Consider the following 288,358-nt stretch of genomic DNA (forward strand, 5'->3'; position numbering starts at 1 on the left):
GTAGAGATGGGGTTTCACCATGTTGGCCAGGCTGGTTTCGAACTCCTGACCTCATGATCCACCCGCCTCGGGCTCCCAAAGTGCTGGGATTACAGGCATGAGCCACTGTACCCGGCCTACTTTTTTTTTTTTTTTTTTTTTTTTTGAGACAGGGTGTGAGTCTGTTGCCCGGGATGGAGTGCAATAGCGTGATGTCAGCTCACTGCAACTTCCACCTCCCAAGCTCAAGCAATCCTCCCACTTCAGCCTTCCAAGTAGCTGGGACTATAGGCACACACCACCGTGCCTGGCTAATTTTTGTAGAGATGGGGTTGAACTCCTGGGCTCAAGGGATCAGCCTGCCCTGGCTTCCCAAAGTGCTGGAGTTATAGATGTGAGTCACCGTACCCAGCTGTGAATGTTCTTTTTAATGTTCAATATATTATGATGCTTTGACATCTTAAAAACAAAACTAAATGAAAAAGAACATTTTTAGCTGGGGAATGACTGCCCCTCCTGGGGTTAGCCAAGTCTTACGCATAGCAAGGGCTCTGCCAGCAGCATGCCTTTGATCTGCAAACTAACCAATCCAGAGACTCCATGCCGCCTCTAGCAGGCCTGTACACCACAGGAGGCAATATTCCTCTGCCTTCGTCATCCCAGGGCCAGGTACCAGGCAACTAGGGGCCGCTCCTATAGTTTAAGTCTCTCTGAATTTATTTAAATGAGCCAGTTCTAAGCTGTTCACCCTGCCCTGCCTTTCCCATGGAAACCCCAATTAAAGGCTCTGGTCTAGTGTGTTCCTCTTGTTCCTGTCTTTTGCCTCCTGACTACCTGCTGTCTTTACCGTGACCCTGCATGGAATGATGTGCCTCCAGTCTCCAGATCCTGTGAATATAATTCACTTTGGTCTTGTCCTGCCCACCCCCATCCTTTTTGTGTGTCTCTTGTGGCCACACTTGATTGGCCATAGTATAAAAGAATACAAAACAATAGTACAGACAGGTAAATGTTTATGCCTAGAAATGGGCATACCTCTTATTCTGCTAGACCATCAGTGTGGGGGTTTGAGTTCATCCAGCCAGGAGTTCAGCTGGTTTTGCTGCTGTGGTTAAGCTTCGGTGTACTACAAGGTTCAAATCTGCTGTGGGCTAAGTGGACAGGGGTTTTTGTCAATGTTCCTAATCTACCTTCAACTTCAAGCTGCTGTGCTTTTGTGCCTCTGAAAGGGTCTCTTTCCAGGCTCATGCCTTCAGCCACATGTAGACCAGTTTTCGTTCCTGGGTGATTGCTAACCTGGCCGTGGAGGTTGGGTGTTTTTGATTCTTGTCCCAGTTTAGCCTCAGTTTTGGGCAGGCACTGTGTTGGGGTGGGGCTTTCTCAAATATCCTGCCCCTTTTCCAGTAGCAGGAAAGTGTGGATGATCTGGACTCAGGATCATTTCTTGCTACTCCTCTAGGCATAGCGGATTTTTCCTGTTTCCTTCCCCTTCCCCTGTGCCCTGGGACAACATGGCTTGTTGCCCTTTTCCAGAGGAGCTTAAGACTTTTTTTTTTTCTCCTACAGGGGGGAGGGTCTGGGTGGAGCTTTGAGCTTTCCCTACAGTTTTCCTCTCAGGGCCTGCACCACTGACAGTGGTTTCCTCAAGTCTCCCACCTGCCCCCCGTCTTCCTTGTGAGGGGCTGATGGAGGCCTGTGGAGAACAGCCTGCAAGTGGATATAAATTTCGTCATGTCAGTGGCTTCCAGGGGTTGCAGGATCCCATCCTTGGCCATAGCAATTTGCTTGAAATGTTAGCTGAGTTCTTTCTACCCTTTCGTGTGGCTACCCCATCACCCCCACCCCACAGCTCCCATACCCTCCTCTTGGTAGGCCAGTGCTGCTGGTTTACCTATCTTCCTTAGATTTCATGCTACTTATTTGCTTTGCAATTGCAGCTCTCTGATGGTTCAGGGAAATTTTTGACTTTGTAGATTATCTGGCTTTTTCTTCTTAGGGTGAAGGTAACACACTTTCTAGCTTTTGCCACCCTACCTGAAGGCCCTGTATTCTGGATATTAGTGCATTTTTAATTACATGAGTTGAAAGTGTCTCTTAGTCTGTGATTTTCCATTTTCTCTGTGTTTACGGTATCTTTAATTGGTCAGAAGTTTAAATTTTTAATACAGTGAAATTAATAAAACTTTACTGTTTTTACTTTTTGCATCTTATTTTTTTTAATGGGTTCCTACCCCAATGTATACTCTCTCTTAAATATTTTTCTAAAAGTAAATGTTGAAAGAATTAATTTTTGTGATTGATGTGAAGATGGGAGGTAATTTTACCTTTTTCAGTATAGCTAGGCAACCAGGTTCTGTGATGAACAAAATGCTAAAATGGCCCCCAAGAGTTCTGTCCCCTGGTGTCCAGACGCTGGAATCTCCTCTTCTTGAGTGGGAGATTTGAGAATATGATGAGATATTACTTTGTGATTATGTTACCTAATTAGCAGCGGGGATTTTTGCATACATAATTATGGTTCCTAATTAGCTTACTTGTAGTTTCTCAAAATCGAGATTAACCTGGGTAAGCTTGACCTAATCAGATGAGCCCTTAAAGGACGTCAGATTCAAAGTCAATGAGATTCTCTTACTGGCTTTGTGGGAGCAAACCGCCATGTTGTGAAGAGGAGCACATGGTGGGATATTGATGGGCGGCCACTAGGAGCTAAAAACAATCTCCAGTTGACAGCCAGCAGAAAAGCAGTGATCTTTGTTCTACGACTGTAAGGAACAGAATTCTGCCAACACCCAGTGAACTTGGAAGAGAATCTGGAGCCTGAAGTGAGACTACAGGCCCAGCCAACACCTTGATTTTGGCCCTGTGAGACACTGAACAGAGAAGCCAGCTATGCCATGCCCAGCCTGTAACATAATGAATGAGTGTTGTTTTAAGCTAAGTTTGTGGTGACTTGCTATACAAATAGAAAACTAATACATATATATAGATAACTGATAAACACAGATAGAACTAATACATCTTTTCCTCAGTGATTTTTAATGCCAGTCTTCTCTTACATCGAGCTTCCAGTTATCGTGTGTGTGTGTGTGTGTGTCTATTTCTGGGATCTCTATTCTGTTTTGTTTGCCCTTCCAATGCTCTAACTGTCTGGATATATGGTGGGGTAAGTTGCTTTGACCTTGCCATTCTTCTAAATTGTCTTGGATGTTTTTCATAATTTCTTTTTTTTTTTTCTGAGATGGAGTCTCACTCTGTCGCCCAGGCTGGAGTGCAGTGGCACAATCTCAGCCCACTGCAAGCTCCGCCTCCCAGGTTCAAGCTATTATCCTGCCTCAGCCTCCCAAGAAGCTGGGACTACATATGCACACCACCACGCCTGGCTAATTTTTGTACTTTTAGTAGAGACGGGGTTTTGCCATCTTGGCCAGGCTGGTCTCAAACTCTTGACCTTAGGTGATCTGCCTGCCTCGGCCTCCCAAAGTGCTGGGATTATAGGTGTGAGCCACCACGCACGGCTGGTTTTAGTCATTTCTTTTCCATGTCAATTTTAGGATGAGCATGCCAAGTTCCACGTAAAATTCTATTAATATTTTGGAAGAAATTATTAATATAAAGAATTTGTAGATTAATTTGGGAAAAACTGGTATCTGTACAATACTTAACTCTTCTAATCCATAGATATGTTATATCTCTTTATTTTAAGGCATTTTATAATTTTCTCATACAAATTCTGTTAATTTTATTTTTAGATCCCTTATAGTTTTAGATTCTATTATAAATATTATATTTTAAATTAGAATTCATTTTTAGAAATTAAAACAGGAAAAACAATAAATTATATACTCATAATTCAACTCTCCATGTTTAGCTATAACATTTTACTTATCCCTAGTCTTCTTTTTAAACTTTTTATCTTGAAAAATTTCAAACATACAGAAAAGCTGAGAAAATAGCACCACGGACATATATACATTCCTTCAAAATTCAATAATTAGTAGTATTTTCTAATATTTATTTTCTTTTTTCTCAAATATTTGAAAGTAATTTAGAGACATAATAACACTGTAACCCAAAGACTTCAGCATGCATATCCTAAGAATAAGGAGATTCTTTTATACAACCCAATACATGGTATGTTGACTTCCACTTTGGGAAAATATGGAGTAACAGGAACATGATTGATACTCCCACCTTAAACAACTAGCAAACTGGACAAAACATATAAAATCAGGTGTTTTAGATGTTGGACAACAGGCAGTGCTGGGCTGTGGTTCCTGACAGAAGGGAAACACATAAAGCAAGCCCCAAGGTCAGTGTTCCCAGGGTGCAGCAACTGGGCTGGGAAACACAGAGCCACGTTTCCTGAGCTAGGGAAACACAGCAGAGCTTGGGGAAGTAGATAGAATAATGGCCCTTAAAGATGTTCATATACTTATCCCCCATATCTGTAAGTATGATATTACCTGGCAACGTGAAAAATAAGGTTGAAAGTACAATGAAGTCTGCTTGTTGGCTGTCCTAAATTTGCTACTGGACAGGGAAGAGTATCCTGGATTATCCAGGTGGGCCCAATGTAGCCACCACGGTCTTTATACAAGGAAGAGAGAGGCAGAGCGGCAGGGAGATTTGAAGATGCTACACTGCTGGCTTTGAAGAAGGAGAAATGGTGCCATGAACAAAGGGGGTGGGCAGCCTCTAGAAACTGGAGAAACCAAGGAAATGGATTCTTCCCCAGAGCCTGCAGAAGGAACACAGACTTGCTGCCACCTTGATTTTAGTCCAGTGAGGCCCATTTTGGATCTGACCCCCAGGGCTGTAAGATAATAAATTTGTGTTGTTTTAATCCACTAAATTGTGGTGATTTGCTACAGCAGAAATAGAAAACTAAAACAGAAAGTGATGTATATTAGCACTAGAGATGAGAGATCTCCACAGATCTGCAGGAGAGACTCCTTGACTCTTTGGCTGAGTACTGATTTGTGCATGTAAGTCAATTAGAAAGTAAATTAGAGACACTATAGCACTCCACCCAAGGCTGGAGAAAGAATTAGACAGAACAATTTTCTGAGATCTCATTTAAGGAAGAAATACTTCCTGAATCTCATTTAAGGAGGAAATAATGCAAAATCTTCACAAACTTTCCCAAAAACCAAAGAGGAGGAAACACTTCCTGACTGATTTTATGAAGCCAGAATTACTCTGATACCCAAACCTTATAAGAAAACTACATAGCAATAACCCTCGTGAGCTCATGTATGCAAAAACCTTTAGTCAAATTTTAACTAGACTTTTCACACACTGCTGGTGGGCATGTAAAATGGTACACATGCTTTGGAAGACAGTTTGGCAGTTTCTTATGAATATACAGTTGTCATAGGATCTAAGATTCCCAATCCTAGGTATTTACCCAAAAGATAGAAAAACACATGGTCAGACAATAACTTTTACTCAAATGTTCATAGGAGCTTTATTCATAGCTATCAAAAACCTGGTTACTATCTAAATACTCATCAAGGGTGAATGGATATACACATTGTGATTTAACCATACAGTGGAACACTACTGAACAATAAAAAGAACCAAACTGTCATAGTCTGGTTTGGGTGTTAATGTTTTAGTCTGATTTAGGTGTTAAGCTCATAAAATGAGTTGGTGAGTTTTTTTCTGTCCTCTGTAAAGTTATGTTATTTTTAAGTGATTTTGTAGTAACTTCCCTGTAAAGCCTCTAGAAGTAGATTCTTCTTTGTCTCTCTCTCTCATTTTGTTTTTTGATACATAACCACCAGTTACATTTCTTGATTGTTTACAGATCTATTTGGTTTTCCAACTTTTACAGAGTCATCTTGGATAAATTATATTTACCAAGAAATTATCTTTTATCAAATATTAAATTATTGCTATAGAGTTGTTCTTCTACTGTCTTTTAAGTCTGTGCTGAATTAATCCCCTTTTTATACCTTTGTTTTTAACCTGTTTTGCTTATAATTTTATATTTTATTTTTTTGTACAGAAAGGGTGTTAGGTTCAAGTCCAGGTTCCAGCCCATGCTGAGGTCCAAAGGGAGTGGGTGGATGAATGGGAGATAGCTGAGAGAACATTCAGCGGCAGGGGGGCGGGGGAGCCACAGGTAGGTGAAATACAGCTTTATTCAGCAGTTCTCTTACACTGTCTGTCTCTGTCTCTGTTGCTTGCTCTAACTCTGCAGTTCTTGCTCCCACACACAGCTGCACTCTCACTCTCGCTCCGCCTTCAGGGTCACCAGCTTAACTCTCAAGCCGAGCTGTGTCCTGGCTCCCCCTTGCCTTGCCAGTCTGTAAGACAGCCCTGGCTTTCTCTCTCTTTCTCTGGGTGCGAGCGCCTGAACCGTGTCAGCAGGGCAATGATACCTTTTGCAGACAATAGTGGCGTAGAGCCCAGTGATGGCCCTCCCATGTTATGTACATAGCTGTGTTTACATTATATATGGAATTGTGTGCCTGCGTTCCAATCCCGCTAAGTCATACAGGATGTTCACCTCAGCCTGTCCTTGACCAAAGCACACCCATTAGCTTATACACGGTCTCACTCTGTCGCCCAGACTGGAGTCTAGTGGTACGATCATAGCTTACTGCAGCCTTGAACTCCCAGGGTCAAGCAATCCTCCTGCCTCAGCCTCCTGAGTTGCTGGGACCATAGGAATGTTCTACTATACCCAGCTAATTTTTTTTATTTTTTATTTTTTACAGAGAGAGGTTCTATGTTGCCCAGGCTAGTCTTGAACTCCTAGGCTCAAGCCATCCTCCCACCTTAGCCTGCCATAGTGCTAGGATTATTTTTTATTTTTATTTTTTTTTTGAGACGGAGTCTCGCTCTGCCGCCCAGGCTGGAGTGCAATGGCCGGATCTCAGCTCACTGCAAGCTCCGCCTCCCGGGTTCACGCCATTCTCCTGCCTCAGCCTCCCGAGTAGCTGGGACTACAGGCGCCCGCCACCGCGCCCGGCTAGTTTTTTGTATTTTTAAGTAGAGACGGGGTTTCACCGTGTTAGCCAGGATGGTCTCAATCTCCTGACCTCGTGATCCGCCCGTCTCGGCCTCCCAAAGTGCTGGGATTACAGGCTTGAGCCACCGCGCCCGGCAGTACTAGGATTATATATGTGAGTCACCACACCTGGCAAGAGGAAAAAAAGAGGCTACAACTTTTAAATTATAAGCGATTTAAAGTTATACATGCCTATGCACTTATAATAGGCACACCAATATATTTTGTGCAAGTGTTTAAATTATTGATCAATCTCATTTTCAAAAATAGCTCACTACTTTTGGGGTACTTTATAAAGTTTCTACAGATAGTAATAACAATCACAATGGTAGCATACATTCTTTTTAAAATCTTACCCAATGTTTCCTTGTCACGGATATACTCTAGTCCACAAAGAATGGAAGTTTTATTTGAATTGGACTTCAGTGCCATGAAAGAGATCTGAAGATTCTTGTTTGTAGGATGTTAATGTAGGCGGCTGATGTGGTTGTTTATGATTCAGCATATTACTTCATGGCGTTGTAAGTGTTCTCAGGTTCTCACCACCTGAGCTGAATAATTTAAGATGTAATGTAGAAGGTATTTTCCTAATAATTTAGCCATTGGAGGAAATCGATGTTTATCTGTTGGATTATTTTTTAAATGTCCAAATTAATTACATTAGAATAGTTATATTATCTAACTCACTTTATTCAAATTGATGTTATTTAATTAGACCCTATGAAAATGAATTTTAATAAGCACACTTCCTAAAAATGGACTGAGGAACTAGCCACATATTTAAACTACATAGAGATAAAAAACTAGTAGAAAAAGTAATTCAGTAAAATAGATAATGCAGTATTAATGATAATGCAAAGTTGGTTTAAGATAATGGCATTGGCTGGGAATGGTGGTTCAAGCCTGTAATCCCAGCATTTTATCACTTGAGGTCAGGAGTTCGAGACCAGCCTGGCCAACATAGTGAAACACCATCTCTACTAAAAATATAAAAATTAGCTGGGTGTGGTGGTGCACACCTGTAATCCCAGCTACTCAGCAGGCTAAGGCAGGAGAATTGCTTGAACCTGGGAGGTAGAGGTTGCAGTGAGTTGAGATCGTGCCACTGCACTCCCGCCTGGGTAAAGGAGACTCTGTCACAAAAGAAAAAAGATAATGGCATTGACAGATTTTCTCATTTCCTCATAAACATCACATAATGTATTTGCTTCATGAGAAACTCATAATAGACAATGCTACCATCTTACATTCTGCTAAATAAATAACATTAAAAATTTGGGGAGTAGGGGCAGGGCAAGATGGCAGACTAGAAATCTCCACCGATTATTCCCACAGCAAGGGCAGCAATTTAACAGCTATCTACACACACAAAATAAAGCACCTTCATAAAAACCAAAAATTAGAAACAAAACTGGCCCAAACTCAGCTGACGCCTGCCCACGAAGGGAGCAATGAAAGCAGCCCTAGCCAAAGGGGAATCGCCAATCCCAGTGGTCCGAACTTAAGTTCCCACAAGCCTCACCACCACGGACTAAAGTGCTCTGGGGCTCCAGATACACTTGAAAGGCAGTCTAGGCCACTAGGAATGCAACTCCTAGGCAAATCTTAGTGCTGAACTGGGCCCAGAGACAAAGAACAGCAGGGCATATAACCTACTGAGACACAGCCAGAGTGACTATGTGAGTGCTGGCATCATCCTTCCCCTAACTCCAGGTTGCAAAGCTCAAAGCTCCATAATAGACCCATTTCCTCCACTTAAGGTGAGGAGAGGGAAGAGTGGGTAAGACTTTGCCTTACATCTTGGATCCTAGCTCAGCCACAGCTGGATAGGGCATTGGTCAGAATCATGAGGCCCCCTTTCCCGGCCATAGCCCCCAGACACATGTCTAGACATACTCTGGGCCAGAAGGGAACCTGCTTCCATGAAAGGAAGGACCCAGTCCTGGCAGAATTAATCACCTATTAACTGAAGAGCCTTTGGGCCCTGAATAACCAGCAGCAATACTCAGGTACTATGTTGAGGGCCTTGAGTGAGACTCTTGAAACTTGCTGGCTTCAGGCAAGTATAGCACATTCCCAGCTGTGGTGGCTATGGGTGAGATTCCCTCCACTTGAGAAAGCGGATGGAAAAGCAAAGGGGGGGCTTGTCTTCCACCTTAGGTACCAGCTCAGCCATAGCAGGGTAGAGCACCAAGTAGGGTCTCGGGGTTCCCAATTCCAGGATGTGGCTCTTGGATGGCATTTCTGGACCTGCCTCGGCCAGAGCAGGCCGGGGCAGGTAGCATTCATCACAGTCTCACCAAAGAGCCCTTGGCCCTTAAGGTAACATTGGTGGTAGTCTTGAGGTAGTCCCTGTGGGCCTGTGGTGACAATGGCCACTTGGTGAGGCTCCTTTGCCTTTGGAAAGGGTAGGGAAGAGTGGGAAGAACTGTGTCTTGTGGCTTGAGTGCCAGCTGAGCCACAGTACAATAGAACACCAGTCTTGGCAGGTAGACTTCCAACAGTTTTGACTCCAGTCCCTGGCTCCTGGATGGCACCTCTGGACAAGCCCAGGGCCTGTGTGAACTAACTTGCTACCCTGAAGAGAAGGACAGAGGCCTGAATAGCTTTGCCACCTGCTGATTTTAGAGCTCCAGGGCCTTGAGCGAACATAGGTCATAGCCAATGGGAGGTTATAGAAAGCTTGGGCGAGACCTGGTGCTGTGCTAAATTCAGATCTGACCCAGTGCAGTCCTAGTGGTGGTGGCCACAGGAGTGCTTGTGCCATACCACCCTCAGTTCCATCTGGCTCAGAACAGAGAGAAAGACTCTGTTCACTTAGGAAAAATTAAGAAAACAACAATCTCCCCCTGGTAATCCAGAGAGTTCTTCTGGATCTCATCCAAGAGCATTAAGGCAGTACCTCTACAAGTCTGCAAGAACCACAGCATTACTGGGCTTGGGGTGCCCCCTAAAACAGGTACAAGTTTAGATCACAGCACTCAAGTGCTTTCGAATATCTTGAAAGTGTTCCCAAAAAGGACAAACAAGCCCAGACTGAGTGTCTACAATAAATACCTATCTCTAAAATGCCCAGACACTGAAGAACATCTACAAGCGTCAATGCCATCCAGGAAAACAAGACCTCACCAAATGAACTAAAAAAGGCACTGGAGACCAATCCTAGAGAAACAAAGATATTCTCTGACCTTTCAGACAGAGAATTCAAAATAGCCATGCTTGAGGAAATGCAAAGAAATTCAAGATAACACAGAAAAGGAATTCAGAATTCTATCAGATACATTTAACAAAGAGATTAAAATGATTAAACAGAAACAAGCAGAAATGCTGGAGCTGAAAAATGCAATTGGCATACTGAAGAACACATGAGTCTTTTAATAGCAGAAATGATCAAGCAGAAGAAAGAATTAGTGAGCTTAATTTGAAAATACAGAGAGGAGAAAAAAGAAGAAAGATAAAAAACCAATGAGGAATGCCTACAGGATCTAGAAAACAGCCTCAAAAGGGCGAATCTAAAAGTTATTGTCGTTATAGAGGAGGTAGAGAAAGAGGTAGGGGTAGAAAGTTTATTCAGTGGGATAAAAGCGAATTTCCTAAACCTGAATAAAGATATCAATATACAAGTAATAAGATTGAAGCTTTAATAAAGTCTCCCAGTAAAGAAATGCCCAGGGCCTGATGGCTTTACTGTTGAATTCTACCAAATGTTTAAAGAAGAACTAATACCAATCCTATTCAAACTATTCCAAAAAATAGAGAAGGAAATACTTCTACACTCATTCTATGAGGCCAGTATTACCCTGATACCAAAACCAGACACACATAAAAAGAAAACTACCAGCCAATATCTCTGATGAACACTGATGCAAAAATCCTCAACAAAATAATAGCAAATCAAATTCAGTAATGTATTAAAAGATCATTCAACATGACCAAGTGGGATTTATTCCTGGGGTGCAAGGATGATTCAACATATGCAAATCAATGTGATGCATCACGTCAACAGAATGAAGGATAAAAACCATATGATCATTTCAATTGACGCTGAAAAAGCATTTGATAAAATTCAACATCCCTTCATGATAATAACCCTCAAACAACGGGGTATAGAAGGAACATACTTCAACATAATAAAAGCCATATATGAAAGACCCACAGCCAGTATCATACAGAACGGGAGAAAGCTGAAAGCCTTTTCTCTGAGATCTGCAACATGACAAGGATGCCCACTGTCAACACTGTTACTCAACACAGCACTGGAAGTCCTAGCTAGAGTAATCAGACAAGTGAAAGAAATAAAGAGCATCCAAATTGGAAAGGCAGAAGTCAAATTATCTTTGTTTGTAGATGCTATGATCTAATATTTAGCAAAACCTAAAGACTACATCAGAAAATTATTAGAACTGACAAATTTAGTAAAATTGCAGGATACAATATCAACATATAAAAATCAGTAGCATTTCCATATGCCAACAGTGATGAACAATCTGAAAAAGAAATTAAAAAATGTAATATCACTTACAAGAGCCACAAATAAGTACCTAGGAATTAATTTCAGTGAAAGATTGCGATATTGAAAATTATCACATGCTGATGCAAGAAATTGAAAAGGATACCAACAAATGGAAAGATATTCCATATTCATGGATTGGAAGAACCAATATTGTTAAAATGTTCATACTACCCAAAGCAATCTACAGATTCAACACAATCCCTATCAGAATACCAATCACATTCTTCACAGAAATAGAAAAACAATCCTTAAACGTACATGGAAGCACAAAAGACCCAAAGTAGCCAAAGCTTTCCTAAGCAAAAAGAACAAAACTTGAGGAATCACATTACCTGACTTCAAATTATACTTTAGAGCTATAGTAGCCCAAACAGTATGGTACTGGCATAAAAAGGCACATAGATCAATGGAATAGAATAGTGAACCTAGAAATAAATCCAGACACCTATAGTGAACTCATTTTCAACAAAGGTGACAAAAACACACTGGGGAAAAGACAGTCTGTCAGGCCTCTGAGCCAAAGCTAAGCCATCATATCCCCTGTGACCTGCATGTACACATCCAGATGGTCGGTTCCTGCCTTAACTGATGACATTCCACCACAAAAGAAGTGAAAATGGCCTGTTCCTGCCTTAACTGATGACATGACCTTGTGAAATTCCTTTTCCTGGCTCATCCTGTCTCAAAAGCTCCCCCACTGAGTACCTTGTGACCCCCCACCCCTGCCCGCCAGAGAACAACCCCCTTGGTAATTTTCCTTTACCTACCCAAATCCTATAAAACAGCCCCCACCCCTATCTCCCTTTGCTGACTCTTTTTGGACTCAGCCTGCCTGCACTCAGGTGATTAAAAAGCTTTATTGCTCACACAAAGCCTGTTTGGTGGTCTCTTCACATAGACGCACATGACATTTTGGTGCCGTGACTCGGATCAGGGGACCTCCCTTGGGAGATTAATCCCCTGTCCTCCTGCTCTTTGCTCCATGAGAAAGATCCACCTACGACCTCGGGTCCTCAGACCCACCAGCCCAAGGAACATCTCACCAATTTTAAATCCGGTAAGCCGCCTCTTTTTACTCTCTTCTCCAACCTCTCTCACTATCCCTCAACCTCTTTCTTCTTTCAATCTTAGCACCACACTTCAATCTCTCCCTTCTCTTAATGTCAGTTCCTTTCCTTTTCTGGTAGAGACAAAGGAGACGTGTTTTATCCATGGACCCAAAACTCCGGTGCCAGTCACGGACTTGGGAAGACAGTCTTCCCTTGGTGTTTAATCATGTGGGGACGCCTGCCTGATTATTCACTCACATTTCAGAGGTGTCTGACCACGCAGGGATGCCTGCCTTGGTCCTTCACCCTTAGCGGCAAGTACTGCTTTTCTTGGTGGGGGGGCAAGCACCCCCAACCCCTTCTCTCCCTGTTTCTACCCCTTCTCTGCTTTTCTGGGGGACAAGAACCCCCTGACCCCTTCTCTGCTTTTCTGGGGGGCAAGAATCCCCCAACCCCTTCTCTCCGCTTTTCTGGGGGGCAAGAACCCCCTGACCCTTTATCTCCATGTCTCTATGCCTTTCCCACTTTTCTGGAGGGCAAGAACCCCTTGACTCCTTATCTCCACGTCCTGACCCCTTTTCCACTTTTCTGGAGGGCAAGAACCCCCGGACCCCTTATCTCCGCGTCCTGACCCCTTTCCCGCTTTTCTGGAGGGCAAGAACCCCCCGACCCCTTATCTCCACGTCTCAACCCCTTTCCCACTTTTCTGGAGGGCAAGAACCCCCCGACCCCTTCTCTCCGTGTCTCTACTCTCACTCTTCTCTAGGCTTGCCTCCTTCACTATGGGCAACCTTTCACCTTCTTCCTCCTGGCATATGGTACTGGCATAAAAAGGCACATTCCTCCTTCTTCTCCCTTAGCCTGTGTTCTCAAGAACTTAAAACCTCTTCACCTCACACCTAACCTAAAACCTAAATGCCTTATTTTCTTCTACAATGCCGCTTGACCCCAATACAAACTTGACAGTAGTTCCAAATAGCCAGAAAACGGTACTTTCGATTTTTCCATCCAAGGCCAAGCTAGGTCCCAGTTTTTCCTCAGCCTCCGCTCCCCAACCCTATAATCCTTTTATCACCTCCCCTCCTCACACCCGATTTGGCTTACAGTTTCATTCCGTGACTAGCCCTCCCCAACCAGCCCAGCAATTTCCTCTTAAAAAGGTGACTGGAGCTAAAGACATAGTCAAGGTTAATGCTCCTTTTTTCTTTATCTGACCTCTCCCAAATCAGTTAATGTTTAGGCTCTTTTTCATCAAATATGAAAAACCCAGCCCAGTTCATGGCTCGTTTGGCAGCAACCCTGAGACGCTTTACAGCCCTAGACCCTAAAAGGTCAAAAGGTTGTCTTATTCTCAATATACATTTTATTACCCAGTCCACTCCCCACATTAAATAAAACCCCCAAAATTAAATTCCAGCCCTCAAACCCCACAACAGGACTTAATTAACCCTGCCTTCAAGGTGTACAATAATAGAGGCAGCCAAGTAGCAATGTATTTCTGAGTTGCAATTCCTTGCCTCCACTGTGAGAGAAACCCCAGCCGCATCTCCAGCGCACAAGAACTTCCAAATGCCTGAACTGCAGCAGCCAGGCGTTCCTCCAGGACCGCCTCCCCCAGGAGTTTGCTACAAGTGCTGGAAATCTCGCCACTAGGCCAAGGAATGCCTGCAGCCCAGGATTCCTCCTAAGCCGTGTCCCATCTGTGCGGGACCCCACTGAAAATCGGACTGTTCAACTCATCTGGCAGCCACTTCCAGAGCCCCTGGAACTCCGGCCCAAGGCTCTCTGACTGACTCCTTCCCAGATCTTCTCGGCTTAGCAGCTGAAGACTGACACTGCCTGATCGCCTGGGAAGCCTACAGGACCATCACAGAGGCTCTAGGTAACTCTCACAGTGGAAGGTAAGTCCGTCCCCTTCTTAATCAATTCGGAGGCTACGCACTCCACATTACCTTCTTTTCAAAGGCTTGTTTCCCTTGCCTCCGTAACTGTTGTGAGTATTGACGGCCAGGTTTCTAAACCTCTTAAAACTCCCCAACTGTGCTGCCAACTTGGATAACATTCTTCAATGCACTCCTTTTTAGTTATCCCCACCTGCCCAGTTCCCTTATTAGGCCAAGACATTTTAACTAAATTATCTGCTTCCCTGATTATTCCTAGGCTACAGCCACACCTCATTGCCACCTTTTCCCTCAGTTCAAAGCTTCCTTCGCATCCTCCCCTTGTATCTCCCCACCTTAATCCACAAGTATAGGATACCTCTACTCCCTCCTTCGCGACTGATCATGCACGCCTTACCATCTCATTAAAACTTAATCACCCTTACCCCGCTAAATGCCAATATCCCATCCCACAGCATGCTTTAAAAGGAATAAAGCCTGTTATCACTCGCCTGTTACAGCATGGCCTTTTAAAGCCTATAAACTCCCCTTACAATTCCCCCATTTTACCTATCCTAAAACCAGACAAGACTTATAAGTTAGTTCAGGATCTGTGCCTTATCAACCAAATTGTTTTGCCTATCCACCCCATGGTGCCAAACCCATATATTCTCCTATCCTCAATACCTCCCTGCACAACCCATTACTCTGTTCTGGATCTCAAACATGCTTTCTTTACTATTCCTTTGCACCCTTCATCCCAGCCTCTCTTTGCTTTCACTTAGACTGACCCTGACACCCATCAGGCTCAGTAAATTACCTGGGCTGTACTGCCGCAAGGCTTCACAGACGGCCCCCATTACTTCAGTCAAGCCCAAATTTCTTCCTCATCTGTTACCCATTTTGGCGTAATTCTCATAAAAACACACGTGCTCTCCCTGCTGAACATGTCCAGCTAATCTCCCAAACCCCAATCCCTTCTACAAAACAACTCTTTCCTTCCTAGGCATGGTTTGTGCGGTCAGAATTCTTACACAAGAGCCAGGACCACGTCCTGTAGCCTTTCTGTCCAAACAACCTGACATTACTGTTTTAGCCTAGCCCTCATGTCTGCGTGCAGCAGCTGCCACTGCTTTAATACTGTTAGAGGCCCTAAAAATCACCAACTATGCTCGACTCACTCTCTACAGTTCTCATAACTTCCAAAATCTATTTTCTACCCCCACCATCACTCAAGACAATGCTTATGCTGATAAGGTAGCTAAAAAAGCAGCCCTCAAAAGGCCTCAGATCCCATCGCTCAGGACAATGCTTATGCTGATAAGTTTAAAAAGCAGCTGGCTTCCAACTTCTATCCCTCACGGCAGTTTTCCTCCTTCACATCGGTCACTCCCACCTACTCCCCCGCTGAAACTTCCACCTATCAATCTCTTCCCACACAAGGCAAATGGTTCTTAGACCAAGGAAAATATCTCCTTCCAGCCTCACAGGCCCATTCTATTCTGTCGTCATTTCATAACCTCTTCCATCTAGGTTACAAGCCGTTAGCCTGTCTCTTAGAATCTCTCATTTCCTTTCCATCCTAGAAATCTGTCCTCAAGGAAATCACTTCTCAGTGTTCCATCTGCCATTCTACTACTCCTCAGGAACTTCTCAGGCCCCCTCCCTTCCCTACACATCAAGCTCAGGGATTTGCCCCCGCCCAGGACAGGCAAATTGACTTTACTCACATGCCTCAAGTCAGGAAACTAAAATACCTCTTGGTCTGGGTAGACACTTTCACTGGATAGATAGAGGCCTTTCCTACAGGGTCTGAGAAGGCCACCGCAGTCATTTCTTCCCTTCTGTCACATAATTCCTCAGTTTGGCCTTCCCACCTCTATACAGTCCGATAGCAGACCGGCCTTTATTAGTCAAATCACTCAAGCCATTTTTTAGGCTCTTGGTATTCAGTGAAACCTTTATATCCTTTACCATCCTCAATCTTCACGAAAAGTAAAAGGACTAAAGGTCTTTTAAAAATACACCTCACTGAGCTCAGTCACCAACTTAAAAAGGACTAGACAATACTTTTACCACTTTCCCTTCTCAGAATTCAGGCCTGTCCTCGGAATGCTACAGGTTCCAGCCCATTTGAGCTCCTGTGTGGACACTCCTTTTTATTAGGTCCCAGTCTCATTCCAGACACCAGACCAACTTGAACTGCCCCCCAAAAACTTGGATAGAGCCTGAAAACTCACCAACCAAGCAAGTAATTATGTTGAACCCCCTTAGGCTCTATTTAGATGTCCTAGGTCCTACCAATTCTTAGTCCTTTAATACCGGTTTTTTTCTCCTTCCCTTATTCAGACCTTGTGTCTTCTGTTTAGTTTTTCAGTTCATACAAAACCACATACAGGCCATCACCAATCATTCTATATGACAAATGCTCCTTCTAACAACCCCACAATATCGCCTCTTACCACAAAACCTTCCTTCAGCTTACTCTCTCCCATTCTAGGTTCCCATGCCACCCCTAATCCCGCTTGAAGCAGCCCTGAGAAACACTGCTCATTATCTCTCCCTACCACCCCCCAAAAATTTTCGCTGCCCCAACACTTCAACACTATTTTGTTTTTCTTATTAATATAAGAAGACAGGAATGTCAGGCCTCTGAGCCAAAGCTAAGCATCATATCCCCTGTGACCTGCATGTACACATCCAGATGGTCAGTTCCTGCCTTAACTGATGACATCCCACCACAAAAGAAGTGAAAATGGCCTGTTCCTGCCTTAACTGATGACATGACCTTGTGAAATTCCTTTTCCTGGCTCATCCTGTCTCAAAAGCTCCCCCACTGAGCACCTTGTGACCCCCCCACCCGTCTGCCAGAGAACAACCCCCTTTGACTGTAATTTTCCTTTACTTACTCAAATCCTATAAAACAGCCTCACCCCTATCTCCCTTCGCTGACTCTCTTTTCGGACTCCCGCTTGCACCCAGGTGATTAAAAAGCTGTATTGCTCACACAAAGCCTGTTTGGTGGTCTCTTCACACGGATGCGCATGACACAGTCTCTTCAACAAATGGTGCTGGGAGAAGAGGATATCCATATGCAGAAGTATGAAACTACACCCCTATCTCTTGTCATATAAAAAGATTAAATAAAAATGAATTAAAGACTGAAATCTAAGACCTCTAACTATGAAACTGCTACAAAAAAATTGGGGAAATTCTCTAGGACATTGGTCTGGGCAAAAATGTCTTGAGTCCCCACAAGTACAGGTAACTAATGCAAAAATGGACAAATGGGATCACATTGACTTAAAAAGCTTGCACAGCAAAAAGCAAAAACAAAAAACCCCAAAACCAAAAAACAAACAAAAAAACAATCAACAAAGTGAAGAGACAACCCACAGAATGGGATAAAATATTTGCAAACTACCGGTCTGAAAGGGATTAATAACCCGAATATATAAAAAGCTCAACTAGATCTACAGGGAAAAAAAATCTAATAATCTGACTTTAAAATGGGCCAAAGATTTGAATAGACATTTCTCAAAAGAAGACATACGAATGGCAAACAGGCATATATGAAAAGGTGTTCGACATCACTGATCAACAGAGAAATGCAAATCAAAACGACGAGATATCATCTCACCCCAGGCAAAATCGCTTTTATTCAAAAGACTGCAGTAATAAATGCTGGCAAGGACATAGAGAAAAGGGAATCCTCATACAATGTTTGTGGGAGTGTAAAAGTATAGCCACTGTGGAGAACAGTTTGGAGGTTCCTCAAAAACCTAAAAATAAAGCTACCATATGATCCAGTAATCTCACTGCTAGGTATATACCTAAAAGAAAGGAAGTCAGTATATTGAACAGCTATCTGCACTCCCATATTTGTTGCAGGTCTGTTCACGATAGCCAAAATTTAGAAGCAACCAATGTGTCCATCAACAGATCAATGGAAAAAGAAAATGTGCTAACTACATAATGGAGTCATAAAGAAGAATGAGATCCTGTTATTTCCAACAACATGGATGGAACTGGGGGGTCATTATGCTAAGTGAAATAAGCCAGGCACAGAAAGATAAATATCACATCCCCTCACTTATTTGTGGGTTCCAAAAATCAAAACAATTTAACTCATGGGGCAGAGAACAGAAGAATGGTTACCAGAGGCTGGGAAAGGCAGCGGGAGGGTGAGTAGGAAGTGGGGATGGTTAATGGGTACAAAAAAATACAATGAATGAAGACCCAGTATTTGATAATACAACATGGCAACTATAGTCAATAACTGTACATTTAAAAATAACTAAAATAATTGGTTTGACACACAAAAGGTAAATACTTGAGGGGATGAACATCCCATTTTTCCATGATGTGATTATACATTGCACGCCTGTATCAAAACATCTTATGTGCCCCATTATATATGCCTATTATAAATGCACAAAAAATGAAACATTTATAAAAATTTGCCTAATTTTGGGACCAGGCTATGAAAAATAGCATGTCTTCTTAATTTACATGCTTTTAAAAATTATTAAGCAAAAATAACTTTAAAAGAAGCTGTTTTGGGGGGAATATTCTGTTTTTTTCTATTAATGCTTTCCTAGAAAGCAAAATTTACTACAAAATGACAGAAGCCCATTCTTGACATAACTACCATAGTTATAATTTGAGATTCAGAATAAGAAATACTTTCACAAATAACTGAGATAATGCATGATAAAACCAATACAATTGTTTTGTTCGAAAAATTTTGTCTCACACGTAAAATCTAATGCAACATAGAGACAAGGGAAGGCACTGTGACCATGACAAGGGTTTACTAAGCAACACTAATGAAAATGAGGTATTCTTCTCTTCTTGGAGAGCCACTGGAAGAACTTGCATGTACATTTGAAGAAAAATGATGCAAGCCACTTGCCCATTATTGACAGAGCCCTTCCAGTTTGATTGCTGTGCCATATTTGATATTTTTACTATTAACCTTTGATTTGATGCTTTGGACAACAATAGAAAACTATGCATGCTTTTTCTTCCATTGTAGGTTCCAATGCCACATGGCCTTTGCTATTTCAGATTAAGTCTTTTAATTTTGGAAACATTTTCACTGATGGCACCTATTCTATGGCAATGTATGTAACTTGCAACTCATCATTTATATTTAAATGGTAGAACCATTTATTTCTTCAGAAAGGACTTTAGAAATATTCTAAACTTTGAGATTTTTTTTTCCACACAGAAGGATGCTAGCTCTCTAGGATCTTAATACCAAAGTATTAACTCTATGAATACCCATATTTCAATATATAGTTACTGATAATCTGGAAAGACCTGTACTGTTGTTTTAAGCCATGTGAGAAAATTACAGGCAAAGTTCATTTGTATTAAGTTTTGAGAAATGATTTTTCATAACTACACTGGATAGAAATAAAATGGCATAACTTTGCTTCTAAAGTAACTATTCTGTGGCCAATCTAGAAATGTCAGATTTAAAATTAGTTCTTGTAAATATCTATTTAGAACAAATTGCTTTGATAACTGTGTTCTCTAGGTTATTTTGAGTGTGTGTGTTTGTTCATGTCTATTTATCTAAGATGTGAGCCTTGGAGTAAATAGGATTCTCTCATGACTATAATCTCAAATATGGTCATCCATCATATAGTCTCATAGATGTAGAATTAGCAAAACTACATTTAATAGTAAGCACACACCATAGATGAAATTGTCTTTCCTGTCCTCTGATGTAAGTCAAGACTAACATGAGTTTGACCTTTTAAAACACCACTCATTTGTTACCCTGTTATAGAAACACATCAGCTTGTCTTCATGAAACTTTTTAACTATATCACATAATCTACCTTAAGCACACTTGTAGAATGTCTGTTAAAAAGTAGCCATGCATCTCCTCAGATTGGTCATATTTAACAGATATGACTAAAATGGTCACTCCACACACTCTCCAGCAAAACTGGTATTAAGTCTGCGTCTTCACTTAGCATGTACCACTTCTAATATAACACATAATTGACTTATTTGTTGATTACATTTCCCAACATCCTCCCACCATCTTTAGAATGTAGCCTCCACAAAGGCAGAGATTTTTGCTTTTGGCCATTGTGTTACTTCAAGTGCTTAGAGCAACCTCTGGCACCTAGTAGCACTCATTCACTGACAAAACAATGTGGCAGATGAGGTCAGAGACACAATGGGATGGGATGGGGAATAGATGATTTTTGGGCTTTGTGGGCCATCTTCAAGCTCTGAGTGAAACACGGAAGGCACTCCAGGATTCTAGGCAGAGCAGTGCTGTAACCTGACAAAGGTTTTAAAAGCATTGCTCTGGCTACTGTTTTGAGGATGGGCTGTGGTGGACAGGGCTGAAAGTGAAAAGACATTTATGAAGCAAGTATAGTAATTGGATGAGGAATCGTAAAGTCACAGATTAGGATGAAAGTGGTATAAATGGTGATATGTGGTTGAATTCTGGATTGTTTTGAGGGGAAAGCAAATAGTATTTCCTGACGGACTGGATGTGGGCTGAGAGAAACAAAATCAAGGTGACAACAAGGTTGTTCTAGCTTAAGCAACTGGAAGAATTATGTTGTCATCGATTGACTTGTGGAAGTTTGTGGGAGGAATATGTTTCAGGGTAGGGTGAGCTGTTTGGAAGTTCAGTGTTGGACATACCATGTTTCAGATGTTTTGTCAGACCATCACCAAGGGATGCCAAAGGCAGGTGGATCTGTGATTAATGTTCAGGGGTGTGGGGAATTACATATGAATTATATAATTATATAATTCAATTGAATAATTATATAATTATATATATTATATATATATAAATAAAAATGGGATGCAAAGTGAGTGCAGAGAGGAACAAGGGCCAAGTACCCTGCAGTTAAAAGGAATGAATTAATTTTATCACAGAACTAGAAAGAATCTCAGGTTCTTCTCAGGTAATAAATGTCCTGAAGGGGAAAAAAAAATCATTATCAGGTGATGTTACTTTATGAAGGAAAGGTAAGAGAACAAGCAAATTATGAACATAATTTAAAGATAGAATTTATTCTCTGATGGTTTACTCATGCAAACTGCACATAAAAGAAAATAGTACAGTTTGTATAACATTGCAAATATAAGGACTGAAAATGCTAGGTACAGAACTAGTATGACATCCTGAAAGTCAAAATGGAATTTGTGTTTATACAACTAATAATGATTTTTATATTTGCTCAGTACAGACTGATTTACAATGAAAGTTTTGCTAACCTTGGTAAGCTTGTTAACCGTTTACATGACTTCTTACATCTATGTAGTTTTATTTTACAGTTGCAAGAATTCTGTTACCAAAGAACCTTAACTTGCATAAGTAATAAGATGAAAGAAAAATGTACTGAAGGACTTAGAGTGAAAAATTGAGGCTTTTCCTAACCCATTCAAACTACAATAAAAAATACCCTTCTTGCAGAATTCATATTTTGTGCCTTTGAGATAACTCCTTAGAATAATGATATCAAAATCATGATTTGAAACTGATTCCTTTAAAATAATGAAATTCGTTGAAAATTAAAAATTTAAGAATTATCAAATAAAAATGCTCTCATTATAATAAGCTAAACAATAAAATTCCCATTATCTTCATACTTAAAGTCCTGAAATGTCATTTATATAATCTGAATGTTTCCCAGTTTGGAACTTAGGCAGGTGGGATATTTCCTTGAATTATCAAGGATATTCCATACAGACTTTTAAAATGTCAGTCTCATTAGGAGATGGCACTGAGACTTTAGCAAATAGTGTAGTATGGATGCAGGACAAACTACACAACTTATTATAAATGCATTACAGATATTTACATAGTGGAATCCTGCTTGAATGCCAGAAGTTGCTACTGGGTAGGACTCATAACTATTTTACAAAGTTTTCTTACGCACATCTACTACTTTTAAAATTTTATGTTTAACAATTTATTCTATTTTAAAATATGTACTGTATTTTGAACATAACTGCAGAATAAAAATAGATAATGGCACATTAGAAAACTAAGTATCCCACAGATGATTGGATAATGAGAAAAGTGTACCTACAATCATCTCATCAGAAACAAGCTACATCATGGAATGTTAGTTATCCAAGCCTGCACAATAATGACATTTTAAACTGCAATCATCTATTGGCCAGCATCACACTGAAGGCATCGTTAAACATTCAAGCAAAGATTGCTGGCATAAACTATTGAAAGACACACACACACACACACACACACACGCGCACACACATACACAGACACACACACTCTCTCTCTCTCATTTATGCACGCTTCCCACATTATAATTACATTGTTCTAAAGATAGATACTGATTTTTTTTCCACGAGAAACATTATCAAAATTTGCTACTAAAAGATGACAGTGCTTTCACAAGAATAAGTACAAGTTAGCTCGCAAGTACAAGACAATGGGGGTAAACAGTTTTAAATTTTCTAAGTAGTAATTTTAGGCTTTTCTGGCAACCATACCATACTTAATTATGCATAAACTTTGCAGTTTGTAACCTGAAATCTGTAAAAACAACAATAAAAAAATGAAAAACAAGAGCTAATTTCAAAAATTATTAGATATTTGATAACCCTGTATCATACATTATATAATTTCATATTTCTTAGCCTCAAAACACAGGTGTAAAATATTGAATTTAAGACTTGAAAAATAAAATCATTTTTGAAATGCTGAAAATTCTAAAATTTGTTTACTTAAAACCTTAAATAAAAAAGGAAAATGATTATAAATGACCTTGATTTAGCTTAACAATGTGCATAAAAGCACTGTATGTCTTTACCATGTTTTCACTCACTTAAAAAAAAGTGTTCTTTAATGTTTTTCCTTTTGCATAATGTGCAAAATAAAAGGCAAAAAGATTAAAAGCAAATTTCTATCTTTCTCTTGCCTAGTGCTTTTATGACTCCGTTAACATTACAAAGTCAACAGGGACTATGCAAAACTTTGGTATAAATGATAATACTACTACCATCACAGTTGAGGGTTAAGGGGTGGTCAAAAGAAATGGAAGTGGGAAGAAAGATTCAGTAACACCCCCATTTATTAAAACACCAACAAATTAAAAGTGAAATAAACCACAATGAATTATAATACAATTTACACATTGAGCACAGAAAAATTAATAAATCTACTAATATTTATAAAAAAAGCAAAATCAGTCTTTTTCCAGAGACTAAAAACTGTTTTTCAGTCTGATCAACTGCTGCTACACCAACTTTAGAGCCAAATTTAATTTCAAGTAAAAAAAAAAAAATTTACAACCACAGATTTCGCATAAATGGAAACTGGTCTTTCCTTGATTTCCCTTTGAAGTCACTAATGAGTATCTAAAACTGTTGTACTGCAGGTTTTTAATCAACTTCCTGAGGGCTGTGACTGGGAGGAAGGAGCCATAACGATCTGTGAAAGAGCAGGCTCTGTACTCTGGTCCGCCATCTGGGTGAGGACTGAAGTGGCTACAGCTTCTGCCTTGGAGGTTGAACTGACTCCATTGGATGTGCTGACCGAACTATGCTGTATAGCTTCTGTATGTGGACTACTCGGCACTGAAATGTCTTCTGAACTATCATCTTTATCAGCAGCTGGGTGAAAAAAAGAAAAATTATTCATTTTCCTAAAATCTGTAAGAATGCACCATTATGCTGAGGCAATATACGGAGTAAAAAGTTAGAAAGCATCTTACAAAACTGATTAGACAAGTTGGTATTACAGGAATTGATATAGGTCATGAAGTAGGCAATTTTACCTGCAATAGGTCAAAAGAAGGCACAACCATGCATATGGAAACATCTGGGTGCCCACTGCCTTATGGAATAGAGTTGAAGAAATATTTGCTAAATAGTGTTAAAGAAAGAAAATGAGGTAGAGTTTGGAAGACAGGCTCTTACAGATACAATCAAATATAAGTATCACATTTAACAAACTCAGTCTGGTTGGCCTACATGTCATTCTTATTATAAGATAAAAATTTATAACCACATGCATAAACAAAATGAAGTCTTACATACAAATTACATCTTCAAATTATTCCCTCTGCATTCTCCAGAACTGTATTTATTCTGGCTGATTTTCCATCTATTGCAGCCATGAATGATTATAACACCTGATTCTAATGATGCATACATATGAGAATAAGCAATATTTAGAATCTAAATGCCACCAGCTGTTATAGTTGCATGAATAAATTGGGATTCAAGTAAAAATCCATACAAAACTCTAAACATTGCAACTGAAAAGATACTCAGGAAAAGGCATTCTAAGTATTTACAAAAATAAATCTGCAAATACTTAGACCTGAACAAGTCTTACACCCTTATTTTAATAGAACAGAATACAGTAATTTCATTTAGTAAAAATTTGATATAGATAACACACAAATATTTATAGTATATGTAAGTTATGAGGAACAATGATAACATGAACACCTGGAAACCGTGCCGCCAACCTAAGAGAGAACACTGCCATTAACACTTCTGCTTCCTGGAGGTTCCTGTCCTCACCAAAGGTAATCACCACTCTGACATTTCTTTAACCATTCTCTTGTTTTTCCTTTGTAGTTTTAACACATAGGTATGTATCCCTAAGCAACATAGTTCAGCTGTTTATTCTGAAACATTTTAAAAACAGTATCACACTGGATGTACTCTTTGGAACCTTGCTTTTTTCACTTGGCATTAAAACTTTTTTTTATTCAGTGTTCAGAAGTGACAATAAGTAGGCTTTTAAAATCAAATCTGAGAATGTGTATTGGCCTGCTTACTGATGGCCAGATGCCCATTCTGAAAGTCAATTAGTAAAAAATATTGTGGATATCTTATGAAGCAGGACTTAGCCTATGATTTGCAATGTAGAAGATGCAGAGGGGGATACCTGAGAGTGTCAACTTTAGCTAAAAAAAAATTATTAATCTTGTGCATTTTCTGAAATAAAGTTTTTACAGAATTTTTCAACATCTGCCTCAAATCCATGCATTTTTGAAAAGCAGGTTTTAAAATACATTAATGAGATGGAACCCCATCTTCTCTATAACATGCTATAAATCAAAACCATACCCCTGGATACTTGACCTCAAGGTACAATAAAACAACAACAACAAAACCAACCACCAGAAGTAGTATTCCTTTAAAAATCATACAAAATGGAATGAATACTTAAAAAATTATAGATTCAGATGGTATATATGCAGGTGTGTTACACGGGTATATTGTGCAATAGAAGTTTGGGCTTCTACTGAACCTATCACTGAAATAGTGAACATAGCACCCAATGGGTAGTTTCTCAACTAATGCCCCCCTTCCCCTCTACTTTTCTGATCAAGCAATAATGAATGTTATAAAATATTTATAATTCAGATATTAAAATAGCCAATCATTACATGTACAAAGAAAACAAAACACTGGCAATGACAGTTTAACTGGAGGGAATACTAAAAAGCTCTATTTGTTTATTTCACCACTATTCTTTTTTTTTTTTTTTTTTGAGATGGAGTCTCGCTGTCACCCAGGCTGGAGTGCAGTGGCCGGATCTCAGCTCACTGCAAGCTCCGCCTCCCGGGTTCACGCCATTCTCCTGCCTCAGCCTCCCGAGTAACTGGGATTACAGGCGCCCGCCACCTCGCCCGGCTAATTTTTTGTATCTTTTAGTAGAGACGGGGTTTCACCGTGTTAGCCAGCATGGTCTCCATCTCCTGACCTCGTGATCCGCCCATCTCGGCCTCCCAAAGTGCTGGGATTACAGGCTTGAGCCACCACGCCCGGCCCACCACTATTCTTTAAAAGAACAACAGGCTGACGTTTCCCTGAATGTTGAGTTCAAGGGATACACCAGCTTTTAAAAATAAAGAGGCTGATCTGTGATGAGTGGTATAAGGAAATGTAAATACATACTGGAGGCAACAACTCAAAATGAAAACAGTAAATTATAAAGGATGAATGCTTACCTACAGACTTTCAGAATTAGTAAAAGCAATGTGATATATTTGCACCTATGTCCAGTTCTAGGTGAGGGGAGAAAATGACTGGTGTAATCACAAGCACTAGAGAGATACAGAAAGCCATGGTGTACTCAAAGAGCCACTTCTAGCTCTACCTAAGCTAAAAGAAACCAGCTGTTTGGCAATTCCGTAATCTTGAAAGTTCTCTACCTATGTCCACAAGTTTCTTTTTCTTATTTGAGATAGGGTCTCCCTGTCACCCAGGCTGGAGTATTATGGCACAATCACAGCTCACTGCAGCCTTGAACTCTTGGGCTCAAGTGATCCTCTTGCCTCAGCCTCCCAAGTAGCTGGGACTATAGGTGTGTGCCAAATTGTCTGGCTTTTTTAAACTTTCTGTGGAGATAGGGTCCCGCTATTTCACCCAGACTGGTCTTGAAGTCATGGGCTCAAACAATCTTCCCGCCTTGGGGTCCCAAAGTGTTGGGACTACAAGGCATGAGCCACAGTGCCTGGCTCATACATTTTTTCAGTAATAAAAGTATTTGTGGTTGATTAGTCCCTAAGAAGCTTTTCTTCCAATTTATAATTATAGAGACAATTATAATACAACTTTAATTATGCCCAGGTCTGAAGAATGTGAATTCATGGCAATAACATCACTTTTGTGCTTTATTCTTCATGGAACCCAAATATTTAAAACGTACTCTTTATTATTTTCATTCAGATTTTATATTACTTAACTGTTGGGGTGACTGTCATGGTTTTCCCATGACTGAGGGGTCTTCTTAGGAAGTTGGACTTTCAGTGCTAAAACTGGGTGGGACAGACCCTATGGCTGTGACTTAGTACTTTCACCTTTACTTGAAAGATTTTGTAACATTCCTTAATTTCTACTAAATCTTAGTTTTGATTCACAAATGTCTTTAAAGATTTAGCTAGTATTACAACTCACCACTGTTAGCAAGAGCTGTGCACTACAACATAATGAAGACTGTAAATTTTTCAAAGGTATTCACTTAGTCAATCTCTGTATCTGTTTTTACTACTACACAACAGAGAAGTCAGACTTATTTCAAACATTTCAAATTTGAAAATATAAATTACTTGAAAATTTCTACAAAATCCAATTATCTCCCAAGAGCTGAAGAGAATTAATTTTATGGTAGAACTATATTTCAGTTAATTTGATTACTTACATGACTAGACAGGAATAAAGATAGGAGTATTTCCAAACAACAAAAATATCCTATTCATTTCTTATATTCTCATAACTTAGTACTTTATGTACTAAAAATGTATTAATCTACATTTTCAGTCATTTAATGTAAGTATACAGCATATAAACCCGCGCATCTATACACTTAAGATATCTCTGTAAATCGACTGTCAAAATGAATAACTGGTTTGCATCTGCTGAGCATACACTGCCTGGACAATAGAGTCAAAACTGTTGGGATAATCTAATAAATTATCAAAGATTTAAAAATTACAGGTAATTTTGAATTGGATACAATTTAAGAGGCCAGTTAACTTCCTTTTAATTTGATAAAATCATTTGTTTATTTCCTTTTAACCTATGAAAATTCAAGAGAGATTTCTTGTTAAAAAAATCATGTATGCATAAATGCTGAACTCAGTAGCTTCTATAGGAAATTATGTTAAGTCAGATGGGAACCATAATGGCCTCATCCCTGAAGCAATCATTGTTAATATAAATCCCAAACATATTTCTATATGGTTCCAATTTACTCCACAATGTGTTTCACCATCCTGTCAAAATTACTAGATATCAAATAACCAAGATTTATATGCTCAAAACTGACAAAAATCAGCGTTCTAAATATATATGGCAGTTGAGTTGCTAAATCTATGGAATCTTTTAAATTAAAAAATATTGCCCATTCTGATGAAACTGCTTACAATGACTACAAGTAAAGATGGTGGCCATTAAGTTATATCGTGAGCACCTGAGGAACTGTTTGCATCCAATACAAAATGTTTCTTTCTTTTGAATTACTGACACTGGCAAATTGAAATGAAGTGGATACATATGGTTGAAACAATCTTCACATTTACAAATATCCTGAAATATCACTAAATCATAAAGATGTAAGCTGTGGGTTATATATTATAAACGTTGCCTAATGCATTCCCAACTCTGTTATTTCTTACAAATTGGTATACTATGGACAAAATTGGCCATTTATTCAAGAGTAACAGCTGGTTCCAACACTGTGGATCTTATCAAAAAAGGACTTTACAAAAGGGAAAAGGCACAATTAACCTCTAAAATGCTGAAAACAAAAGAATCTCATTCTTTGGGAAAACATTTAGGAGGAAACATATAAGCAGATAATTTAAGTACTGTTCCCGTTTTAGCATTTTTATAACTATCTAGATAATGTCAATATAAAGGTCTACCACAATAAAAACATTACACAATGCTGACATTATCTAAGAAAGAATAACAACATCTGATACCATAAAGGGATATCAAATATTGTTAAAGGCAGTCAGCTGATTTTAAAAAGAAAAATATCATCATTACTGAATGGAGGCTGGGAAAAAAGTAGTGTTTCACCCTGTCAATCTAAGACAAAGTGTTACCCTGAGAAGATGAACAAAATATCATCAAGTACTTACAGTATATTTTAAATTATCAGCTAATCCATTTTGTTGATCTATAGTAATGCTTAGGAAAAAAGCTAGAAACAGGAAAACTCAAACTCTCTAGATTCTAAAAAAGTATACCTCTTTACTGCATTCTATAATAACCTTACAGAAATTCTGATATTTAATCTTAAATATTTTTAAGATCCATTTTTAAAGTAGCAGCTCAGTTCACTCTGGCGGTATTTCACTGACGTAGCCTAAGGCTATAGGTAATGGAACATTACTCACTATGATAGCCAGATTTCTTCTGCATGGCGGTTACAGGGCAATCTTTATGAGCCAGAAGAAGCTGTTTCAGCTGTGCCACTTCATTTCTCAGCAGGGTGACTTCACTCTGGAGAAGAAACAACTTATGTACCTTACCACAAACTAAACATATATTTTACTGTTTAAAACAAGTGAGGATTAAGGTATGAAAATTGGACATCACTGGCAGAACATTAAAAACAAAGAAAATATGCTGATTAAATATGTCTAATCAGTACATGGCAGCTTTTATATTTTAGCATTTATTAAAAAGCTGTAACTTGAATAAAAATTTAAGTAAGATAATGCCACAACTGGATAGTATTTTGAAATTGTTTCCATTTCCTTGGGACTTCCTATATATTACAGGTAACCTGTTGAAAGTATTTTTATTTTATATATGTTACATGCTCTTCTGATTACTTAAAAAGAAACATCAAGGGAGTCAGGATGAATTTTCACCAATTCCATTCACTTAAAAATGAAAAATTCATCCTAGATATTCAATTAAGCAGGTTTCTAGTTTCCTAGAAACCAAGAGAAGCTCCACAGGGGAAACCAAAATAACCAAAGAATCATGGATACCTAAAATTCACTGCAAGGCACTCTTGCTGGACACTGAAACCAATGAAACTAGATATAACATTTAAATGGCTTAGTTGCCTTTGACCCAGGCAATTTGTGCACATCTAAATTTAAATCTGCTAAATCAATGGAGATTTGTCCTGATCTTCAGAATGAGTACTTCAGCCATTGTTTGGGATACATTAATCTGGTAAAAAGTTCCAAATTGAGCAAGTCCGACTAATTCCTTTGAGTTACCCCAAATATTAAAAACACGTAAGTCAGTGATCATTACCAATATTCAAGAGTTAGAAATAATATGAATTTAATAAACTGGTATCATAAAAAATTCTTAACTTACAAATACCTCTACTTACTTGGACTTAAAATAACTAAAACCATTCAGATTTCATCCATGAACCAAAAAGTAAATTAGAAAATATAGCAAACAGGTATACATAAAAGCTCAGGCATGACATTTTCTACCTTATTTCTTAACCAGAAAGCTGAATATAAAATAATTTAGCAGGCCGGCCTGGTGGCTCACGCCTGTGATCCCAGCACTTTGGAAGGCTGAGGCAGTTGGATCACTTGAGGTCAGGAGTTCGAGACCAGCCTGGCCAACATGCTGAAACGCTGTCTCTACAAAAAATACAAAAATTAGTTGGGCATGGTGGCGGGTACCTGTAATCCCAGCTACCTTGGGAGGCTGAGGCAGGGGAATTGCTTGAATCCAGGAAGCAGAGGCTGCAGTGGGGTGAGGTTGCGCCACTGCACTCCAGCCTTGGTGACAGAATGAGACTCCGTCTCAAAAAAAATAAATAAGAATTTAGCAGACCTGGGCCTCCATAGTGATAAATGACAGAAACATAAAAATCAAAAGAATAAAAGTTAAGCAATCTAAAGGCAAGTCTATTGGGTCAAACAGTTTCTCACACCCCAATAACAATGAACTACATCACTGTATTTAAGTACAGAACAAAAATTGATGCTCATAATAACTCTAAACCATTAAGAGATTAAATTATTTAGAATACTATATTTCAGGCAAGAATAGGTAGACTGTAATCAAAGTACAAAAGGTAAAATTTAAAACAGTTCTGCTTGAAAAGATAAGCTGTCATTTAGAAAACACCTTCTGCAACTGGTGTCAATAATGCTAATTATAGCTCAGTATTAATGACACTATTGATGAAACCATGTTATGAATAATCCAATGTATATTACCCAATGTATATCACCCATCCTGTCAGCTTGATTTTAAGACTGACATCTACAAGTTTCTCTCATTAAATCCCGTAACAGGAAATGGGCTGGATATTTATTTTTAGTCAAGAATATACAATCTTTAACAATCTGGTGATGGTGACCATGATTTTCAACTCTTAACTGCTCTTCCGATATACTCTATCCTTTAACACCAAACACTAGTAATGCTTCAAGCCTGTCATACACTTGCTGCCTTCACATTAGCCTGAACAATTTGAAATAACCAGTATTTGTCTTGACACACAAAAATAACAGTTTGAAATTGCTAGCTAAATACATACTGTTGTCTTTATCTTCTCTTCTTTGTCTTGCTAAATATTTTATTTATCTTTAAGTGCCAACTCAGTACAGTTTAGACTACATAGGAAAATAAGTTAGATGCCTATTTCTGTGTTCCCACAGCCACATACTTTTGTGTGTATATATACAGATCTCTTCCATAGTACTTATCACACTGGATTGTAACTTTTGGTGTACTCGTTTGCTACCTCTCCCAGACTGAGAATTTCTTGAAGGCAGAACATATCTTTTTCTTGGTATCCCCAGAGCATAGCATATTGCCTGATATGGACTGAGTAGACAGACATATTTTAGAGAGGACCATGTAATTCTATGTCTAGGAGGTAAAAAATATCAAAGAAGGTGAAATAAAAAACCTTGAATAATATGAATCTGGTCAGAGGTCCTAACTTCATAATTTATACCAATAATCTCCCTGATACAGTTACATTGTTAATTTTCTCAGTTATGAAAATTGGCATATTATATAGTATCACCTCAATTACAGAACTTTAAAAATCACAAATGCCTTCTCTCTTAAACACTCTATACACTCATAATAAACCATATTATGAAACAAAATGCTGTATGTGATAAAAGTATTGAAAGTGTTATGCGTTGGCTAATTGATATAAAATAATTGATTTAAAAATAGACTGCGTGTGGTGGCTCATGCCTGTAATTCCAGCACTTTGGGAGACTGAGGCGGGCAGATCTTGAGGTCAGGAGTTTAAGACCAGCCTGGCCAATGTGGTGAAACCCTGTCTCTAAATATAAGAATTAGCTGGGTGTGGTGGCGCATGCTTGTAATCCCAGCTACTTGGAAGGCTGAGGCAGGAGAAATGCTTGAACCAAGAGGTGGAGGTTGCACCACTGCATTCCAGCCTGGGCTACAGAGTGAGACTCAGTCTCAAAAAAATAAATAAATACACACACACAAATTATCTCTTTAAATAGGCAGGTCTGAAACTGATGAACAAGACATCAGTTTCTATATTTCAAACTTAACTGTTGGTGGTGTTCTGGCTGTTGATCTAATTAGACTACCTGGTTTACTAACATATAGATGTAAAGATGCCACTAGCTAGGAAAGGTTAATGAACATCGAGGACTGAAGAGGTACAGTACTTGATTCTTGTTACAACGTACATTTGTGCTAACTGAATTCTAATTGGCATTAACTTGGGGAAACAATGGAAAAGGCCAAGAAGAAGAAATTAAAAATTAAACCTTTTGCACATTCTTTTGTTTTTTAATTTCTGTTACTCTTATTTCTTTTAAAAAACTCTGCACATTCTTATATATAAATTTGCATGTATCTAAAAAGTATAACATACAAGCATGCTGTAATTATATTTATCCAAAATTCAAATAACCAATTTTTCCACTACACCTTTTAAATAGCAGAAATGGTTAAGAAATAAACCAACAAATTCAAGGTGTGCATAACAGAAATTCAGTCCAATTTTTTACATTGTCCTGATCTAAAATGTTTTACAGTAACATTTTCCTAATGATGATTCTGAAGCTCAAAAGTTACTTTTGGATGACAGGTTACAAATTAAATATTGTATTATTACTGTACTCTAATAGTTGATTTCATTAAAAGATGGTATCACCACTAGACTAAAACCAGTAAATGAGACACAATTACTGGCTAGGAATTGGGACTGAGAGAAATACTACAAAGCAAACACAGCTGGGGTGCAGGTTAGGCATGAGGGTGGGTCAAACCTTGAAGAAGTAGATTAGTTGAGCTGCACAGCCCTAGTAAGTATAAGCATATGCTAGTGGTAAAGACCAGGTCAAGCAGGGGTTGGAAATAGGATGCTCATGCAGGTAAAGGTTTTATAACTGATTTAGTTAGAAGAGGCAAAACCTAAGTGGTTCCTAAGTCTCTCTCTCACACACACACACACACACACACACACACACACACACACACACTGAATTAGTTAGAAGAGGCAAAACCTAAGTGGTTCCTAAGTCACACACACACACACATTTATTTTAGTAGAGATGGGGTTTCACCATGTTGGCCAGGCTGGTCTTGAATTGGAACTCCCGACCTCAAGTGATCTACCTGCCTCGGCCTCCCGAAGTGCTGGAATTACAGGAGTGAGCCACTGCTCTTGGCCTCATTTATGATAAACATAGTACATTCAACAAACTACTCCAAGCATTTAAGAATTTTAGTCTCATGTACACACGCATAAAGAAAATAGTGTATTCTTAAAAATATAGGCATGATTTATTACTATTCAGATAAGATGGCTGCATAAATCATGATTTTAATTCTGAAATCTTTCTACTAAGAAAGATCAGAAGACAGAGAGAGACGGGGCTGCTACACAAATATAATGGGAAGACTCCTTAAGTTCCTATACACAGAGAGCTCAGAATGTAAAAAAAGAGAAGTTACATTCACAGACAAAACCAGTTTGCTCAAGCCAAAATAAATATCAAGGGGATATTCAGCCACAAAAAGACTTAATATTAAATGAAAAAAAATGTACACCTCTTACTGTTTTGTGGATTACTTTAGATTAGATTTTAATTGGATTCAGCCCCCAAAGTCCTCCTGGTTATACTAGCTAGCTACTATTTGTGAGTTAGTATACTTGCAGGATATGTTAGTTATCTTCCTGGGTCATTCTGAAGATGAAGTAAAATAAGGGATATAAAAGCATTTTGAAAATGTAAAAGTCCCATTCAAACATGAGAAATCATCACTTTGTCAAAGTAAAACGTATTTGGGAAGATGGAGCAGATGCTAAAAGAAATTATTATTCTAGTCTAAAATCTAATGTAAATTATTTTGTCATTACCTGTACCACGGCTCCACTCTAATAATGTGGCTACTCAAAGGTTATTTACATAGCAGCAAACAAATTTTTCTTACATTGTCTTTGTAATGTAAATCAGCCTGCTGAAATAATCACATGATTGCCAACTGACTAATCAAAACTTTTATTGATATTTGGCCATTAATATCAGGTATTCCCTAAATTCATGATCTTTGACTTTCTACTTCAGCCATTACCCCCAAAATTAAGGAAACAGTATTGAACAGTTTCTTATTTTGCGAAATTCTCACTGCTATGAATTTTTAAAATGTTTAGTCCTAGCCGGGCACGGTGGCTCAAGCCTGTAATCCCAGCACTTTGGGAGGCTGAGACGGGCGGATCACAAGGTCAGAAGATCGAGACCATCCTGGCTAACACGGTGAAACCCCGTCTCTACTAAAAAATACAAAAACCTAGCCGGGCGAGGTGGCGGGCACCTGTGGTCCCAGCTACTCCGGAGGCTGAGGCAGGAGAATGGCGTAAACCCGGGAGGCGGAGCTTGCAGTGAGCTGAGATCCGGCCACTGCACTCCAGCCTGGGCGACAGAGCCAGACTCAGTCTCAAAAAAAAAAAAAAATGTTTAGTCCTCACAAAAGGCAGTTAAGTATTAAGATTCCCTCCACACAGTTCCAAGGGTTATCGTGGAATGTAAAACCTTACACATGAAAACAAACTAGTTTTTTAAAAATTTATATTTTTAACAGAAAAAAGGATGACAGAGTTCTCACTAGAGCCATAAAATATTTTGGAAACACTTTGCAAAATGAATTGGAATGACTCCTTTCCTATTCTCACACTTTAATTACTTGTTTCATGTCTGTCTCCTTTGCTAGACCACAAATTCTGTAAGTGCAAAGACAATGTCTTTTTCGCTGTTACCCAGATCTAATAATATGCCTTGCACACAACAGATGCATAATGACAGAATGAAAAATAACTAGCATTTGCACAGTATAGTTACAACACTTTTCTATATCTTATTTCAGTTGCTTTTCATAACAGTACTTACTCTATCAGTGTGACGGAGAAACAAAGGCTTAGGAAGATTCTTAGTAAAGGCTTCAAATATAAGTATTAGATCTCAAACTCAGAATAAGATGCATGAGATGACCGCAGCTACACTAATACCCCTTTCTTTCATCTAGAATATAGTTAAGAACTCAGTGGAAAAAAGTGGAAGACAGTTAGATCATAGAATTCAGAAATTATAACAAACAGGTATTATAAAGTATCTTCCAATTATTGCTATTTTTTCCTATTTTAAGTGATAAATACTGAAATAAGATACTGTCTGGTACCAGAAATAAAAGATTTAATCTCATTTTCTATAAGTCAATGAACCAATAAACAAAACCTTTTCCACATCATTAACTTATGAGTAAATTCTAGCTATAAAAAAGTGTGCTTTTATTAATTTATCGTGCTTCCACTCCACACACATTTTGCAGTATCTAAGTTATTAGGTTGGTGCAAATGGAATCACGGCTTTTGCCATTAAAAGTAACGGCAAAACATACTTTTAATGGCAAAAACTGTGATTCCATTTGCACCAACCTAATATAACAGCCAAATCCACACAAAAATAATTATCAAGTTGTACCCACAGAGTAAATGTTAAGCAGCTACCGTTAGTAAAGAAAAGGAATCTGCTTTTTGTTCATAAGGAAACATGCTACATTTATAAACTGAAAATTAACCCCCACAATGAGTATAACTTGAAAGACAAAGCTTATAAACAGTAAAAACCATTTCAAGTAAAAGATAACAAAATTAATAAAACAGATATTACTTTAAAAATACAATAATTGGCTGGGTGCAGTGGCTCATGCCTGTGATCCCAGCACTTTGGGAGGCCGAGGCGGGCAGATCACCTGAGGTTGGGAGTTCGAGACTAGCCTGACCAATGTGGAGAAACCCGTCTCTACTAAAAACACAAAATTAGTCGGGCGTGGTGGCGCACGCCTGTAATCCCAGCTACTCAGGAGGCTGAGGCAGGAGAATCACTTAAACCCGGGAGGGGGAGGTTGCGGTGAGCTGAGATTGCACCACTGTACTCTAGCCTGGGGAACAAGAGCAAAACTCTGTCTCAAAAAAAACAAACAAAAAAACCCCCAATAATTTATAACCAACAGTATTCAATTTTTGGTCTAGATTACCATAAATGTCTCTAATATAATTTGATGAAATTGCTCTTTTAGCAATGATTTGGGAAAACTAAAACAATACTAAATTTAGTGAATGCGGCAATAAGGCTGAATATATTTTCTTTAAGACCTAATATGTATTTGGTAAAAATATGAACAATCATACCTCAACACTTGCTAAACCTTGTATCACATATAAAACTTATAAGTAAACTATGGGTCATTACTGCCCACTACACTGATCAGCTAAGCTTGCATGTCACATGAAGGATCATCAAGGAAATACAGAATTGATTAAAGTTTTCACATAAAGTAGGGTATAATTATTTCTTTGACGTTCAGTTTTCCTTACAAGTCATTCTGTTCTTCACAGTTAACGGTTTTGCTGTTGGCAGACTGAAGGAAATTTTTCTCCCTGAATCTATTATAGGCATGTTAACTCTTCACACTCTGAAAGCTAAAATCTGTCACATTTAAAAAACTTACTTTACTTGACAAATAAGTAGAAAACAACAAAAAGTCAAAATAATATATCGACTTGAAACAATAACAGAAAGTCATAGTTGAAGTACCCTTTCTTTCTAAACCATCCACACTCTCAATTCCCTCCTCACCATTGTTTGCACGTTGGTACATGTCATTCCTAAAATGCTAACTATACTTAGGGAGTCATTTTTATACCAGTTCCTATACCTATGCATTTACCCATCTAACTGTAAACCTTTTTATTAATAAGAAAGGATTATGCTTTATTAAGCATAATAATAATGCTTAATTAAGATGCAACTGACCTTTTTTGGTAATTTACTGAGGTGAAATTCATATAACATAAAGGTAATCAGTTTAAACTGGCATTTAGTACATTCACAATGTTGTACAACTACCACCCTCTGTCTAGTAACAAAACATTTCCATCGCTCCAAAGTAAAACCCCTTACTCGCTAAGCAGTTTCTCCCTATTCTCCCTCCCCCATTAATATGCCTTCTCTCTCTATGGATTTATTTATTCTGTGTATTTCACATAAATGGAATCATACAACATCTGATGTTTTGTTCTGTATTCTTTCACTTAACATAATGTTTTGAGGTTCATCTACACCATAGTATATACTTCATTCCTTTTTATGGCGGAATAATATTTCATTGTACTTATAAACCATAACTTGTTTATCCATTCAGCTTGGATGGATATTTGGGCTGTTTCCAACAACTTTCTTTTTGCCCATACAAATATATATACTATAGATATTTTCCCAGGTTAACATAAATAGATGGATATAATACTTTTTTTTTTTTTGGAGAAGCATTTTAAATAAAATCCTTGATAATATATCATTTTGGCTCCTATTTTAAAATGCATTTCTAAATCTAAGACGATGCCATCATCACCCAGTTTTTAACGATTAAAAATACTGGTTTTACTTGTTCTGTACATAATTTGAGATATTAAACTCAAGTTCAAATGTAGAGCTTAATTTAGTGATTTCCTAAATTTAGCTTCCATTTAATAGTCTCATGCTTCAAAAAATGATGTCAGCAAACTTCTACCTAATGATAAATCTTTTTTTATTTTTTTATTTATTTATTTTTATTTATTTTTTTTTGAGATGGAGTCTCGCTCTGTCGCCCAGGCTGGAATGCAGTGGCCGGATCTCAGCTCACTGCAAGCTCCGCCTCCCGGGTTTACGCCATTCTCCTGCCTCAGCCTCCCGAGTAGCTGGGATTACAGGCGCCCGCCACCTCACCCGGCTAGTTTTTTGTATTTTTAGTAGAGACGGGGTTTCACTGGGTTAGCCAGGATGGTCTCGATCTCCTGACCTTGTGATCCGCCCGTCTCGGCCTCCCAAAGTGCTGGGATTACAGGCTTGAGCCACCGCGCCCGGCCCGATAAATCTTATCTTTATTTCTCCAATCAAAAAACTTCTACCCAAATTAGGAAGTATATACAAAGCACTGCTAAAATAATGACATTTTAATCATAGATTGTGATAGAAAAAACATGAAATAAATGGGGTCAAGATTATATTTCTTTTGAATACTGAATTTTCCATGGTTTTCTGCAATAATAAAGGGCTAATAGTGGTAACCAGTGCTGCAGTATAACTAAGGAACAGCAATATCTCATTAAAAACTATTAAGATTGCTCTAAAATGGTTCAAAGCAGAAAACTTGCCTAGCTTAAAATCCCTGTAAATAATAACATATATGTATGTACTACTTCATAGTTTTCAGGTGCTTTTACTTCTTAAATAAGGCACAATAAGCCAAATTACAAAGGAAAATAACGGTAAATTTGTCTTACTAGTTTTTCTGTAGGAAGAAACCCTTGAATTGACTGATTTATGTAACAATACAGAGAAGTAAGACCATCAGGTATTACCACATCTATTATATAGGTTAGACAACTGAAGGTAACAGTGATTGTGTTTTATGTCATACAACTAAAAGAGAGCAGGTCATTCAGAAGATTTTGTTAGTCAAGAACGGAAAAAAATACACCTAAATCACTTCATTAATGTAATAATATCTGAAAATTTAATAATAAATATAACAGAGTTGATATAAAATAGCCATTTTTGCAGCATAAATTAGCACCTACAGTCTATATTATTTAAAAAAAAAAGAAAATTTAGAAATGTTTTCTAAAAATTTCTGAAACTTGTTCTTGATTAAAAATTTATCAGATGATGGGCCAGGAACAGAGGCTCAAGCCTATAATCCCAGCAATTTGGGAGGCTGAAGGCGGGTGGATCACCTGAGGTCAGGTGTTCAAGACCAGCCTGGCCAACATGGTGAAACCCCATCGCTACTAAAAATTAGCCGGGCGTGGTGGTGTGCACTTGTAATCCCAGCTACTTGGGAGGCTAAGGCAGGAGAATCACTTGCACCCGGGAGCTGCAGGTTGCAGTGAGCCAAGATTGCACCACTGCACTTCAGCCCAGGTGACAGAGAGAGACTCCGTTTCAAAAACAAAAAACAATTTATCAGATGATAAATAATAAAATATATGTCTTAATAAACCCTAGAAGATAAGTACAAATTTTAAGTCTATGTGATGTGGTACATTGTATTAAAAATTTCTTCTAAATCATTAAAATCATTAAAAATAAGTTCTGCAAGACAATCTATTTGTTCTATCAGGTCAATATTCAAAGCACAATAAAGACTTGAAAGATGTCTGCTTCGCATTAAAAAAATTTAAATTATAAAACTTACATTTGGTTAAATGCTATGTCTGATTTAGCTAAAAACTGTTTCCTAACCATTTAAACAGACAATTATATTGGTGATATCTTAAAGACAGATTTAAGAAGACAGCAGGTCTCTTACCATCAATTATGATTATACAGAAAGATTCATTTTTAACTGAGTATGGATAATTCAGAAGATTTAGCTAGATTAATAACAAGTGCAATTTATTAACATCAGTTTTCTAGTTGATACTTATCAATTGGTAGTTTAAGATTATATGGGAGAATATTTACGTTGAAAAAACACAACAAAAACAAAAGGAAGGAAGAAAAACAAAGGAAACAGATTTGGTGCTGCCTTAAAACTTTATACTCCATGAGGTTTTAAGAAATGTATCTGAGGCACATTGGCAGGGCAGTATGAAATGATCTGTACTGCCACTGGCCATAGTGTACCTGGTCTGTGGATAATTAGAGTCCTTCAGTTTCCAAAGCTGTCAATCTGGCACCTTTCACGAGCAATATATTCACTTTAAATAAAACAAAACAGAACAAAATTTATAATTCAAAGAATGAAAGAATTCAAAAACTGCTACTGAAGCAACTTTATAGTTGTGCTATAAACCAAAAAAATAGACAAGAAAAGTGAAATAACAGTGATATTTTTAAATTTTAAAATTCTCTGCACTTTATATCACAACTTTATAAAGTTCAAACCAGATAGTTTAGCTACTTCTGTACGCAGGTAAACATATTTTAAATTTCTTCATTGTATCAGTGTTGAAAGCTTTATATTATTTAATCTCAGCATCCAAACAAACAGGTTTACAAAACTATGATTTACTATAGATTCCATACACACCCAATATTATGTCCTAAAATGTATGGAGGCCCAACTAGAAAAAAAAAAAAAAAAGCTATGTTCACAATTATTAAAAAAGAAATAAAACAAAATTCACATATATGCACCTTACCTGCAGCTGACCATTTAATGAACTCAAGTCTTCTGCTTTCTTCTCTAAAGACTGAACCCAGACTTTCCTTTTTTGTCGGCATCTTGAAGCGGCTGCTCTATTTCGCTCTAAAAACTTTCTCCTTTTTTCATCAGGATCTTCGTTAGCTGCTCTTCTCCGACGACCACTTGTACTTTGGGTCTGTGGAGTTGTGTGAGCTGGAGAAGCCTATTATAAACAGAGATGAAAGCTTGTTATATTTGTATCTAGTGAGTGAATTAACATAGGCAGTAAACGGTGTCAAAGGGGGACAGCAATTTTATTTTCTAAGTTTTGTTGAATACATCAGTATGTTGGGACAATATGAAAATGTGGTTTAACGTCTTTCTTGAATATACTTATGTTAGGAGCTATCTATAACACAATTCTCACTAATGCAATGTCACAGCAAATGTATTCTTTATATATAATATTTTCATTTACATACAAATATGAAAAAATTTAAAATATGATACAAATGATATATAGAAATATTTTTCCAAGTGTATTTTAACAGATTTTATTGTATTATTCAATCCCTGGAAAACTGCTGATTATAAATTTCTCAAAATGTTTAATAACTTCCTATTTAAATTCATGATAGAAAACCAAGATTTCTATGCTATTTTTAAGTTAAAATATATCATATTAAATGTCAATTTTCTTAAAGAAAATTGGTTTCTCTAAAGTTATGAAGTAAAAATATGTATATTCTTTGGTATATTCAGATTTTCTTCAGTTCGTGAAATTTACGCTCAGTCTTTTTCTAAGGGTCAAGTTCTTGTATTTATTAATGCTCATTTTTCTGGTAGGGAGAATCCCACAGGAACCTTAATTTTCATTTTAATTATTCCCTCTGCTCCCCAGTGAATCAGCTTGGTTATCTCAGATTAGCCAGAGAAAAAAGGAGACCTTCAGTCACTAGTAATACTGTCTAGTGTTTAAGACTATAAAACAATGGGTACCTTCAAGCCTTTCATGAACCCCAAAACTGTGCCACAGAACAAATGAATATGGGTGTCAAAAAATGAACTCTTGGCTGGGCGTGGTAGCTCATGCCTGTAATTCCAGAACTTTGGGAGGCCAAGGAGGGCGGATCACCTGAGGTCAGGAGTTCAAGACCAGCCAGGACAACATGGTGAAAACCTGTCTCTACTAAAAATACAAAAAATTTAGCTGGGCGTGGTGGTGCATGCCTGTAATCCCAGCTACTCGGGAGGCTGAGGCACAAGAATCGCTTGAACCCGGGAGGCAGAGGTTGCAGTGAGCCAAGATTAACACCACTGCATGCCAGCCTGGGCAATACAGCAAGACTCAGCATCAAAAAATACAAAAAAAAAAGAAAGAAGAAAATGAGCTCTTGGAAATGGTGCAGAGAAAAGAACACTTTGTGGCTATAGGCACATAATCCAAAGGAGAAGCCTGAAAACAATCTTTTACCTATGATTTATTATATTTAAAAATGGTATGCACAAAGAAAATTTGTTTTCTCCTAATCTATGTAATACAAATCTTACATAAGGCTCAAGTTAAATTCTGCAGGTAAATTACCAAACTATTTTTCACTCTAAAAAATTCCAAAAAATAAAGTTATCATTTCTTTGTCCAAACAACTAGCATTACAGAGAGAGTTATTTCATTTATAAAGTATTTCACACCTGGGCAACATAGCAAAACCTCATCTCTACAAATAATTTAAAAAATTAGCCAAGTGTGGCGGCATGTGCTTGTGGTCCTAGTTACTCAGGAGGCTGAGGTGGGAGAGGACTGCTTGAGCCTCGGAAGTCGAGGCTGCAGTGAGCCATGACTGTGCCACTGCACTCCAGCATGGGCAACAGAGGAAGATCCCGTCTCAAAAAAGAAGTATTTTAATTGTAATAAAGATTAAGCATTTAAATTAGAGTGTTTCTTTTACCTATGTAATTGTAACTTAATGTTTTAGAAAAATATTTCTATGGTTGGCTTCAAGATTTGCAATATTGAAATTTTTTCTTCATTCTCCTATTTTCCTTTTTTTTTTTTTTGAGACAGAGTCTCGCTCTGTGGCCGAGGCTGGAGTGCAATGACGTGATCTTGGCTCACTGCAACTTCTGTCTCCCGGGTTCAAGAGATTCTCCTGCCTCAGCCTCCCAAGTAGCTCAGATTACAGGCGCCCGCCATCACACCCAGCTTAACTTTTGTATTTTTAGTAGAGATGGTGTTTCACCAGGTTGGCCAGGCTGGTCTCAAACTCCTGACCTCAGGTGATCCACCCACCTAGGGCTCCCAAAGTGCTGAGATTGTAGGCGTGAGCCACATCCTCCTATTTTTCTTTTTTTTTTTTTTTTTCTTTTTTGAGACGGAGTCTCGCTGTGTCTCCCAGGCTGGAGTGCAGTGGTGTGATCTCGGCTCACTGCAAGCTCCGCCTCCCGGGTTCATGCCATTCTCCCGCCTCAGCCTCCCGAGTAGCTGAGACTACAGGCGCCCGCCACCACGCCCGGCTAGTTTTTTTTGTATTTTTAGTAGAGACGGGGTTTCACCGTGTTAGCCAGGATAGTCTCGATCTCCTGACCTCGTTGATCCACCCGCCTCGGCCTCCCAAAGTGCTGGGATTACAGGCTTGAGCCACCGCGCCCGGCCCACATCCTCCTATTTTTCTTACTGAGAATAGTAGGTTTTTTCTTTTACTCAGCTGGCTGAATAAGAGAGAACAGTTTATTTTTTGTTTTAATTGATTTAACTCATTACAGCAAAGACTAATCATAAGTACTAGAATAATAGCAGAAGCTTAATTTCTGCTACTCAGAGTTATAGTTGTATATCTTTATGCCTATCAAGGATTGGAGGCTTCTTAGAAGTGTATACTGCTCCTTCTCGTCCCATGTCTATTGATTAATTCATTCCATTTCATTCAGAAAATACTTATAGGAACTATTCTAGAAACTAAGTATAGCAGTGAACAAACAGATAAAGTCCTGCCCTCATGGGGCTTCCATCCAATACAACAACATATAAATATACAAATAAAAATTAGATCCAGGAAAACTATAGTTAGTACAAGAAAGGACAATAAAAATAAATTATATTCATTTTTAAAAAATAACCCTTTAAAAATGTAAAAAGTCATACTTAACTTGCAGACCACAAAAAAACACCCATGGGTTGCATATGGCCTGTGAAACATTGTTAAACCCTGAGGTATAACATTAACACACATACACAATCACTCAGCCTCTCATTTTCCCTTTTGGTCCCTAAGCTGTTTAGTGGATGACAACCACAACTACATTTCATTATGTTAAGTTTTTAAAAGACAAGATGCAGTTATGTAAATACTTATGCTTAGGTGGCAATCTAAAACTTGTTTATGTGTGTTTCTTTGATTGAAAACTTTTGCTTTTTAATGCCAATGCTAATATTCTTCAAGTAAAGATAAAAGGTCTAAATAGAATTCTGAAACACTTAACAGGAGTACAATAATCCTTTACTAGAAAGAATTAGAAAGGCACTGCAGGCATATAACAATATCAATCATCTCACAGGCAGTCACAGACTAGAGGTAAGTGAAAGGGGTCTCCAGTATAAACAGCTGCCATAAAGCGTATTTGCTCCTTTGGTGATGTTTCACAAGTTTTAATTCAGCAACCATTTGATTTATGTTAGTAATGTAATACCTACATATGTGTGTATGTGTGTGAATATTTATCTACATATTTCTCTAAAAGACTTCTGATTACCTACAAGTGAGATAAGGTTACTTATATAAATAAATAACAAAGAGTAATGTTTTACAATGAGTGAACAAATATTAAAAGCAGAAACAAGAATTATTTGTTCTGCTAGTATCGGAAACAGAAAAAAACATCTGCCTCTTTGGGACATACACACTTTAATGGTTGTACATGGCAACACAATACTAAAATATGATATGCATTGTAATCACAAACATATGGCATTTTAGGAAAAAGCAAAATCAATAATTTTTTAAGACGAGATCCAAAAAGATTCTTTAGAAATCTTAGTTTTGCTACTTGAAAAAGAACATAAGATTTAGTTATATACATTTCTGAAGAACACAGCATCCCTTAACAAAGAAGTTATTGTCTATAAAATTTACAGAACTTAACCTATTAAATTTTCCTATAACCTCAATACCTTGGTTACATAGGAGAATAGGTCAAATCAAACCTGTTTATGCCACAGCAAGAAAAAATATCTAGTGTTATTAGTTATGGTTTATGTCAAATTTGTAGTTTTGGACAATAACTAAGAAAACAAGATACAATTTCATTCTTCTCACTATAAGGTTCTAATATTATTTTTCTAGTTATATAACTATTTTCCAAAGTCATAACTCTATAAACTTCCTCAATCAGGAAACAGAGAGTAAAGGAAATTTCTCAAAGCAGTATTTAGTTTCACTGTCCTAAAATCAACAGAAAAAGATATTTTCTTTAAAAAGAATTGTGCCACGTCAGACCAACATATATGGACACCCACAGAAATATTTACAGGTGTCCTAAACAGAACAACCGCTCTATTATGTTTATTTTTGTATCAATTCTTGTACACTGAGCTACCTTTTCCTAAGGCTTTTGATACCCCTTTGGAATAACAACATGACCAGAATAATATTTTTTAAATAAGTCATAAGTTATACTGTACTTGTCTGTTTAAAGATGACAGAGTGCTGAATAATAAAAACAACACACATACCGGAGTCTCTGTAGTGGATGTGGCTGGCTGTTGTAATGACTGTGGTCGAGATTCCTCTGACTGAGTCCTAACCAATCCACTACCATGACCTTTGACAGTATCACCATTGGTAACTGGAGGATGTTGCTGGGTCAAAGCAGCTTTTAATCTCTGAAATGCAAACACCATTAAAAATTTTTTTTAAGTCCTTAAAGATCATCATGAATATCGGTAAGACAAACAGTGAGATCTTAGGTAGTTTCCTTGAGTCTTTTTGCCTAGTACTACTAGAGAATTATGTATTTTGCTGTTTCTAGTGAATTTTGAGAAAATAATAATAAAGGCCTTAAAAATGTAACATCGTGTCATTGGCCAAGTAAGCACTGGCACCAAATCTGCAAACAGAGATCAAATGGGGACAAACTGAGCCTCCTCCTAGAACCTACAGCTGAGTTTATCTCTCTTAGGTTTTTCCTGTCCCCAGTAAGCAGATCTAGTTCTCTTTTGATGTTGCAGTTTGCCAGTTAATTATTGGATTGTATTGGACTCACATTCAGAGCATGATAGATCTAGTATTAGAATGAGGCCCCAGATATTTATGTCTACCACTTTCTCAAGATACAATTTCAGTGAAGCTTATTATGCTATCAATAAAAATTTGTCATATATGACTATTTTATCTCCCAACCAGTTAGTAAGCTCTTTAAGAGCAGAGATTATCTTATACTTTTGGGTATTCCTTTTAGCAAATGGTATAATTATTTGATACATAGGTATAAAAGAAACACTTGTTAACTGAAATTGATTTCTTTAGTGAAAATGGTCATATGTGATCTTTAAGGTGGTTTTATTGTTACGATCTGTAAATATGAAATAATTTGCAAAGATAAATCATACCACAGTACCTTAGCAATGAAAGGGACTTCGGGGATCCCACAGACCTGAGACTATTATTGCTGATACTGTTCTTAATAACTAAGATGTAGTTCTTGGGCCCCAAATATACATTATTATAGAAATTGGAGTCAGAGTTATATATACTACACTTTCCTACGATTCTTATAAAGGTGCATCTTTGAGGGGGATGGAGGCTAATAAGAGAGTGAGAGCGAGTGCGAGTTAGAGACAAAAGAGAGAGACAGAGACGTGAGAACTATGTTGCAGCCTACCCAGTGTTTCCCAAACTTCTCAGAAGTAAATAACTGTCTGGGGTGTTAAGTGTTAAGAACACATATTCTTGGCAATCTTTTCCTTTCTTCCTTCCCTGAGTATAGCAGAAAGGGGTGAGTGAGAGAAGAGCTTTTGAAAAAGATCCCCAAATAATACTAGTACAAGTATTTCCATTCACTTCAACTAAGAAAAATTCAGAAATTTTTATAACTATTTCAAGACTTGTAATTTCTTTCTTTTCATCTAGGCCTATCTTCTTACTATGTGATCCAGATCCCATAAAATCTGAAGCATATATGAAAAGATCACCAGAATTTTAACTGAGGCAGTAATTATGCATGAACAAATGTTACTGGACATTTTTTCTCTCTCTTGCGAATCACTGTATATTCTGGGTGTGATTTTTAAAATAAAGTCAATTTGTAAAAAGAAAAGTTTTCTTGAGATATAAGTTACACATAGCAAGTTAACTCTGTTTAGTGTACAATCCCATTAATTTTTTTTTTTTGAGAGGGAGTCTCTTCCTGCACCCAGGCTGGAGGGCAGTGGCATGATCTCAGCTAACTGCAACCTCCACCTCCATGGTTCAAGCAATTCTCCTGCCTCAGCCTCCTGAGGAGCTGGGATTACAGGCCCATGCTACCACGCCCGGCTGACTTTTGTATTTTTAGTAGAGACGGGGTTTTCATGTTGGCCAGGCTGGTCTGCAACTCCTGACCTCAGGTGATCCACCCTCCTCCGCCTTCTAAAGTTCTGGGATAACAGGAGTGAGCCACCGCGCCCGGCCTCTATTGAATTTTAACAAACAAATACACTCATGCAACCTACCCTACAATCAGGATACATAACAGTTTTACCATAACAAAATCCTCATGCTCTTTCCTGTCATACTCTCCTCCCTGGCCCTGGAAACCACTGATCTATTTTCTGATCCCAAGAGTTCTGTCTCTTCCAGAAGATCATATAAATGGAAACATACATTGTATGGCCTTTTGAATCTGGCTTCTTTCCCTTAGCACAATGCAGTTGAGATTCACCTGCGTATTATCTGTGTTATCTATTATCTGTATTATCTATATTATCTGTAGTTTTTTAATGAGTTTTTAATTGTATAGTATCCCCATTTTACACTTTAGGAAACTAGGTATCATTTGCTCAAGGATGCAGAGCTGTTAAGCTAGTTCAAATTCTGGATATAAACCTAGATCTCTTCAATTTCAAGTTCAAAATATTTCCATGGCACCATGCTGCATACTTTATCCTTGGTGCTACCAGAAAACACAGGGAAAGATCAAGAAAGAGAGTCTGAAGCTTTGTGGCTTAATGATTCAAAAGACAATCATAAGGATTGAGAGTGCCAAACCTGTTAACTGCAACTGCTAAGCCAGGATCAGTCATGTTTTCTCCCTCTTTTCTGACAGACTACTTCTTCATGAATTATAACAATTATCACTTATGTAGTATCTTGGTGCTTTCACTGATTAGAACATGCAATGTACTATGGTCTTATACAGCTGAGAATACACTTTAGGTTCAGCACCTAACTCCACCTCAAACTATCTGTGACTTTGAACTTAACATTGCATCTTTGAGTCTCAATTTCTTTACCTATAAAACTTGGAATAATAACTTCCTTGCAGAGTTGAGTTGAAAAACAAATGTAACATGTAAAACTATCTGACTTGTAAAAGAATTTTTCAGATGTTTCCTTACTTCTTTAAGAATACTATTGAGGCCTCTATTTTCTTAGTACGGAGGTCCAAAGAATCAGGAGAGTTTCTATGTTTCTGAATTTTCAAAATGTCCTTAAGGGTCATCTTAAGCATTACTTTGATCCCAGACATATTTTATATGTGAGATATAAAAAGTAGAGGTTCTTCTTCAAAGACTTTCCTCCCATCTAATTAGGAATAAATAGTAACTTCTCTTAGAAGCAAAATTTATTCAAAGACCTGTGCTAATATTCTTAAATATCTGCTAGCTGTAATAAAGAAATCAATGTACTTTATGTTCTTAGCTCCCACAATTTAGCCTAAATATATGCCCTGGCATGCTTATACTGGTCCAAGCAAGCATTAGGTCATAGCCTGTTCCTCTTCCTTATTTGAAGGTGTTTTTACCTTTCTCAGGATCCCACAAGTTACTTTCTCCTTCCTTTATTCTCCTCTGCCTTTGTTTCTTTAAAAAGTTCTAAGTTGCTAGCCAATCGGGACAAATACAGAATGTGAGGTCCCGTTCCAGTCAACAGAAACCACACACAGCTGTAGGGTGGACGCGTCAGGTTATAAATGACCCTGTCTCCTTTGTTTGGTGTACTCTTGTGGGAAAACTGCTGGCGAGTGTACCCTTTCTGCAGAAAGTAAAAAAACTGGCCTTGCTGAGGAAATTAAATTCATGTTCACGTGCTATTTCTTTACGGCACCGGGGAACAAGCAAGCATTCCTGACAGAGACATGCTCAAGACCATACCAAAAACTGAATTTTTCAGAATCAAGACAAGATTCCTAGTTCCTTTTATAAACAATCAGAAACAACTATATTAGTAGCTAAAACATAGGCAATTAGGACCCTAATAATTGATGGGATAATGTGGAAGTGGATGGATTAAAACTGAAATTAAATGAGGGACTAAAGTAGTAGCTGGCTAGAATCAGATAGGAATACTCAGGAAAATGATGAAGAAGTATTTAAAGTAGAAAGACCTGAGTTGGAAAAGTGTGGGTCAGAACAAAGGGAGACAGCCTTGGGAGGTCATAAGTCTGCATATTTACATATTTTATAAATAGAATGTTAGACATCAAAATACAATGACTAGTAACTAGTCTATAGTGATACATTGGGGCTTTCATTTCTAGTTTTAAAATGTGCACAGACATAACTAGAGGTAGAAATGTGAGGCTTAGTAAATTATGTGTTGGGAAAACATTTTTAAGTCCTTAGGTAGAAATCATCATAGAATTGAAGAGCATTTAAAGTTTTACAGTGAAGAGCTTAACTCTCAGAATTAATGAAATACAGTAACTGCACATAGGGGAGCCTGAAATACATAAACATCACTCTCTTGAATAATCTTTAGTAGGGCAAGTTACTACCTTATAGAGCACTTAAAAGCAGCATCAGTATCCATTCATTATCCTTCCTTGACTGCCCTAGGGTATACAGTACTCATCCAGTGAGGAAGCTCTAATGTTTGCTCCATGCTGTTACATTGATTACAATGGGTCTGAGTTGAAAAGTATGCCAGTGGGTATACAACAGAAGAAAAAGATTTAAAGGGTTAATTAACACTGTTCTAAACTGTCCATTAATTTTTCTAAAACTACAACAAAAATGCACATATGCTAAAAAAATTAGAATTAGGTCAAAAAAGCAGTCACTAAGTATCATTCATATAAATTTTACAATTAATGTAAGGATATCTACAATCCAGCCATACATATTTGTTAGGAGCATTTGAAGAAGGCCAAATACTTTGGTTTAAAGAAAAATAAATGAAAATACATATAAATGTAATGAACATCTATTTTACAACAGAATTTTGGGGCTAGCAGAGATAATGAAAGTCAAGTAGTCCAATCACTATCTTACAGATACAGAAACTCCAAAAAACTGAAGTTACTTCCCAGAATCATAGTTAGCAGAGATAAAACCAGAAATTCTACTTCTTGACTCCCAGTTAACTGAACATATTTTAAACAAAAGCTTTGCCAAACTGGAGCTCTAGTCTAATGTTAAATTTTCTAAATCTATTAGTGATCAATTAAGTCAAGCATCTGATATTGGTCAGTCCATTACTAAGATCAAAATCTCTCTCAATGGACAAATTTAATATATGTAAATAAGGATTAAGTACTCTGAGAAATAAAGATTGAGCACTCACAAAAATTAAAGATTTAAGGTGGGGTGTGATGGCTTATGCCTGTAATCTCAGCACTTTGGGAAGCCAAGAGGACTGCTTGAGCCCAGGAGTTCCACACTAGCCTGGGCAATATGGTAAAACTCCATTTCTACAAAAAACTTAAAAATTAGCCAGGTGTGGTGGTGCATGCCTGTAGTACCAACTACTCAGGAGGCTGAGGCAGGAGGTTTGCTTGAGCCCAGGAGTTTGATGCTGCAGTGAGCTCTGGCCTGGGCAACAGAGTAAGACCCTGACTCAAAAAACAAACAAACAAAACCCCCAAAAAACAAAAGGAGGACTTTACAAGGTCTACATTATCCAACATGTACAAGAAAACTTAGGCATAATTTTAATTTAAAGGTAGACTTTGATAAACAAAAATGTCTTTATTATATTTCTATGAAACAGATCAATATTTTAATGTTTAATTTTCAGTGATGTAAAGTTCAACTACCATATTGAAAATTTTTTTTCTTAGAGAGATACAGATTGTTTCAATTAATTAAGGGATGAATAATTTGCTGTGCTGACCAATCTGATACATTTGCTTTAAGAGGTGATCTCCTAGAAATAATTTGTCATTCAAGTTCTATGTTGCACCCTTGAAAATAAATTTTATCACATCTGTCAGAACTTGGTAGGAACAAAGTACTCCATCATAGTTCAAAGAAAAAAGATAATCTTCTCTAGAAACAATTTATGAAAAAGTCAGATCCATATTTCATATGTGCCACAAAAGCTCATCAGAGTAATAACCCTCCTTCTCCTGGGTGTTATCCTACCATCTGCTGCTCTATTACTTATCTTTATTTTGCAACTAATTAACAGCATAATCTTCTAAATTCAGCAAGTTAATTATCATTATTGTGGTCTATGCAGCATCATCAGTCCTCATGAAATCTTGTCTCCCCACCCCCAGAGAACATATGAAAATCAAGTAGGTTGAGAGAGGGTCTGTTTCCTTGGAGTGGGCTCATTAGGTGTTTGCTGATTAGCTCGGCATGAAGAGGCAGGTCAGAAGAATTCTGCTGAACATGAGGTTCCATGCAGGGCCCAACCAAGTTAATGTAGGTTTCTGAACATTTGCCAAGATGCCCTCTGTCAGCTTTCAGTAGAAACCCCCTGCAGAAAACCTACTGGCTACCCACTGTGTGCAAAGATATTTCTCAGTTTGTCACACGTCTTAAAAAAAAAAAAAAAAGATTCTGGAGGATACTATTTAAATACTTTCCTAAATCTTAAAATCCCCAGATGATTAACATTTTCTTATTCAGAACGGTTGCTTTTTGATTACAAATATTACAAAAGAAAACTGTTTTATTAGAAGAGTAATATGATTTACGTGCTTAGTGACAAAACCCCTAAACCAAAATTTGGTGACAAATAGTCTAATTCTGTAGAAAATTATATCCTGGGAATTTTTCTGTTGTATTAAAAAGTACTAGACAGTCTTTCATTTTTCGGGCCCTATCGACATTTCTTTAACACATTCTTACTTTTCCAAAGGCTTAAAGTTCTTAAAAATTAAAAAACACAAGCTTACTGTGAATTTTTTGTTGTTGTTGTTAGTAGAAAAGAAAGATCTTATTTCAGTATTCACAACACACACAAACACAATGCATACATAATATCTTCCTGGAAAGGCACTGAACATCTGAAAATCAGGGAATTACAAAAGCATCCTTGGCTATGTTAGCATACAAAGTAAATTTCTCTTCAGCTGTAGTATGCTACTCATTCTTCCATGTTCCAATCCCATTATTCTCTTAAGTTATTTTTAACCACAGGTCATTTTAGCAGAACTACTGCTACAATATACAGCATGTTATTAACAGATTGTCATCACAAAGGTCCATGCAGAATCCTGAAAGGATGATGTTTAAAATACTTTCAAAGACCTGAAAACAACAAAGTACAATCCAACAAAAGCAGTAAAAGAAGAAATTACAAGTTTTAAGGTGGTGGTGGGTTAGGGGGGGCGGTGTGCAAACAGGTGTAGGGTCAGAAAAATCATTTAAGGTGTAACATGAATCTAGGGAATGTGAGCTGGGAACCACTTATTTGGAGAACGTGGACTTGGAGTTCTATATTTAAGGCACGAAAGAATCAAGTTCTGTGACCATTTATTTGGTCATTAAGAAAGCTCTGTGCACTGGGATATGAACCCATCTTCAATATTCTTCAGTTGGGATGACAGAATTGTTTATTTGGTGAGTCTTCTTAAGCCCACTGAAGCTTAAAAAAGTAAACCAATACCACTGACATTTTAATTTCAAACTTTAATTTCAAATAAACTATAACTATTTGGTATTTTACATTCTAAAAGTGTCTAATTTGCCAAGCGGAGTAATGTATTTCCCTTGGACTTTAAGTGAAAATGTTTAATTAAGAGATTGACTTGGGCTTGTGATTTTAGTTGTAAGTGCTGAGATAATCTTAAGCAAGCTTCTAAATAATGAATATATAAGAAAACTATGTATCAAAAACTATGTAACAAAACACTGTAAGTTTACTTAAATTTAAGAATTATTAAAGTACTTGAGAAAGTCAGATAATTGAGAATTATTGAGTACACAGCTTTACATGTATATAGCTTAGCGTGTTTTTTTTTTTTTTTTTTTTTTTTTTTGAGACGGAGTCTCACGCTGTTGCCCAGGCTGGAGTGCAGTGGCGCGATCTCGGCTCACTGCAAGCTCCGCCTCCTCGGTTCACGCCATTCTCCTGCCTCAGCCTCCTGAGTAGCTAGGACTACAGGCGCCCGCCACTGCGCCCGGCTAATTTTTTGTATTTTTAGTAGAGACGGGGTTTCACCGTGGTCTTGATCTCCTGACCTTGTGATCCGCCCGCCTCGGCCTCCCAAACTGCTGGGATTACAGGCTTGAGCCACCGTGCCCGGCCCAGCTTAGCGTGTTTAAGATTATACTTTAAGCTCTTTGACAAGCAATCATTACATAACTATACATGTAAATTGCCTTGAGAACTTAGGAAAGAACTAGGTTTCTAAACTTATAATCTTAATAAATCTTATATTATGCTTTAAAAATAGTACCTGAATAATCATTAGGTGTACCACTCACCATCAAGGGCATTAAAATCTTCCCCCTCCCCCCAAAAAATATGTAAAATCAAAACCCAAAACAAAATATCTCATTGATAAAATATAATCCTAATTGCTACACATGCTGGAGAAAAAAAAAAAAATCGTAACAGTCTTCTTAGGAGAACATTCTTTTTTGACTCTCCTGATGGTCACTGAACACATTTGCAAGAAAAAATCTCAAAATTTAAGATCATGTCTATTGAATTTCTTAGAACCCAAGAAATGTTTGCCATGTAACAACTGATAGAAATAGTTGTTAAATGATGTTGTTAATATGAAAAGAATATTGAAGTGTGAAATAATTTCTACACAACAAAAAAACCTCAAGTAACCAGAATTCCCTTATCCAGTACACTCACATTTTAAGTTACCAGTTCATGTTACTATACCAGCATAACAATATCTACTGTTTCACAAATGAGCTGAAATAAATAGCTATGATCTATTAGAAAATGAAATAAAGGAAAATAAAATATACCAAAGATGGTAAGTTCCCAAACCACAATGTAATTAAAATATAAATCAATATGAAAAAGATAAATAGAAAAGCCTTGAAATACTTGGAAATTATACAGTGCACTTCTAAATAACTCACAGGTCAAAGAAGAAATCACAGGGGAATTAAAGAAGTAATGACAATAAAAGCATAGCATATCAAAATTTGTACACAGAGGAAATTTTATAGCTTTAAATGTCTATATTAGAAAAAAGGATTTAAATTGATAATCTAAGCTTCTACTTTAAGAAACCCAAAAAAGATAAGCAAATTAAGTTTAATTAACCAGGAGAAAACAAATATTAAAGACAAAAGTAATAGTCAATGGGAGTATAAACATGCCATTAAGAAAAATAAAGGCAAGCTACAGACTAACACAAAACAGACAGTAGAAATATATGTATCTTTCTCTCTAACAAAAAAGCCTTATGTCCAGTATAAATAAAGAATTCCAGGCGAGTACAGAGGCTCACGCCTGTAATCCCAGCACTTTGGGAAGCTGAGGCGGGTGGATCACCTTAGGTCAGGAGTTTGAGACCTGCTGGGCCAACATAGTGAAACCCATCCCTAAAAATACAAAAATTAGCTGTGTGTGGTGGTGGGTGGACTGTAACACCAGGTACTAGGAGGCTGAGGCGGGAGAATCACTTACACATAGGACAGGGAGGCTACAGTGAGCCAAGATCGTGCTACTGCACTTCTAGCCTGAGTGACAGAGAAAGACTGTCCAAAAAAAAAAAAAAAAAAAGGAATTCCAGCCAGGTGCAGTGGCTCACGCCTGTAATCCCAACACTTTGGGAAGCTGGGGTAGGCAGATTACTTAAGGTCAGAAGTTCGAGACCAGCCTGGCCAACATGGTGAAACATCATCTCTACTAAAAATACAAAAATTAGTTGCATGTGGTGGCGGGAGCCTGTAATCCCAGCTACTCGGGAGGCTGAGGCAGGAAAACTGTGTGAACCCTGGAGGCAGAGGTTGCAGTGAGCTGAGATTGTGCCACTGCACTCCAGCCTGGGAGACAGAGCGAGACTCTGTCTCAAAAATAAATAAATAAATAAAAATAACAATGCAATCATAAAAGCAATTGGCCGGGCACGGTGGCTCTCGTGCCTGTAATCCCAGTACTTTGGGAGGCCGAGGAGGGCGGATTGCCTGAGCTCAGGAGTTCAAGACCAGCCTGGGCAACACAGCAATCTTTACAAAAAAATACAAGTAGTCCCAGCTACTTGAGGGGCTAAGGCAGGAGGATCGCTGGAGGCTGAGAGATCCAGGCTGCAGTGTGCCAAGATCATGCCACAACACTCCAGCCTGAGTAACAGAGCCAAACTCCGTCTCAATCAATCAATCAATAAAAGAAAAGCAACACAATTTTTTAAATGGGCAAAAGACCCACAACTAATGTCTGGCCAAAAAGGAAACGGAAATTAAAACTATGAGACACTGCTAAACAGCTCTAGAATGTCTATGATTAAAAAGACAGGGAAAACTAAATGTTGGCAAGAATGTGGTAACAACTGGAATTCCCATACACTGCTGCTAGGAATATAAACCTTTGGGTAAAGGTTTAGCAATTTCTTATAAAGTTAAATGCATACCTACTCTCTGACTCAGCAATTCTACTTTTAGCTGTTTAATCAATAAAATGAAAATATATGGCCACGAAAAGAGTTATATAAGAATGTGTATAGTAGCTTTATTCACAATAGCTAAACACTAGAAACCACTGAAGTGTCCATGAACAGGAGAATGGACAAAGAAATTGTGGTATATTCACATACCACTCAGCAATAAAAAGAAGCAAACTATGATCACTCAACAACATGGATAAATCTGAGACATGCTGAGCTGGACATAAGAGTATAAAGTGACTATATGAAATTCTATAATTCATCTATGGTTACAAACATCAGAATAGACGGAGTGGACTGATGGGAAAGAGAGAAACTTTTGGTTACAAACATCAGAATAGATGGAGTGGACTGATGGGAAACAGAGAAACTTTTATTCTTTTTAATTTAATTTCCTGATGACCTAAAAGAAACAGTTATTTAGGTTAAGTATAAAGTTCAAGAGTTTCTAAAAATATGGCCTACTCTTGCAGGCAAAGGTATTTCTTAAAATTGGATTTGTTCCTTTTGAATTAATTTATAGAAAAAAGTCCAATTAATATGTAAAAATATTTTTAGATGCAGTACACAATAACAGGATCTCCTTTTAACATCTATATCTGCTCTACTCAGTTCCCACTGCAGGGTAAATTAAATTGAATTTTTCATCAATACAGTATACTAAAATGGGAAGTGCAAAAAATGCCCCTGGTGAAGCTCCTCTGCTATCAAGTGAAGAAGATTCATCTTAGTATTTCCAAAGCTCTGACCTGAACATACTACGATGTGAAAAATTTCCTCCTTGGGTTTTTAGGGTCTTCTCTGACAATTAATAACCATCTAATTTTTATACTCTTGAATGAACCAACTGTTGTTCATTCAGATAATATGTAAGTTTTATTGCTAAAACGGGTGTCCTGTGCAAATTTCTGACTGATTGTCTGCACTAATGGAGAATAGTAGTAAAAATTTTTCAGGCCGGGTGCGGTGGCTCACGCCTGTAATCCCAACACTTTGGGAGGCTGAGGCGGCGGGATCACGAGGTCAGGATTTAGAGACCAGTCTGACCAACATGGTGAAACCCCGTCTCTACTAAAAATACAAAAATCAGCCAGGCATGATGGTGCAACACCTGTAATCCCAGCTACTCAAGAGGCTGAGGCAGGAGAATTGCTTGAACCCGGGAGGTGGAGGTTGCAGTGAGCTGAGATTGCACCACTGTACACCAGACTGGGCGACAGAGTGACTCCATCTCAAAAAAAAAAAAAAATTCAGCTTTGCAATATGTTTTAGCATGTAAAAATTTGTATTTAGTATAGTGCCTAGCAAATAACTGAAGCAAACAGAGGGTGTCTAATAACTACTAATCTACTGATTACCTAAAGATACATTAATTGCTGTTATTAGCCCTATTATGATATAGAACATTAACATCTACCCAATTGATGTTATTAATTAACTGACATTATTGTATTATAACACAGCAAGGAGAATGATGATTTTTATTTTATTTTATTTTTGAGACAGAGCCTCACTCTGTCACCTAGGCTGGAGCGCAATAGTGCGATCCTGGCCCACTGCAACTTCAGCCTCCAGTGTTCAAGCAAATTCTTGTGCCTCAGTCACCCGAATAGCTGAGATTACAGGGTGTGTGCCACATGCTTGGCTAATTTTTGTATTTTTAGTAGAGACAGGGTTTCACCATGTTGGCCAGGCTAGTCTTGAACTCCTTACCTCAGACGATCTGCCCACCTCAGCCTCCCAAAGTGCTTGGGATTACAGGTGTGAGCCACCGCACCCGGGCCTGATTTTAAAAAATAGAAGCGTCAAATCTTCTACTAAGAAAATTAGAAAGTTTATAGGATTTAGGGTTAAGAAGTACCCCAGAAACCAAAGCTTAATCCTTTTATTTTACAGATGAGGAAATGTAATGTCAGGAAAGTTAAAGTTGCTTAATTAAAGGTAGTGAATAGTGGAATTAGGATTAAAATTAAAATACACATCTAAACATTAATAGCATCTAAACAGCACAACAGAAAAAAATGGTTTTCTTTATATGTATCATGTTTGCTCACTTGTACACTATTTCAGAATTCTTTTTAATACTGTTAAAACCACTCATCATTATTAGCAGCACTGCCTTCAGATGATCACATCTAGTTTCAGATGTAATACTCCTATTTTCCACTAGGAGGAGAAAAAGCCACAGGCAAAAGCCAGACAAACCACAAGTGATGAGAAACAGAGTTTCTAATCTACCCACTTATTTTTTAAAGTATCACTAACTACTCACTACGCTAAAGGAAGATTTTTTTCAAATTTTGTGGTTCGCCTATAGTATAAAACAGTCCATATCTTAATAAAAATGTGATCTAAATTGTATATTTGAAGCAGGTTTTAGTGAAAACATTAATTCAAAACAGCTTCAAGCAATGTACAAAATCTGGCTTACCATTTTTGCTTCCGACTGTACTGGTTGGGGAGAGGAAGGACCCGGGATTCCTGGAACACTAGGCACCATGGTGACTGGTCGAACGAGCTAAGCATAAGATAAGGAAAAATAATTGCTAGACAATATATTCAAAATGAGATTTGTACTTTACTGCTGTTACAATAATTTGAGACTTTAAGAATCAGAACATTGTAAATTTATCACTAGCTGATTTTATCTCTATACCAAATCCTTATTTGGTCTTATATCCTGACTTATCCTTCAAAAGTTGTCAATTTCTGAGACATGTGCTTTCCTAATCTTCAGTTTTTACAATTTCTTTCTTAATGGTCCCTGTTAGAAATTCGTAATAGTCAAAGTGATTAATGCAAAAATTCTCAAAGATATGTCAAACGTCCATTTTGAATCTGAAAGGAAGAATGTCAAAACTTGTGACACTTAGGCATAAAAAATAATTTCAGCAAAGAACTTAGATTTTCTAAAAAATGAATTTTCTTATACATACCACGTAATAACAAATAACACACTGTAATAATTTCTCAAATAATATGTAGCAGGTTTTACCATTTTGGTTTTTTCCTTTTTTTTTTTTCTTAAACCTAACACTGAGTGAACACAGTTACTGTATAAATAAAGCTTATCTTTTCTTTCATTTCAGGTTGCTTTCATCACTAAGTACACGTAACAGGATAATAAGAATCTCAAATACAAGGCAAGAATGTTTCCCTCCTCAAAAAAATATCCTCAGTAAAGAGGAAGAAGATACCTTATATCTGAGTCCTCACAGTCTCTCAAATAATGCATTTTGAACAACAAAGTTCTTTTTAAAGAAGGCACATTATCTTGAAATTACCTCAATCAATGCAATTTTGGATAGTTCAAAAGATCACCTGTAAGAATCAGTTAATTAAAAAAGATATAAATATCAAACATTAATTCTAGTAATATTCTTAGGGGTAATCTCAACAAGAGTGTTGGAATGTTTACTATAAGCTTTTTAAAATAATTTTTATTTTTATTGTTTTTCAGACAGGGTCTTACTTTGTTGCCGCGCCTGGAATGCAGCAGTGCAACCTCGGCTAACTACAGTCTCAACCTCCAGGCTCAAGTGATCCTCCCACCTCAGTCTTCTACAGTTGCTTCCACCACAACTGGCTAATTTGTGTTTATTTCTTGTAGAGATGGGGTTTTGCCATGGGATTTTCATTTTTAGATGAAAATGAAAATAATGTGTTCTGGAAACTGTGCTAGATGTCTCAAAAAGTGGTTCTCAGGATGAAAACTTGAATGTCAAAGACATAAATGAAGAGTTTGTTTGAATAAAACTGTTTTATGAAATACAGTTAAGAAAAAAGCAATTTTCTAACACACATTCCAAACAATGTGTTTTTAAATGTTCATTAAACTATTACTTTTTTTTTTTTTTTTGACTTGGGGTCTTGCCCTGTCATCCAGGCAGGATCCATAGCTCACTGCAGTCTCAAATGCCTGGGGTCATGCAATCCTCCTACCTCGGCGGCCCAATATGCTAGGATTACAAAAGGCATGAGTCGCTATGCCTGGCCAAACTATTACATATTATAAGTAGACAGTTAACTATTTTGTCTATGTCTTTCAAAATTTATATATTTAACACACCCCACAAAAAACTTTTTTGGGGGATCTTTTCACAGGGAAAGTGAAAGATTATTTTGCTAGAACATTTCGATTTTAACATGATTGGGCTATCAAAGATTCTGCAAACCCTACTTGACCACAAAAATTCAGAGTGTGTCTTTATAAACAATTTCCATACTAATAGAAATACCACAGAGTTATCTGACAAGTATTCTAGAATAAATATCTTTCTAAAATTTGAAATCTGTGTTAATATTTGAATGCTACAAGCCCAGTCAAATTGAAATGGGTTGAAGAAGATCTCAGTATAAAAAAAAAATAAGATTTTGGGTAGAAGAAAATATAGCAATACTTTGAATGGTATATGCTATTACAATGATAACAAATAAATACTATCAACTGCTAATCAATATTATGTTAAATTCAATTTCATAAGCCAGTCAAGCAGTCAACTTTATTTTCTGACTACAAAGATCAGTTTTGCGATAGAGATTTAAATAGTCTAACTTTCTTACTGGGACTGCAGCTGGAACATGCACATTAGAACTTGTAATTGATGCAGGAATAGCAACAGGCATGGTTTGTCCATTAGGAAGATGTAACAGAAGAGGAAATGGGCCTGGTACAGGGCTAAGAGAAACAAAAGAAGATAAATTTTAAAAAAGAGATTCATACCAACTGTCTCTTAAAAATACAACAGTATTTTTACTCCTATAATCATATCATTTAAAAATACAATTTCTAACCACAGCAAAGCAAATGGCAAAATTTATTTTTAATTGCATCTTAAATGCATAACCTGTGTAGCAGTATTAAAAAGAAGAGAAAAGTTATGGATTTACTTGGGACAATCTCTAATTTGTAAAATGAGAAAAATTCTCATCAGATAGTTCTTGGGAGCTACCAGTAAGAACTGAAAGAAATGGAATCTGGTGATGGAGTAATTTTATATTTTGAGTGAAACAGCATGAAAACAAGACTATCTTAAATTCGCATTCTATATTTATTTTTAGTTGTATTTATCTTCCACTCTATTAGTTAATATTTATATTAAAGAAGACTACGCAAGTACTTTTTCCAAAATTCAAAGCATGCACACACATACAAAACTAAGATCTTGGTTTGAATAATCAAATGTCTTAGGAAAAATCGTAACAAAACAAACTTAGTTCATGTACATGTTCAATGATTGGCCTGAATCACTTACACAATTGGCCTGTTAGAGGATGGTGCCTGGGTGATTACGGTACTTGAGGTTGGTGAAGGTACTGCCTGCTGAATAATTACACTTGAGTCAGAACTTGTAAGCAGCACATTGGGAACCTGTAATGATGCTGGACGAACAATAGCTGATGTGGGCTGTGCCGTTTGTGCCAATGGTACTTCCTATTTAACAATGAGATCAAGAAAGGGTGGCATTTAAAAATACAAATCAATTCACATACCTTAGTGAACAGAATATAACACACTTCTAAAAGCATCTACAGAATAACAACTGCTCAAAGCAAATTAATATTTAAATTAATTAAAAGAACATTTTAGAAGAGCTGTAAAGATTCAAATGCAATGTTCAATTAATATTTTACTTTTAAAAAGACGGTTTTTTTTTTTTTTTTCAGTACAACTTGTTTTCCTGTCAATCCAGAAATAAGTTAGACTAGGCAACTTGGCTATGATACCAAGAGAATTTTAATAAAAAATAAAAATATAATCCATTCTCAGAGAATCACAGAACTTAAAATCCAGAAGGGATTGTTTAGTTTCCCCTCCCTCATTATACTGTATAAAGAGGAAACAGGTCCAGTGAGGCTGTGTTATGGCTGATACAAATTAAGTAACAGAAATAAGAATTTTTAGATACAATACAATACAAATTTAATTAATTTCAGTTAGCTACCTCATCTATATCAATAATTTCTCAATATCAAAAGGCCATGTAATACTGATATCTTGAATATAAAATAAATAATTACTGGAGTGAACTCTTTCAAGTTAGGAAAACAGAATTTGTCAGCCAAGACCTTAAAGACGGCATTTCCTCTGGCTTTACAGATTAGAGAACAAAAAGTTTTAAAAGATTTTACCCAGAATTCCTTAAATAAGTCAGTGTATACATTGGGTCTATTGTGTTTTATGAATTGGCCTGTATGGTGCCACTTACCATCAAAATCTTATTAAGCTACATAGGAAGGATAAACTAGTACTATTGTAACTTCATTTATTCAATAAGTTGAGAACTTAAGCTCTCAAAGACTAGTGGGAAGAGACAATAAATAAGTAAAACAAACAACAAAATTTCAGATTGTAGTAAATCTTAAGTGTTACAGAATAATATGTGCAACGTAACAAAGGGTGAAAGATTAGCTGAGGGTAAGGAAGAGTCAGTTAATTTAGATAGCATAGTAAGAATAGGTGAGCTTCTTTGCAAAAACAGCATTTGAACTGACGATGAAAGGGTAAGGAGGAAAGCATTTCATTGTAGGGACAAGGAAGCAATACCACATGTCATGTCCTGAGGTAAGAAAAAGCTTCAAATATTTGATGAACACAAGAGAGAGGCATGAGGTGAGGATAGATGCGTAGACAAGCCCAGATAAAAGAGGACTTATGCCAAGGAGTGTGAAGTATTTTAAATACAATGGTAGACCACTGAAAGATTTTAAGCAGGTGACATGTTTAATGTATTAAAAGTCATCTTATAGAAAATGGATTGGAGGTAGAAGCAGGAAGACCAGTTAGAAGGTAACTGTTAATAATCCAAACAAAAGATATTGATGGTTTGGGCTTAAGTGGTGTCACTGAACACAGACATAGAGGATGAGATTCAGGTCTGATAAAATATGCTATTAGTTTCAGTGTAAAAGAAAAGAATAAATAAAGGATGACCCCTAAATTCTCAGCTAGAACAACTAAATGGGTGGAGAAAATTTACTGAGATGGGGAAAACTGGGGGAACAATCAAGGACTCTGATTTTGACCTATTAAGTTTAAGATGTCTATTAGACATAGAAAAGGTGATGTCAAGATGGAGTTGGATATAAATATGGCAATCTGGTGAGATACCTATGCCTATAGAAATTTGGGAGTCATCAGTATGTAGATGTTTATTAGAGTTATGGGTCTGGATGAGATCACCTAGGAAGAAAATCAAGAAAGAAGAAGAGCTCCAGATTTTTTTTTTTTTTTAATCAATTTCATATGGTATACCTTGCTCAAGGAGGGCCTAACAACTGGGGAATGCAGAAAGAAGGAATACTCCTAAAAGATGCTGGAGCAGCCATGAACAATGAAAAACTGTTAAGTGTGAAAAGAATGAAATGCTCTTTAGGAAAAAAGATTTATATCAGAGATTTAAAAAGCATTTCTAATAACTGTGATAATGTGAAAACAACCTTTATGTCCAAAAAGAACAAGGTAACATAATACATATCATATAATAAAATAAAGTACAACCATTTTGGGGAAATCTCTAATGACATGGGAAAATATTCATCAATACTGAGCGTCTAAAGCACAATATAAAACAAAGCTAGGATCTTTGTATCCATCTATCCTTCTATTTATTCACTTATATATTTGTACCTATAAATGTATATATCTAGGAAAAATGTTTCAAGATAGTAATCTTATTCAATTATGTGCTAATAGGTGATTTTGGTTTTCTTTTCATTTTTCTGTATTCCTAGAGAAGAAGGAGAATGTACTTTTAAAATCAGAAAAAGAAACTGCAAAAAAAAAAAAAAAGCATTTACTCTTAGCCAAAAAGTTATTTTTTCTGTATTTCCTTATTTCTAGCTCCTCCGCCATGACAGAAGTCCATTAATAAGTATAGTTTTAGAATAACAATCTAAAAAAGAATATTGCCTCTTCGCTGTGTCCTGCATGGTACTCCCAAATAAATATGTGCTTATTCTATGTGCTTGTGAACAAAAGAGTGATCAAGAAGTTCCCATAATAATGTTACTCAAAACACAACTGTAGCCCAGGTGGTCCCAGATTATCTTGGTATTCAAGCTAGTATCATCATCCTCCTAATTGCACTTACAAAGATCCACTGCTAAGATTGAGTAACTAGTCCCTTAATCCTGTAAAAGTCTATAAAACCATTGTTCAAATAATTTTTTGAATAGATTCTTAATTAAGCTGTTACTGTATGAAAGTAGCTAAATATAAAATAGCAAAACCCAGAAAAATTAAGTTAAATTTATACATTCATAAATCTTTTAAAAATAAGTTTCATCTAACATGACTGTTCTCCCCTATAATTTTTCTGTGTACAATAAAACTGCAGTCTTCTTACCCTGAAATATCTGAGTATTGACAGGCTTTCACATATAAAACTATTGCAAGCTGACATAGAATTTAATACATTAACATTTTGTGGAGATTAAATAGTAAACTTTATTTGGGTACTGTTCTTCCCCCTTAGTTTGTATTTCTAAAAATTTCTAACCTTTTCATCACTGGTAGTAGACTCTGGGTGAGGTAAAGGACTATCCTGGTGAGTTGTTTCTACAACAGAAGGTTCCTCAATTTTGCTTCTTATGATAGGTGTTGCAAGAGGGGATAAATCTAGAGGCATCTATAATTCAAATAATAAGGAAAAGGTTACAAGTTCAAAAACAGTATGTCTAAATTTAAAAAGCAGGAAGTATAAACTATGATTACTTTTCTGTCAGAAGTACTCTTTAAATTTCATGGTTACAACATACTTTTTTAATGTCGTCTTCTGAAGCTTTCTTGAATTCATTCTCAAATGGACTTGCCAACTCATTAAACAAACCCACTTCTTCACAGTTTTTCAAGAATCTTGTTGGTGTTGGGGTCTGATCTGAAATAAATGTCAAGAAGTAATCATGCATATTTAAATATGTTAAGACTCTAAAATATAGCTACTAAGTTAACAAATTAGCAGGACTGGTTCAGTCAGTTGTTAATTCTCTCTTTGGAAAGACCTCTTCCTTTAAAGCAAACAAAATTTGGTTAAATTTTTGCTGTACTTCATATTTCCTCCAATTTTAAGAACTATGAAAGTAGGAAAGAAGTCCTTTTTGCTCCTTAGTCCACTGCTTCTCTTTGAGTAGAATGGCATAAACATCCTCTACTCAAGACATAAACTACTATTATCTAACACAGTATAAAGAATTTTACAAAATTTACATTATTAAAAACTACAATTATTTAAATAAATGAAATTTGGGGAAAACTAGGATAAGAGCATATATATCTGCTTTAACTTGGTTCTTCCACTAGTTGTTCATACGCTATATGAAAGCAAACTAAGATAAAAGAGAATCTTTATTAGGCAGATAAAAATATTGTAAGAAAGAAAAAAAAAAGTTAAAACAGCCCTAAAACAACAAACCCTCTTTTTGCCACTATCTACTGAAACTAATTTTCTAATTAAATGCATTTTACAAGCTAGATACAAGGGGTATGTGTGAGTCACATGCCTCCAGAATGTTCTAGTTTAATTCCTAGGGAGTAAAGAAATAGTTCACTCTATTTTCTTACAACATGAAACATTTCAACTTTACTCGAATATGTACTCCTAACCATGTACATTAACATATGTACTCAGTGTTCATGTATAGGCTACAAAAAATGCCAGGTAAGATTTACACTGAATGAAAAGAAACTTATAAATTCTGCCTATTTAGTGTTATTATTTTCAAGGGTGTCTATTCATATTGATTAGAGTTGGTAGCACATTCAAATTCTATTCACATTTAATATATTTTAGAGCACCAATTTTACAGGCTATAGCAGGGATCTAGCCTAAGTGAAATAAAAGTACTCTTCTAAGGAAGACTCTTCGTTTAAGAGAAAATACTCATAATTTCTTTTGTAAGATTAAAATTTACATATTTGTTAACCATTATATCCCCACAGAGGGCATTACTTACTATTTTATCTTTGCCCCCAACATGTATACTTAGAGTACTAGTATTTTTACTATGTACAAATATATTTAACACTAAAATGACCCACTTGTAATACGTAACTAGACAAAATGCAGGCCTGTCTCAGGCACTGTTAGTAATATCAGAATTACTAGAAGGACTCTATTATATCATAATTTTACTAGTTTCTAGCCTATCCTTTAATTCCCACCTCCCAAAAGATCTCAAAAATCACATTATAGTAAGTAAAGTACATATATTAGCTTAAGTCCATCATGACTAAATTAGTAGGTCAAATCTAAATTTGACTCCTGTTCATACCCAAGGGTTTGTCTATCTAAGTTCATTAGAAGGCTCTGAAATTACATTAAAGGGAGGGAAAAAAATCTTAAAAAAATAAAATACATAAGCATAAGTCACTTTTATCAATGATCACTGGAACTATCAGACTTGAGAAAAGTCAACATAGGCACAATCATTGAACATGCACATTGCATATGGCTACCGATCACCAAAACTATACCACACATATCATGCATTTTATTTACATGGTAATGTTAACCTATTCATCTCAACATATGTTAGTGAAAACAAAAAAGGTCAAGTACTGTGTTTGAATGTGCTCTACTTTTCTACTGCATTAAATGTGATCAGACAGGAAAGTAATTTCTAGAAACCAATTTCAAAACATATTTGAGCTAAAAAGTTACACACAGAGAGAGATTGTGCTAAGGCAGAAAGTTTCAGAGAAACAAAGAGCTTCATGCCTAGGACAGTGATCTTTCCAGGTTGTTACTATTTTGCTTGTTTGGTTCGTTTTGTTCTAGATCTTAGTATCTAATGTAAAATACTCCAAAAAAAAAAAAAAAAAAAAAAAAAAAGAGCATATCTCACTCTTCTCTGTTTTTTACTTATGGAACTTAGGATATGTTGGAAGTTCCCCTACATTTTTTCTACATATATTGTTTTTGATAAATTAACTTTCTGTTACCTTTAATTTCTTCATTACAAAAATTTCAATACTGAAAGTAGAGGGAAAACCACCAAATATTTGCTTTATTATCTATCCAAAACATTGCATAGAACAATTTGGGCTCTATAATGATGAATAATTTAAAAGTATTATAGTATTTGGGTATAATTCCAGACTTACATGATATATAACAAGCTTTACAAGAGAAAAGAAAAATCTAGAGTTAATTTGAATATTTATATGTAAATCTGTGATGACATAAAAGATCTGAAATGTATACAGTTTTGTTTTATCACAATACTTATAAAATATACCAAAAAATTAGCAAAATTATACATGACATGTATGTATATATACATAGATGTGTGTGTGTATATATTTCAATACCAAAAAAGAGCAGCTAATACAGCATAGAATGACAATCAACCAATGTATGAACTGGGTTTCTCTTTTCACATACAGTGAAAAATAATCATCTGCTTAGGTGATACTGTACGTTTCATAGTATCAACACACAAAAACTGCATTGACTGAATTTAGAGCCTCTTTACTGAGAATATTTTACTAATACAAATGTTTAGTCTGAAAAGAAATATAAACAACTCTAATGAACAAGTCTGCTCACTGTTCTTTCTCCAACAGGAGAAGCTTGGTCATTTTCTATCTTCACACAGCCTTGTAAGTCAGTTGTACAAGATAGCTAAAAGAAATGCTGACTAAATACCATGTTAGTTCAATTATTAGTTAAATGTAAAATTTGTAGATGGTATGAATGTTCACAGAATTCTAATGAACTTTCACAAAATCGACATTGGAATCTAAATTTGAAAACTACACGAAAAAGTGAAATGAATGGTCAGAAGGAAACATGAAAATGTAATGGGTAAAATACATGTTGCCAACATTTACTATAATGAAGTCATTGGAATATCACCAGACTATATTATTTACAGAGAATACACAAAAATTGTGCACATTCCAGGTGAAATATGTATATAAGCTATTAATAAAAGCATATACTAACCAGCCACAATGACACTGTCATTACGTGCTGGACCAAATTTCAGTGTCATCTCATGTTTATGTTTATGGACAGCCAAATGATCCTCGTTGGTAAAACGCTGTGGCAAAAAGTTTTAAAATATAGTTAAGATTTTCAATTTGATCAAATAAGTAAAATGATTAGGAAATTCATTTCCACAACATGTAAAACCACCATTAACAGTGAAATAGCAGTTTTTAAACTATAAAAGAATCCGTTGTTAGTAGATAAGCATACTAGATTGCAAACAATCACAGAGAAACCCATTACTCAAGAATAAGCAATACTGACACGCTGCTAGGTCACATAACTCATTTGAGAGCATTTAAAACTAAAATCGGAGGCAAAGAAACTTTACATAAATTTCATTTGGATACTAAAAATAGACCACCATTAATCTGTCCTATGATAGTAGAAACTATACTCCATGGTACAATGACTTTTCAAGCAAGTACTGTAGTATTAATATTTACCTAGACTTAAGGTTACTTACCACTTTTTAAAAGAGAATTTTCTTATAATTACGCCTGGACAAAATTAAGAAATAAATCTGATTTTCATGTTACCACATAAAAAAGAATGCCTTTGTTTTAATCCAGCAAAGAAATAGCAACCAGTACAATAGCAAAGCAGCTCATTTTAAAATAAGAATTTTTAAAGTATCCAAAATAATTTTTTCATGAGAGTTCTTACATAAAAATGGAGCAAAATTATTTTTAAAACATTTTATTTTTAAAGTTATCCATCATATATTTTCCTACCTCTAACTTGGATCAGTTTTGCATGCCAAAGGTAACATTTATGATTATAACACAATAAATACACTGTTTATCTCTGATGTCTGAACATCAACCTTTTTGAAGATGCTCATTAAGCAATATTTATAACTGAAAATAGGGAGCTTTTTGTTATTTCAAAGCAGTAATTTTAAAACGCTAAGTTAACAGATCTCAATTCATTCTTTATAACCTTACAAGTGAGAATGTTAAAATATATATACTTGAACTTGGTTTGCCCAAACCATCAAAATGAATTCCATTTCTTGTGGTCTCCTTCCTCTACCCAATTCACTACATCCTTTCATGCAACTAATAATAGTAGCTTTAGGGTTACCTTAAACACAATGTAAAAGAATGAAACATTTTTAACATTTTAACATCTTTGGCCCAGCCTACTATCCCTCTGCCTGTAGAGATAAAAACCATCTCATATGTGCCCCAGTTATGTGTTGCACAATGCCTTGGTTATAGCACCTATCATATTTTCATATGTCTGTCCTTTTAAGTAGGCTGAGCTCCTACTGTGGTCCCCCAAACTTAACATACAGTAAGTGCTCAATAAATGCTAATTGAAAGAATGAATTCATTACAATAAAACAGGCGAATCTTAAAGATCAGTCTGAGGGGGTTAAAAAAGACCGTAAACCACTGTTCATTAAGGTGAATTCAACTTCAGTTTAATCTGGCTACATTTTATCACTTAGTCTTTGGATTACTTCACACACCAACAGAAAACTACTATTTTATAACCTCTCTTCAGAACCTGCCTGTATTACTACTGAAGGAGAGTGTTCAGATGCCACACTTCCATTACTTGACTTACTCATTCACTCTTCAGACATTTACTGGGCACCAACCATAGGCACTAGGACCACAATCGAACTTTTCCCCACCCAGGTACTATCTTCCTATTACTTTATCATTATAAGAATCTCTCCCAATTTTGGGGAAATAAGAAACAGTGGTACTTTTGACAGACTGCTGAATAACACAGTTCTCAGAGAATGAACATATCTGCAGAGTGTATTGACATTAATATTTTACACTTTTTCTTTGTATTGCTGTTTTATATGTATGTGTCTTACATCCTACATTAAAAGCATCTGAAAGTAAGATTTACTTTATGTTCCAAAGAACCTCATAATGTGGCTTTTCCACTAAAGGCAATCATTAAACATTTGTGAATGAATGCATTTTGGTGCAGGTCCCAGATTTTAAAACTGCAAAGTCAACAAATTAATAGATAAGAAGTTGGAATGTTGTTGCCAAGGAATTTTATTCTACCAATTTTCTTTGCTTGGATTAGTTTGACCACAAATATTCAAATCAAAGAACTACATGTAGAATAAATAACACTGTGTTCGTACAAAACATATGAAATTCTAAGTTCAATCCTAAGTGAAAGGAAGTGGCCAGAAGGAACCTAACAAATATTTAGGATCATATGAATATTAAAAGGGAGAATGCAACCAATATGTATTTATAAACTCTCATATAAGATCCACAGATCAAATTTGTCTAACTGCAATTTACAAAGGGATTACTGATCCTATAACAGTATTAATTATATACAGTGACAGCAACACCGCAAAGGTATTTGTCAAAATACAAAAACACTGCAAAGGACAAAATACACTGGCACTTGATACAGATGAATTTGACCTTGGTTATCTGAGAAAATTTATTATTTTTAACAAGAAACTTAAAAAGACAGTGTGAAAAAGCAATCTTGTGAAAAGGCACTCACCAGAAGTTTAATATGAAAGAAATGCATTATTTATTTATTTATAAGGTAGCTACAAGCTAAGATAAATTTTTTTTTTACAGAATCTATATGAATTGCCTTCCCAGTCAAATTAAAGTTTATTCTAAAAATAAGCTTTGTAAAAATATATATATTACTAGCAACACCAACATACTGAATTCATAAATTGTATTCCTCCAGGCATTTCAAAGCACAACCCCCATGCAAAACGCTGTAGATATACACAAAAACACAAGTATTTTGTTAAACAAGACTAAGACTTTGAGTATACAGCTCAATAAACAATGTAAAAAGTGAAAAAAAATTTTTTTTTCTTTGATAGGTCCCTAGCAGATAGCAATCTCTCTTAAAAGGTTAAAAAGAAAGGGTAACCTGTCAGATGGGAAGAAGGTAAATCAGTTGCTTCTACAATAATTTAAGTTTTGATATCTGGGAAATCTGTGTTACTAAGGCTTGACCACTCTCACCAGAATTAACTTCCTAAAAAATCAGACATTCTAAAGTTAATACATACACTCATATCCATGATATATTATTATTCCTTTTAAATATATTAGATAGACACAAATAAGTTTTCAAGCCATTGGGCCAATAGCTTGTTTCACTACTTTTTTCACTAGTTTAAGGACTATTCAACAACAGCAAGAAGTTACACTGACATATTCACTGTCTCTCTCATGCACACACACACACTCTCACGCATACATCTCCATTGACGCTTTAGACTAAATATAAAATGAATCTTTATCTCCTTTATAAAACAGCTTATAATGTGTAAACATTCTACCAAAGAAATACTTTTCAATGACAGGGACACCAAAAGCAAAGACACTACCAATTATATGGAAGACTAACAAAGACAAATGAATCTTTCACTAAATTACCTCACTGTCTCTTTTACTAAATTCCATGGAGCATCACTTTAAAACAAGTGAAATGAACAGGCATGTGGAATACCTAAGAGTAACTTAGGCATACAAGAAGATTTAATAGCAAGAGTCTACAGTTAAAAACTCTTTGTAATCATTTATAGAGGTCTCTCTCTGATACTGTATTATCACCAAAATAGATTTTAATGTGTAAAAATCTATTTGAAACCTTAAATTTAACTAGGACCATTGTGTTAAAGCTGAAACTCAAATTCAGAATAATGTCATTGCCTACTGGTGACAAAAAATAACAAGAAACTTAAAAAGACAGTGTGAAAAGGCAATCTTGTGAAAAGGCAGTCACCATCAAAATGATGCTTCTAAAACCAATTCTTATTAAGTAGTTTCTAGGAAATACTATTTCAATCTAAAGAGAGACCACACCATTTCTGTTCTCAGCAAGATTTAATGAATGGATGAGTAGGCAGGTTATATTTTGATCAGTAATACTTACAAAGAGATTATTTTAAGTATCTTAGGGTACAAACACAGCCCCCCCAATATAATACTCAGGATCAAATGGCTAATGTTTAAAAGAATCACTATTAGCGAGAATTCAATTAGTGAGAATAAAAAATTGATTTAGCTTTTAAAAAACAATTTGGCAAAATATATGAAGAAACTTAGAAATGTGTGTATACATTTAAATCCAGTAACACTAGTTCCAAAATGTATTTTAAGAAACTAAGTGGAGACATATACAAAGGGTTATGTAGAAGGATATTCATACAATGTTGCTTATAATACCAAAATTAAAAGTTCATAATAGTGGAATCAGTAAATCATGGGACCTGCTCTAGCAACAGTGACTTAAAGCCATGCTTTCAATTAATAGACAAAATGCTCATGATATGTGTAATGTCATCCAAATACTAACAGAATACAAAACTGTGCAGTATGGTCCCAATTTTGTTTTAAAAATATATAGATCCCATCCTCTCCTAGCTACTTAAGGACCCCACTCCTGCAATGGTCCTATTTTCTGCATTGCCAAATATGCTGTGATATTCCCACCCTAAAATGCAAAACAAAGAAGATCCACCATCTTCAATCCTACATTGAAGCTACATATTCTCACTTTCCCTTTAGCTATACCTCCAAGAAAGAGCTGTCCTATAATGTCTCCATTTCTGGTTCTTCCCATTCTCTCTTTGACCTACTCCAATTACACTGTTGTTACTGCCCCTTCATTGAAAGCTACTTTTATCACAGTCTCTAAATTCAATAGTAAATACTGAATTCTCATCTTATCCTACTTAAGATATGACTACATTGTTTCTCTTACTTTGAAATATTTTTTCTAACTTTCAGGATTCAATTTTCCTCATTGGTTGCTGCTTCTTAATCTTCTGTGCTACATTCTCCTCCTTTTCCTGACTTTTAAACACTGGAGGTGCCCTAAAGCTTAGCTCTCACCCTTCTATCTATACTATTTTGATATAGAAGTAAAACTAAGCAAATATGGGAATTATGGATAAGACAAAATGAATTACAAACCTCGACAATGGAAAAAATAGTAATTATCAGACATTAGGAGATGGGAAAGTGGAGGCAGAAAGTATGAAATGTTAACTCCTTTAATAGTAGGAAACCTAAAAAAATAATTACCTAACTTCTTACTGTTTTTCACACACATAGTTAATGTTAGAGAGGTCTTTTAACAACAATTTCTTATGATACACATACACACACAAATTCTAATGTTCAGCAATCAGTTTTTCTTCTGTTTAACTGTAATGCTTTTATTTAAAATGGCATGTGTATTAGTAAGAAGTCAATCACAAAAACCATTCTAACTATTTTAAGCAGAAGAGAATCAGGAAAGGCCTTTTTTGGGTCTCTAAGAATGATACCTAGAATATGTCAAAACTAGTCTTCATCCAAAGGCTGGCCCTAGAAACACACTGCATTAGCTGTAATTCAGGGATTACAGAATCAAGTTGTCTGTTCACTCCAAGCCAGCAAAACGGATGATTTGAGTAATACCATCTCTCATTCCATTTAACTTGGTACCAAATCCAAAAAGTAAAGTGGGTCAGGCGCAGTGGCTCACACCTATAATCCCAGCATACTGGGAGGCCAAGGTGGGCACGTGGCTTGAGCCCAGGAGTTTGAGAACAGCCTGGACAACACTTTGAGACCCTGTATAAAAACAACAACAACAAAAAAACAACAACAACAAAAAAAACAAGCAAAAAATTAGTCAGGTGTGGTGGCGAGCACCTGTGGTCCCGGCTACTCTGGAGGCTGAGGTGGGAGGATCACCTGAGCCCGAGAGGTTGAGGCTTCAGTGTATTATGATCATGCTACCGCACTCCAGCCCAGGTAACAGAGTGAGATCCTGTCTCGAGGAAAAAAAAAAAAAAATTTAAGTAAATCTGATTTACCACAAAGAGTAAATTTCGTCGGTGAAACCTAAAATCATATGCAGAATTCTAGGTGCAAAGAGAATTGTAGTTTTTATCTCTCTTAACTTTACAGAAAAAAAAATATATCAAATATATCTCCAAAATAAATGTCAAATTAGTCTATTTCTCTCTGTGTCCACTGTTACCACCTAATCCAAACCACCATCATCTCTCACCTGGACTGCTGTCAGCCTCTTGTCTCCCTGTGACCACTCAGCAGTGGCTTTTCACTGCTCAGTGAATAAAACCCAAACACCTTATCATAGGATATGTCTTTTTTTCTATGTCCTCTGACCTCATCTCTTAACCTTCTCTCTGTTGATCATTATATGCTCCAGCCACAGTAGTTGTGTTTTTGTTCTTAAACACACCATACACATTCCTTCCCTAGGGCCTTTACATTTGCTGCTCCTTTAGTCTAGAAACATCCAAGCTGTGTGCTCCTGCATTTTCTTTGGGTCTTTGTTCAAATGTCACCTTAGCAGAGGCACATTCCCTGGTTAACCTATCTAAAATAGCATTAATCTTGATTAACTCCTATGTTTACCTGGCTATACATCATTAAATATCATGTAAATCAAAATTACAATGAGATACCACAACACCTTCACCAGAATGACTAAAACTTAAGAGACTAACCAAAACAATCTTGAAAAAGGAAGACTAAATTAGAGAATTTACCCTAACTGACTGGAACACTAACTGTAAAGCTACAGTAATCAAAATGGTGTGGTACTGGCATAAAAGTTGACAGAATGATGAATGGAACAGAATATAAATCCCAGAAAGACCCATACTTACACAATCATTTGATTTTCATTAAAGGAGTCAAAGCAGTTTAATGAGGAAAGAAAAATTTTTTCAGGAAATTATGCTGGGATATCTAAACTCATGTTTTTAAAAAGTTAGCTTCAACTGGCTGGGCACGGTGGCTCACGCCTGTAATCCTAGCACTTTGGGAGGCCGAGGCAGGGGCATCACCCAAGATCAGGAGTTCGAGACCAGCCTGACCAACATGAAGAAACTCCATCTCTACTAAAAATACAAAATTAGCCAGGCGTGGTGGCACATGCCTGTAAACCAAGCTACTTGGGAGGCTGAGGCAGAAGAATCGCTTGAACCCAGGAGGCGGAGGTTGTGGTGAGCTGAGATCATGCCACTGCACTCCAGCCTGGGCAACAAGAGCGAAATTCCATCTCAAAAAAAAAAAAAAAAAAAAAAGTTAGCTTCAACCCCTATCTCACACCATACACAAAAATTAATTCAAGATTAAAGAGAAATCTAAATGAAACAGAAAGCTTTTAGAGGAAAACAAAGGAGAATACCTTCATAACCTAAAGGCAAGCAAAAATTTATCAGACAAGTCACAGAAAGCAACAACCATAAGAGGAAAAATATTAACACATTAGGATTCATTAAAATTAGAAACATCTGTTCATCAAAAGATATTATTATGAAAATTAAGATGCAAACCACAGAAAAAGCAACCTCTGACACAGGACTGGTATCCAGGATATATAAAGAACTCCTGCAACTCAATAATAAAAAGACAACCCAATTTTTTAAAATTAGCAAAAGATTTAAAAAGATACTTCACAAAAGGTAAGGGATAGAAATGGTCAACAAACACATGAAAAAAGCAGCCTGGCAATTTCCTAAAAAGTCAAACATATATCTATCAGATAATCCCATCATTATACTCCCATGTATTCTTCCAAGAGAAACGAAAGCATGTGTCCATAAAAAGACTTGTACACAAGTATTCACATCAGCTTTATTAATAACTAAAAAACCCAATATCCATCAGTAGATGAACAGATAAGTTGTGAGATAATGAAATATTATATCTCAATGAAAAGGAATTAACTACTGGTAACATAACATGGAGAAATATTAAATTATGTGGAGTGAAAAAATGTACTGTATGATTCCATTCATATAAAATTCTGGAAAATGCAAACAAATCTACAGTACCAGAAGGTAGACCAGTAATTGATAAAGTTAGGTGGGATAAGAGGATTTATAAATAGGCATGAGGAAACTTTTGGGGTGATGTATATGTTCACTATCCTGATTGTGCTGATGGTTTTATGAGTATATATGTGTTAAAATTTATCAAATGGTACATTTTTAAGTATATACAGTTTATTGTAGGTCATTATATTTCAATTTAAAATATCAACTAAGAAACCAAATGAGAAGAAATAATGCTTACTTACAATTTATGGTCTGTATATTTAAGTACTTTGTAACTTTGCTACACATTACATTTATTTTTTAATTCTTCCTTAGTGTCTATAGTTATTTTAAGATAAATATAATAGGAATAGATTAATAATTTAGTGGGTTGTTAAAAAAATATTACTTTCTGAAACTGCTGCCATATGCCCAATATTAAAGATGTTAGGCTTAACAACATTAATACATTAGTGATACTCTAAGAAGTAAATATCAGTTAATTTCATAAAAGTTTAGTAAGTAAAATAATTCTCATATAATATAGATCCGATTTCTAATTAGGCAGTTTATCAATAATTTTCAACCAATAATGGTCAAATTATACTTTTATATCTTGGACTTTTGGGTAGGGTTTCCACTTTTCCATTACAAGATACAATGTTCCCCCCCACTCCATATTAGATTATACTTTCTAAAACTCAGTTGCACTATTGAAGAAAAAGAAGAATTTCTTCCCAAAAGTTTTCTGGGTTTTTTTCATCCTAACTCCAAAATTTTACAGAATACTGTAAGAAAATGCTTTTAGTGATAACATATCATATCATCGATGTTTTAGTAAGTGGAAATATACAAAATAATTTAAAGTAATTTATGTATTACCTGGCCACATCCAGGCGCAGTGCATAGAAAGGGTTTGTCATCACTCATATTCCACAGGTCCTTGTATTGCCTATAATCAATCAGAAAACACTTTAGAGTACATATTTTAAAATAAAGAATAATTTAAAATATAAATCTCAAGATTTTTCATTAAGCTTATTTTCTATTTTAATGCAAAATAAAACACTTTTCTGACATTTTAATTCTATTTCGCTTGCTTATTATGAGAGTAGATAAAATATATGTAACATGTAGATTCTGCACTATAGGAAAAAGGGTAGGAACACTGCTCTGTCAGGCTAACTCTTTTCTGCTCAGCAATGTAAAAGCACTTACGGTGAAACGAACAAATTTCATTTATTCAACAAAATTAAATGAGCAAATACTATGCATTCTTCCAAGGATCATACTGTACTGTTATGAAAATAATGTGGCAAAATTTCTATATCCAGTCCTAAATTCTAGTGGAATATTTTTATCTATTGGCTAAACATTTCTACCTAAATATGCCACCAAAACATCAATATGTCTAAAACCAAACTCTTAAATCCCTTCTTAAATTTACACCTTTTCCTATATTGGAAGCACTATAGAAGACTCAGAGAAATTCAAAAATAGAAGAGAAATAGATCCCAGTCTCAGGGAATCTCTCCTTCCAGTAAAGGAGATAAGGTAGTAATTAATATAACAAAATCTGTATCTCTAACTCTGATCTCTTTCTAAATCCTAGATTTCCAACCTTTTATTAGTGGTATACTGAGTCCAAGTTCAAAAGTCTTGTCAATATTTTATGCTGTTTCCTTGTAATATATCAAAAATTTTGTCAAGGATTTGATATACCTCATTTTTAGGAAACCCATACTGGTTCACAGTAGTCGCTGCTTCATGTTTAAAGCATGTACGCAATGATCACTGAGAATAGAAATGGTTTCCAGGAAGTCACCATTATTAATCTCATACACAAAATTTGTGAAATGTGTGAACAAAATTTTTATTGCTTTATCCAAAATGTTTATTGCTATAATTGTCAAATAGCCTATGGACAACGTGATACCACACTGGTGGGTGCAAGGATGACACCTGGGGAAACACTGTCTAGACTTCTGGCTTCTAGTCTAACACATAAAGAACTTGAAAGTCATCATTCCTACCCTCATAACGAGAAATAAGCTAAACCAACAGAAAATCATCAACTCTTCTTATATCCATCAGAGAAATGAGGTCAAAGGGCAAACTGCTGCCCTGAAAAGTTGAGACTGAGGCAGATACTGAGAATCACAGTTTACTAGTAGCAAATGCCTGCTGCTGGTGCCAGTACCAGGCAGAGACAAAAAGCAGAGACAAGCCATTTTCTTGTATCCTGTAAAATTTTTGACCTACACAATCTGTGAGCATTATAAGCTATTTTACAACTAAATTTGGAACATCTCCTCATGATATCTGTGATATATCTAAAAAACATATTATCCTTCTAATGCTTCTTAAATGTTTACAAACTAAGGAATACTGGTATATAAATTTTTAAGTAAGAGCAAAGTATTCTAACAAGATTGGTTGTAATTGACCACTAGTAAAACTTACTAAATAATAAGTGGGCACAGTATGGCCCTGAAGTTCTCAAACAGGATACTCTACACTCTTAAAAATTTAGGTTCCCAAAGAACATTTTTGTTTATGTACTATCAACACTGACCACATCAGAAATTACAACCAAGAAATTCTAAAAATATTAATTTATGAATCTATTAAAAAATAACAACTCATTGTATGTTAACACATTTTTAAAAACAATATATTTTCAAAACAAAAAATTCAGTGAGAAAGGCATTATTTCCCATTTTTTGCAAATCTTTAACATCTGGCTCAACACAGTAATACAGCTGAATTCTCATATGTGCTTCTGGTATTCCACCTGTTGTGATATCACCATGTATCCTCTAGAAAATGGCATCAAATCCTTGTGAGATAATGAGAATTTTAAAAAGGTAAATATTTTAGTATTATTATAAAAATGTTTTTAACTTCACAGACCCCTCTCACATTATGAGAATTCCTGGTACAGGCATACCTCATTTTATTGTGCTTAGCTTTACTGCACTGTGCAGATGCTAGTCTTAAAAATACACTTAAATCTCAGGGAGAAAGCAGATGCTGCAGATTTTTTCAGATACTCCTTATCAGATTAAGAAAGCTTCCTCCAATTTCTAGTTTCCTGAGAGTTTTAATGATGAGTAGACATTGAGTTTTATCAAATGCTTTTTCTGCATCTATTCAGATACTATTTTTTTCCTCTTATTGTTTTAATGTGGTATATCACACTGAATGTTTAATTGACAAACCAACCAGAATTTCTTAAATAAATCCTCCCTTTTGCTAGTATTTTAAGATGTTTACATCTATGGCGTGAAAAATAACCTTGCCAGGTATCTAGGTTGCAGTGGCTTTATAAGAAGAGTTGGGTCATGTTAATTCTTTTCTACTCTCTAGAAAAATCTGCGTAAGATAGGTACTAATTCTTCCTTAAATGTTGGAATAATTCACCAGTGAAGCTATCTGAGCCTGGAGCGTTCTCTTCTGGGTGGTTTTAAATAATGAATTCAGTATCTTTAAATAGATATAAACCAAAATTATTGTATCAGTTTTGTTCGTCAGCCAGGCGCAGTGGCTCATGCCTGTAATCCCAGCACTCTGACAGGCTGAGGCAGGTGGATTACTTAAGGTCAGAAGTTTGAGGTAAGCCTAGCCAACATGGCAAAACCCTGTCTCTACTAAAAATTCAAAAATTAGCTGGGTGTGGTGGCACGCACCTGTAGTCCCAGCTACTTGGGATAGGCTGAGGCATGAGAATCACTTGAACTTGGGGAGGTGGAAGTTGCAGTGAGCTGAGAGTGCACCACTGCACTCCAGCTTGGGCAAGAGTGAGACTCTATCTTAAAAACAAACAAACAAACAAAAATTCCCAGTAGCTTTTATGTATGTGTGGAAATTAAAAAATTTAACAAAATGCAAAAGACAATGAATAAACAAGGCAGTCATGAAGAATCGTAACTAAGCTAGAGGACTTTTATTATCAGATATCATGACCCATTATAAAATTACAGTAATTAAGATACTGTGATATCAGTCCAATGATAAACATATAAAGAAATGGAAAAGAAAGGAGTACAGAAATGGAACCACACATAAGGTTACATGATTTGTACAAATGCTCAACTGCAGTTAAGTGGGAAAAAGATGGTCTTTTCAATAATTGGTTCTAGAAATTTTATATAGCAAGAGTACTTGACTCAACCAATAATAATTATGTAATATTCCCCTGACAACAGCAGTTTATCAGTGCTTTAGATCAATGTTTCCCAAAGCATGGTAGCTATTATAGAAAAAAGATATTTAGCCAAATAAATTTGGGAAATGTTGAATGTGTAGGCTTCATTTTACAGGACTTTTCAGAGCCTTAATGTTATGTCAATTAAGGATTCAAAACTAAAAAATGCCCCATGAATTCTATCTCACATTATACTAAAAATTAAGTCACAGCAGATCATAGGCCTAAAAGTGAAAGGCAAAGCATAAGTTTCTAGAAGAAAAATAGGAAAGAATCTTTGGAGTAGGCAAAGGTTAAACAGGACACAAAAGGTCCACAAAAGAAAAGATTGATCAAACAGATTTTACTCTACATAGTGCATTTCATTGTATTTAAATTATACCTCAATAAAAGGCAAAAAAGAAGCAAATAGTGTATCTAACCTAATACTAGGAAAAAGACAAAAATTATACAGGTAACTACATCCGGATACAGTGTGTTCCAGGAAACCTTACAGAAGCTTTGAGAAGGACACATAGTATAAAAAATAATTAAAAATCAAAGAATGTGTACAGTCACCCCTCTGTATCCATGAGTTTTGCATCCATGGATTCAATCAATCTTGGACCAAAAATATGTGGGAAAAAACTGCATCTGTACTAAACATGTACAGACTTTTTTTCCTGTCGTTATTACCTAAACAATATAGTATAACAACTATTCACATAGCATATGCATTGTATTAGGTATAAAGTAACCTAGAGATGATTTAAAGTATACAGGAGGAGGTGCATAGGTGATATGCAAATACTACACCATTTTATATAAGAAACTGGAGCATCCTCAGGTTTTGGTATCTTCAGGAGGTCCTGGATTCAATCACCCACAGATATTGAGGAACAACTGTATACCTAAAAAAATGAGTGATTATCACAGGACTCTAAGTAGAGGTGGAATAAGAGATTGAAAGAAAGCCTGGCACACAGCAAACCAGTAAGGACTTGTCACGCAACCCAACAACTAAGAAAATGCCCTTATCTGAAAACTGGTAAAAAAAAAAAAAAAAAAAAAAGATCAGTGTGTTTAATCTGTCTTTTGTGCATAAAATGTATTTCCAGTAACCAAACAGTTGATGAAGGAAAAGTCCTTTACAGAATTTCAACAAGTGCAGAAGAATAAAACAATTAGAAAATTGCCACTTTAGCTGGGTGCAGTGGCTCATGACTATAATCCCAGCACTTTGGGAGGCTGAGGTGGGAGGATGGCTTGAGCCCAGGAGTTCAAGACTAGCTTGGGAAAGACGGCGTGACCCCATCTCTACAAATAATTTAAAACAGTCACTCATGGCAGCATCATGGCGGTGCATGTCTGTAGTCCCAACTACTCTGGAGGCTGAGGCAGGAGGATCTCTTGAGCCCAGGAAGTCCAGGCTGCAGTAACCTGTGATTGTGCCACTGCAGTCCAGCCTGGGTGACAGAACAAGACCCCGTCTTTTTTTTTTTTTTTTTTTTTTTTTAAAAGAGACCATCCTGGCTAACACTTTCAAAACCCCGTCTCTACTAAAAATACAAAAAATTAGCCGGGCATGGTGGCAGGCACCTGTAGTCCCAGCTACTAGGGAGGCTGAGGCAGAATGGCGTGAACCCGGAAGGCGGAGCTTGCAGTGAGCGGAGAGCGCGTCACTGCACTCCAGTCAAAACGAAAACAAAAGCACTGCCCATTTGGTTGCAAAGGCAGAGCTGTCATGTTCTCATAATCAAATCTCAGTCCGAATCCCTGTGACCCCCTTCTCAACAACAACAAAAAAAATAGCACGGCATGGTGGCACCTGCCTGTGGTCCCAGTTACTGAGGAAGGAGGATCCCTTGAACCCAAGAGGTCAAGATTGCAGTAATCAGTGGCAAGAGAGAGATCCTGTCTCCAAAACAAAAACAAAAACAAAAACAAACTCGAAAGAAGAAAGAATGAATAAGGAGAGGGAGGAGGAAGAGAAGCAACAGGAAGAGGAGGAGGCTAGGAGGAGGGAGGGGGAAGGAAGAAAGAGGAAGGGAGAGAGAAGAGAGGAAGGAAGGCGGGAGAGAGGAGAGAGGGAGGAAAGAAGAGGGAGGGAGGGAGAAGAGGGAGGAAAGAAGAAGGGAGGGAGGAAGAAGGGAGGAAGGAGAGGGAATAAGGAAGAAGGGAGGGAGAAGAAGGGGAGGAGGAGGAAGAAGTGGAAGAGGAAGACCACCACCACTTTAATCCCTAATGAAATAATGGACCTGGGCAACTATCATCAATGTCTGATTTTTAAAACCATTAGGAGAAAAGGTGATAGGAACTTCACAATGGTTGGACCAGGCTGACAGCATCTGAATTCAGATTAGTCTTAAATTAACACCAAAGGTTGTTAAGGGTGGGGGCAGGGAATGTCAAAAGTCAAAAGTGAATCTAATCAAGCCTCCCTAGCTCCAATTACAAGGAAATTCAGGAGACAGAAAAAGAAGTTAAACACTACCACCACGAGGTAATCATCCAAATCCAATACAGATATTTTCAACTTACGATGGGTTTATTGGGACATAACCCCATCACGAATTGAGCAGTATAGTGACTGTATTACTTTCCCACCATGGTAAAGTCAAAAAACCCTAAGATGAATCACTATAAGTTAGAACAAATGACCTGGTCTCTTCAACAAGTAAATGTCATGGAGACAAAAAGAAGAGCAAAGGAAGAGGGTTACTGTTTTCCATTAGAAGAAATTTAATAAACATACAACCAAATTAAGGATCCTGATTTGAACAAAACAACTGCAAAAAGACATCTCTGAGTCAGGATTACTTTCCTACTTTTAAATTTCAATTTAAAAGTTCTCAATTAATTATCCCTTCCATCAACTTGTTTTCTTTCTAGAAATTATATATAGCAAACATATTTGACTCAACTAATAATTCTGTAACACTGTTTCTTTTTCAAATAGTAGCTTTTTCAAATAGTTAACCCTTCATAGCAGTGCTCCCCAAAACATTTCAACGGGGATGTCAATAAACACCACAGAAAAAAAGGTATGGCCAAACAAATCTGGGAAATGCTGAAATATACTTTTTCTTTCTTTCTTTCCTTCTTTTTTTTTTTTTGGAGGACTCTTCAGAGTCTTTAATATGCTAATGTAAAATGACTAGGGGAGCACCCAGAGTATGGCATTTTTGCCATAGCTATTTGCTATTTGAACACTTTTTCACAGAACATTCCATGGGACTGATAGAACTCATTTTAGAGGAAATCAAAACCTTAAAATATGTTTATGTCTGTCACAGCTAAGTGTATTTAGATGCTTTTAATCTGATTATTTAAAAACACAATAGGAGTATCAGCTAAACTACATACTAAATAAGTGACTTGTTTTCTATGGAAAAAAAACCCACCACAAATACTTATCTAACAGAAACAACCTATAAAGATTTTTATAACCCAAAATGTAAAAAATGGCTAAAAATACCAAACATTGCACACATACCTGGCAGAATTCACATGTAACTTGAATTTCATAAGTTGAATAACTTATCACATTCTTTTTCTCATGGCAAGAATACTGAAAAACAAAGTGGTTTCACACTGTTAAAAATAGTTCCGAAACACTTCTTGAAACACAGTAGAAAATAAAGTGCTCAAATTACTCTCTGTAACACTACTGTCACCCCAAAACTAGTCACTATTAAGAATTTTTATAATAGAGTAGTGCTCTTGAAATATCAACACACCTACACAAATATCCTAAACATAGGTATTAATATATCCAACTCCACCAAAGGGAGTAAAAGAGGAAGAAACATTTAATTCAGTCCTTAGGGCTGTGGTTGAAGGGCAGCCATTAAGAGAGTAAAAAAATCCTTACTTTGAACACTGATGAGAATGATGCAACCTAGTAATTCCATATTTCTCTTCAGAAAGCTTTTAATTTTTAAAAAATGTACTTACTGGTATTCAGCTTCTCAGCCTAATTCATCAAAATATATCTGTCCTACAATGTAGTTGATCTATATAAACAGCTCCCATTTGTATCAGCTTAAGGACAAGTACAGTATACTGAAACTACTCAGGTTAATGACCCATTTTTAAAACTCCACCAATGGCTTCACCTTATAGTCACTGAAACCTCATCCAGTGGTAAATAAGAGTAACTATGTGGTTATTCAAATAAGCTAATGGTGCATAGAGGAAATTTGCATTTTTCATAATTCTGTTCATAAATGAAGTTTCAAAAATGTCATGCTCAGAAAAATTTGGTAATTCTTGTGGGGAAATGTGTAACTAGCCAAAGTTCAGTGTCCTGGAGTAAAGGTCGATCTGGTATAGGAAATAAGAAGAAGAGAGCAAGTTTCTTCCCTTGTCCTATGCAAAATTTTTATCTAAGAGGGTTCCATTTCTTCATTGACATTCAACTTTACCACGCTGTCTGCGAGGAGAGGAAAAAACACTAGAAAAATCCAAGGAAATTTATAGTAGCCATGCTTCCGTCATTACAAGTAGAATATGAGCTTCATGAGGGCAAGGAACTTATCTTTGGGTTAACACCTACAACAGCGCCTAGCTCAGTTTAGTACAAGGAATATTTAAACATCAACTATACACAGACACAAAGATGAAGAAAATTCTCCTTGCATTTGATAAACTTTCAGTCTAGAAGAAAAAGGAATATGGAAGTACAATGCCAATTAATTTGGTAGGAATAAGGGTTAAAAATACTATGACAGTAGAGAGGAAGTGGAAGGATCAATCTGATAGTTGTAGAAAAACTTTCAGAGGGAGTTAGCCCTTGGTACCCTTCTCCTTAATCTTTTCTACTCTCCACTATACTATTCCCCTCCTCTACAAAACAAGTTTCTTACCTACACAGCAGCCTATTTCTTAGCCAACAAATAAAAACTCCATTCCCTTATTACCATTTTCTAATACTTAGCTAAGAGAGCTATAAATATTAACAGTTCAAGCACCCTGAGACAGAAACGATAACAATTCTGGGAGGCTTAAATGCTATCTCTTTGTTAATCTAACTGAATCTAAAGTCTATAAATCCAGGCTTATCTCCCTTTTACTGCAGTGTTGCAAATATGCTCATAACAGAAGCCTGGAAGGGAGGTTTTGTTGAGCTATAGATTGTTGGAGAAGTCAATGACTGCACATAGAGAATTGTTAATATATCATATTACTGTCTGGCAAGTATCTACAATCTATACTGGTAGGACAATCAACTGTCATGAAAAGCACCCTGGCCGGGCGCGGTGGCTCAAGCCTGTAATCCCAGCACTTTGGGAGGCCGAGACGGGCGGATCACGAGGTCAGGAGATCAAGACCATCCTGGCTAACACAATGAAACCCCGTCTCCACTAAAAATACAAAAAAATTAGCCGGGCGTGGTGGCGGCGCCTGTAGTCCCAGCTACTCGGGAGGCTGAGGCAGGAGAATGGCGGGAACCCGGGAGGCGGAGCTTGCAGTGAGCCGAGATCGCGCCACTGCACTCCAGCCTGGGCGACAGAGCGAGACTCCGCCTCAAAAAAAAAAAAAAAAAAAAGAAAAGCACCCAGGAAAGTTCTAGGCAAAATTTTTTAGAAATCGGCTTCTTTGATTTCTCCTAACTCTTCTTCTAACATTTATCTTCCTTGCTCCTGAGTTTCCATTTGGTACTTGGCATGAGTACTTCCTGCTAGATGCTGGGGATGTACTGGTAAATCAAGGTAGTTACCTGTCTTCATGGAGTTTCCAAGATAGTGATGGGGCTTACATTAACTAATCAAGCATCCAACTCAGAGCTCCTTTTCTTACAACCTCAAATTAAGATTCAAAACTATCACTGAATGCCATAATACAAATCTGATTATCCACTTAGTAAATCCTACAGACTCAACCTTTTAGGTATACTTTGAGAGATACAAATTTAGCTATCATTTATATCTAATCTGACTTCCTTCTAAGTGCTACTTCCAATACACCATGGCCCATTTAACAGTATCAGACTGCCTGCCATTCTCTGAAAATCACCCTCAGTTTGCATATTATTTTAGCTCTCCCTAAAATATACCCTCCCAAATGAATGTTTGCCTTCTTTGATATTATACTGTCAAGGCCCACTTCAAATAACACTTCCTTTGTGATACCTTCCCCATAATCCAGATTAAAAATTTCTCCCATGAACAATGTTGTTTATGCTTTGCTTACAGCATCCACATTATGTTCTGTAATGTCATCTATTATATAATCTGTGCTTCTCCCACCCCATTCTACTGCCTACTACTTCTTGAAGAAACATAACATAGCCAAAGGAATATGAGCTTTTGAGTCAGAATTGGCTCCAAAACCTGGTTTTGCCACTCGTAAGTTATAAAATATTGTGCAAGGTTCTAAATAATTTCGTGCTTCAGTTTCCCCAACTATAATACAAGGGTAGTATCACCTACCTCACAGTTGTCGTAAGCATTTTAAAATAGTATATGCAAAGTATACAGCACAATGCTCGGCACATGAGTACTGGATAAAATGGCAGTTGCAGTTCTATTATTTCTACTGTTATTAAAATTATAAGGCTGTCTCTATTCATCATTATATCTGCACAGTATCTTACTTGCTAACAGCAGGCACAGAGTGATTGTTAAATTGTTAGAAGAAATTATATCAGTTGGGTACATTCCAAAAAATTTTAAAAAAGAAACTGTAATTTGTAAAATGCGTAAGTCCACATTTACTTCACATGGAAATAATAACTCTGCATCTTGGAGAGGCTACCAACTTCTATGCTCCAAGGTTTTAAAGAAATACATGGTCAGGCGCAGTGGCTCACGCCTGTAATGCCAGCACCCTGGGTGGCCGAGGCAGGAGAATCACCTGAGGTCAGGAGTTCGAGACCAGCCTGGCTGACGTGGTGAAACCCCTTCTCTACTAAAAACACAAAAATTAGTCGGGTGTGGTGGTTTATGCCTGTAAATCCCAGCTACTCGGGAGGCTAAGGCAGGAGAACTGCTTGAACCCGGGAGGCGGCCACTGCACTGCAGCCTGGGCAACAGAGTGAGACTCCATCTCAAAAAAAAAAAAAAAAAAAAAAAAAAAAAAAAAGAAAAAAGAAAAAAGAAAAAAGAAATAGATTACATTAAATACCACCACCCTTTTAATCAGGAAAAGTGTAAACAGATGATTTTTATTAAAGAGACCAGTAAATTTGGGTAAACTAAAGTTCAAATTTAGTTTGAACGGGAGGCGGCCACTGCACTGCAGCCTGGGCAACAGAGTGAGACTCCATCTCAAAAAAAAAAAAAAAAAAAAAGAAAAAAGAAAAAAGAAATAGATTACATTAAATACCACCACCCTTTTAATCAGGAAAAGTGTAAACAGATGATTTTTATTAAAGAGACCAGTAAATTTGGGTAAACTAAAGTTCAAATATTATGAAGAATCTAAAACATGACTTTCCTGTTTCTCAGCAAATTGTAAATACTTCCATTCCAATTCTTCAATACTGGTGAAGACATCTTAAGTAAATTGCTGAAATATACTCACTCGTGAACATAAAGTAAAATGAAGGTTAAAGCAAAATGCCCAAAAAGTTAAGCTAAAATTAAAGTGCCATACCAATGTGTGTAAAAAGCAAAATAATATAACTCCCTCTTTAAGAAAAAAATAACAAAATACATCAGGAATAAATTTAAGTAACAAATAATTTTTAATTTCATAGAGGTAACTATGAAGCAGTCACACTGCACAGATACACCTAAGAAAAAGTGTCTTCATTCTGGAATGTTTAAAATACCTTGTGGGTTAAAAAAAAATCAGCTAGGCGAAAATGCCAAAGATTAGAAGTCCCAAATCAGACTGCATCTTAGATACACTCTTCTTTTCCTAATAACTTGGTTCAAAGTGACAATGGCATTCTTAAGCGAATAAAGAGATTTTCTTGAAAACTACTGATACAACAACAATGGATGAATCTCAAAATAATTATGCCAAGTGAAAGGAGACAGTCAAATAAATCATACTGTACGATTCCATTTATATAAAATTCTAGGAAATGAAAACCACAGCGACAGAAAACAGATCACTGGTTGCCGAGGGACAGGAGTAGAAGGAGTGGGAGGGAAGGATCACAAAGGGGCATGAGAGAACTTCTGAGGGTGACAAATTTATCATCTTGATTGTGGTGATGGTTTTTTGGGTGTATGCGTATAAATCAAAACGTATCAAGTTGTATACTTTGAATATGTATAATTTATTATAAGTCAATTATACCTCAAAAAACTATTTTTAAAAGGATATCTTGAGCTGTTTTAAAAATATATAAATCCTCCCCAAGGCGCAATGGCTCACACCTGTAATGATAGCACTCTGGGGTGCTGAGGCAGAAGGATCAGAGACCAGGAGTTCAAGACCACCCTGGGGAACATAAGGCTCTGTCTCTATAAAAAAAAAAAAAAAGAAAGAAAAAAAGCAACTTGAAAATTAGCCAGGCATGGTAGTATGTGCCTGTAGTCCTAGCTACTCAGGAGGCTGAGGCAGGAGAATCCCTTGAGCCTAGGATTTTGAGACTGCAGTGAAGTATGCTCTTGCCACTACACTCCAGCCTGAGGGATAGAGCAAGACCCTATCTCAGGAAAAACAAAACAAAACACACACACACACATACACAAATATCCTTAAAATATGAACTTCAAGGCTTATGAAATAACCTTCCTGCCACAGCTGCATGAAGTCAAAGACCAGGGCTAATGACCATTTGACCATTCATAAATGACATCTGTTAATTACTTAAGTCAGTGAAACTCACTCTAGCTTTTTTCCCTCCTCCCATCCCACCATGGGCTGGATTCTTCATTTCACATCCTATAAAAACGCAGCATAATTTCCAGCTTTGAAATGGCAACTTTCTGACTCCTACTGTGCAGGGGCTTAATAAAGTGCCCCGGGCATTTTATCCAAATTAAATACAACATGAAGCTTTATTTTCAACACTTAAAAATTTCACCTAGGTATGTGGTTCTTGTAGAACCAATACAGAACTATCAACATATTTTTCTTTTCTTTTTTTTTTTGAGATGGAGTCTTGCTCTGGCACCCAGGCTGGAGTGCAGTGGCGCAATCTCGGCTCACTGCAAGCTCCGCCTCCCAGGTTCACGCCATTCTCCTGCCTCAGTCTCCCAAGTAGCTGGGACTACAGAAGCCCGCCACCATGCCCGGCTAATCTTTTTGTATTTTTAGTAGAGAAGGGATTTCACCATGTTGGCCAGGTTGGTCTTGAACTCCTGAACTCAAGTGATCCATACCTTGGCCTCCCAAAGCACTGGGATTACAGGCCTGAGCCATTGTGCCTGGCCCTCTTTCCAGTTTTCTAAGACAGTTCCACATACAAACACGTATATGCTCCTCATATTTTCTCTATTTTATTGCTATAAAGCATGCTATTTTAGAACTCCATACTTGTTTAAATTCTACTTTCAATTTTGTTTGTTACAACATATAGCAATTTCTACTATTAGGTATCCTGTATAAATGATCAATCTTACATAATTCTAAAAAACCCTAAAGCTGCAGAGAGAGAGAGAGAGAGAGAGAGAGAGAGAGTGATCAATCTTACATAATTCTAAAAAACCCTAAAGCTGCAGAGAGACAGAAACAGAAAAAGAGAGCGAGAGGGAGCGAGCGAGAGCGAGAGACAGAGCGAGTGAGAGAGAGAGAGAGTGTTTTAAGAGACAGAGTTTTGCTCTGTCACACAGGCTGGAGTGCAGTGGCATGATCATAGCTCACTGCAGCCTTGAAATCCTGGGCTCAAGTGATTTTCCCGCCTCAGCTTCCTAAGTAAGTAGCTGGGATTACAGGCAATGCTACCATGCCTGGCTAAAAGCTGAAATTTTCACTGGCGTTCAGAAGGAGGTCACTTGTTATGTCCTGATAATATAAACTAAACTACACCTAATGAACTAAGGCATTGTAAGGAACTTTAAATCTGCTCCAAGAATAATATAGAAGAGCAAAAAGAAGAAAATAAAAGTTACCTTGAATACTACCATTCAGAGATAACTACTGTTAACATTCCAGAGTACAAAGTCTAGTCTTGTCAATGTATGGTGATATATAACTTTATAAATTATAAAAACATGACACTATGAAAATGAAAGAAGAAAAAATATATAAATAGTATTATAACTTCCTCTAAAATGCAGTTATCTAAATTCTGCCATATAATTAAATAGTAATGTCATTAAATAGTAGATGTAATTTTTAATGGCTATATAGTACTCCACCATATAATTATTAATGGGCTTTTATCATCAATGAATATCTTTGGGACAAATCTTTGTGCAATATCTGTAATAATTTCCAGACGATGAACTTCTAGAAGTGAAACTGCTATATCAAAGCAAAGGCATATTTTAAGGCTTTTGATTTATATTACTAAACTGCCCTCCAAATATACAGTATTGATTTCTACTTTACCAGCAGAAAAAGACCTCATTTCTCAATACCAACACCAACAGTGGATACCATTAACATTTTTGTCATATTAGTAAAAAAACTAATTTTAAAGTTGCATATCTTGACACACTAATGAGGTTGAACTTTTTCATATATATAACAGTCATTTATACTTCTATGTAAAATGCCTCCTCTGCCCAGTCCCCGTTTTTTTTTTTTTCAAGATGAGGTCTTGCTCTGTCACCCAGGCTGGAGTGCAGTGGCATGATCATGGTTCACTACAGGCTCCACTTCTCAGGCTCGAGCAATCCTTCCACCTCAGCCTTGTGAATACCTGGAACTACAGGTGTACATCACCATCTCCAGCTACTTTTTATATTTTTTGTAGAGACAGGATCTCCCTATGTTTCCCAGGCTGATCTTGAACTTCTAGGCTCAAGCCATCCTCCTGCCTCAGCCTCCCAAAGTGCTAGGATTACAGGCATGAGGCACTGCACCTGACTCTTTACCCATTTAAAAAAAATAAAATGTTAAAATTCTTTCACTTGAATATAGGGTATAGGCTTTTTCTTATGACATGAATTTCTGATCAGACACCTTGTCGTTTTCCTAACATAGCCCTAACTATTCATTTTGTAAATAAGGAGACTGAGGTCTGACCTTATTCAAGGTCAAAAATGAGAAAAAAATATTTCTCCTGCTATTTTACAACGAACAACTATACAGAAATTTTATGTAAACCACTTTTAATAGTACAGAGAGGTTTTTAGAATTTCTAGAGTTATTAGGCTCATTATCAAATGGAATCACGTATTAAAAAATGCCAATAAGAAAACAGAATAATAAAGAAAAACATTTTAAGAAAAGATGAATAGAAGAAAATGGGAGAAATTAACAAGCAAAACGCATCTCCCAACTTAAAATTCACATAAAAGGTAAGCCACCAGAGAAAACAAATATAGAGCATCTGCACAGGAGGCAGCTCAGACAGGCTACCTGAGGGCAGCCTACTGCAGTGTCTGAGTCTAAGCAGAGTGAGAAAGATGTCCACTGGAGGATAGATGAGTTGAGGGTTGCGCTGGGAAGGAGGTGGTCAGCCCTGCATTTAATGTTGGAGTCTCAGATGGGTAACAAAAAAAGGGAAGGCAGCCTGATGTGAGCTGTCAGTGCCCAAGTGGGCTAAGGAGGCATGCACATAAAGTAAAGGATAGGAGTGGCACTAGTCCAGCATAGGGTGTCAGGACCCAAACAGGAAGACATCTACTTGATGGAGAGGAAAAGAGAGTGCCTGATGGCACCAGACAATTAATTATGTAAATAGATGGATATTGATCAAATAAGTAAATATATCAAGGATGTCCTACGTAAGAGTGAATTCATACTCCAGTTGAAGGGAATTATAAATATAGAATGAGCCTTGGTATTAGATGACATTTGAAGATATTGGTGGTAACTTATGGTTCTCAACATAAAGATACAGAAATGTAGATGTTAATGTGTATATGCATGCATATATGTTCATGTATGTCCCCAGCTGTGTCCACTGAGAGGGCCTGGGAACGCTGAAACCCCAATAAGCAATAAGCACACTTAGCATCCAGACTTTGGTGTGTGATACAGGTTGAATATGTTCCCGCCAAATCTCATGTTGAATTGTAATCTTCAATGTTGGAGGTAGGGCCTGGTGGGAGGTGTTGGGGCAGATCCCTCATGGCTCAGTGCTGTCCTCGCGATAGTGAATGAGTACCCGGGGGATCTGATTTTTTAAAAGTGTGTGCCCCCTGCAACTCTCTTCTTGCTTCTGCTCTCACCATGTTATGCGCCTGCTCCTGCTTTGCCTTCTGCCATGAGTAAATGCTCCCTGAGGCTTCCCAAGAAGCCAAGCAGATGCCAGCGCTACAGCCTGTGGAACCAGAAGCCAATTAAACCTCTTTTCTTTATAAATTACCCAGTCTCAGGTGTTTGTTTAGAGCAATGCAAGAATAGCCTAATACAGTGTATAAATACCATTCTCCACCAAAAGGGAGCTCAGCTCCTTGTAGAATTACCTGCTTCTAATTCAGCAGTACAGGATGGGTCTTGTAGTGGAAATAGAGAAGAAGGTCCTTCCTTACTTTCTGGCACAAGATATTCAAGAGCCATCCTGTACTGCTGCCAGATTTGGCCAGAAGGTAAGAAAGGACTTAAATCTGGGATAATTTGATGATCAAAATAAATAATGATAGTACTGGATCACATCGTGAATAAAGAGGGTTCTATGAACCCATACTGATATAAAGGAATAAACTGAACGTCTGATAAGAAACAGGATATTTATATCATCTCAAAGTATTATATCTCCCTATACAGCTTAATTACTAAGGGCAAAAGTAATTTACAGCACAAAAGCCTGGCAAACATCACCTTAATCAAGTGATGTGACTTAACCCCATTAGAAATAAGGAAAATAAAATTATGTCCCACTGATAGAATGTAGTAAGACACGGCATCACTTCTATAATAGTCATGCCAAAGATATAGAACCTGTATCTAATAATGAAGAAGTACTACATAACCCCAAATTGAGGTAAACTCTATAAAATAACTGGCATAATAATCTCCAAAAGCACCAAAGTCATTATATTCAAGGAAACATTAAGGAACTGTTTCTGATTTTAAAAGACCAATGCAACATAACAAGTAATTGCAACCTGAGATTCTAGACTGAATCCTTTTCCTATAAAGTACAATTAGGCCAGAACAACTGGAAGAACTTAAATGTGACCTGCAGATTAGATAGTAGCAATATACCAATGTTAACTTCCTGACTTTCGTGGACATACTGTGATTTTGTAAGAGAATGTCTTATTGTAGAACTCTTAAAGAGTTTTGAAGTAAAAAATGAAAAAGGAAAAAACTTACAGAAGGAGTTTAAGTTGTATGTAAATAATATGCACTGTAATAATTCATTATATAGCAGTCCTCCACTTACCTGCAGCTTCCCTTTCCATGGTTACAGTTACCCACAGTCAACAGCAGTCCAAAAATATTAAATGGAAAACTCCAGAAATAAACAATTCATAGGTTTTAAACTGTGTGCTGTTTTAAATAGAGTGATGAAATCGCATCTTCTTGCTCCATCCCACCCAAGATGTGAATCGTCGCTTTGTCAAGCACATCCAGGCTATATATGCTACCTGCTCATTACTTCATAGGAAAAAATATAGCATATATAGGGCTCAGTACTATCAACAGTCTCAGGCATCCACTGGGGCTCTTGGAACTTATCCTCCACAGATAAGGGGGGAGTACTGTATAACTATTGTATAATTAACATCATGCAGTTTGTAGCAGTAGTCATGAAAAAAACACTACAAGATATATTTATTCTCTAAGAACTCTCTGCTTGCTTTTTGTTTATAATTTTCATGCTATGACATATATCAAAGAATAGAAAAACTACATTCCATAATGCAAGGTTAAGAGCAAGTAAAATCATACTACAGTAGAACAATTTACAAATCTGAAGAATCAAAGGGTGATATTATATAATCATTTATTCTGTTAGCGTCTTGTTCCCTTTTTAAAATATGACATGTAGGTTAAGTCTAAGGAAGAGGAAGATGCTTTAGGCTGTAGTATCAATATTCCCACATCATTTTTAATTATATCACTGAAGTGATTCACACGATAAAATATTTTATTTTCCTACATCCCTATCAAAAACAAATGAGGAAAGCAATTCACTTCATAGAAAATAGTGCTATTATTAAATCAATCTACAGAAACGGGAGGGAGCAAGCACATTTCTGGTGACTGACTTTAGAAATATCCGGATTCTAAAATGTGAATTTGACTGATCTTCTATTTAGTTGGTTATAGAACTATAAATGTTGCAAACTCTTAACCTGTTAAGCATGTACTCAAGTTTCCAAACAAGTTTCTAAAATACAGGTAATACTAAATGTTATAGATAATATATAGCACTCCGAACATTTCCAACACAAATCATTTACTTCATAAAATTTATTTGGAAAACAATTCACTGCCTATTTTGTATCTAATATCATATTAAGAATAACAGTTGCTTGATGTTACCATGGTTTTTATGAAAATACATACACATTTTTTAAAAAAGAATAAGATATAGTCCCTGCCCTTAAAATCAGACTAGTAAGGAAGAAAAAAAGTGAAAATAGTAATTCAGTGATACATATAATAATAAAGACATGCTATGGGAACATAAAGAATAAACTGGAGCTGGTCATCTCTCCAAAGCATTCATATTCCCCTCTTAGAGAGCTTGATTTGCCAACAGTGCAGTAACAGGTAATCCTATATATCCATGATCCTGACATATCTGCCTCAGGTAAACTAGGGGAGATACTGATCAAGTTAAGCCAATCAGACTACCTCTTCAGGAAATCTGCAGAAAGCAAACAATCAGTGACACAGAGGTGAGCATCAGAGATTCAAGATCATATTTTAGGACCGGTAGACATTTTCTGTCATGTTCTTACTGACAAAAAAACTAATAAAAGCCAGAATGGAGCAGGCACAGAAAAACAGAGGTGAGAAATCACGCAGCCAAGAGGAAGGAAAATAGTTTCTGTGACACCCAACTATGTTTTGTGACTGGATCTGAGAGTCTTCAGCACCATTAGTATGAGTCTCACCCTCTTTTTACTTGAATTTATCTGATTGAGTTTCTATTCCCTAAATACCTAGTCTATCCTGGAGAGGGCCCTGAAATGCTACCAAAGGAAGTAATGCCTGAGTTGAGTTTTCTCAAAGCAAGAGGCATCAGCCATTCTGGGATATTTCATAAAGAGGAGACAGCATCTTGAGGCACAATAAAGCAGAGTCCACTGAGGAGTCTCTGAGACCCTCTGATAGCTGAAGCGTGGGATTGTAAATCAAAAATAAAATTCTACGCCCCCCAACCAATAGACCCTTCCCTTGGCCCAGGGCATTCCAGAGTTAACCCAAAAAACTAGTTAAGGCCATGATGGGAAGTGGAGGTCCTAGATGACTCACTATACCCTCCTCCCTTTGAAATTCAGGCACCCAACATTAATATCAACAGGGAGACCTTAAGATTGATAGAATGGACTCTTTAAGTCTGATAAGAAGCATTTACAATCTATTCTCTTGCATGATAAAACCTTACTCTCTACAACCCCTTATCTTAACCCAGACATTCCTTTCTATTGATTCCAGGTCTTTAGATAGTAACTCTTTCAACCAACTGCTAATCAGAAAATCTTTGAATCCTATGAACTGGAGCACAGCACCCCACCCCGCAAACTTCCAGTTGTCCTACCTTTCTGGACCCAACCAATGCACATTTTAAATGTATTGATTGATGTCTTACGTCTCCCTGAAATGTATAAAACCAAGCTGTAGCCCAACCATCCTGGGCACATATTCTCAGGGTCTCCTGGGCTGTGTCATCAGCCACTTGCCACTCATATTTGGCTCCAAATAAATCTCTTCAAATATTTTAGAGTTTCACTCTTCTTATCAACAGGATAGAAGATTAAGAGAGTAAGACCAAAGAGACATCGAAATCTTGAAACGCCTTTAATATCATGGTAAAATGTTTGGATTCCACCCTTACTTGCCCTTCCACCATCCTTCTTTCCCTTCCCATTGCCCCAAGGTTATATAAACTATGGCCTTGGATCAAACTGCTGAGTTTTTCACACTTTAAAATTGTTAAAGGTGGGGGTGGGGACAAAGAAGACTATGCAATAGAGATCATATGTGGTTCCCACAAGGCCTAAAATATGTACAATCAGTCACCCACACCCCCGTTAAAGAAAAAGTTTGTCCAACTGTGTTGTAAGAAACTGAAACATTTTAAGTAGGTGAACTAAATCAAGAGGAGGATTTTTGCAAGATCACTAATAAAAGTGTAGAGGATGGATTAAAGAGGGCAGCACACTATGCATAAAATACTGGCAAAAAATAACAAAAATAAGAGGTAAATCTAAACAACAATAAGAAGAAAAAACAGAAAGAAAACTGGCACAAGCTACTGCTAAGTTCAAGGGAGAATAATGGTTTGAACTAAAGCAGTACTATCAAAATGACAGTAAAGGATCAGTTATGGAAAAAAAAATAGCTCACAGGATAGTCTCAAATGCTTAACATTGTTTCCAGACCCTTGCATGGACTGACCACTGCCTCCTAACCAGTCCTAGGCTTCCCCTTAATCTCTGGCTCTAGCTATGTAGGCTTCTAATCAGTCTCCTCCCTTATATCATCCATTTCCCATTCATCCATCCCTTTCTTAGTCAACACCACTAACTTCTGAGCTCCTTCCATCCACTACTCTGCTACCCTCAAATTTGGATCTCTCATTTACCCCATCGTTCAGTCAATAAACATTATTAAGCACATGCAATAAACATTATTGAGCACAAATAGTCTAGTAGGAATGTGCTAGACTTCAGGGTACGATGACACAGACACAGTTCCTGACCTCATGGAGCTTATATTTTATGATGACTGCTTCTAGTAAACTTGATAATTTAAGTTAGTCAAGCAGCTTAAAATTATTTAATGCACGTATCAGAGAGTAAGAAAAAATTATCAAGTGTTATCACCCATTCCACTTTATACTTGCTTTAAAATTTTTTGCTTTTCAAATATACAAATGTATTAATAGATTTAAATTATTTTCCGAATTTTTGTCAAAATTAGAATAACTATACTTTTATGCATAGTTTTTCTTTTGATGTGAACCTCCAGATACAGGTGTGACAAAAAAGCCAATCTGCTTGTGTATTCTGATATATCTAACAAAGTCTATTACCATGTTTAGAAAGATTTTGTACACCAGACCACATTTATTAAATTGGTATTTTCCTTCCATATGTAGAAGCTACATCCCCAAACTGTAAATGGCTTGAGATTAAAAAAAAAATTCTACTTTACACTCTAATATCACCATTCTGTAGCTGGCACATAGTAGATACTCAATAAAGGTAGGTAGGAGGGATTGTATAACTTCCAATTAATGTTTCTGATCAGCATGAGACAACTGTGGTAACAAACTTAGTTGATATAATTCAATTAGAAAGCAAATAAATTTGACATTTTAGTTAGCTTGTACAGCCTTAGAGCGGGTAAACTTTTTGCCCAAAATATTTTTGAAAGATACAAAATACCTCAGATTAATTTCTATTATTATTCTTAGGAGAACTGAGACCTTCATACTGGAACCCTTTACTAAAGAGGGGTCCCTAGTCAGATAAATTTAGGAACCTCTATATGTTAAACAAAATTAAATATTTAACCTAAGTCTTCATTGTGCTTTTATATGCTGACATTCATTCTATCTCCAAAAAGACATTTCCAAATTTGCTAAATCTCAAAATCTTTTTTTACTAAACACTATCAATATGGTAGGACATTAGCATTCTGAAGACAACTGTCTGGAAACATCTACTAAATTCGGTAATATTTGAAAGATAATCACAAAATGAAAAGAATACTTTTATGTTAAAAAGCTTAAATCTCTTACCTTTCTAGCTGGTGGGCCATGAGCTTTATTTACTCTGCTTCCAGGAATGCCTTATCAAGTAAGCAGCTCTAATCAAGTAAGCAGTCCTTTCTCAAGTTTCCATCTAGTATCCTTAGGGAAAAAGAGAGGCAGAAAAGAGTCAACTTATTACCATGTGGGATCTAAATTAATAGCCTCTTGTATTTCAATTCCATAAAATTTTAAAAAATGTTTTCTTAATATTTCAAAAATGCATATAAATTTTGCCTTCCATTACATGTTCTTCAATATAAAACTTAAGGTTCTCTCTCCAAATTGTCAATGCTCCAGAAGATGTTTATCCTGTAGCCTCCCGTAACTCCTGGTATATTACCACTTATTAGAGGTATTACCACCTATTAGAGGTATCAAGTTTCGAGGATGGAAGTAGGGTAATGAAACCTTGGTGAAAGCAGAAAAATGAAAGAGGAGGAGTCATAGATAACAGGTGAAATGTCAGTGCTGCATTTGAGCATCAAAATTTTTAGAGTAGAGATTAACAGTTTTTCTTGTGTCACTGCTGCACAATAAAATCCAGGGGACCCAGTCTATGCGCTTATTTGGAAAAAGCTTGACTTTTAAAAATATGTGTATCAGTTAGGATTAGATTCAGCCGTTAATGACAGAAAACTCAAAATAACAATGGCTTAAATGATTCAGAAGTTTACTTCTTTCACAAAAAAACATAGGCAATCCAGAATCATGATCACTTGGAACCAAGGGTCCTTATATTTTGTTGGTCTGACATCCTCAACATGTGGCTTCTCCTTCATGGTTTTAAAAATACTGTTCAAGTTCTAGCCATCACATCTGCTGAACCGACAGCAAGATGAGAAAAAGGAGATAAGCAATAGCCTCCCTTTAAGGAAAATTTTCAGAAATCTCACAGGAAACTTTTATTTACATTTCATGGTTTAGAACTTAGTCATATGACCATAGCTATCAGGGGGCTACGAAGTATGTCTTTTATTTCACCATATGCTTAAGAACTGGATCATCTACCAATAAGAAAAAAGAAGAGAAGGAATATTGGCAGACAATTAGTTGTTTCTGTCCTCATACTTATTTCATTCTAAAATGTAAGATGTCCGGATATCTCAGGGAGATGGCTTGGCAATCTACTAAATAGAGTTTTCGAAAGCAGAAGTCCTGTCAGGAGCCAAAACTAACATTCATAAAGACTTCTTTAATATGTAAGGCCAATCTATAGGTGACAAAAGAAGAAAGGAAGAATATGAAGACTAGAATGACAATGTAAGAGCAAAGAAACTACCTAAATTGTTGTCGTTTGGAAAGGTAAACTCACATACTCAGTCTACAAAACTCAGAAACGACTGCTCAGAATCATTATGTAAGTAATGGTGTGGTCAAGGTGAGAATGAGTAAGAACCTGGCACAAAGCTCAGTTACCAACCGCATTAAGAAAAGGCACAATATTCAAAGAGAAAGACACTTTGCTCTACGTTATCTCAGTGCTGAGTTTCCATTACCAGGTCATATAAGTATTGGGAGATTTCCCTATTATGCAGAATGTTGGAAAGAAGGGTTGCACTTAACTTTGAATTTACTGACACTTTCAAGATTGCTTGAAACATGTTTAAATGTTTAATATGTTTAAAACACTGTTGTATCAGAAACTAGAAACTCATTTCAACGCCGGCAACAAAATTGTTTTATATACAGGCTGTTCCTTAAGGGAAAAAGGACCCAAATAGGATATTTAGCCATACAAATGTAAAATAGGGACTGCAAAAATGGAGCAGCAATTCAAAGGATAAATGGCTCTGTGGGATACTGTAAAGGACCACATCTTCTTGGTAAAGATAAATTTCTGCAAATTGTTTCTTTCAGAGAAATGTTTATTTTTTAAAGTATGGCTTTAGGTTTTCCTATTTGTATAGAGATTTGTGTTCTTATTTCAGCAGCTGCTCACAAAAGATCAGTTGCAAAAGTAGTTGCGGTTTTTGCCATTAATAATACCCTAAAAAACTGGAAGACAAACTGGTATTGTCATTTCAAGCAAAAGGAAGTAAGACAGCCAGTTGTAACTGGCCTGTATAGCTTATATCTTAACACATGCAATGTTAAGATAATCACCCAGACTTTGAACAACATTAAAAATAACATTCTTTTTTGTAACTTGAAAGGCACAGATGTAAGGAGCCTCTCCTTTACCCCCACTACCCGACTTATTGTACAAGTATTTCTTATATAATCATGCATCACTTAAGAACAGGGATACATTCTGAGAAATGTGAAGGTAAGCCAAAACATCATTGTGCAAACTTCAGACTATACTCACACAAACCTTGATGATATAGCCTTTTGCTCCTAGGCTACAAACCTGTACAGGATGTTACGGTAATGAATACTGTTACCATTTGTAACAGAATGGTATTTGTGTATCTAAACACAGAAACAGTACGGTAAAAATATAGTATAAAAGATTTTAGGCCGGGTGCTGTGGCTCAAACCCGTAATCCCAACACTTTAGGAGGCCGAGGATGGTGGATCACAAGGTCAGGAGTTTGAGACCAGCCTGGCTAATATGGTGAAATCCCATCTCTACTAAAAACACAAAAAATTAGCCGGGTGTGGTGGCGGACGCCTGTAGTCCCAGTTACTCAGGAGGCTGAGGCAGAGGAGAATCACTTGAACCCAGGAGGCAGAGGTTGCAGTGAGTCGAGATCACACCATTGCATTCCAGCCTGGGCAACAGAGCAAGACTCCGTCTCAAAAAAAAAAAAAAAAAAAAAAACCCACAGTACAGCTATACAAAAATATTTTCATCCTTATTCTAATAAGCTTTTTTCTATCTTAAAAATCTTTAGGCTGGGCGTGGTGACTCACATGTGTAATCCTACCACTTTGGGAAGCCGAGGTGGGAGGATCACATGAGGTCAGGAGTTCAAGACCAGCCTGACCAACAGGGAGAAACCTCATTTCTACTAAAAATACAAAATTAGGCGGGCATGGTGGCGCATGCCTGTAATCCCAGCTACTCAGCAGGCTGAGGCAGGAGAATCGCTTGAATCTGGGAGGCGATGGTTGCAGTGAGCCGAGACTGCACCATTACACTCCAGCCTAGGCAACAAGAGCGAAACTCTATCTCAAAAAACAAAACAAAACAAAATTACTTTCACTTTAAAATTATTTTGTTAAGAACTAAAACACAGACACACACATTAGCCTAGGCCTATACAGGGTGAGGATCATCAGTGTCACTGTCTTCCACCTCCACATCTTGTCCCACTAGAAGGTCTTCAGGGGCAGTAACAAACATGGAGCTGTGATCACCAATGATAACAATGCCTTCTTGAGGAATACATCCTGAAGGACCTGCCTGAGGCTGTTTTAAAATAAACTTTTTTTTTTTTTTAAAAAGTAAACGTACATTCCAAAATCATGATTAAAAAGTATATTTAAATAACATCATTGTTGATCAAGTATTATATACTGTACGTACTTGTGCTATTTTTTTCCTTAAGACAAATGCTATACTTTCATACAACTGGTAGCACAATAGGTTTGTTTACGCCATCACCACTATAAATATGAGTAATGTGTTATACTATATCATGATGGCTACCACATCTTATATGTGGTCTGCTGACTCAAAATGTTGTTATGCAGCAAAATGTTGTTATGGCTGTATTTAGATATCACTAACCTGCGGGCAGAATCTCTGCTGAAAGGTGCAAACACTGCTAATGGCAAATTTCCTGGTAAGAGCCAAATATTGTGCGAAGAAACAGGGCCCAAAAGGTAGGCATTAGTATGAGAAAAAAATTAATCCTCTCTTGGGCATGGACTCAAAAGAGTGTAACAGATGCAATGGCAATCCTGGGTGGTGGAGAGAAGTTGGCTTCCGTCCTTGTGGGAGGACAGGAGGCAGGCAGGAGGGGGACAGTCTTTCAAGGAGGCATTATGGGATACAGACAAAGTGGGGAATGTTTTACTAAAGGTATACACTAAGGCTTTCCAAGGGATATGTGAGCAAGACAAGTTTTAAGAAAATCAACTTCTGTATCTTCATCTTCCCTTTGTTTGCTTTCCCAAAGATGATCTGTCTGCTTTCCCAGAGTCCTCATTCTCCCACTTTTCACAAGAAATCCATACCTATCCCCATCCCAAATCTTATTAGAATGAGTTGCCCTAGGTCGTAGAAGCTTCCATGGAACAAAACAAATGGACAATTTAAAATAAGTGTGCCTTAAAACCTCCATTAATCAAGGCACCATTAACCCTCAAGCTTCTGGCTTTCCCTGTCTTACAAATATTTCTATTAAAGGCAAAGCATGGCTTTAAGAATCGGTGTTCTGCCTTGTGTTTAGGAATCCAGATATACTTTACTGTATAGTGTAATGACAGAAAGAATAACAATTTTCATTTAATGATTACCTCTTCCATTGTGGAAATACCATACAAAAATGCACTGTCCAGAGAGGGAGTTCCGAATGAAGAAATCAGTAAAAAATTTTAAAAATTAAATGTATATTTGCTACAAACAAGTGATAGAGTCATTAATAAAGTATTTTAAAACGTTAAAATACATTGGATTCAAATAAAATTATGTTGGAGAAGTTGAAAGAAAATAAACAATTTAATAAGAAAAAGGGACACTGAAAACTTCTGTTAGATGAGTTAATTCAAGCTGGTTTTTTAAAACCAATGACAGCATCAAATCACCATGGTATTTAGGTACTTATAAAAGTGGTGTATCTGGAAAAAACAGAAATTATATTTTTTCAACAATTTCAATGATGAAAAATTGTAGGAATCAACTTCGAAATGTGCAAGGGTACAGAATTTATCAAGTTCCTTTACAGGAGTATATAAGCATACTAGGCAGAATGGCCCTCCAAAGACATCCATACCCTAATCCCTGGAACCTGTTAATAGGTTACTTTCCACCACAAAAGGAATTCTGCAGATGTAAAAAGACTACACACATCCTTGCTGGGCGTGGTGGCTCACACTTGTAATCCCAGCACTTTGGAAGGCCGAGGAAGGAGGATCACCTGAGGTCAGGAGTTCGAGACCAGCCTGGCCAACACAGTGAAATCCTGTCTCTACTAAAAATACAAAAATCAGCCGGGCATGGTGGCGGGTGCCTGTAATCCCAGCAACTCGGGAGGCTGAGGCAGGAAAATCACTTTAACCAGGGAGGCGGAGGTTGCAGTGAGCCGAGATCACGCCATTGCACTCCAGCCTGGGTGACAGAGCAAGACTCTGTCTCAAAAAAAAAAGAAAAAAAAAGATTACAGATCCAAATAAGACAGATTCCTGGGTTACCCGGAATGTAATCAAGAGACCTCAAGAGCAGAGAACTTTCTCCACCCGGAGTCAGAGATTCAGCCAGAAAAAGAAGTCAGACAGGTTAGAAGCATGAGAAGGATTTGACCTGCCATTACTAGAGGAGGCCACATGGAAAGCACTTCAGCTCCCGGGAGAAAAGACCAGGCCTTGGCTCATAGCCAGGAAAGAAAGATGGACGAAAAGAAAGGAAAGACCTACTGAATTCAGCAAACCACCCAAAGTAACTTGGAAGTGGATTCTTCCCTAGAGACTCCAAAAAGGAATGCAGTTCTGCCAACACACTGATCTTGGCTTTGTAAGACCCTAAGCTGAGGATTCAGTTGAGTTCTCCTGGACTTCTGACCTACAAAAATTGTGAGACAATCAATCTTTGGTGGTAATGTATGAGGCAGGAACAGAAAATACAGTAAGAAGAGTTGTAAGGTACCAGGAAGATGGACTTGTGCCCCACGACTTCAAAAGCAGCACTACCTTATAGACACAGGGTATTTTTTTTTCTACTTTTGCAAAATTTTATATAAAATATTTTCATAAAACAGCATTTGTATAAAAACTCACACGAAATTTCTAAAGGGCATACAATTTCCAGCAATGTCCTGGGTTTCTGTTAAATTCAGTTTTCTAAAGATGCACTCAAATCAATGATTAAAATGCAGACATTATGCAATATTTCATTGTCTTTGGTAAAACTATTCTCATTATTTTGTCTCCTCACAGTATTAACTGATATCCACTTTGTGCTGGATCTGCTATTACTAGGATGTCAGAAAAACATTAAGGCTGGATCTATAAGAGGCAAGTATTTCCAAACAGTAGTAATAGGCCCTTGGCCCCCATTCCCACTTCATGTATCTATGCAGTCTATCTACAGAGCCAGGCAGGGTGAGAGCTCACAACGACCAGTCAGGAGTCTTGAGATCCCCTCTCGATTGGGAAGCAAATGTCTGGGGGGAACACTGGAAACTGAGGCCATCTCTACAGGAACCCAAGTGGCCACGCTGTGGTGTGGTCAGGCCAGTGACTCTTACCAATTAAACAGCCAATGAGTTTACCACTAAGTAGATCCTATTTATTGGTTGATGATTGCTGCTGATGAGGCCCCTTCCCACAAACATAAAAAAACAAAGGGAAGATTTGGGGCCAACACTGCAGGGAGAGGGGCATGCTGGCACAAATGACAGTAGACATGACTTTATTCCCTGTCAGACATCTGTTATCATGGGGCGGGCACGGTGGCTCACGCCTGTAATCCCAGCACTTTGGGAGGCCAAGGTGGGTGGATCACGAGATCAGGAGTTTAAGACCAGACTGGCCAAGATGGTAAAACCCCTTCTCTAATAAAAATAGAAAAATTAGCTGAGCATGGTGGCAAGTGCCTGTAATCCCACCTACTCAAAGGCTGAGGCAGACAACTTCTTGAATCCAGGAGGCCGAGGTGGCAGTGAGCCGAGATCACACCACTGCACTCCAGCCTGGGCGACAGAGCGAGACTCCGTCTCAAAAAAAAAAAAAAAAAAAAAATTGTCATCACGTAGGCACAGCCAAGGTGAACTGAAGCAGGATACGAACACTCGGTACATTCATGACTATCTTCATACATTTTTTAAATGATCCTAGAGATCACCTTGGGAATAGCAATGTGGTCATGATAACAAACTTATATCAAGAAGTTTGAAAACCTGTAGCCATGACCTAGTAGGACTTCATTTGCCTCTCAAGACTAAAGTATTATGAATTCAGGAATTTTTTTTTTTTTTTTTTGAGACAGGGTTTTGCTGTCACCCAGGCTGAAGTGCAGTGGCACAAACATGGCTCACTGCAACCTTGATCTCCTAGGCTGAAGTGATCCTCCCACCTCAACCTCCTGAGTAGGTGGGACCACAGGTGCACATGCCACCATGCCCAGCTAATTTTTTTTTTTTTTGAAAGACCAGGTCTCACAATGTTGCCCAGGCTGGTCTTGAATTCCTGGAGCTCAAACTCTTATTTTAAATTATCCATGGATAATTTTTAAATGGATATTTTAAATGGATAATTTAAATAAGAGTGCCTTAAAGCTTCCAGATCCTAGGGCAAGAAGCAAACGTCTGGTGGGAACATTGGAAACTGAGGCCATCTTTACAGGAACCCAAGTGGATATTTTAAATGGGTAATTTAAAATAAGAGTACCTGGCCGGGTGCAGTGGCTCACGCCTGTAATCCCAGCACTTTGGGAGGCCGAGATGGGCGGATCACGAGGTCAGGAGATTGAGACCATCCTGGCTAACATGGTGAAACCCCGTCTCTACTAAAAACACACACACAAAAAAATTAGCTGGGCGTGGTGGTGGGCGCCTGTAGTCCCAGCTACTGGGGAGGCTGAGGCAGGAGAATGGCCTGAACCCGGGAGGCGGAGCTTGCAGTGAGCCGAGATGGCGCCACGGCACTCCAGCCTGGGCAACAGAGACCCTGTCTCTAAAAATGAAATAAAATAAGACTATGGGTTACGTACTATACCCATGAAAACAATGACAAGTTCACCTCTTTCTTCTGTTTTCAAAGTATGTCAAAATTCAAGTAAGTTAAGTGATATTCAACTTTGTGGCCAAAAACTGATAGTGCAGTTATAATTGTATAATTGGCAGAGACTTCAAAACAACTTTAGGACTGTAGTATATTAATCATAATCTCAATTCCACTATGGGGAAGGAGAAATGAAAGGTTTCTTTTTTTTTCTTTTTTCTTTTTTGAGACGGAGTCTCGCTGTGTCTCCCAGGCTGGAGTGCAGTGGCGCAATCTCGGCTCACTGCAAGCTCCGCCCCCTGGGTTCACGCCATTCTCCCGACTCAGCCTCCCAAGTAGCCGGGACTACAGGCGCCCGCTACCACGCCCGGCTAATTTTTTTGTATTTTTAGTAGAGACGGGGTTTCACCGTGTTAGCCAGGATAGTCTCGATCTCCTGACCTCGTGATCCACCCGCCTCGGCCTCCCAAAGTGCTGGGATTACAGGCTTGAGCCACCGTGCCCGGCCGAAATGAAAGGTTTCACTGGAATGTTTATAATGGGATTGGTGGAGTAGAAGAAAAGGAGAGCTGGGGCGGGGAGCAGCCTGTAATCCCAGCACTTTGCGACACTGAGATGGGAAGATTGCTTGAGCCTGAGAGTTTGAGACTAGCCTGGGCAACAGCAAGACCCCATTTCTACAAAAATTTAAAAACTAGCTGAAGTGTGGTGGCATGCAAGTGCGGTACCAGCTATTTGGGAGGCTGAGGTAGGAAGATCTCTCGAACCCAAGAGGTGGAGGCCGCAGTGAGACTTATTCGCATCACTGTACTCCAACCTGGATGACGGAGTAAGACTGTCTCAAAAATACAAAGATAATTGGATTTTATGAAAATCATAGTATCATAATTTTATCATCTCAAAAGAAGGATACGCTATACTGCACGAATTTGATACAGGAAAAGTCTGAGACGGGGTACACACGGAACAAAAAAAATGAGACATTCTCTCAAATGAATTTATGAAAATTCTAAGGTGGTATGTTCCTTCACAAATTATAAATTCCTAGGGAAAAACAACTTTGTTGCCAAATCTACCAAATAGATGGCTGCTGTACTGCTTTCAAGCTACAGCACAAGCATGCCTGGAGGGCTAGGCTAGATTATTTCTGAATGAACTTCAATAATAATTCCCACAACATATCCTGAGTCTCATTAAGTTCTTGATACTGTATTAAGTATTGCATATATATTACAAGAATGCTCATGGCAAGACTATGAGTTAAATTATTCTCCTTAAAGAGATGGAAACTGAGGCAGAGAGAGGTTATATAATTCACCCACGGTAACAGTTAGTAAGTGGCAGACCCATGACAATCTGGCTTTTAATAACTATCCTAAAATACTGAGTACATACTTACTATGTGCCAGAGACAAAACTCAAGTCAATTTGCCTATCATATACTCATATATACTTTTATTCCAAGTGTTTCCTATATGGTAATGAATTTGTCATTATAAATCTTAATCATAATGACACATTCATAAGACAGAACTCCTATGAAATGTATAGCTCAGAAAGTAACTCTTTCTTTTTTTTGTTTTTTGAGACAGAGTCTCCCTCTGTTGCCCAGGCTAGAGTGCACTGGCGCGATCTTGGCTCACTGCAACCTCTGCCTCCCAGGTTCAAGCAATTCTCCTGCCTCAGTCTCCCGAGTAGCTGAGATTACAGGCACCCGCCATCACTCCCACCTAATTTTTGTATTTTTAGTAGAGATGGGGTTTTCTCATATTTGCCAGGCTGGTCTTGAACTCCTGACCTCAGGTTATCCACCCACCTCGGCCTCCCAAAATGCTGGGATTATAGGCGTGAGCCACCACGCCCAGCCCAGAAATTAACTCTTATAAACTAGCATTAAAATATTCAATGTACAAACCACATAAAACTGCATGAAAACTAAGAATTATTGTTACTAGGCTGTCAAAAGTTTTGATAAACTTTAAGAGAAACAAAGAGTAAAATGTCAGAAAATATGAAATACACAATATTTGTCGCATCACATAGATCACTGGTAGATAAATAACTATAGTACGATATGGCCTACTAAATAATTTTAAAACTGCTAAATAATACAACTTATTCCCAGCAATAATTCCCAATTAGGTAATCATACTTTATTAATCATAACTCCAAAGTTCACAAAATTATGGCAAAGCAAACACATTCATGCTCTGCTGACAGTGTAAACTTGCTCAAGTCTTTGGGGAGGCAAAAATTTGGCAACTGCAGAAACATTTGTATCTTTTGACTAGTAATTCATTTGAGATTAGTATCCTACAGAAACAATTCATAAAAGAAAAAGATAAATGCACAGAGATGTTCAATTCAATGTCAAAATAGGCATAAACTGAAAACTATTATTATTTTCCTGTCAGACATTTAGTACAAATTTAATACTTATTTTTCAACTATCAAGTAACAAATATCATAAAGGTTATACAACATGGAAAAATATAATGCTATAAAAGTAAAATAAAAATAAAAGTAAAATAAAAACTTATTTGATATAATTCTGTAAAAACTGTAATATATATGCACAAACTAGAAGAAAACAAAAATAATGAACACAATTATGTTAGTATCGCAAAACAAGTTGATACATAAAAAAAATTGTTCCGACACACGTTTAATAAATAAAAGCAAACATACTAGTCCAAACAGTAAAATTAGAAAAACCAAAGCTATAAAATTGGAACAAAGCTAAAAAATTGGAATGACAAAGGTTTCAGTTCTGCTAGCAAACTAAAGAATATTTAGGGAATATATTTATAAATTTGTGGTCAATATTATAGATAAAAATACTATATATTACAAAAGTAACCAAAGTCCATATGGTTATTTTGCCAATTACAATTCTTTCTCCCTGTCTTTCCCTACCAATCTTGTTGAGAATCTCTACGGTAATAAGCCACTACTACTGTTGGAAGTATTTTCTATTCCTTGGGTAGAAAGGCAAAAAAGTGGCTGAGAACCACTATCTTTGTTAAGATACAGAATGCAAATATGGGTGAACAGGCAAAGCCCCCAAAACATTTTATTTACATCTCTTCTTTACTGTCAATGTCAAAATGCCAAGGAAAAAAACCATCAATAAACATACTTCAAAGTGAAAATGAAGATGGGTGTGGTGGCTCATGCCTGTAGTAATTCCAATACTTTGGGAGGCCGAGGCGGGTTCGAGACCAACCTCGCCAACATGGTGAAACCCCATTTCTACTAAAAATACAAAATTAGCCAGGCGTGGTGGCGGGCACCTGTAATCCCAGCTACTCAGGAGGCAGAGGCAGGAGAATCACTTGAACCCAGGAGGCGGAGGTTACAATGAGCTGAGAGCAGCACTGCACTCCAGCCTAGGTGACATAGCGACTCCATCTCAAAAAAAAAAAAAAAAAGTGAAAATGAATACACTAGTTTCAAGGTTGCCAACAATAATTGAAAACATATATATAATGAATACATATTTATAATCATATAATATGTAACATTAAATACACCTGTAGCATAAAATAATGTATAAAAATAGGCCAGATGCAGTGGCTCATGCCTGTAATCCCTCAAAAGTGAAAATGAATACACCAGTTTCAAGGTTGTCAGCAAGGTTGTCAAAAAGTCTCAACAAATTGAAAAGACATATATAAGGAATACATATTTATTTATAATTTTATAATATGTAACATTAAATATATTTATAAGATAAAAATAGTGTGTAAAAACAGGCCTGGTGTGGTGGCTCACGCCTGTAATCCCAACACTTTGAGAGGCCAAGGTGGGTGGATCACCAGAGGCCAGGAATTCAAGATCAGCCTGGCCAACATGGTGAAACCCCATCTCTACTAAAAATACAAAAATTAGCAGGGCATGGTGGTGTACCCCTAGGAATAGCACCCCTAGCTATTCTGGAGGCTCAGACAGGAGAACTTCTTGAATCTGGGAGGTGGAGATTGCAGTGAGCCAAGATTGCACCACTGCACTCCAGTGTGGGAGACAGAGGGGAGACTCTGTCTCAAAAATAAAATAAAATAAAATACACTTACTGATGGCCTTAAAGATCCACAAATTTCCTTGATTTTTTATGAAACGATCTTACACCTTACTATATAACCTTTTAACCTTGAGAAACATAACAAAGGAAATAAAATGTTCCGTGGGGTTTTCCTTCAAACATAAACAGGTGATTACTATCCTACTACTTCAACATTAAAACTTACATAAAGAGAACATGCAGCATTTTAGACAAGTTCTTAGCCTTGAGGAATTGGTGTGAGTATAAGATAAACACAAATACTAAAGTCCAGATTACAACAATACCAAGTGAGTTTTTTGTTTTTGTTTTGTTTTGAGATGCAGTTGCACTCTGTTGCCCAGGCTAGAATGCAGTGGCACGATCTCGGCTCACTGCAACCTCCTGCTCCTGGGTTCAAGAGATTCTCGTGCCTCAGCCTCCCCAGTAGCTGGGATTGGAGGCACCCACCAACGTGGTTTCACCGTGTTGGCTAGGCTGGTCTTGAACTCCTGACCTCAGTTGATCTGCCTACCTCAGCTTCCCAAAGTGCTGGGATTACAGGCATAAGCCACCACATACTGCCTAAGGTGGGATTTTTTTAGGGTACATTTTAATTATACAAAATAACCCAACAAGTGCTATAGGCATTGACTTTTATAAAAATCAGTTGAATATTAATTATTGTTATTCACTGAATTTTAAACAAGAGGTTCTGGTGAAAATCTGGTTTTAATAAGGGAGACTTCAACTACTTTATCTTCTCCAACGACATTTTAGTAAGAATAAAAACGATAAAGAAATGCCTACCTATAGACATATTTCATATTGGAAGGAAGAGCTTGAAGACAAAATAAGTAGAAACAGCACACATTGGTGAGACTGTTTACCTGATCTAACATGATCTAACAATTTACCAGACAAGAATGTATGTATCATTAAAACCCAAGTTTTCCAAAATACAAAAAGTTGGGTAGAAAAAATGTACATTATTCTTTGAAGAGTTAACGCTACCTATAGATAGATGTTTGATGTATGGAATATTTTTCAACCATACTCACAGAGCTTTCAGATCCTGAATACCAATAAAGAGTACCTCCACCCCCATTATTTGTTAAAATGCTGACAACCATTTCTACTATTTATTTATTTGAGACGGAATCTCGCTGTCACCCAGGCTGGAGTGCAGTGGAGTGATCTCGGCTCACTGCAACCTCCGCCTCCCGGGTTCAAGGGATTCTCCCGCCTCAGCCTCCTGAGTAGCTGGGACTACAGGCGCCACCACGCCCGGCTAGTTTTATGCACTTTTAGTAGAGACGGGGTTTCACAGTGTTAGCTAGGAAGGTCTCCTCACCTCGTGATCCCCCCGCCTCGGCCTCCCAAAGTGCTGGGATTACAGGAATGAGCCACCGCGCGCGCCCAGCCTCTATTATCTAAGCTTAAAAATAAAAAACAACGCCAAAGAAAAAAGTGCAGGAATTCCTGGGTTACATATTTAACTAATAATAATATAGTGCCCCAAATACGAAATAAACATTCGGATAAGGTATTTTAAAAAGGATTTTCAGGAAATGCACCCGGAGCTACAGAAGGTATTATATACCCTACACACACACACAAAAGGTCCCTGAAAGCTCCTTCCTTACTGACAATTAAAATACATAACATCTAAGTTCTAAATTTCCACGATATTACATTTTAAATCATTTCTTAAAACTTAATGGCAGTAGCATTCTCTCAAAGCAAGATTAAACGTCTTGGAAAGGCAACATACACATCACGGCAAATTTGGAAGATTCTCAGAAATTCTTTTACACATCACGGTAAATCTGGAAGATTCCTAGAAATTATTTTACAAAGACGAGGATTCTTAACTATTACGCAACTACTGACGGCCTTAAAGATCCATGAACTTTCTTAATCTTCAGAGGATATCTATTTTTAAAACGTATTTTACAAGGATGTTCCTATCATTTTGAAACAAAGTTTTTACGGTGGATTCCTCGAGTAAGAAAAAAAATGAATACATGATAAAACTGTTTCTGTGTTTGCACTTCAGGGCACTTAAACCTGTAGGTGTTACTTTTTAAAAAGCTTTTATAAAGCTTTACCTTCATAATTTTGATTCATGAGACCAAAGCTATATGGCTATATAAAGATTAGAACGGCTGTTACTGACAATGATAACGCCAGTGGTCATGTTTCTTCAAATAGGACAAAAAGTGTGCTCAAAGGAAGTCAGTTTTTGTTCTGATTTTAAATGTATATCGTAAATGCATGCATTGTGACGTCTCCATAATTTAAAACCTCTAAGAAATTTAAACTTTCACATTATAATTCAGGGATTAGTCAATCCCTTAGTACCAGTTAAATAATAGCCAGGAAAGCATTAGAAAACCTGAAGGTACATGTAAAGAAATGCTTTACATCACTACTTAAAATAGGTGTTGAATTTTAAGAGAAACATTTCTTTCAGTAAAATTTCTGATGCCTGAGGTCCATCAGGAATAATCTCTTTTACTACATGATATTCACAGTAGTTTTGCTCTTGGCCTCACCAGTTTTAAGACTCTCCATTAAGGAAAGCCAATTTTATACTACCTAGGGGCACAAAAATAGTCCCCAGCTCCTCCTCTCTTTTTCCTCCTAGGTTCGGTTAAACGAGCGAACATGGAAAACACGTACACACACTCCCTTTCGGCCCTGGTTCCTAGGGCATGATGAAAAGCAAATTATTTCTTTACATAAGGTCTGCTGTCCACCCAAAGAGATTAAAAAAAAATAGGGGAAAATACCAGAATCACTCTGCACCCACACCTAAGCCCCGCCCCACCGGGAAAAAGTGGGGGGTAGCGGGACTGTGAGGGTGGCGGAAAGGACGGAAAAGGCCGAGACTTGCAGCTCCCAGGTTCTCCACACCATTCTTTCCTTCAGGCTGCACCGCAGCCAGGGACCCTGATTCTATTTTCAGCCGCGCCTCCCGATCCTCCTCCCCGCCACCATCACAAATACACGGTCCTCAATCGCTTGAACACTGGGTGGGGAGACTAGAGTGGGCCCTCTCCCCGCCCAACCCAAGGACTGTGGGTGGGAGAGGTCTCCCTGCGCACACGGCTGACTCGACGCGCGCCCCGAGGACCTCTGAACTGACCCAAGCAGGGGGAAGATAAATCGGAGGGAGGGGTCTAAGAGGAGCCGTTATTCCTTTTTCCTCTGCCTTAGGAAAGCGCGCGAGAGGGAGGGGCCGGAACAACGAACGCTGGTTACCTAACGGTCCGGCCCAGCCAGTCAGTCTCCCAAAGCCCACACCGCGCGGGCCGCTAAGGTGGCATCACAGCCACAATCGCCCCAAGGGCTAAGAAGCACGTCAGGAGCACCCGAGGTGATGGGAAACGGGGGGTGGGGACTGTGCTGAGCGACGTCGCCATGTTAGCACCTTCTTTCTCCGTATCCCTACAGTCTCCAGCCCTGCTGACCTCTGCCCATCATTACTCACCTTTCCAGGTCACTAGTTCATGATCCTTTCGGTCACTCGTGAGCCCCGAGCACAGCCGTGTTTACAAACCACCCCTGGACGAAAAGGCTGAACGGCACTTTAAAGGCCACGGGCTCCCACAGGCTTCCGTCCTCTCTCGCGAGATCGGACTGACAACCCTCCTCCCCCCCCCCGACCCGCCCCGCTCCCGGCATCCCCCCCTTCCTTCTCGCGCCCCTCCCCTCCATGCTCACGCCCCGTCTTGCCTTCCTTCTGAGGGAGAGCCTCCGAGTCAGGTGATTCCGTCAGGCTTAAGGAGAAGAAGGCGGGTCTTCGGCAGGGCGGGTAGAGGGGACGGGCACCAAAGAGCACTCGGGCGCTCGTGATTGGGCAAGGAGCCCGAAGGGCGGGAAGCAGTTCTGGAGGGGGCGGGACCAGAGGGCCCAAGGAGCGTTACCTCTGTAAACCCAAGGCTGTGGAAGGCTGTGATTGGCTGTCGGCTGGAGGAGGGGGCGGGTGCAGGCGGCGGAGGAGGGGTAGGCAGGGTGTTGGCGGTGTGAAGCGAGGATGGTGAGCTCCAGAAAGGCTGGTAGGGGGAAGCAGGATGGGTCCTCCGAGCCCAGCCCCAGGAGCCGGGTGTCTCCGTTGCCGTCGCTTCCCAGCACTAGGTAGGGAGGTGGGTAAAGGTAGGCTGCGTTCCTCAGCCTACCCCTGGCTCCCCGGGAGTCTGAGACGGGGAGCTTCGGGTTAGGTGAGGTTTGCGGGAGGCAGAGTTTGCTGGTAATTCCCCATCCCTACCCTCCAATAAACCTCACACAACTTAAAGATTTTAATATTAACTGTAGGGATGTTGGTTATTCAATAAATAGGCACAAGTTGAAAAGTATGATCAGAGGCCTCTGAAAATTTACTCAATAAAAGATTTTCAGTCTTTTATTTTTCCATTTATTAAATACTGATTTCTAGTCTGTAACAAAATTATGAACTAGTTTATATATTAACATAAAATACACTCTCAAAGTTGTTGAAAGGTTTTAGGGGATATTATAAGAGATAATGAGCCTGAAGTTCAAGAATGATATCTGGCATAAAGTGAAATTGTAATGGCATTGACATTTTCACAGGTAGGTCTCTGGACTGCATACATGTATATAAGCCAACTCAGTCCTCTTTTAAAACTAATTTTAGTTAAAAAACATTAAGCCAAATTATTAACACTTTCCTACTTAAAATGAAAGTGTTGTCCCCATATAGTAACAGTAATGTTGTAGTAGTGTCATTGTAGTGTAACACTAACTATGTCAGCAAAACCTCACAGTTCAGATTACTCATGATGGAAATGGTGGACAAAATGTTTGATTGACATCACAGTTGTTAGGTCTAGAAAACATTGATTAAAATGATGCTTCTCTCTCCATCTCCCAAAACAACTAATGTGAGAAAAAGAATTAGAAATGTTACGACATTTCAAAAGAAGTTTGGGTCAATTAGAATAGATTTTTTAAAAAATTATTTTTCCATTCATGTGTATTAAAATTTGAAATTATTTTTTTCAGTATTCAATTGGGCAGTAGCTTTGGTTTTAAATTTCTCATTTCTACTTCTCTGGTCTGTTGTCAAGCAGTTAAATTATCTACATGATGCATTCGAGGAACACATTTTGAAGAAAGTCTTTCAGTTCTTTTTAGACAAGAGAAGAACTAGTGATATGAACAGTACTCTGATCTGTTTTGATAATTCAGTTTCAGCTAATTTTCTAAAGAGAAGGTATACCTAAAGTGAAAAAAAAAAAATAAACAAGATAGGGGGCGGGAAACAGGTGGAAACTATGCCAGTCTATTATATATGCATTTTGGCAGCCTGGCGTTTAACAAGGGTCTCACTTTATCCACATATTTCTAGTTCCACAGCAGTTTGTTTACTATAGTTTTTCTACAAGTGGGGAAGACATTCAGCATTGTCAAAATGAATGTAGTTACCATATTCAGGTCTGATTCTGTGAACTTGTCTCACTACTTATTCATATCCTCATAAAATGCCATCATTTTCCATTTTTGTTCTCACTTCTGCATTCCTCAGTATCCCCAAGGGTCCTAAAATTCTTTAGTCTTCTCTTTACAAATGCAGGAAACTTACTGTAGACCTCTTCTTTACCTGTCTTGTTCCATAATGCACCTACCCAAAACTTAGTTCTAAGAGAATTAGTGAGAGTCTAGTGAATCCCCTTTAAGAACCCAGCATGACTGCTAAATAAAACTAATATTCCTTAGATACAAAATGAGGCTATTTGAAGAAAATGCATTTCTGTTATGGAAGTGTTAATAACTAAATATCATAAGAATCAATGATGGTCTCTAAACACCCTCAAAATCTTCCAAATGCCACATAAATGTGGTATTTCCACCTTAGTATGATAGGGCTGTTGATCCATAATCTGTTAAAACTGCTCACGAAAATTCTAAAACGTGTGTGTGTGTGTGTATATATATATATATGTTCTCATGCTGCAAATAAAGATATACCCGAAACTGGGTAATTTATAAAGGAAGGAGGTTTAATTGATTCACAGTTCAGCATGGCTGGGGAGGCTTCAGGAAACTCACAATCATGGCGGAAGGGGAAGCAAACATATCCTTCACATGGCGGCAGCAAAAAGAATGAGTACCCAGCAAACGGAGAAGTACCTTATAAAACCATCAGATCTCTGAGAACTAACTCACTATCATGAGAATAGGATGGGGAAACCACCCCCATGATTCAATTGTCTCCACCTGGTCCCTCCCATGACGTGGGGATTATGGGAACTACAATTCAAGATGAGATTTGGGGTGGGGACCCAGCCAAACCATCTCTCTCTCCATCTTCCCTTTCAGCTTCCCCTCCTTCTCTCTCTCGCTAATAATTTACAGAACACAGTTTCTGTTTGTCTGCAGCTAACCAAAACATAGAAGACTACAGGGCACCCCTTATGTCTGCTTGGTACAACTAATCCTAGGCTTAGGGAAAGAGCCTGTACATTTTCATGATATTCTCAGGATACAGCCTAGTACAGTGGATTAGCTGGGATTTTATCAGTGGAATCAAGGTGGGGGGGTGTGTGTGTGTGATGTGAAAGGGGTGGGGGACACAGGACATGATTACCCCACTGATACCTGAGATGAAATAGGATAATGTGGGCCCAGACATTGTACAGACATTTTGGTAGCTTCTATCTCATGGCAGATCTTTTCCTCTGCCAGTTCAGGGTCTTCCTGCACATTGCTGAAACGGCCTATATTAAAGTTACCTCTCAGCACTTGTCCTCATCATGGAAATTCTAAGTGCAGGGATGTCTACCCTCCAACCCAAATCTTGGGTTTCCCAAAATAATTTATAATTATTGGGGTGTGGAATTATGGGGAAAAAAGTCGTTTATCTTCACATCATACCAGTTGGTTTATACTAGCTTCAACAAAACCAGTCCAGAGAGAGGGAGAATGGAATTTAAGGGCCTTGTTTTTTTTCTTGATGCTAATGCCACCTCTCTCATCTGACTCACCAGAAAGAGGGATTGCCATCATTATATTCTGCTCTTTTTTTTTTTTTTTTTGAGACGGAGTCTCGCTCTGTCGCCCAGGCTGGAGTGCAGTGGCGCGATCTCAGCTCACTGCAAGCTCCGCCTCCCGGGTTCACGCCATTCTCCTGCCTCAGCCTCCCGAGTAGCTGGGACTACAGGCGCTGCCACCACGCCCGGCTAGTTTTTTGTATTTTTAGTAGAGACGGGGTTTCACCGTGTTAGCCAGAATGGTCTCGATCTCCTGACCTTGTGATCCGCCAGCCTCGGCCTCCCAAAGTGCTGGGATTACAGGCCACCGCGCCCGGCTATTCTGCTCTTTATACAATATTGTTGTTAATAAAAACAGTACCACTCCTACCTTTCATGGCTTCCCATAAATGACCCCTCTGTGTTATTTCAATTTATCACCTTTATTGTGTTTTCCCTTGTTCCTTACTCGGTCTGAAATGCATAGGTCATCTTGTTGAACAGTGTGCTTGTTTGCTGTCTGCCTAGAGCCACTTTGACCTTCCATCATCTCTTCCCAGTGCACAACCCTGATAACCCTCACTGCTCTTTACATCAGTTTGTATTAACAAGCTTCCCAAAATTGCTGGAGAGTCACAAAACTAGGTGAATGATGTTCACTACCAATTTGTTACCTGTCTGGAGCTGGGTCCCTACTGCTGCTCTGCATTTCTTTTATGCACATCTAGTCTGTGCTGTATATACCTTTCTTTTCTTTTCAAGCCCAGATCTGTAAAATTATACCTCTTGTATTTAAAAGTATATAAAAAACAAAGTTCATCATTTCCCCAAATCAGCTTTTTCCTTGTCGTCACTAACAGTCACATAAAAAAACAAAAACAAAAACAAAAAAAACAAAAACAAAAAACAGAACATGGGCTTTAAGGAAGATCTGAATTTGGATCCTGACTTTGCCACTTAATGGCTGTGTGATTTTGGGAACTGTTTAACCTCTGAGCCTATTTTCCTTTGCATCTTGGAAATTATTCCCAAGTTTACAGGTGGTTATAAGGGTTAAATAACAGTATAGCTAGCACTTACTAGATGCACACACCCTCTCATCTCCTAACTGGTTCCTGAGATCTAGGCATTAAATCCTACTGATACTACCTTTGCATTGTTTTTAAAATATAGTTGATCCTTGAATAAGGCTGGGGGTTCGGGGCATTGATTCGCCCCACCAGTCTCCCATGCAATAAAAAATTTGCATATAGCTTTTGAGTTCCTCCAAACTTATACTAACAGCCTACTGTTGACCAGAAGCCTTACAGATTACAGTTGATAAACAAATTTTGTACTTTATATACATTACATACTGTATTCTTACAATAAAGGTGGAGAAAAGAAAATGTTAAGAAAATCGTAAGAGAAAATACATTTCTAGTACTATTATTGATATCATTAAGTTTACAAGTTTACACCATCTGTTTACAAGATGAATTGTCTGAAATGGTGACAATTGCAGCTGCGGACCTCTTCTATCTATTGTGCATATCAAGCCATTCAACGTCTTGCAATGTCATGACTTCGTGTCGTGGGACTGCTTCTAGCATCACTAGTAGTACTCTGTATAGGTTCCATGGTGTTATTCAAGGTTTATAATATTGCACTAACCCAGTGAAAAATATGCAAGAACTGGCCGAGTGCGGTGGCTCACGCCTGTAATCCCAGCACTTTGGGAGGCTGAGGCAGGCAGATCACCTGAGGTAAGGAGTTCGAGACCAGCCTGACCAACATGGTGAAACCCCATCTCTACTAAAAATACAAAAATTAGCTGGGTGTAGTGGCAGGTGCCTGTAATCCCAGCTACTCGGGAGGCTGAGGCAGAAGAATTGCTTGAATTCGGGAGGCGGAGGTTGGCAGTGAGCTGCCATTGCATTCCAGCCTGGGAGACAAGAGCGAGACTTCATCTCAAAAAAAAAAAAAAAAAAAAAAGGCAAAAAGTGCGAAAGATCACCTTTTTTTTTGTGATACACAATTTATTGGAGATGAACTGCCCCACGGAGATGATGAGCATCACAGCATTTTAAGTGGATACTCATAACACTTAAGCTCACTACAATAACAGGAGGTGGCTGCTGAATTATTACAGTAGTACAGTATGTTCTTCAGTCTTCAGTTAATTTTATGCAGTTATGGTTTACTCCATCTCTACATTTACATTTCTCTCAACTGTAAATGGTACAATGTACAGGCTATGTGCATGTTTTGATAAATTTAAATTTTTGTAATAGATTTATATATATTTTATGGCAGTTAATGGAGTAGACCAGTATCTACATATTTTATGCATTCATATCATTTTGTTAATTTTCTCGATTATTTCTAGGCTACATGGTTTGCCTGAGTTTTTTCAATTTGTTTCAAACCTCAAACAATTTTCCAAGATATTGAAAAAAGTCTTATGTATCAGTGGACCTGCACAGTTCAAACCCATGTTGTTCAGGGGTCAACTGTCTTCACTGCCACCATCCTAGACTAGGCCTTCATTACATCTCAGCAAAGCTACTATAGTATGACTGCTGTTCATTGCTGGCTCCGGTCCATCCCACACACTAGTCTCCTATCAACCTTTCTAAAATACACCTCTAAACTTTGAATGACTGACAGTAGCACATGAATACAACTCACACTCTTATACCTGCCTGTTTACATAAAATGGCCCCAGTCTTCCTTTACAGCCTTATCTCACACCATTTGTTTCATACTCAGGGAACTCCTTGTTTCTCACGTACCAATGCTGTGCTCATTTACTTTTTCTCGTGCTTTGCACTAGCCAAGATGCCCTCTTCTTCTGGTCTGTCCTTGTAACATGGTTAAGGTTTGTCTTAAATTACAAATAGTACTTTTTCATGTGATTCTTTAACTATAAAATTATTTCTACTCCCTCTGAACATCTGAACACTTAACTGCCACTTATTTAATTCACCATTTTACCAACATCATCTTATCAACATAGAAAATCCATTTCATGTTTGACAGAAAAATAGTATCTTTATCAGCTTCTGTTCAGAAACAAGTCAGTAAAAAGCATTTAGCGTTAATATTTGTTTGCAAAGCTCGTAAGCTGAGGCAGTACTTCCTATAAAAATGGTGCACAATAAACATTTCTGCTAGGAGTAGATGCATTCCAGTGATGTACTTTCAATGTCATAACTTTGTTACTAGAAATAAAAATTAAATAAAAGGATGTATACTCAACGATGTTAAAACTTCTGATGCACTATGTCCTTTCCCCTCTATAAAGTTTGAGTCATTGTGTGTGGTTTTTTGTTGTTATTGTTTTCTCAGTAGCCTTAAGACTATGCAGCCACAGCTCAGTCCATTTTCATTCTGGGAGATTCCCTCAGCTGGGACATCTCTTACAAGAAACCTGTTTCTGAATGAATGTTTCAAGCCTTTTCAACCACCAAAACCAGCACCAAGAACAGGTCTTTACCAAGACTGTTTTTATTTAAAATACACTTGGAATAGATGACTATTAATCTCAGCATTTTCCTATCACTTTTAAAATTTTATACTATGTACTTTGTATTACATAGTACAGTACTTAGTTTCAGTAAGACATGGAAAATTTGCCATTTTAACCACCTTAAAGTGTACAATTCAGTGACATTTATTATAGTATATTTACAATGTTGTGCAACCATCACCACTAATTCATCAAAATTAAAAAAATTTTTAAGCCAGATTTAGCAGTGAGGGGCTATATACCAACTTTAATGACACTCATGTTAATAAGTTCTGATAACCCACTGCCATCAGATCAGCCGTAATTCATCCAATTTTCATAATCCTAAAAGGAATCCCCATGCGCATTAAGTGGTCACTCCCTCTTCACCTGTCTCCCTAGTTCCTGATAACTACTAATTGGCTTTGTCACTATGGATTTGCCTGTTTGGGGTATAAATGGAATCATGTGGCTGGCTTCTTCCACTTAGCATGTTTTTAGGGTTCACTTATATTTATTCAGTATGTATCAGTGCCTCATTTATTTTCATGGCGGAATATTCCATTATATGGATGTATTTTACTTATCCATTCATCAGCTGATAGACATTTGGTTGTTTCTACCTTTTGGCTTTTGTAAGTAGTGCTTCTATGAATATTTGTATACAGGTTTTTGTTTGAATGCCTATTTCTAATTCTTTTGGGTGATATAGACTAGATGATGAATCAACTAAAAACATGGCAGCAGCTCTACCTTTTTAGCTTTTTTGGGCCTCATTTCACTTTATAGAAGGTAGCGTATGTATAACTTAGTGATTCTCAAACAGTATGCACAAAATCACCTGGGAAGTCTTTTTAAAGATGCAGATTGCTGAATCTCGTGTCCAAAGAGTCCAATTCAGTAGGTCTGGAACCTAGGGATTTTTATTTTTTCAACGAGCACTGATTCTGATGGAGGCAGTCTTCCCACACTTGAGGAACTTTGGTAACTGACTGCTCATTCTCAATGGAAATCAAACAGGCAAAGGGCACTAAAAAAAGTAAAATGTCGCTTTCCTAATTATCAACTTTCAAAAAACCCTGAAACTTGGATGATAGATATTATGGTACAATACATTTGCTAGGGGAAAAACTGTCTATAGTAGCACCACCTTCTTCCTTTGAATGGGAAAAGTTTGACCAAGAAGGAACATAAAGTATTAGCAGCAAAATACTCTTGAACCAGCTATCATCCCCAAGACTCCCACTATAAACATGTTAGCAACAGTGATAAACGCTGCCTTACGGCAACTTTTGGCTATAAAAATCTAACCAATTCAGTCTACTTTTTTATATTTGGTTTTTAATAGTCTTGTTCAAGTAAGAAACTAGCTGCTAGTTGGACTGAACCTGTTCTGAAAAGACATGGAAGATTCATTATAAGCACACAATTGCTTAATGTGAGACTTACTGAAAAACAAAAATCACATTACCTCCCAGCTTAAGGCTTCATTTCCTAAAAAGCTGACGTGATTTATTTTTAGAACCAACCGCCTGGAAGGTGATTCTGATTTGAAGTATTCTAACTGATGTTAGACCTTAAAAACACAAGACCATCTTGAGTATTAACTATCTTTAATTAATCATATTTTATAGAAGCTCAAAACACCCGAATATTTATCCTTTATATGAATAAACAAAAGCCCTATGAATTCCAATATGCAGAACACTATATAAAAGAATTCCGATAAAAATCACATTGGGATATTTTCAGCTGTAGCTTCCTCTGAATTGGACAGCATCTGTCTGAATGCACATTCTTCTTTGTGATAATCTAACCTTAGTGTAAGTACAAATCACAGAAGAAATTAAAGTTTTCATCTTTAATGAAATGACTTTGGAAATAACGTACATTTCCATGACACCAATACTACAGTTTTCGGAGTCACAGTAAGATACACAGAATTACATCCGTAATTAATAAGAATGCCAACATGTCAAGCAGTAATTTGTTACATGGCAAACAAAATCAAGAAAGCAACCATCAAACAAAAGAGACCCATAGCTTCAGACAAGGCAAATCCCAGGATAGCATATGAGAACAGCTGCTGCTTCAGCGAAGGGTTTCTAAAAGAGACCACATATGACTGTTACTTTGAAATATTAGTTTCGACATGTTTGGTAAACGTTAAAGAATCAGATTACTAGTGTGGGGATTTCTGTAAACTGAAAAGTCTGCTGGAAGAGTATTTGCCTAGATCTCTCTTATACTAGTCTCCTCAATTCTGATATGGTGTAAAGGTAGGGGGCTGTCTCTCAACATAAATGGTTACTTTTCATTCATTTTGATGGGTTCTGACATTCTTATCCCTCTGAAAATATGGTCTATACCTTTTAAGATCTGACAGTTTAGGTCTTAAATAAAATAAATTGATTCTTTTAAGGAATGTGCTCTAATAACTTTATTCCCCAAATAGTTTAACAATTCGGAATGCAGACTCTTAAGTCAGATGTAGTTAAAATTCATTTTCTGACATTTACTAGCTATGACCTGGGCAAGTAATGTGACCTGTGTCTCTAGACCTTCATAGGTGTTATTCTCATAATACCCCAAATGCTGTTATGAGAATTAAGTGAGATAATGCATACAAAGCCGTTTAAATGTAATGCAAGACACAGAGTAAGCACTTAATGCAAAGTAGCTATTATTTCAGTAGCTAAGTGTCCAACTATTGCAAGCATGCTCTTAAACTTACTTATTTAGGGATAGAAATGATTACCTGGCATAACCAATGATAAGGCTGCCAAAGACTGTTCCAATACCAGCACCAGAACCAGCCACTCCTACTGTTGCAGCACCTGCACCAATAAATTTGGCAGCAGTATCAATGTCTCTGCTGATTGCACTGGTCTGAAACTCCCTTTGGATTAGCTGAGACACACCATTCTGGGCCCCATTAAATACCGTAGAGCCCTAGAAAACAGAAAATAAAGGTAAAGGTCTATCAGTAATCACAGGTAGCTATTTTAATTAAGTACCATACTGTCAAAATGATAACTACTTTTTTACTTTGTAGCTGAGTGTAAAGAGGCAAATCAAGAGCTTAGAATAATCTCACTCTTGCAGAATAGGGATAACAATGTCTATATCTTAAAAGCGTGTTGAAAATTAAGAAACAACATATATAAATATGCTTTTAGAGTAGGGTTTTTTGTTTTGTTTTTTTTAAAGAGAGGGTCTCACCTGGTTTGTCACCCAGGCTGGAGTGCAGTACAGTGTGGTGTGATCATAGCTCACTATAGGCTCGAACTCCTGGGGTCAAGCAATCCTCCCGCCTTGGCCTCCCACAGTGCTAGGAACACAGGTGTGAGCCATCGCATCCAGCCCAATAGAGCAGATTTTTCAATAACTGTAGCTATTATAATTTTAAATATAGGCAACTTAAATCGATAGACTTGAATATAAGTACCACAGTATTTCTTGGTCAAGTTTTGGATAGAGAAATTTCTCTACTTGGCTCATCTAGTTTTTTGGATAAAAGGGTGGAAAAGAATTGCCCTCAAACTCTTATTAATAAAGTTTTTTTCCTTCACTCTAATCAAAACCCTACCCTTACTTGGTAGTGTTACCTAATTTCAATTATTGCTACTATTACCTCTCCAGTCCTAGCCTCTGGTCGAGATAACACTGATGCAGAAATTGGTCTGTATGCAACTCTGGATCCAGCTCGGATCTATTAATGATAAAAAAAAAAAAAAAAAAAAAAATCCAGTATTAAGAAAGAATACAGGTAAGATTTCAATGACTTTTCTGGTACCATGAATTCTAAAAAAGCAAGCAGTAAAATGAATCAAAGACTTCTGAATTGACTCTTCACTGTTTGGTCATTTTTAATACATGAAGCAATTTTAATAACGTTTCATGCTAATGAAATTGTAAAGCTTGCTACCTTAAATAAAATTTCTAATAACAATTAATTACAAAGAGAGTAAGAAATGCTTTTGACATTTCCATTATTGTAGCGCCATAAGTCAAGTCAGAAAAAAGCAATAAATACCACACATTCCTTGGCAATTTTAAGTGGACCAACAAGTATATTAGTAGTGTCACTGTAAACATTCATCACTCAAAATAGCCCAGCAGTTAATATAAGCTGACCATTTCAAAGATATTTCTATATGACCATTAATCATAAAAAAAAGGTGTCTAAAAAAGGAACTTAAGCAATTCTACATCAGTTTAAGAATAATCTGGGAAATATCTGACCATAAGGACATATTCCAGTCCAACTTCTCTGCCCTTGAGTGTCTACTAAACTAAGGTCACAGAAAAACCCTTTAGAACCAAGATCTGATTCTCTAAGACAAATCCTCCAGATTCAGACTCACTTAAAGCCTGCAAAATTGTTATGAAAATAATACTCCAGAGGCAGGAAGAAAGACTCTGGGCTCGTTCCCCCACCACCTTCTTCCGCCCCCACACGGAAAGGCAAAGTCCCTCCCTCTGCAGCAACGAGTTTGACCTACAGACAGGCACTGGAAAGCGCTGCTGAGGTGAACTAGGCCTCAGCGGCCCCCTACATCCTCTGCAGTACTCCAGGCTTCGCGGTCGACCCCAATCCAACAGAGAAGCTGAGAGGAGGTGGGGGAAAGGGCCGCTCGGGTCTAAGGACAGGAGAGTTTGACCTACACCGAGTGAGGCCTGACAGCTAGGCCTCGGCTGCTCTGCCTCGCCCTAGTGGCGAGGAGAAAGCTGAGATGCCCTAAGATTAGGAAGAAAGGAAGAAAACGGCAATAGGTTAATGGGTGAGGACACAGTCGTTCCCGGAGGGCGGTGTGCCCCGCCCGAGGGTTGCCCCATTCAACAACGTGGACGCTCCAGGACAAGCGGCCCAGCCCTCATTCCCCCCGGCCCTGCCTGGGCTACGCACCAGAGCGGGCGTGCAGGCGAGCTTGGCGCAGGCGAACATCTTACACTCTTCGGGACCGCGCGGCTGGAGATACTGGGTGACAGGTGACGTGGGCTCCTCTCCCTCTTCCTCTCTGCGGAGGCAAAGAGGCTTAAGGTCAAGTGCCCTCCAGGGGCCTGTCCTTCCCACCCAGGCCCCGCAGGCTCCCGTGCACGCCGTCAGTTTGGGCCCCGTGCCCAGTGAGGCGCCGGCACAATGAGTGGGTCCCTATTGGGCGCCGCTCCGCCCCGACCAGGCCGGGCTCCCTGTGCCCTCCACTTACCTTCCCGAGAGGTGGCTGCGGCAGCGGTGGCGGCAGAGGTCGAAGTAATGGGACTGAGCGCGCAAGCGCGGTCCAGCTCTTATTCGCGCCGCAGCACCCGGATGAAGAAGGCGGGGTTTCGGGTGCACCAAGGGAGATACTCAAGGTCACTTCGTAACAACTTTATTGGCAACTAGCCGGGAAGGACAACGACAACCACCTGGTGATTGGGCAAGCAGTGAGTGGTAAGAGGGAGACAAAAAGAAAAACTGTAGACTAGCCCCGGCAGAGAGGACTAAATAGATTAACTTTTGATACGAGTTGGCTGCAGGATAGTGGGTCTTTTTCTTCACGTTGTAAGATTTGGCCTTTTATCAGTTGCTACTTCTCTGTAGTAGAAGTTGACTTTGCTGGTCATTCTCTTCCTCTGTGAAATAGGACTGTGGCTGGCGGGAGGAAAGAAGGGTCATTCACTACTTAACAGGAAACTAGGGTCTCCAGCAAAGCGAAGATATTTATTTCAAGGAACCTGGAAAATGGTTCCAGAAGTATGGCTAATCCTTCAGGTGAAAGAGGACCTGACCTAGAAGTACTGGTGGAGCCGTAAGCAAATGAGTAGATCTAAGAGCTTTGTCATCTGGGACACAAAATTGCCCCTGGGTAAAGTGAGGGTGCTCAACTTGTCTTCTAGCTCTAAGATTGGAAGATTTAAGGGATTGTAATGTATTTCATGTAGGGCTTGAGACTAAAAAAAGTCTGAGTATTCTCAAAACCTACTCAATTTTAACACCTGTTTTTGTTAAGTTTGAACAAATTATCTTCTTCAGAGGAATGCAGAAATATCTCAGAAAAATGATTCTGACTGAACTTCTGGTCTTTTTAGATCCTTGAATTATGTACATTTAATTTAGTAATTCTAACAAATGGCTAATGGAAGTGATATCAACACGTCAACATAAAAGATTAAACATCTAGAATGCCCTGCTAAGAAGATGGCTGGGGACTGAACTCCAGCCCATTCTGCCTAGAGCCCTGGCATGAGACAACATCAACCCGGAGGATCAGCTTTTTACTTGTTAGCGCAAAGGTGCGGTATTATCTAGCAGCAACGCTGGGGAGAAGCCCTCAGAACTAACACTTGAAAAATGAATAAGACTTTGTCACTAATCCAACTTCAAATGCACATGGTTCAAAATTACAAAAATACTAATAATTTTAGGCTCAATCGTTAGCTGGAAAATAGAGATAATTCACATGTACAGTTCAACAAGCAATTATTCATATAGTTTCTCAAGTACTCAATTCTAACCTGAAGAACATGGTGTCCTGTGGTGTCTGCAGTAGAATAAACAATAAAGCCCTGTACTTCAATAATATATCCTCTAGGGGGAAAAATTATTCTAAGTGGATTTATGCGTAGAGATTTTTTTTTTTTTTTTTTTGAGATGGAGTCTCGCTCTGTCGCCCAGGCTGGAGTGCAGTGGCCGGACCTCAGCTCACTGCAAGCTCGACCTCCCGCGTTTACGCCATTCTCCTGCCTCAGCCTCCCGAGTAGCTGGGACTACAGGCGCCTGCCACCGCGCCCGGCTAGTTTTTTTGGTATTTTTTTTAGTAGAGACAGGGTTTCACCATGTTAGCCATACGCGCCCGGCCCGTAGAGATGGTTTTAAGTGATGTTCCTATTTCTTTAGCACTAAATCAGTGGCAGTAACTATTGAGGAGAAAGCAAGAAAGAAGCCAAGATCCATAGTGGCTGCTTCCAAGTTGCATATGGAGTACTTGCTATGGCAGGGAAAGACATAGGTTCCGAAATCCAGGCTAGTCTGTTCTGTGGAGAGGCCTGAACATGGCTGTGACTCCACGGTGCTATTCTAGATAGATTAACTTAGACTTTGCTTGCTTTTGCATCCTAAGATTTGCATTATAGAAAGAGGGGAGTGGCTGGGCGCGGTGGCTCACGCCCGCAATCCCAGCACTTTGGGAGGCCAAGGCGGAGGGATCACGAGGTCAGGAGATGGAGACCATCCTGGCTAACACGGTGAAACCCCGTATCTACCAAAAAAAAAAAAAAAAAAAAAAAAAAAAAAAAAAAAAAAAAAAAAAATTAGCTGGGCGTGGTGGCCCGCGCCTGTGGTCCCAGCTACTCTGGAAGCTGCGGCAGGAGAATAGCGTGAACCCGGGAGGCGGAGCTTGCAGTGAGCCGAGATCGCGCCTTTGCACTCCAGCCTGGGCGACAGAGCAAGACTCCATCTCAAAAAAAGAAAGAGGCGAGTGAAGGCCGGGCGCGGTAGTTCACGCCTGTAATCCCAGCACTTTGGGAGGCCGGGGCGGGCGGATCACGAGGTCAGGAGATGGAGACCATACTGGCTAACACAGTGAAACCCCGTCTCTACTAAAAATACAAAAAATTAGCCAAGCATGGTGACAGGTGCCTGTAGTCCCAGTACTCAGAAGGCTGAGGCAGGAGAATGGTGTGAACCTGGGAGTCGGAGGTTGCAGTGAGAGGAGATCACGCTACTGCACTCCAGCCTGGGCAACAGAGCGAGACTCTCTATCTCAAAAAAAAAAAAAAAAGAAAAAAAAAAAAGAAAGGGGAGTGAATTGGAGTAACACCAACCCGTGTTGATTGAGGGTGGATATTTGCACTGAGGAAGTTTGAAGAAAAAAAAGTACCTTATGAGAGGACTAAAGTGAGGCCCTAAAGATGAACAGGGAACTCCCTGAGAAGTATCTAATCCTTTCTTTGTTTTTTCATGGACAGTGGGGAAAATCATAGTAAGTTATGACATCATAATTTGGCAATATCTGATAAGACTGGGTGATGATGATAGTCTGAGTGATGATGGCAGGATGAAGATAGGAATCTGATAGTAAAGAGAAGTATGACAGATCACTCCCAAATATAGCCCTGTCCAGAAACCACCTGGACAGAAAAAAGGCCGGAGAAAGAGAATTGAGGTGTCCAACACATATGAGTGAGGCCTTCTTGGATCTCTAGCTCTCGTCAAGCCTTCCCAACACCACGAGGAACAGAAATGAGCCATCCAAATGAGCTTTACCCAAATTCCTGATCCACAGTGTCAAGAGCAATGAAAGGGTTGTCGTTTGGGTCTTTTCGCTATCTTTTCGTGCTGCCACAATGGTGCACATGAATGTCCTGCCTGATGCTCTCAAGGGCATCAACAATGCCGAAAGGAGAGGCAAACGCCAGGTTCTTACTAAGCTGTGCTCCAACATCATCATCCGGTTTCTCATTGTGATGGGGAAGTATGGTTACATTGGCGAATTTGAGATCATTGATGATCACAGAACTGGGAAAAATTGTTGTGATCACAGGCAGGCTAAACAAGTGTTGAGTTATCAGTCCCAGATTTGATGTGCAACTCAAACATCTGGAAAAATGTCAGAATAATCTGCTTCTATCCCTCTAGTTTGGTTTCATTGTACTGACAACCTCAGCTGGTATCATGGACCATGAAGAAGCCAGAAGAAAACACACAGGAGGGGAAATCCTGGGATTCTTTTTTTTAGCGATGTAATACATATTCACAAATAAAATGCTTCATGGACTCGGGTACTAAAAGAAAAAAAAAGAAACGTTGTCATTTGAAGCTATTACGTTTTAAGGTTGTTTATAATGAAGTGCTAATATCTATTTAGTAATAGATAACTAAAACAGGAAACACTGTCTGCTAAATATTCACTACCTCTTTGAGATCCATGTGGAGGTAGCAGCATCTCTTTTTTTTTGAGACAAGGTCTTGCTCTATCATCCAAGCTGGAGTGCAGTGGTTCGACCATAGCTCACTGCAGCTTCGATCTCCCAGGCTCAAACAATCCTCCCACCTCAGTCTTCTGAGTAGCTGGGACTACAGGCATGCACCACCACACCTGCTAATTTTTAAATTTTTTATTGAGCCAGGATCTCCCTATGTTGCCCAGGCTGATCTCCAACTCCTAGGCTTAAACTATCCATCTCAGCTGACCCAAAGAGCTGGGGTTACAGGAATGAGCCACCGCATCCGTCAGTAGCAGCATCTTAAAATGGGGAATTTCAGTTTAAAATTCCAAGTGTAGCTCATAGCAAACCAGATAGAAAGAAGCCCAGGTCTTGGTTACTAACTCCCTTTCCTTGAAGTATTGAGGTATAGTAGGATTGTTATCATTAACTTTAGTGAGGTAATTCCAAGTGACCACATGGAAAGATATTTAAATTATCTACTTTTGAACATTTTAGGCCAGGCATGCTGGCTCAGGCCTGTAATACGAGCACTTTGGGAGGTCAAGGTGGGTGGATCACTTGAGTTTAGGAGTTTGAGACCAGCCTGGCAACATAGCAAAACCCCATCTACAAAAAATACAAAAATTAGCTGGGCATGATGGTGTACACCTGGGAGGCTGAGGCAGGAGGATCCCTTGAGCCTGGGAGGTGGAGGTTGCAGTGAGACAAAATTACACCACTGTACTCCAGACTGGGTGATGGAAATGACACCCTGTCTTAAAAGTTTTTTTAAAAAACATTAATAGCCTGCAAAAGTTTCACCAGCCTTCTCGTGCTGGTGTTATAAAAAAAAATTGTTGAAATGAAAATCAGAAATATAAGTTTAAAATATTCCAGGCTGTTATTATATTTAGTTTTTCTTATAAAAGCTTTTGTGTCTTATTATTGGCTTTAATTTGTTATCAATTTCTCTTTAAAAAAAAAAAAACCCTCTGAACCTGCACTAGTTTTATAGGACATTCAATTGAGGTTAGCTCAAATCAATACTATGCCCTTTCTTTGAACATTGTGAGGACACAGGGAAAAGGTAAGAGTTTGCAATATAATTGGGCATATGAGAAATTGGACTGATATATATATAAAAATTAGAGAAAAATACAAATTACTACACATTCCAGGACAAAGTTGTGTGATACACTAAGGGAAATTGCATTAGAAAAGAGACTGTCCTGGTCAGAAAGTAACTTACTGAAGAGAAACTTGAGCTAGGACTTGAAAGATGGCATGATTCGGATAGAAAAGATTTCTAGGTATCTCTTAAATAGATCCTAACACTCCCAGATCTACCAACTAACTACCTACTCCGCTAACCAATTTCTAGTGTAGAAAATTTTGTCCTTAAACTTCATTTTTTACTATTCTACAGATTATTTAACCACTTTAATGACATCTAGTATACTGGACTAGAATATTTACTAAACGGGCCACAAATAATTTAGTAAGAAACTAAGAGTAAATGTATGTCTCCATGTCCTCCTTAGGTCTAGGCTAAACTTTATAAACGAGTTACATGAAAACAATGTCCTAATAAAATAAATGTTATTCCGTCCTTCTTTTCTGGTAAGATATGCTAGTTATTGAGGAAAAAACAATTGTATGTCATAGTGTATAATTAATATAAAAAGACTACTTACATGAAAAGAAAATGAACAAGTATATGGAAATGAAATAAAATCCCTCTGCTAATTCTTGCCCATCTCAAATGTAAGTAATTTTCTAATTTTTCAATTTGTGGCAGACACAGCTAGTTGCCTATCCAACATCCATTCTCTCCTTTTTTTCTTACTTACAGAGATCTGTCCCCAGTTTAAAAAATGCTGAGCTTCTCAGATTCCCTTATGATTAGGAATGGTCAATGACATGTGAGTTGAAGTTACTTGGTGATGCCCCTAAGAATGTGCAGAAAAGGGATAGATTCAAAGGGATCATTCTTTCTTTTCCATTACCTTTTTTTTTTTTTTTTCTTTCTGGAATACAGATCTAATGTCTGGATGGGAGGCAGCAATATTACAACTACAAGAACAAAAGTCACACGTTGAGGATGGAGAATCTGGAAAGTAGGAACCGGAATTTTTCACTTTTTTTTGGAGTAAGCAGCCCTTAATTGCCTATTTATGGAGTTCATGTCACATGAAAAAAATAAATCTCTATTTGGCTAAGTCACTGAAGCCAGTTTCTGTTATATGCAGCTAAACACAACCCAAACTAATAGATAATTTTGTAGACTTACATCTCTGAAGATCTTTGGCCTTTGGGCTGTGATTACAGCTGAAGTGCCCCTTCTCCCCCCAAATTTACATTAATTTACATCTGCCTTTTCTTCCTTATTTGATGGTATGGTATGTCTGCTAGGGACCAATCAGTAGATCAAAAACATACCTGTGATTTGAACAGGGAAAATTTAACATAAAAAAAACCATTAACCAGTGAAAGATGTCTAAAAGGAGCAGAGTGGACTCTAAGGGGTCCAGTGGTACTCCTGTAGGCATGGCTACTAACCTTGGCTGAAGAAGAACGTACAAGAAGAAGGAACCTGAGAAATTTAGAGGAGAATGTGTGACTGCCACAAGAATGTGTAGTCCACCTGTGCTGAAGAAACTTGCTGGAAGCATGGGCCGTAACTGAATTGTGAGGACTGTAGAGGTGAATACTACTAGGCCCTGCCTGCAAACCAATCCACTGGCTCCACACAAAAAAGTCTACCGGAAGAAGAATGTCAAGTCCTTTCCTCTGCTCTGGTCTCCCAGTGTCTCTCCATCATCTTCTATTGGCAGAACCTATCATTTTACCATTGCCAAAGCAGAAATTTGGCAGGGTCCAGCTTACAGGGTCCAGCTCCAGAATAACAAAGCAAGGGAAAAAAAGATGGATTTGTAGCTGAGAAGTCATAAATTATAAGTCAATAACTTAAGAAGTCATAAGTTAATAACTAGCACAGATAGTAAGATTCTCAACGGCAGGCATTATGTCTAATGCATGCTATGTCTCTCATAGCACCTAACAGAGTGTTAAACATAGTAGTCACTCAATAAATGTTTTCTTGATAATAAATAGTATGTATGAAATGATTGGCAATAATTTTATTATCCTTTTTTATTTGTAATTTATGTGGATACACAGTAGGTGTATATATTTATGGGGTACATGAGATATTTTGGGACAGGCATGCAATGTGTAATAATCACACATAGGGTCTTGGCTACCCTCAAGCATTTATCCTTTGTGTTACAAACAATCCTATTACACCTGTTTACCTATTTTATTTTATTTTATTTTATTTATTTTTTATTTTTTTTGAGACAGAGTCTCGCTCTGTCACCAGGCTGGAGTGCAGTGGCACAATCTCGGCTCACTGCACCCTCCACCTCCAGGGTGCAAGCAATTCTCCTGCCTCAGCCTCCTGAGTAGGTGGGACTATAGGCACGTGCCACCATGCCTGGCTAATTTTTTGTATTTTTAGTAGAGATGGGCTTTCATCATGTTAGCCAAGATGGTCTTGATCTCCTGACCTCAGGTGAGCCCACTTCAGCCTCCCAAAGTGCTGGGATTACAGGCGTGAGCCACTGTGCCCAGCCCATTTACCTATTTTAAAATGTACGATTAAATTATTATTGACTATAGTCACCATGTTGTGCTATTAAATACTAGGTCTTATTCATTCTTTTTATTTTTATTTTTATTTATTTTATTTATTATTTATTTATTTATTTATTTATTTATTTATTTTTTTGAGACGGAGTCTAGCTCTGTCGTCCAGGCTGGAGTGCAGCGGCCGGATCTCAGCTCACTGCAAGCTCCGCCTCCCGGGTTTACGCCATTCTCCTGCCTCAGCCTCCTGAGTAGCTGGGACTACAGGCGCCCGCCACCTCGCCTGGCTAGTTTTTTGTATTTTTTAGTAGAGACGGAGTTTCACCGGGTTAGCCAGGATGGTCTCGATCTCTTGACCTCATGATCCGCCCGTCTCGGCCTCCCAAAGTGCTGGGATTACAGGCTTGAGCCACCGCGTCCGGCCTCATTCTTTTTATTTTTTACTTTTTGTACCCATTAACCATCCCCCCTTTTCTCCTACCCCCACCCTCCACTACCCTTCCTGTCCTCTGGTAACCATCCTTTCATTTTCTATCTCCATGAGTGCAATTGTCTTAATTTTTTTATTCCACAGGTAAGTGAGAACAAGCGATGTTTATCCCTTTGTTCCTGGTTTATTTCATTTGACATAATGTCCTCCAGTTCCATCCATGTTGTTGCAAATGTCAGAATCTGATTTTTTTGTTATGGCTGAATAGTACTTCATTGTGTATAATTACCACATTTTCTTCATCCATTCATCTGCTGATGGACACTTAGAGGCCGCTTCCAAATTTTGGCTGTTGTGTGAACAGTGCTGCAGTAAACATGGGAGTGTATATATATCTTTGACATACTGATTTCCTTTCTCGTGGGTATATATCCAGTAGTTTGCTGGATCATATGGGGGCTCTATTTTTAGTTTTTTGAGGAACCTCTAAACTGTTCTCCATAGTGGTTGTACTAATTTACATTCCTACCAACAGTGTACGAAGGTTCCCTTTCCTTCACATCCTTGCGAGCATTTTTTATGGCCTGTTTTTTGGATAAAAGCCATTTTAACTGGGGTAAGATGATATCTCATTGTAGTTTTGATTTGCATTTCTCTGATGACCAGTGATGTTTAGCACCTTTTCATATACCTGTTTGTCATTTGTATATCTTCTTTTGATATCTTCAAATCTTTGGTCCATTTTAAAATCAGATTATTATATATTTTTTCCTGTAAAGTTGTTTGACTTCCTTATATATTCTGGTCATTAATCTCTTGTCAGATGGGTAGTTTGCACATATTTTCTCCCATTCTGTGGGTTGTCTCTTCACTTTGATCGTTTCCTTTGCTGTGCAGAAGCTTTTTAACTTGATGTGATTCCATTTGTCCATCTTTGCTTTGGTTGCCTGTGCTTGTGGGGTATTACTCAAGAAATTTTTGCCCAGACCAATGCCCTGGAGAGTTTTCTCAATATTTTCTTGCAGTAGTTTCATAGTTTGACGTCTTAGATTTAAGTCGTCTTTAATCCATTTTGATTTGATTTTTATGTAAGGCAAGAGATAGGGATCAATTTCAGTCTTCTTCATATGGATATCCAGTTTTCCCAGCACCATAATTATTCTTCTCTTTTAGCTAAGATGTGTGTCTCTTGAGAAAAATTAGGATTGCCTCCAGTATTTCTTTTGAATATTGCAAAATTCAAACAAAGAACCCAAGGAATATTTTAAAATTGGTGGTGTGAGTTTAAAATACTTGGACATTTTTGTATGTCTATGAAGGATTCTGTGTTTATACTCTCATGTGCCTAAAGAATTCATCAAAAAACCCAAAACATTAAAGCCCTTTATGTATCCATTGCATGATATAATAAATATTGGCAGGAATGGAACATAGGTTGAGGAAGAACTAGGCCCTACATTGAGTTGTCAGGTAGGAATGTTTGTTTGTGGTCATCTTTTCACTTCTTCTTTTGATATTTTTGGTCCATTCCCAGGCCACTTACTCTCTCTTTGGACACTTGGCATCTTTATGGTGTCTCCTGACTATATAAGATTCTTTATGGTAGCACCTACTAAAGCCATCTCTCTCTAGACCATGTCTAGCTCCAGAATTTTTACCCATGTAAAATCTTGATCTCCTAAGTGCTTGTTTCAGCAGCACATATAGCAACATTTTAATGATATAGAGAAGATTAGCATGGCTCCTATGCAAGGACAACACATAAATCCATCAAGTATTCCATATTTTTATAGTATGCTATCATTTATCTCAGAAGTGAAGAGAGATATGTGATTTTATCTAAGACATGAAGAGAATTACAAATTTATTTTTTATATTTAAAAAATAGAAGGTTCATAGTCACCTGTAGGGGAAGGAATAGGTCAGAGGGAATAAAACTAGAAGCTGGGCTGGGTGCGGTGGCTCACACCTGTAATCCCAGCACTTTGGGAGGATCTGGTAGGTGGATAACAAGGTCAAGAGATCGAGACCATCCTGTCCAACATGGTGAAACCCCCTCTCTACAAAAAATACAAAAATTAGCTGGGCATGGTGGTGCGCACCTGTAGTCCCAGCTACTTGGGAGGCTGAGGCAGGAGAATTGCTTGAACTTGGGAGGTGGAGGTAGCAGTGAGCCAAGATGTGCCACTGCACTCCAGCCTGGTGACAGAGCGAGACTCTATCTCAAAAAAAAAAAAAAAAAAAAAAAAAAAAGAAGTTCCAAAATGGCCAAATAGAAACAGCTCCAGTCTACAGCTCCTAGTGTGAGCAATGCAAAAGACTGGTGATTTCTGCATTTCCAACTGAGGTATCAGGTTCATCTCACTGGGGCTTGTTGTACAGTGGGTGCAGCCCACAGGCGTGAGCCAAAGCAAGGCAGGGCATCACCTCACCCAAAAAGCACAAGGGGTTGGGGAATTCCATTTTCTAGCCAAGGGAAGCTGTGACAGATGGTACCTGGAAAATTGGGACACTCCCACCCTAATACTGCACTTTTCCAATGCTCTTAGCAAACAGCACACCAGGAGATTATATCCCACGCCTAGCTCAGAGGGTCCCACACCCATGGAGCCTTGCTCACTGCTAGCACAGCAGTCTGAGATCCAACTGCAAGGCAGCAGTGAGGCTGGGGGAGGGGTACGCACCATTGCTGAGGCTTGAGGTAAACAAAGTGGCCAGGAAGCTCAAACTGGGTGGAGCCCACTGCAGCTCAAGGAGGCCTGCCTGCCTCTGTAGACTCCACCTCTGGGGGCAGGGATAGCTGAACAAAAGGCAGCAGAAACTTCTGCAGACTTAAATATCCCTGTCTGACAGCTTTGAAGAGAGTAGTGGTTCTCCCAGCATGGAGTTTGAGATATGAGAACGGACAGACTGCCTCCTCAAGTGGGTCCCTGACCCCTGATTAGCCTAACTAGGAGGCACCTCCCAGTAGGGGCCGACTGACACCTCATACGGCCAGGTGCCCCTCTTAGATGAAGCTTCCACAGGAAGGATCAGGCAGCAACATTTGCTGTTCTGCAATATTTGCTGTTCTGCAGCCTCTGCTGGTGATACCCAGGCAAACAGGGTCAGGAGTGGGCCTCCAACAAACTCCAGCAGACTTGCAGCTGGGGGTCCTGACTGTTAGAAAGAAAACTAACAAACAGAAAGGACATCCACACCAAAACCCCATCTGTTTGTCACCATGCTCAAAGACCATAAAACCACAAAGATGGGGATAAACAAGAGCAGAAAAGCTAAAAATTCTAAAAATCAGAGCGCCTCTTCTCCTTCAAAGGAGCGCAGCTCCTTGCCAGCAATGAAACAAAGCTGGGTGGAGAATGACTTTGACGAGTTGAGAGAAGGCTTCAGACGATGGGTAATAACAAACTTCTCTGAGCTAAAGGAGGATGTTCGAACCCATGGCAAAGAAGCTAAAAACCTTGAAAAAAGATTAGATGAATGGCTAACTAGAATAAACAGTGTAGAGAAGACCTTCAATGACCCAATGGAGCTGAAAACCATGGCAAGAGAACAACGTGACACATGCACAAGCTTCAGTAGCCAATTCAATCAAGTGGAAAAAGGGTATCAGTGATTGAAAATTAAATGAATGAAATGAAGCAAGAAGAGAAGTTTAAAGAAAAAAGAGTAAAAAGAAATGAACAAAGCCTCCAAGAAATATGGGACTATGTGAAAAGACCAACTCTACGTCTGATTGGTATACCTGAAAGTGATGGGGAGAATGGAACCAAGTTGGAAAATACTCTTCAAGATATTATCCAGGAGAACTTCCCCAACCTAGCAAGGCAGGCCAACATTCAAATTCAGGAAATACAGAGAACGCCACAAAGATACTCCTCGAAAAGAGCAACTCCAAGACACATAATTGTCAGATTCACCAAAGTTGAAATGAAGGAAAAAATATTAAGGGCAGCCAGAGAGAAAGGTCGGGTTATCCACAAAGGGAAGCTCATCAGACTAACAGCAGATCTCTTAGCAGAAACTCTACAAGTCAGAAGAGAGTGGGGGCCAATATTCAACATTCTTAAAGAAAATAATTTTCAACACAGAATGTCATATCCAGCCAAACTAAGCTTCACAAGTGAAGGAGAAATAAAATCCTTCACAGACAAGCAAATGCTGAGAGATTTTGTCACCAGCAGGCCTGCCTTACAAGAGCTCCTGAAGGAAGCCCTAAACATGGAAAGGAACAACCAGTACCAACCACTGCAAAAACATGCCAAATTGTAAAGACCACCAATGCTAGGAAGAAACTGCCTCAACTAACGAGCAAAATAACCAGCTAACATCATAATGACAGGATCAAATTCACACATAACAATATTAACCTTAAATGTAAATGGGCTAAATGCTCCAATTAAAAGACACAGACTGGCAAATTGGATAAAGAATCAAGACCCATCAATATGCTGTATTCAAGAGACCCATCTCACATGCAGAGACACACATAGGCTCAAAATAATGGGATGGAGGAAGATCTACCAAGCAAATGGAAAACCAAACAAAAAAAGCTGGGGTTGCAATCCTAGTCTCTGATAAAACAAGCTTTAAACCAACAAAGATCAAAAGAGACAAAGAAGGCCATTACATAATGGTAAAGGGATCAATTCAACAAGAAGAGCTAACTATCCTAAATATATATGCACACAATACAGGAGCACCCAGATTCATAAAGCAAGTCCTTAGAGACCTACAAAGAGACTTAGACTCCCACACAATAATAAGGGGAGACTTTAACATCCCACTGTCAACATTAGACAGATCAACAAGACAGAAAGTTAACAAGGATATCCAGGAATTGAACTCAGCTCTGCACCAAGCAGACCTAATAGACATCTACAGAACTCTCTACCCCGAATCAACAGAATATACATTCTTCTCAGCAATGCGTCGCACTTATTCCAAAGTTGACCACATAGTTGGAAGTAAAGCACTCCTCAGCAAATGTAAAAGAACAGAAATTATAACAAATTGTCTCTCAGACCACAGTGCAATCAAACTAGAACTCAGGACTAAGAAACTCAAGCAAAACCACTCACCTACATGGAAACTGAACTACCTGCTCCTGAATGACTACTGGGTACATAAAGAAAAGAAGGCAGAAATAAAGATGTTCTTTGAAACCAATGAGAACAAAGACACAGCATACCAGAATCTCTGGGACACATTTAAAGCAGTGTGTGGAGGGAAATTTACAGCACTAAATGCCCACAAGAGAAAGCAGCAAAGATCTAAAATTGACACCCTAACATCGCTATTAAAAGAACTAGAGAAGCAAGAGCAAACACATTCAAAAGCTAGCAGAAGGCAAGAAATAACTAAGATCAGAGCAGAACTGAAGGAGATAGAGACACAAAAAACCCTTCAAAAAAATCAATGAATCCAGGAGCTGATTTTTTGAAAAGATCAACAAAATTGATAGACCACTAGCAAGACTAATAAAGAAGAAAAGAGAGACAAATCAAATAGACGCAATAAAAAATAATAAAGGGGATATCACCACTGATCTCACAGAAATACAAATTACCATCAGAGAATACTATAAACACCTCTATGCAAATAAACTAGAAAATCTAGAAGAAATGGATAAATTCCTGGACACATACACCCTCCCAAGACTAAACCAGGAAGAAATTAAATCTCTGAATAGACCAGTAATAGACTCTGAAATTGAGGCAATAATTAATAGCTACCAACCAAAAAAAGTCCAGGACCAGACGGATTCACAGCTGAATTCTACCAGAGGTACAAAGAGGTGCTGGTACCATTCCTTCTGAAACTATTCCAATCAATAGAAAAACAGGGAATCCTCCCTAACTCATTTTATGAGGCCAGCATCATCCTGATACCAAAGCTTGGCAGAGACACAACAAAAAAAGAGAATTTTAGACCAATATCCCTGATGAACATCGATGCAAAAACCCTCAAATTTACAAGAAAAAATCAAACGATCCCATCAAAAAGTGGGCAAAAAATATGAACAGACACTTCTCAAAAGAAGACATTTGTGCAGCCAACAGATACATGAAAAAATGCTCATCATCACTGGCCATCAGAGAAATGCAAATCAAAACACAATGAGATACCATCTCACACCAGTTAGAATGGTGATCATTAAAAAGTCAGGAAACAATAGGTGCTGGAGAGGATGTGGAGAAATAGGAACACTTTTACACTGTTGGTGGGACTGTAAACTAGTTCAACCATTGTGGAAGACAGTGCAGCAATTCCTCAAGGGTCTAGAACTAGAAATACCATTTGACCTAGCCATCCCATTACTGGGTATATACCCAAAGGATTATAAATCATGCTGCTATAAAGACACATGCACATGTATGTTTATTGTGGCACTATTCACAATAGCAAAGACTTGGAACCAACCCAAATGTCCATCAATGATAGACTGGATTAAGAAAATGTGGCACATACACCATGGAATACTATGCATGCATAAAAAAGGATGAGTTCATGTCCTTTGTAGGGACATGGATGAATCTGGAAGCCATCATTCTGAGCAAACTATCGCAAGGACAGAAAACCAAACACCACGTGTTCTCACTCATAGGTGGGAACTGAACAATGAGAACACTTGGACACAGGGTTTGGAACATCACACACCAGGGCTTGTTGTCGGGTGGGGGGAGGGGGGAGGGATAGCATTAGGAGATATACCTAATGTAAATGACGAGTTAATGGGTGCGGTACACCAACATGGCACATGTATACATATGTAACAAACCTGCATGTTGAGCTCATGTACCCTAGAACTTAAAGTATAATAAAAAAAAAATTGTTCCTTCAATTATCCTAAATATAAAATAAATTATGTAAAAAAAAAGGAATAGAAGCTGGACTTCTTTGAGTGTACTCTGCTTTGTAGATTTGAATTTGGAACCATGCAAACCATATGAGAAGTAAAATTTTTAAAAATTTCTAAAAATTAAAAGTTAATGGAACAAATGAATTTAACTCCGCGTAGCCGGTAGCATAATTACACGGAGTAAATACAAAGAGTTTCTATTAAGGGACAAAAAAGCAAGTCCTTGCTCATTCTGCTTCACACATACTGGCCTCCTTGCTGTTCCTGAAACGTGTGAACTACACTCCACCTCACAGAGCTGTATGTTTTGTTCCTTCAGCTTGTAATACGTTTCCCCTGGATAGTCACTTGGCTCTCACTTTCACTTCCTTCAAGTCTTTGCTCAAAAGTCACCTCTTAAGAGAGGCCTTCCCAAATCCTTTACCTATCTTTATATTTCTTCAGAGTTCTTCTTGCTATGTGGTGTCATGTATTCATCATTAGTTTGTTTGGCTCTTGTGTTAGACTATAAATCTATGAGGACAGGGACTTTGTTTTTTTCTTCTTTTTTGAGATGGAGTCTTGCTCTGTCACCCAGGCTGGAGTGCAGTGGCATAATCTCAGCTCACTGCAACCTCTGCCTCCTGGATTCAAGCGATTCTTGTGTCTCAGCCTCCCAAGTAGCTGGGATTACAGATGTGTGCCACCACATCCGGCTACTTTTCATAGTTTTTCTTTTTCTTTTTTTTTTTTTTAGTAGAGATGCGGTTTCACCATGTTGTCCAGGCTGCCTCAGGTGATCCGCTCACCTCGGTCCCCCAAGTGCTGGGATTACAGGCATGAGCCACTGCGCCTGGCCAACTTTGTTTTTTCCATTGCTGTATTCACAGAGTCTAGACCATGCTTAGCCCATTAAGAGGCACTCAAGGAATTTTTGAGAAATGGGGTTGAGAAGAAAAGGATAAACTGTTAACTTTTTCTTTATACATCTCTGTATTATTTGATATGTTACAATAAGCATGAATTACTTTAAAAATTTAAAAAATGTGTTAGGAATGTTGTAATAATTCGCAATAATTGAGAAAATATATTATTCCCTCTGTGTGTTTGCATTAATTAAACCAAAGGGAATCCTGGCTAAATGTTGAATTTCAGTTCTTGGTGATAGGCTTGGGTGTACTTTTAGTCTATAGCCCTACCCAATACTCTTCAAATTATATTCTCACTCTAATCTATCTATGGCTAGGCTATTGTTGTTTTAGAGCATTGTGTGTGTGTGTGTGTATGTGTGTGTATAGTGTGTGTATGTGTGTACCTTTCTATCTATATATTGGCTATAGTTTCTTATATGTGATAGGAAGATGTTATGTGAATTTTGGCTATTTTTAAATAAAATCAATTGTAAGTGTAAGTCCTCATTCTCCTTCAAGAAGTTAAATTCATCTATATTTAATGGACCCAGATATTCAAATTTTGGTTAAGAGATAGGAAATTTCACAACAGTAACAAAATGTTTCAAAGCACTTTTACTTATCAAAATTTTCTGCTCCTGTAGTCCCAGTGAGGTCTGTAAGGGTCGTATTCCCAGTCAATTCTTTATATCAATTACAGAATTCTAGGGTTTGCATGTGGTACAAGTGCACCATGCTGAGTATGCTTCGTTTTCTCTCCATTTTTGGATTATCGTGGTCCTATGGAGGAATAACATGGTTACACAGAACTAGTCATACTTTTCTTGGTCACCTTTTCCCATTACTGATTTCAATCAATTATTCCATTAGATGATTAGTCTCAGACTTTTCCTTACCCATCTTGCCCTTCTAAAAATTCCTGCTCTCTGGACTTTGAAAATTAGGTTAGTTTCCTATGTCAGGTCCCCAAGCCAGGGAACTTGGCTTAAAGTAGTGATCACTATATAATAATTTTAAGTGGAGTATGATGTTCAGAGGCAAAACATGAAGGAGACACATCCTACAAAATGGGGTCTGCAAGTGGAAGCATCAGGATTTGTTTATGGATTGAATTAGAGTGCTTGTTAAAATTGCTTTCATCGATTTGAACTAGAGCATAGCTAAGCAAAAGATGCATGTTTTAAATAAAAAACTTGTATTTGAACTTGAAGTAGAAAACATGGTCCAACAAACACACATGATCAATAACTACAGAAAAACAAAGCAGAGAACACGGTAGTTAAAAGCTTTAATTTTTAATTTAGAGGGTCCTATCCCCCATATTGTCTAGTCTAGTCTGGAACTCCTAAACTCAAGCTATCTACGCGCCTCGGCCTCCCAAAGTGCAGGGATTACAGGCACAAGCCACTGTGCCTGGCCTCCATCTGCCCTTCTTGACCGTTTAAGGAAATCCTCTGAACTTGTTCTACCATCAGTGGAGATAAACAGATCCCGTATGAGAGTATAGCCTTAAAGAACCAGTAAACTTTTTTTTAAGACTTCTGTTCTATTTTAGCTTAGAAAAACTTCAATCTTAAAAAAATATGCAATGCTTATATTACATTCTATTGTGTATCTGACTGAGATAATTTAAAATACTTTACCAATTAAATGACTGAATTCTCCGCCCTATTATTCTCGAGTGAAACTGATGTACTAGGAGATAGGTCATGCTTTCGTATGGTTTTGCTCACATCCTATCCCACCATTGCCTACCTCAAGAGTGCAAGAATCTCAAATTTAGGTGGAGGGATTTGTTGTCAGACTTTCCTCTTTCTATCTGCTCATTCTATGGTCTCTGGCTAATAGAGGGTACATAATCTACAACAATACAGACAGCAGGTAAATAGTCCATCTTTCTGGAAACTTTACTAGACTATAGCAAACTGTGTACAAATTCTTTTCTTAAGATCCTAGCAATTTTAACTTCTCAAGAGTTAACCTTAGTCAAATTCCACCCCCCCGCCCTATTTCCTCACTATTTTTTTAACCTCTTGGCTCAGAACATCCAATTCATGCTCTTTGTACCACATTCTTATTTTTGGTCAGTATCAGCTAACATCCGATCACACAGCATGCTGAGAGCTCTGGAGAATGAACTGGGAAAAGAAACCAGGTATAAGGAGTTCAGGGTAAATTCAGGGGCTAAAGTGATAAGTGCTTCCCCCATAGAAAGACTGTGGCTTCTTTAGATATAGATAAATACTTTGGAGCACACTTTTGGTAGGCAAAATAGTTCCCCACTACCACAAAAAATGTCCATGTCCTAATCCCCAGAACCCGTGAATGTGTTACCTTACATGGCCAAAGACACTTTGCAGTTGTGACTCAATTAAGGATTTTGAGGCGAGGCGATTTGCCTGGATTATCTGGACGGGCACGATGTAATCACAAGGGCCCTTATAAAGTTAAAGAGGGAGCCTGGAGGTCCAGAATCAGAGAAGGAGCTGTGATGATGGCAGAATTAGAGTGGTGCCGCATGAGGAAGACTCCACTAGCTGTCACTGGCTTTGAAGATATTGGAAGGAGGCCACCCACCAAGGAATGTGGGCAACCTCCAGAATCTGGAAAGGCAGGGCAGTGGGTTCTGTGGAGCCTCTAGAAGGAATGCAGTGCTGGCAACACCTTGATTTTAGCCTGCTAGGACCCTTTTTAGACTTCTGACCTCCAGAACTGTAAGGTAATAAATTTGTGTTGTTTTAAGCCAACAAATCTGTAGTTATTTATTACAACAGTAGAAGGAAAGTAATACGGTAGTCAAACTTTTGTCTGATTCTAGGCATGGGTCATTAATCTGGGAGGACAAACCAAGAAGAGTGATTTTGGAATTCAGGCAGCTGAGGTGGACTTTATTATATGGGATAGGTCATTTTAGTGCAAGGTCAGGGATATGAGCAGCAGGGCCATGCCCTGACAAAATGGTGATATGATCTACAAAAGCACAGTAGGTATACTAGCCAGTGGGTTGGGTCATAGGACCAAGCTTATTCTGGGCACCCAAAATTTGGGAAAATAGGAAAAAAACCCCACATACTCAAGAAATGGACAGACGTGTACAAGAAGAGAAGGTTGATACTTCTAGGCAGGTAGAAACAGGAAGCTGATACGTAATAGTGCTGCTGAAATGCTCTTGAGCATAAAGCTACACAACACTTTATGAGCTACGTTAGTTAAAAGAAGAGCTGGTGGGTGTGGTGGTGTGTGCCTGTAGTCTCAGCTACTCAGGAGGCTGAGACAGGAGAATCGCTTGAACCCAGGAGGTGGAGGTTGCAGTGAACTGAGATCATGCCACTACACTCCAGCCTGGCGGTAGAATGAGACAAGGTCTCAAAAAAAAAAAAAAAAGGAAGAAGAGCTGGAAATATATTTCCAGGTTGGGCTCCAGTGGTTTCAAGTGGCTGTTTGATTAGAAAACGCTGCAGGAACAGGGCAGCTAGAGAAGAGTCATCAGTGACAGTGTTGGCCAGAAAGGTAATAGAAAGAAGGCCAGGAAATGTGAGACAGTGTCAGTTCAATGATGGTTCAGTTTCACTGGTAGCTTACTGGAGGGTAAAAGTAATGGGTTTCTGGATTCACACTTTTTTGTTGTTGTTGTTGTTGTTTGTGTTTTTTCAGATGGAGTCTCACTCTGTCACCCAGGCTGGAGTGCAATGGCGCAATCTTGGCTCACTGCAACCTCCACCTCCTGGGTTCAAGCGATTCTTCCATCTTAGCCTCCCGAGTAGCTGGGATTACAGGCACCTGCTGTCATGTCTGGCTAATTTTTATATTTTGAGTAGAGATGGGGTTTCACCATGTTGGCCAGGCTGGTCTTAAACTCCTGACGTCATGTGATCTGCCCACCTCGGCTTCCCAAAATGCTGGGATTACAGGCAAGAACCACCGCGCCTAGCCAGGATTCGCACTTTTGATCATATAAGGGTCCTGTCCAGTGTTACTGGGGAACAAGTCTAGACACATTCCTTTATTTTCTTCCCCCACTGAAACCATTCTATTTACACTAATATCTTACTAGTGTTAGTCTACTCTTATTTAATCCACTTGTCTTCATCTCCTCTCTTTAGATTCTTGTGTCTCATTCATTCATTCAACAAGCATTTTATTTATTTATTACATACAATTGCTAGGCTTTCTTAAGATATTTATTTGATGAAAACCTAGAATAAAATGTATACTAATTAATGTAAACTTAAAAGCCTTCTTTTTTTTTTCCTGTTCTTCTCCCACCTTGCCCATTATTGAAATCCTCTGATTTGGCCAAAATGGCCCAGTTCCCTTCCTCCAGACATTCATTACATAAAAACTTCTTTGTAACTCTGGCTGCTTTTACTGTAGTAAAGTTCAGAGACCTCTGAGTCTTCAGTTATCTCTTTCATATATTAGCAAAATATAACCTACCCAAATACAGCTGAAGATTAAAAATATAATACATGTGGGAAATGGTAGGGGAAGGTTGAGAACTAAGACCAAATCTTCTTTACTGTCCCTATTTGCTATTGCTGCTGCCAAATTATCTGGACAAAGAGCATTACCCTTGAGATCTGCTAATTCCATCTCACGCTCAACTCTTCTGCCTCAGAGATTTTATTTAATTTGGATCTCTGTCCTGCCGAAATATTGACTCTTGGCCTACTTGTCCTGTGCTTTCACTTCTGACCAACTTTCTCTTAAAACCAAGAGCAAAACAATCCTTTAATAATTATATAAGAAATACATGAATATGAGCTCATAAGTAATCTAAACAATATGAATTATGTAGAGCAAAAACCATAGCTCTTGTACAGCTTACTCCCCAGTGTTGTTTTCCTTCCCAGAAGTAATCATTATTAACAGTTTAATGTGTATCTTTCCAGATATTTTACTATGTTTTTATGCAGAAATATATGAATATGGTTTTAATTTTCTTAAATAAAAATATACCTTCTTTTCAATAAATGGTTCTAGGAAAACTGAATATCTATATGCAAAATTATGAAGTTGGACCCTTATCTTATACCAATGCAAAAATAACTCAAAATGCATCAAAGATCTAAATGTAAGATCCAAAACTACAAAACTCTCAGAAGACATTAGATTTGGTGATAATTTCTTGGATATAACACCAAAATCACAGATGACAACAACAAATAGATAGATTGGACTTTAACAGTATTAAAATTTCTATACATCAAAGGATACTCTTAAGAGAGTGAAAAGACAACACACAGAATGGTGAAAAATATTTATATATCTGATAAAGTTAGAACACCCAGAATATGTAAAGAATTCTGACAACTCAACAAGAACCAAAACAATCCAATTTAAAAATTGAGAGGCCGGGTGTGGTAGCTCATGCCTATAATCCCAGCACTTTGGGAGGCCAGGGTGGGTGGATCACTTGAGGTCACGAGTTTGAGACCAGCCTGACCAATGTGGTGAAACCCTATCTCTACTAAAAATACAAAAATTAGCTGGGCATGGTAGCATGTGTTATCCACATTCGTGTGAAGAGACCACCAGACAGGCTTTGTGTGAGCAATAAAGCTTTTTAATCACCTGGGTGCAGGTGAACTGAGTCCAAAAAAGGAGTCAGCAAAGGGAGCTAGGGTGGGGCAATTTTATAGGATTTGGGTAGGTAGTGGAAAATCACAGTTAAAGGGGGTTTTCTCTTGTGAGCAGGGGTGGGGGTCACAAGGTGCTTAGTGGGGAGTCCAGGAGAAGGAATGTCACAAGGTCAATTGATCAGTTAGGGTGGGGCAGGAACAAATCACAATGGTGGAATGTCATCAGTTAAGGCAAGAACTGACTATTTCACTTCTTTTGTGGTTCTTCAGTTGCTTCAGGCCATCTGGATGTATATGTGCAGGTCACAGGGCTTATGATGGCTTAGCTTGGGCTCAGAGGCCTGATGGCTTAGCTTGGGCTCAGAGGCCTGACAGTGTGTGCCTGTAGTCCCAGCTACTCTAGAGGCTGAGGTAAGAGAATTGCTTGAATCCAGGAGGCAGAAGTTGCAGTGAGCCGAGATAGTGCCACTGCACTCCAGCCTGGGCGACAGAGTGACACTCCATCTCAAATAAATAAATAAATAAATAAATAAAATGGACAAAGGTCTTGAATAGATGCCTCTCCAAACAAGATATACAAATGGGCATTAAGCACATGAAAAGATCCACATCACTAGTCATTAGGAAAATGCAAATCAAAGTCACAATGAAATACCACTTCACACCCTTTAGGATGACTGGTATAAAAACAAAAGAAAAATAACAAAGGTTGGTGAGGACATGGAGAAACTGGTACCCTTGTTTGTTGCTGTTGGGAGTATAAAATGGCAGTAATTGTTGAAGACAGCGTAGTAGTCCCTCAGAAAGTTAAACACAGAATTACCATATGATTCAGCAATTCCACTTCTAGGCATATACTCAAAAGAATTGAAAGCAGTGACCCAAACAGATACTCGTACATCAATGTTCATGTAACATTATTTAGAGTAACCAAAAGGTGGAAAGAACCCACATGTCCATCAACAAATAAATGAATAAACAAATAAATGAATAAACAAAATATACATGCAATAGAATATTATGCAGCCTTAAAAAGGAGTAAAATTCTGATGTATGTTACAACATGGATGAACTTTGGAAACATGCTAAGTGAAATAAGATTCAAAAGGATAAATAGTATATGATTCTACTTATGTGGAATGCTTAGGTCTGGCAAATTCATAAGGATGCAAAGTAAAATAGAGGTTCCCAGGGCCTGGGGCCAGGGGAAATTGGGAGTTATTGCTTAATGGACACAGAGCTTCTGTTTGGGAAGATGAAAAGTTCATCTTTCATGAAATGGATAGTGGTGATGTTTGCACAACATGTGAATGCATTTAACGCAACTGAACTGTACACTTAAAAATGATTAAAATGCTAACTTTTATGTTATGTATATTTTACCATAATAAAAAGTATTTTAAAACTAATGCGTATAAGTATTTTAATTTCAGTGAACACAGCACAGAGTTACCTCAATTGACCTTGATTTTTCAACTCATATGTATTAGTATTTCAATTTCAGTAAACAAAGTTACCTCAATCTTTTAAAAATAATGTTTACAATTTTATAGTGGAAATTTAAAACATATTATAAAAGGAAATAGTATAATAAATTCCCACCTGTCTTCCAGGGTTAGCACTTATCAACACATGGTCAGTCTTGTGTCTTCTATTCTCCTCATCCATGTCATTTCCTCATTACCTCATGTTTTTTTGAAACCCACTCCAGAAATCATAATATTTAAATTATAAATGTTTAAGTATGATTTCCATAAGGACTCTTTTCTGAAAAACATAGCCACAAACCACTATCACATCTAAAATATTTAACAATTTGTTAACATTATCAAATATCCAGCTAGTGTTAAGATATCTCTGATTGCCTGATAATGGTTTTTAATAGTTGGTTGTTGAAATTAAAGATCTGAACAAGTCTTTAAATTATAATTAGTCATATGTCATTTAAGTCTCTTTTAATTTAAGTTTCTTTATAGATTCTCACTTCCTCCTCTTTCAAGTTGATTAGTTGAACAAACTAGACTTTTAGTGATGCAGTTTCCCGCGTTCTGGATTTTGCTAATTTTATCCTCATGGTATTACTAAACATGTTCATCTGAACCCTATATATTCTGTAAATTAGGAGTTAGAGCTACAGGCTTGGTCTGATTTGGATTTTTGCTTTCTTCAAATAGCATTCACAGGTGATGTTGTGTACTTACTATGTGCACCATTTAGGAGACACATAACATCTGATTGTCTTTTTTGTGACATTGCAACTGATCAGTGAGGTCAGTCTGATTTATTATAATTCCCTGTCAACTTGTCACTTAGTGATTTTAGTGGCCATTAATGATTACTGCCTAGATCCATTATTTCATCAGAATTGAAAAATGACAATATTCTTTTCCTATCATTTCTTCTTCATCTATTAGCTGCAATTATTTTACAAAGAAGAACTTTCCTTTATCAACAGTTTTTGTTTCTCTATAACACAATTAGAACCAAAAAGCCAGAATTAAATTGTTGAGCTTTTCCTTTTATTTACTAGTTTCAGAATAATGTGTCATATAATTTTAAACCATCAAGTAATTAGTGTAGAGAGATTATCTCATAGAGTAAGAGTAGATGATGTGTCCTTAAGGGAATTTGGATGATTTTCTGTCTTTGAAAGAAACCTGGACTAGGTAATCTCTATGGTTCCTTTGAGCTCTTGGAGCTCATAATTTTTCTTGCTTATAAAAACCATCTATGTTTTAATCATCAATTTTCAAAAAGAATTAGTTGATATATTTCAATGTTATTTGCAGAGTAGACATTCCTTTAACATTTCATAGATATTATTTGCTAAAGAATTTGCAAAAATTTTGTGTGTTTTCTCAAAGTTCTGGATAGTTAGCTAATTTTTTTCAGGGGCTACTTCACTATCTTTTACATTTCTTTATGTGAATTTTAAACTTAGATTTTAAACTTAAAATTTTAAACAATGAAAAGTTGCAAGTATGCTGAGAATTCCTATTTATTTTTTATGCAGATTCAATAAATTTTGCCATTTTCCATAATTTTTAATACTCTCTCTGACCATTTGCATGTGCTCACACACACATATAGCATTAACTGTATACATAAACATCTATGTGTCTATCATCTATATACATTTGCACAAAGACATTTTATAGGTATTTTAATTACTTTTCTAAGCCATTTGAAAGTAGGTTGCCTGCATTATGCGCCTTAATATTTCTGTGCATATTTTCTCAAAACAAGAAGATTCTCTTACATAGCCACAGTATAGTTATCAAATTCAGGACATTTAACATTGATATAAAACTTTTACCTAGTGTGCAGTTCATAGTCCAATTTCATCCATCGTTCCAATAAGGTTCTTTATAGCATTTTTTCCCTCTAATGTTGGCCCAGCCGCATTGACATTTTTGAAGAATCCAGGTCAACTGCATACTTTTTCCCTGCGATGATCATATATATTTCCCAGTTATTAGTTGTAAATAATAGAAATTGCCTATGGTTGATTTAAGTAGGAAAGGGATTTATTGAAAAGGTATTGAGGAGCTCCTAGAATTTTAATATATCAGTATATCTCAATAAATATTTTTATTTTGAATATATAAAATATATATAAAAAACATTATTTACAAACAATAATAAATTATATTTATTGAGCACTTACAATGTGCTGCACACTGATTGTATTATGTTATTGCCTTACCCAATAAACAACCCTATGAGGTAAATTTCCTTTCCAATACTCCTGAATTTATTCTAAAAATGAGACAACTATAGACTAGGAAAGCAAAATGAATTTCCCAAGGCCACACAGCTAAGTAAGGTGCTGAGCCAGTGTTCAAAGTCAAGTTTTTTCTGACACTAAACTCCATTCTTTTTCCACTCCACATTTTAATGGCAGCATAACTTGAAAACTTTTCTGAAAGACATTTGCTAGAAAATAAAGGATCTGTGGTAGGCTGAAACATTAAATATTGCTTCAGTTGATATTATGAGAGATGTATATTGTAAAACATACACGCGTTTCAGCTTTTCTCCGTCGTTAAAATCACTTCACAGACATGATCAAATGCTAGAGGAGCTGGTGAGAAAATCCTCAGCATGCACATCAAATTGTACCCACTTGGGGGCACCCACAATGCAGCTTTTCTGTCTGTTCTGCCTAGAAGCTTCGAGTCCTGCAGAACTGGATTGAGCCAGCTGATGTTCAGTCTGCTCTACAGGACTCAGACAGCCCGACCTGATATCTCAGGAAATAGTGCCCTATATCTCTAAGGTTAGGGGATATTTTACTTAGTTTGTTGCCCACATGATAAACTATTTTCTGCGGTTTAAAACGTCAATAAGTAATACAATTGCTACCAGCCAAATGTGCTAGATATATGTTAGGATTTAATGACCAAGAACTAAAAATAATTTGCTGACTTAAAATGATATATTTGTCCAGAGGATTTTTTTTGGATTTATGCTATGCCAAAATCAGGAACATAATGATTAACCAGTAGGGGTAAAAAATGTGCTGTAAAATCAAGCTAAGTGTTTTTTAATAGTTGTGCACTGTAGTCTCACCTGAAACATACTCTTTGATAAGGATATGTGTTGGCGATCTCCAGTGCTGCTGCTGATGTAATCTCCAGGCCAGCCATTTGGTCTTTAGCTCTACTTGATAGGAAAGATCCTCCTGATATATACAAATGTCTAAGATGCCACTGACTCAGATGTAGTTTCTGTGGCTTTGCCTAGAGAGGGGTTATTATTCCAGAGCATGAGGAGAGAAGATACAGCAAACACGATTGTACTGGATGTGTCTATCACAGTCTTTCGTATCCACCACTGCTGCTTAAGAGGCAGTTGAAGGTGGCCGTATTTTAAACCATATAAATCCACCTTTAATATGGCTGCTTAGACCAGAGGGAGCCAAAGTATAGATGGGAGAACAGCTCATGGGGTGATTTGGCTCAAAAAACTGTTCAAAGAGGAAAAAGTTGGACCAATTATATGCTTACCTATGAGAATCTGATTTGGGATACAGAATATGAGGTGACTCATAGTAGAAACTGATATGAAAGAATGTATACTGGGGGTATAATGTAGAATAGAGACCAAGAGCACAGCTAGATTATGTGGAAACTAAGCCTTGAAGAAAGTGAGACAACAATTAAACTGAAGCTACTAGAAAAAGAAAAGATGAAGAGGGATTCAGTCTTTAGCTAGAAAATACGTGAAGAGAAGCAGGGACAGGAGGAGGCTGAGCTGTGTTTCTGGTGGAGCTCTTGAGGGAAGGTTCACAGTTCTTGCCCCTGAGGGTTCTTGGGTACAGTCCCAGTTTCTGTTCCAGTTCTGGTCCCTGCTCATTGATCACAATGAGATCCTGGCTTCCATCTTAAGTCTTGCAATAAACAGCCATTACTTGTGAAAACGTGCATGAATATCTGTCCCTTCCCAACAAAAGTAACTAACTAGCCTAGAAGAATATGAGAGAATAATATTCCTGTTTCCTGTTTTTGAAGTCCTTTTAAAAAATTGTGGTAAAGTATATGTATATCATAAAATTTTCCATTTTAACCATTTTTAAGTATACAGTTCAGTGGCATTAAACTTTTTCATCATCCAAAACTGAAATTCTGTATCCATTAAACAGTAAGTCTTCACTTCTTACAGTCCCTGGTTACCATTATTCTACTTTTGATCTTTATGAAATTGTTCAGAGTCCTTTCTGAATGAATAATATATATATAGAATAGCTAAGATTTATTTATGCAGCAAGCCTGTAAGTGACAAAGCCACTGCCCAGAGTTTTTGGGGAGCTAGAGTTATCCCAAATAGCCTGGAAAGTGTAGGCTATTTATAGTGTGTAGTCAGGCAAATGCAGAAGCCTGCTTCGCAACTTCCTTGGACTTTGCTGGTACCCTGTTCTGTCCATCTGTTAGAATGGTTGAACGACTCGTCTTACAACAATAATGAAAAAAAAAAAAGGTTGAATGTCCATTCCTTCAATAGATCCATCATCAGAGAGTCAGGGGAGATGGAGATAAGGGAAATGAGGTTATGGGCTAGCAATAGGTCCACCAATGCAATAATTAAATGTAATCAGTGTTAATAAGAACAGTGACTACTTAATCATGACTTACCATGTGCTTTTGTATATTAACTTATTTAATTTTCATAACATCCTCAAAGAACTGAAAATAGAACTACCATATGATCCAGCAATCTCACTGCTGGATATATATATAAAAGAAAGGAAATCAGTATATCAAAAAGATATCTGCACTCCCACGTTTACTGCAGCACTATTCATAGTAGCCAAGATATGGAATCAATCCAAGTGTCCATCAATGGATTAATGAAGAAAATATTGTATATACGATGGAATATTATAAAGCCATAAAAAGAATAAAGTCCTGGCCGGGCGCGGTGGCTCAAGCCCGTAATCCCAGCACTTTGGCAGGCCCAGGCAGGCACATCACGAGGTCAGGAGATCAAGACCATCCTGGCTAACACAGTGAAACCCCGTCTCTACTAAAAATACAAAAACAACAACAACAAAACTTAGCCGGGCGTGGTGGCGGGCGCCTGTAATCCCAGCTACTCAGGAGGCTGAGGCAGGAGAACAGCGTGAACCCGGGAGGCGGAGCTTGCAGTGAGCCGAGATCGCGCCACTGCACTCCAACCTGGGCGACAGAGCAAGACTCCGTCTCAAAAAAAAAAAAAAAAAAAAAAAAAAAAAAGAGTAAAGTCCTGTCATTTGCAGCAACATAGATGGAACTGGAAGGAGTAAGTTTTAGTGTTTGATAGTGCAGTAGGGCAACTATAGTTAAAAATTTATTGTACATTTCAAAATAGCTGGAAAAGAAGATTTGAAATGTTCCCAACACAGATAAATGATAAATGATGGGGTGATGGATACCACAATTACTCTGATTTGATCATTACATGCTGTATACATGTATCAAAATATCACATATGACTATTACATATTAATAAAATATAAATTACAAAAATTTTCTTTTTAAAAAAATTTTACTTTTTTTTTTTTTTTGTAGAGACTGGGTTTTGCCATGTTGCCCAGTATGGTCTTGAACTCCTGAGCTCAAGCAATTCACCTGCCTTAGCCTCCCAAAGTGCTGGGATTACGGGCATGCACAGTCACCATGCCTGGTCAACAAAAAATTTCTTAATCTTGTGAGACAGGTACTATGATTTCTGCATTTTGTAGTTAGGTAAATTAAAGTACAATGTGATTAAATTACTTGCTGAAGGTCACATAGCTGGTAAGTGACATAACTAAGTGACTTCTACTGTAGGAAGCTAATTCCAGTCACTTAACTTCTCACTTCATTGTTTCTTATCAGCATCAAGCTGAACCTTAGCAGTGTCAATAGTACTATAAAGACCATCATTGTCATGTTAAAATAGATTTGTTGATGAAAAACTGAAAGGAAACAGATATTTATTTGTTACATTTCATTTTTCATAAAACTATATTAACATTTCATTTGTGTATCTGAATTTTCATCAGTTCAGACCTTCCTAACAGTGGATTTGGTGTGTGAGTTTTCAATCTCTTGCCCTCAAAGCAGCCAGGTGGTCAGCCACCTCTCCCATTCACTCCAGTGGATTATGCAACTATTATCATTTCTATGTGTGTTTTGATATGAAATGGGTTGGGAAAGCCTAGCAAATTAGTTGATATATCAAGTTTTCCTCCTCTTGTGTTCTTATTAAAATACTTATAAATACCAAATATGGTGTGTAACCTTGTGGCTTAAGGAGTCTTTTTTTTTTTTCTTTTAATTGTCTCAATTGAAATTGTTTGAAGTTTAAATATTTTGATATCAGGTCTCTCCCTGGCTGGGAAGAAGATAGAGCAGGATACCAGTAGAATAGGGGTTTAGGGTATTACATCAGAAGGTATCCAGTTCAATGAGATGAAAAAAGCATACTGAAAACAGAAGCAAAGTTCAATATAGTACTGTGAGAAAAGGTAAGCTTGAAGGTAGGTGACCCACAGAGTGCACAAAGCTTTGCTGAAAGCCAGATTTTACATAAACTTTATTATATCTCAGGGCTTAAAGTGATTCATCAGTCAAAGAATTATTTAAGCAAAGATCTATACATATGCTCTTTCAATATAGACTTATCTGCATTTAGGAAGGTCTGAAGCATTTCTCCCCAAAGCTTGTGCTAGGTATTCTGATGAGCTAGAATGGTGCTTCTCAAACACTGCTGCACATTAGAGTCACCTGTGGAAATGTAACAATTCTTGACGTGTAGGCTGCACCATATACCAATTAAATTGAAATCTCTGGAATTGACGCATAAGCATCAGTGTTTTAAAAAATTTCTCAAATAATGCAAACGTTTGGGAACCAGTTGTTTAGCGCAGTGGCTCTCAAACTTTAGCTGCATTAGAATCACCTGGTGGGCTTGTTAAACCACGTGTTGCTGGGCCCAACCCCAAGAGTTTCTGATTCAGTAGGTTAAAGGTAGGGCCTGAGAATTTGCATTTCTAGTGATTTCCTACATGGTGCTGGTGCTGCAGGGAACCACAGTTTGAGAACCACTGATTTAGAGAATTATTTACTTATTCATTAATGCCATTTGAAGACATGAAAGTCATACATTTTTGCTGGGCAGCCTAAGTAGGTGCAACATCTTTGGAAAGGAGTCTAACCACAGTTGTGAACTCATTGCACACACTGATTCTCTGGCAGGGTTACATTCAGGCCCATCTGTTAGGCTGGCAGTGTGCCCACAGAGAGTGTGCTATGCCAATTTCAGCAGGGCATAGGTGCTAACCAAACACAGTTTTAGAAGGGCAGCTTTCATCACACAGCAAGTGCCATTTCTTGGGCCAGGCAGTCCTGCTGTTTGCAAACAGCTCCAGTCTGAGGCCACATGCTTTCTTACATCTGTACATGCTTGAGGACATGATTAAAAAATAAATAATCAACAAATGGTTGATTATATTTCTCCCTCAATCTGCCTTAGTGTTGTAATTTGGCATGTAGAGAGGCACTCTCTCTTCAGTAAGCTGGAAGCCATTCTAAAGGACCATAGAGTACAAATGTAATGCTTTAAAACTGCTAGATTTGGATCAGCTACATTTGTTCCTTTGAAGATATCATTATCATTTTTTGCTTTATTTTTATTTAGGCTTTTACTCTGTTCATGAGCCAGATTTATTCCCCATTTATCATCAGTATTCTGAGGTCTTCACTAATTTATTATTATTATTATTATTTTGAGACAGGGTTGCTCTTTGTTGCCCTGGCTGGAGTGAAGTGGCATAATCATGGCTCACTGCAGCCTTTACGTCCCGGGCCCAAGCAATCCTCCCACTTCAGCCACTTGAGTAGCTAGGACCAAATCAGTCACCATGCCTAGCTAATTAAATTTTTTTTTTTGGTAGAAACAGAGTTTCTACCAAACTCCTAGACTCAAGTGATGCTCCTGCCTCTGCCTCCTAAAGTGCTGGGCTTACAGGCTTGAGCCACTGTGCTCAGCCTAATTTGATTTTTAAAAAACTTGATTATATATATACATATTTTAAAGTAGATTTTATTTTTTAGGGTAGTTTTAGGTTCATAGCAAAATTGAGTGGAAGGTAGAGAGATTTCCCATGTACTCCCTGCCCTCCCAACATGTATAACTTCCTGTATTGTTATCATAGTCCCTGCCCCTTACAGTGCTACATTTGTTACAACTGATAGACTTACATTGGCCCATCATTATCATGCAAAGTCCATAGTTTACGTGAGGGTTCACTCTTGGTTTTATGCATTCTATGGGTTTGGACAATTGTGTAATGGCATGTATCCACCATTATAGTATCACACAGAATAGTTTCACTGTCCTAAAAATCCTCTATGTTCTGCCTGCTCATCCATCTTTCCTCTCTAACCCCTGGCAACCACTGATTTTTCTACTGTCTACACAGTTTTGCCTTTTCCAGAATATCATATAGTTGGAATCATACAGTAGGTAGCCTTTTCAGATGGCTTGCCTTTAGTAATGTACATTTAATGTTTCTCCATATCTTTTTATGCTTTGATAGCTCATTTTATTTTAGAATTGAATAATATTCCATGTCTAGATGTATCACAGTTTATTGTCCATTCACCTACTGAAGAACTTCTTGGTTGCTTCCAACTTTTGGCAATTATTAATAAAGCTGCTATAAATATTCATGTACACATTTTTGTGTGGCCCTAAGTTTTCAACTCTTTTGGGTAAACATCAAGGAACGAAATTGCTGGATCGTGTGGTGAGAGTATGTTTAGTTTTGTAAGAACTCTCAAACGGTCTTTCAATGTGGCTGTACTATTTTGCATTCCTGCCAGCCGTGGATGAGAGTTCCTGTTGCTCCACATCGTCACCACGATTTGATGTTTTCAGTGTTCTGGATTTCAACGATAGATGTGTAGTGGAATCCCATTGTTGTAATTTGTGTTGCTCTGATGACATATGGATGTGAAGCATCTTTTCATGTGCTTATCAAGACAATGGAAGATCATTCAGTGCTAAAAAGAAATGAGCTATTAAGCCATGAAAATACATGGAAGAAATTTAAGTGCATATTACTTAATGAAAGTCATTCTGAAAGGCTACATACTCTATGATTTCAGCTACATGACCTTGTGGAAAAAGCAAAACCCTGGAGACAGTAAAAAAGTTAATGGTTGCCAGGAATTAGAGGGGAAAGAGGGATGAATAGGTAGAGCATAGAGGATTTGTAGGATAGTGAAACTACTCTGTATGATACTGTATTGTTGGATACATATATGTCTGTATATCTTCCTTGGGGAAGTGTCTGCTAAGGTCTTTAGTCCACAATTAGTTTCTTTTAATTGCTGGATTTTAAGAGTGCTTTATATATTTTAGAAAACAATTTTTAAAATCAGATATATCATTTGCAAATATTTTCTCCCAGTCTGTGTATTCTCTTTTTATTCTCTTGACAGTGTCTTTCACAGAGCAGAAATTTTAAATTATAGTGGAGTCTCGCTTAAAAATTCTTTCTTTCACAGATCATGCCTTTAGTGTTCTATCCTGAAAGTCATCACCAAACCCAAGGTCATCTAGATTTCCTCTTGTTTTATGGTTTTATAGTTTTGCATTGTGATGTATTTTGAGATAATTTTTGTGAATGGCATAAGGTCTACATTCATTTTATAATGTATGTGGATATCCAGTTGTAGCAGCACAATTTGTTGAAAAGATTATCTTTTCTTCATTGTTTCACTTTTGTTCCTTTCTCAAAGATAAGCTGATTGTATTTATGTGCATCTATTCCTGGGCTCTCTATTTCATTTATCTATTTGTTTATTCTTTTGCCAATACTACACCGAATTGATTACTGTAGCTTTATAGTAAGTCAAAATCAAGTGGTGTCAGTTCTCTAATTTTGTTGTTCTTCTTCAATATTGTGCTGCCTATTCTGTTTTTGTCTGTTTGTTTGCTTGCTTCTCCATATAAACCTCAGAATCTGTTTGTGAATATCCAGAAAATAATCTGCTTGCATTAAATCCCAAAGATGGGAAAAACTGACATCCTGACAATATTGAGTCCTTCTATGCGTGAACACGGAATATCTCTTAATTTATTTAGTTCTTCTTTTATTTCTTTCATCAGAGTTTTGTAGTTTTCCTTGTAAAGATGTTGTACATATTTTGTTAGATTTTTACCAAAGCATTTTGTTTTTGGTGTGGAATATAAACCATATTATGTTTTTAATTTCAAATTCCACTTGTTCATTGCTATTATAAGGAAAATGATTGACTTTTGTGTATTAACCTTGTGTGCTGCAGCCATGTGATCACCACTTATTAGTTCCTGGAGTTTTCTGTTGATTCTTTAAGATTTTCTATATAGACAATCATTTCATCTGTGAAAGACAGTTTTATTTTTTCTTCACAATCAGTATACCTTTATTTCCTTTTCTTGTTTTATTGTATTAAATAGGACTTTCAGTATAAGGTTGAAAAGCAGTGGTGCAGGAGACATCTTTGCATTGTTCTTGATCTTAGTGGAAAATCTTTGAGTTTCTTACTATCAATTATGCTGCTAGTTGTGGAGGGTTTTTTTTTGCAGGTAATTATTTACCAAGTGGAGGAAGTTCACTTATATTTCTAGTTTACTGAGAGTTCTTAAAATCATAAATGGTATTGGATTTTGTCAAATGCTTTTTCTGTATCTATCAATATGATCATATAGTATTTCTTCTTTAGCCTGTTGATGCGATATATTACAATTTTCAAATATTGAACCAGCCTTGCATACCTGGGACAAACTTCACTTGATCACGGTGTATAATTCTTTTTATACATTGTTGGATTTGATTTGCTAATAGTTTGTTGAGGGTTTTTGCATCTATGCTTATGAGAGATATTAGTCTGTAGTTTTTTTTCTTGTAATGTCTTTGTTTCTGGTATTAGGATAATATTAACTTCATAAAATGAGTTACAAACTATTCTCTTTACTATTTTTTTTTTTTTTGAGGTGGAATTTCATTCTCTCATCAGGCTGCAGTGCAATGGTGCGATCTCGGCTCACTGCAACCTCTGCCTCCTGGGTGCAGGCAATTCTCATGCCTCAGCCTCCCAAGTAGCTGGGATTACAGGCACCTACAACCACACCTGGCTAATTTTTGTATTTTTAGTAGAGATGGGGTTTCATCATGTTGGCCAGGCTGATCTTGAACTCCTGACCTCAGGTGATCTGCCCGCCTTGGCCTCCCAAAGTGCTGGGATTACAGGCATGAGCCACCGCGCCCAACCTCTCTTTACTATTTTCTAAAAGAGATTATGGAGAATTGTTATAATTTCCTTCTGAATTGTTTGGTAATATCAGCAGTGAAACTAGGCCTTCTGCTTTCTCTTTTAGAAAGTTGTTAAATATTGTTTCAATTTCTTTAAAAGATATAGGCTTATTCAGATTGGCTATTTTTTCTTGTGTGTTTTGGCAAATTGAATTTTTCAAGGAATTGTTTAATTTCATCTGTGTTATCAAATTTGAGGGTATAGAGTTGTTCATAGCATTCCTTTATTATCCTTTTAATGTCATGGGATCTGTAGTGATGGCCCCTCTTTCATTTCTGATATTGTTAATTTGTACACTCTCTCTTTTTCTTCTTAGCCTAGATAGAGTCTTATTGATTTTATTGATCTTTTCAAAGAATCACCTTTTGGGTTCATTGATTTTTCTCTATTGAGTTTTTGTTTTCAATTTCATTAATTTCTGCCCTAAATTTTGTTATTTCTTTTTTCCTGCTTACTCTGAGCTTAATATTTGCTTTTCTCTTTCTAGTGTCCTAAGGTGGAAGCTTATTTATTTATTTATTTAGAGATGGAGTCTGGCTCTGTTGTTCAGGCTGGAGTGCAGTGGCATGATATTGGCTCGCTGCACCCTCCACTTCCTGGGTTCAAGTGATTCTCCTGCCTCAGCCTCCTGAATAGCTGGGACTACAGGTGCATGCCACCTCGCCTGGCTAATTTTTTATCTTTTTGGTAGAGATGGGGTTGCACCATGTTGGCCAGGCTGGTTTTGAACTCCCAACCACAGGTAATCCCAAAGGTGGAAGCTTAGATTATTGATTTCAGAGCTTTCTTTTTTTCTAATTTATGCATTCAATGCATAAATGTCCACATTTTCCTCTAAATGCTGCTTTTGCTATATCCTACAGATTTTGATATGAGTTTTAATTTTCATTTAGTTCAGATTATTTTTACACTTCCCTTGAGATGTCTTCTTTGACTCATGTATTATAGAAGTGTGTTGTTTAATCACGAAGTATTTTGAAAATTTCCAGCTATCTTTCTGTTATTGATTTTTACTTTAATTTCATTGTGATCTAAGAGCAGACATTGAATAATTTCTATTCTTTTACATTTGTTAAGGTAGGCTTTTTGGCCTAGAACATGATCTATGTTGGTAAAATGTTCCATGTAGCTTGAGAAAAATATGTATTCTGCTGTTGTTGCATGAAGTAGTCTATAGGTGTCCATTATATCCAATTGATTGATGGTGTTGTTGAGTTCAACTATGTACTTACTGATTTTTTGCCTGCTGGAATTGTCTATTTCTGATAGAGGGGTATTGAAGACTTGAGCTATAATAGTGAATTCATCTATTTTTCCTTGAAGGCCTATCAATTTTTGTCTTATATATTTTGATACTCTGTTGTTTGGCACATACATGTTAAGGATTGCTATGTGTTAGAGGATTGACCCCTTTATTATTGTGTAATGTTCTTCTTTGTCTCTGATAACTTTCCTTGCTGTGAAGTCTGCTCTATCTGAAATTAATATAGCTTCTCCTACCTTCTTTTGATTAGTGTTCAGATGGTATATCTTTATCCATTTACTTTTAATTGACATGTGCCTTTATATTAAAGGTGGGTTCCTTAAGGACAGTGTTTATTTGGGTCTTGTTTTTTGATCCACTCTGATAATCTCTGTCTTTTAATTGGTTCATTAGACCATTTACATTCAAAATGCTTACTGATATAGTTTGATTATTATCTATCATATTTTTATTTATTATTATTAATTTTTATAGAGATGGGGATCTTGCTTTGTTGCTCAGACTGGTCTCAAACTACTGGGCTCAAGTGATCCTCCTGCCTTGGCCTTCCAAAGTGCTGGGAGTGCTGGGATTACAAGCGTGAGCCACTTTGCCTGGAGAGAGAGATATATATACTTTTACATATATATACTTTTACATGTATTGTGTATACTTTCACTATATATACAAAATAATTTTAAAAGTCATATATATGTATATGATTTCTTTTAAAACTATTTTTTATTTGTTGCCCTTGTTCTTTGTTCCTATTTTTGCTTTCCACTCTTTATCTGCCTTTTGTAGTTTTAAGTAAGAACTACATATAATTCAATTCTTTTATGTCTTAGCATATCAGTTGTACTTTTTTTTTACTCTTTAAAGTGCTTGCCATAGAGTTAGCAATATACCTTTACAAGTAATCCAAGTCCACTTTCAAGTCACATTCTACCATTTCACAGGCAGCATAGGTACCTTATAATAGCAAAATAATCCTAATTCATCTCCCCTGTATCACTGCTGTCCATTTATTTTACCTATATATAAGTATATATAAGCATAGGTATACACAAGCATATTTAACCATATGTATTCATATACATAATTGAAAATATTGTTGGTGTTATTTGGAACCAACGAAAGGCATAACATGTGTATGATGAAAATATCAGAGTATAAATAGAGTGAGAAACAAAATATTTAAAATAATAATGACTGATAATTTTCCTAAATTAATGTTAGACAACAAACTACATATGTTAGTTATTTGAAACAAACTGTTATCTGAAAACCAACTAAGAATAAGAAAAATAACAGTTTCTATTTAATCTTCACCTATTCCTTCTCTGATACTCTTCCTTTCCTTATGTAGACTCACATTTCTAACTTATATCATTATTGGGGGAAACCCACCCCTGATAATTCAATGTACGTTCTTTTCTATTTTCCCTAAGTGTTGGCCAGTCTGAGAAATAAAGGAAAAGAGTACAAAAGAGAGAAATTTTAAAGCTGGGTGTCCAGGGGAGACATCACATGTTGGCAGGTTCTGTGATGCCCCCTGAGCTGGAAAACCAGCAAGTTTTTATTAGCAATTTTCAAAGGGGAGGGAGTGTACGAATAGGGTGTGGGTTGCAGAGATCACATGCTTCAAGGGCAGCAAAAGATCACAAGGCAGAAGGTCAGGGCGAGATCACAAAGTCAGGGCAAAACTAGAATCACTAATGAACTTCCATGTCCCACTGTGCACACATTGTCATTGATAAGCATCTTAACAGGGTTCACGTGCAGAGAACCAGGCTGTCTAGAATTTGCCAGGCTGGAATTTCCTAATCCTAGCAAGCCTGGGGGCACTGCAGGAGACTAGGGAGTGTTTCATCCCTATCTACATCTGCATAAGGCAGACAGTCCCAGGTTGGCCATTTTAGAGGTCCTCCCTGGGAAAGCATTCTTTTCCCGGGGCTGTTAATTATTAATATTCCTTACTGGAGAAAGAATTCAGCGATATTTCTCTTACCCATTTTCGGTAATAAGAGAAATATGGCTCTTTTCTGCTCAGCTCCCAGGCAGTCAGACCTAATGGTATCTCCCTTGTTCGCTGTTCTTTTTTCAGGGTGCCCAGATTTCACATTGTTTAAACACACATACTTTACAAACAATTTGTGCAGTTAACGCAACCATCACAGTGTCCTGAGGTGACATACATCCTCAGCTTATGAAGATGATGGGATTAAGAGATTAAAGTAAAGACAGGCATAGGAAATTATAAGAGTCTTGATTGGGGAAGTGATAAATATCCATAAAATCTTCACAATTTATGTTCTTCTGTCATGGCTTCAGCAGGTCCCTCCATTAGGGGTCTCTGACTTCTCGCAACATATAATTTTCCTTCTCTCTAAAGAACTTCTTTTAACATTTCTTGCAAGGCAGGTCTACTGACGATAAAGTCCCTCAATTTTTGTTTGTCTGAGAAAGTCTTCATTTCTCCTTTACTTTTAAAGGATAATTTCACATGGTATATAATTCTGGGTTGGTGGGTTTTTTTCTCAACAGTTTAAATATTTCATTCCACTCTTTTCTTGCTTGTATGGTTTCTGAGAAGTTAGGTATAATTCTTATCTTTGCTCCTCTAAAGATAAGATGTTTTCTTCCCTCTGTTTTTTTTTCAGAACTTCAACTTTGATTTTCTGTAGTTTTTAAATGATAGTCTAGGTGTAGTTTTTTCAGCATTTATTCTGGTTGGCATTTTCTGAGCTTCTTTAATCTGTAGTTGTCTAACATTAATTTAGGAAAATTATCTGTCATTATTATCTTAAATATTTTGTTTCTTACTATTTATACTCTGGTATTTTCATCATACATATGTTATGCCTTTTGTAATTGTCCACAGTTCTTAAAGATATTGTGTTCTGTTTTTTAAATTTCCAGTCTCTTTTTGCTTGCTTTTCAGTTTTGGATGTTCCTATTAAGATAGCCTCAAGCTCAGAGATTCTTTCTTCAGCAGTGTCCAGTCTACTAATAAACCCATTTAAGGTATTTTTCATTTCTGTTAAAATGTGTTTATTTCTAGCATTTCTTTTTGGTTCTTAGAATTTCCACCTCTCTGCTTACATTGCCCAACTATTCTTGCATACTGCCTACCTTTTCCATAAGAACCTTTAGCATATTAATCATAATTGTTTTAAATTTCTGGTCTAATAATTTTAATATACCTGTCATATTGGAGCCTGGTTTTGGTGCTTGCTTTGTTTCTTCAAACTGTGTTTTTTCCTTTTAGTATACCTTACAAGTTTTTGTTGTTAGCTGCACATGATGTGCTGAGTAACAGTAACCTACTACTAGTCCCTACAGAGGTTGCTACTCGTGAGTTTCTACTTCTGGCAAGTTATGATTCTCTGTATTTGCCTGTTGCTCTCTCCAATTTTGGAAGCAGTGGTTTGTCCTGTGGCCTTACTTTTCTTACAGATCTAGAACAGTTATTGATTTCTCAGTTTGTTCAGATTTTTACTTGTTCTTAGGACAGAGTGGCAACTTTCAAGCTTTTTACATGCTGGACTGAAAACCAGTAGTCTGATTTGACTTTTAAAATCCAGAAAAGTCCTATTATAAATTTAGACTGGGGTAAGAGGGGTTCTACTACAGAATTCCAATTACATTATAAATCAATGTGTATTTTATTTTGTCTTATAATAAAATTTGGAATAATGAGAAAATCTTTGGATTTTTTAAGATTAATATATTAATTTTTAGATTACAAATTCTTTGAGCTCTTTAAAACAAATAAATAAATATAAAACATACAAAACAAGAAATCCATCGATTTGTAATAAAAATCCATTGATTTATAAGAGTTGCAAAAAATTACTTTCTTTTAAGAAAGCATACCGATTACTCTGGGATTGTGCATGGTAAGCTAGGGCTGGAACAATGGATGAGCAAGGAGAAACTGGAGCCAGAGCCAGCCTTCTTCCTTAACTATGGCTTGATTTTATACTTGTATAAGTGGCATTCAAAGTGGCAATGGAGGTCTGAAGCATTATGTACCCCAAATTCCAGGCAAGGAGCCCTGGCTGTTAAGACCTAAAGCAAAACTGAACATAAATTGTGACTATAGAAAAGAAATCTTTTTTTTTATTAATTATCCTCACTTGGCTGAATATAAATTGTGACTATAGAAAAGAAATCATTTTTTATTAATTATCCTCACTTGGCTGGATGAGAAAAGGAATACTTAAAGTGGATTTAGAAATGATAGAATATCATTGAGATTCTTTATTATCCTATAAAGTCCTTGAAAGTCTAGAAGTCTCCTTCAGAATTTCCAAAGATATCTCCATTGACCATCTCTCCAACTTCTGTATATAAGTACTTTATTGAAGGTAAGTTTTGAAGTTAAATTTAAAAAACTCACTTTTTAGAATTTATTTTTTTAAAATTAGTGATATAGTTTGGATGTTTTTGTTCCCTCCATATCTCATGTTGAAATGTGATCCCCAATGTTGGAGGTGGGGCCAAGTAGGAGGCATTTGGGCCATGGGGGCAGATCCCTTATGAATAGTTTTGTGCCCTTCCTATGGTAAAGAGTTACCATGAAATCTGATTGTTAAAAAGAGTCTGGGACCTCCCTTCTCTCTTATTGCCTCTCTCATCATGTGACATGCTTGTTTCCCCATGCCTTTCAACATGAATTAAAGCTTCCCAAGGCCTCACCAGAAACCAGGCAGATGCTATGCCATGCTTGTACAGCCTGCAGAACTGTGAGCCAAATAAACCTTTCTTTGTAAATTACCCAGCCTGAGGTATTACAAACGATCACAATTAGTAATAATTATTTTTCAAGAAAGATTTTTCATTCCTTTTTAGTTTCAAGGTTGGATTTGTAACTATGCTAAAACAAAATTTGGGGAATTAGTCTATGGATTTATCTAGCATGTACAACATCATTCCTTTGAGAAAATATTATCCAGGAGCAGAGCACACAGTTTAGAAATAGGCAAAGAGCTTGGGAAGACAATCTTTCTAAAAGTTGAGAACAATCCCATTGAAACTCCTCTGATTAAAATGAATAGTTATGAATAATAATATTAACATAACTGAAGGTCAAACAAGTATTTATTTTCCTTTACAATTTAGAAATGCAATTCTAAATTTTTTAAGAGTTAGAATTTAACAAGTAGCAAAACATGTACTTTACATGTTATGTTATTTTATAAATGTGTGTATGTATACATGATAGAACCCAATATTTGTATGATTCTACTTGAGAAATATTGTTTTATTATGAAGTTGAGTAAAAAAGATTTTAGTGTTGCTCATTAATGCTCATTCATGTTTCTTTTATACTCGTGGGAACAAAAGAAATTGTGAACAACCAGGGCTCTGTAGTCCAATTTTAAACCATATTTGAATCTGAGGCAAAAGAAAAGGTCAGTAACACTGATCCTGTCTTTAATGACATTTCGTTCATCATAGATTTTTGCTTTAATTTTTATTTTTTAAAATATTGCATTCAAATATTACTAACTTGATTATGGAGTTTTTTGGAGCCCTCTTAAATTTTCTGCTCCAGGTGAATGCCTCACGTGTCTCATCCCCTCATCCTAATCCTGGCCCTACCTCTGCTGGATAAAAATTGGGGAAACTCTGGATTCTAAGTAGTGGCAAACAATGTATATTCTCTTCAGGATATAGCAGAACCTCAAATCAGTTCCCACTGCATTGAATTTCACTGCTCAAGTTTCAAATTCCAGGAGGCAAGACGCTGATGCCCCTTTCTCATTGGCAGATGAGAGTGGGTCACCTTGCTTGACAGTTTCCCTAGAACTGTTGTTTTCAAAAGAAAGTGGATGAGATGCCTGACAAATAGAAACAGCAGATTTCAATTACAGATTCCAGAAAAGAAAAATAAAAAAGGTATTCAGCTGTAACTTACTGATCAAAATCAAATCTTTGTTAGAAAGCTATCAGAAAATGATTGAGGAAAGTCACGTGTGAGTTATCCTTAAGTAGCATGGTAATTCGACTTCCTTTTGGCATTCACATGTTGACCTTTCTTTCCTCCTAGAAACAGGCTTTCTGCAAACCAGGTCTCTGGGGTTCTCCTTTTATGACTTCCCTTTCTCAGTGCCTTTTTCTGGCTCTTTATCTTCTGCCCTCTCCTTAAATGCACCTGCTACCCACTTTCATTGACCCTGTTCTCTTTTCATTCTACTCATTGCTCTGGAGAGTCCCATTCATTGCTCTGGCTTCCCCATTCTTTGTATGCAAATATACTAATAAGATAATTTGGCCCAAGCCTCTTTCCTGAGCTTATGACACATATGCTCAATAGAAAACTGAGCCACAATCATCACCCAATTCATATATAAACTTGTTTCTTATTTTTTCCCTTGTCTCAATCCATGGTCCCAGCATGTATCCAGTGACTCAAGTCTAAAATATGTCATTCTAGACTTCCTTGCTATATAGAATTAATTCTCATCTTTGGTGATACTCATTTCTGAATATGTTTTTGGTTTGTTTATTTTTTCCATGTCAGTACCTTAGTCCAGTAACCTGTCATCTCTTGTCTGAATAATTTTCAATAGGCTCTTAATTGGCCTTTCTTCTTGCATGTTATGCTCTCTGATATACTCTTTGTACTTCTCCCAGAGTGATGTTTCTATAATTTATATGTCATCCTCTTCTTAAAATCCCTCAAAAGTTCATTGTGATCTTTGAGATTGAGAGATCTATTCTTCTGCCTCAATAATTTGAAAGAATTGAAATAGATTTCATATAAAATAGATTCTTAGAATCCAATTGAATTGAATTAAAAACCAACCACCAGCCAGTAATCCCAGCACTTTGGGAGGCTGAGGTGGGAGGATTGCTTGAGGCCATGAGTTTGAGACCAGCCTAGGCAACATAGGGAGACCCCCATCTCCACAAATTAGCCAGGCATGGTGGCATGTGCCTATAGTCACAGCTACTTGGGATGATGAGGCAGGAGGATCACTTGAGCCTAGGAGGTTGAGGCTACAGTGAGCTGTGATTGTGCCATTATACTCCAAGCTAGGCAACAGAGTGAAACCCTGTCTCAAACAAACAACACAAACACAAACACAAACAAAACCAACAAAAGGAAACTTGGGAAATTCACAAATACATGGAAATTAGACTACATACTCCTTCTAAATAACCAATGGGTTAAAGAAAAACTTTAAGAGAAATTACAAAATACTTTGAGATGAATGAAAATGAAAGCATGAATACCAAAAATGCATGAGGTACAGAGTGTTTGGTGGGAAATTTATAGTTGTAAATGTCTATAATAAAAAACAAAAAAGATCTTTATGGCACTGAAGAGGAAACTAAACCCAAAGCAAGTAGAAGAAAAGATTAGAGTAGAAATAAATGAAATAGACAATTGAAAAACAATTGAAAAAAATCAATGAATGAAAAAGTTTGTTATTTGAAGTGATGAACAAAATTGACAATTCTTTAGCTAAATTAGCCAAGAAAAAAGAAAGAGAGATAAGAGTCAGATTATTAAAATCAGAAATGAAAGAGGGAGCATCACTATTGATTTTAAAAAATTGAAAGGATTATAAAGAAATACTATGAATGATTATATGCCAACAAATTATATAACATAGATGAAATTGACAAATTCCTAGAAAAATACAAACTATCAAAATGGACCCAAGAAGAAGTAGCAATCTGAATAAGCCTATAACAAGTAATGAGGCTAAATTAGTAATCAAAGAAACTTCCCACAAAGAATAGCTCAGGACCAGATGGCTTCACTGGTGAATTCTGTCAAATATTTAAAGGAGAGTTTCCAATCATTCACAAACCTTCAAAAAAACAGAAGAGGAGGAAACACTTCCCAACTCATTCTACGAGGCCAACATTATTCACATACCAAAACCACACAAAGACATCACAAGAAAACTACTGACCAAGATACTTTATGGATATGGATATGAAAATCTTCAACAAAATACTAGCAAACTGAATCCATTAACATATACAAACAATTGTACTCCATGACCACATGATAATCACCCCAGGAAGGCAAGGTTGAACATACGAAAATCAATAAATAATATACTATATTAATAGAATAAAGGACAAAAACCACATAATCATCTCAATACACAGAAAAAACATTTGATAAAATCCAACAGCCTGTCATGACAAAAACACTCAACAAACTGGGAATAGATGGGAAGTTTTTCTAACCAAAAAGGCATCTATGTAAAACCTAAAACTCATGCCACACTTAGTGAAAGACTGAAAGCTTTCCCCTCACAATCAAGAGCAAGGCAAAAATGTCTACTCTCATCATTTCTAGTTAACATTGTACTAGAGGCTGTAGCTAAGGCAATTGGCAAGACAAAGAAATGAAAGCCATCCTGATTGGAAAGGAAAAAAGTAGATGTATTTCCATTTGCAGGTAACATGATCTTGTGTATAGAAAATCCTAGGGGATTCACTAAAAAGCTATTAGAACTAATAAATGAATTTAGAAAGTTGCAGGAAACAAGATCATATACAAAAATTACTTTATTTTTATACACTAGCAATGAACAGTATGAAATGAAATTAAAGATATAATTTCCTCTATAATACTATAACATACTTAAATTTAATAAAAGAAGTATCAGACTTGTGAATTGAAACCACAAAACATTGTTGAAAGTAATTAAAGACGTTTAAATAAATAGAACGACATCCATGCACATGGATTGGAACACTTCCTATTGTTGAGATGGCAGTACTCCCCAAATTCATCTACAGATGCAATATAATTCCTACAAACATTCCCCGCTGGCTTTTTGCAGAAATTGACAATCTGATTCTAAAATTCATATGAAAATTGAAGGGACATAGAATAGCCAAAGTAATTTTAAGAAAAAGGAATAAAGTCAGATTTTTCACATTTCCTGATTTCCAAGCTACAGTAATCAAGACAGTGTAGTACCAACATCAGGATAGACATAGAGATCAATGAAATAGAATTGAGAGTCCAGAAACAAATCCTTACATTTTTGGTAATTTTTTTTTTTTTGCAAGAGTGACAAGACAATTCAATGGGAGATGGGCATTAATTTCAACAAATGGTGCTAGGACAACCGAATATTCATTCGCAAAAGAGTGAATTTGGATCCATACCTCACATTATAGCCAAAATTTAACTAAAAAAGGATCAAAGACCCAAATATAAGAGATAAAACTATACAATTCTTAGAAGAAAACATAGGCATAAATCATCATTGCCTTGAATTAGTCAACAGTTTCTTAGACTTAGCAACAAAAGCGTAAGTAACAAAAGAAAAAAATAGGTAAATCAAACTTCATTAAGATGAAAAACTCTTGTGTTTCAAAGGGCACTATCAAAAAGTGAAGACAGCCCACAGAATGGAAGAACATATTTGCAAGTCATATATCTGATAAGAGCCCAGAATATGTAAAGAACTCACAGCTGAAGAATAAAAAGACAATAGCTTAATTACAAAATGGACAAAAATTTGAATAAACATTTCTCCAAAGAAGATATATGAATGAGCACATGAAAAGATGCTCAACATCATTAGCCATTAGGGAAATAGAAATCAAAACCACAAAGAGATACCACCTCTTGCTGTGAGTTGAATTGTGTCCCCCAAATAGATATGTTGACCTTCTCACCCCTGGTACTTGTGAATATGACATTATTTAGAAATAGGGTCTTTGCAGAGGTAATCAAGTCAAGATGAGGTCATACTGGATGAGGGTGGGCCCTAATCCAATATGACTGCAGAAGAGACACAGGGGAGAATGTCATGTGATGAGTCAGAGATTGGAGTGACATGCATCAATAAGCAAAGAAATGCTTAGGATTACTAGGAACGCAAGAAATAAGGGAAAGCCATGGAACAGCTTTTTCCCCTAGGGTCTCCAGAGAAAGCATAACCCTGATGGTGCCTTGATTTCAGGCTTCTAGCCCCAGAACTGTGAGAGAATAAATTTATGTTGCTTTAAGCCACCTAGTTTGTGGTAATTTGTTACAGCAGCCCTAGCAAATGAATACATCACTTTATACCCACTATGGTGGCTATAATATTAAAAAGCTAGACAATAGCAAGTGTTATTCCAAAGTGTACAGCCACTTTGGAAAACAGTTTGACAGTTCCTCAAAAAGTAAATATAACCATACGATGTGGTGCATGCCTGTAGTTCCAGTTACTCAGAAGGCTGAGGTGGGAGGATCGCTTTAGCCCAGAAGTTAGAGTCCAGCCTGGACAACATGATACCCCATCAATCTCTCTCTCTCTCTTTTTTTTTTTTTTTTTTTTTTTTAGACAGAGTTTCACTCTATCACCCAGGTTGGAGTGCAGTTGCGCCATCTCGGCTCACTGCAACCTCCGCCTCCTGGGTTCAAGCCATCCTCCTGCCTCAGCCTCCTGAGTAGCTGGAATTACAGGCACCCACCACCATGACCAGCTAATTTTTGTATTTTTATTAGAAACGGGGTCTCTCCATGTTGGCCAAGCTAGTCTCTAACTCCTGGCCTCAGGTGATCCGCTTTTCTCAGTCTGCCAAAGTGCTGGGACTATAGGCATGAGCCACTGTGCCCAACATGATACCCCATCTCTTAAAAACAAAACAAAACAAAACAAAACAAAAAAATAATAGAATTACCATATGACCCAGCAATTCTAAGTATACATCCAAGGGAGAGGAAAATGTATGTCTACATAAAAAATTGTATCTGTCTGTTTATAACAATGTTAATAGGCAAAATGTGAGAACAACCCAAATGTTCATTAGTCTATGTGTTGTAGACAAACAAAATGTGGTTTAGCCATACAATGGAATATAATTTAGCAATAAAAAGAAATGAAGTACTAACTCATGCTACTACATGGATGAGCCTTGAAAATATTATACTAAGTGAAAGAATGCAGTCACAAAATATCATAGACTGTATGATTCCTTCAATATGAAACGTCCAGAATAGGTAAATCCGTGAAGGCAGGAAGTAGATTCGTGATTGCCTAAGGCTGGGGGTGGGGGATGGAGAGTGACTGCTAACCAGTATGGGATTTCATTTGGGGGTGGGGAGGGTGATGAAACTGTTATAAAATTAGATAGGAATGATGGTGGTATAACTCTGTGAATATACTAAAACCCACTGAAGTGTACACTCGAAATGACTGAATTTTATGATAGGTAAATTGTATCACAGTAAAGCTACTACAAATAAGAGTCCATTTTTTTCTGTGGGTACTTATTATTTTAGCTGTGTTGATCTCACTCTGCTGTTTCCCAACTCAGATCTTTATACATGCTGTGCTGGGAATGCTCCTCCCAATTTTGTCTACCTGGCAAATTCCCACTTACTCAACACTCAGCTTCCACATTAACCCTCCTGTGAAGCTTTCGTGCTCCCAGAAGAGCAGCACTTTTCTGCATTGTCTCTTTATTTGGTACTTGTGTAAAAACAGTTGCATGTTTTTCACTGTATGGACACTCTTTGTTTTCTTTGTGCTTGACTTTCTTCTGTGGATGGTGTTCCTCCCTGTGAACAAGGAATGTGTCTTACCACATTTGCATCTATCCTGGGTGTCCATCATTCTGCCTGCACCTATCAAGCACTCAGTAAGTACTTGTTAAAATTGAACAGAATAATTTGAGAGTATTGGAATAAAGCTCAAGAGTAAACAGCAGAGAAAGTGTTACCCAAGGTTGTGGTCATGAACAGCATTTCCTAATTAGACCGCTATGAATGTGGTAATAACATGGCATTCAAGGCACCTGCAGTTGTAAAAGCTCTCAGATCTACCCTTCTATCACCCTAGCTATACTTCCAAAACCAGCTAGCTTTTTGGTTTCATTCCTTCTTCCCTCCTACCTTGCTTCCCCTCCTCCTCTCTCTCTTTCTTTTGATTTATAAGCCAACATACGCATAATTATTCCTATTTAAAATTTTTCTGACTTTCCATTTTGAAGTAATTTTTGGCTCATAAAAATATCACAAAAATCAAATAGTTCTCATATTCCCTTCACCGAACTCACCAATGTTAACATCTTATAAAACCACAGGACAATGAACAACACTAGGAAATTAATATTTATGCAATACTATTAACTAACTTACTGACCTAATTCAAATCTTGCCAATTGTTCCATTAATGTTGTTTTTCTGGTCCAGGATCCTATACAAGATCAGAGTCATGACTTCTTGATCTCCTCCAAGAAGAGGCAGTTTTTCAGTCTTTCATAACCTTGACACTTTTGTGGAGCACTGGGCAGTTTTTCAGTCTTTCATAACCCTGACACTTTTGTGGAGCACTGGGCAATTATTTGAAGAATGTCCCACAATTTAACAAAGGCCAGTGAGACACTTGTAGGCATTATACTAGGCTCTGAAGTGCTTTAGTTTAGGTTCAGTCTTTGCTTCCAGGAAGTTGATCTTATTGTGGAGAGAAGCTGAGATGCACAAATTAACAGATAATTACAAGGCAGTGTAGTAAATGCTATAATAAGGGTAAACACTGAGTATGGAGAGGACATCAGAAGGGGCAACTAGTTATACCTTGGGGGACCTGGAAAGACTTCTTGAAAGAGATGACATCTAAACTAAGAACAGAAGCATGAGGAATGGTGACCCAGACAGAAGGTGGGGGCCCTAGAGAGAAAGGTGGTCCAGGCAAAATTGAATCCATCAAGTACAGCAGAATACTGCAGTCATTTTAAGGAATAATCTAAATACTCCTTGTAAAAATCTTTATAATCAGGACCGCATTTGAACATGTTGAAGAAATCCTCCTTGACCTTTTCTGTCTTGTCAGAATTCATTTAAAAACCCTTGACATTCTGACATTCATCCTTGTACTTTGGCAATTTTAGAAGTTCTTTTGATAAAACTGACTTTAAGAAGCACAATAAATGTGAAGCTAAAGAAGAAAAAACAATTTTTTAATTGAAGTGAATTAATGCAGGTAAATTCCGAAGCACATGAGCCTCTGAAGAGTGTGATTAGGGATGATATAAAAGGAAATTAATTTATCAGAGGAAATCTGGACTTGATCATTGCCAAGAAGTAATCACATGTCATCATAAAATTAGACAAAATCATGCAATTGTGTAACCTTTTTGTATCTTATAATACTCCATAGGAATAGTCCCCATTTGGAGACAAGGGTTATAATAAGTTCGTGCAAGAGGTAGCTGGCCAGATTCATTTAAAGCTGGGCATCAGCAGATTGATTGATGAACTGAAAGCTGCTATCACTCAGGTTCAAGAATTTTTGCATAGGAACCTTTGAATGAGATTCTTTTTTTTTGAGATGGAGTCTTTCTCCATCACCCAGGCTGGAGTGCAAGTAGCATGATCTCCACTCACTGCAACCTCTGCATCCCGGGTTCAAGAGATTCTCCTGCCTCAGCCTCTCTAGTAGCTGGGATTACAGGCACGCACCACCATGCCCAACTATTTTTTGTATTTTTAGTAGAGGTAGGGTTTCGCCACGTTGGCCAGGCTAGTGAATAAGATTCTTGGCTGCGATTTAGAAACAAATTATTATTTAAGGATGAGTCTATAGGTAAACTGTATACCTAAAGTGGAAAAATTCTTCCCTCCCACCCCCTTCCTCCTCCTTTGCTTCTCAATTTTCTGGTAAGCCTTTTCCCTGTCTTACCCCACCTGTCAAAACTTGACCAAACATAATTCTTCGTGTCTTTGGCCACTGTGATTGGCTTGAAGGTAGGAACAATACTTTAGCAGGGCCAATCAGAGCTTTTTGCTGGGATATTTCAAACTGATTCTGGAAAGAGAGGCCACCTTGTTCTCTAGCCATGGAGTTAGATGAATAGGAATCTGGAAGCCATGACTAGCCGTATATCACTTACTTGTTGGGAAAGATCTGCATCGAACGTGTGAGGAAAACAGAGAAAAGAGGCTGAGAAAGAGCTCTGATAGCATTGGCTCCAACCATTCTTTGATATTATTACTTTTTTCTTTGTTTATTTTTTAACAGCTTTATTGGGATATCATTTGCATACCATACAATTCACTGATTCAAAGTGTACAGTTCAATGATTTTTACTACATTAACAAAGTCATTAACCACAGTCGACCTTATAATATTTTCACCCGCTACCCTGCCAAAAAGCTGCTGTATCTATTAGTAGTCACTCTTTATTTCTCCCTAACCACCCCAGCCCTAGGAAGCCACTAATTTACTTTTATTTATGCTTTTTTTCTTTTTGCCCTTTCCTTCCTTCCTTCCTTCTTTCCTTCCATCCATCCTTCCTTCCTCTCTTTTTTTCCTTTCTTTCCTTCTTTCTTTCCTTCCTTCCTTTCTCTTCTCTCTCCCTTCCTTCCTTCCCTTCCTTCCTTCCTTCCTTCCTTCCTTTTCTTTTCTTTTCTTTTCTTTTCTTTTCTTTTCTTTTCTTTTCTTTTCTTTTCTTTTCTTTTCTTTTCTTTTCTTTCTTTCTTTCTTTCTTTCTTTCTTTCTTTCTTTCTTTCTTTCTTTCTTTCTTTCTTTCTTTCCTCTCTCTCTCTCTCTCTCTCTTTCTTTCCTGTCTCACTCTGTTGCCCTATAACCTCTACCTCCCAGGATCAAGTGATCCTCCCACCTCAGCCTCTCAAGTAGACCACACCCAGCTAATTTTTGTAGTTTTTTGTAGAGATGGGGCTCCACGATGTTGCCCAGGCTGATTTCAAACCCCTGGGCTGAAGTGATGCAGCTGCCTCAGCATCCCAAAGTTCTGGGATTACAGGAGTGAGCCACTGTGCTCCATCAATTTTTGTATCCTTGACATGGCATATAAATATAGTCATATTACTGTGTGGTCTACCATGACTGGCATCTTTCATTTAGCATGCTGTTTTCAGAATTCATCTATCATGAATCATGTAACTGTACTACATTCCTTTTTATGGCTGAATATTTCACTGTATGAAAGACAATTGGATTTGTATCGCTTTCTGGCTATTCTGAATATGCTGCTGTGAACATCTGTGTACAAGTTTTTACATAGACTTATGTTTTCATTTATTGTGGATATATACCTAGCAGCAGAATTGCAGGCTCATATAGCAAGTCAGTTTAGTCTTTAAGGAACTGCCAAGCTGTTTCCAAAGTGGCTGCACCAGTTTGCATTTCTATCAGCAATGTATGAGGCTTCCAGTTTCTACACAACTCTGCAAACACTTATTATTATCTATCTTTTTATTATAGTCATCCTAGTGAGTGTAAAGGGCTTTCTTATTATAGTTTTGATTTGCAGTTCTCTAATGGCTAATGATGTTGAACATCCTTTCAGCTGCTTATTGGCCATTTGTATATCTTCTTTGGAAAGACTTCTATGCAGATCATTTGCCCATTTTAAAATTTAGTTATTTGTCTTTTAAAAATGAATAGACTTTATTTTTTGAAGAGTTTTAGATATACAGAAAAATTGAGTGGGCTTTACATCTTTTTATTACTGGTTATAAGAGTTTGTTAAAATAGATTTTAATTATAAGAGTTTTTTAAAATAGATTTTAAATACAAGTCACACATCAGATAAATGATTTGTAATATTTTTTCCCATTTCGTAGGTTGTCTTTTCACTTTCTTGGTATTCTTCCTTGAAGCATTATAGCGGTAAATTTTGAGGAAGTTTATCTATTTTTGTCTTTTGTTGTTTGTGCCTTTATATAGCCCCAGGTCACAAAGATTGAATCTTATATTTTCTTCTAGGAGTCTTATAATTTTACCTCTTACATTTAGCTCTATGATCCATTTGGAGTTAATTTTTTATGCAGTATAAGAGAAGCGACATTCTTTTGCCTGTGGCTATCCAGTTGTCCCAGAGCTATTTTTTGAAAAGACTATTCTTCCCCATTGAATTGTCTAGGCAACCTTGTCAAAAATCAATTGACCTTAAATGTAATAGTGTATCTCTGGACTCTCAATTCTATTCTATTTAATTCGTATGTCTATCCTTATGTATATTTCTTTTTTTGTTCACTGTTTTCCCCTGTGCTGTTTTGGAATGATACCATTTATTTTTATTGGTTATTATAGAAGTTTAATTATACATATTTAACTGAACAAAGTCTACAGTTTCCTAATAACTTAATCTTGTGTTGAATAATACAAGTCTTTCTAACGATTTAATTTAGATCACACCGCCTCCCTTCGTGACTTGTTATCCCATATCTTAATTTTGTCCTTTTCTTTTTCTAAACTCATAAATTAGACATTATTATTGTTGTCGTTATTATTTAAACCGATAGTAATTGGATACATCATTACCATTTTATTTTCTCACTATTCTTTCTCCTATCTCAGATTAGCATTTTATAGAGTCATTTTTATTGTTCCCAAAGTACCTCTTTTTATTATTCCACTTTCATTCTTGAAAGATAATTTTGAAAGGTACACAATTCTAGATTGAAGGTTTTTTTCCTTCTCTCTGTATTTGAGATAAATACTAGCTCCTGGCTTTTATTATTGATATTAAGAAATCTACCATCAGTTGAATTACCACTCCTTTTTAATCTCTCTTTTTTCTCTGACTGGTTTAAAGATCATTGTCTTTGCTGTTTTGCATTTTTACATGATGCGTCCAAGCATGAATTTCTTTTTATTTACACTTTAATTCCAGAAAACTTCCAGCCACTATTTCTAAAAATTTATTATTTGATTCTCTCTAATCTTTCTTTCTGGGACTACAATTAAACACTGAGAACTACGTTACATTATATATAAAAATAGTTTGAATTAAGTCTTAAGTATGAAAGGCAATTTAAAAACTTTTTTAGGAAAATATTTTTATGACGTCAGGGTAAGGAAGAATTTCTTGAACAAGACATAAAGCACAGACTTAAAGGAAAATATTAGTGAATCTGACTATATTAAGGTTAAAAAATCATCTGGACACAAAAGAACACACCATTTGAAATATAAAACATTTTTTGTTTGATGTCATTATGAACTTGTGAATTTAAACACATAAATTGTATTTTAATCCTTTAATTATTATTCTTCCGAATGTTCAAACTACCCTTTTTGGTCAGTGGAAAATCAAGCTGACTCCTGCGCACTGTTGATGCAACACTAGCAGTCTTTATAGCTTTGTCACTTTCAATTATGATGTTGTAGACTTATTCCATATATTTCTTGTTCCCGATTAGGAGATAGCTGTTTATTTAAGTATCCTTAGTTTGTTCAGTAGGAAACAATATTTAGAGCTCACACAACCTGTTCTCCCTTGTAGGGAATCAATTTATGATATTGAAAATGGTTAAAAGAAAAAGAGCATTTGTTTTGTGTTTCTTATTCATATATTGGTGCTTGTACTTGTACCAATATATGAGGTACTTGTACATTGGCGTATCAATAGCTCAATAGAGGAAGTTTTTTTTTTTTTTTTTTTTTTTTTAAATAGAAGTATTCCAGCTAACAAATGAAGATGGACTGATAGCATTAGGATATCACCATTCTGCAAGCCTTAATGAATGAATGGAACTGGGCAATGATCATCAATAGCTGCTAGCATCTCACAAGGAGAGCCAGGTAGAAGTTGTGTATCTCTTGATAGACCTTACACTATATAATCAATGAAGTACTTTATTTTATTTTTTATAGAGATGGGGGTCTCACTGTGTTGCCTAGGCTAGTCTTGAACTCCTGGGGTCAATGATCCTCCTGCCTCGGCATCTTGAAGTGCTGAGCTTACAGGTATAAGCCCGCCATGCCTGGCTCAAAACTATCAATGAAGTAATGTTGCCAAAATAGTTGAAGTTCAATCTATTTAGGGATCTCAATTTAAGTACCAATTTATGGAAAATACAGGGGACAGAGCCACATGCTACACAACAACCACATAGATTCAAATAACAAAATTCCAACCTCAGAAACGGCACAGGACAAAAACCTGGCTTTATCAACAATAACAAAACATTGCAAAAAATGAAAAATAAAGACTGGACGCGGTGGCTCATACCTGTAATTCCAGCACTTTGGGAGGCCAAGGCGGGCGGATCACAAGGTCAGGAATTTGAGACCAGCCTGACCAACATGATGAAACCCTGTCTCTACTAAAAATACAAAAATTAGCCAGGTGTGGTTGTGTGCACCTGTAATCCCAGCTACTCAGGAGCCTGAGGCAGGAGAACCGCTTCAACCTGGGAGGCAGAGGTTGCAGTGAGCGAGATCATGCCACTGCACTCCAGCCTGGGAAACAGAGTGAAACTCTATCTCAAAAAAATAAAAATAAAAATAAAAATAAAGAAGAGAGAGAGAGAGATAAAGAGGTAACCTATAGATTAAAATGTACTTAAAAGACATATCAACCAGTTGTAGTGTTTATTGGATATTGATTGTTGATCATTGATGGTAATTGGTAGTTTGAATATGGACTCAAACAAATTATAAAAACATTTATAAAGCAATTGCGAAAAATTGAACGTTGAATAATTTGATTATACTAAGGCACTGTCTTTTTACATATTACTAGGTTGATGATGCTATTATGGTTTCAGTTTTACAGAGTTCTTATCCTCAGAGATTCATAGGAAGTGACATGATGTCAGAGAATTTTCCTCTAAGTAACCTAGTTTGGGGGGATGTGGGTGGTGATATAGATGAAACAAGATTGACTATGAGCTGGGTGATGGGTACGTTGGGATTCATTATATTATTCTATTTTGTATATGATTGAAGATTTGCATAATAAGACTTTTTAAAAGTGAAGAGACAATCTACCACCTGGGAAGAGATATATTTAATGCCTAGAATCAAAACATTAATATCAGGTATATTTTTAAAAATTTTTTTATATCAATAAGAAAAAGGCCAAAACCCCAATTTAAAAATTTGGCAAAGAATATGAATAGGTAGTTTACAAAAGAAGAAGCTCTAGTAATCATAAAAATATTAAAAGATGCTGAGCTTTACATTAATCAGGAGAATACAAATTAAAACCACATTGAGGCGTCTTTACACAACTATTAGTTTGGCAAGCATTAAAATGCTAGATGGTACTACATGTTGGAAACTGCAGAAAAATGGGAACTGTCCCTTGTTGTGGTAGGAATTAAAATTTTTATGTCTATTTTAGAAACCGACTGGGTAATATGTAGTAAGTCTGAAAATTTGCATATTTCCCAGCAATGAAAAATTGCCAGGCACATGCCTTCCTAAGCCTTCCGTAAAGAGGGGATGCAGGTGTTTTACTCAGTCTGCCAAACAGATACACCAGCTCCAAACTGTATGAAGTGTGAAGATAGTATTAAAAAGTAGGAACCCAGCAGAACCCCTGTAGTGAAGGGGGCAGCAGTGATGGCACCTAGGTACAGTTTCTGGAGGCAGCAATGATGACAGTACAGGAAACAATACCACCACCCAGCATGTGTCATTTCAAATATAAGTTGCAGGAACTGTACCCATAAGGAGTGCAGCATCCACATTAGTCAATTCCATGGTGTCATATTGGGTGGTTCTCAAGCACTTCCTGAGATTCTGTAAGCTATCCAACATCCTTTAAAAACGAATTTTTCTCGTTTGAATGATCCATAATGGTGTTCTCTTGCTTATATTTATGAATTTTGATGATATGAAAAGCAATTTGGCAGTATCTATTAAACTTGAGGATATGCATACCCTACAACTCAGCATTTCCATAGCTGCATGTACACTTTATGCAGCATTGCCCAGTTGAAGTTTCTATAATAATGGCTGTGCTGTCCATTATGCTAGCCACTAGCCACATGTGGCTACCGAACACTTGAAATGTGGCTAGTGGGCTGAGCATGGTGGCTCACCCGTATAATCCCAGCACTTTGGGAGGCCGAGGTGGGTGGATCACCTGAGGTCAGGAGGTCGAGACCAGTCTGGCCAACAATAGTAAAATCCCATCTCTACAAAAACAAAAAATTAGCTGGGCATGGTGGCAGGCACCTGTAATCCGAGCTACTTGGGAGGCCGAGGCAGGAGAATCACTTGAACCTGGGAGGCAGAGTTTGCAGTGAGCTGAGACTGTGCCATTACACTCTGGCCTGGGGTGACAAGAGTGAAACTCTGTCGCAAAAAAAAAAAAAAAAAGAAAGAAAGAGAGAGAGAGAGAGATGGGGTATCACATTGCCCAGGCTGGACTCTAACTTCTGGGCTAAAGCGATCCTCCCACTTCAGCTTTCTGAGTAACTGGGACTACAGGCATGCACCACATTGCCTGGCGACAAGAGTGAAACACTGTCTCACCAAAAAAAAAAAAAAAAAAAAGAAAAAAAAAAAAGAAAGAAAAGAAATGTAGCTAGTGTAATTGAGGAATTGAAAATTTAATTTTATTAAATTAATTTCAATTAATTAGTTTAGTTGATTTTAATGAATTTAAATTTAAGTAGCCTCATGTGGTTAGTGGCTACTTTACTGAACAACACAACCCTAGCAAAATGCTTGCCCACATTCACTAAGATGCTCATCGTAGCAATATCTGTAATCATAAAAAATCAGGCCGGGCACAGTGGCTCATGCCTGCAATCCCAGCACTTTGGGAGGCCGAGGCAGACGGATCACGAGGTCAGGAAATCGAGACCATCCTGGCTAACATGGTGAAACCCCGTCTCTATTAAAAATACAAAAAATTAGCTGAGCGTGGTGGCGGGCGCCTGTAGTCCCAGCTACTCAGGAGGCTGAGGCAACAGAATGGCGTGAACCCAGGAGGGGGAGCTTGTGGTGAGCCGAGATTGCGACACTGCACTCCAGTCTGGGCGACAGAGCGAGACTCCGTCTCAAAAACAAAAACAAAAACAAACAAACAAACAAAATCAGAAAAAGTCATATTCACACACAAATATGAGAAAGCAGTCAAAATGAAGAAATTGAGTTTGTATTATTGACGTGGGTAAATCTAATGAATACCATTTGGAGGGAAAAAGCAAGCTGCTTTTATGGAGGGAAAATTATGGGTCGGGGGACAAAGCAATCTATGTTATGATATGATGTGACATCACTTTACATAAAGTCGAAGAAAACACATTGTTATTCGTTATGTTGTTTATTGATTTTAAAATGTAGTAACATTTGAAATGACATAGAATTGAAAGACTCACACTAAAGGAGAGAGTTTCCCTCTGTTAAAGGAGGGGAGAGAATTGAAGGTCTCCAACTGTATAAAGTCTAAGATTTGTTAAAGTTGGGGTGAGTGCACACTAATTTGTTTTATTATTATTGAAATTTATGTATATATAATATATGAAAATTTATATGAAATATTAAAAATGTATACATATGTATATATCCTCTTGTACATTGAGGAACAGACTAGCCTGCCTCTTCAGCCTCCTTTCATTCTATTGATTATAAGGATCATCTGTCCACCCAAATCTATCTTCTCTTCTTTCATAATAATGGAGATTTGGTTGGGATAAAACATCCCATTTCCCAGCCCTCATTGCAGCTAGATGTGTGTGTGTGGCTAAACTTTTGTCAATGGAAGGTAGGTGGAAATGATGTAAGCAACTTGCCTCTCACAACTTCCTGGCCCTGGACTTCCAGGCTTCTGCCCTCTTAAGGCTGGAATGGCAACAACTAAAGTAATTTTGGCAATCACACCTGGAAGAGGGAGGGCTGTCACCAGCCTTAGTCTGAATGGCTACATGGAACAGAAGCTGCCTCCCTACCTGTGACTGCTATCTGAGAGAGAAATCAACTCCTGTTTTTCTCAAGCCTTATTATTGTTCAGTCTAATGGCAGCTCCTTTGGATATGTAATCATCTCTCTTTTTTTGTTTTCACTTTGTGTTCAAAATTAGCTTCTGATACTTTCCTTGTTCACAGTGTTTATTATTCTTCTTCTAAAATAAGAGATAAGAAATAGGTATAAAACAATAGTATTTTTCACTCCTATTATAGAATATAAGGTATGATACATTTTCACAACTGCCAGACATAGGGTGGAGGGAGAGTGAATAGAAAAGATAATACTCGTAACATTTTCATAGCAGTAAATAGGATAGTGAGGATAATCATAGGATAGTGAGTGGAAGACAATACTGGTAACATTTTCATAGCAGTTATAATTTGTAAGCATTTCACATGTGACACATGTGGGCCTGCCTCTAGTTCAAACCTTTCATCCATAGATAAAGAAACCATGGCCCAAAGTTGTTGTCCTTGACTAGGTTCACACTGTGAGTTAGTGGCAGAACCTCCTGGTTTATTTCTTATCCCATCTCTCAGCTCCTCATACTGCCTCCCTTGCTTGGAAAGGAACTTCGAGATAATTTGGTTGATATATGATGCTTACATTCTAGCCACAGTAATTTATTGAAACATAAGGACAAGATACACACACCCCTGATAAATCATAAATTTGGATCACTCTGAATGTTCACTTACACACATATTAGAGGAAAAAACTCAGAGCTAGTAAGAAGTTTTGGGACACAGTAATAAGTCTGACTATAAATTCTAGTGTACTGACTTGAAGTTGAAGTGGTATTTTTCGTAGTAGAATTTGAGAATTCACTGATATTCTAAGGCAATGACTCTCCAACTTTTCCCTTGAAGTTTCCTAGTGACCAAGAACAGTGACTAGCCCTTTGCATAGAGGCCAAGGTGAGAGAGGGTTCCAGGTGTAAACTCTAAATGTCCTTGCTCATAGACAAAATTAATTTGAAGGATTGTATTTTACTTTAAAAATTCATGCTGATTTTTGCATGCTCCTCCACAATATGGCTATAATTGCTTTAATATAGAAAGATAATTTAAATCATCAGTTAAATTTCTTAATTACTCCTTCAAAATCTTTGTGGAAAGTTGATACCTCATTTGTCCTGTGTCCAAATACACTTCCTCATGTTCTTAAAGGCACAAGTTTTCAATTTTTATAGTCATTAAACTGAGATATTTGGCATGAGACTGCTTGATGATCTTCATTCCAGAGTATTATCTCTCCCTCACCCTCCTGAGATTCAGGTCAAAATTGTCCAGAATTAAAAACTTTCTGCAGGGGTTGTTTAAAAATTGGGACTAACTATATGCCCATAAGAGTCTAGAATTTTTTTTTTTTTGTAGGGGAGGAGGCTGGCTGCTTGCAGTTTGGCTGGGTAGAAGAATATGGACCATAGAACATTAGTACTAGAAGAGCTGGGAGAAATTATTTAATACATAGTATTGATTTATAGATAAAGAAACTAAAGCCCAGATAGATCATAGTTCTTGTCCCAAACTACAAAACTGACCAAATATTAATATTTATTCCTTGATTAATAGTTATTTAGGATATCTCTTGCCCACATTCTATATTACTACAAGCTATAGACTGTACAGTGACCATCAGCTGCTTCCAAAATTATCAAGAAGTTTTTGAACATTTATAGTTTCTTCACTCTTCAAGATGGTCATTACAATTGGGATGGCATTTTTGTAGATGATTTTATCATCCTTTTGTACTTGAAATGCTATTTCAAATCAATGTCATTTAAAGCAATATCCAACAACACCTAAACAGCATTCCTGAATTATAAGAAAAATTGGCTGGGTGCAGTGGCTCGCACCTGTAATCCCAGCACTTTGGGAGGCTGAGGCGGGCAGATAACCTGAGGTCAGGAGTTTGAGACCAGCCTGGCCAACATGGTGAAACTCTATCACTACCAAAAATACAAAAATTAGCCAGGCATGGTGGCGGGCACCTGTAGTCCTAGCTATTTGGGAGGCTGAGGCAGGAGAATCGCTTGAAGCCGGGAGGCGGAGGTTGCAGTGAGCAGAGATTGCCCCATTGTACTCCAGCCTGGGCGACAAGAACAAGACTCCATCTCAAGAAAAAAAAAGGAAAAGAAAAATTAATTATTTAAATAGAAATAACATGTGATGCCATAAGTCAAAGGCCTAGAGCAGAGGTTGGCAAACGTTTTCTGTAAAAAGTTTACAGATAGTAAATGTTTTAGGTTTTGTAGATCATACAGTCTGTGTTGAAACTACTCAATGATGCCATTATAAAGTAAAGGCAGCCATACATGATATGCAAAAGAATGAGCATGAATATGTTCCAATAAAACTTTATTTACAAAACAAGGCAGTGGGCTGAATTTGGCCTTCAGGCTGTAGTTCTCTGACCCTGGTTAAGGGTCCTGTATTTTATAGATTTTAAGTAATGTTTGTATATATAAAGTGATGCTTGCTTTAAAAATGCTTAGTTTAAAAATACAGATAATCTTTTGTTTGGTTAGTTATATTTTTCTTTTAAATAGCCCTTACATATTTAATTAAACTGAATGTAAATGTAAGTGACAGGGTAGTTCTAGAGATATGTATGTGGCCTGGCAAGAGTTCATATAATATGACTCATCTCAATTACCTCATCTGTAACGTGGCATACAACATAATCATTATTTAATTGCTATTTCTGAACTAGTGAGCTCGGGGATGATAGTAGGATGCACTAAAGACACAGAGGGCATGCTATTCATTTAGCAACGAGTTTGTCATATGTATCTGCTTCTTTATTTTGTACCTTGAGAATGCCAAGTTTCTATGCCAGCCTCTTGTGTGGCCTCCTGTGAGTTATCTCTGCTCCTTTATCTGAATGATAAAGAATGATGCTTACCTCCATCTTATGGGTGTGGTATGAAAATCTCTAGGGATTTGCCAAATGTCATCTAGCACTTAAATGCCGTTGGAAAAATGGATTGGTCCGTACACTTTAATTGTTGCATACTGCCGGGCCTCAGTCTTGTGGCTTTCCATCAGACAACCTGAGAAGGAAGATAAAAACAAAAGAAAACTAACAAAGCAGAAAAAGAAAGACAATAAAAGGTAAGGATAATGGTTGAGTGGATAACGGCAGGAGACATCTTTAACTACCATGAAAAGTATTAAGCCAATGTGTTTGTTGAATTTGTTTTGTTGGTGGTCACTTTGTGTTCATTCTGAACATCCAGCAGTTAGCTAAGTAAAGACACATGACTGATGAAAGAAGAAAGGGAACTATTTTTACAGAGGCCATTAAACTTTAACTACCATCTGGCAGGGAATGATTAGAGAAGATCAAAATTAAGGCAGTCAACACAAATGCTGTGTGAATACCTCAGGGAATTAACATGGATAAAGACAGTGAACTTGTGGTTAAATAAAGAGACAGACATAAGAGGGAAGTGGTGAACACATCCTTTATAGCTTTGGACCTCATGGTCACATTCATTGCCAAAGGAGCTTAAAGGGGGAAAATAACAAGGAGGCCAGGAGAAAATCTGAAACACCTGGAAATAATCAGATGCTCTGCACCAATCATAAAAAAGAAAGTTAAAGAACTACACAGGACCACATCGTTTGGGCTTCCTCCCTACCCAGGAAGGAAATGTTTATAGGAGAGGTGTGTTGAAATTGGCAGGTAGTTAATATTCAGATTAGCCTACTATTTAAAAGTAGGAAGTGGTTGTATATACTGCTGGGAAAAACATTAGGAACTATATCCTTGTGAACACTAAAGACTCCATAATTTCTAGGAATCACTGTTTGCCCACTAATTAAACAGTCACCCAGCAGGTAGTTTGAGAGAGGATATGAAAAAGGGAAGTGCGGCCTTACTCTTGCAGGGGTGCGTCTCTGTCTTCCATCAGTTGATAGCACAATGCTTAACCTTAGGGCAGCTTCACCCTGTTAAAAGCACACATGAAAGATTCTTGGAGAAAGCTATTTTTATTTTTTAAAATGTAGCTTATTTCTGTATTCAGGTGGACTCAGAAGCCATCCTTCAGAACTTCTAAAGAGGAACCATGACAGGATAGCTGTGTTGGGTGGGCCACTTAGCCTGTTCTGGGTTCTGAAATAAGGATTCCCACCCTGAAAAAGTCCAGGGCCCTAAACTTTAATTACTAAGGTGATCAAGACAAGTTTGGAACAATCAAACTAAGTCTAGTCCATTCCGAGTATCAAAATGGAAATGTCAGGAAGGAAGGAAGTATATATTACCTGAACTCATTCACGTAGTATTAACAATGTGTGGTTTCTCTATCACTGTGATTTCTTCTTATTTAAGGATTTATTCTCAACCAGATGCAAAGTGTGTGTCTATGTATTGTCTCATTTAATCATCAATGCTATCTTATGAGGTATATATTATAATCCCTGTTGTACAGAGAGGAAATCTAAGAACCAAGATATAGAGAGGTTAGGTAGTTTGTCTGAGGCTAATGTCACATGGTTTACTAATGCTGGTGTCAAGATTCAAATCTAGGTCTTAGTTATAGCTCTCACCCACCATTGAAAAACTTCCCTCCTGTGGCTCTACGGGGACCACAGTCCTAATTCAGAGTCCCCAACATAATGACCTCCACACTTTTCCCTTTTTGAAGGAGACTGGACCTAATTTCCCTTTAGGGTCAGAGGGTTAAGATAATATATATCTGGAATACTATGCAGCCATAAAAAAGAATGAGTTCATGTCCTTTACAGGGACACAGATGAAGCTGCAAACCATCATTCTCAGCAAATTAACACAGGAACAGAAAACCAAACACCGCATGTTCTCACTCATAAGTGGGAATTGAACAATGAAAACCATGGACACAGGGAGGGGAACATCACATACCCGGGCCTGTCGGGGGGTGGGGGGCAAGGAGAGGGATAGCATTAGGACAAATACCTAATGCATGCAGGGCTTAAAACCTAGATGACGGGTTGATGGGTGCAGATGATCACCATGGCACGTGTACACCTATGTAACAAACCTGCATGTTCTGTACATGAATCCCAGAACTTAAAGTATAATAATAAAAAAAGATAATATATACCACCTAGGAAAGTGCCGGAGCAAACTCGCTGTGATCCCTCTGCAGCAGAGGCAAAGTCTCCCCTGTGCAACCAGGGAAACAGAACCACGCAGGACCTGGCAAGTCATCTCTACAAAAGGAAGAATACCTCGCCCAGACTACTTCAAGGGCTTTTTCAGATGAAAATCAATGGAAAATAAAACAACTAATGTTTTCGAGCTTTGAATAATATTTAGTATAGTTTGATGATGGCAGATAAAAACATTTCCCTTATTTCTTATTTTTAGAATAAAACATTCTAGAGCAAAATTCTATTTTAATTAAAATTCAAGGAATGGCAAAATTCATGCACATATACCCAATGTGCAAGAAAATGCAGTGTTAAAAACTAAGATAATTCAAAGGTATGCCAGAAACCTCATCATTAACGCATTTCCTTCTGCCTTTGTACTTCTGGAATCTCTGAACATCTGGTGATTTTACCATCAGGAAACAGTGCAGTGTCCATCTGTTAAATCAGGCTTTGGCTTGATTCACCTGGGAGGATCAACCAGATGCAGGCGTCCTTTACATTATTAATGATTTCAGCCTTCCCTTTGTACGTGCCCTGTGAGGCCACAGTGTGGGGTACAACCTATAAATCACTAGAAAGTGAAGAAGTCATATTTCACTTCATTTTAGGCATAATGAAGAACACTTTTTTTTTTTAAATCAGAGCATAAACCATTAGATTCTATTTAAAATTTTGCCACCAAATGACTTTTAACTGTTTTTTTTTCTTTGACAGGAAAAGCATGATAAACATTACCTCAACACAAAAAATGATTCCCCGATGCGCTGACAGTGGATGCTAAGTGAATCAATCGGGCAAAGGTATTCCCTAGATGTCTCATTTGGTGGCAGTCTATGTGATCTTACAACTTATTTACAAACAGCTTCATACAAAATTTCAGTCTAAGTCTTTCCTATCCCATCATAGTTACTAGTCATGCCCATAAGTTTCATCGTCCCTGTGACAAAGCACTGACTTCAGTTGAGTTGGTGGCCTGAGAGAGCATGGCATAATGATGACATTCTGGGCTCTGTCCATTATGACAGTGACCTTTGGTAAGTTACTCAGTCTCTCCAAACCTCATTTCCTCCTCTGTGAAACAGAGAGGCTGGTAATGATAGTACCTACTTTACAGGATTGTGTTCAGGATTAAATGTGACAAGGTGTATAACTACCTGACATATAGTAAGAAGGCAGCAAAGTTAGCTATTATTAAACAGTCACTCGGAGCAAACTGCTTATGAAAAGCTTTTCTCAGCAAAATTGAAAGGAAGATGCAGAGATTTTCCATATATCCCTACCCTGACACATGCAGGGTATTAAATCCCCCCTCCGCCCAAAGTGGTGCATTTGTTACAATCAACGGACCTATACTGACACATCATTATCACCCAAAGTCCATAGTTTACATGAAGGTTCACTCTTGGTGGGATATATTCTATAGGTTTGGACAAATGTATAATGACGTGTATCCACTTTTATAGCTTCATACAGAGTAGTTTCACTGTCCTCAAAATCCTCTGTGCTCTACCTATTCATCCCTCCTATCCCTCTTACCCCTGGGAACCACTGATCTTTTTACTGTCTCCATGGTTTTGCCTTTTCCAGAATGTCATATGGTTGGAATCATATGGTATGTAGCCTTTCAGATTGGCTTGTTTCACTTAGTAATATGCACTTAAAATTACTGCCTGTTTTTTCATGGCTTGATAGTTCATTTCTTTTTAGCATTGACTAATATTCATTCCATTGTTTGGACATATCACAGTTTATTATCCATACACTGAGAGAAGGATGTCTTGGTTGCTTCCACGTTTTGGCAATTATGAATAAATCTGCTGTAAACATCCATGTGCAGGTTTTTGTGTGGATACAAGTTTTCAATTCATTTGGGTAAATATCAAGGATTGTATGGCAAGAGTATGTTTAATTTTGTAAGCTGTCTTCCAAAGTGGCTGTGCCATTTTGCCTTCCCACCAGCAATGACTGAGAGTTCTGCTCAATTTTGCTATGCGCCTGAATTAGTCCATTTTCATGCTGCTGATAAAGACTAGGCAATTTACAGAAGAAAGAGGTTTAATTGGACTTACAGTTCCACATGGCTGGGAAGGCTCACAATCATGGTGGAAGGCAAGGAGGAGCAAGTCACATCTTACATGGATGGTAGCAAGCAAAGAGACAGCTTGTGCAGGAAAACTCCCCCTTATATTAACTATCAGATCTTGTGAGACTTACTCACTATCAAGAGAACAGCATGGGAAAGATCTGCCCCCATGATTCAATTACCTCCCACTGGGTCCCTCCCATGACATGTGGGAATTCAAGATGAGATTCTGGTGGGGACAGAGCCAAACCATATCATTCCACCCCTGGCCCCTCCAAATCGTATGTCCTCACATTTCAAAACCAATCATGCCTGCCCAGCAGTCCCCCAAAGTCTTAACTCATTTCAGCATTAACTCAAAAGTCCACAGTCAAAAGTCTCATCTGAGACAAGGCAAGTCCCTTCCAGCTATGAGCCTGTGAAATCTAAAGCAAGATAGTTACTTCCTAGATACAATGGGGGTACAGGAATTGGATAAATATAGCTATTTCAAATGGGAGCCATTGGCCAAAACCAAGGGGCTACAGGCCCCATGCAAGTCCCAAATCCAGCAGGGCAGTCAAATCTTAAAGGTCCAGAATGATCTCCTTTGACTCCATGTCTCACATTCAGGTTACGCTGATGCAAGAGGTAGGTTCCCAGGGTCTCGGGCAGCTCTGCCCCTATGGCTTTGCAGGGTATAGCCCCCCTTCAGGCTGCTTTCATGGGCTGGCGTTGAGTGTCTTTGTCTTTTCCAGGCAAACAGTGCAAACTGTAGGTGGATCTACCACTGTGGGGTCTGGAGGATGATGGCCCACTTCTCACAGCTCCACTAGGCAGTGCCTCAGTAGGGACTCTGTGGCGGGGCTCCAACCCCACATTTCCCTTCTTCACTGCCCTAGCAGAGGTTCTCTGTGAGGGCCCTGCTCCTATAGCAAACTTCTGCCTGGGCATTTAGGCATTTCCATCCATATTCTGAAATGTAGGCAGAGGTTTCCAAACCTCACTTCTTGACTTCTGTGTACCTGCAGGCTCCATACCATGTGGAAGCTGCAAAGTCTTGAGGATTGCATCCTCTGAAGCCATGGCATCCTCTGAAGCCATGAAGTCATGGCTGGAGTGACTGGGATGCAGGACATCAAGTCCCTCGGCTGCACACAGCATGGGGAACCTGAGCCTGGTTTTCCTCCTAGGCCTCTGGGCCTATGATGGGAGGGACTGCCATGAAGACCTCTGACATGCCCTGGAGACATTTTCCATTGTCTTGGGGATTAACATTCAGCTCCTCGTTACTTATGCAAATTTCTGCAGCCAGCTTGAATTTCTCCTCAGAAAATGGGATTTTCTTTTCTATCATATTGTCAGGCTGTAAATTTTTCAAACTTTTATGCTCTGATTCCCTTATAAAACTGAATGCCTTTAACAGCACCCAATTAACTTATTGAATGCTTTGCTGCTTAGGAATTTCTTCTGCCAGATACCCTAAATCATCTCTCTCAAGTTCAAAGTTTCACAAATCCCTATGGCAGGGCCAAAATGCCACCAGTGTCTTTGCTAAAACGTAACAGGAGTCACCTTTGCTCCAGTTCCCAAGTTCCTTATCTCCATCTGAGATCACCTCAGCCTGCATTTCATTGTCCATATCATTATCAGCATTTTGGGCAAAGACATTCAACAAGTCTCTAGGGAGTTCCAAACTTTCCCACATTTTGCTATCTTCTTCTGAGCCCTCCAAACTGCTCCAACCTCTGCTTGTTACCCAGTTCCAAAGTCACTTCCACATTTTTGGGTACATTTTCCACAGCACCCCACTCTATTGGTACCAATTTACTGTACTAGCCCATTTTCATGCTGCTGATAAAGACATATCCAAGACTGGGCAATTTACAAAAGAAAGAGGTTTAATTGGACTTACAGTTCCACGTGGCTAGGGAAGCCTCACGATCATGGCGGAAGGCAAGGAGAAGCAAGTCATGTCCTACATGGATGGCAGCAAGCAAAGAGAGAACCATCAGATCTTGTGACACTTACTCACTATTACAAGAAGAACATGAGAAAGACCTGCCCCCATGATTCAGTTACCTCCCACCGGGTCCCTCCCACAACCTGTGGGAATTCCAGATGAGATTTGGGTGGGGACACAGCCAAACCTTATCAGAACCTAAAGCTGTTCTAAATAAAAAGTACATTAAAAACTTTAAAAAAGAAGATTTTTCCCTTGCAAAATGGTTTTCTTTCATGATACACTTGCTTTCATGGTCTGGATCAGTGGCCCTGTGGTTATGGGCATGACCAGCTTAATTATTCAAAGTTTCTGGTTCTTTGAATGTGTTGGTGACAATTATAGGAAGATTATTACACTTGTGAACTCTTCTGGAGGTATTAATTTTAAGAACTATTATGTCTTCTCAATGGCTATTTATTGAGAGCTTCCCACATAACAAAACTTTACCAGAGGCTAAGACACATACTGCAGGTCAAGATAGGAAAGGGGCGTGGGATAACTCCCAATCTTCAGTATTGGATACTCTGTCATATAGTTTGCATCCTAAATGTGTAAAAAGAAAAAGAACTTAAACACACATAAAATAATTTATATAACTGTGGCAGAAATATAAACTTTTCCTCATTTTCTTCATGAGCATACTTTAATCTGGAAAATCACATTTAACAGTGATAACCAATTCATGTCACTTCCAGCCTCAGAGAGATATAAAAACTGGGCATTGAACATCTCTTTAAAAGCCAATGTGAATACTGTGATAAGCCACCAGTTTTTCTGTTTGTGTTGTGTTGAGTATTGTATTATATATGTTATCAGCTCTTCCCCATCTCCCAGGACCTGTGGACACATCTCACTGGGTTGTTGGCTTGAAGTATTTACTCTTTCCTCTTTCCCCCTTCCCTTTCTCTGATTAATGATAAATTCCACTCCTGCCCTCATTCTGTTCTTGCCTCTGCCTGGGACACAACCGGGACATTCATCGTCATTCTCTGGCTTCTCCAGGGCTGGCCTGAATATCCAACAGTTCACCTCTCTACATTCCAGAACTCCTCCCGGGCTTCTCAGCTCCCTTCCCTGACTTCTACTTCTTTTTTTTGTTTCTTTGTTTTTAGACAGGGTCTCACACTGTTGCCCAGGCTGGAATGCAGTGTTATGATCATGGCTCACTGCAGTCTTGACCTCCCAGGTTCAAGCTACCCTCCTACCCCAGCCTCCCAAGTTGCTGGGACTATAGATGTGTATAGCCACACATGGCTAATTTTTATATTTTTTGTAAAGATTGGGTCTTGCCATATTGCTCAGGCTGGTCTTGGAACCCTCGGGCTCAAATGTTCCTCCTGCCTTGGCCTCCCAACATGCTAGGATTACAGGAGTGAGCTACTGCTCCCAGACTCCACCCTTACTTCTTAGACCTCTGTTCCTTGTAGTTCACAGAGTCCCATTGCTGCTCACGAAGGTGGTACCTATGGCTTGTATTTTAGAGCTTGGAAACCCCAACTGCCTCTATATGACAATGGAGAAGGGAAAAGGTAGAGTCCCTGTGTTCTTCCAGGGTGACAGCCAGAAGACTTGCATCACTGGTATCTTTGCACCATTTTCTGAATTCATTTTCCAAGAAAGATTGAGCCAAGCTGTGTTTATTTTCTGCAGTGTTTGTAGATTCCATACTTTGTTTGCGTTCATTTTTAATGGAAATTCTGTGGCTGACCTGATACACACTAATTCACAAGATATTAGAAACACAGCTTTTTACTAAAAAGGTATGCTGGTCACTAACAATATTTTATCCAGATTTTTCTGGATATAGCTATATTTGTGGGATCTTTATTTGATCTGAGTTGCATTCTATCAATCTAATAACATTTAGCTTTACAGAGTGTTCTAAAATTGGCCCTAGATTCAAATATATCTGCCCAATGATGAATTGGCCTTTGTCTTTGCATGTGGGTCAGTGGAGGGTAAGAGATGCAGAGAAAAACTCTAAAGGTTGGATGCTGTCAGGTTAGGGTCCTGCATAACCGCAGTCTCCTCAAACTCTTTTATGATTGGGCCATCGGTACTTTTGGGAGCACTCTTTGGATGCCCGGCAAACTATTACTAATCCAGTATTCCCAAATCCAGAATTTTACTTTTCCCCCCGCCCCGAAGTCAGGCCAAACTCCTTTTTGTTTGTGTAGCTAAAAACTAAACATGAGATAAAGAAAAATAATTGGAGAATATTAGTCAGAATATTGTTTACCTTTCTTTATTGAAAAAAATACTCATTTACTGATATGGGCACACCAATATCTTATTTATAAACATTAGCAAGTAAAAATATTAATTGAACTTGGTCCCTAATATTTAGTTTATGATTTCATGATATAAAATATAAAATGTGCTATTATTACATGATAATACTGACTCATACAATGTAATTCAGATTTAGTGAACAATGGATTAAAACTGGAAACAATTTAAATGTGATAATAATTCATATTTGAAATATTTTTCTTTATTTGTATATAAACAGAAATGGGTATGTAAAATGTGTCCTACATGTTAACCAGAAATAAAACAAACTACTATAGAATTATATTGAACATACTTTGAATTTTTAAGGCTTTGATTGATTTTCATACATTTGGTAGGCTATTGATTATTTTAAAAACTCAGCCTCTACTTCAAGATGTAAAAGAAAAAGCAAGCAAGAAGATAGGAACTCACTTAGATGGGGGTAATTTCTGTTTTAACAAGTTTCTCAATAGAGATATTGACCACTAAAAAATGGAGATTTCTAAGGCCATGAGAAGTACCTTTTCCATAAAGTAGTACCTTTATGGAAAATAATAACAATATTGTTTATTGAGCACCTATTATGTGCCAGCCATGGTGTTAGATGTTTCATGTTAATTAATTTTGTCATATAATCCTCAATATAATTTTTCAAGATTGGTAAGTTTATTCAGAGAAATCGATGCTCAAAGAAATGAAGTAGTAGGATATAGCTTATAAATACCACACAAAGTTTGGTTAGCAGCACAGCGCCTCCTTGCCTTGGAATTTACCTTCCCACTGCATTTATAGATTTTCTTGAAGTCAATTGAAGAGAACTACTTCAATAGCACAGCTAAGTGCAAATGCCTCCTTTTTCACCTTCCCTATTTCAGTGTTACCAACTTCAGTCCATTTAGTACACAGCAGTTAGAGAGAGGTCTTTTAAAGCCATGTCACTTTCCTGCTTAAAACCTTTCAAAGGCGTCTTGTTGCACTTTAGAAAACTCAAGTTAATGCGATCTTACAAGGGCCTGTATGATCTGGCCCCAGCCCATCTCTAATGCCGTTGTAGTCACACTGCCTGTCACCTGCTCTGCTGCAGTCACATTGGCTTCCCTGGGTCCTGGGAATATCCAGGAATCCCAGAGCACTTTATTTCTGTTCCCCCTTCTTGGAAAGCTCTGAGTGTTTCTCATTTTGCAGACTGTGGCTTAAATGTCACCCCAGAGAGGCCTTCTCTATTTAACCATCAGTGTTCCCTACTCATTCCCTTCAGATCATGTATAATCACTTGTAGTTGCATATTTATTTGTATATCATTGGTATCTCCCACAGACTGTAACCTACACACGGGGAGTACATACTTATGTATACTTAGTGCCTCACACACAGTAGGAGCTCAATAAACACACGTGGAATGGATGAATGGGCTTATGAATGATCAGAGACTGAACAAGAAACTGAAAATTTGAAAGAAGAAAGCCCAGACCTTATATGACTTCAGGACAGTATAACAAATGAGAGAGATTAGGACATTTGGACCAAACTTGATGGATGACTCAGGATGAGTTCTTACACCTTATATTGAAAATGAACCAACCAAACAAATCCAGATGAAGATGGCCACAGTGTTTACATCCCTCATAGGACTGTTATCTGATTTAACCAACTATTAAATACTTGTTATGTTGTACTTCTTGATATTTTTATTCATCATAAGTTTCATGATTAAAACCTCAACACTTTGAAAAGTTAGGAAACTGGGTCCCGAATGTCTTATGCTAACTTTCTCTTAGCCCTGTCTGTGCCCCAGGGGCCCAAAGGCTGTGACAAAAAAGCATTCTGCATAGAACATTTACACGCTTGATATAGTACATGGCAGTTGCTAAGGCAGAAAGCCAGAGGTAATGAGCACTGTGAGAATTATGTGCGGATCTTCTTTGCAGCCCTTCCCGACTGTAATTGAACTATCCTCTCCTGATCCTTCAGGTGCTATCAGCATGATTTTCTGCAGACTTCAAAAAAATCCCTGAAGGGCCAAAGACACTTTCTTGGTGTTACAATCCTTATTTCAAGTGAAGCTAAATGTTTGGCTCCTGAGTATTTTAATATGTTTCAAGAAAAAGGAAATTCTGAGTTGCAATTCCTTCTTCCCCACCCCATACAAAAGTGGAGAAATAGATCTTTATACCTATTTATCTTCAAGGAAAAAGAAATGCGTAATATTCAGCATTATACAAGAGTGAGAAGTGGAAATTTGGTTTTCTAACTTAAAGGCACAACATATTTTTTGATTTCTGTTTTTTCAACTGTTCTTTTTAAGTGGAGGTAGAAGGGAATTAATGTTCTATTAAAGAAAAAGTGCAATGTCAGCATATGAGTTCATATATGATCCTTTTTGACAATATACAATCTCTAAACCTAGTAGTGGAATACATAATGCCTATTTAAATGTAGAAATGGGATTTTCTTTCACAAATGAAGACTATACATTTCACTAAAACAATAGGAAGGTCCCCAGACTATGTCTTTGTCATAATCCATGCTTGTCTCAGACACTCTGTTAAGTTTATAGGCATTTTTTTTGACTTACATTAGCTTCTATAAGTGTCATATATATTACTGGGAGTACAGAGACCATTTGGTGCTTACAGCCTCAGCAAAGAGTCTAAGCATAAAATAAATAATGACAAAAATTCTGTCTTTTGTTTTCATCTTCTGAAGTTGACTTAAACAGGATAAGGATACCTACCTACTACACTTTGCATTTTGAAGATCTGGCATTTAGGTCTGTCTGCAATTTGTTCTTTCTCTATGTTTACCAAAAAATATTAGCTTTTTAAACATAAACCTCATTAGAGTATCCATTTACATACAAAATTCCCTAACAATAATAATGATCACCACTTTTTGAGCTCTTATTATACACCAATTTACAATTTACGATTACTTCACTCTGTGCTTATCGTCATTCTCTGAAGTAGATGGTTATATCACCATTCTCTGAAGTAGTCTCTGAGTGAAGTAATTGTAAATTATTTCACTATTTCAAGTGTCTATAACGGAAATAGAAATATTCCTATTAGTAAGTGTATAAAATAAGTGATATGGTTTGGCTGTGTCCCCACCCAAATCTCATACTGAATTGTAGCTCCCAGAATTCCCATGTGTTGTGGGAGGGACCCAGTGGAAGATAACTGAATCATAGGGGTGGGTCCTTCCTGTGCTGTTCTCATGATAGTGAATAAGTCTCATGATATCTGATGGTTTTATAAACGGGAGTTCCCCTGAACAAGTTCTTCTTGCTTGCCACCATGTAAGATGTCCCTTGCTCTTCCACCATGATTGTGAGGCCTCCACAGCCATGTGGAACTGTGAATCAATTAAACCTATTTTCTTTATAAATTACCCAGTCTCTGGTAGGCCTTTATCAGCAGCATGAGAACAAAATAATACAATAGGGATATAGATATTTTTGTTTTACATTTGAAAAAGACTCAGGTGTGAAGAAACTTGTCAAGATCCTTCCTATATATTGGTTTAGTTGAGGCCTGGTTTTAAACCCAACCCAACTTTGTCTGGCTCTGGAAACTGGGCTCTTAGTCACCACATGATTCTGCTACCTTATCATCTATATGTTCCTATCTTTTCCTTTTTGTCCAGAATAAAAGAGAAAAGGGGGGGAACCCCATTTTTTTTAGGCAAGGATTAATTTTTAATGACATCCTTTCCTGTGTTAAATGTGAAGTCTCTTTTGTCTCAATTCCAGTCAAGTATTTAGTTTTCAGTTCTTTACACTATTTGTATTCAAAATATACTTGATCTTAAAAAAGTAGGGGAACACTTAATTTGGTCTGTTTTCAGATTCCTGCCATTAATTTGGCACACATTCAAAATGGCCGGATGATTTAATTACTTATTATTTTTATGAGTTTAGTTATTCTAAAGTAGTTTCCAACCTATGGATCTTAGTTTCTAGGAGTCTTTGAAGTTATTGTGGTTAATCTGTGAATAGATTTAAAATAGGTTTTAAATACCGTCTTCCACATACATATATTGCTGTTTTCCAAATATATGTAGATGTTGTGATTAATTAACTGCAAGTTAATCTAAAATTAAGTTAATCATTAACTTGGTACTAGCTTTTCATCATTATATTGCTTCCTAATCAACAGACACTAAAAGTTTAAAGACCTCTAGCAAGGAATCCTCATACAAGGGGACTTTAAAAAGTTCATAGAAAATGCATATTATGAAAGAAATATACATGAATTTCAAAAAATTTTTGCACCAAAATAAACTCATAGTGACTTGTTATAATATGCCTTAACAGGATTTAGTTTGAGGCATTAAGAAGGATAAGATACCAGTTTGAAAATAGCCCCTATCAGAGCAACATGACTTCTGCTAAAATTGAAGCAAGAACTAACACCAAATTTATTGTGAAGCTTTAGTGGAAGAATGGTGAAATCATTGAGGCTTTATGAAAAGTGTATGGGGACAATTCCCCAAATAAATCAGCAATTTACAAATGAAAAACTAGTTCTAAGAAGGGAACATGATGATGTTGAAGATGAGTCCCACAGTGGCAGACCATCCACATCAATTTTTGAGGAAAAAAAATAAGCTTGTTCATGCCCTAATTAAAAAGTACTGATGATTAACAGCAGGAACAATAGCCAATATCATAGACATCTTAATTGGTTCAGTTTACACAATTCTGAATGAAAAATTAAGTTGTGCAAACTTTCCACTTGATGGGTGCCAAAGCCATTGCATCCAGATAAGAGCTGCAGATAAGGGCAAGAGCAGAGTTTTCAATGAAAATTTTAAATAAGTGAGGTCAAGATCCCAAAGCATTTCTTTGAAGAATTGTAACAGGAGATGGAACATAGCTTTACCAGCACAATCCTGAAGACAAAGCACAATCAGAGGAATGGCTGCCAAGAGGTGGAAGTGGTCCAGTCAAAGCGAAAGCAAATTGGTCAAGAGCAAAGGTCATGGCAACGGTTTTTTTGGGGCATTTTGCTTGTTGACTTTCTAGAGGGCCAAAGAACAATAAGATCTGTGTATTAAAGAGTGTTTTGAGAAAAGCAGCCAAAGCTTTAGCAGAAAAATGCCCAGAAAAATCTTCACCAAAGAGTCCTTCTCCAGCATGACAATGCTCCTGCTAATTCCTCTCATCAAGCAAGAGTTTTGAGGGGGAAATCATTAGATATCCATGTTCCAGTCCTGATTTGGCTATTTCTGATTACTTTTTGTTTTCTAATCTTAAAAAGTCTGTAAAGGGCACTTATTTCCTTCACTTAATAATGTAAAGAAATAAAGAAATACTACTTGGTTAAATTCTCAGAACTGTCAGTTCTTTAGGTGTGGACTAAAATGCCGAATATCGTCACTTACAAAAGTGTCTTGACCTTGATGGAGTTTTTTTGAGAGATGAAGTTTATGTCTTTAAATTTTATATTTTAATTCCATTTTCTACAAACTTTGAAAAATCCCCTTGTGATTAAGAAGGTTGAGAACCCTGTTACAAATGATCACTTTGAGATTCTTTAAATAATTTCTAGAGATTTTCAAGTGTTTTCTTAAATATTCTCAAAGACATCCACTCAAAGTTAGAAGTTTCTCTCATGATACTGTCTTTGTAAAATATTTCCATTTTTGCTGTGTTCAACATTTTGGAAGAGAATCAAAGAAACACAGGAAGTATGATAGGCACTATGACTTTATCAAACGAAGATATTTATGGAGAGAAAAATGGGACTTTAATTCAGTATTGAAAGGTCAATCAGCAGGATGTATTTTATTTGGCTTTCTGTTTAAACCATGATTTATTTCTTTGGGAGAATACAAAGTGCATATCCCCTGAGTGTCCATTTCTTGCTCCTGTTTGACTCTACTTCAACACCGAAAGGAGAATGCTTCCTTTACTCCCACCCTTGCTGAATGCTGCTCAAGAAGGGTAGCAAACACCGCTTTCCTGTGCCTCTGTACAAGTAGAGCAGAGGAACCTGCCATGGAGATCCTGTAGAGGTGTGCCTCTTCGGATAAGTGAATACAAGTTACATTCGCTGCCAACTCTGGCTTCTCTCTTTCTCTGCTGAGCCCCTTCTGGGCCTCTGAAGCTATATTTGCATTCAGGCAAGGAGGAAGAGATGTGTTCTCCCCTTCCTAGTGTAAACCTCGGTGGTCTCTCTCTGGATCTGTGACAGCCTGGTCTGAGCCAAGTGGTTGAGTAAATATTCCTTAGTGGAGTTAGTATGCAATATGGACTCTTCAGTTTATTCAGCACTAAAGATTATAAAGCATACATTTTAATCTTGCTTTCTGATATTATGACTAGACAAGAGTAGATTTTTATGTGTGTGTTTTAGAATTTTACAATTCTCCCTTTCTCTGGACCTGAGTGGTAATTTGATTTGCATCTGGTAGACATAAAATGCTGTTCTTAATGCCAGTATGCTCACTTGTTACAATACCTTTCTCCAGTTAACCAAGCTTGTTGGAACGTATATAAAAATAAGAGTAAATAGACTATAAATGAGATACCAAGGAACTTTCTCACAAATAAAGTGGTTGAGCTTTGACCTGATTTATTCTTATTTTTTAGATGCCTTTTTAGTTTTCTTCTGGTTCCTTGGTTGTTGTAGTCTGTAGAATGAAGTAATCAGAAATATGAGATATAGTCAAATAAAATATTACTATGCTTTTGAAAACATAGTTAAGTCTATTTGCTCAATTGTTGACAAAAATCTAGAAAATAACCACAGCTTATTAATGTGAAGTCTAAAGGTCAGGTGGGCCAGATTCCATTCCAATTAAGAGTTATTGCAGTAGAATTTGTGGAGTAGAACATGACAATTTCATCCACCTGTGCTACCTAACACTGAAATGCAGTCGAAATTGAGTTGATCTCATGGAAGGCTTTATAGAGGCAAAATGTTTGCCAAAGCTTCTATTCAGAAAAATAATTTTTTGTCATTGAATGGGTTTTATAGTTGTAAAAACATAATAATTTCATATTTCTGGTCTTTATTCTCTAAGATGTAGGTAGCATATATTCTATAATAAAATAAATTGGCTTTTTAACTATGGAAACAGTAATTTCATATATCATATTTTAAAATATAGGTAGTGTCTTTCCTATAATAAAATAAATTGATGCATTTTTACATTTTTATTCAATTTGAAAAACAAATATAAATCTTTAGAACTAATTTCTGTACCAAAACATTTTTTAATGAAAAGTTGTCAATTGTAATAGTTAACAAAGATAAAATTGCAGGTGTCTTTGTGTTCTAGCATATAAGCTTAGGTTGAACATTCTTACCGTCATGTCACTGCTCTTCCCTGTAACCTTGATAGATCGCCCCTATAAATATCTCTTGGGGTGAAAAGTAATTTAATCTGCGGATCTGTATATTACCTCCTCATGAACATCCTATCAATTGGCCAGAGTGCTTTCATGATATGCACTGAACTGAAAACATCAAACTGACTTCATTGAGGATTGTTAGACCAGAATCTTTGGTCTCAACTCTGTCATTAAATTTTGCTAAAAGGTTGTGCACTTATGCATGGAAAAAAACTAAGTTCGTGATTTGGTTTCAAAAGATTCTCTGCTTATAGTCTGGGTGACTCCTGGGAACTGTATTATTCATTTGTTTTTATCTTGAGGCTGACCTAATTAGAACCCAGGTTATAGTTCTATACACTAACAGAACTCTCATCACTTCCTGAATGATCCTGAAACTTGGAGTTTTGAGAAAATAGCCCATCTTTTAAGCACCTACCTAGTGGATCAATGATAGAGTGGTCCCGTTTGGATCAAAAAGTCTCAGAAGAGGACAATGCCTACATTTGCACAATTTTAGCTGAATACTAGATGGAGGTCTCTCAAGATTCTGACTAGAACTCTACCTGGCTAGTTCCCTCATGCCTTCTCTCATTCATTGACAGAACCCTTTGTTGAAATTTGTCGACAACTCTCAGACGATTTTGATTCATTGAGAGCTGGTCAGAACAGGGTATTGTGAAGTATAAATATGGAGAAGCCATCCAAGACAACATCATCAATAAAAAACAAGCTTATTTAAATATTTTTCTTGATGCCTTTTTATTAAATGGTTGTCAATTAATGAGCCTTGTTGGAGGAAATGCTCTTTTCCACTAACTAATGTATAACTTGGGGACAATCACTGAAACTCTCTGATCTGTTTCTGTATTTGTTGAATTAGGTTGATAGTCTCTGCTCTATTTCTAGGGTTGTTAGGATACAATATGATAATAAATATGAAAGTATGTTTCAAAGTTAAAAGAGCACTTATATACGTGAGTACGCAGTATCAGAGATTCCGCTTTGAATATTTTTCCAATTTTTTTTTCTTTTCCTTCTTCTTTTTTTTTTGAGGTGGAGTCTTGCTCTGTTGCCCAGGCTAGAGTGCAGTGGCACTGCAGCCTCCACCTCCCAGGTTCAAGTGATTCTCCTGCCTCAGCTTCCTGTGTAACTGGGATTACAGGTGCCTACCACCACACCCAGCTAATTTTTGTGTTTTTAGTAGAGACTGGGTTTCGCTATGTTCGTCAGGCTGGTCTCGAACTCCTGACCTCAAGTGATCCGCCCACCTTGGCCTCCCAAATCCTGCTAGGATTACAGTCGTGAGCCACCTCACCCAGCCCCAATTTTTCATGTAATATATATATTACATTGAGATGAGAATTATGTCTCAGAAAGTAATTTTTTATCAGATGGTATGTGGGGGTATTTGTTGTATAGGAATTATAGAGGAGAATGAAGTAGTTTGGGTAGCTACTAAATCTTCACTATGTCTCTATTAAGTGTTCCATTTTTATTTATGTAAGCTGTTGGTAATAATTTGTATAAGTGATGTTATAAATTACTGTGTGTAACTCTGGCAAATATTTATTTTAAATACAAAATAGCTCAATTTTCCGTGATGAAAAGACTAATTAATTCAACCACAAAAATATCACTTAATCTTTAAGGGGAAAACTGGCTCGCTGTAAACCCAAACATTGGTTTTATTGCATAAGTGTCCAACAATAAATTTAGCTCTAATATAAATGGCAAAACTGTGGTAATGATATTGCCCTCATTCTTAAGCTCTCTGTAAATTTGTCATCTTTCACTACCAGCAGAGGGAGCCCTGAGAATTAAATCGGCCAAAATGGCTTTGCTAATTCTTTTGTGTTTACACAGTTAGCTCATAATAAAGAAATAAAACCCCATCACAGATTAATGGAAAGTCATCATGCTTGGATTAGGCTGTAGATAATTTGAGTCCAGCCTACCAATTATAATCAGCTTCAGTAGAGGAGGAGTATCTATAGCCTGCCTCCACTCTGCCATTAAAGCCTCAGCTGCAAACTTCCACAGCCAACAAAGTTCAGTAATATAACAACACACAATCTACTTCATAGAACGTCAGAAAGAATACACTCCTCAAACCATAATTTTATCAAATAAACTACAACAATATTACGAATTGTCTATTACAGCCACATGAGAATTGGAAAACATACACATTGTATAATCAGTTTTTCCTAATTTAAACATATTTGTCTATATTTTAGAATGTATTTTAATAAAGAAATAAACTAAAATGATATGAATGAAAAATAAATCATGAAGTTCCAGCATTTATGACTCAATGTAAAGCTTCTTTATAGTATCTTATTAAAAAATGGGTTTTCCAAACCTCAAGGAAAGAGCCTGTTTACAGAGAGCACATTTTCATTGCTTTATTTCCTTTAATTAGATACCACAGTGCAATGAAATGTATATTTTACGCACCTGTGACTAAAGAGGCCTATTGAAAATGGAGACTGCAATAACTGCATTTTGATATTGCATAGCAACTCTCATTTTAACAACGATGCAGGTTTTATATACACACACACACACACACACACTTTAAGTTCTAGGGTACAAGCACACGACGTGCTGGTTTGATACATAGGTATACATGTGCCATGTTGGTTTGCTGCACCCATCAACTTCATCATTTATGTTAGGTATTTCTCCTAATGCTATCCCTCCCCCAGCTCCTCACCCCCCGAAAGGCCCCAGTGTGTGATATTCCCTGCCCTATGTCCAAGCGATCTCAGTATTCAGTTCCCACCTATCAGTGAGAACAAATGATGCAGTATTTTAATATTGGCATAACTGCTAATCTAATATCAAAAACAGCTTTATCTTGGCATCAAGAAATTTACAAGCACATGTCTTTGCCTTCTAGGAGCTTACATAGTATAGTTAGAAATCCAACAATGATTGGTTCTCTCCTTCATGATAAGGAATTTACTTCCACAAACATTTATTGGGTACTTACTAGGAGCAAGGTATTGTGTTAAGCGCGGAGGTACAAATGTGAATGACAGTATACCTTCTCATAATCAATAGACTAAGGCTGATAAGTCAGTGACTACGAGGCAAGGTAGTACAGATATAGTGAAGGCAACCACTCTGCTGGACTTTAAGATTATTGAAGGCAGGTAACACGTCTGATCTTTGTAACTCCAGAACACTCTAGCACCTAGCACAGTGTTTTGCATATAGTGTGCATAAGTATATACTGAATTAATTAGCAACATGTCAGATATATTAGTAAAACATCTTCTTGATAATTAAGTGACTTTCATGTTTCCTACTACTTGCTCTTCCCATCACTCCAGTTCTCTTTTCCCTAGTTCTCACAACTTGTGGGATAGCCGTGCTTTCCTTTTATACAACATAGCAACTGAGCAACATAATAATTGGTGCTTGATGATTTTCTATTCCTTGGATAGAACAGCTATTCTCTATGCTGTTAAGGCTTGAAATTCATGAGATGGAAGTAATAAAACAACAAAAAGACACAACAAAATAGTAGTGACAGGCATTCTGCTAAGCACTATACATTCATTATCTAATTTGATCCTTAAAATAACTCTCATTATTTCTATTTTCAGTAGAGAGATCTTGCACAGAAAAGTAACTTGCTTCAGGTCACAGGGCTGGTAAGTAGTAGAGCTCAAATTTGAATCCAGAACTCTTGACATCTGACTTCCCGTTCTGAATGACTGCACTATATGGTCTCTTTATTTAGGTTGCTTAGAGGCAATTTGAATTAGTAGGGAAACATTTTCCTGGAAGAGATGGTCTACTTCATCTGAAAATACTATGAATAATTTTTTTTTTTTTTTTCCGACCGAGACGGAGTCTCGCTCTGTCACCCAGACTGGAGTGCAGCGGCCGGATCTCAGCTCATTGCAAGCTCCACCTCCCGGGTTTACGCCATTCTCCTGCCTCAGCCTCCCGAGTAGCCGGGGCTACAGGCACCCGCCACCTCGCCCGGCTAGTTTTTTGTATTTTTTTAGTAGAGACGGGGTTTCACCGTGTTAGCCAGGATAAAAATTTTTAATGCATAAGATACACTTAAGGTTTTAGGATTATTTTATGAACACAGGAAAATATTTAGTTTACAGAAGTACAAAAGAATCAACAACAGATAATGCTTTTTAGCAACATATTTATCTTAAAAATAAGAAACTAAGAATTTTGATTTCTGTGATAGCCAAAACACCTTAAAAGGTATTTTCAGATGCTCAGCAGACCCCAAAAGACTCCGCCAGTCCTGGACTGCAGTGCAGTCTGCTGTGGAATGCTTAGCAGCTTTGTTTTCCCGACTAGACTCATTAGCAGCGCCAGGTGGTAATAACTATCCAACTGATTTGTAGTAGTAAAAAAATCTGCCTGAGGTCACCATGGACTCTTTCCCCCATTCTTTGCTATCTCTGACCTGATATGCTTTTGCAAAATAATTATGCATGGCAGGAAGTTGCCATACAACAGAGAAGGATTGTTGTGTCCTGGGATTATATGGGATATCAGATCAAATAGGTTTTGTTGTGTGAAGAATAAATTGGAAAACATGGTTTTCACCAGCATAGCACAGTAAAATTTATTTCTTGCCTTTTCTTCTTTCCTGTTTATTTTACCATTAAAGACCCAATAAAGAAAATTATTCACCAATTTGGGGAAAGTTAGCATTAGTGTTTAGCATCAGCACAATTATGTAGATTCAAGAAACAAAAACAGCTCCAGGGTCTGTCCAAGTTAACTCGAATAAAAGAGTGGGTATTTTAAAATTGACTTTTTCTTTTTTGACACATTATACATTGTTGTTCATCAGGTAAAAATATAAAGTAGTGCATGAAAGCACTAAGCACTTAGTTAACCATTCTTTATTTAGGAGGAATCTTCAGTTAGCTAAATTTTGTTCATGCTTTATTTTTTTATTAAATAGAGAAACATAAGGGGAAATAATTGTGAGGCTATGTTTTAAAAAGTAACTTTCCACTATCTTCCAAAGCAAATATAGTCAGCCAAACTCCTAAATCTGCACTCTCCAATAGAGTAGCCATCAGCCATATGTGGCTACAAAGCATTTGAAATGTGATTAGTTCAAATTGAGATATGCTTAGGTGTAAAATACATAGTAGATTTCAGAAATGGAATGTGAGTAAAATAGAATATAAAATATTTCATTAAAAAGTATTATATTGGCTGGGCATGGTGGCTCACTCCTGTAATCCCAGCACTTTGGGAGGCCAAGGTGGGTGGATTACCTGAGGTCAGGAATTCGAGACCAGCCTGGCCAACATGGTGAAACCCCATCTCTACTGAAAATACAAAAATTAGCTGGGCATGGTAGCACATGACTGTAATCCCAGCTACTTTGGAGGCTGAGGCAGGAGAATTGCTTGAACCAGGAGGCAGAGGTTGCAGTGAGCCAAGATCGCGCCACTGCACTCCAGCCTGGGCAACAAGAGCGAAACTCTGTCTCAAAACAAACAAACAAACAAACAAAGTGTTACATTAATTGCAGGTTGAAAAGATAACATTTTGGATATGTTGGGTTCAATAAAATATATTATTAAAATCAATTTACCTGTTTCTTGTTACTTTTAAAAATGAGGCTATTAGAAAATTAAAAATTACACATATGACTCATATTTTGTTTCCCTTGTACAGCAATATCCTAGGCTTTTACAACAAGGTCTTCAATCAGAATTAAAACTCAATTCAAAACACTTTTGAAGAGCATTTGGAGATACATATCAGGAGACTACAGTGTCTAAGAACTCTTTGAAGTAAAAATTCCATTTCTAGTCCTATGTCCTAGAAATTCCATTTCTAGATATATACCCAAGAAAAATGAAAATGTATGTCCACATAGAAACTTCTTCCAAAATGTTTCTAGTAGCATTATTCATAATAGTAATGTGTGGAAACAACCCAAATGTCCATCAACTGACAAATGGGTAAACAAAATGTAGTATATATCCCTACAGTGGGATATTATTTGGCTATAAAAGGGAATGAAGTACTGAAGGCTACAACATGGGTGAGCCTTGGAAACATTATACTAAGTGAAAGAAGTCAGTTACATAAGACCACACATTACATGATTCTATTAATACAAAACATCCACAACAGGGAAATCTATGGAGACAGAATGCAGACTATTGGTAAGGATGGTGGGAAGGGGATGTTGAGAAAAGGGTAGGGAAGTGATAGCTAAAGAGTACTGGGTTTCTTTGGGGATAATAAAATGTTTCAAAATTGACTTTGGTGATGGTTTCATGTATCTGTGAATATACAAAAAACACACCGAATTATACCCTAAAAATGGGTGAATTATGTGGTAAGTGAAAAATACTCAATAAATCTCTTTAAAAATAGTTACATTTATGGGAAATCAAAATTGAGAAAATGATCCAAAATAAACTAGAAAGCTCCTTTTGTGCACAGTGTTGCACATTGCTGCATTATGTATAATAGTGAAAAATTAAAAACAACTCAAATGACCAAATAGGTATGTGGCTAAATAATGTATGGTATTGCCTCATCATGGAATGCAGATATTAAAATGCTTCATGTAGGCAAAGTCTTATAAAAAGTTATATTAATTTGAGAAAATTTCTGTTTTCTATGAGTAAGTGAAACAAAAAAGCCAACTGTGACATTTATTATTTGCATACTACCATAACTGTAAAAAAAAAATGCCTAGAAAAAAACTAGAAGGAAATATTGACCCCAAAATAATAGTGTTTGTGTTGTGGGCTATGTGAAAAAATTTCCTCTTTACATGTGTCTTTATTTTCCATGTCTTCTATAATTAAGCTTTTTTCCTAAAATACATTTTGTTTAAAAATCCATATACATGCTATTTTTTTAAAAAAGTCTATGTTTACACTTTCATTGCCAAGAAGGGAGAGTAGACTAATATACTTTTTATAAAATTCAAAATCAGAGTTGGAACAAGGTAGAATTTGTTTGAAATCTCCAACAAACCTTCACTCAACCAAAACATTGTTAGTATTCCATCCTGTTAATTAAGCACCGCTGTCCTTAGTACATGAACATGAAGACAATTCAACAAACTGAGGTGATAATGAAATTAGCTAAAAGGAAGGCACTGCATGTTATTTTACTCTGTTGAGACCATCAAGCCCAAATTCCACCATTTTCAGCTTCTCTGAAATTTTCTTTTCTTCCTGTAACTAAAGTCTAGAAAGAAGAAAGTTCCTTACTCCTCTAAATGTACCTTTCTAACTCTGCTTTCTGCTGCTATTTTTCATATATTTACAAACACGTTCAAACCTCCCCTCTTCACTATAGAAAACTTTCCTCGCCCCTGCTACTCTGTTGCCACTTCAGGTTCTCATCTGTTTTCTTCTCATTTTCCAAGACCTCCACGTTCTTGCCCCCTTGGAAATCCTGATGATATTGCTATGGACCCTTGTAAAATAGCATTCCAGAATATTTCTTCTTATGTGCTTTCACCAAACCTGGTGCAGTAGGATTCGAGATGACTAGCGTTCTCCTTCCTTCAGGCAGTTGCCTCTACCCTCAGTTACTCAGTTGCCTGCTAACTTTTTACTCAACCTTCAGGCCCAACTGGTAACCACTTCTTGCTAGAGCTTTTTCAGATTCTGGCTGGCAAAAATGCTCTGACTCCGCGCTATGTGAGTAAAGGGCACGGGTGGGTCTTCTTCACCTTGTTCCTACTTAGTGGCATGTTTTTTGAAGAGTAGATAATGTCCCAATGCCCACAGTATTGGAGGGGCTGACAAGACAAAGGGATGTTGATCTTTTTCATCTGCTTTTGGGGCTGTTGAAGAATTTCTCACATTATTTGAGAATCTTATTCCTGAAATAGAATTTTAGAGTAGGAAAGAGCAAGTTTAAACTTCTCATTTATCCAAGATGAAACCAAGGCCCAGTGGCACTGAGGCCAGTCAGAGAGTTGGTCATTCCAGTTCAAGAGAACCAGAACTAAAATTTGGGCCATCTGGCTCCAAAGACAAGTTACTCTTCCCTGCTTATCTTGTGCTTCCATTCCCTAAAAGGTGCAGAATTTTTTGTGTCCTTTGTATCTTTCACCCTAAAAGCAATAAAAGCAATTTTCTGTGGACACTACTGCTCTCCCTGGTCTGTGCACTCAGAATTTCCCTTTGAAAATCACTTCATTGAATATTCCATTGAATATTTCATGTGTACCAGATACATTGACTAGCTGTTTTGGTTTGTGTGGGACTGAGAGTTTTCCTAGGACTTGTATCGCTAAATGAAACCTGAGAGTCTCAGACAAACCAGGATTTTTGGTCATCCTAGTATCAGGCATGCTACTAAGCACTTTAATATATTTTATATGATTCACATGACAGCCCTGTGAAGAGATATTCCCATTCCCATTTTACAGGTAAGGAAAACTGAGGCTCAAAGAGGTTAAATGATTTGTCCAAGGACATGTGGCTTCTAAGTGGCAGAGTCAAGATTAGGTGCTAGATGTGTTTAAGCTCATAATCTTTCCATTACAATGTAGAAATGTGGGTGCTTTACTCTGTTAAAATCTTTCACAGGGAAAGATAACCCTGTGAAATACTTAGTTTAAAAATTGGTTTATTATAGGCTAGTTTCTTTGAGGTCTTGCTAATTTGCATGAGTGACGCATAAGGAGAAGAAAAGCAGCTGCTTAAAATGCATAAATTATTTGAAACCAATAATGAACCAAGTAAAACTTAAATTACTCAATCTCAATCCATTTAGTTTTCCTTTCTGGAGTGGAGGGTGGAGCTGGTGAAAGATAACATGACAGTTGTTTAGGTATCTGGGAAGAAATAAATCCTGTTAATTTTATTAAGCTAAGTTTGAATTAATGGCAATACATTGCAGTCAAATGAGCGAAGTAAAAATAAAAAATATTAGCAGTTGCAGTTGGAGTAGTAGTTTGATAAATGAGATAGTTTGATAAATTAGAGCTCATTTAAGGGTTGACTTACACAGCTTAAACTTCAAGAGGGCTTGATTTTCTTCCTTTCTCTAATTCTGAGTTCGATTTATTGATTCATTCTTTTCTTTCCCTAGGAAAAAAACCCCAGTAATTATAATACTGTTTTAAAAATGATCTAAAAGTGCTTGAGTTTTATTTTTATGAAAAGATAATATGTCGAAGTGGATAAGAATAAAGCAGAAGAGGCAGTGAAAAGTCTCCCTTCCACTCCCAAGCCAGACCACAAAGCAGCTCCCCTCTGCACAAGCAGCCGCCCTTCGGAGAGAGTCCTGTGTGAGCAAACGGTGATGGTCCTCTTCCTTCCACTAAGATGGTAGCACATGAAGGACATTATTCTGATTTTCTTTTAAACACAATAACACATCTGAGATATCTTTCTGTATCCATACATAAAAAGCTTTCTTATTGTTTAACGGCCATGTAGTATTCCACTCTGAATTTACTGTATTTGTTTCACTAGTTCCTGCTGATAGTAGATACATTACTTAAACAACTTTTAATTTAATTCATTAAATAAGTAATACACTAATATGTTTCAACAATTATATACAAGTGTAATATATATATATATAAAAACATCTTATGCTCATTCATGTCATCCATCCACTCCACGGCCCCCAACCACCACACATACACTCAGATAAAAACTTTGTAGTTGTATATAGTTATTATTATTATTTTAAGTTTTAATTTCTTGGGGTACTTAATAAGTGTATATATTTGTAGGGTACATGAAATGTTTTGATACGGGAATACAATGTGAAATGAGCATGTCATGGAGAATGGGATAGTCTCCAGAGTTTCCTTATGCATATAGAAGTAAATACAAATGAAGTTTGTAATTTTCTTCTCTTTTTACAGAAAAGATAGCCTCTTAGACACAGTATTCTGTGTTTTGCTTTGTTTACTCAACAAAATAGCTTGGAATTTTTTATATCACAGAGAGCTTCTTCAGTTTTTGTTCATTTTAACGATTGCATAATCTTCAACTGTGTGGATACACCATGTTTTATTCAACTGGTTCCCTATTAATTAATAGTCATCAAAAACTATTTTGCCTATTCAAATGTCCTGTGGTTCAACCTGCTGTAACCATTGCCTGGCACAGAGAATATTTGATGACTTCAGTTTAAGCTTAATTGCTTCTTTACTTTCACTGAAGGTTCTTCACACTAAGGGTTAAATATCTGCTGAATTTTGTTATTCTGCACATGGTAGAAACCTCTTACCTTAAGCACCATAAATAGTCTCTCTGAATATTATTGAAATGCTGTTGCCACCACAACAAGGAATTGCAAAAAATGTTGTAGCAATTATTACATTACTCTTCTCTATTGATTGAGCTCTTGCAGACAGTACCAGATGTGAGTGTGCTGAGAATGCCGGACAATACCCAAGGAATTCATTTTTAATCATTTTTTCCTTTTGGGTGTGAAGAAAGTGAAGTCTCCAATATTCATTGATTTTTAAAATGTTCCCTGACCAGGATACAAAATAATAATTCCCAATGATCCCTAATTAATTACTTCAAGAGCTAGAGTCCTATATCACTAAATAATGCAGAATATGTACAAACCTTCTTTTAGATTTGTTTTAGTGGAAACAATTTACATATCACATACAATACTATAAAATCCTTCTTATGCAAGAGACATTATTAGAAGACTTTTATTTAAAAAGCTAAACATAAATTGTGGTAAAGTGGCTTTGGCTGTAAGATGGTTAAAATTGAAACAATCAGGGGAGGGGAGGGATTCATCTACTTTTCTAAAATAGAGATACATTTTGCAATCAAGATAGGGCAGATTTTTCTATTTCAGAGAGGATCTTCAATTCCAATGTATAGTTACAATGGTGGGAATAGTCTCTATCAAACATAGCTGGGCAGCATAAAGTAAAATAAATAGAATTGAAATATAACAATAGTGATTCAGTTTTCACATAAGGATGAGTTTCTGGGGGTGTAAACTTGGTTACTAAAGAGGCAAGCCATATATTTTAAGCTTTATGTTTTAAAGAATAAGGATTTAGGCTTCAGAGACAGCATGACCTGTTGGCATCTGAGAGGCAAAGTTGTGCAGTGATTAAGAGGGTAGGCTTTGGAGCTGGGCAACATGGGTTTGGATTCCAGTTCCAAAGTTAACTCCAGGAAAACCCCTGAGACTCAGCTTTCTCATCCATCACGTGGGGTTTTTGTGACGAACTCAGTGCCTGCAAATTTCAAGCTCTTAATAAGTGGTGTCTGTGTACAGCTTAGCCACTATATGCAGGCACTTCTCTAAAGCTTTTGATTCTCACTTCTGATTTGCTCCATCTTTAAGGCATGTTCTGCTGTCACATTGAGGTGAGGTGTCAGATGAGATCCTGGGAAATAATTATGAAAGCCTGAGTTCTGGGAGGCCACCTCTCTCTCCATCCATTTGGCAAGGTGCTTGCGTTGTTTTTGTGAGTGTTATGCAGAGAACAGAGGTGGGGAAGGCTTAGTAGCCTCTCAAAGGCCTCTCTATCTAATTTCTGTGCTGTGGCAGGGCACTGATTCCCTTTGTCCTGGAAGTCACAAGACTGCCATCAGAGTATTCCTTCCACTGGTTGAACAGCACAATGTGGAATAAAGAACATAAACTCAATATCGTCTGCTGAAACTCCACTCCTTCATCCGGTCATATTTTTCTGAGCATCCAGAGGAAATGGTGAGAAACTGATGACCAGTTTATAGGAATTTAAAAGGGTACTTTTCATTTCTAATTCCTACATCCTAAAGTAGCTATCTAGTAACCTGTCAAGCATTTTCTTATTTCTTTAATACATGTAATAAAGAATGGAGAAAAATAGGGTTATGAAAATCAAAGCTGTATTTTGACTAGTTTGTGTATGTATTATAAAGAATTCATAAGCTATCAAAAGGATCTGTGATACATACAGAAGAATCAAAACAGCATTCAAAGAGTAGGCCCTTCAGAAAAGGTCAAAGAAAGCCAATCCCATGGTTTAGAAATGGTAACAATGTATAGATTTAATAAAAAGTTTTAGGTTATGGCTGATTTTTAAAGCCATATAAAGTCTAAAGAGAGGTGTGAAGTAAGCAATATATAAATACAGGCTTGAATTTTTTCTTGTATTTATAATCTTTGATCTTCAGGAGAGGGGCTACATTTTTATTCACTATTTATCCCTGGCAGATATTAGACATTTAATATGCTTGATGAATAAATGAATTAGCTAATGTTGGGGTCTAAAAACTCTTGACAAATTATAACATTTACAATATTTTTCATGTGAAAATAGCAAGACTCACATCTACAACTTGAATGTCAAATGTCTTACGGTTGGGTGATAAATCTGAAAGTAAGACAAAAAGAATTCTTTAGTATTTTAGGAAGAAACCATAAATGTCATCCATAAATTTGCTGCCTATATAAAATGCAGACTTTTGATTAAATATGTAACAAAAGATATGTCTTATGACCATATTACTTACAATTAGTTAATAATTAGTTAATAATTGTAAGTAATATGCCATAAGGGGCAATGAGTTAATAAAGTATCATTAATAACATGCAAACAAAACAAAACCTAAGCTAGACTCCTAGAGTAAGTCCAGTGAGGCAAACACCTATACTACTCCTTCCACTTAGATTTTTCTTTTTGTAGATGTTAGGAGCCAAGACAGAAACAAAAATAAAAATACATTTTCAAGTAGCACATTTAGCTCATTTGCTGTATTCTCTGGAGATCGTATAAAGTAATATTTTATTTTGAGTGATTTTTGCAAGCAATTTGAAATTAAACCTTTTCCTTGCACCTGTAAACATGTGTAAATGATGGGACTGGCAGCATGATGATCACTTTACAGAGAAGCATTTCCTTCATCATCTTCAAGCTCATGCAGATTTATGATCTAATCATCCATGGTCTTTAACAGGATGCATTTGAATCTGATTAAAAAGAAAAACAAATAGCTGTATGGATTTATTAATAAAATGTGCCTGGCCTTTTCACTTATCTACCTCTTTCAACATATTGTGAGTTTAAACCAGAAGGGAGTTTCTGGGATTTTAATCTTGAATGTTTCAGCTTCAGAGTTGCTTCAGGAGTCCTTGCCTACCTATCGGTGTATGTGGATCATGGAGGGCTATCTATTTTCCCCCTCTTTCTCTTTGGGGTTTAATTACTTCACCTACATCCTAATTCAGGTAACTCATAAAGCTTAGCCTTTGTTGTAGGTCCAACAGCTGTCTTATGTCAGTAGCAAGTAAAATGTTCACAACGTATCGGAATGCTGCAAGACGGTTTATAGCGCTGCAATAAAAGGTAAATTGAATTTACAAAGATGCATTTGTCACTGATTAAAAACTTACAAAGTTAATTGGAAACACTGTGGAGGTGTTACCACACAACTCGAGGTGTAATGGGTGGTTCTAATTCAGCCTGGAGGAGAGTTGCGGCTCCCATTATAGTCTCACACAGTAAGATGCCCAGCGTCGCCATCCAATTTAAGTAGCAAAGCAACACAGTAAAGATTTCAAATATTTTTAATATGAGGTGAGTGTAAATTTACTCACAATTATTCTTGAAAATAGCTAGAGGAGACAGCTTTCTGTGTTACAGAAACACCGAATGTGCTAATCGCATGACTTCCCCTTGCAAAACACATTGAAGGGATTTTATTTTCCACATCTGCAACTTTTCTTATTTTCCTGCCGTTGCATTGGCAGCACCATGACAAGAAGCATATCAGTTGAGAAGAAAAAAATAAGACTGAAACAGCCAGCAACGTGAAGTTAGCAGGACCCTCCCTTGGGACTTTGGCGAATTATCTCCACATAATTCACTTAACCTTTGCCGTTTGGAGACTTGGGAAACTGAATGTATTTCTAAACTTGAGGCTTTTAATTGCTGGTTTTAGTGTCACTAGTCCAGCTCAGTTGGAGAGATGATGATTGAAAAACAGTTCTAGGAGGCTTTTCACCTCTGGTGCGCATCCTGGATATAATTAAGTTGGTGGCCTGGGTGGCTTTTAGATTTCTGCAGACAGGAGTGAACAGTTAAGGCCCAAGTGATGGGCCTTATGTAAACATTCTGTGTGTGTCTTGAGTTGAATACCTTTAATTTTAATTTTAGACTAGATTTTTGTTAAGAGATTAAAAGGCAAGATAATGAAACTGAGTAACTGCCTTTGGTAAACTCATTACACCAATAACAAGTACCAAGTTATCATGGAGTCATCAAATTTTTGGACTGGAGTCTTAGAGATCATGTTTAAATTCAAATCTCTTGTACTGAATGCGATATATATTTTAATTTTTATTTCTATACAATCTTTACTGTATACTTTTAAATAGTTTAATACTATTTACCAATCGTATTTTTGGTATCAGAGGTGGTAGTGACTATGGAATTTTCGTATGTATCTAATTGGTTACCTCAGCTGGAGGGACACAGTTTTAAGTCTGATTGATTCTCCTAGTCAAGAATAGGCTATATAGTCTAAAGGAGACCATATAGCCACCTAAATCTATATATTTTTAAAGCTAATATTTATTGAATGCTTGCTATGTGCGAAGTGCTTCTTGTGTTTAGCCCCATTTAATCCTCACAACAATGCTATAAGGCAAGTGCTATCATTATTCCTATTGTACAGATAAGAAAACCGAGATTCTAAGATGTTAGGTAGCTTGCCCAAGTAAGCATTGCAGCCAGGATTTGCACCTGTATTGTCCAATTACAGAGGAAGGGCTCTTTGGTATAGGGCCTTATTACCATTGCATTTATATGTCAAAGGCCTATTGCAAATATGTAAAGGCAACTATTTCCTTGACCTTTGCTGGTTCCTCAGGATTGGGGGACTAGCTGGCATCAGTAATTAGTTGAGTATTAGGAGCAAAAGTCAAGTCCATTTCTAAGAGTTAATGCAGTATGGAAGGTGCACAGAATTTGATATTTGAATCTCGAAGTCTTCCCTGACAGTATTCTATTGATTTAAATAAGTCAACTTCTTAAAACTTCAGCTTAGTAATCCATAAAATTGGGATAATACACCTTATGGGCATTATTGTGAGGATTAAGTGAGATAACATGGGGAAAACACTGGGTAAACAGCAAAGTCCTATTTAAATATTAGTTACAATTTTCTTCTTTTTCATATAACACCATTTTCAGGAGTTTTAGCAAAATCTCTTTTATAAAGTAGTTGCACTCATAAACTGCTTGATGAACTGACTTTAGTAGACTTGGATGGAGCAATGAATAAGGATCACTGGTTCCAATCGTAGGAGCACTCATTTGACCTGTAGTTACCTGTTTGTTTAGAATTTACCAGCAGAGCTTAGGATACCTATGAGGAAATTGTCTTCTTGAATGATGCATATGCATTGTCAAAGGAACCAATCACTTTGTAACCACAGAGAAACTTGGAGGTAGAGGTAAATTTCCAGTTAAAAAGCCAGAAGTTTGCAGAATTTCATTAGAATCTAAAAAATCAGATAGGCATCATTACAGAATGAATGTTAGTTATTGTATACCTGAGATGGAAACTGTGGTTCAGCCCAGGAAACTGCCCCAGCCAAGCAGGGAGCTCCATTTATCTTAAGTCTTCCTACTTTTCTTAAGCTTCTTTCTTTCTTTTCATCTTGTATCTGTGACTTACTGAGTTTGTAAGGTCCTTATTTTTAAAACTGTCCTTTTGTTGATGCTGCTCATTAAATAACTATAGTGGAAAGACAAGTCTATTGACTATCCACTGTTGCTAATTCTTGGCTTCCATTCTTAACAAGAAGCCAGGAGAATCTGAATGATTTCAATCTAGAGATAATTTAAAGAAAACAAATTTTAACCCTCGCTCTTTTTCCCACCAAACTCTTGGTGAAAGAGTCAACATGTTGTAAAATGGCCAAAAGTTAGGGTGAAATTCACAAACCTAATGATCAGTTCTCAAAATCTATGTATTCGAGACCAACTTCCCCATGAAACATAGATTACTATTATTCTATTCTTTTTTATGAATAAGAAATTCAAGGATATAAGAGACTAAAGGACTTGTCTGAGATTAGTAAAATCCACAGGGAAGAGCCTGGGATTTATATGACAATTCCTTTTAGGGAAGTGCTCACAGACACTTCTCTGCCACAAAGGATAACAATAAACAAATTTATATTATCATCTTTGAACCTAAGGAAGTAGCATCACATTGAACAAACAAAAACAAATTTGTTGATATATATGTATAGATTCACATAAAAAACAATTCTGTTTTAAAAGCATGGACCTCGACAAATCCTTATCTTTTGAAAATATGATAAGGCAAGTAAAACATACAAGATAAATTATGGGCTAGAAGGAAAAGTCTGAACAAAGAAAATAGTAAAATAAGTAAGAGTGAACTTTCCCTTTTTTCTAAGTAAGGTGTGCTCTCTAATCTGAGAGAGTTACCTCCGGGTGAGACAAAGATCCAAAAGATCTTAAGACTTGAATAACTTTATAATAATATTTTAAATTCTTATGTAACCTCTTTTGATTAAGGATTTGAAAATATTTATGAACAAATAGACTCAAATTTCTTATTACTCTTAAAAGATATTGGTAATACATATATATTATCCAAGTTATGCTAACTCCAGGCAGAGGAATAGAGCAGCTAAAGACATCAATATGCATTTTATATTTATGAGGTAAGGGCCTTCCTTATCACTGACTCTACAGTACTATACTTCTTTTTCATATAGCTGAATTTTTACTTTAGATCATATGGGATCACCTTTTAATTTAGAAATTAGCTTAGATACCAGTAAAGATGAGTAGCTGTGTAGTTTGAACAGTCACATAACCTCTTTGGGCCTTAGTTTTTTTCATCTTTAAAGCACATATGTATACAGGAGTGAGGACTGAAAGAAGGGTAAGATACACAAGCTCAACATTTCTAAAACTCTGCTCCAAGGAACACTGCCAGTGGTGGCCTGGAGTCAGAAGCTTGGGAGCCAGTGATGTCATATTGGCAGTTTGTTACTGGCCATGGTTGGGATTATTTACACCATGGAAATGGACAAGTGCTACAAACCACGCCCCCTCCCTTTCCCAAGAGCTGGTTGTTAAGCATTTGCCAGCATATCTCTAGTATTTACAAATATTCTTTGAAAAAAAGCGTTCTACTGCCAAATAAATTTTGGAAGCACAGGGTTAGACAAACTTAGCTCCTCTCTCCCTTCACCCCTCCTTTCCTCCTTCTTTCCTTTCTTCATTCTCTTGCCCTGACAAGAAATGTAATTCTTAAGGACATCAAAGAAGAGATACATAGCTCCTTACATTATAAAACTTGCTAGAAATGCTCATCAGACATATCTCTTAATTTTTAAATTTACATTCCTCATTGGGACTGATCACATCTTTCCCCATGTCTCTTCTCTTTCTTCACTTTCTCTGAGGTCTGTTTCATCATTTATTATACAAGTAGTATGCAATATTTTTGTACAAAACAATATTTTTATATAAAATAATAAAAAGTACAAATACATTTGGAGAGTAACATATAAACGCCCCTTTGTTTTTTTTTTTCAACAGCAGATCTTCTCAGCCTTATTACATGCTAAAATGTGCACCACAAGTTCCCAGAAAAAAATTTCAACTTTTATCTGAACATAGACATTGTTCTATTAAACACCTATTAACATGTTTAATTACATGAATATTTTCTGGAAGGCAGTTGCAGAAACAATGGATGAGTGGATTTCTAAGAAACCTTTGAGCTGCAAAATTATACGAAGTGGTTGATGCTAAAGATGGCAATTATTTCAGATACAGGATGAACCACATGATACATAGAGGTTCCTTTTTTGGATATGTTTGTGAAATAAGAACAAATGATTCTGTTTATTTACTTCTAGGATGGGAATGATTTCTACTGTTTTCAAGTGTTGAAGTGCTCAGCTCTCTTTTGGTGGTGATCTAGAGATATCATAGGTATGGAAGATTTTGTGACATTTCAAGGGGATGCTGTTGCTCTAATCCAAAACATCCTAGAAATGGAGTCTGTATGTAGTGGTCCTTGAAGTGGAAAATTAAATACATTAAGAACTAAATGTGTTTAAGAATATATCTACAGACATTTACAGATAGATATGAGATAGGCAGACAGATCAATTCATTGATCAATCAATAAATATAAATATAGTTGTAAAGTTTCCAGAAGAAACTTTGGATCCACAAATTCTATTTAAAGCCTGGCTTTTACTTCTACTGATCCTGTTCACTAAATTTAAATTATTTCTGTGGTACGTTTGCAAGTTTTTATGTCCACTGCTTCAACTAAGTGTTAAGGGAGGTTATAAGACTAAACTTTCCTCTTAAGAAAAATTTACCCAATTAACCCCTTTGATTTGTTGTCAGAGATCTTTTAAAGATAAATTGTAGATAAAGTATGGTTGTGAAAACAGTTTATTTGCCTGTGAAATATGGTATAATTACTAAGTATAATATGAGTACCTGGTTCAATACCTTACTCATACTAGGCTCATACTAGAGGTCTTGCTAGTTTGAATCAGTATATGGATTCTGATAACTACTAGTAAAATAAGGTGTAATGTTAAAAGACTAAAGTAGAGCAAAAGGCCAAGGGAGATGACAACATGGATTAAAGGAATTATTGAACTCTTCTTCTAGAGTACACAGATAAATCTTAAAGATCGCCTTTTTTAAACTCACCCTGTATCTTATTGAAGTAGGCAATAAAAAACTCGGTCTGGTCTCAATGTGCTAAATGCTACTGCTGAAAGGGTGTTAGACTGAAGGAATCCAGTGGTAAGTTGTAAGTGACACATGCACGGGACTGTTAGCAATTAGCCTTTTTCTCCCTCTTGGAATTCGCAAGGGACAGGGCCCACAGGAAGCTAGAGTTAGCTTTCTTCTCCTTTCAGTTAGGAGTAAATGCCTTTTGCAGAAAATACTGCCTGCTGACCATATTAAAGATAAAGTTGAGAATAATTTAATGCAACCTCACTATCCACGGGTTAGTTAAGTGTTGAAAGAAGTTGGCATGGATAGAGGCTGGGAAGAGTTACTCTTAAGAGCGTAGGCACTTGATTTTGAAATCTGAGACAAACTGAACAGGGCAAATGAGGATATCACAAACAAACTCCTGTCAAAAGCAAAGATAAGTGAAGGTGATTTTCCAATTATTTCTGAATATTCCTAAGGAACAGATGATAAATTCTTCCCTATTTTGAGGATAAATACACACGAAGTGCCAGTTTTACTGCAATGGAGAGACTTTTTATTTACTCTCCTTTTCCCAAAAAAAGATAGTCTCAGCTTAACGGAACTGAGTTCTATGAAAACAGAATTGTTTTCAGGAAAATAAAGAATAAAAGATGAAATTAGCTGAATATCTGTTATAGGAAATAAAAATTATTCTTTGAAAGTTCCACGCAATTTTGTGAGCTATTGTATACCTAGTGTCCAACACATGTTAGGCAAACAATACATATTTACTGAGTAAATCGTGAACAAATGAATGCATGAATTTTTTTTTCAATGAAGGTAGGTAGAGAGGCCAGTGAGAAAAGAGAAAAAAAATATTGAAAGATAACTAGAAGTCTTTGTACATACTCGATACAAGTTGACGGGTTTAAATTTCTTTTGGCAAATTAATGTTATTCTTCTTTATAATAAAACATAGTTCCATCATGCTTAGCTAATACTTGTGATCTTATTGTATTTTTCCCTTTATTTAAAAAACTCTTATTTCCACCAGCGATGACAGTGAACCATAATGCCATGAATGTTGGAGAAATCTCTCTTCAGGGGAAGTGGATAGCCCTCATTCACAGCAGGGCCAGGTTACTGTGGAGAAAAACTCCTAACCCCAACAGTCTGTAAGAACCGTCCCCACCCTCACACACCTCCGCTGATTGTCCAGTCACCTTCTGTCACTTCTTCAGATCCCACTTCCTGTCTGCAATCCTCTTTGCTCTTGTATCTGTGTTCTCAAGTCCCTCCACCCTGTGCTCTCTTCACAAGTGCACATTCTATGGCAGGAGGGCAAACCCACTCTCAATCTCACTTTCCAGCCACAGATCCTAAAACAACAACCTCAGTTAAAAACCTAGCCCTTCTTCTATCTTTGGAGGTAAGGTCAGATTTTTTTCCCCAGTTCCCTCAAGGGGATTTAACTAGCTCATCTCTAAGGTCATATTTAACTCTAATAGACCATGAGTCTTGATTTTTATGGTTCTAGGATTCTACAACATTAAGTAATAACCACAGAATATACTTTTATATTTCCATTTCAAAGCGCTGGCCCATATGTGATTGACCAGGTGGATGGAAGGAGCCAAAAAGCAGCAGGATACCTCTGAGGAGGTTGCTGTGGCCAGCAGCAGATGTGGGCAGGTGATTGCTCCCCAGGGATCCTGCAGAAAGGGTGCATGCAAATGCTGTCTCTTCCAGGGGTTGGGATGTCAGGGCTTGTCTGCTACCTGGCCCAGTCCCTGAAAAGATTACGATGCTCCCCATACCTGGTATGTATTTTGAAATTAGAATATTTCTCTGTCACAAAACTCAAAATTTATACAGATGTTAAAATGAAAATCATGAGGGTTTATGTTTTGTTTTGTCTTATTATTAAGGTTTCCTGTTGTAAAATTCTGGACAAGTTCATGGAAGCGAAAATTTTCTGACTGCTACTGTATGCATACATTTGGGTCTTTCTGCTTAAAAATTTCACATTGACTTTGAGCTTGGTTTTGAAATTTTGCCCCTTATTTTTGTCAAATGCCAACTCCGTGGTTCCTTCAGTCATTCAGGTGCGGAGAACTATGAGTCTAAAACGACCCCCAGGTACACTCTACAGGTGCACATGTTAACTCCACAGATGTCTCCAGCCCTGTTTCTATTTTTGTAATTTGGTGGCATTCTCACTTGTTCTGTGGCTTCACTGATCACTTCTATATTGGTCATTACAGAAAGCCCTCTTCAGGTCCACTCTAGATGGCCTCCTATATATATTTCATTTTTTTCCTTGTGCTCAAACCACCAATTTCTTCAACATTCTGTCATCCATGTAACTCACAAACTTCGAGGTAATTTTTGACACTTTCCCTTCCTATTATCCAATCTGTCACTGATTCCTGTTTTTTTCTACTTCTTTAAAATGTCCATTTAGTGAGTGGTGACTGCCTGCCTTTTATGCACTGGGCACCATATTATGATCTGGGGATACAACTGGCTTTGCCTTCATAAAGCCTGCAAACAAGCAGGTTTGAAATATCTTTTGCATCTTGCCCCTTCCATTCTATCCCCTTAGTTCCTGTTTCCATGGCCCTGGACTGATGATGTGTTGTGCTAATGCTGATCTTTTAAATTCCATTTTACATATGGGATTGCCAGATTGATCTTCCTGAAACACAAAGACGATCATGCCATTCTTTTGCTCAAAAGCCTGCAATGGCTCCCCATTTTCTACTGTGAAGCAGCCTGTTATAGTTGGGAAAATACTGTGCCAAGAGTCTGCAGTCGGCTGTGGGTTCCAAACCTGGCTCTGCCTGAAATGCACTGTCTGACTTGGGATAAGTTTCTGATCTTTGTTTCTTTATCAGTAAAGGGATGGGGGCTGGAGGACTGGGTGTGGTGAATCCTAACATCACTTCTGCTTCATTTCCTATTTATTGCTATTGTTCTATTTATAGAACCCTACCCCTCTTTGGATTTAGGGGGCTTCAAACTTTGATATATCTTCTAACATGTGCATAAGATACGGTTTGGCTGTGTTCCCACCCAAATCTCATCTCGAATTGTAATCCCCATATCCCCATGGGTCGAGGGAAGGACCTGGTAGGGAGTGATTGAATCATGGGGGAGGTTTCCCCTATGCTGTTCTGGGGATAGTGAGTGAGTTCTCACGAGATCTGATGGTTTTATAAATGGCAGTTTTGCCAAGGCTTTTCTCTCTCTTTCCTGCCCCCTTGCAAAGAAGGTGCCTGCTTCCCCTTCTGCCACGATTGTAAGTTTCCTGAGGCTTCCCCAGCCATGCAGAAGGGTGAGTCAATTAAACTTCTTTCCTTTATAAACTACCCAGTCAGGGAAGTTCTTTATAGCAGTGTGAAAACAGACTAATACAGCATAGGAGATTTATAAAGAAATTGAATAACATTTTCCTAAGAACTTCTGCTTTTTGCCGTGAAGTTGGAAAAGCCCCTTGATTTATCCCTAGAAGGAGAAAGAAGATTTAATAATCCTCTGCTCTCTTCTTTCTTGGTGTGAAAATAATTACCAGGGCGGCCATTAGCTATTGCACAGGTCTGACTTAGCTAATAGCCATTAGCTATTGCACAAGTCAGTACAGGTGTGTCAGAAGGGAGAATCAGGGCATCTGAAGCTGACTCTAGTGTTTCATTGATCTAAATGCTTAGATTGCAGACTTCGAACATGAGCTCATCTTCTGGTGCTGAAGGAACTTTAGGGCAGGTTGGAAAACAACTGCTTTCTCCCAGGTTAAGCTGTAGCCGCTGATCTTTGTAAGGGTGGTTTTCCCGAAGCACCCAGCTCAGGAACACTAGTAGTGACTCTTCCTCTTTCTAAGAGCTTGCAGCTCTTTTTATATTGCTCAACGTTTGAGTGACAGAAGTGGCAAATTTGTTGCGGTTACCCTTTGGAACATTGATATTTAAGAGCAGCCACTTCCACACCTGAAGCAAATATGGTTGTGAATATCTTTGGATTTATATTAGAAAAAAATCATATGTTCCCAGAACAGACATATGCAAGCCCACTGATATTCCCCCCCTTATTTGAAGGTTCTATGACAAATTTGTTGTTGAGTTATGGTCATCACAGCCACACAAGGAACAGCAAGGAAAAATGATAGTCCATCATATATTACGGTGATGTTCCCATGTTATTCGAGGTGATTATACTGATTCCAGAAGTATATCATATTGACTACCAGCTCGAGTCTTACCCACTCCTGTGCCCCCTTTGTGACCTCCACAGCTACGGAGTCTCGCCTGCTGGCTTCGTGGGGATCTTGTGTGTGCAGAAAAGAACATGATGGGGAGATAATGAGAAAGATTTCTCAATCTTATTATTACATTTGTAATTGTGTAGTTGAATTTCACTGAGACAACAGCAATTGGCAGTTTTGGTTAGAGAGAAAACAATATGGTATGTTAAGAGCCTGTTATATAGTTTACAGAGTTTTTGATGATTTCCTTGTAAAATCATGCCTTATGAAACCATGTCTAAATTATTTAGAAAATAGTGACTCATTTCTTAGCAGAATGTATGTAAGCTAGAATATTTTGCTGGCTATGATGTATATGTGAATAAAATAATTCACAGGAATTTTATATTTGCCCTGTATTTTTCATTAGTCTGGTTTTAAAAGACAAAAGTTAGACTATGCTTTCTTCTTTTAACTCTAGGTATGTCTTACTCCTATATTTAGTTATTTTGCTCTAAAATAAGATATTACTCTTTCTTAGTTAATATTCATAAAGCACTTGGAACACTTCCTGTTGCATGGGAAATATTAAATAAAACCAGTAAATAAATGCAAAAATTAACTAAATTAATTAAAAATAAAATCCCAGCAACATTTTGGGGAAAAATTCTGATAACTTTGGCATTGTCAGTAGCTCACACGTGAAAGTAATTTTAGACTTTACCCCCAAATAAATGAGATTTAAACCAAATCTCATTTTGGATAAAAGTCAAAATTTATTTTAAAAAATAAATATGTAAACCTATTTTACACAAATTCTTATTCATGCTTATTGTAGAAACTATATACAAACATAGATTAAAGCAAACTTCCACTACTTAATCATCTTAATGTTTTAATATTTTGTTGTCCTTTTATCCAAAAATTTTTCCTTCTGTGTATATATACTGTATATATGTAAATGCTAAAAAAAGAATGTGAGTGCATATTAAATTATATTTTAAAATATACATACATATGTATATGTATTTTAAATATGCTTTTTAGTTGTATCTATTTTTTTCATTCACTCAACAAATCCCTACAAAGCAGTTTAAACTGTCGTGCTGATGACCATGTGGCTGGCCCTGAGCTTGTGTTCTACATGTGTTGTTTTGTCTTGTTCTCTTAACTCCTATGAGGTAGCTATTATTGTGTCTGCTCTACAGAGGAGTGTCTGAGGATTACACTGAAGAACTTATCAAGGCCATGCAGCCGGTGTCTGAACTGGAATTTGAATCCACTGTGCTCTGAATCACTGGGCATTCATGCTAGATACCTCTGTGAACTGGGATGGTTAATTTATTACATTTACCATTTTTAGGACCACGCCTTCATAAAAAGGTGTATAAATCAGTCATCATGAACCATACACTATATTCAACCCATTTTCAATACCTAGGTTTAACTTGCCGACTGAGATTTCCACAGCATGAAAATCAAAAGATCTGGGTTTTCATCCTGCTTCCAACTAATTGTATGACTTAACAAAAGTCATTGGGCTTCTACTGACTTTTCTTTTCTTGACTGTAACATCCCTTTTGGATTGGGCCGTGAGCTATTTATTCACCTACAATCTATCAGACACATTTGAAAAGACAAGTTATACCCTGGGATAACAAAAGAAATAAGATATAATCCCTCTCCTTAAGGAGCTCCCCTTGTAGTAGAATAAAGACCACTAGGCTTCAGAGTGCTGTGTGCTTTGACAGAAGAGTGAGCATGGTGCTGATGAAGCTCTGAGGAAGGAGAGACGCCTCCTCCCAGCACCTCCAGCTCTGAAACGCATGACTCTAAAAATGCCCGGCCTTTACACAGATATATCTCTTCTCCATCCTTTGGAATGTAATTCATTTCAAGGTGAAAAATACGTGTTTACTGAGGACTTTAACATAAAGCCACATGAATAGTAGCTTAGCTCACTTCAACACTTCATCAGAGAAAATTGCGATGACAACATAATGTTAGCCATTTAGCTTCTTTTTGGGGGTAGAATAAAAGCTTTGATTATGTTTCTGAGTCAGTATATTTTAAATTAAGAAATGATTTGGACTTTACAGAATTTAGACATTTATCATTTCTTTTTATTCCATTGAAAAATAAAGGCAAAGTACTATATAACGATTGGACTCACCACATACAAAAGATGGATATTTGTGTTTTTTCTTTGTAAGTAGTGTTGAAAAGTATTTAGACAAATTATTGGAAATAGAAAGCTTAAATTTCATATTTCTTAGTAAAATATTTGTAAAGGGAAACAATTCAAATCTTATTTTGTTATAGTAGATTAAAATGCATTTTCTAAGGAGAATATTCATATTCAATTATTTTACTTACATGCTACTTCCTTCTATAAAGAGATCATACATAACTTTGCTTTTTAGTTAAATTAAATTGTGAACTCTTCTCATTGGTGTTGGAAATGATTTGCACATTGAGTTACTAAATACTGCTAAATATTCAAAACCTATTGACTTTGAGACATTTTACATCCTAAGACTTTCCAAGCATCAGCTTGAGAATACTTTGATAAATAAGATGACTCTTAGGTCTTGCTCTAGTGCTCCTTCTATTATACCACCTTGTAAGGGCTAGTGATTTTTTTTGGGGCGGGCTGGGGAATAGGCCCAAATGAACTTTACTTAGATCTTTAGTTCAAAAAAGAATAATGAAGGTAATGGTTTTATTATTTACTCAAAATGTCTGCTAGGAACTCAAGCACCAGGTATATTTAGCTAGAAAGCCTAAAGAACAAAGTTGACGTTAACTGACTTTAAAAGTAAATGACACAGTCAGGCGCAGTGACTCACACCTTAAATCCCAGCACTTTGGGAGGCCAAGGCGGGTGGATCTCCTGAGGCCAGGATTTTGAGACCAGTCTGGTCAACATGGTGAAACCCCATCTCTACTAAAAATACAAAAATTAGCTGAGTGTGGTGGCAGGTGCCTGTAATCCCAGCTACTCAGGAGGCTGAGGCAGGAGAATCGCTTGAACCCGGAAAGCGAAGGTTGCAGTGAGCAGAGATTGTGCCATTGCACTGCAACCTGGGTGACAAGCGCGAAACTCCATCTCAAAAAAAAAAAAAAAAAAAAAAAAGTAAATTTATAAAATGCAGGAGAAAAATACAAAATTATGAACTCAGATTTCTAATTTAATAGTTCCAAACTTCACAGCTGCCCTTTGAAAACTGAATTTGCACAGGTCACATCTCATTGATTAGATTTCATCCTGAGCCACAAAGTCCTTCAATGAACTTTATGCATAATATCTTTCTGGTTCTATCCTGAAGAATATTCACACTACTTTGCGATTATGCAGAGATGAAAAACATTAACTTATTATTCTTTGAGTGCCTTTTCCTCCAGGTGGCTGCGTGTGTTTTTGGTTCTGATTTGTAAATGAAGGCGAATGTGGGCCACAGAAAGCCCCACAGTAAGAGATGGTACATACAGAGATTAGAAAAGTCCTTCATCTCCTTTTTTGATAAAAATGCTATTTGACAAAACCATTAATTTTCTAGGTGTTTTAAAAGAATGAATAACCCTTTTCAATGTGAGGTCTCTGCTTTCGGAGACTTATCTCAGGGTTAAGCAAAGAAGATGATGCCCCTCAGCTGAGCTGTGCAACTGCTTAGCTTCCTGATTTCATTGCGGACTTGGCCTCTAAATTTTCCCCAGCTGGGTCACCTTGGCTCAGGGGAGACTTTCTTGGTTATTTCCAGTCAGAATGCTGTTGTTTCTGAACGATTAAAACACAATCCACACCTCCTTTAATCGACAAACCTCAATGATTATAATGAAAGACCTTCCGATATTTAAAATCCAGAATGGCCATTAGCTGCTGGGTACCAGGAAGCCGAGGAGAGATGGGTGGATGGGTCACCTAACACAGGGCCTGGCAATAAAAGAAGAACTGAAGGGGGTGAGATAGGTGGAGATAAAGGTGAAAGCATTTTTATTACTTGGCAATCCATCATTTTAAGGAGGAGAGAGCCCCCAAAGAATAATGGAACTACGCAGATACGGTGAATTTGGCTGCTGAAGAAACAAATGTTACTCAACAACGGTGTTGTCAGTTGACAACATCTATTTATTGAACACAGCACAGAGCACTGTACTAGGCATTATGCCAGGGCTTAAATTACACAGACACTCTGAGACTCACACCCCCTTTCTTCCTGTAACCTGGAGAGAAGGGAAACAGGGAAGAGATGTTTGCTTCCTCCCTTTCCTTAGGGTTTGTACTATAGTGAATTACATATTCCAATGGATGATTTCACATGATGACAGTCTTTCCCAACACTAATATCCTGATAAGGAAAGATGACTGTTTCCTGAAGAGAACATTAATACAGTTTCATAAATGACAGTTATAACACAGGATGAAACGTGGATAAAATAACACTTTTGTTGATGCTGAGACAGGTTTTCTAAGTCTCTTTAGGTCTCTTTAAATATAGAGCATTGTCTGCCCTCCCCTTGCCCCTTTCTCTTCCTCACCCCTCCTCCGTTGCCCCCATTCTTCTTTGGAATAGTCACCCCCAGCCCACTCCATGACTTGGTTTCACTCCACTCTGCAAGGGCACGGAGCCACTAACAAAAGTGAGGAAGAGGGTGTGGAAGATCAAAGCTGTTACTCAGTGAGGGGTCCTGAGTGGGCAGTTTAAGCTATGACTGGGAAATGTCTCTACCCACCTGCTACACCTCTCCCTGCCCATTTCATTAAGCAGAGGTTCTTTCTGGATAACTAGGTTCTCTGTGGGGATACCGAGCACCTCTTTGGAGTGCTAAGCTGTTTACTCACTTTCACGTAATATTAATTCAAGAAAATCAACAGCTGACTCAGGGCAAATATGCTTTGATGCTGGTACAAAAACAAAACGAAACAAAACAAAACAAAAAAAACCTCAAAGATGTGAAGATGCTGGTGCAGAAGAGAAGGCCAGCAGGACTAGGACAGGAAGAAAGCATGAGAGAGCGCTGGGACTCCACCCACATCAGGTTTTCTACTCCAGACTGGCTGTAACTCCCACTTCTGCACACTTGGGATCCCAACATCCTCCTTAAATGTTGGGAGGTATCCTGTTGTGATCTTATGTTGTTAGGGGCTAAATTGTGTGTTTTCTGCAAATTCCGGTGTTGGAGCTCTAACCCTCACGACCTCAGAACGTGACTGTATTTGGAGATAGTCTTTAAAGGGGTGATTAAGTTAAAATGAGACCATTAGGGTGGGTCCTAATCCAGTACGACCGGTATCCTTTTAAGGAGGAGACAGGCACTAGACATCAGTGCACACAGAGGAATGACCACGTGAGGACACAGCATAATAGTGGCCACCTGCAAGCCTAGGAGAGAGGCCCAGGAGAAACCAGCCCTGCCAGCCCCTTGATCTTAGACTTCCAGCCTCCAGAATTGTGAGAAAATAAGTTTCTGTTGTTTAAACTATCCAGCCTGTGATATTTTGTTATGGCAGCCCTAATAAACCAGTATGTGTATGATGAAGCCCTGGACAACAAAGGACTCTCATTTCTCCGCCTATTTGTAGAACTCATCCCAATTATATAGAGTTCCTACTCTGAGTGCTAGACACGGTGTTAAACACTTTCCCTGTGTTATCTCATTTAACCATTAAGCTGAATCCTCCAAAACCCTTTGGAAATCAGACTTATTTAAGAAACTCAGTATCGTAGTGAAACTGTTTTAAAGAAGAATTGAAGGTATTTTTTTAAATCTTATAATCTGTTATATTGTGTTACATGTTAAGATAATACTGATCTAAGGACTGATAACAATTTAATTTGCCAGAATCATTAAACCAAATAACTTCTTTAATAGTGGCTGCTAGACAGGGGTAACTGTATATTTTAATGCCATATTTGGAGGAAGAAAATAGCAGAGTAGAAAACATATCTACAAATAAGAATTAATTGCTACAAATTACCTGGGAAGGGAAAAATGTCAAGTTCATATAAAAAATATTATTGACCCATGGATTTATAGCTATATAATAATTTGGTACCTGGTTTATTTCTTAGAGACCTAGCACATTTCTTGCTCTTTTCTTCTACTATATTATGTGTACATGATGCTTCAATAGTCAAGCAAAAAAGATGTATGCACTATCTTAGTCTTTGTTGTCTAATTAAAACTTTTTATGCATAGCAATTTGTTACCATTTTGCATTATCACCAGAGCTCATTTCTCATGGAAAAAATTAGCATCAGTTTAAAAGAATATTTCTTTAATCAACAGTTCTGATTGTCAGTAGTACCATTTAGTAGATAGTTTTTAGCTGACTAACAAATCTTTTATTTTATTGGCCGTCTCATTTTGCTGTCTTGCATATTTCACATTTATGGTCTATTCAGACATTCTCCTGTTTTGTTAAGTAGAAGTCTGTGTGGTCTTTGATGTAAGGCATAATTTATTTGACAAGGAAATATGAGTCTGTGCCCTGAATCCACATTTAACTGATGGATTGAGAAATTTTAAAATTGCAACAAGATAGACTCTCCTCCAGATTGCCATACTACTTGCATTTTGCTAATCTATTTGGGAGTGAATTTACATATGTGTGTCTATATATGAATATATAGAGAGTCATACAACCATGCAGCTGTAGTCATGCAATTTTTCTACTTTGTTAATGAAAAATGCAGTCTCATTTTATTGGTCATTAATGGTTCCTAAAGAAAATTTTTAAAGAATTTTTTTCTGAAATTAAATATAAGATACTTATTATGTTTTATCTTCATATAGATAGCTTTATAGAGAGAGTCATAATGTCTTCAAATCTATGCTGCTCACTCCTCAACCTAGTAAATGGAAGTTCTGTTAGCATTTCAAGATTTATATATTTCATACATTCTCCCAAGTCTATGGCCCAGTTCTGGTAATTGGAAACTTACTTTCAGCTCATTCCCTCTGCTGAAACTGCTTGTCAATTAACCTTTGCAAAATGAAAGTTTTAAAAAATACGACTTTCATATTTCAATCATGTTCATTTTCAATCATCCCAAAATGTAGAAACTGAATAACACCCGGGGGTCCACAGTGCTTTTTACATATCATTTAAGGTTTAAAACATCTCTTTGATGTTCAAATATGACTGCCGTTTATATTCAATGGATGAGATTAAGTGGTTAAAATTACTTGTACTGGCCATGCCCCTGCTTTGTTTATAGGTATGAACAAAATACTAAGCATTTTTCACAAATATGCACCATTTCCACTGACGTTTTTGACTGCTGTCTGTGACACACTAGGCCATGTTAAGTAATGGGGAAGAAATCATGGGTCCTATTATGATATTAAACATTTACATTTTGATAAAGTAAATAGAGTTGTTGAGCATTCTACACTGTTGATTATATGATGGGAGAAAGCTAATGACTTCTAAGAATAACAGGGGTGAAAAACAGGAAAAAAACAAATGTTAAATGCCAAAGATTGGCAAGTGCAATCATTGGTAGGTTGACAGTGGTTACTGAGTCTTGGTTTTTGAGAGGTTGGGGTTACCATCTCCTAGGATAGTAAATAGAAGGAAAAGAGGTCCACCATTAGTCTAGACATGTCGACTAGAGCCTGTGAACTATTTTGCAGGGTATTGGGTTTTACAAAGATAAATTAGACCTCAATTTTCCCCACTTTAGCAGCTCCCCTCTACTTACCCCTGCTGAATTATTTCCCATCCCAGATTGCTTAATCATTTATTTGCAAACCTGTTTCTTCCTTGGAGTATATTTTGCTTCCCTAACCTGGCAGAGTGGAGAATGTTTCACCATGAACATCACAACTCTAATATTCATGCCTGAGAAGGAGAATAAGAACACAACCGTCTCTCAGAGTTCTTGGGAACACCTCCACGTAAAATTTTTCGTTATTTACCTGCCTTCTGCCCTCTTAGATCTTAGATCCTCTTTCAGACAAAAACTCTCATTCTTAGAGTGTCTTCTCCTTCTCTTAGAAAACTCACTCTATAATATTCAAACTCCATTTAATAACCACCCTTACCCTTAGGGAAAATTTTAAAACTTTGCCCAATCTTCTCTTTGTTTTGAACCCAATTTACTCTTCAACCTGCCAGGAGAGAAATTATGTAGCACATAGACATGGTCTCTTCCTCTTTTGCCTTTTTCATCTTTTGTTTTTTCTTTTTCATTCATCATTGAATGCTAGTGGAATCAAAATCCAGTGATAATTTCTGGCCAGGCATGGTGGCTGACACCCGTAATCCCAGCACTTTGGGAGGCTGAGGTAAGTGGATCATTTGAGCCCAGGAGTTCACCACCAGCTTGGGCAACATGGCAAAATCCCATCTCTACCAAAAACCAAAAAAAAAAAAAAAAAGGAGAGAGAAAAAAAATCCAACAATTATTTCTTACATTGATGATATGTGAAGTAATAGGGGATTGTAGGGTCCGTTAGACATAGATTTGACTCTGGGTACTACATTACTGTGTGACTTTGGGGAGGTTCATATCCCTTCATTGCATCTCAGTTTCCCCATCTGTCAAACCTACCTTTCAGAGTTATGCAAACAGAAATAAAACATTCAGCACAAGCCTGACACAAAATAGTATGTTCAGTAAATACTATCTTCTCAAAAGCAGTATAGAAGAGGTTAGTGGCATAGACGCTGAAGCTAGACGGCCTGGGTTCATAGTTCCAACTCCACCAGCTGTGTGATGTGGGCAAGCTACCTAACTTCTTGGTGTGATAACAATTTATTTCCTGGGGGTTTTTGTGAGGATTAAATTAGTTAATATCTGTAAAACACTTAGAATAGGGCTTGGCATCTGGTAAGCATTATTTTGGTATGACGTACCATTATTTTCCTCTTCTTTCTCCAAGATATGACCCTGATCTCATGAACAAGGTTAAGTGTAACCATTGTTTCCCAATGACTTGAAGCAAAGTTGAGCTGCAAACTTGGTGAAATATAGCCTTCTTTAGCTGATTTTCCAAGTAATGCTCTGATGAGAGTACTTTAACTTTTCTTGAGAGAAAGAAAGCAGCCGGGCGCGGTGGCTCACGCCTGTAATCCCAGCAGTTTGGGAGGTCGAGGCGGGCGGATCACGAGGTCAAGAGATTGAGACCATCCTGGCTAACACAGTGAAACCCCGTTTCTACTAAAAACACACAAAAAATTAGCTGGGAGTGGTGGTGGGTGCCCTGTAGTCCCAGCTACTTGGGAGGCTGAGGCAGGAGAATGGCGTGAACCTGGGAGGCGGAGCTTGCAGTGAGCCGAGATCCCGCCACTGCACTCCAGCCTGGGCGACAGAGCCAGACTACATCTCAAAAAAAAAAAAAAAAAAAAGAAAAAAAAAAAAAGAAAGCATAGAGGGCACATTCTATCTGTTATGAGCTATGAATTATAGTGTAGGGGAGAAAAAGAGCTATCTTTCTCTCACTTATAAGGTTCAGGGCTGAGACCTCTATAACAAAAGACAGATTAACAAGAGAGAAGCACATAAATGTAATTAATATAAGTTTCATGTGACATGAAAGGCTTCAGAAATGAAGACCCAAAGAAACAGGGAAACCTGTGTATTTTTATGCTAATTTTGATGAAGAAGTGGATAGTTGTGCAGAAGTATGATAAGATAAAGGGTGTGTGATCTAATGGTAATAAACTGGGGAACTTAGCAAGGCCTGATTGCTCAGATTCTTTTCTGTTTCCCTGTGTCTTCATAGTTCTTCAAAGGGACATTCTTTTCCTCCCTAAGGTATAGGGAGGTTGTCTCTGAAATGACTGTCTTATGACTTACTTCAGAAGGTGAGATAATTTATTGAGGGCCTACTTTAGGGAAGAAGATGAGAGTGACCATCCTGCTTCTACTGTTTTCTCAAATAACAAGGTACCATATTTTGAGATTGTGTGTTCTGCACCCCATCGGTGGCCTTTGCTACGAAACTGGATAGATTGGTTGGCTATAGTTCTCAATTGTTCTTATGCATATGGGAATCCAGGAAACCAACCTGAGATTAAGGAAAGAAAAGCCCTTAAGAGTGAATCTTTGAGTAGTAAATTCTACATGTATCAGCATTCAAAAATGTGAAAGGAGAGCTTGCTAATTATTTCTGCAGTGAAATAAGCAACAGTCAACCTGGTTTATTCATGTCGGTTGGAATTGACAGTCAAATGAAATCCCAGTGAAAACTCAGGAAAGAAATTTGAGATCAATTTTGTTTTTCTACAAATCAAAAAGATACCATTTAAAAATGTAACAGTGGTCAGGCATGGTGGCTCATGCCTGTAATCCCTGCACTTTGGGAGGCTGAGGTGGGTGGATCACCTGAGGTCAGGAGTTCGAGACCAGCCTGGTTAACATGGCAACACCCCTTCTCTACTAAAAAAAAAAAAAATTAGCCAGGCATGGCGGTGTGTATCTGTAATCCCAGCTACTCAGGAGGCTGAGGCAGGAGAATCACTTAAACCTGGGAGGTGGAGATTGCAGTGAGCTGAGATTATGCCATTGCACGCCAGTTTGGACAACAGAGTAAGAGTCTGTCTTAAAAAAGAAAAAAAAAGTAACAGTGATACATGTATTCAGCTTGAAGAGACTGAGATGAAGGTATGAGAATTTACCAGTCAACTCCTGGGGCTGGTGATGCATAAATTACGCAGACCCTATGAACACAAATTAAAGATAAAGATAATGTATATAGCATTGAGCTTTTGGAATTCTAACTAGTTGTTCTCATTATATCTTGTCTGAGCACCAGTGTGATTAAAGCAATTGATTTTTCCTTTATCATTTCATCTTTTTATCCTTCATCAGTATCCTCTTATAATCTTTATTCATTGCTATAAACAAAGGCAATGCCTTGAGTTCATAAAACCAATACCTTTTTTCCTTGGTTTTATTTTAGAGCTAGTTTTGGCCCATGATGAATTGCTGAATGGTTGATTTCCTCACACTCCTTTTTGCTAACCTTTCTTGACAGCTTCTGGATTGCTCTACCTAGTAATTTGCTCCATAATAATGGCTACTGTGAGATGTCTCCTAACTATTTCCTTTATTTTTAACAAGGATTCTTAACACCCTCTGTAGGTAACAATATGCAATTACAGATAGAAAGTGTCCCCCAGGGGATGGCTGCTCACAGATGCCACTAGGAATTTTGTAATGCAACTGTTAAAGGTAATGAAAACAAAGAATCAGATTCTCCAAACATCCAGTTCAAATAAAATTTTAATTAAAAGTTATGAAGGCATTTTATTGATTAACAATTTTAGTAATTAAAGAGTGTGGTTGACATTTTTTTTCCAGTTAGATTTGTTCTTCCTTTGAGATCTCTAATTGTTGCATGGTTTTACATTTATTGATAACTCTGTTTGATGAATGCAGATGCCACCTTTTACGGCCGTCGTTGACAGAGTAATCATATTGTGAGAAACACCAGGCTTATGTAGTAACAGCTGTTGCAGTTATCCATGCTGACATCCATCGGGGAAATGTGTTTGCTGCTATCATGGGTACACGATAAATGGAAGGTGCAATAAAGCACAAGCTAACATTTTGAATATCCTTACAACTCTGGGAACTTTATTGCATATTACAAGCACTTTGATCTCTGTCCAGTACTTAAGTCTTAATTATCAGACTAATTGCACAGACTATGTTCATTTTCAGTGGTAATCCTTTTGTGATTAGCTTCTGTGTTCAATAACTGACTTATCTTTTAATTAAAAGGACTATTAACCTTAAGGCTGCTGCTGTGTCTTGGGATTAACCCATACAGAGTTAATGTTTAATATCATTGTAAAAGCTTTTGCTGAAAGGTGTAGCATAAAAATGTGTAGAGGGAAAGCCATGAAATGTATCTCACTTTTCTGATGTGCAGAAAAGCCCTGCTAAAGGTGAGAGTTTTAACAAATCCTCCTTGTAGATTAAATTTCCTAAGGGCCTACCTAACTGTACGGCCACTGGATTAACCCTTTGAACCCTATTCTCATTTACAGAAAGAGAGCACTTACTTTAGGATAAGGCAGAGTTTTCTCTCAATTTTCGAAATCATTATATGTGTATGTGATCAGGGTGCTTAGCTGCTGGGAGTCCGGAATAGAGAATTTCTTTTTCTTTCTTTCTTTTTACCCCTATAGCTGAAAGTTTTTTGATACTGATTTCTTTTTTTTTTTTTAATTTATTTATTATTATTATACTTTAAGTTGTAGGGTACATGTGCATAACGTGCAGGTTTGTTACATATGTATACTTGTGCCATGTTGCTGTGCTGCACCCATCAACTCGTCATTTACATCAGGTATAACTCCCAATGCAATCCCTCCCCCCTCCCCCCTCCCCATGATAGGCCCCGGTGTGTGATGTTCCCCTTCCTGAGTCCGAGTGATCTCATTGTTCAGTTCCCACCTATGAGTGAGAACATGCGGTGTTTGGTTTTCTGTTCTTGTGATAGTTTGCTAAGAATGATGGATTCCAGCTGCATCCAAGTCCCTACAAAGGACTCAAACTCATCCTTTTTTATGGCTGCATAGTATTCCATGGTGTATATGTGCCACATTTTCTTAATCCAATCTGTCACTGATGGACATTTGGGTTGATTCCAAGTCTTTGCTATTGTGAATAGTGTTGCAATAAACATACGTGTGCATGTGTCTTTATAGCAGCATAATTTATAATCCTTTGGGTATATACCCAGTAATGGGATGGCTGGGTCATATGGTACATCTAGTTCTAGATCCTTGAGGAATCGCCATACTGTTTTCCATAATGGTTGAACTAGTTTACAATCCCACCAACAGTGTAAAAGTGTTCCTATTTCTCCACATCCTCTCCAGCACCTGTTGTTTCCTGACTTTTTAATGATCGCCATTCTAACTGGTGTGAGATGGTATCTCATTGTGGTTTTGATTTGCATTTCTCTGATGGCCAGTGATGATGAGCATTTTTTCATGTGTCTGTTGGCTGTATGAATGTCTTCTTTTGAGAAATGTCTGTTCATATCCTTTGCCCACTTTTTGATGGGGTTGTTTGTTTTTTTCTTGTAAATTTGTTTGAGTTCTTTGTAGGTTCTGGATATTAGCCCTTTGTCAGATGAGTGGATTGCAAAAATTTTGGAAAGGTTCGCAGCAGCTTGAAAATAGATATAACAGTGGCACCTTTTTCCATGTTCTAAGCAATGTGTGGTCAAAGTGAGTAAAACAGTTCACAGGTAACTAGTAAACGATTAAGGAGCAGATGCAGGGAAAATCAGTACCAAAGTGTGGAGAGCTTGCCAAAAAGCCAGATGCAGCTGCTGAAAACGCTCTATTTCTTCTTCATTTTGGCATCTGGGTTCTACAATGAAGATTGTTCCCCAGTGTGCCCAGTGGCACGGGGTCTACTGCTGCGCCGGTCACATAGGATGAAGGAGAAAAATGGTTTCTCCAATTCCTCCTTCTCTTGCTCATATCCCTGCCTCCCAGGGGTACAGGCCCTTCATTGATTTCTCACCCCTGTTGTCTTCACATGTAAGATGCAGGCCTCTGGGACTAAGGAGCTGCAGGGATGCCTCTATTCTAAAGCTCCTAAGCCAGCAAGTGACCCAGTAAATGTTGTTCTGTCTCTGTCCTCTTCCAAATTTTACTTCCTCTATTAGTAATGCAAAAGACTAGACAGACAAGAATTTTCCTTCAATAGTACATGTTTTTTTTAGGAATTTGGTGATAACATGAACTATTTACCAAATAAGCAGTGCATTCTTGCAGGAGGACTCTGTGGTGAAGTAGGCAGTGAGATCCTGCCCTCTTGAAGCTTAGAGTCTAGCTAGTAGGATAGTAACTGCTTCCCACACACTACACTCATTGCTAGGAAGGGTAGCAGAGCAAGGGGATTGGTCATACCTGAAAAGATTGTTTTCTTCCTAGGTTTAGAATTCACTGGCTATTTTGTTCTTCATAATGACTAGGGAGTTTGCATGTGATGAGTAGGGCTTGTATAATTTTATCAATGTTAGTGGGGAGAAAGTCTACCCAGGTGGTTTAGCGCATCAGCTCTGGAGCTAGATACCAGTTCAATCCCGGCTCCATCAGTTACCAGCTGTGTGACTATGGACAAGTTACTCCTTTATGGAATTTTGGATTCCTCAATTACAGAATGGGGATAATACTAGTGTTGTTGTAAAAAATGAATGAGATGGCATATGTGAAGCATTTAGCACAATATCTGATGCATAGTGTTTAATAAATAGTGGCTATCATTATCCAAATTTAACTTTCTATATCTTGATACAGCAACTGGTAGCTACAAAATGAGTAGAAGCGTATTACATACAATAATTGTGATGATAATTTCTTATAATTCTGGCTTGCAGATGTCTATTGATCCTTACAGGATTGTCATGAAATAGGCTACTTGACTGATGAGGAAACTGAGGCCTGGGGTAGATGAGAACCTGGCTCACTCAGGTTCACATGTTGGAAATGGGGGACTTAGAACTCAAACCAGAGTCTCTAAGCACTTGATTGCTAGAAATTCTGTTAAAAGTAGAGGGAGCCACATGGTTCAGGAGGTTTCATTCTTTTTCAGATTTTCTTGCTAACTCACAGCCCAATCACTTATCTCCTTTTCTCTCAAGGCATTAAACTTTTCCGAAATAAAGTAATTTAAGTGTATTTATTAATTATATATTGACTATATAAAATCATGGTAATTTCTTGTAATTAAAAGAATGCATTTATAAGATTCAAAAATCTATCCTGCTGCCAGTATGCATTTCAAAATATATTTCAAAAGAGCTTGCAAAGTGAATCTGCATTTAGTAGAGAAATTCTAATTATTCATTTAATTCTTACAGCAAATCTACATTAATCATATGAGATTAACTTACATCAATTAAAATTTGTCAAAGCTCAAACTGTCTTGGAAGGAAGTGACACGTGAAAAATTGTGTTATTTGTAATATTATATGGTTATGTATTATGTCATTTTAAAAACAGAGCTAGAATGCTGTGATCCATATTCTTCTATTATTAAGGAGCACATGTGAAGGAGTTTTTAAATAAAAAAAGCTTAGTCCTTTTTATTTAAAAACTTTAACATCCCATTTGATCTAAAACATTCCTCTTCCCTCCATACAGACTAGCCTTGGGACTCTAATAGTTTGGACTAAGTGTGTTATTGAACTGCAGATTATGTTTTCATAAAAGAAAAGTGGCCCAGCACAACACTGGGTAGAAATGAACATGTCTAAGACAACATCCTAAGATAATTTATTGGTCCTAACAATTTCAGAGTTAGGAGTAGGAGGTTGGAATATACTGACACACATATATAGGAAAATGGCTGGAAGTTTTAAGAATATATTCCACAAGCCAAATATATATGTCTACACTTTCATTTCTGCTTATTATCTTAAGTAAAGATGAAGATACTACGATATGTTTTAATAGTAAGTTGCAGTTGCCACAATAAAAAGCCAGCCTCTAATAGTACAGGACATGAATAGCCATATTAGAGAAAAAGCTGCCTAAAGTGGCTATATTTTAAAAGGTTGTATTCTATGTGTGGCCCAAAGGTTTCTTTTTCTTCTATGTGTGTGTGTGTAGAGAAGGCAGTCTCTCTACTGTCTTTCTTAGTGTTTGAATCACACATCTTATTTATGCGGTGTGATTGAGGAATTTGAACTCATTCAGCTATAAGCTGCCATCACAGAGCTCTGGACTGCAACCACTGCTGTCACGGGTTCCTGCTGTTTCCTGCATAGGAACTGCCTTGATAACGGCTGCCTCTGTTTCTCAACCTTTTCAGTCACCTTTATTATAATTGGTAAAGTAGTCTCATTTTTGTTGTTAAAACTTAGTCCTTTTTATTAAAAAATTTTAATATCTCATTTGATCTAAAACATTCCTCTTCTGTCCATACAGACTGGCCTTGGGACTCGAACAGCTTGGAGTGACGTGTGTGTGTGTGTGTGTGTGTGTGTGTGTGTGTGTGTGTGTGTGTGTGTTGCATGGTTAGCTATGTCACACACCACTTTGTCTCTTTCTTGCTCTTATTCCTCTGGTGTAGGGGCAAGGAGGAACAAGAGAACAAAATCATGTCCTTGTAACTCTGGTGTTCAAAGTGTCTTTGTCACATGTACTTGCTGTTTCCATTGAATCACATCCCACATTTGACCCCTTTCTTATCACTGTTGCTCCTTCTCTGTGACGGACCAACTGTCCAAATGCTGGTCTCTTGTGTGGGTGTTACGGGGTGCTTTGATGAGTTCTTCTGAGGGTTGAAAGGTGCCTTCACCTGAATAGTCCCCTGTAAGAGTCTGAGAGCCCCCTTAGGCTTGGTCTCTTGCTTTCTCCCTCAGCCCTTGTCCCAGACTGTCCCCTCAGTGGATGGTCCTCCTTTATCCTTTCAGCAGGACATCCGATGTCCTTGAGAACATCCGGAATTACTGACTGGCAGCTTCGAGATGTTCCAAGCCTGTTTTGATTTTTCCCTGCCTCAAAACATGGAATCATCTATCCTCCAAGTAGTTCTCATTCTTCCTAATAAAGAACAGTATTAGAGACTAAAGTCTGAGTACTCTGGGATGTTGCAAATCTGTTCTGATTTTTCCCTGCCTCAAAACTTGAGAGTTGAGCAAAGGTGCTGCTGCTTCTCTCAGGACATCTTTAGTAGTAGAGCTGGAAAAATATTTCTTTTTAAAGGAATTCTAACTTATTTCTTAACTTTGTTTTAATATAAATAATTTCATTTTCTCTACACATTCTTACTTCACATGTTAACCTTTCAACTAAATTTTAATTCTGTCTTTTCAAAAAAAATTCTTACAGTCTCAATACTCCAATACTCATCATTTTATAATCACTTTATTGGTACAAAGGAGGATATTCTAAAACTTCTTTTTTTTAATTTTTGTTTTTTTGAGATGGAGTCTCACTCTGTCACCAGGCTGGAGTGCAGTGGCGCGATCTCGCCTCACTGCAATCTCCGCCTCCTGGGTTCAAGCGATTCTCCTGCCTCAACCTCCCAAGTAGCTGGGATTATAGGCATGCACCACCACACCTAGTTAATTTTTATATTTTTAGTAGAGACAGGATTTTACTATGTTGGCCAGGATGGTCTCAATCTCCTGATCTCGTGATCCGCCCGCCTCTGCCTCACAAAATGCTGGGATTACAGGCGTGAGTCACCATGCCCGGCCTAAAACATTTTATATGAGGGAATAATATAGTAACATGGAAATATGTAATAAATATATAATGTATACTAAATGTAGAAATACATAATAAATATTTCACGTTAAAACTATTTATTTGTGGACTTAAGCAGAAAACAGCGAGATAATGGAGAGTTCTAATGAACTTCCTTGATCCTCAAATAAAGGTTTCTTATTGCTACAGACACAAATAATGAAGAATTTTCATCGTAAGTTCATTTTATTTTTGTTGGCTGCTGATGGGCAGACTGAAGGTCTAATTCTCATCTTTTCGTTCCTCTTTTGGCATTAACGAGGCTCCACAAATAGAAGAATTTCAAATGGCCATAGCCACAGTTGGCTTTTGGCAAGGTTTAGATAGAATTAAATCTCAATGAATGCCGCCTAACAGTGGCAGAGCCTACTTATTTCTATGCTTCTAAAATGTTTTTTAGCTTATACATTTCTGCTGCCATTACCTTACTTCGGACACTTGTTACCTTTACCTCAATTTTTGTAATTGTTTTCCTGTTCAAATGTGCCAGTTTTCTTTTTGACTATGACTAGTTAAAATGTACCCATCTGTTTAAGGGTTTTATAAAATTGCAACAATTACATTCATTTCCAGGATTTCTGAATCTTTTTTAAAATATCCCTGCACTTGATTCATAGCTGCCTGCTTTATTTTATAATCTACTGTTGTTTTAAATGAAAACATATCTGAGGATCTCACAAATGTTCTTTTAAAATTACTCTATTGTTTCAATTTCCAAAATAAAAGTAAATTCTTTTGTGCCTTGAGTTTGTTGACTGCCTTTCACTGGGTGAATTTTTCTTTATGTGCTTTGTAACTCTCATTTGCAAACTCATTTTGAGTGGAAATTTGATTTTGTTTGTATTTGTTCTCTTCCTGAGCTCAGCCTTTCTTTTAGTGATTTTGTAGCTGTCTCCTGCAGACTCCAGCCCATAACCAGGTCTTAATGTTATGTGAGCAACCTAGAGCTGTTACCCTGAGGGGATGTTGCCCATTCATCCCAGAACCTCAACTTCTGTTCCTGGGATGGGCAGCCCCATCCAATCTCTGATGCCCTTCCCCTTGTGGGAAATGTTGTCTTCCTTCCACCTCATGAATTTAATTCCCCTTCTATTCTCATTGTCAAGATATTTGTCTTGATCTTGAGTGTAATTCTGCCTTTTAAATACTTTCTCTCCTTATTTTTATCTCTTTCTTGCTACACCTTTCGAGGTCATAGTGATAGTGGTTGTGAGGTGGAGCTGAGGGGTGTTTGGTGTGAGCTACTCCACCCTCTTGACCAGAAATCCCTACACTTAAATTCCTAGTTGGTATTCTTACCTCTAGTTCTTTCTCCATTTTCATTTATACATTATGCCACTGTAAGATTCAAATTCTTAAGCCATCAGTTTTGATCTCTACATTACACCTCTTAAAAACCTTAAATGATTCCCTACTGGCTATCAAGAAAAATGCTCTAGTGTATCGTAATTACATATAACATTGGCGGTTTAAGATTACAGAATTATTTCTAAACGTCATAATTTTTAAAATTATAATAACTAACAGACCTATTTTTTTTTCAATTTAAGAGCCAGGAACTTCACCCAAAATAGTTGTTAGTAAATATCAAAGAAAGACAAAAGTTTTGTTTTTATTTTTGCTGGTATACTTTACAATGAGCTCTGATTATTTTTTCCACCTTAAGTTATTAGAGCTATACAGAAATATAATTATTATTTACCCACTGCTAATTTGGCATTTCTTTTGATTTATTTTCTAGTGTTTATAATAGATAATATTGATTGATTTATACTTTCTTGGCCACATATAGAGGTAAAGACACAGTCTATGTTATGAATCAAATTAAAGTTAATCGTTTAAATGAGATTAGACTCCTGAATTTGACATCACTTATATGTTGCTCTATCTCAGGACTTATGCACTTTGTGGTAATCAGGAAAAACATGGTGATTTACCTAGAAGGCCACTGGTGTTTGCTTGATGTCAAGGGATGTCCTGAATAGCTATGTAACTGTGCCCTGTAGAGAGTGTTTGGCTGGAGTCATTGCAGTCCAGGGTGTGATTCTCTGCTTTTCAGGTTTGCAGACTTGATTTTGTCAGTCTACCCAGAGTTCTTCCTGCTGAGGGGAATTAATGTATTCTAAGGAAGCCATAGGCGGCTTGGTAAGCGCATCAGTATTGAAGGTAGACAGATGATGTGAATATGAATCTTGGCTCTGCTACTTACTGTACAAATACTTAGCCTATCTGAGCCTCAACTTTATCATCTCCACAATGGGAATAGGTGAGAGTGTTTACTTTTTAGGGTTGTTGTAAAGCCTAGAGATAATATCTGCAAGTAAAGCATCGGGAATCGAGGTTACATCTTTGCTTTACGTGGCTCTTCCTTCCCATGACCCAAATTCCATGTAACTTACTGAAAGGAGACGTCCAGAACCTATCTTCTCATTGGCTTGGGGCTATATTCTAGGTTTAGTCTCTTATCCTCTTGTCCTGTCCAGACTCCCTGTATTCTGCCTCCTTTACTTCATACCTGATTTTCTCTCTCTGTCTAACATCTATAGATGACTATTCATTAGATATTTTCCCTGGATTTTCATTTGCTGTGTTCCTAAGATCTCCTCTTATCACCTCCTCAAACCATTTCCATGAACAGAGTCCTTGGACAAAAGATATCTCACTCCAGTGTCTGAGCTCAGGGGTATTCACGCCCAACCTATGCCCGGGACCCTAATTATGTTGCATAGCGATACACATTTATCAATGGTGGGAGGCCTGAACGTTTCCAGAAGGTTATGAACCCGCTCCGGATGTCCCTGGTGGCTTCCCCAACTACTCTCTCCTGTCCTGTTTCAGCCTCCTTGGATGACTGCTTTTCCCTGGCTAGCTCCTTAAACCTGCCCCCAGAGTTCTGCTCTTTGCCTTGCTGTTTCTTTCCATACACCCTGGAAACTCCTTTACACACACCCCAGAAACTCATGCCTTGCTCTTTCTTTACACACACCCCAGGAAGCTCTCACTCACTTCTAATGGCCCCAGCACTAACTATGTGCTATCAGCTTCCAAGTCTGCGTCTCCAGCTCCTACCTTTCTCCCAAACTCTTGGCTCAAATATCTAACTGATTACTTCACCTAAAAGCCCCACTGGCATCTTAACCTCAATATGTGCTAAGCATATCTCACTCACCCATCTCAAACCACCTTGATGCTGCATATACTTAGTTTCTAGTTAGAAACATGGAATGATTCTTACTTTCCCTGTCTCACCCTGTTTGCCTCCTCCTCCTATCACAACCTGACCAGTCACCATGGTTTTTATACAGCATGCCCCATTACAACCACATAGTTCGGTGTCTACTGTTCATCACTGAGTGTCTAACAAGCTTCCAGAGAGAAAGCTTTGTGCATGGTATTTATTATTTTATTCAGGAATAAAAATTGGAAATATTATGACCATGTTAATTACATATATTGCTTTAAAGACCTAAGATACCTGTTTTTCCACAAGGCTTTTGATTACTACTGTGATTACTGGAACATCTCACAAGAAGGACCCTTAATCAAGGAGATTTGTGACCAAATTTTAATGATCTTGGTTAGAAGGCCAAAAAAAAAAAAAAAAAAAAAAAAAAAAGAGCACAAGAAATGGGAATAATGAAATGACCTCAAAGTCTCATGTTAGGTAATAACTTCAATCCTCATTCCCTCTGAATATTTCATCAGCAGAGGCATCATGTGAGGAAGCTGTTACTGACTTGAATTTCTGCCTCTTGTATTCCTCAAAGCAAATGAGCAGTGAAGTAGACAAGAGACCATAATTCCCATAGTCAAGGTAAGAGAAAGAAGCAAGAAACCCAAATAATTTACAAACTAGATAAGACTGCACGTTCCAGTGAAAGAGAAATCAAGGCTTGAGGCGGATCAGTCTTTGTGCTTTTGTTTCACTTAGTACTTATCCCACTAAGTGGCACAGTGATGACTGAGTTTCTGGGCTATGGTTCTAAGATTTAAAATACTTATTTGTAGTGGTTTTCCCTGTGACTGTTTGTATCTTGGTCATTTGTACAATGAAGAGAAATGCTGTCCCAACAACATACACCCTTGTCATAATGTCAGGAGCCTTAGGCAAGATGAGAAAAGGTCAGTCAGAAAAGGAAATAGCATCTATTATTGGACAAGGGCCAGCTGTGTCAATGGGAAAATTGAATAAGACATTGCCATGGTGCCAAATCCTTCCCTTGGCTAATCTCATGTGAAGACATTGATTTCAAGTGCACGGGAATGAAGTGCAAAATGCAGCCATTTAGAGTTGCTTTATCCATCATTATCTCAGACTTCATGATGAGGCTTATAAGCTTGGTGTAGGCATTAAACCAGTCCCTATCATTTCTCTTCTACCACTTTCCTTGATTTCTTACTGGTTTAGCCCAATAATCTGGGTAGGAGCTCTCTTAGTACACCTGCTCTGTTAAGCAACAACCCGGCGCGAATGCGTCTAGGTTTACTGATTTCCCTACTCCCTAAAAATAAGATGATAAATACTACATTTGAGACCTGTCTTTATTTAGTATTTTGTTTGTTTATATTCTGGCAGAATATTCACATAAAGGGCCCCACAATGTGGAAGAAACTGCTGTATTGCATTTTGAACGCATGGTATTGATTGCCAGAGAATCAGTTAAATTGCAGTATGAATAATGATTGGCACTGGCCTTAACCCTTTTGGCTAAAATTGCTTGTTTGTCATCCTGGCTCATGGAAGAGATAAACAATTGCTTGCTGATGATCTAACGGATCAACTGCGAGTATCATTTGGCATGTCAGATGAGAGCTGATTTAATGAGCTGCAGTTCCTGCCAATTACCTGGGAACAAATCCCTCCACAAGCTATTCTGAACATCATCAAAATGTTTAACCAAATTCTCACTTGTGGCAGGTAAGATGATTGGGTGTTTGATTAGTCAACATGCTGTCGATATTATCTGGCATGCATTTGTCTTGTCTACTTATCCAATCACCTCCATTCTTTAACAATGACAAATTATAATATGTAGCCATCCAATTCTTTATTTTAAATTACTCTGTTTAGTATGTGTACTAACTGTAATGCAGAAACATCCCATGTGTGTAGGTTTGTGAAGCAGATCAGGTTATTTGTGTGGTGTGTGATCTTGTCAGCTGGCTGAAATAGGAAAAAGTGACTTTATTCATGCACAGTTTGAATGCCTATGAAGAAACTCTCTAGTGAGAGCAGGAAATCTGAACGAGCCTATGAATGGTTTCATATGAAAAGGGGGAATCTTTGGAAATGAGGTCTGTGAACTAGCATTAACAGGGCAAAGGAAAGAGATGGACAATGGGAGGATGGAGTGTGAAGAAAGGCAAGCACTAGGGCTGGGGGAAGGCAGAGGAGGCACATAGATCATCCAAGGGAGGAAGGAGGGGAGCAAAGGCCTGGATCACCCAGGACACATGAAGCCTCCCTGGTTGAGGGAGCTTCATGTATCCTCAGCTTCACCATCTTCCCTTCACAAATGCTCCCTGGATTTCTGTGAGTTTCAGAAATTGCACTTTCCTGGCATCCCTTATTGGCTCTATCCTTCTGTCTCTGGCTCTTGCATATGTGTGCATCTGGGGCTCCAGTCCCACTGTCACATCAATGTAAACACGAAGCCCAGTGTGTTGACAATTAATCCACATGCACAAAGCATTTTGTGACTTCAGCAAGTTTACCTCCTGCTGTCCACCTTGCTATTGCCTCTACTCTTCCTTCTTCCTCGCTCATCTTTCTCTCTTGAGCAACCCATGCTTCCTCTGTTTCCAGAACAGGCCTGGAGGGCAGGGGAAGGGAAGCTCAGCAGCTTCTGCCCCAAGAAACCTTATCAGGGAGTTTGCGAAATAGGCGCCTCTCTCCCAGAAGAGGAGTTCTCAGGGTGATTGCTAAGAGAACATTTTCACCACCTTTTACATTATCCCATGAGAAAAAAATACTTCCATTCTTGCTCATTTACTGTGCAAACTGTCTAAGGCACATGGAAGAAAACAGAACCTGAGCTGTTTTTACCCACAACACCTCTGACACCAAATGTGTGGGGGTTTCCACACCCAGCTATTCTCTAATTCTCTGATGACATCAATGAGGTGTCATCATTTATTTCAATTCTGAACGAACTACCTGGAATTAGAGCAGCCTGTGCAAGTTTAAGGACTCAGTCCCACAAGACTTCCCCTCACTTCAGATGCCAATCTCAAGTCTAGGGATTCCTGTACTTCTTGCCAGCTGGTTATAAACTGGGGGTTCCCATGACTCCCTCTTCAGCTTCAACAACTAACAGAACTCAGGAAAACACTTTACTTCCTATTACCAGTTATTATAATGGATACAACTCAGGAACAGTGAAATGGAAGAGATGCATAGGGCAAGGTCGGGGGGATGAGGGTGAGAAGTCGGACCTTCCATGCCCCCTCCAGGTATACAGCTCTCCCAGTACCTTGATGTGCTTGCCAACCTGAAAACTCTCTGAACCCCATATATATATATTTAAATAAAGGTATCATTATATTGTCATTATTGATTAAATCACTGATGGTTGATGATTAACTCAATCTTCAGCCCCTCTTCCCTCCCTAGACATCAGGTGGTGGGCTGAAAGTTCCAATCTTCGAATCATGCCTAGGTCTTTCTAGTGACTAGCCCTCATCCTGAAGCCACCTAGGGGCCTGAGCCACCAGTCATCACTTTGGAGAGCATACAAAAGACACTTATCACTTAAGAGAGTCCAAGCATTTTAGGAGCGTACAAATGACACTCATCACTTTGGCCAGGATACAAAAGACACTCATCACTTTGGCGAGTCCAAGCATTTTAGCATTTCCTGTGTCCTAAGAACTAGCGACAAAGACCAAATATCTATTTCCCATTGTACCACAGAACTCGAGATTTATTTGTGGCATCTGTGTCTCATGCATTTTTTTTTATTCTAAGGGACTGGGCAGGACTTTTTAAAGTCTGAGGTCTTTTGGGAGGTGTTCCTTCCTGGCTCTGCTCATCACCTAGGTATTTGGAGAGGGTGTCACCTTCTTTTCACTGACTTAGTGCCATGTACTGGGCCTCCTCCATCCCTACATGCAGGCAGTGGGTTTCCTTCAACTGCAGAAATCCTTGGTGGTCCACAGAGGGCTGGGGCAGTGTCCCTGGTTGCTGTACAGTGGTATTGGGTACTAGAAGTTCTACCATACATGCTTTGCCTTCAACACAAATTAAGGTTTTCACATCACACAGTCCTGGGAAGTCCTGTGTGCTTCTGCTTCTACTGTATGCCTGCCCCTGCTAGGTACCATAGCATCGCATCTAGGTGTGGGCTGACCCTATACTGAAGGCACATCCTTGGGTTTTGTCTCCACAGCCGGCGCCTGTTGTGTTCTATGGTGTAGTCTTAACCAGATACGTGTAATGTGGTTACCTCTTTCTCTTGGGACCCTGCTTTTTGACAGTTTGACCACTAGGAGGCTGAAACTCCTGCAAATCAGAACCTGGGTCTCTAATTTCAGTTTTGATGCTCTGATTTGTTCTCTGAGGACAGCCGATAACCTTGCTGCTCTTCCTCCTTCCAAATTAGCTTCCCAATAAGTGAGAATTCAGTGGCCTCTTGAATTCAGCAGTCTGTGCTTCCCCAGTAATGGTTCCCAGTATTGCTCCTGTAGCAATTTGCTATAACTGGGTCTAATTCTCCAAATTGTGACCACAGCCTTGTGCCGATATAAAAGGCTTTCCTTCTCTTTTCCACTGGTATGATCAGAAAGTTAATATGTAAGTCCCAACACCTCTCACATTATAGAAAGTTGAGTTCACACGGCAAGTCTTCAGCCCTAGTAACAGGTACATTGGTGGTTGTGATCACTTCTGAATTCCTACCCTGTTTTTTTTTTGTTTTACCAACTTTTTGTTAATCTGCATGACTACTCTACTGTCAAGGGTTGCCACGTGTAACCTTTCATTCCTTTTCAGGAGAGTGATGTAGACAGTGCAGTTTGAACAAGTTCAGGGTCCCACTTGGGCAAGTATCAGCATCTGGGATGTGGGAGCTCTCCATTATTCCTCCTTTGTATTTCAAACTCTGGCTAGGGAGAAACAATAGCACCTTAGGGCAAGGTGCTATTGTTTGTGAAATTAAATTCAAGTAATCCATAGTAGTAGGAAACACTGCTTACTATTTGTAATCAGCAGTCACCATTTGAGAAAGGGCAATATCAAGGGGAGATGGAGGCTTATGTGCACTCCCAATGTGCTATATATCTCAAAAGAGGGCTGTCCAATGAAGGTACAAACCTTAGCTATTGACCAGGATTAGGAAACCATAATTCTTGCTCACAAAGCACTGTGCAAGTGTCCCCCTTTCCCTCTGCAGCCTCAGGCACTCTCCTCTACCTTCCTTAAACTGCAATTCAACCTAATTCTTTTCAAGAAACCAGTTGAAAAGCTACCCAGGTGAGAACCACTGGATTAGGTGTAAGAATATAGAGTTGAACATTTTATGAGGCCAGCATCATCCTGATACCAAAATCTGGCAGAGATACAACAAAAAATGAAAACTTAGGCTGGGCTTGGTGGCTCACGCCTATAATCCCAGCACTTTGGGAGGTCAAGGTGGGTGGATCACTTGACGTCAGGAGTTTGAGACCAGCCTGACCAACAGATGTCCTTACTAAAAATACAAAAATTAGCTGGGCATGGTGGTGCATGCCTGTAGTCCCAGCTACTTGGGAGGCTGAGACAGAAGAATCACTTGAACCCACAGGGCAGAGGTTGGAGTGAGCCAAGATTGCACCACTGTATTCTAGCTTGAGTGACAGGGCAAGACTTTGTCTCAAAAAAAAAAAAAAAAAAAAAAAAAGAAAAGAAAAAAAAAAAAAGAAAATTAGAAAACTTCAGACCAATATCCCTGATGAACATCAATGGAAAAATTCCCAACAGAATACTGGCAAACCGAATCCAGCAGCATATCCAAAAGCTTATCTAGCATGATCAAGTTGGCTTTATTCTAGGGATGCAAGGCTGGTTCAACATACACAAATCAATAAATGTAATCCATCACATAAACAGAACTAAAGACAAAAACCACATGATTATCTCAATAGATGCAGAAAAAGCCTTCATTAAAATTCAATATCGCTTCATGTTAAAAACTCTCAATAAACTAGGTATTTACGGAACACACCTCAAAATAATAAGAGCCATTTATGGCAAACTCACAGCCAATATCATACTGAATGGGCAAAAGCTGAAAGCATTTCCCTTGAAAACTGGTGCAAGACAAGGATGCCCTCTCTCACCACTCCTATTCAACACAGTATTGCAAGTTCTGGCCAGGGCAATTAGGCAAGAGAAGTAAATAAAGTGTATTCAAAAAGGAAGAGAGGAAGTCAAACTGTCTCTGTTTGCAGATGACATGATCCTATATCCAGAAAACCCCATTGTTTCAGCCCAAAAGCTTCTTAAGCTGATTAGCAACTTCAGCAAAGTCTCAGGATACAAAATCAATTTGCAAAAATCACAAGCATTCCTATACACCGACAAGAGACAAGCAGAGAGCCAAATCATGAATTCACAATTGCTACAATCCCATTCACAATTGCTACAAAGAGAATAAAATACCTAGGAATATAGCTAACAAGGGAAGTGAAGGACCTCTTCGAGGAGAACTTCGAGGAGAACTAGAAACCATGATCAAGACAATCAGAGAAGACACAGACAAATGGACAAAAACACAGACAAATGGAAAAACATTCCATGCTCATGGATAGGAAGAATCAATATTGTGAAAATGGCCATATTGCCCAAAGTAATTTAAAGATTCAATGCTTTTCCCATTAAACTGCTATTGACATTCTTCAAAGAATTAGAAAAAACTACTTTAAAATTAATATGGAACCAAAAAAGAGCCCGTATTGCCAAGACAATCCTAAGCAATAAAAACAAAGCTGGAGGCATAACGCTACCTGACTACAGTACAAGGCTGCAGTAACCAAAACAGCATGGCACTGATACCAAAACAGACACGTAGACCAATGGAACAGAATAGAGAACTCAGAAATAAGACTGCACATCTACAATCATCTGATCGACAAACTTGACAAAAACAAGCAATGGGGAAAGGATTCCCTATTTAATAAATGGTATTGGGAAAACTGGCTAGCCATATGCAGAAAATTGAAACTGGACCCTTTCCTTACACCTTATGAAAAAATTAATTCAAGATAGATTAAAACTATAAAAACCCTAGAAGAAAATCTAGGCAATACCATTCAGAACATAGGCATGGGCAAAGATTTCATGATGAAAATGTCAAAAGCAATTGCAACAAAAGCAAAAATTGACAAATGAGGTCTAATTAAACTAAAGAGCTTCTGCACAGCAAAATAAACTATCACCAGAGCGAACAGACAGCCTACAGAATGGGAGAAAATGTTTATAATCTATCCATCTGACAAAGGTCTAATATCCAGAATCTACAAGGAATTTGAACAAATTTACAAAAAACAAACAAACAAACCCATTTGAAAGTGGGTAAAGGACATGAACAGACACTTCTCAAAAGAAGACATTAATGTGGCCAAGAAACATATGAAAAAAAGTTCACCATCACTGATCATTAGAGAAATGCAAAACAAAATGACAATCAGATGCCATCTCACACCAATCAGAATGGCAATTATTATAAAGTCAAGAAACAACAGATGCTGGTGAGGCAGTGAAGAAATAGGAGCACTTTTACACTGTTGATGGGAGTGTAAATTAGTTCAACCATTTTGGAAGAGAGTGTGGTGATTCTTCAAAGACCTAGAACGAGAAATACTATTTGACCCAGCAATCCCATTATTGGGTATATACGCAAAGGAATATAAATCACTCTGTTATAAAGATACATGGATGCATATGTTCATTGCAGCACTATTCACAATAGCAAAGGCATGGAATCAACCCAAATGCCCATCAATGATAGACTGGATAAAGAAAATCTGGTACATGTTTCCCACAGCACACTATGCAGCCATTAAAAGGAATTAGATCATGTCCTTTGCAGGGACATGGATGGAGCTCAAAGCCATTATCCTCAGCAAACTAACACAGAACAGAAAACCAAACACTGCATGTTCTTATAAGTGGGAGCTGAATGATGAGAACACAAGGACACATGGTAGGAGAACAACACACACACTGGATCTTGTCAGTGGAGTGAGGAGAGGGAGAGCATTAGGATAAATAGCTAATGCATGCGGGGCTTAATACCTAGGTGATGGGTTGATAGGTGCGCAAACCACCATGGCACGTGTTTACCTATGTAACAAACCTGCACATCCTGCACATGTATCCCGGAACTTAAAATAAAATAAAATTAAATTTAAAAAAGAATATAGAGTTGAATAAAATATCACTGTGTCCTTGAGATATTCGCAATCTGGTGGCTCCCCCTCTTCCTAGCTATGTGACCTTAGGGAAATTATTTAATCTCTCTGTCGGTACAGAGAAGTATAGCAATAATACCTACCTCATAGGAGTGTCATGAAGGCTAAATGGTTTAATAACTATAAAGTATATAAAAGTGTGTCTGGCACACAGAAAGCATTTAGTAGATGTTATCTATTGTATTTACTCAGGCAGACACTAGAGTAATTAAATCTGGTTGCTGTCTTACCCATCCTTCTCACTCCCCGCACACCTCATCCTAGCTCTGCCAAAGTTCTCTGACTCTTCATGTGATGATGATCAAAGTGACTGACACTTTTGGGTAGAAGGCTGCACAGTGGCTGGAGTGGACCTGAAATTATGGAGGAGGTTACGTGAAAGCTCAGACTACTAATGCATTTTCTGTGCTCTTTTTTCAGAGTGGGGCTAGTACAGTGTCATAGGGGTTCAAAACGACAGTATTCAGTAGGTTTAAGAAGTGCACGTAATGCACTTCCCTGTGGTTTTTCCAAATCAAAGCCCTAAGTTGGTTATCAACATACTGTTCCTGAGAAGCTATGTATTTGGAAATATTCTTTTGGAATTTCTGCCCTAGCACCTTCTCAAGTGTTCTTTATACTCAGTATCCCCATGCCTAGGGATTATCTTATAATTAAATTGCCTTTGGACAAGGTTTTTTCATAAATCACCAATCACACTCTCTTGGACAGGATCCAAGTGAGACCTGTTTCTTATTGAGGTCAGCTCTACTGTTTTAGAAGGGATCAATTATATTACTGTTATTTCAAAACCAAACCAAACTAACCCCCCAAAACCTTTTGCCTCTAAGTACGTCTAACTCTGGCACTGAAAATGTAGACATCAGCCTGAAGTGTTTAAATTATGGTTTCTGAGTTTACCGTCAGACTCCGAATTTTTGCCAGCACATGGAGGGACAGCTCCAGGCACCGTCTCTTCCTGTCCTGCAGGAACAAATCTAGAAGCACACCTAGCTCCAAGGCTTCCAGAATGGGTACGTTTTCCATTTCTGCTGAGAGGCAGTGGTTCATAAATATGGTGAGAAGCACAGAATGAAAAGGTTAAACCAGTACATTTTGGCTGGATGAGGTTTAATTAGGAGATGATTTGCGAGGACCATTATGTGTGTGCTAAATTTACTGACCTTTTCCCCTCCTGTATAGAATGAAGCTCTGTGCTCTGTGCTCATTATCTTTAAATGTTTTCTTTTCTCTGTATCATCACCTCATTCATTTTATTTGGTCATTTTAAAATGCACTAATTTGGAGCAGTAGGCTTCATTGATTCTTGGGAATAGAACATTCAGTAGGCACAGCTATGTAGGCCTTGGGAAAACGTTTTACGGTCATAAGGGGCTCTTTGGCACTAAGATGGGCCCCTGGTCTTGTTGGCAAGGATTCTGAAAAATACGCTCCCACTTCCCTGTAGGCAGCAGGCATGTCTGAAAGCCCTATAAACAAGTTTTAAAACCAAGTTTAAATACTGACTTGCCAATTCTTGTCTATTTAGGGACAATGATCTATTTTGCTGATTAAGAAGAGTACTTTTCCATCTATTCTGTTTTCTTTGTCAGCCTTTGGACCACTTAGTGCTCTGTGGCAACAGTCCCAAGGGCAGGCAGGCAGGAAGATTTTAAGGCGAGGGCTGGGCATTCTAGAAGCACCTAACTCTGCTTTGTCTGAGCATCTGACCGCAGGGTTCTCCAAAATGCAGAAGGCCTTCCTGCCTCAGAGCCCCTTAGGTCCACCCAGATGGCAGAAAAGAGCAGAGGAAGAGGTTGGGTATGAGAATGGGGAGCCTAAGCTGGAAGGACAGATTGGCTGGGCAATTCTGCTGCTTCTAGGCTGAGGTTGTCTAGAGAAGAAATGAGTATGGAAGCAGAGGCTCCTCTTCAGCTTCTGTGTGGTCTTGTGTCCCAAGCAGCAGAGATTTGAAGACAATGAGAGGATCTAGATAAGGGTAGTAGAAGACCCAAGGCATAGGTGGGCCACCTCCTTCTGAGGTCTCATGTTTATCCCCAGCTGTTTTCCTTACAATCTTGCTGCTTCTGGTCTTTATAATATAATGATTTGAAAAATAAAGTTTGAACTAAAAGAGGAAACAGAACTCTTTTCACTGTTGGACAACTTTCCTCCACTTGGTTCTGGCTAGAAATTCTGCTAAAAAATTACGAAGGGATGAGAGAGGATGGAAATAAAACCTTAAATGAGAATTTGTGGTTTTGTTTGTGTTTAATTTACCTCTGTCCCCCTATCTAGTCTACCTTAAGCAAGCAAAGCTTGATTTAAAAGGTAATAATTTTAAGAATTCTAAAAATGTATAAAAAATTCAGCATGTTCTAAAACACACTCCCTTGGTGTGTTATAAATATGAACTAGGTATCAAGGAAGCAATTTACATGCAACTTCTCAAGGGTATGTCTAATTGTGGGAAGTGAGCTACCTCACGGTATAAGGGTTGGCCACTCTGAATGCTTGCTCAAGCCTTTAGCACAAGTAGATGTTTGATAAGTACTGAGTCCATAATCAGAATGTTTTCACTTATTGGGCTGCTTTGAGTTGTTGAATTTTAAATTGCCACTTGCTAGCAAGGCAAAGTTGAAGGTGAATGCAAGTCCCAGGACCAGCAGGAGCTAGATGAGCTTTGATGGGACTAAGAAATATGGAGTTTCCAGGCTTTTGACATTTCATTCTCTTGTTATATAGCAGCTATAAAAAAGTCACTAGCATTTTCCTGTCTTCCTCACTGATACATACCAGCAATGGGAGAAATGAGGGTCCCAGTCTCATGGCTAATTTGGTAGCTTAACTGGTGAAGTAAGCTATGAGATACCCAGAGCAGCAGGACTCATGTCAGCAGGTTCACCCAAGCAGAAGATCCCTGTGGAGGTGATTGAAGTGGGGAACTGTCTCATGTGAAGGTCCCTTTCCTGAAAAAACCCAGTGTGAATGATTACTGAAGGCCATTTCTAAAGTTATTTCTCTAATGTGCATTTGCTGAAAGTGGAAGAAAATGACAGATGCTAATGTTTGAATATTATGAAGCTCGATGTTGTACACATCAGGACATTTCACATTTAACTTAATGAGTCACCCAGGTGTTCACTGAACAGTTGCTTTCTTAAACTTGGAGACTGATGTTTTTTCCTTGTGCAGTGGTCTGCTCTGTAAGTGGCTTTTTAAAAATATGTGGGATATTACGGCACTGAAAATATTACTGATGCAGATTTTATTCCCAGACCATTGAGTCTATTTAGGTATGTCACACTCATAAAAGCTCATGTTTATTGAAGAAGGTTACTAAATTTACTGTAAGGTTTCATAAAGACCTTTTTAGGTGAAAAATGCAGGTAGAATGGTTTGAGTGGATGCTTTATATACCTTTGACGAGACCCCCAAAATTATAAATGCAAATGTCTTATGTAGAAAGTAAAAGCAATTTGTTTTTCTCATTAGGTGCCAGACAGTCGGGTAACGTGAAGATGACAGACTTGGAGATCTGTGAAATCAGAGCCTGCTTTCTTTAACTGAGGACTCCTACCTGTTCACATTCTCTATCAAAATGAACGTTCATTCCAAGGTTAGGTACAGACATATACATGTCTGCCTGGTTTGGGAATGGTTCCGTTTGAACTCCTGAAGTATTATTGAGAAGACTGCAATACGTTTAGTTTAAAACACACACACACACACACACACACACACACGCAATGTTACAGAATACAGTCCATAATTAAAGATATTCATCACTATGTTCATTCAAATGAGTACAATAAGAGTATCTCACACTGCTTCTCTTCATTACTATGCAAGACCAGAGCTTGTATTTCTTGATTTGGAATGATGCCAGACAGTCATTTCAATATTTGAGCTATATGCATTATTATTAATCATGATGATCATGCACTTTTCAATATTCATGATGCTTTGCAAAATTTTTATTAGCTGTTTCTTCTAACAGTTGAAATCAGGTCAAATAAAATTACTTACTACTCTCTTGCAGGTGGAGAAACAGAGGCACAGAGATATGCAATGGCTTCTGTCCCATACTATGGATTGTTGGCATAGCTGGGATGAAAGTCCACAGTCTCATATTTTTACCCTCTGACCCTGAGGCTCTTCTTACAAATTCTCAGTTTTGAGAATTTTTATATTAGAAGTTTCAGATATATTTGGGAAACTAAAAAATATCATTGAGTAACACAGCATTGGGTATATAACAGCTTTTCAATAAATATTGGTGAAAGAAAAATATTAGTTGGAGATTTAAAGCATAAGAATGTTAAAATAATGCTTTGTTTGTGTAAAGTAACATATTTTGAGTTAATTTGTGGGAATTGGAATAGGACACCAGTTAGTGGGTAAGACAGATATATTGTCTGTTTCGGACTAAGTGATGACTCACTGCAGGACAATAACGAGAGTATATGCCTCCAAAAGCTTTTCAGAAAACACGTGATGTTTTAAATGTAAACTAGCAGACCAAGGAGACAATGAAGATTTATTTCCCATCTGCTCACTTAAATAAATTTCTTTCTTCGACCTATTAATAATGATATGTTAAAAATGTTTATAAAATAACCTCAGTTAAAATTATAAAGCAAATATACTATAATTAAAATATCTACAAGCCCCAAAGAGCCATGACCATCAGTTTTAATATTAACAAGACAGATTGTATTCCAGGAACTTAGCTGTTCCCTGTCTCTGGGGGAAATTTAACAATGTAATGCCATATAGCTTGTGACCACTGACAAGAAAATCACATTATCCCATCCCTCAGTGTCTAAGTGTTTCACCACAACATTGCTCTTAAAATATCTGGATCTGGTGTCTTGGTAAATTCTAATTTAGGTGGTTTAAATATAGTTATTTCAATCTTTGCTCAAAACATTTATAAAACATTCTAGGCCAGGCATGGTGGCTTACATTTGTAATCCCAGCACTTTGGGAGGCTGAGGCGGGCGGATCACGAGGTCAAGAGATTGAGACTATCCTGGCCAACATGGTGAAACCCCGTCTCTACTAAAAAATGCAAAATTTAGCCAGGTGTGGTGGCGTGTGCCTGTAATCCCAGCTACTCGGGAGGATGAGGCAGGAGAATTGCTTGAACCCGGGAGGCGGAGTTTGCAGTGAGCCGAGATTGTACTGCTGCACTCCAGCCTGGTGACAGTGAGACTCCTTCTAAAAAAAAACCAAAAAACAACAAACAAACAAAAAAACCACAAACCCACAGAAAAATACACATTCTAAATTTTCTTTCTTCAAAGTTATGTCATGCAGTTATATCACTGTTCAAAGAAAATGTGTATTCCACAGAGGACTACCGAACACTGTGGTGCACAGGACAATGTTGATCATCGCTTCCTTCTGTCCTGCCCAGACAAACTGGACACTGCTCATGTCATCCAAGGAAGGCAGGACAAACATTTGTCTCTGGTTTTAGATCGTCTATCAGATCATTCATCATGGAGCCCACTTTTTCAAACTTTTTGGATTTTGAATAATTTAGTAATATGAAGCAAACAAATATTCATTTTGTTTTTAAAGCTGTTATTATAGGGTGTCCTGAGAGTCAGAATTCTAAGCTTAACATAAACTATGTTTATAAAAGGAAAATGTTTTCTAAGTAGACTTTATTGTTTGGACATAAGTCTTACCCTTTGCTCTGTCTGAATCATCTATGGCAACCAAATAAGCAGTGGGGGAAGGACTCTGCACCAAACAAAACAGCCTTGTGATGCCTGAAGGTGTGGCATATCCAGGGCATTTGAGATTGGCCTGCATTTGTGGGGAAATACTATGTAATATCCACATGATGAATTTGAGGACTCACTCAATCAACGCTTACTGGACACCTATTGTGGGAGAGACACAGTGCTGAATCTATGAAGGCTCCAGAATAGAGTCCTCATGAATGTTAGAAGTCTTCTGTACTTTCATCCTTTAAATTTGTTTACCTGAGTTTGAGATGGCTTGAACCTAAAACCCTGTAGTGAAGATGCCATTCTGATGATTTGGCAGCTTGGGAAGAGCCATATTGAAATAGGGAAGCAGGGGTCACCCATAAAACAGGCATAACAGCACTCTGTTTATCATGTTCAGTAAAGTGTTGGGCAAAAGAATGTATCTAGGCTTGTGTGACAGCAGAGTCTACTTGTCCCTGTCACCGTATCACCTGCTTTGCCAGCAATACATTTCCAGTGACTGAGCACATTATTCAGAGTGAATGGGATTAGAATGTTTTCCAGAATATTTAATGCCCTCTTATCTTGTGAATGGTTTCCTTAGGCAAATACTGATTTCAAAACACCTTTCTCAAAAATATAGTTCTTTAAGACATAATCAAATTGAATGGATACTGCAGGTTTTCTTTTGCCATGTGTTTAACCACTGTACCTGTGTGCTCAAAAAAGAAACAGAGTCACACACACACACACACACACAAAACATAAAACTAAACCCCCCAAATATAATGACTTTAAAAATCTATTCATAGGCCATATTGATGTGAAGTAGTTTGAGTCACATATTCTCACAAAGACTTGCAGCAATTTGCAAATTTAGAATCACCACTATTCACTCATTTAATACAATTAACTATGAAGTAGGTACCATTATTAGTCCCATGAGGAAACTGGTATACAGAGTGGTTTAGTAATTATCCAAGATCACATAACTGGTAAGTAACAGACCTGCATTATGGACCCTGGCAGACTGTCTGACTTCCAGAGCTTTCATTCTTCACTACCAGACCATACCCTTTTGGTAAAGTTGTTCAATTGCTTTACTATTGCTTATGTTTTACTAATCCAGTAGTTGACAATGAGAAAACATCTACATGCATGCATTGTTTCTTTTGGGCTTAATCTTTCTTGCTTAATAATTTCCCTTTTGAATAAGGTAAGAAATTAAATCTGTACTTGTAAGAAATTAAAACAGTGCAAAAGAATACAGTGAAAAGTAAGTCTTTCACCCACTTCTGTTATTCTCTCTTCCCCTAGCCAGAGGCAAATCCTGTCCCCGGTTGCTTGCATATCCTTCTGGAGATATTCTACAGAGTATAAACAAGCTTATATTTCAAATAACTTTCTAAAAGAATGGTTGAGGCTGGGCGCTGTGGCTCACGCCTGTAATCCCAGCACTTTGGGAGGCTGAGGCAGGTGGATCACCTGAGGTTGGGAGTTCGAGACCAGCCTGAACAACATGGAGAAACCCCGTCTCTACTAAAAATACAAAATTAGCTGGGCATGGTGGCGCATGCCTGTAATCCCAGCTTCTCAGGAGGCCGAGGCAGGAGAATCTCTTGAACCTGGGAAGCAGAGGTTGCTGTGAGCTAAGATTGCGGTGTTGCACTCCAACCTGGGCAACAAGAGCGAAACTCCATGTAAAAAAAAAAGAAAAAAAGAATGGTTGAATTTTCTAAACCATTTTGAACACAGTCTGTCAAATCAATGACACTAAATGTGTCCTGGAAAGTCAAGCAACTCAGACCCTTAAATAATTATATTCAGTTGGGTAGAGTGGCTAGCTTATGCTGCCCCCAGCTATGGGGAGCACAGCCAAGAAGGTTACAAATGTGACATGTTTAGTCTACTGAGGCCCAGGTAGACGCTGTGTTCAGAGCCCTTGGCCATTTGCTACTTGCAGCTTGGCCAAGTAGCACCAGTAGAACCTGCTTCAAAGACAGTCTGTCACAGAAGAAGCACACACGTTATTCCAGTGGGGACACCAAATTCTAGTTAAGATGAGGACGTGTCTACGTGTACAAACCAATTAAAAAGTATGGGGTTTAAAAATCAATTGTGGGGAAAAAGTGTACTCTTATTGATCTAGGAAACTCACTTTTAGAAATTTATCCAAAGAGCTACATGGATATTCATGACAACCATTTGGGAACAAACCTAAATAATCAACAATAAAAACTTGGTTAAATTACATTATATATTAATGGCTATATGTAGCCATTAAGAAGATGACAAGGAATATCAACTGATATAGAAAGGTATTTACTAGATATGGCTTAGCGAAAAGCAGTATAAGGGAAGAATGTGTATACAAAATCATTATTTGTTATATATGGAAGTTGTTGTAAGAGAGAACCTGGATGAAAGCTAGCAGAATGACTTACAACAAATATTAAGCCTTCTTTCTAGTTGGAAATGGGCAATTTTAATGGCTTTTTGGAAACTCTTAACTGCTTATTTAAAAGCTAAAAAATTTAACAGTGAATGCTTTTTGTCTGTGTGGAAATAAAACAAAAACTTTTTTAAACTTAAGAATAATTAATTACAACCAGTTGGAGATTATTCACTAACCAGTTATTGAAATACTTTTTTCTTGGGTATACTCTAATATTTTTTCAAACATCTGCTAGCTTGTCTTTTACCTTTGAAATTGAACTCATTCATGATTCACTGATTAAAAGAACATGTGACCCCTTCACAATGGCTTTCAATGATTATCAGGCAGACAGTTAATGTTTTTAATTTAGATGTGTTGCCTGAGCTCTGTTGAACAGCCCTAGAGTCTTTCAGTTTCATCTTGATAATAATAATATTAGCTAATGTTGGCTGGACAATCATCTGTACCAGGCACTAGACAAAGTGCCTTACAAGGAAGATCTCACTGAATCTCTTATGGGAATGGACTATTAACTACCTCTTCTTTACAGATGTGGAAACTGAGGCTTCAAGAGGTCAAGTAACATGCCCAAGGTTATAGAGTTGGTGAAGTGGAGAAGCCAGAATCCCAGAGTGTGGACTCTTCATCAGTATAAAAAGCTATGCTGGCCAGGCGCAGTGGGTCAAGCTTGTAATCCCAGCACTTTGGGAGACCAAGGCGGGTGGATCACCTGAGGTCAGGAGTTCAAGACCAGCCTGGTCAACATGGTGAAACCCCATTTCTACTAAAACTACAAAAAATTAGCTGTATGTGGTGGCAGATGCCTGTAATCCCAGCTACTTGGGAGGCTGAGGCAGGAGAATCACTTGAACCCAGGAGGCAGAGGCTGCAGTAAGCCAAGATCACGCCACTGCACTCCAGTCTAGACAACACGGTGAGACTCCATGTCAAAAAAAAAAAAAACAAAAACAAACAAACAAAACGCTATGCTGTCATCTGTAAGACTGTTCCACCTCATATTTGATGATCAGACATTTTTAAAGTATCTTATAAATCCCATTTTGTAGACAATGAAATTGAGCCGGGAAATGGGTGATGTGTGCGTGCTTGGAAAGATAATCCATGGAGAGACTGATACAATCCAGCATCCCATGGGTCTCATCTCCACACTTAGCACTAACCCGCTTTCCAGGAGAACATAAACCATCTTAGTGTCCTGCATGGCACTGTGATGAAATAATGGGAATGTGATTTTTGAGCCGCTCAATAATGGAAGAGATGGAAATCTTCCCACCTCATCTTGCTTATTGCTGATTGTACACACAACACTTGCCCATCAAGATCATTTTCGAAAGATGATTACTTCAGTGTGCCCAGGCCTGCAGGACATAAGTACGTGGGCAGTGATGATAAGAGCTATCATTATTCTTAATGGGAAAATATGCAGGTAATGACTTGGATGATCATGTATCTGTAATGTATGAGTTCCAAAGCCCAATGAAGTAATTAAGCAATCTGCAAACATGCAGGGGGAAAAAGCCTGAAATGAAAAAGAACCAGAAAAGAAGAGCTCTTTTATCTATCTATCTATCTATCTATCTATCTATCTATCTATCCATCCATCCATTCATCTATCTATCTATCACCTCTCTATCTGTCTATCTATCTATCCATCTACCTACCTACCTATTTGTCAGTCTTGCTTGCCTGCTTGTACAGGCAAATATTTCCAAATCTCACAGTACTGAGTATTCATTGGAGGCCAGTTATTCCAAGTTATCATTTCAAACGGTAGTATTTATTCTTTATGAAATGTGAATTTGCATGTAGTTGTATCTTTATTGAATGCATTTATATATATAACTCCATCTATTGCTCAAAAGCAACAGCAGGAGGCAGTAGAAATAGCCCTGGCACTGAATGGAGTTTCCTAGTGTGAATCCAACTCCTTGGTTGACCTTAGGTTAATCTCTAATTTCTTCTATAGGGTGATTGATGCCTGCCTCATAGACAGGGTTGTTGGAGGATTTGGAAGAAGAGAAAGTGCTTTATCATGATAGAGCAGTGACATGCACACTTATTAAGTATAGCCACTATTATTATTATAAGTCTGCTATAAGGCAGGTTTCTTATTCCTGTTTCATAAACAAAAAATCCAAGGCATAATGAACTGTCCAAAGGCATACAACTGGTTGGAGGTAGAGATTTCATATTTTATGGTTGCCATTGAGTACAGGCAGTTGGTTCTAAAAACAAAAATGAAAGACAAAGAAAAGAAAGATCACTTGGTGGTTGATCTTGGCAGTATAACGATAAGCCTGAAGTTATTTTGAGCATCAATAATAAAAGATTTATCAAAAAAAGAAATAGGCTCTTTCAAATGGGTGGATGTAGCGAAACTATTTATAACATGTAAACCAATCGAATCCAGTGGGTACTTCTGGGTAATGCTAACCAATATATTAGTTTTCTGAAGGATTTATGGAGTAAAAGGCAGGGAGGAAATGGCTAGATTAGGGCTGTCTGGGGAGCAATTAGCAGCACTTACCGACTATTAAAGCACTTTGTCCTCAGAAAACAACAGAGAAATTCAGAGAAAGGTTTCTTTTTCCATTTGAATTTGGGTCTCTGTGGCTGAAAGAAAAAATTTGTTGCTGCAAAGTTTGTAAGACGTTGTCGTATGATTAATTTATGCCACTGCTTGTAAGTTTCTATATAGTAGTACCTTGGGCTATGCTGTTGTCACTGTCACTAACAAAGTAGCTTCAGGTCGAATCGAGATTGTTAAGGGGAGACCGGGAAAGGCCAACAAAAAATGTTGAAGGATGTTATTGGTGGCCCAGTAGGTGGCAGCCTCCCCTCTGAATTAATGCCTTGCTGTTCCCTAGCAAGATGCTTCGGGGTGGAGGGGCTAGGCGGAACCCTGGCTTTACTTACTAAAAAAAAAAAAAAAAATTCTTCCCTTTTTTCAGGTACACTGGGGAAAATGGCAAATAAGGAAGATATGGCTTAAAACTTTTACCTCGTCTCTTTTCCATATTGGATACTTATTTATTGGCTTCTATATACATTTAGATCAAGTGCTTCTTATCTAAGGATATATTGTTTCGTGTTATACCACGCCAAGCTGATGCTGCATCTTCCTCCACTGTTGGATATTTTTATTATTTTGTCATCATTTAGTAAAAGGTACTGGCTTTCTTGAATAAAAAGACAAAGAGATGCACTACGTGCACAGGCACCTTTTTTTTTTTTTTTTTTTAAGAGTGCATGTTTCCATCTGGGTGAAAAAAAAAATCGCAAACCCCTCTCTCTTCCTACGAGCACCTGTGAAAACTGACCTGCAGTTTGTGGCTGCAGCCAGTCCTCATGGAGCCTGATGTTCTTACATTTCATTCTGAGGCTCACATTCTCAGTCACCCTGCAGGAGAACACCTGCCCCATCCTGGGCCATTACAGAGTGGGTCAGTCCATCTGCTGCATCTGAGGAGGTGGGTCCAGCTTCTACGGTGAATCCATATATTTCTGTATTTCCTGAATAAGGAAGAGGAGAGGAGCTGAGCTGGTGGGGGAAGAAGAGCTAATAGTAACAGCTGACTCCTTATTTTGTACCAGGCACTGTGCTAGTTGTATATTTTATCTCATGTAATTCTTAATAAACAGTAAGGGGGTTGGGAGCGATAGAGACAATATTGATATTATCTCCATTTTTGGGTGAGAAAATGAAGGCTCAGAAAGGTTAAATAACTTGCTCAATGTCACTCGGTTGGTAAGAGCCAGGATATGAAACAGAAGCCTTACATTAGGGGGGTTCAAATTTATTTTCAATTTCCCTGCTCCATTCTAAATATGTATTGGCATTTATCCTTGGGCTATGTAGGACAAGTGTTTTGTCACCAAAACACCTATTGTGAACTCTTTCTACCCTAGTATGATTCATGCATTTCATCTTCTTCAAATTAAAAACCTTTAAGAGCCAGGAATCTGCCATCCTGACTCTCAACTTAAACCTCAGCCCCTTTTACCCTAGAATTCAGACTTGTGTAGGCATCTCTAGAAGACTTAGTGAACTAATCTTTAAGAGTTCGTTTGCGTGAGGGAGGAAGAGGAGCCCAAATTTGGACCAAAGACACGCCTAGAAGTCGGAGCAGGAGGGTCAGCAGGAAGTCTGTTTCTTAGACTGCCTCCAGCTCAGTCTGAGTGGTAGAAATCAGGGACTGAAAATAAATTTGGAAATTGTTTGCAATCTTGGTAAGACATGGGGAACATAACATATCGGGGGTGGTGTTAAAAATGAGGCTAGAACGGTATGGAGGAGAAATGTTTCCTAATTTCACGGTCGTTCAAAGATAGCTGGTCAGTAATACCAGTTTTGACTTTGACTCTGCAGTGTTGTTAGCAGATGAGAATGGATCGTCTTATCTTGGTGAATGGGCTGCAGTCAGAGAACTGTTGTCTCATAATTTTTATTATGGCTGAGTGCAGTGGTTCATGCCTGTAATCCCAGCACTTTGGGAGGCCGAGGCAGGTGGATCACCTGAGGTCAGGAGTTCAAGACCAGCCTGGCCAACATGGTGAAACCCTGTCTCTAATAAAAATACAAAAATTTGCCAGATGTGGTGGCATGCGCCTGTAATTCCAGCTACTCAGGAGGTTGAGGCAGAAGAATCACTTAAACCCAGGAGGCTGAGGTTGCAGTGAGCCAAGATGATGCCATTGCACTCCCACCTGGGAGACAAGAGAGAGACTCTGTCTCAAAAAAACCCAAAACAACAACAACAACAACAACAACAACAACAACAAAAAACCCATAACTGTTATTGTGGAGGTGCATCAGAAAATCTCCAATTATCCAAAGAAATAATAGCCAAATGTTTTGTGTTGAGTTTGGCATTTTAAGGCAGACGGCCCTGTCTGGTATAGTCTCAAATGATACCATGAGGGCAGCCCTTACTTGAGCTACTCAAAAGGCAACTCTGGTTCTCACCCACTTAATGGGTCCCTTCAGGTGAGATTCATGAAGAGGTAATGAACAGACAAGAAATCTTGCTTAATTAGGTCTTTGGTTGATATTAACATGATCTGTATTCCCTCTTATTCCCCTTCCCCGCCATCTAACTCATTTGCGAAGGGCAGAGTAATTAGTAGAAGAAAAGGGGACAGACCACACCCAGTCTTGGTGATAAAAATATGAGTAATGCTTTTCCAAAAATAACTTACAGAGAAAGGAGGACATGATTGTTGCTGCCTTCAAGTATTTGAAGGCCATTTCGTGGAAGAGGGATTAGACTTGTTTTATATGCCTCAAGAGGTAGAACGTGGGCCACTAAAAATTATAGGGAGAAAGACTTCAGTTCAATGTGAGGGAGAATTTACAGACTATCAAAGCTCTGCAGAGATCGAAAGTGCTCCTTTGAGAGAGAGTGAATATCCTGCCCTGGACATGTCCAAGCAGAGATCAAAAGCTACCTGTTGGGATTATCCTAGAAAGTGGGGGTAGGAAGAGGTAGAATAGGTGACTTTTAATGGTCTTTCTAACCCTGAGATCCTGAGATTCTATGATCATAAACTACTGGATTTTATTGATTCAAGGAAAAAAATTTTTTTTTGAATAAAAAACTTCTTCCTGTAGTTAGAAGTGGTCCAATAGCTGAGACAAAACAACAAAGCTTAGGCTTCCTTAACCCTGAAATTGACACATGAGGACTTCAAACCTCTGTTTTATGGGATGAAGATCTCTTAAGCTTGCCTACGATTTCTGCTACTTCCCAATGCTGTTTTGGTGCTACTTCTGAGAGCAGCTATGCTGTTTCCAATCTCTTCCTGTATCACCCTCATGCAAAGATTAGCTGCTTCACTGATAATCCACTGACACCAAGCATTTGTGTTTTTGTAGCATTTACTTAAGATCTGGAAGTTATAGGATGAGGATACCTTTGTATAACTCACAGCCTCCCTTCATTTTGTGCCTATTCTTCTCTTTACATTTCTTTTCCTTTTTATACTAAGACCACGTTCTTCACATAGATCAATTTTTTGAGTACCCAGACTTTTCAGGATCTGATCTTCTAATCTGTATTAGTCAGAATAGGTGTGATGAATGTTTCATAACAAATTAACTCTAAAATCCTAGAGGCTATCACAACAAAATTTTATTTCCTACTGATAGATGTTCAGTATGGGTCATTAAGGGTCTCTGCTCCAAAGAGCCACTCAGGGAACCAGGCTGACAGGGGCTCCACCATTTCAACACATCAAATGTTCCTCTATGCTTCTATGTCAAAGTGACACCTGGTTTCACTTCTTATAGCTCATTGGCCAGAAGATGCCCGACATAACTCCACTAACCTTAAAGGGCTTGGAAATACAGGGAAGCCATAGAAAATTTGGTGAGCATTACTGCTTCAGGTTCATACCCAACTAGGATTTTTTTTTTTTTTTTTTTTTGAGACAGAGTCTGGCTCTGCCGCCCAGGCTGGAGTGCAGTGGCCGGATCTCAGCTCACTGCAAGCTCCGCCTCCCGGGTTTACGCCATTCTCCTGCCTCAGCCTCCCGAGTAGCTGGGACTACAGGCGCCCGCCACCTCGCCCGGCTAGTTTTTTGTATTTTTTAGTAGAGACGGGGTTTCACCCTGTTAGCCAGCATGGTCTCGATCTCCTGACCTCGTGATCCACCCGTCTCGGCCTCCCAAAGTGCTGGGATTACAGGCTTGAGCCACCGCGCCCGGCCCCAACTAGGAATTTTCATAACAAAAGTGGCTCCCTCCCTGAAAAAAATTCTTATACCTCGCACTAAAAGAATGATATTTTCTTCTTTGACTTAACATTCCTATTCTCAACTAAATTTTGCCACAATTCAGCAATAACTTCTGAGATAAATCTTAAATTACGAAGGTAAGAACTCTGCTTAGCTGTTATATTTATGTTTGTTGTGTAACTTAATGGGCAGTATTTGAAAGTTTAGATGATATCACAACTATCCAAATGCAATATATTAGATTAGCCAGTAGTCACAAATTATTTCTGGCTCAGAAAGAAAGTAATTATGAAGATACAGCCTTTATTCTTTTGATTTTACTATGCCTGTATATTTTGAGCTAAGGACTTTCTTTAGTCCAATCTTTAATAGCATTGGTTTGCATGTCAGTATTTCCACTACTCGAGAATGGATTATTTACTTCTAGTTAAAGATGCTTGAGGATTTTTATTACTTGTGACAAAATTGATGATAGAAGAGAGATATTTCAATCTAGGTTTTAATAGTTTCCCAAATTTGATCTGTCTTTTCAAAGACTGCAATTTACTCTGAAAAGCTCAGGTTTTAGATTTTTCATCTGTATCAGCAGTATGTTTATGAGCACAGAATATACTTTGCCTCTCACTTTTTTATAATTGCTATTTCTGGTCCATAATACCAGTTACAGTACTTTGTCTGTGAGGCACTTTATACCCCACTTTTAAAAAATTGCTTGTAATTCAGGCTGTCTTTCCTTGTCTGCTCTGATGCCCATTTTGGCAAAATTTTCCTGAAAGATAACTTGTACATGGGCAGGGTGCCTCAGGCAATTCCTATAACATGGTTAATGTTAACACAAGTGAGAAATATCTTAGAAACATAAGCTATCTCAAAAACGCTATATTTGTGCCTCAAAGAAACAGAGTTTACTAGAGCAATCAACTAGATAAAACCAAACAAAGTACGAACATCCTCCAAATAAAAAAATGTGAAAAAAAAATTTTTTAAAACCTTTTAAGTTCGGGGGTATCCGTGCAGGTTTGTTACATAGGTAAAGTTGTGTCACGGAGGTTTGTTGTACAGATTATTTCATCACCCAGGTATTAAGCCTAGTACCCATTAGTTATTTTTCCTGAGACTCTCCCTCCTCCCATCCTCCATCCTCAGATAGGCCCCAGTGTGTGCTGCTCTCCTCTGTGTATCCATGTGTTTTCATCATTTAACTCTCACTTATAAGTGAGAACATGCGGTATTTGTTTTTTTGTTCCTGTTTTAGTTTGTTAAGGATAATGGCCTGCAGCTCCATCCAAGTCCCTTCAAAGGATCTCATTCTTTCTTTGGCTGCATAGCATTCCATGGTATATATGTGCCACACTATCTTTATTCAGTCTATCATTGATGGGCATTTAAGTTGATTCCATGCCTTTGCTATTGTGAATAATGCTGTAATGAACATACACTACATCTGTCTTTATAACAGAATGATTTATATGCCTTTGGGTATATACCCAGTAATGGGATTTCTGGGTTGAATAGTATTTCTGTCTTAGGTCTTTGAGGAATAGCCACACTGTCTTCCACAATGGTTGAACTAATTTACACTCTTACCAACAGTGTATAAGGGTTCCTTTTTTCCCACAACCTCACCAGTGTCTGCTATTTTTTGACTTTTTAGTAATAGCCATTCTGACTGGTGTGAGATGATATCTCATTGTGGTTTTGATTTGCATTACTCTCATGATCAGTGATATTGAGTTTTTTTTCATATATTTGTTGGTCACATGTATGTCTTCTTTTGAAAAGTGTCTGTTCATGTCCTTTTCCTACTTTTTTATGGGGTTGTTTGTTTTTTGTTTTAATTGTAAATTTGTTTAAGTTCCTTATAGATGCTGGATATTAGACCTTTGTCAGATGCATCATTTGCAGAAATGTTCTTTCATTCTGTAGGTTGTCTATTTACTCTGATGATAGTTTATTTTGCTGTGCAGAAGCTCTTTAGTTTAATTTGATCCTATTTGTCAATTTTTGCTTTGGTTGCAATTGCTTTTCTCATCTTCATTATGGACAGTGCCTGTGTCCTGAATGGTATTGCCTAGGTTGTTTTCCAGGATTTTTGTAGTTTTGAGTTTCACATTTAAGTCTTTAATCCATCTTGAGTTAATTTTTGTGTATGATGTAAGGAAGGGGTCCAGTTTTAATCTTCTGCATATGGCTAGCCAGTTATCCCAGCACCACTTATTGACTAGGGAATCCTTTCACCATTGCTTGTGAAAAAACAATTTTAATATCACTTTAGTCATAGATGTTGAGAGTCTCTGACCCTGGCCTGTCTGCTAATGAGGGTGCTAACGCTTAGTGGGGAAGATACTCACTCAAAATCACAGAGACTAATCTAAGGGCCAAATGTGGGTTTTGTGTTAATTGATGAAGAAAACATTATGTCCCTCAAACTAATGTGTGGATGAGATGAGATGGCAGAGAGACAAAGAGCCAAGCAGCTTCCTGCCATGTTTACTCACTCATTTTTTCACTTAAAAATTTATAGAATTCCTATTTGTAGAATTCCTATTATGTCAGGTGCTCTACCAAGTACTAGAGACAGAATCAAGAAAAAGGCAAAACCTCTGTCCTCCAGGAGCTTGCTCTCTCTTTTTCTAACATGGAATAGACTTTCATTGTTTATTTAAGACTAGACCTCCAGACATCTAGACATTCCTCTTTACCGGTCCTAGGCTCTGCAAGCCTATCTACTCCAAATGTGTTCCACGCTTCTGCCTGAAATGTTTATCATATATACGATATCTCTTCCCTTATAATTGAGAAATCTTATCATGGAAAAACATTTTAAGCTGCCAGTTAATTTGTAAATTATTTTGAGTACTGTAAGGTGATGATGATGATGTTAGAACTTTGTAACACAGTGTATTGGTGGCCTCCTGACTTTCACCCTTGAGACTTTCCATTGTTTAAGAGAAACCAATTCCCTATGTTAAATCTCTTACAGGTTGAAAAACTTAGAGCAGTTTCTGTTTGTTGTATTAAATCCTGACTTTTACACTAGACCAGTCCACTTATAACAGCAGGGACTTAATTCAGTTCAGATGAATGACATGAACTCTTAGAATTTACCTGAAAAGAGGTAGAAATTTGTTGAAACCCCAGAAGCATTGTATAGGAGAGTAAGTGATATTTGGTCTTCAAATTTTCTAAAAAAGGTGATGAGAGAATTAGTTTCAAATGATTAAGCAGTATTATTTAACAAAATGCCTGCAGAGCTGCTCAGAAAGACTTGCTCTGGAGATAATAATGCATCAGTTATTCTTGAGTGCAGAAAGGCAAGAATGGAACCCAGGAAGCCCCAGGTTCAAGGAAAGTAGTCTGAGGGTACCCCAGAGGTGGCCAGCAGTGAGAGTTGGTAAGTTTGATAGTTCTTGCATAGCATCACTGAACATGTTACTGTGGCTGGCTACATCAATGGTGAAAGTCGGTGATGAAAGTGTTTGCATCACATTGCAACAGTGGGGATTTGTCAACACTGGTTTGACTGGCACTAAGCAGGACCTTCAACTCATCCAAAGTAAAGTGACCCATATGTTAGCTGACCCCAAGGGCAACCTCCATGATGACCTTCTCCTGCCACTCCTTTAAATTTATCATAAAAAATCTATTTGCACAAAAGCATTTGTGAACAATGTAGATTTTACTGAGGGTTTCATAGGAAAGAGTGAAGACAGGATTTACATTGTACAAACAAGTATATATGTTCCTAGACTTATGATTCTTCAACTTATAATGGTACACATTCAATTGAAAGTGTACTTTGAATTTTGATCTTTTCCTAGGCTGGTGATAAGAGGTACAACACTCAAGATGCTGGACAGTGACAGCAAGCCACAGCTCCCAGTCAGCTACGTGATCCTGAGAGTAAAGAACTGATACTCTATAGAGGACTGCGTTGCCAGATGATTTTGCCCAACCGTAGTCTGATATAAGTGTTCTGAGTGCGTTTAAGGTGAGCTACACTAAGCTAGGGTGTTTGGTAGGTTAGATGTATTAAATATATTTTCAACTTAGGACATTTTCAAATTACGATGGGTTTACTGGGACATAACCCTATCGTAGGTTGAGAAGCATCTGTATCTCTCTCTCTCTCTCTCACACACACACACATGCACACACACACATATACACACAAATCCCTTGAGACTTACCTCCCAAATCTTCATCTGACCTCCAGCCATAAATTTGGCTTCTCTCTCACTTACTCAATGCAAGCCATATTCTTGACAAGTCTGTTACAGATATTGGTGAATACATTTAGACATGGACAGAGAAGGATTGGGTCAGTTTATGACAGTAGTATATTCTTGAATTCACATTAGGATGAACTCTGCAATCATCTTTTGTGACACCTTTTCTAAATTATGGTATTTACATGGTAATGCCAAGACCTTTGTGTACTTTTCTTTGCAGTTGTGAAATGAGATAGTATTTTATTGTCATCTTCTTTTCTATATCCATTCTTGTCAGATTATGAGGAAACAATGTTCTATTTCTTGGCAAAAAGAAAGTGGATAGCAAAAGGTGGCTACCTTTTCTTTCCCTGCTTCAGTAATTTTTGTAGGTGAGAAATCATATTTAGGCTTCAGTTCCAATAGTCCGAGAGACTCAGGGTTCAACTTGTCAGCATCCAAGAACAATGGTTTCCCCATATAATTGCCACATATGTGCTTTTGGGGGCTCTACCATTTATGAATGTCTACCATGTTTTTACAAGTATTTTTCTCACTTAATTCACTCAATACACTTTAAGGTATGTATTATCAACCACATTTAGTAATTGAACAATCTGAGGTGGAGAGAAGTTAATTCTTTTGTCTGGGCCAAGAGCTAACAAATAGAGGAACTTAGAGTCAGTCACAGGTTTCTGAGTTAGAAGCACAGCTCCGTGTGTATGCATGTGTGCATGTGCATGTGTGTGTTGAGGAGGGCAGGGAAGAGACAGCAATCACAGCCTTTTAGCACATTCTTCAATACTGGTCCTTTTCCAACATTCAAAGCAAAAGGGAAAATGCTAGCCTTACCTTGCAGTTGAGACCATGATGAATAGACAGAAGATGGAGCAGTGAAGCAAGACTATGAGATGTGTAGAGAAAGTTATCTACTTTAAGTAAATAACTAGCAAAACTTTTAATTATTACAAAATCAGTGTTTTTACGTTGAAGAAAGTTAGAAAATACAGATAAAAATAAGCAAAGGAAAACATCATGTTCCCACTACCCAGGGACTACTCCTGTTTATACCTTAGTCCACATAGTTCCAAGACAACACATGTATGTATACATATGTATGTATTTTTGTAGAATGAGATCAAACTGTACACACCGCTGTGTAACTGCCTTCTTTCCGCTAACAATCTCCATGATTCCTTGACAGTATATTTGCTTGCTGGCTCCCACACCAAACTATGTATGTGTGACCCTTACCCCTGCTGGGACCTGCCTCCAAGCTTGCTTTCTTCCTCATGGTATCAGAGTCTGCCTATGTTCTTTTTACAATAGCATCTTACTCATGAACAAAATCTTTCATCTTGTCTTTTTAGTCTAAAAATAAAAGACAATGGGATTTAAACAAGGATTAGATTTACATTATATATCATAAATTCTGTATCTGGAGTCCAAACTGAGCCTGTGTAGGCATGCATGTGTCTGTACTGAAAGTTAACAAGAAATAGATGAATGACAGACAAGTGGTCTGATAGCAGGATTCAGCCTATCTTTTTATAGTTCTGAAGTTACAGTTGTGTTCAGTGATAATGTAGGAAATGATGCTGCAGGGCCTCAAGATCTGAGATGACTTCTGGATCACTACCAAAAAAGGATTGATGTATATCAGGGTTATTTTATGGTTAAGACGTAATTATTCTAGTACTGCAGACACTTAAACAACGTCCCACTACCTTCTTGCATTACCTCCTGAAAAGCGGAAATGTTTCTTGTTGTGTGGATCAAGCTCCTCCCTGTAAGGTGAAGCAAACATAGAGTCATTACTTGGTTTTGCTGGTATTTTACTTCACACAGCATCTTCGAGCATTTTAAAATTAATTTTATTTTCACATTGCTACATAATGGATATACTTATCTTTGGGGCACATGTGATAATTTGGCACATTCATATAATTTGTAAAGATCAAATCAGTGTAATTGGGATATCCATCACTTTAAATATTTGTCTTTTCTTTAGGTTAGGAACATTAGAATTATTTTTTCAGATATTTTGAAATACACAATAGATTACTGTAATCTATAGTGGACCATTGTTTTTCTTCTTTCCACATGGTACCCTACTTTGTTAGGCTTTATTGATTGAAAAATATTACCTCCAAAATTTGGTTGTATTGATGGAAAAATTTGTCGTTGTGAAATTTTTTTTTACGTTAAAAATCTTAGCCCGTATCTCAGCTGGGCATTCCCACGCTTGATAGACGGTGTGCTGATGCACAGTAACTGACATTTGATCCTCTTTATTATGTTTTCAAATATTTAACTATTGATATTTCATTGAACAATGAATGCGTGAGCCCTGTTAACTACTCTTGCAATTTTTTCTTTTTAATTTTTTAAGCACCTGAACTACACACGGGACAATTTTTTCTTGAAGTCTTTGTAAGTTTGTTGTATTTCAGTTCTTTATAAATTAGCAAGAATAATAACAATGGGCATAAGAGGGGATAATAGGACCTATGTAGCGGGGGAAGGGGTTTCCTAATGAATAAACTGAGACATTATATACTAAGTGTTTAATGTGCAGCTGGTCAGAGAAGGTAATAAATGTTATAGGTGAAAAATAAGATGAAATAAAAGACTAAACGGCATGTGCAGGATCCTCCGGTTCTTGGGTCCCACGACTCCCAGGTTAGTGCTCTTTGTCCTGCTATGTAGTTTTTTGCTACTGTCAGTTCTTTAAATTTCCTCTACAAATGAGTGTTTGGTAATGATGAAAAGTGTTGAAATGCAATCTTGAGGGAGATTGCGGAACTGCCTTCCCAGCTGTTGTAAAGATTGACTCTGCTTTGTGGATCTGCAGTACTTCTGGATGCTCTTGTGGGTTGGGAAGGGGTGGACAAGTGGGGCTGTAGATCCCGAGATTTCTCTCCAGCCCTGACAATCTGTTAAATGTGACACAAAACTCAACCAAATGAGAAACCTATCTCCTCACTGGGAGTTGAATAGATACTATCACCCTTTCAACCCACAGCTTTAGGGAGTAAACAATATTTTACAGGTAAAGATGTAACTGAAAAGACCAAATTATTTTGATGATCATTTCTCTTTGACACAGTTCACAGCAGCCTGAGAAACTACAACATGGAAGTACTGAAAAAGTGATTCTAATCTAGACTAATGTGTGTTGTTTAGTATTTACTTTTGTCAGTACATTAATCATGTCTTATTACGCTTCACGCTAAAGTTATATTTTAAAAAAGCCCTAATGATAACATTGATGCATTGTCCTTTGTTGTGAGTATAAAGACTTAATTTGATGAATAGAAGTTAAGAAAATGTTTAATCTTCCATTATAGTATAATGATTGAGATTCATCCATCTGTTCCACAATAATAATAATTTATCATGAATAAGCATGCTTATAAAATGATGGAGGCATATAACAGAAATTGGGTTTTCTTCCTTAATTAAAAAATTTTGACCTTGTCCTCTTTGAACTCATCCTATGCTTCTATCTTTAAGGTTATTCAGTGTATCCCAGATTTCTTCCTTCTACATTTTTCAATGTTCCCATTGAAAGGAACTGGGAAATAGAAGAGGACAGAGACTTGTAGACACCCCAAGCACTAAAATTTCCCATTTCTGTCTATTTAGCAGCCCTGTAGAAATGTGTCTATTTCTTTTATTTTCCGTTTAGTGTCCTTGAAGATTTTTCAAAGAAAATTTAAATGTTTGCTTTACTGTATAGCTAACCTTGACCTGATGTTTCAAATTAGAGGTAAGTTTCTTGGAGTTTGAGCTAACTATAAAGAAGATGTAGCCAGGTGCGGTGGCTCATGCCTGTAATCCCAGCACTTTGGGAGGCCGAGGCAGGTGGATCATGAGGTCAGGAGATGGAGATCATCCTGGCTAACACGGTGAAACCCCGTCTCTACTAAAAAAAACACAAAAAATTAGCCAGGCAGGTGGTAGGCCCCTGTAGTCCCAGCTACTCGGGAGGCTGAGGCAGGAGAATGGCATCAACCCGGCAGGCGGAGCCTGCAGTGAGCCGAGAGGGCGCCACTGCACTCCAGCCTGGTAGAGAGAGGGAGAATCCTTCTCAAAAACAAAAACAAAAACAAAAACAAAAACAAAAACCAGAAGATGTAAGTGCATAGTTGGGGAAAACAGTAAGCCAGGACAATACATTGGGTTTTCATTAAGCAACATAGTTTTTCAGGTTTTTAATCTAACCTTGAGAAAGCACACAGGCGGTGACAGAATGGACAATCCTATTGAGCTATTTTGCAACTTTAATGTCTCTACTGAGAGTAAGATCTCTCCTTCAGCTTAGGCAGAAGACAATTCTCTCCTAACCAAGAGAATCAGATGGAAACACATGACAGAGTCATTAGTGATCTGGATTAGAGAACAAACAGTACCTTCACAAACTGGCTGATGGAATTAGATGGAAAGGTGTCATGACACCCTTGGGGACAGAGGCAATACCTAAGAAGAATAAGCTCTACTGGCAAAGAAGCAATTCTGTCCAGACATTGATGAGTTAGTTTAATTTGGAAATGACTTTCAGTTCTCTGAACAAGAGGACTTGAGGACAGAAAGAACTTATTAGAAAATAAAATGCTTTTCCGGAACCCCAAGCTCCTTCGCGATTGAAGAATTAAAGATGTTAATGATCATAAAAAAGTCTAAACAGAAATGTTATGTGAGGAAAAGCCTAGCTGCCCTGCCATCTATATTGTGAAGATGATGAAAGAAAGCATATGTACAGAAAGTTCAGGGAATTTAAAAAATATTTGAAACGTACAAAAGCTCAGGGAATTTAAAAAAAACATGTGTCTACCACAGTAATATTTGCCATATTTTTTCATGTCTATTTTTCAATGTCACAAACTCTTACAGATGCAGTTGAAACCCGTATTTATTCCTCCCTGATTGGCCTCCCCTCTTCACAGATAGCATTCCTGTGAAATTAGTGTGCATGCTTCCCTTCTGTATTTTTGCTTTTACTGGGAATGTATGTATTTGCATATAGTCTCAACTCCACATAAATGACATCATCCTGGGAACACATCTTTCAGCAACTTATTTTTCTCAGCATTGTTTCCAACTTTTATCTGTTTTTAAATTTTTATTTTTTATTTTTAAGAGATAGAGTCTTGCTCTGTCACCCAGGCTGGAGTGCAGAGGTGTGATCATAGCTCACTGCAGCCTTGAACTCCTGGGCTCAAGCAATCCTCCTGCCTCAGCCTCCTGCAAGTAGCTGGGACCACAGGTATTTGCCACCATGCCCGGCTAAGTTTTTAACATTTTTTAGAAATGGGGTTTCATTATGTAGTCCAGGCTGGTCTTGAACTCCTGGCCTCAAGCTATCTTCCTGCCTCAGCCTCCCAAAGTGCTGGGATTACATGCGTGAGCAACTGCACCTGGTCCAACTTTTATGCATGTTGATACACAAAGTTCAGCTTATTTATTTTAGCTGTTGTATTATATTATATTGTAAAAATATATCTTATTTATCTATCTCCTGATTGATGAACATTTCAATATTCATCAATTCATATTGATATTCAATATTTATCCAATATTATGCTTGTAAAACAAATATGTAGTGAACATCTTCTGCTTGTCTGCTTGGGCATTTATATGAGATTCTTTCCTAAGGTATATATGTTAGAAGTGGAATATGTGGAGCAGGGGCATGTACATATTTCAGTTTTCTATATATTGCCAAGTCGCTATCCACAATGAGTGAACTACTTTATGTCCCTACCAGCAGTGTATTTATATTTTGCCACATCCTGCACGTCACATTTTTTTTTTTTTGGTCAGTTAATGTGGTTCTCTAAGGTTTTTAATATCAAAAGAGTCCTAAATGGCTTTTTTCAGGTCCAAGAATCGATTCCCAACACACAGAATTGTATTCCACCATGATACATCTATTCTACTCTAATTAAATTGCCATTTCATTAGTGCTTGACTTTCACTGTAGCCTGGTACTGCACCCATCTCAGGCTTTTAAATGTTGATATTTAATTTCTGGTCAAGGAATAATACAAAATGTTATTATTTTCAGATCTTTAATGCCAGATACATAGAATTTACAACATGGCAGGAATGCCACGTGTAATTCTTGCCATCTGAATAAAAAAATAGTGTATGGCATCTAACCTCTGCAAGACAGAATATGTCTTTTGTGGGGCCCCTAGTCTTCTGCTAAGGGGCTTTGGGAAAATTAAGGAAGCCAGCCCCACCCTGGCTTACTTTCTGGGAGTATAAGGGGCTCTGTAGTCTTCTCTGCCAGTCCTGATTCCAATTATCCTACCTACCTCTCCATGGTAAAGAGGGAAATTCAAAGGTTCCATAGACTTGAAACAAGCCCCAAACCTGGTAACCTAACACACAAACAGAACCATTTCTGGATTCCTTCTTCCCAGGGTAGAGAGAAGCGCTCTTAAGAAATGACATCTTGCAGAAAGATGAGTCTCCACAAGCCATTGTAAACTTGAGAAAAGAACTTGAATTTGAGAACGCAAACCTGAGGCTAAACCAATACATTTATCACCCAGCTGAGAAGCAAATAGAAACAACCTGGTTTGGGTGAATTAATGAATTAGTATCTAATTATATGTGCTTATTTTAATAGAAAGTTGCAGTCATATGAAGAATAAAGAAGTAACATATGACACAAAAGCAAAGCCAAAATAACCAGAAGAGCTCCCAGCAAGGTTATGTTGCAGAATCCTCATCCTGTGTCTCTTTCCAAGTGCCATAGTGGTTGTAACCTGCCGGGAGGGCTTTTCCTCCCTTAAGCTTCTTCGGTAAACAAAAGAGTTGAAATAAAAGCTGCTGAATGAAAATGAATACAGGTTTATGGCTAGAGAAACCTGTCTGGGTAGATAAACTTATCTTATAGAGAGTCCCCCAAAAAGAGAAACAGTGGGCACATTATTGCCAAGTAAACCTGGCTTTTTAACACCTTTCCAGATAAGCTCAGCCAAGAAACAGGAAGATCTGTCCAGTGTCAGGACAGGGCTTTGGAATTTAAAGGCTACTTGCTTTACAAAATGGAGGCAAAGTGGCCACTGGGCCAGATACCGGAAGGTGGTGGCTCACAGAGATTCACTCTAGGTCAAGTCTCTTATAAAATTATAGGGACTCCCTTTCCCCATTTCACACTCACGGAATGACTGTAAAACTTATGTTTATTTATATTAAGCAGTATTTGCATATGCCAGGACATTTATGTATATGAACTCCTTCAACTCTTACAATAATCGTATTTATTTTGCTGATGGGGAAACCAAGGCACAGACAGGTTGAAAAACTAGATGAAGACTGCAGAGCGGGGATTTGAAATTGGGGCTACAGTCTATGTTCTTAACCACTGCATTTTAATGCCCCTCGCTTAAAGCTTCGTTTACTGCCTCTTTCAAGATGTTATACAAATAAGAAACATAAAGCTGCATATTTCAACTCGAGTGACCATTTCCACTTGGTTCTGTTATCTTCTAACCATTTCAATGAACAAACTCATCAAACAGAAAAATTAGGTTTAAAAAAATTGTCATATCCTGTTTACTTTAATGGCAAAATACAATTTTAGCAATGCTCTTTTGATGTAAACATAAAAATATTGAAAGCATAAATAAACTATCAGGCCAGCCAAATAGTAATTATTTTGACATTAAACAAGATATTCATCTGTTTTCCTGAGTAAATAATCTCTGACAGCATCTAAAAGACAACGAGACCACGCAGCATTCAGGCACTAATGTACTCACTACATGGGGATAAAAGAAGCAAATGTTGGTGGATCAAAGGGGGCTCAGAGCAATGAGTAATGTAACACTCATCTCAAATTAAACAGCCATCTCCATGATGTAATGCAGAGTTTTGTCTACCCCCCTTTCCTTAGCAGCTGGAAGAAGAGAAACAGTATTCCTGGGAGAAAGAGAATTAGGGAGGAGGGTATTCGTGACCTGGGCAGGGTGGAGAAGGGGAAATCAACAAAAGAATAGAGGAGGTCACCTTGTGTTCTGACTCCTACTGTCCTCCATGAAATGGACGAGGATCCATCCATCGCACCCCATTCTAGTTTGATGACACCTAGAGTCCTTTACCTTAACCCATGGATGTCCGCCTTTTGGAGCAGTCATGTTTAACATGTGCTACTGTGAAGGGTCTTGCTCTAAGGGGAACCCAGAAAACTTCATCTCACTTGACAGTCTCTATCATCTGGTTAGTAAAAGCCCATGTCTTCATAGGGTGCCACGAGGCAGAAATATACTGCCTGAAATGTATTTATTTATTTAGTTTTGAGACAGTCTTGCTGTGTGGCCTAGGCTGGAGTGCAGTGGTGCAATCTCAGCTCACTGTAACCTATGCCTCCTGGGCTCAAACCATCCTCCCGCCTCAGCCTTCCGAGTAGCTGGGACTACAAGCGTGTGCCACCATGCCCAGCTATTTTTTCCATTTTTGGTAGAGACAGGATTTCGCCATGTTGTTCAGGCTGGTCTCGAATTCCTGGGCTCAAGTGATCCTCCCACCTCGATCCCCCAAAGTGCCGGGATTACAAGTGTGAGTCCTATGCCCTTCCCCTTGAACATTTATATTTAATCATGATAATCATCAATAAGCACTTTGAAAGCTATTGTTCCTTTATGGGTTTCCTTATAGCTGGTTTACCCCAGCTATAAAATGGGGTAATAGTGCTGACCACATGAGTTTGTTCCGAAGATTTAAGCATAAACTACTGAAAACAGTGTCTGGCATACAGTAGGTACTCAACATTATTTTTGTATTGTAATTATTTTATATTACCCCCCTAAAAACTCTATGGAGTAGTGGGAGGGCAGATTGTTACCTCCATTTTCGAGGCAAAGAAACTGAGGCATGGTGAAGTCTTTTCCCCACGAGCTTATGGCAGTTCTGGAAGTAAAAGCTTCTGATTTTTGTGTCAGTCCTTCATTGACCCAGAACCTAAATTAATTTTTCTTCCTTAATTCTTAAAAGTCCTTTGGCAATTCCTAGTAGTGTCTTCTAGGATCACTTTTCTAACCCAAAGATTCCCTTACCCTGAGCATAGACCTTCCTGTAGTAAAATCCAGCTTCCTCAGTTCACTGTGAATTTGTGAAGAATCAATGGACAGTTGGGACAGATGTGACACAATGGGGCTTTCTGAGGGTTTACAAACATTCTTTACTCTAACTTGGGAAAGTGAACTAAGCTAAAGCAGAATAATCCTTTGGTTTTCATCAAGTTGCCTTGAAGAAACAGGAAGTAGGATACTAGTTCATTAGAAAAGCAGAGTATACTGGATGTGATGCTGCGGTGGGGTTTGTGTCCTCCTGCTACATGCTAACTGATGCTAGCATTAATACATTACACTCACATGGCGCTTTCCAGTTGCAAGACATGTTCATGTGTATTAGCTTACTTAATCCTCATGAAAACCCTGTGAAACTGATGAGTCTACAGATCAGGAGACAAGCTCTGAGAGATTAAGTGACGAGTCCAGGATTGTACAGGAGGCAAGTGACAGAGAGGGGTCAAGCCAGCTCTTACATCTTCAGTCAAAGGGCCTGCATCCCGGAGCTGGAGGAGAGGGGCCAGAGGGAGGAGGCCTGTTGGAGGTCCTGGGTGATGTGAAAAGAGCTTTTTCCAGCAGCTAGGAAGCCAGGGCACCCAGTGTTGGGGTCAGCAGAGAGCAGGAGGCCAGCTTCCCTGAATGGGACCTGCTTTGTACTCAGGGGGTGCTGAGATTGCCCTATGCTCCTTGTGTACAAGGGCTGGACTCGTGCATCAGACTATTGGGCCTGGTTCCACTTTGTTTTTCCTTAAAGAAGGAGGGAGGGGAAACCCAAATTGTGGTTAGATTCAAAAGATCAGACAGGGGCAAAATCACTCCCTGTGGTGGTTACTTCCAGTAGTGGTGGGAGCAGCAAAACCAGCCCCCAAGAGTAGTTTATGAGGGGTAATGTGATCTGTGGGAGGAAGATCTAAACATGCAGTGTTCTTCCAATGCTGTTCTTACCCAGTATGGAAGTCGTTACAACTGTCATCTCTGTAAATGAACTTCTCTCTCTCTCTCTCTTTCACACACACACACACACACACACACACACACATGCACACACACACCCCTATTATTTATTTAGCTCTTCTTTTCTCTAAGCCAGGGACTTTACAGTCACTATTTCATTTAAGTTTGTTATTGTGCATTTTTAAGTCCAGGTACCAGATGAGAAAACTGAGATTCAGAGACATTAAGTAAGTTTATCAAAGTCACAGCTTATTAGTGATGGTACCTGGACTCAGACTCAAGTCTGACTTCAGATTCCTAGCTCTTACCCACTATGCTTTGCTGGCCATCATGGGATGCTTCACTGTTAATATTTGCTAGCACTAATGCTGACCCTGACAAGATATTGTCTAGGACAGTGGTTATGCATCGGAGTCATGAAGATACTTCGAAAATCAGATTCCTGGTCACCTCCCTCAGAAACATGAAATCGAAATATCTGAGTGTGAGGGCCATGAATCTCTATTTTCAAAAATTCTTCCCAGGCAATTCTGACGAAGACAGCTCAGTTCAGGTCTGTGAACTGGCATCTGTAAACTGCTGCTCTAGTGCTTTTACATTTTTTAGCCCTGTCTTATATGTAACTTTATTTGCTTCTGAGAAACAACATACATAAGTAAAGAGGCAGGCACAGGAAGTATGCTGGCTCAGCGCCATGGTTCAGCTTTGCCACCCAGGACCGAGAAAGGAAAAACTAGTTGGGGACTATCTCTGGACAAGTTCTTATCCAACGTGTATATACTGAATTCAGATGACTGTGAGGAGACAGTGTCAATTCAAAATTGAGAAAGATGAGAGAAAGACTGAAGGCTCAGGCCGTAAAAGAGGCTGCTTTTCCAAGGAAATATGGCGCAGAGAGAGAATAGCTTAAACTGAACCAGTTTAACAGAATGAAAAGGTCAAGATTATGCGTATTAGGTTGGTGCAAAAGTAATTGCGGTTTTTGCCATTAAAAGTAATAGCAAAAACTGCAGTTGCTTTTGCACCAACCTAAATATGTCACCAGCTGCTGTAACAGTTAGAACCCAAAATATAACAATGGCCCAAGCATAATAGAAGTTGATTTCTCATCCAGACAACAAACCAAGAGACATGTTTCAGGTTGGTAGGTGGCTGTCTTCCAGAAGGTGGTTCAAAGACCAAACCTTCCATTTTGTGGCTCAGTGATCCCCTAGGGCCTCACTGCCTCCTGCCAGTGGAAGGAGATTGAGAGCATGCAGGGGACATGCCTACTTCTTAAAAGCCTTAGCCTTCTAGCCACAGCCTAGGAGATCTCAACTACCCGCCCACCCCTAATAGAAGGGGAACTGGGAAATACAGTGTATTTGTATGCCAATAAAGAAAGAGAAACAGAGTATTTTGTGAACACTATGTTCAGCTGGTCTTTGCCATATCATGTGAGAGTCCCCCTCAAAGCCTGCCATGGCAGTCCTCTTAATGGCAGGTGAAATAAAACAGAATAATCCTGGACAAGGCAGAACAGTGCTTTACATTTAAGTTTAGCCCAAGCTAATTGAGTAATATGAGACTGGATGTTTGTTACATCTCAGGGAAATTCTGCTGAAACTCCAGTGTCACAGGAAGGCACAGAAAAGAAAGCAGGAAATGACTAGTACAAGGCTTTGTCAACCAAACAAGGTAGAGGACTTTTTCTTTTTTCTTTTTTTTCTCTTTGAGACAGAGTCTCTCTCTGTCGCCCAGCCTGGAGTGCAGTGGCACAATCTCGGCTCACTGCAACCTCTGCCTCCCAGGTTCAGGTCATTCTCCTGCATCAGCCTCCCGAGTAGCTGGGACTACAAGCACCCACCACCACACCTGGCTATTTTTTTTGTATTTTCAGTAGAGACGGGGTTTCACTGTGTTAGTCAGGATGGTCTTGATCTCCTGGCATTGTGATCCACCTGCCTCTGCCTCCCAAAGTGCTGGGATTACAGGCATGAACCACTGCACCCGGCCAAGGGCTTTTTCATAAAAGTCGTTGTTCTTATCTTTCCTCTAATTTTGCCTGAATCAGTGACAATGTCGTCAGAGATGAACACCTGTCCAGGGCCCACACACAACACTTGGAGCAAATGCTGCCCCTCACAAAATATGAGATATTACAGTGCTCTCAGTAGGCCCTTGGTGGAAACTAGTGTCTTTCTTCTATCCTGCAAGGGAAAGGCAGATTTTAAAAAAAATCTCTCCCATATATCCCCAGAAAATAAAAACGCTTTAACCTCTGGATCTGCAAAGTCATGACACAACCTCCCTGTTTTCTTCTCAATGTCCAAAACCCAGTGATTTAGTGTATGGCCTACTCTGAGAAGTGAAAACTGTCAAATTCCATTATTGGATTTCTTTTTCATCCAAACGCCAGGATCATATTCTTCCTTCTTGAGCAGAATAAATAATAAAATCTATATTTAAGAATACCTAGTGTCACACAGATATATGTTAAAAAGATCTGGCCAGGTGTGGTGGCTCATGCCTGTAATCGCACTTTGGGAGGCAGAGGAGGGTGGATCATGGGGTCGGGAGTTCGAGACTAGCCTGGCCAACTTAGTGAAACCCTGTCTCTACTAAAAACACACACACACACACACACACACACACACAAATTATCTGGGCATGGTGGTGTGCACCTGTAATCCCAACTACTCAGAAGGCTGAGGCAGGAGAATCGCTGGAACCCAGGAGGCAGAGGTTGCAGTGAGCTGAGATCGCACCATTGCACTCCAGCCCCGGTGACAGTGAGAGACTCCGTCTCAAAAAAAAAAAAGAAAAACAAATACAGTAGTTTCGGTTGATGACATCTTACAAGAGGCAATAATATAAAGAGGCTTCTAAGTCAAGCTGCATTAATAGATGGGGCCCAGATCATGATAGGTAGTTATTTCACGATTCTCTGCATATGAGGGTCCTTGTTCAATTTTGAGTCAACATGTTAAATGGATCATTCTAAAACTGCAGTGTTTCCTGAAAAGAATGAGTGATGATGGGAAGGATCTGAGCATCAAGTCCCATGGAAAATTGCAGACAGAAACTACGATTTGTATCATGGGGAAGAAAAGATCAAGATGAGTCTGATAACTGAGGGCCCAGGAACTAAGGAGTGCTTAGTGTTACTTTGAATACCTCTGGGGACAAACCAGACCAATGTTAAAAGTTTTGGAGCATTAGATTTAAGCCCGTATATAAAGAAGAATTTTCTAACGATTTACAGTTTTCTAAAAATGAAATGGGCTCTTTAGTGACATAGAGGAGCTTTTTGTTAAGAATTGTATAAAGGGGTCCTTGCTCTGAATGGGAGGTTGTCCAAGATTACACCTTTTGGTTCTGACATTTTCTGAAGCGGTATTGGATTTTGGGGGAAAAGCAAGCTCTGTGCAGGAGCAAAATAGGCACTCCCAGGAGACACAGAATGATTAAAGACACCAAATAACGTAAACGACAGGCACAAAAACAATGTATCTTCATCGTTTGCAGGCCATCAATGTTAAATTTGACTGTTTTAGCTCCTGCCGTTCCATTATCTGACATGCCCTTCCTTCAATTAATGCACGTTTAAATCTCACCCAACCTTTCTCCTAAGATTTCCCTAATTCCCAGGATGCAGGGCTTCTTCCTTTGAATTCCTGTGGCAAATTGTGTGTACTTCCTTTTAAAAAGTATTAGAAGGCTTCCAGTAATAAGAACTAATACATGTTTATTATAGGACACATATAGCCTTGCAGCCAGATTGAATTCAAATCCTGGCTACACAACCTAATAGCTGTGTGATGGGAAATTTACTCTAAGTCTGCTCTTCACTTTTCTACAAAGCAGAGATAACAACATACCTAACTCAAAGGGGTTTTGAGAAATTAAGTAAGTTAAATGTATACAATGCTTAAAATAGTGTCTCATTAGGTGTTGCTATAGTAAAAATAGTGGTCATCAAAAAATATAGAAAAGTAGAAAGAAGTCATCCATAACTCTGCCACCCAAAGACAACTACACTGTTTTTCCTATTTTTTAAAGATAGCTGTTACTATACTGCACATATAATTTCGTGTTCCAGTTTTTTACTTAATATTACAACGTAAAAATTTCTATAGCATATAAAATTCCTCATAAACCAAATATAAATGGCTACACAATGATTTACCATGTGTAATGCTATGACTTATTAGTAATTATATTTGTATTTATTACATAATTATTTATTACATAATTATTTTCCAAATTGAGGTTGTTTTCAAACTTGACTATTAAAAGTGATGCTATAATGAAAGTTTTTCCTTTGATATCTTTTATTCTCCACCCCACCCTCCATACATTCACTTTCTTCATCATTGGTGTGAGCTTCTTGAGGCCAGGGACCAAAGTAAGGCCTTAGTCTTACTTGGTATCCTACACATATGGTGTCCTATACACAAAATGAAATATCCTGATCAATATGTCATGCGTCAAATATCATTAAGCAAAGTTAAAAGTCAATTAGTGAAAATATAATTCTTTTGGTTTCAATGACAGTTTATTTTCTCACAGTTCTGGAGACAGGGAAGTTCAAGATCAATGTGCTGGGTGATGCAGTTTCTGGTGAAGGCTCTCTCTTTCTGGCCTGCAGATGGCTGCCTTCTTGATACGTCCACATATGGCAGAATGACAGAGAGAGAGAAGAGGAGAAGAGAAGAGAGGAGTAGAGAGGAGAAGAGAGGGCAGAGAAGAAGACAGTAAGATCTCTAGTGTCTCTTCTTATAGGGACATTAATCCCATCATAAGGGACCCACCCTCATTACCTCATATAACCTAATTATCTCCCAAAGGCTTTACCTCTAAATACCATCAAATTGGAGCTCAGGATTTCAGTATATAAATTTGTTGGGGGAAGAATTCAGTCCATAGTAATAGTACACATGGCCAAAAAAGAGTAAGGGAGTAATTTGAAGTGGTACTGGAAATCACTGATTTTATAAACAACCAGGAAACTTAATTGTTTCAGATGCATAGAGACCCCAAATTAATGCTGACCACATTTCCCCCCAATAATTTCAGTATTTATAAAGATGCAAATAATTTGCAGTGAAAAACTCTCTCTCCTGTCCCTGTTTTCTAGCCACCCATTTCTTTCCCAGATGCTGTGGCCAGTGCTTTTGTCCCTTCCAGAGACAGTATGTGTGTATTCAGACCTCTTATGGACACATGGGTTTCAGAATTCAGAACACTCCGGGTTTAGGCAGTAATAAGGTGCACATAGCATGCATTCCATAACACCTCAGGCTCTCTCCAGGATGCCCAGTCATCCCTGCTTGCCCCAGACTATCCTGGCTTCAGCACTGTATGTCCCTCATCCTAGGAGCCCTCTCCATCCCAGGCAAAGTAGGCTGTTTTGATGACTTTTTAATTTATCCAAGCTTTTATGAATGGCTTTTCTTTTGCCTTTACTACTTCTTAACACCAATTCAAAATTGTTTTAAAATCACTTTATTCTTCCTTTTCTGTCCTTTGGTTTTCAGACTTACTCTCTCTTTCAAACCATTAGGCAAAACATATTCTGACAAACATGAAATTCCACATTAAAGTAGACACAATTTTAATGCTCGTTAAGAATTAACATCAAAATAACTAGATAAATAAAATTAGCAGGATTATCAAAGGATAGTATAAAAGGCAGTTGCAGAGTTCTTTCCCTGTTCTTTTTTGTTGTTGCTGAGAACATGCTATTACAACATGTTTCTTTTATTTTTATAATGAATTTTCTATTGATACGTAACATTTTATATATTTATAGGGCACATGTGATATTCTGTCACATGCATAGATTGTGTCATAATCAAGCCAGGGTATTGGAGCTATTTATCATCTTGAGTAGTTATCATTTCTATGTATTGGAAACATTTCAAGTCTTTTCTTCTAGCTATTTAAAAATATACAACATATTGGTATAAACTACAGACACCCAACTTTGCTACTAAACGTTAGAACTTATTCCTTCTATCTAACTTTATGTTTGTAGCCATTAATCAATCTCTCTTTACCCCGCCCCCCCCCCGCCATACACACTTCCCAGCCTCTGGATACTATCGTTCTATTCTCTACCTCCATGAGATCAACATTTTTCGCTCCCACATATGAGTGAGAACATACAATATTTGTCTTTCTGTACCTGCATTATTTTCCTTAACATAATGATCTCTGGTTCCATCCATGTTGCTGCAAATGACATGATTTCAGTTTTTATGGTCAAATAGCATTCCATTGTGTGTATATGTACTACATTTTCTTTACCCATTTATCCATTGATGAACTCCTATCCGTTGATTCTATATCTTTGCTATTGTGAATACTGCTGCCATAAACATGGGATGTATGTACTCGTTTGACATATTGATGTTTTTTCAGCTGTGAACCTGTCTGATCCTGGGTTTTTTTTGGTTGTTAGGTATTAATTACTGCCTCAATTTCAGAACTTTTATTGGTCTCTTCAGGGGTTGGAATTCTTCCTGGTTTAGTCTTGGGAGGGTGTATGTGTTCAGGAATATATCAATTTCTTCTAGATTTTCTAGTTTATTTGCATAAAGGTGTTTGTAATGTTCTCTGGTGGTAGTTTGTATTTCTGTGGGGTCAGCTATGATATCCCCTTTATCATTTTAAAAAAATAATTATTTTAATTACAAATTTCCACCAATTCTTGCCAATCATATTATTGTGGATATCACAAATGAATTATTTAACAGTATTACCTTATATTCATCTGCATGAAACTTAAGAGAAAGGAGAGAAGAAATGTATACGTTTCTGAGAATGACACCATAAAG

General features: G+C 37.8%; 2 protein-coding genes, 1 long non-coding RNA gene, 2 other non-coding genes and 1 pseudogene across 8 annotated transcripts; 3 read left to right on the plus strand and 3 right to left on the minus strand.

Moving 5' to 3' along the window:
* Positions 1–21,470: 21,470 nt before the first annotated feature.
* On the minus strand, positions 21,471–113,057 carry ATF2 (activating transcription factor 2). 3 transcript variants are annotated; one of them, XR_003721316.2, is made up of 15 exons: positions 112,904–113,057; positions 97,530–97,640; positions 83,082–83,156; positions 76,282–76,351; positions 67,545–67,641; positions 64,357–64,475; positions 64,098–64,226; positions 60,852–61,030; positions 60,160–60,274; positions 58,028–58,114; positions 45,326–45,475; positions 40,613–40,819; positions 40,095–40,168; positions 29,328–29,433; positions 21,471–24,072 (listed from the first exon to the last, which is right to left on the minus strand). XR_003721316.2 is itself a non-coding variant. In XM_028830859.2 (14 exons), exons 3-14 carry the CDS (start codon positions 83,111–83,113, stop codon positions 23,846–23,848), a joined length of 1,518 nt encoding a protein of 505 aa, XP_028686692.1. In that variant the 5' UTR covers positions 83,114–83,156; positions 97,530–97,640; positions 112,904–113,057; the 3' UTR covers positions 21,471–23,845. The 3 variants fall into 3 exon arrangements, 2 of the variants coding, with proteins under 2 accessions (XP_028686692.1, XP_028686694.1); XM_028830859.2 differs by lacking the exon at positions 40,095–40,168; XM_028830861.2 differs by lacking the exons at positions 40,095–40,168; positions 67,545–67,641.
* MIR933 (microRNA mir-933) lies at positions 112,488–112,563 on the minus strand. Its single transcript, NR_032706.1, has one exon. It is a non-coding gene; the product is annotated as a microRNA mir-933 (primary transcript).
* Positions 113,058–119,878: 6,821 nt separating the features above from the next.
* On the minus strand, positions 119,879–125,160 carry ATP5MC3 (ATP synthase membrane subunit c locus 3). Of its 2 annotated transcripts, NM_001198734.1 has the most exon segments (5): positions 121,492–122,000; positions 122,654–122,847; positions 123,530–123,607; positions 124,805–124,916; positions 125,106–125,128. In NM_001198734.1, coding segments are annotated over 4 exon segments (426 nt in total). In that variant the 5' UTR covers positions 124,844–124,916; positions 125,106–125,128; the 3' UTR covers positions 121,492–121,885.
* Positions 125,161–125,260: 100 nt separating this feature from the next.
* Positions 125,261–131,940, plus strand: LOC106992620 (uncharacterized). Its single transcript, XR_001438646.3, has 3 exons — positions 125,261–125,329; positions 125,968–126,171; positions 130,844–131,940. It is a non-coding gene; the product is annotated as an uncharacterized LOC106992620 (long non-coding RNA).
* On the plus strand, positions 128,087–128,765 carry LOC144333418 (small ribosomal subunit protein uS8 pseudogene; annotated as a pseudogene).
* Positions 131,941–134,565: 2,625 nt separating the features above from the next.
* Positions 134,566–134,672, plus strand: LOC114671557 (U6 spliceosomal RNA). Its single transcript, XR_003721598.1, has one exon. It is a non-coding gene; the product is annotated as a U6 spliceosomal RNA (small nuclear RNA).
* The last annotated feature ends 153,686 nt before the right edge of the window (positions 134,673–288,358 follow it).

This window comes from Macaca mulatta, chromosome 12 (genome assembly GCF_049350105.2).
Source record: "Macaca mulatta isolate MMU2019108-1 chromosome 12, T2T-MMU8v2.0, whole genome shotgun sequence".
Classification (NCBI taxonomy): Eukaryota; Metazoa; Chordata; class Mammalia; order Primates; family Cercopithecidae; genus Macaca; species Macaca mulatta.

Excerpts from the sequence above, each read along its gene's own strand:
- ATP5MC3 (XM_077956383.1), bottom strand. The coding sequence starts at position 124,843 with ATGTTCGCCTGCGCCAAGCTCGCCTGCACGCCCGCTCTG. Across the intron at positions 122,848-124,804 it reads TCGCCTGCACGCCCGCTCTG|GGCTCTACGGTATTTAATGG; the intron begins GTGCGTAGCCCA and ends TCTGTTTTCTAG. Across the intron at positions 122,001-122,653 it reads CTTATCATTGGTTATGCCAG|AAACCCTTCGCTGAAGCAGC; the intron begins GTAATCATTTCT and ends GGTCTCTTTTAG.
- ATF2 (XM_028830859.2), bottom strand. The coding sequence starts at position 83,113 with ATGAAATTCAAGTTACATGTGAATTCTGCCAG. Across the intron at positions 76,352-83,081 it reads TTACATGTGAATTCTGCCAG|GCAATACAAGGACCTGTGGA; the intron begins GTATGTGTGCAA and ends GATTGATTATAG. Across the intron at positions 60,275-60,851 it reads TCCTCTAACAGGCCAATTGT|CCCTGTACCAGGCCCATTTC; the intron begins GTAAGTGATTCA and ends TGTTTCTCTTAG.